The 288,358-nt window shown below is 38.7% G+C and overlaps 3 protein-coding genes across 3 annotated transcripts; 2 read left to right on the forward strand and 1 right to left on the reverse strand.

Moving 5' to 3' along the window:
• Positions 1–43,205: 43,205 nt before the first annotated feature.
• On the forward strand, positions 43,206–65,431 carry BFSP1 (beaded filament structural protein 1). The gene is made up of 8 exons (XM_007428285.2): positions 43,206–43,576; positions 46,617–46,677; positions 53,807–53,902; positions 55,257–55,349; positions 58,357–58,464; positions 60,839–61,059; positions 63,230–63,315; positions 64,476–65,431. Exons 1-8 carry the CDS (start codon positions 43,206–43,208, stop codon positions 65,429–65,431), a joined length of 1,992 nt encoding a protein of 663 aa, XP_007428347.2.
• A 4,200-nt stretch (positions 65,432–69,631) lies between these two features.
• On the reverse strand, positions 69,632–184,543 carry PCSK2 (proprotein convertase subtilisin/kexin type 2). The gene is made up of 12 exons (XM_007428284.4): positions 184,033–184,543; positions 164,670–164,774; positions 136,056–136,169; positions 133,284–133,392; positions 128,641–128,678; positions 114,078–114,154; positions 107,817–107,905; positions 106,045–106,220; positions 91,565–91,780; positions 89,699–89,799; positions 87,780–88,007; positions 69,632–80,057 (listed from the first exon to the last, which is right to left on the reverse strand). The coding sequence occupies exons 1-12, from the start codon at positions 184,213–184,215 to the stop codon at positions 79,571–79,573; spliced, it is 1,923 nt and encodes a 640-aa protein (XP_007428346.1). The 5' UTR covers positions 184,216–184,543; the 3' UTR covers positions 69,632–79,570.
• A 48,217-nt stretch (positions 184,544–232,760) lies between these two features.
• Positions 232,761–238,273, forward strand: LOC112540645 (uncharacterized). The gene is made up of 3 exons (XM_088149975.1): positions 232,761–232,851; positions 235,247–235,332; positions 237,803–238,273. Exons 1-3 carry the CDS (start codon positions 232,761–232,763, stop codon positions 238,271–238,273), a joined length of 648 nt encoding a protein of 215 aa, XP_088006101.1.
• Positions 238,274–288,358: the final 50,085 nt, after the last annotated feature.

The raw sequence follows: 288,358 nt of genomic DNA on the forward strand, positions 1-288,358 counted from the left end.
TATTTATAATGGCAGACATTCTTAAAATTAACTTCTGAGTCCGTTGTTTACAAATATCCTTCAATATGTCTAATGTTAAGGTATTTTGCTCCTTTCTGTGGTAGCAAGTCAAATTTACTTGTAATCTTTTAGTTCCTTCTGGTTCCCTCTAGTGTCCAACTTTCAAAGTCCCATCCTATCACATTTTTTTTTTCTTCTGAATTCAGAACAACAGCTGTTTCCCAAGAGAAGAATTTTTATAATTAATTTTAAAATCTTATTTCAAATCCATCTGGATCTTTAGTCCATTTTTAACTTTCCAAAAACAACACTCTAATCACCCTTTTGCTGTTTCTTCCCCCCAAAAAGAATTTTTCTAAGTCCTTAAACACATACTTAAAACTAAGGATTTTGCTAAGGATTGAAGGAAACTCACTCACTCAGTGAATGCCATAAAACTTGCTCATCTGAAGGTTCTTAATATTTGAAAAGCAGTAAAAAAGTAAATCCAAAAATGACAAAGAAAGGAGGCTCAGACAAACTTTATGTCCGCATAGGCTACATTATGACTGTGAGCTTAGTTGGAATCCCTTGATTCCCAGCTGCCCGGCTCACCAACTGACCACAAAAACCTCAGTTCCTAAAGTCTACTTATGAGGGACAGTTGTCTGGAGTACATGTGAGCAATCTCACAATCTCTGCTTTCTCTGGAGATATTTCACTAGCCAGGATCCACCCTCTGACCACCGATCTCCGCCATAATGTTGTCCCCACTCCTTCAGGGACATCTAGCTCACCATTTCCTCACCAGAAGTCCCAAGTCTACTGCTCTTTCAGAAGAGCACTAGGCCCATATTCAAAATAATATGACTGACACATCACAGGCACAAAGCACCTCCATGTCTGTGACCTGTTAAGGCAATTTGTCTAACTATGCTCACACTACTCTGCCCCACCCCACTCCACTTTAGGAAGAGGGATTGGTGTGTCTTTTCCACTGGCAACACATGCTTGATCAGAGAGGAAATAACAACAGCAGCAGCAACAACAACAACTTATTAAATTTATTTGCCGCTTGACTCCCAACAACCCTGGGTGGCTTGCAATTTTTAAAAATATTTAAAAACAAAGAACAATAGGAAACACAAACACAAAACAACATAAGACAGAAGAACAACAACAGCAAAGAAAACAAACTCAGAAGGGAACAGAAAGAAAGAAAGAAAGAAAGAAAGAAAGAAAGAAAGGGGTGTCAGTCATCCTTAAATAAAGTTAGGGGAATCCATGAATCATTTCCCTTAATTTGTCCCACATGACCAGTTCTGTCTGAGGTCTAGTAAACCACTGAAACATGGAGAGGACAAAGGCACTTGACAGGGTTGCTTCTTAATATCTCCCCCTGTCCACAAATCCCAAAGGTCTTCCCTGGTATACTAAGTAGCTCTAGGAGGTGAAGTGGCAGGAGCAATACCTAAAGCAATGCTGGTGAAAAAGAAAGAGTTATCACTGTAATAGGAGTTGCTTTGTGTACCAGTTTGTTTCAAAATGAGATCCAATTGGTGCAGTGGTTAAGGCACCAGACTAGAAACCAGGAGACCAGGAGTTCTAGTCCCGTCTTAGGCATGAAACCAGCTGGGTGACCTTGGCCCACTCACTCTCTCTAAGCTTGAGGAAGGAGACAATGGCAAATGACTTCCAAAATTTTGCTAAGAAAACTGCAGGGGCTTGTCCAGGACTGCCTGTGTATGAATGGGGTGTGCCTGAGGAAGGTGCCTACCTCCTGGAAAATGCACAGGAGCAAGCTTGGAGGTGGGCATTCTCTGTGGGAGCTTCCTTCCTTTGGAACAGTTTGAACCCAGAGGGAACAGAGGCCCCTTTCTTCATTACTTTCTGGAAGCTTGTGAAGGCTTAACTATTGTAGAAAGCCCTCAGGGACTAAGGATGCATTCAGATAGCCAGTCTAACCAAGTATGCCAGCTTAGATTCGTCTTGTCTTTGTAAGTGGTCTCCATTCTGCCTCAGAAAGGAGTCAGCAAGTGGCGCTGTCCTAAACATCTACTGTGAATAATTGGTAGAATTCTCAGCTGGCAGGAGAGAGATCCACTATTTGCTTCCCCTAGGGTGGGCTGTGGGTAAAGGCAAGTATTGACAGAAGCCTAGAGCAATGGGTCAAGCCATTTCTGAAAACGTTTACAATTCATTGTAGAGATGTTTCTGTAGTGGTATTGATTAAGAAAGTGGTAGACAAGGGTCACATTAAGCACTTAGGAGGTCCTGGTCTAGGTACCACTTTCTCTTATGATGTGGATGTTACTGCTCCTTTTCTGGAGTCATGTCATCCAGCAGCACGAACCAAAATGCGCACAGAACCAAGTCACTAGAGCAGTGTTTCTCACCCTTGGCAGCTTGAAGGTGTGCGGACTTCAGCTCCCAGAATTCCCCAGCCACCATGCTGCACTGGAGACTGGAGACAAGCAACTGCCCAACATAGTCAATTGTTGCTGAGCAGATCCTAGCCATGTTATCACAACAGCTGCCACTGAAGCACACATAGCAAGGCTTGTAGGGAAAAGATGGAAAATACTATTTTCATGTTGTATCCAAAACACCTGGATACAGACAGCTGGCCTCAAGTAAGGTCTGGGGTAGAGAGGAACCAGATATCCACAAGCTGAAGTTAGGCAGAGGCATAGATGTGCCTAGAGATGCTTAGTCTCAGTGCTCTGGGTGAGATATAGCTCTGAAAGTGTCGCATTGATAATAGAACGTTTTTGTATGTTGATATATTTATCTTGTGGTTTCATTGTACTGTTGATTGTCTTACTGACTCTGTAAGCTGCTTAAAGTCAAATGGATTGATGTAGCGTAACATTCTGGAAATAAACAAACAAAAACAAACAAGATAATATTACACAGGTATGTATTTGCCGTGGGAATTCTGGCTGGGAATCCACCTTGACAGCAGCTCATCTTTCATCCCTGCTTAAATAGTTCACTCATGCATGCCTGTGTGACCCTCATCTGTGAGAAGCCACCTTAAACAGATTTTTAATGTATCCTGTCCAGCGTAATGTTTCCCAATGCAATCCATTCACACATTCAGTTATGAACCACTGGAATACAGTACTGGGTGATGTGCATACATGTATAAATGAATATTCTTTTTTCTATGACTGCACTGGCAGATGTCCAGTAAAATTCCTGGGTTTACTTCAGCCACTGGCTGCAAAAGCAATATAGTTAGCATGCACTGAGCAAACCACAGTGCAAGACAGAAGACGCAACTATCAACATCCTCTTGGTACCACAGTGGGGCAGAGAGGATGGCACCCAGGATGGTATGAGTATGATATGGAGCAGTCCCAATGACTCCATCATCCATCACAGAGCCAAACAATATGGCTGCTAGCGAGAGGCACTGGAAGTAGTAATCCTGAGGCACACAATCCTGTGTGTGTGTGTGTGTGTGTGCATGCACACGCGTGCACGTGTGTGTATTGCCTTTGAGTCAGTGTTGACTTCTGGTGACTGCCTGGCAAGTCCCTGCAGTTTTCTTGGCAAGATTTCAGAAGTGACTTGCCCTTCCCTTCTGCTTTCAAGGGCTGAGGGAGAGAGACTGGTCCAAGGTCTTTGTGCCTAAGATGGGACTCGAACTCACAGTCTCCCAGTTTCTAGCCTGGTGCCTTAACCACTGCATCAGACTGGCTTTCCACTGTATATATTTGGTATTTATCTGGAAGTAAATACCATTTTACTCAGCAGGATTCTGTGTAGGTATTTATAGGATTGCACTATAGGATTACCAATCTATGGATCTGAAAATAAGTCTGTAGTACTTATTCGGAGTACAAATAGGTTTTCCTTTTGTAGTGTCTAAATATTTAGCAATGTATCAACTCCATGTCCTTCCCAATGATTACTTTGCACTTCAATTTTTCACACTGTTCATTCCATTAAAATCCTTAAATAACTTCATTATTTGAACCAATGTTATTATTTTCACAGAGAGTTTCTTTTGTGCATGTAATGTAACCAAGCAACATTATATGTTTAACGAAGGAACACTTTTTCTTGACTATGGCACAATTCGTTGCCTCAAGGAGAGTTTTTGGCCTTACTCCTGTACCTGTGCTTTATTAAAGAATATTATTTGCATTTATCTCTGTAAAATTTATGTTGGTTTCCTGATTCAGTTAAGGATGCAGCTACAGTAAGAATGACAACATTGCATTCTTAGAGTGAGCAGTGATGGTTTCCTGATTGAAAAGGAAACACATATGGTTGTGTTATGAGCATGACAGGTGCAAATAAAAGAAGACAAACCAATAAAGAGCTATGAAAGAGCAAATAAAAGAAAAGAAATAAATAAGGAGCTATGAAACTTTTCCCTCTCACAATGCTGGCTGAACTTTCCCATCAAAGCCTGAATTGCCTAACAATATGGTCTACCGCTAAATGTATCATTTGATTTTTCTCTTTTTCCTCCACTGCCAACCAAATGGACTTCTTGTGACGCTTCTTGTTCATTCGTTGATTGCTGCCATGAATACCGGGCTTGCTGCAATCTATCTAAACAGCCTAATTGATTGTAATTATGAGCCACGGAGAGAGAGGGGAAAAAAGTCAATGCTATTTAATTGAGGAGGCGAGGGGAAAAATACTCTGTTCTCCAATTTCATACTATGATAGATAAGCACTCAAGTACAAACTAACAGTCTCCTATTAGAAAATGAGATTGTGAGGCAGTGAAGAATTGCATTTAACAAATTACCCTGTGCTTTGTTGAAAATGTAATTTCATTCTTTCTTCATCTGTGGTAGCACAACACTGCTTCAGGTCACTTGTAGCAGAGAACTAACAGGATAGACTAATCCATAGAGCCCACAGTTCAGTTCTCACTTTATTCTAAAAGTCAATGAAGGAAAAGAAGGATTAAAAAAATGTTTTTCTAAGGCTTATTTTGACAGATTCTGCATTCCATCATGTCTCTCCTGTTTGATCTTCATTTCTCTCACATCCTTCTGAAATAGTCAATGTGTTTGGCATAAAGTATTGTTTTAATCTTATCCATGCCTTTGTCCTATGTCTGTATAATTGTTGGAGATTTCTTTTTTTTACCAATGTCCTATTCCAAGCAGCTTATGAACAAAATACACTTGTCTTTCTGGATCTTCACTGGGAAACTGTCCTGTGCAGCTATGCCTAAATTAGCACGTCTAGAATTGTCCTGTATCATGATCTAATCCTGAATAAAGAAGGAATCTGTAGGAGGGCCTGCTATTTTGGTCAAGGAATCCCCATTTCATTCAGAAACACTGCTTCCTTGTTAGTCTGACTAGCAATGAGAGTGTTGGTTACTTTCTTGGTATATCAACAAACTGCAAAGAGACTTTGATTTGTGAGTTCATCTGTCACCTATTCTTTCAGCCTGAGGAGATCAGAAGCAGCTACTGCATGATTAACTCATAACTTTTCTCCATGGCACTCTAATCTTGGAAAAGTGTGGATTGTTGAAATGATGATCCTGGCTTCATCTTGGCTTCATCTCACTTAAGCAGAATTTAAACTCACCATTTCTGAGTTTGGATTTCCCAAAACACCATGGATTATTTAGAAACAGAAGCAAATGTTGTGGTCTCTTTTTCTGACATGTGAAAGAGGAAGAGAAAGGAGTAAATGTGCAAATATAAGTCATGACTATTTCACACTGTAGGAAATGATTACTTCTCATTACATTTGAACCAGACCATATATTACATGGGGTAATATACTTGGGCTTCTCTCTAGTTTTCTACTTAACATGGAGTACAATCTGGCCAAAGCATTTGTCAAACAATGTGTAATAAATATCCAGAGCTCCAGTTGGACCTAGTCAGGACCCAAACTTTCTTGCTAGTGAATCCATCAGGCACTCTGCCTCCTCCGTGACTTAACTCACAAAACTGGAAATCCCTAAGCACAGAAGGACTTTTACCCTGGCATGATGTCATGCCCTATCTCACCATCTTTGAGGATTGATACAGGAATACTTCCTACTTCAAGCACATAGAAACAACAGAATATGTGCTTCTCCAGTGCTCGTACTACAAAGACTTTCATGAGTCTGACCTTATCACTGCTACATAAATATCCAGAGGAAAAGGGACAATTTTACACTTCTGTGTTGCTTTCAGAAACTAACCCTGCCACAACATTGCCAAGTTCTGTGCAGCAATGGGTGATGACTTTTGGTTTACACTTGGGATTAAACTTTATAAACTAGGTTCAGTGTGCACCTAATTTGCTGCATTAGGTTTTCTTTAACCTAATAAGCATAGTTTTTCCACTTACTAATGTTTTATGCTCCTCTACACCCTTCTAATGTTCCCATGCCTCCTTTTAGATCATGGATGGATGGATGGATGGATGGATGGATGGATGGATGGATGGATGGATAGATAGATTGATTTTTGGTTTATATACTTCCTTTTTGATACATATACGTATGCTTTTTTGTTTTTACAACTCCTTTTAGATTATCACTTTTTATATTATTTAGCTTTTTTACTTCATAAAACTTTTTATCTTTATAGTTTATGGTTTTTTCCCTTATGATTGTATCCTAAACTCTTATGCTGGTCTAGGATAGTAATAAAGATTGATTGGCTGGCTGGTAGGGAGTAATATAATGAATAGTGAGATTAGTGTGACTTATGTTCAGGAAAACCACCTCGTATAACTGCCTTTACCAAGGGAGCGTGTTAGTTGAACTATCCAGTAACATTTCTCAGTGGGAGCTCAGAAGAGTATGTGTTTACTCAAAAAAGATGGCTACAGCTCTTAAAATCTCTGACTATGAAGGCAAATATGCAGCAACAGGGAGAGACTAAGGATAATATTTAGTATTTTTGTGTATTCAAAGCACTTCACATCCACTATCTTAACAAGGTGGGACAATATTTTGATTCCTATATTAGTGAAAGGCTGAGTGCTTAAGACCTCATTAAGGTGGGAAATGAGAGATCTGAAGAGATTTATTACCTCACAGCCTTCCCATTACCTTAGAACAAGGGTGGAAAACCTGTACAGAAAACTAATGCCAAAAAGAAAAATGATTATTTGTTTAAGTGATTATTGCCATAGTGACTTTGCTTCTAGCAGCTGAAAATGTTTATTTGAATACATTCCGAACATCCCGTGCATCTTCAAAAAAGCAGACGATTCATCTCCACATAAAAGTTGCATATGCTAATTTATAATTATACGGCGAAAATTAGAAACAACAGCTTATAATTTAAATAAAAACTTGAGACTCATTGCCATACTAATGGGAAAGACTGACCTGGTCATCTTGCTGCAGCCCATTCAGTTTTCTGTCCAAGTGTTGGTGGACAGCTTCAAGACTATCATACTCTTCTGTCAAGTTTCTTTAAAAAATAAATAAATAAAAGACCATTTTCTGCAAAGTAGGCCACATGGCCATTAGTAAGGGCATCTGCCTCTTCCTCACATCTTCCAGAAGCTTTGGGGCTGCAGTTCCCAGTATCCCAAGCCTGCATGGTTTTCAGCAGGCTGGGAATTTTGGGTGCTCCCAGTTCAGGTTGGCTGGGCTAGGGCAACAAGGGAAGAGTGCATGTGGATATGGCTTCATATGTTTATATCAGGGAGGAAGCCATCTTAACCCTTTCAAGAAGGTCTGGGGTTTGGGCTCACTTTGTCACTTTGGCGGGTGATTAAGCATTCTCAACTGTTTAACAAAAATGGCACTGAATGGTAGCCAGTTTCTCAGCTTTTCGGCTGCCACAAAGGAAGTTGAGAGGCCATCACTCTCCCCCTTTTCTACTTGTATGACAGGGCACCCCAATTTCTTTGACTCTGTACCCATCACAGTCCTGTGCTTGCCAAAGGTTCTCCTGAAGGTGGAGAAACCTCTGACATGCAACCCAGGTATTCAAGAAATAGGTAGAATACAAATGCCCGCATACTCACATAGCCATACAATTTCCCTTTCTGGAAGTCTGTCTTTGAGTCAGAAGGTGAAAACTGATCTCACAGTCTCTGCAAATTTGTTCATGAATCACACAGCTAAACCTGAACAATGAACCCACTGAATTCTATCCTTGGATGCAAATCCTGGATAGGAATAATGAAGACTTATTTTATGTCCATCTTCCAATTTATTGCTAATAAAAAGAAGGTATATTTGACTAGGCCTCCTATTCATAGTTTGGGATCTTGCTGTGAAAGTACTGCAGGGGCAGGCAAGTATTTTTTCAGTATTGTACACTTTAGCCTTACAGATATCTACACCTCAGCGCATCACACTAAATTCAGTAGGGCTTATCTCTAGAAAACAGGGTATAGGATTGAAGCCTCAGTAAAGTTTTTCTTAAAGTAGAGTCTTCTTGTATTATATGTACTGTATGTTCCTTAAATGGCTTATCTTATAAATAAGCTTAACGTAATGTCTCATATGAACCGAAGATCTCTTATGTGGGAGACTCAAAACAAAGGAAGTCAAGATGTAAGGCATCATCTTCGGCGCCTCTAGCAGCCATAGGGAACTCTGTCCCTTTCTCCAAAGGTTAGCTGGAAGGTGAAGACAAATATCAGAAAGGTTGACCAAAGAGTGACAGGAAACCAGTGATCTCCACCAGAATGAAGTATGAGTTTCAGTAAAAGGAAGCACATAATTTGAATAGATACGTTTTCCTCTGCTATCCTGATTCCAAGCCCACCAATTTCTTCTCTACTTTGTGGGTGAAGACAAGTTATCAGGGTTAATGTACTACTGGAGAAGCACATTTAGGTCCACCACAAGCTGTTACCACACTTTAATCCATCTAGACTAAAAAGCAAATCTGGGATGATAGATCTGATTGTTTGGACTGGATTTCTAATTCTTAGTGAGATAAGCCCAGGGTCCTTCCAATAACGATGAATTAGATGCTTCTAAAAAGCTCCATAGTGGGTTACGAAGGCCCCCCTTCCCTCATGATGCTATCAGAAACTGGTGTTATAAGATACACTGCCTCTGAACATGCAAGGTCTTTTTTTTTTTTTTTATCATATTCAATATCCTTTTATAGACTTTTCCTCCATGAAGATGTTTACTCATTAAAAAAACAATGGCCATGATTATGTCTTGTAGTAATGATTATGTACTTGTGTGAAGAAGTACTTTGTTTTCTTCGCATTGCATTGATTGTCCAGATATTTCAATTTCTACTATTAATGGGGGGAGGGGGAATCTGTATGCTTACTATGCTTAATTTTGCAAGTTTCTGTCAGATACCCCCTGACACATCATTTTTGTTAAAAAAAAAAGATTAAAAAAAAGAAAAGAATCAAACTTAATTTATTAGAAGAAGCTATCTATCCAGGCCCTGTCTATTCTCTTATCCTTTTGTACTTTTTCTAGCACTACAGTTATTTTTTTTTTTTAGAACAAATGACCAAACCATAATTATTTTCATGAACATTTGTATCATATACTTATATCAGGACACTGTAATGCTGTCTATGTTATTATTTTATTATAGTAATGTTTGCAGCAGCCCAATTTCGGAATAGTTCAACTGATGTGCCTGCAAACACTACTTTTGCATATATTATCTTACCTAGAATATGTAAATGTCATTCATTGTTGATTGTGGTGTTTGGGGAGAGATAATTAACATTCTAAATTCTAGATGGATTGCTTTGCATTGTTTTGTTTTCTGACGTTGACTTTTAGCTCTCCTTAGAAGCATATTCTCTTGAAATGCATTGAGTCAGTGAAGGGAACCCAGGCAGCAGCTGCTTTATGGCTGTTGTTGTTTTCATCCCGTGCTGGGTGCCATTTCCCAGTGACAGCCAAGCAGTGGAGCAATGGGCCGGACACACACCAGGCACCTATCTATTCCATGTAGCCAGTAGCGGGTTAGATGCCTAATGGTCTGATTCAGTATAAGGCAGATTCCTATATTTTGGTCCTTCCCATCGTTCCAGAAGGAGAAACAGAATGATACGCTTAAGAATATTACAGATTGCTGCCTAACTGCATTTCAGTCAGTAGACTTCAATTGTATCATCCATTCTTAAACTGCATTTAAGTCTGCTATGCTGGAATAAATGTTCGGAAAGTCAAATGTAATTGCTTCCACCTTCATTTTTAAAAAAGGTTTCTTTCTTTTTTTTTTTTAAAGCCATCAGACTGAAGTGCAAACATTTGCAAATTATACCTGGTAATCAAATCTCTTCTTAGTTATGCAAAGCTGAGTTGGGGAAAACAAAAACATATATAATCAAGAAAAGCACACCTGAGTAAACTACCAAATTGTTAACTGGCCTACATTGGAAATGGAAGAACAACAATTCTGCATGATCGATACATATGAGATAAGTTTTTATTCCCTCCCAGTATCAATAAATGACACGGGTGGCTGATATAAAAAAGGAACTTGTTCCCTTCAAATGCCAAGTACTTGGTTATAACCACTGGAATGGGAACAACAGGAAACATGTCCTGTTTACTGAAGAAGGAAGAGAGAAAGGAGAATAGAAGAACAAAAATGAGGGAAGAGCAGATGGGGAAATAATGGTTGATGTCACAACGTTATTAGCACAGCTTAGGAAAGAACAGGCTGTAAAGTTCTATCCGCTTGAGAAACAGCAACCCTACCTAGAATGCTGATTGAAAGCACTGCTTTCCCTGAATGCCTCCTTGAAGTTTATGTCAGGTTACCTGTATGTAAAAACGTTTGACATGTAAAGGCAAAGTAAACGGCAAAGCAAGAATCCTGTGTCTGTAAGTTTATGCAACTCCCTCCACTACTATGAGAAGAGGTCTCACATTAAATTGGTAATTTTGCCTTAAGTTGGAAAGGTACGCAAATGAATCTTCGTGTTCATCTGGCAATTTTCCCCCATTCTGGAACTTAGCTGATACAGTAAAACCTTGGTTTGTGAGCATAATTCGTTCCGGAAGCATGCTTGTAATCCAAAGCACTTGTATATCAAAGCGATCACCCACAATCCTGCAGCGAGAGAGAGAAGAAACATTGGCTCAATTGTGATCATGTGACGTTCGGCGTCACGTACTACTCGTATTGCAAGACATCGCTCGTTTATCAAGTTAAAATTTATTAGAAATGTTTGCTCGTCTTGCGGAACACTCGCAGACATGTTACTTGCAATCCAAGGTTTTACTGTACTAGAATAATTAATAGTTTTTAAAAGAATACATGGTACATGATGGCAATGTCACTTTTTACGGGACTTCTAAAACGCTTCCCTGTATATTTGATTTCAAGCATCTGTACGTCATCACGGGTCATATTTTTTTAAAACCAGGAGCTGAAAAACTAATATTGCAACATACCTGTTTACTACAATTCCACATCCAGAGATCTTTGTATAAAGCATCATTTATCTAATATATGAATATCAGCATAAATTCAGTGCATAATCTCCAAATGCAGAGGTGCCTGAGTTCAAGTTCATCAGACAGGGGTGATTTTATGCTCTGTTAGTCCTTTCTAAATGCCTCTCCTAGGGCTGTGGTTGTTTGATGGGAGTGCAAAAGTGCATCCTCAGAAGAATTTTTCATAGGACCCATTGAACAGCCCTGAAACAGAGCAATTGTTAAGGTCTATCTCTGTTAGTTCAAAAGCATATTTCACTTCAGGCTTCCACCTCCATATTGTAGATACAGAGGTTATATGTTTATTAATATTTCAATGGAATACAAGAGATATGGTCCTAAACAGCACAGGTGAAACTAATAAGTGTCACTGAAGTTACAAATAAGCAATTACATCGGGGTAAGATTGTATGTTGCTAGTGAAAAGTCATCCCTTGGGGTATATTTTTATTGTATTTTATACTATTTTTATTGTTTTATTGTTTTATTTTATTGTATTTTAATTAATATTTATTTGTTGTTTTTATTGTAAACCGCCCAGAGTCACTTCCTCGTGAGATGGGCGGTGTCCAAATTTGAAATATAAATAATATAAATAAATAAATATTTATAGCACAGGTGCCTTCTTACACAATGAAAATGTTGGGTTGCTGCAGTTTAGTGCTTTATTTTGAAGTATGACTGAAATGAAAAAAAAAAAGGAAACAGAAGAAAAAGAACTAGGAAAACATTTACCCTCTAGTCTTGTTTGCAAGGTCATCATTGATCTTCATCATCAATGATTTTAACATCATTGCTTTCTGGTATTAAATACTATCACATCACATTACTGGTTGTCAAATATTACAAATTATCTGTCCAATTTACAGTTCAAACATCTCTGTGCAACATACACTTCTCCAGTATTCCTTGAATGCCAATGATATCTGTAGAATTCACAAAGTCAACATTTAGAAAGGACAATCTGAAAGATAAGGTCTGACCAACGTAACTGAAAACTTATGCCTAACTTAAATCCAGCATACAGCAGTGTGTCCTGTATGTTGTACACATATGGCTTTTGCTACCAAAATGATATGCCATTTTTTGAAAACCACTGTGTGGTATTAATAAAACATCATGCTTTGAATATCTGCATCAAAAGAGATAAAATACAAGAGGTCCTGCTTTTAGGATCCAAAGCATTCCCAGGCTAGCAGAACCATCTAATCATGTCATCACAGCAGGCGAATCCTTACTCAGCCTTGCATTTCTGTTTAACTCAGCTGAGAGGAAAAAATAAGGAAAATAATTTTCCTGCTTTAAGATAAATATTAATTTATCTTAAAGCTGGAAAATATGTAAGATTATATTGCTAGACAGTTTAAAAGTATATTTTGGATATTATCACCTGTAACAAGAAGCCTATTAAAATTGTCTTCTTGCAGTGGCCTTCCATGAAACTGAGGAGGTATGACATGTATTGGGGTCGTGGCATGAATCATTCTCAATCCTACCTCCACATCAGCTCTGGCCAATATATAGTATAAAGGTGATGAAACATTTAACAGCACAAAACATCATGGCCTGTCTTCCTTCATAGGGCTCTCTCAGTTGATAAAAAGCCAATTCAGAAGCTGAGAGCCAGCAAATTTTGTTGAGTCAGCTTTTTGAATCTGATACAAATTCGTTCTTCCAAGAATAAAGAATAGTCTTTCTTGCAACCATGCAGTCTCAATATATCTAAAGCTCTTTATAAATAGACAGATTCCAAAGTTGAAATATAGTACAACAATTCATGAACATCCTTAAACCTTAATTGCCTTGCAAGGACCTGGTTCACCACAGTAATAATTTCTAATCAACCAGGAATTATAGATATGATAATATTTAGCTTAAGGGAATAGAATTAAAATAACCACAACTAAACCAGAAACTTTGAGGGGAATCAGTTTAAAAAACTTGTGTTAAGCAGTCAGGAAATGTGACTATAGACAATTATCAAAAAAGTCAGATTGTATGATTAAATGGATGCAAAATACTGTATACAGAGATGCATCAGTGAGAATTTCAATGGAAGAAGAATATTATATGTACCATGAACATTATATTCAGGGAGAATTGGTATAAGATGTTTTTGGTACATCACTCTAGTTTTGATCACTAAAATGAATAATTCTTTTTCTAAAAATGTTGGAAATGTAATGAACAGATTGGATCCTTTTTTCATATGTGGTTGCAATGCTGCAAACCCCAACAATATTAGAAAATATTTCACTGTAGAATGGAACAAATTTTGAAAATTGCAACCCCATTGCAACCTGAGTTAATTTTACCAAACCATACATCTGTTCAAAATATACTGAATTGTCATTGTTTGTTGTCTGTTTGTTTATTCAGTTTGTGGTTGTAGACCAAATAAAACAAAGCCAAAAGGAAAAAAAGAAACTAATATTCTTATCCAGGAACAAAGCATATTGTTAGATTAGAATTTGACTTCTAATTTTGAATATAGCATAACAACATTTGTGGAGTCATAGCAACTGTTGAATATAAAAATGATCTGTGTATCCTGAGAAGTCCATTAAAAGAGGTGGAATATACCGATTTCTAATATCTCTCTAAAAGAGGCAATATAATAAAACATGACTAATGGATTCCACTGTGTTTGACCCGTAGGACATAACTGATCATTGTAAGGGACTCTTTTGAATTTTCCTTCCAGGACAAGAGTAGACAAGCTATCACAGGGAGCCAGAGTGAAGAATCTTCTAAATTTACATATTATTATAGGTCTTAAGTAGCTTGCTGATTTCTTCAGTAGAGCTGCTTAAAAAGAGATGTGATAGGGAGACAGAATTAGTTTGCTGTTCTATGTCCAGGATGTGGGAATGTATTGTTTTGGCTGCCTGATCCTAGGTTAGCATATAAAAGGCTTCCCAAGATAGTCCTACTGAATGATGTCCTTCAGTGTATGATGGAGTTATTGCCCAGTACAAGGGGAATCAGGTCAATTGGGTAGAATATCTTTTTAGACCATATAGAAGGAAGGCTCAGCTCATGGTCATTTTTATTTTTAGTAGCCCAACGTTGCTTCACAAAGTTGCATTTGCAACATTTTGGGGGACCTGGAATATTTTCCATGACAAAAATTGATTGAACTATCTCTAAAAAGGCACAGTGGTGATGCAATCCTAGTTGGTCTTCATGCAGTAAATGGAGAATTTCTCTAGCCAAGTAGAGTTTTATAGCTCCCGAAATGAAAAAAGTACCATTAGTTCAGTGGAAGGTAGCTATGGCGTCAGTGGACTTTGAAATGTTTTGTACAGTGACCTCCCTAGGGGCAATTCAGCTGTCAGATGTTGGAATAATGATTCCTGGGTATTTAAGCGTTTTTACTTGTTCAGCAGCCTGTCCATTTACTTACCATTTATGGATCTGCACCTGCTTGGAGAAAACTAAAACTTTAGGTTTAGAGTAATTTATCAATAGCTTTTCTTCCTTACAAAATTCTGCTATGGGTCGTAATGCTCACTTTAGCCCTAATGAGTTTTGCAACAATATAGCCACATCTTCAGCATATACTAATATTGATACATGTATGTTTGTAGGTCTTGGTGGAAGGAAAGAGGAGATTTGGCATTGTATATGTTAATTTTATACACCTTTTATTGTAAAAGACCTTTGACTCCCTCTTTGGAAGAATGGCTAATTAAATTGTGGCAGTATGCCTCGACATCTAAAATAACTTTGTATTAAAAGATAAATCCAATACAGACTTTAATTTTAACTGGAAACCATTACTGGGTTATAATTTATACATGGAATTGTAGCACACCCAAAATTTGGTTTTTAGAGCTCGTGTGTCATATAATTTATAGTATTGGGAAATGCATTATTTACCATTTATAATTTTCCTCTGATGATGTGAACAATGTTAATCAAGCATTTTTCGGCTTAAAGCTCAACAGAGGTATGTGGATTTTGACCAGAAAAATGGATATGAAATATCTCATAATACTATATGCTTCTAATGATGTACTGGAATATGTTACAGGTAGTCCTTGTTTAGTGACACACTCATTTAGCAGCCATTTGCAATTACAACAGTGATGAAAAAGTAATGGAAAGAATAATAAACAGCCAACCATGCCCTTTAACAAAGGGGTGGGTGTACCTATTCTTCGCTGTAGAGATAGTGCTGCCTGTAACCCTCTGAACATAATATAACATATTAGGTAATGACCAATAACTATCAATGGCTCTGACAGATTTATCACAATAAGTAATGCCTCCCCCTTTTGTAATGTTTGAAAATTGTCATCTTGTGGACCAGAGGTATTATATTGTGCCTTCTACTTGATCTCCTGTTCCTAAAGATTTACAAATGGACACTTTCTATTTTCCTTCCCTCCTAATATGGATGGCTGCAATCCAAGTGATAATACCTTCAAGTAGCAGCTCATTCATAAATTGCTTTAGCAATCTCCCCCAGGCAAAAGTAATATACCTGTGTCAAGTTCCAGATATCATGGCTATAGTAGTTCTTTGAAATGAAGACCATGTGTATTATGTATGGGTGACAGTGGGAGAGCTGAGGAATGTGATGAGCGGGAGAGGCAACTTCAACTTCATAAGTAGCCAAGTACGCTGAAGAAGGGGAGGGAAGGAGGCTCCCAAGACAGGGAGAGATCATGACTGAAAGCATGCAGATTAAGGTTGTTTTCTAGGATGGAAGAATAAGTGCTTTGTTTTTCAAGTGATGAGATGGAGCTCACAGAGATGGGGGTCAATTGCTTTCCTTGGTGGGGCTAACTCACATTGGACACGATACACCCTCCTCCTGACATGTGCTCAATACACCATTTTCTTTAGAAGCCTGCTATGATGGATTTGTGGATAAATTTCTTTTTCTATGCCCTATTCATTTATGTGTTAATTTGTTCGTAACCTTTTAACAAATGCTGTTTTGATTCATACCAGTGGGAGTATTTTAATTACTTTTGTAACAGTTTTCTCACCTTCCAAACTCCTGTTCCTTGGGGTCTTAAGCATTATGGGGTTTGATATGAATGATGAACCCAGCAGGCACTCTGTTGATTCTATATTCTCTTTTATAAGAGGGGCGAAGAGTGCATTCAGAGGATTTACAATGTTCCAGTCTGGACTCAGAAGAAGGTGTGCTAGATGGCAAGGGCAGAGGAGAAACTTGCTCCCAGCCACACAATTTAGTTTGTAAACTTCACACTCACCAACATGGGCAGAAAAACTTGGACAGATATACACCAGTGGTGCCAATGGGACCCTTTTCCTTTGTAAACCCTCACATCAGACTAATTCAGCACACCCTGAATACAGGGATATTAATCTGGAAGCCAGAGCATCGCCATCTTGGACACTAATTGCAATTTTATCTGCTTCCAATCTTCACATGGCTTGCAGCAGTCAACAGAAAGGCTGATTTTACATATTAGAGAAGCAAATGGAAGCTTGCCACCAGTTGTACATCAGTGGGAAGCTATAATTAGTCATGCATATGAAACATATCAAGCCCCTTTAAGGTGGCTTGGCTTCGTCTAGACGAGATGCTTCACTTTCTGGAGGGGATGCAGTTGTCCTCAATAGTTTGTGTCTCCTCAGAGCTCATTCATTGGTCCTAGAAACTGCCTGTTGGAAGAGAGGAGAGAGGTCTTGAAGTGGAGCCATGCAGCTTCTTTGCTTCTCTGTGGAAAGTGGGGAGACGGGGTCCTTTCCTTTGCAAAGCAGCTTCACATGAGCTTTCATCAAAGCAAATCAATCCCTTTGATGTTTTCCACTGCTGTAATGTTCTTGCTTGAGATTCATGCATCCCCTTGTCTTTGGAGAACCCTTTTGAGTTATACTCATAAAAATGAAATATTCCTAGTCGTTTTTAGATATTATTGTTGGTTGTGTAGTCAGCCAGATGTTTAGACTGGATTTGGCATTTTTATCCACCTACTGAGTCGTTCCCAAGGGACCTGGGATAGGCAGATGTTGTTGTCTGATGGTGTTAAAGGTATCATTGCAGGAAATAAGCTGTTCCAAGTAAAGCTGCCTTTTGCAATTGACTGGTGGTGATTTTGTCAGTGCTGATGGTGTTTAGGTGGTGCGCCAGATGTTTTGGGATTGCAGCCAAGGGGCCTATTACTATTGGTACTATCTTTGCTTTATTATTATTATTGTTGTTGTTGTTGTTGTTATTTTAAATTTGTTGGCTGCCCAACTCCAATGGATACAAGATCAACATGTTATATCACTGTGTTAAAGATATACAAATCAGTTTATATCCTCTCCCTATCAGTTGCACATTCCATATTGTGAAATTTCTCTCTTACTCTATTAATTTAAAATGCAGACACATAGAAATCCTTGTTTATTTTCATATCCATTTTCCTTTATCATGCAGATCCTGTATGAATCATGGGCCTTTTTACATGCATCTTTCCTTCACGTACCATTTTTATAAATAGGTTTTGAACTAAGAACTGTACCTTGAAAATTGGAAAAATGCCCAGGGTTGAAGGTGTGTTTTGATCTGCATTCTACCCAAGGAAGTATGACCTACCTTAAAAATGAGAGCCAGATTAAAATTTTCAGCATCCCTGTTATGGATCAGGTTTAAGAATAGATTAAGGAATAAAGATTAAAGTCTGTGTAGATTAACATTGATAGATATCACCTATAGTTCCATAGAACATATCTAAAATTCTGTTAGGAAAATACTTCTGGTATTATATAGCAGGGATCTCACTTAGTTACACAAGGCACCAACAACACAATGTGAGGCCTGTTTCAAGTGCAGTACAATAGTAGCACTATGTGAACCAATCACATAAAAAGCAGTTACCAGTCTCAAGCTGGCCAAAAGTGCATGTCTACCCTGGGTTCACTGCAATCTACTGCTATGCATAAAATTACAATGTTATTTAAAAGGCCCAGTAACATAAACTAATATGATGGAGATAAAAATTTCTCTTTAAGAGGGACAGTGAGACTCAAGTAGGTCATGGGAATTGGGCCAGGGGATACTGTTCTGCTTAATTGTTTTAACTTTCATTTTTCCGAGCAATTTTTCATTGCAATTTTCATAGATTTCTTGAATGACAGTGGATCTCTGCATCTCTGTCTCATAATCATGCAGACTTGCCTGTCTATAATTTCTGTAATGTGGACATGATCATTTCAATGTCATTAAAAGGAAACATCAGTATTTTTTTTTCTAGAGCCAAAACCCCAAACAATATGAAAATCCAAATTGGGCAAGGCAGTAGGGTTGAGGTGGGCATCCTTAATTAAAGGACAGACAAATTAATCCTGCTGATTATTTCCCTGGAAGCCCAGCCCTCTGCTCCTGTGCTAGCATCTCTGTATGGCTGTTCTCTAGATAACCACATTACCTCCTGTCCTTAGGGCTATCAATGATGCACCTTTCACAAGCAATACCATCACTTTGGAATGTTATGCAAAACCAAGAAAATTGGAGCAGTCCTGGACTGTGATATACACACAAAGCAATTATCTATTTTTCCATGACAGCATCTCCTGTGCATAGATCCTGAGATTTGATACATGAGGTTTTAATTAGGGTATATTACACTGTTCACATAAAATTCATTCCAAGAAAAGGTGGGAATTAAAACATGGGCCACTTTAGGGTTTGAGAAACAGAAAAATGAGGAAAGCACAAAAGAAAGGGAACTTTTGGCCCATCCAGGTTATTGCCACATCTCTCCGGTCATCAATTTAGAAAAGAAAAGGGGACAGGGAAGGAAGGTTTCCCCATTAGGCAGAATGCAACCTCTTCCATGAATAAGTGCATTGGGCAGTGCTGAAGAACAAAGCTAAGTTTGTCAGGAAGGCTGTTCTGTGCCTCCCAAACCAGCCTGTTGCCCTCAGTTATATTGGAGGGTACTATTAGTGTTCAAATGAAGTTCACTGACAGTCTGATTAGTTTCTGTACATGGAATTAGGAATAAGTGGATGAAAGTGAGTGTACTCTGTTACTCATCCATTTTGGGAGCAGCTTTCTGGTCCAGTATTTTTTAAATGGATTTTTAATTAAAACTCTATAGATGAATTTGCCAGCCTATTTAGGAGGCAAAGCAGGATTGGTCACTCCAAGAAGTATTAGACTCTCTCTGAAAAGCTCTGGTCACTATGAAAGCATGGAGCATCTATACAGTTAAGGGTCACTGGGAGTCAGGGAGCACATACATTTAATAAACTATTATTATGGTTGGTCGCACAGTAAGCCAGATGTTTAGACTGGATTTGTCATTTTTATCCACCTATCAAGTCCTTCCCAAGGACCTGGGATAGGCAGATGTTGTTTGATGGTGTTAGAGGTATTGTCGCAGGATATAAGCTGTTCCAATTATTATTACTATTATTATTACTGTTGTTATTGTTATTATTATTATTATATAAAAATCTTCAACCATGTTAAACATTTTAAGAAGACAGTCCTATCTGCCCATCACAGTGGGATGTTTTCAGGGAAAGCCACCTATCAGCTCATCTTCTTTACTGCTAATGCTCACTCTGCCATGGATGCAGTAACAATGAAACTCCTAGATTGCTCTTCTGCTCTTAAAAGAAGCAGCATGGAAACTGCCTGACTGGTATGGCTGCCGGCAGGGAAAAGCAGCCCTCTCCTGAAATCAGGTGGGAATAAACAATCAGCTCAATTTATTCTTCCCCAGCCCCAAAGGATGGGAGATGTATTACTGTCATGGCTCTGCCAGCAAACCCAGTCAAGAAGCTGCTCCATCCTCCCAGCTGCCTGAGAGATGCAGACTAACAAGCACTGATCCCTGCCACCTACATCCACACTGGCATTTCCAGTCAGCCAGATGGTCACACCCAGCTCCTTGACAGGTGCAACAGCACCCACATCTGCTTGGTTTAGGCACACCCTGGCCTTTTCAAGGATGTGCTGAAGTCTATAGCCTGCCAGGTTAACTTACCTTGCCCCACCCATGCCCTTAGCGTAGAAAAGGGAATGCTAACCAACGGGGGGAGGGGGTGATTGGAGGGACAAAAGAAGAAGGAAAGGCTGCTACTGAATGAGGAAGCAGAGAGTGACATCTAGGCACCTTCAGCAGTATCAGGCAATAAGCAAGACTCTGTATCCAGCTGACAAGACAACAAGCCCTGGTACGCAGCTGCAACTCTGCTTGATCCCTGCCTGGAGCTAGGCTTGGGTGTTCAGGCTGGTGCTCAGCAAAAACCCTGCTCAGAGCTCTACTTGGAGCTTGGCAGCTGCTTTGCCCTGCAGCTTGGTATAAAACAAGGAGCATCCCAGCTGAGGCTGCACAAATTCCCCAGTGTGGGCAAGCACTTCTGATGGGTGGCAAGGACTGCATGCCACTTTAACCTAGAAGAACTGAAAGAGACAGAAAGGGGATGAGTAACCCAAAGCCCAATGACCTGGTTATGTGGCTAGACCAGCTCACTAGAACTGGGAGGGTGAAGTTAACCCTGTCCAGCAAGGGCAAAAGTCAAGTATTGGGGAAGTGTGACATGTAAGAAAGTTTTGTATAAAGCTTTCATTCAATTGTTATGTGCCCAGTCTTAGACCAAAGAAGCTCCCACTTTGTTGGCAGAGGTGAGATGACTGGAACATGCAAAGAGCCTTCATACATTGATCAGAGATGCCAAACAGGAACCAATACTTTGCATGCAATTGCAGTATCCTGGCGCTGCAAGCACATTTTGAAAGAGGAGAAAGGCAATGCAGAGAGGCTGAAGGTAGGGATCAGCTAGAAAGGGAAGAGAGAGAAACCTAAAGGAAGGACTTTAAGGAGCTCCTCTCCCTTCTCAAGAAGACAGTAACCACTTCAGGAAAGTGTCCAACTCCATCTATTTTTAGTGTAGAAGGGGGTGGAGAACCCTATGATAGGGATATAAAAAAACATTAATTAAATGATGGTGAGGAGACAGACATTTTCTACTATGTTTGAATAGGTGGCCATGTCATACAGATGGCCAAGGGAAGATTGGGTGGCCAGCTGGCCCCATATTTGACAGGAAAGGCTTTGAAGTCTTTGTGCTCAAGAGGTAGTGGATTACAAGAAAGTAAAAGAGGTGATCCTCTAGTGATATGCAGTTACAAAATACACATGCAGGTAGAAATTTCAGGAGGAGGAGGAGGAGCAGGAGCAGGAAGGGGTTAGAGAACTTGGGGCAAGGCTGGCAGATCTGGCTGTAAAATGTTACAGCCAGGGCAGAGTGCAGAAGTGATTAAAGATGAGATTGTTTTGGAAGAACTCCTCCAGGTCTTGCCTAGTCCTGTTCAGTTCTGGGTTCACAAACATCACCCAGATGTAAGAATTAAGGCAGTCTCCCTATGTGAAGATTATTATTTTTCAGCCAGAAGAACTAGAAAGGGACACAGAGAGGCTGGGAAAGAGAAGACCAAGGAAGAGATTCAGAAAGGAGGTGCGCAGGGAAAGGCCACCCAATCTAGGGGAGACTGAACAAACTAAGGGGAACTTGAATCCTTATGCATGTGTCAAAGTATGTCAGACTGATGATCCTGAGCTGAGTGGGCTTTTATGGGATATTTAAATCCTCCCTTGTACATGGCAGGTTGCTAGAAGCAAATCTTCTGGTTGCTTTGCTGCTGGTTATCTTGTTCTTCTAGAACCATAGCCTGCTTTTTGACTACCCTTCTCTTCTGGTTTGATGCTTTGGCTCAGCTTTCTGTGACTACTCTTGCAACATATAATTGCCTAAGGTATCTGAAAACAAGCCCAACCAGTTTCCCTCTCATGTTTCTGTTGTGTACATGTGACTGAGGTGTTTTGTAGCCAGTATGGACTAAGGAATTTAAGCTGGGTAATTAGCTTTAACCACCAGACTACAGGAAACCCAGGGCCTTCCTTCAGAGCTTTAACAAATGTAAAAAGATCTAAAATTCTTAATGGGAATCAGTTTGTGTATATTGCTCTCAGAAATTACCTAGCAGGTAATCCCATGATTTCACAATGTAATATGCATATTTTTCTTAAACCCTCCATCTGGCATGCATACAGTTTGGCTTCTAGGTGTACGGGCAGATAGCAGAAGCTGTTTAGCTGAAGAAGAGAGTTGATCCAGGAAGCAAAACTAGACCACAGGGACAGGGCCCTCCCAAAATTGCTGAACCACAGCTCCCAACAGTCCCACTTAGCACGGCCAAAGGTGCAGGTTGCTGGGAGCGATGGTTTGCCAACATCTGGAAAGTCCCATTTCTTGATTTTGTTAGTCAATGTAGTGAGTAAATTTAGGAAATGCCTTCTTTGTCTGTCCTTATTTAAAGCCCTTTAAAACAAATTGCAGCTGTGAAAAACATGCATTGAAATCTCAGGAAACATTTCGGGGGCCTTTGGAAATCTGCCGTCAGCTTTTTCCAAGGAATGTACAGTCTGTACCATTTGGGTACTGCTGTGCATAATAACAAGTGGAGGATTATTTTGTTATAGGAAGAAAAAGGGAATGGCGCCTGCACCTGGCAAATTAATTTATCGTCTATTCAAATGCAGATTGGATGCAAAGATTCGTGTTTGTACGGGCTGTTTGTTTTGTGTTGGAGCAGGAGGCTTTCATCCATATACGTTTACGGACAGCTGTAGTTGAAAATGCAAAGCAGGCATCTTCTTTGGCGAAATACATTCCATTCCTGTTGCCTTCTTCCAATATATGATGGAATAGAAGTTCCATTTGAGCCAGGACTTGCCGCAGTTTTGTTCCTGAACTTATCCTGGACTTCAGTGCTCAGCTGCTATGGGAAACTGTAGTAACAAAGAACCCCTCTCTGCATTTTAACTGTGCCATTTTTCTCTGGAATGACTCCCTTGTAATGTACATAATGTAAATGAGGAAGGGGGAAAGAAGCCCATTTAAATTTTAAAAAGCTCAGCCTAAACCATGCAAAGTTTGCATTAGAATTATGGTGTAGGAAATTCAGAAGGGACGAGAATGTAAATAACAATGGAAGGAAGGAAGGAAGGAAGGAAGGAAGGAAGGAAGGAAGGAAGGAAGGAAGGAAGGAAGGAAGGAAGGAAGGAAGGAAGGAAGGAAGGAAGGAAATGAGGAGGAATTCAGTTGCAGGGCTGCTTGTAAAACTATGTGAGCAGATTTTTGAGGTCCCAAAGAGACCATGCCCTGCTGCGGCACAGATGGTGATACTGAAAATAATCCACTAGTGTTTATTTTTCTCTGATCAACAAGCTGCAGAAGAAATATATATCTGAAAAAGACCATATGTTTCAAAAAATGTACAAAGAGAGGTACTTGGGGGAAAAAAAGGAAAAGCCTTTGGGAAACTTTACACTTAAAAAAACCTGCACTGGAAAAACTATATATAAAAAGCATCAGGAAAATTTGGTTTAAAAAGTAGTATCTTGTTAGAAGCAACATATATTAAAAATAGTATATATTAGGGGATGTTGTATATAGTTTGTTAGGCAAATATGCAAATGAAAATGCATGTCGATTTTAAAAGTAAATCTTATTTGGGGGAAAAAGGATTAGACAAGGTAAATCTGGAACAATGCCTTGCTCAAGTGGGTGGTAAAAATGGACTGGTTTAATAATAATCCACACATCCCTTCTTATATTCCTGCCCCTGCTGTAAATTTATACAGGCAATCTCCCCACCTAGCAAATCATCAAGAGGGGGACTGCTGTGATGTGGTTGTTGACTGTCTCCCCTCTAACATATACCTTAATATGTTCTCTTTTCAGCTGTTGAAGAAGCCAGCCACTGCAGTGGAGCTTTCTCGTGAAAAATAGAACCTCAGATCAGCTTTCTAAATCATGCTCGGAACCAAGGGTAGAGGCTATTCAATGCCTGCACCCAGTTAATGGACATTGTCGTTGTTGTTATCGCTGTCCATCTTACTGAGCTGACCCTTGTTATTGCAGAGAATTAGAAAGATGACTTTGACAGAGATATGCAGGAGTTGTTGCTTAGGCAAAAGGGGGTGAAGCATTTTTAAAGTCTAGAATAGTCAGTTAATATTCAGAAGTGGCTCAGGCAGACACCTCCCTAATTCATTTTATAAGAAGGAGGAAGAGGTACAGCACAATCAGACGTGGAAGATTCTGTTATTGTAGCCAACCTCAATAAAAGTAGGTTTAGCCTTCCTGTGGAGTAGGCCTGGTCTACCAAGTGAAGCTGACAGTTATAGGTTTATTTCAATATTGACTTGTTAATTGTACAGGCCAGGTGTGTTAGTAATGAGTTTTAATAATAACACCACCACCACCAATAGGCAGCACAGGGTAAGAAAGAACAGGTGCTACATGACTATCCCTTTCTGCCTATGAAATCAATGTGACACACAGTCCTTGTAGTTGTCTTCCAAGCAAGGACAGAAACATATTTTTCCTCCAGAGGATTTAAGTGCTATTGCAAATTGTAACCCATGGGTCAAAGTCATAACTATTGCTAATCAGACAGAAGGTTCACCATGTTTACTAAGGAAGTGAATGAGATGTGCAGCCATGTCATAATCAAAAATGCTCCTTTCATGCCATTTTCAGTTTTTAGATATACAATCCCCATTATTTGCCTCTGGCTACAACTACCTCAATATTTATTATATCAATAATAATCCAAAACATTCAAGTATCCTCTGTCACACCTCTCTGTTTGTCTGTCTGTCTCTCTCTGCATGTCTGAACAATGGAGATGGGGCATACATTAAATATTGAGAGTGTTCTATTAAAAATGCATCCCAGCACAATCTAAAAAAGCAGTTATTGTTTTTCTTTTCCCTCCCAAGCTGAGTGAGATACATTTGCAATCATGGATTGTCCAGCTGTCAAGACACGGAATATTTCAAAAGAAATCTTAGGCACAAACATGCTGGAAATATAAAGTAGCAGCTGGCAATTCTTCCACCTGCACCAAGCTTTCTACAAAGGGATCTTTTATGTTAAGCAGATCTTTAAATGTATCCAATCTCTAAAAAAAAATAACTTTGCACAATGTTTAACTATGGTATATTTAGCATAGCTCTTTTTGGATCCTTAATTACTATGGGCATCGAGCTATGGGATCTTTGGTATCCCTTACTCATCAGGTGAGTTCATCTGGATGATACAGAGTTAAATTTTGCATTACTAATTGTATGCATTTTCTTTCAGAAGTCAGTGTGACTAGGAACTAGAAACAACGATTTTATTATGCAGTCACTTCACATATGTTAAAAGTTAGTCAGAATTTCATTACTAGATCCTAATCACCACACTGATTGCTCTTAGCTCCGAATGGAAACTGGTACACAAAGATTGTGAAGATACTTGTGCTAAACCCAAGAAGAACAATGGGCAACTACAGTCAGGTCCAGAAATATTGGGACATCGACACAATTCTAACATCTTTGGCTCTATACACCACCACAATGGATTTGGAATGAAACAAACACAATGTGCCTTAACTGCAGACTGTCAGCTTTAATTTGAGGGTATGTACATCCAACTCAGGTGAACGGTGTAGGAATTACAACAGTTTGCATATGTGCCTCCCACTTGGTAAGGGACCAAAAGTAATGGGACAATTGGCTTCTCAGCTGTTCCATGGCCAGGTGTGTGATATCCCCTCAGTACCCCAATTACAATGTGCAGATAAAAGGCCCAGAGTTCATTTCAAGTGTGCTATTTGCATGTGGAATCTGTTGCTGTCAACTCTCAAGATGAGATCCAAAGAGCTGTCACTATCAGTGAAGCAAGCCATCATTAGGCTGAAGAAACAAAACAAACCCATCAGAGAGATAGCAAGAACATTAGGCATGGCCAAAACAACTGTTTGGAACATTCTCAAAAGAAGGAACGCACCGGTGAGCTCAGCAACACCAAAAGACCCGGGAGACAACGGAAAACAACTGTGGTGGATGACCGAAGAATCCTTTCCCTGGTGAAGAAAACACCCTTCACAACAGTTGGCCAGATCAAGAACACTCTCCAGGAGGTAGGTGTATGTGTGTCAAAGTCAACAATCAAAAGAAGACTTCACCAGAGTGAATACAGAGGGTTCACCACAAGATGTAAACCATTGGTGAGCCTCAAAAACAGGAAGGCCAGATTAGAGTTTGCCAAACGACATCTAAAAAAGCCTTCACAGTTCTGGAACAACATCCTATGGACAGATGAGACCAAGATCAACTTGTACCAGAGTGATGGGAAGAGAAGAGTATGGAGAAGGAAAGGAACTGCTCATGATCCTAAGCATACCACCTCATCAGTGAAGCATGGTGGTGGTAGTGTCATGGCGTGGGCATGTATGGCTGCCAATGGAACTGGTTCTCTTGTATTTATTGATGATGTGACTGCTGACAAAAGCAGCAAGATGAATCCTGCAGTGTTTGGGGCAATATTATCTGCTCACATTCAGCCAAATGCTGCAGAACTCATTGGACGGCGCTTCACAGTACAGATGGACAATGACCCAAAGCATACTGCAAAAGCAACCAAAGAGTTTTTGAAGGGACAGAAGTGGAATGTTATGCAACGGCCAAGTCAATCACCTGACCTGAATCCCATTGAGCATGCATTTCACTTGCTGAAGACAAAACTGAAGGGAAAATGCCCCAAGAACAAGCAGGAACTGAAGACAGCTGCAGTAGAGGCCTGGCAGAGCATCACCAGGGATGAAACCCAGCGTCTGGTGATGTCTATGCGTTCCAGGCTTCAGGCTGTGATTGACTGCAACGGATTTGCAACCAAGTATTAAAAAGGGAAAGTTTGATTTATGATTATTATTCTGTCCCATTACTTTTGGTCCCTTAACAAGTGGGAGGCACATATGCAAACTGTTGTAATTCCTACACCGTTCACCTGAGTTGGATGTACATACCCTCAAATTAAAGCTGACAGTCTGCAGTTAAAGCACATTGTGTGTGTTTCATTCCAAATCCATTGTGGTGGTGTATAGAGCCAAAGATGTTAGAATTGTGTCAATGTCCCAATATTTCTGGACCTGACTGTATATAAATCATTTAATTGTTTTTACATGTATTAAACAATCATGCTGAGGGAGATCTGTTTTCCAAGTTACCCAGTCCTTTGAAAAGGGTGGGATTCTCTATCCCCACATTTTAATACATTGTGGGCCACAAGCTAAGACAGAGCTGATCACATAAAGGGCAATGTAGACAAGGCAAAAATATGTTTCTCTGAGGGGGGGAAATTTTCTCAGTATGTAGGGTGGGTATTCCTTAACTACCCTTGATAAGGAATCCTGACAAAGGTCTAGAGAAAGGAGGAGGAGGAGGAGGAGATGGAGATGATAGGAAGAAAGAAATGTATGCACATAGAACATAAGAAAAAGATAGGAAACAAAGAAACAAATGTAAAAAAAACAGATCCAAACAGAAGTGGGGCAGTGGCGGTGGTGGTGGAAGCCATGCCTGGACAATCATCAGGGGAGGGCAAGCAAATAATTAGAGATCCACATCATAAAAGAGGAGCTATTCTGTAATTATATAGTATTGCCTTAGTCCAGAATAAGGACATGGAACATGGACAGGCATAATGGAATGGCCTCTGAGAACATTATGAGGTAGGACAGCTGTGTGACACAGGAGAATATTATCATCAACAAGAACAAGATGGATGGGGAGATGGAAGAAAGGAGGCCTTCTCAGACTATTTATTTAATGGAGTTGTATTTGATTCTTCTTGTCTATCAACAGAATGTAAACCATTGGGAGATTAGGTTTTTCCGATTGGAGAGGTAATATAAAGGCAGTCACAGATAAGCATGTCTTTTGAGAGCAGAGAGTCAGGGAGTTACTAAATTCATACACATGGCATTCTTCTCCTAAGATTACATACTTTAGATGGAGGTGGGCAATGTGTGGCATTAAGAGATCATTACTCTTAATCAACCATCAAGTAATGATATTTCTAAAACCTCTGAAATTTTACAAAGTAATACAAATTACCTAGAAAAAATGAATGGCAATGTATATACTTAAGACACTTGTACTATACATTGTTTGGTCCTGATGGCTTCTAAAATTCCAGAGGCATTAAGTGTACTGGAGAAGACCTTTACTGAAGCTAAACTGACGAAGTTTTGTTAGCAAATACATTTAAAAAATTAAAATAAAATTGGATAATATACAAGAAATTTGGAATAAAGAACTGCGGTATCCTATATAGCTCAGTTTATGGCTTCAGGCCTTAAGGAATGTCCCTTATGATCTAAAAAGTCAGCAAAATAGTCTCTTTAGGATCTGTTGGACTCTTCAAAAAATGTTCTAAATAGATTGGATTTCATCCTTTCTGTGCTGGAGATGTAATACTTTTAATAGAACTTTGGTACATATGTTATGGCCATGTTCACTTGTAATTTCCTATTGGTTAGATATTATTCCTATGGTGAGCCAGGTTCTTGGAAAATAGTTAAGGGTTAAATATGTTGATGTTTTGTTAAACTAAATCCTAAAAATGGGATTCTTCAGTCTATGAAAAACTTGGGATATATCATGGTTGAACTACTGTGAAAAAGGTGATTATGTACTCATGGAAGACTGCTTGTGCTCCAAAAGTTGGCTTAATGACATTTGTCAATTCTCAGCCTTCAAATTTGCTTTGTACCAAAGGAGAGGCAAAACCAGACAATATGATTCTGTATGATCAAGGTGTAATTCTCTACAGCATTTAAAAGTTGCATCATGATATTGAAATCGAAATATCTATTTTAATAGTGATAGATGACAGACAGATATGCCTTAGAGCTAGTCCCTGCAGTTTTCATGGCAAGGTTTTTCCAGAAGTGGCTTGCCATTGCCTCCTTCATAGGGCTGAGACAGAGGGACTGGCCCAAGGCCACCCAGCTGGCTTTGTGCTTTAGGCAGGACTAGAACTCACAATCTCCCGGTTTCTAGCCTAGTGTCTTGGCTAGAAGTAATGGTGTAACCATTACACCAAGCTTGCTCTCTTTTCTTCTTTAATTAGATATAATTGAGGTATGTGGATTTTTTTTTTTTTACTTTTTAGTTTAGGGTTTTTTTTAAAGGTTTTTAAAATTTTATTGTCTAGGGCTTTTTTTCCTGGCCTCTCTAGGTAGTTTAATATTTTATTTATTTATTAGGCATTTACTTCTCTTACTTAGTGTATATATATTATGTATAATAGTTTTTACATAATAATAATAATACTGATATATTGCTATTTTGTTTATATATAATATTACAAACAAATAGCTAAAGGTTTTTAAAGAAAGGCTAATTGTAATATTTATCTAGTTTAATAAAATGATGTATTTTTAAAAAAATGTAAAGAGGTCCAGCACAGAAACCCCTTCTATGCTCATGAAAGGCAAAACATGGTATATCCCTGTATGCTTACTTTTGGCCAGAACATTTGATGAAAACTAACCTTGAGTACCAAAGGAGCCAACTGAGAGAGTTTTAGAACTAAATAGCTTTTATAATAGAAAAGAATAAGATTCCCTGAAAACTGGACATTGAAGAAAGAGAGGTAAGGAATGTGTCGCAAAGCTAAGCATTGCAATTTAACATCTGGAATTCCACAGGCTGCCCGCACAGTAAGAAAGTAAAAGGTGCTAGAGACTCACTAAAGAAGATGTAGTCCGCTGAAGGAGATGGAGTGTTTAATGAAAAGCCAAGTAGATTTGTTTCCCTCTGTTTTTCTAGAATTTACTTCTTAACTGAATGTGAGGATAGAGGACTGCATACAAAGTACAAGAGGCCTAAAGCAATCACCAACCATTAAATCACAGTCACAGATAAAGAATAATTAAGGTGAGAAATTTCCACAGAATCTGGGACTTTACTAAGAAAATGGTGAACAAAGTTTGGCTCATGGTTGAATGAAGCATATACTGGGAACAAAAAAAAAAAAAGTAAAATAATTACAGTTCCAAGAAAAACTGTAGCTGGGAAAGTATGTTGTTTGCTGAATGTTGGAAGCAGGATCTCTTAAACCTTTATATTTATCCAGTAGTGACATGGACTTTGGCTACTTTTTGTAAAATTATGTTCAGCTGATCAGAGTGCTTCCATCAAGAATGCCTTAGAGGAGAATAAGGACTTAATTCTTGAAAAGATATTAAAGGTAGAACATTTAATTTATTGCATTTGGAAAAAAACAGGCTTTGTCAGATAAAAACAGGGAATCCTATACTTTTTGAGCTTCTATGCCCGCGGGGGGGCGGGGGGAGTAATGCTTCCAGGGAATTCATTTTCACTTATTAATGTTTTGCTAATTGTATACGCCAGACTGAAAAATAATATTGCTCCACTTCTCCCTCCCCTTCCCTTCCAATAATTCCTTTTAGCTTTAATTACTTCTGATTGCCAGGAGCAGGAAAGGAATAAAAGATGGACTATTGATTCATTATGAAATTTTGGCCCTTTTAAAACATTCCCTGAAGATCTTTGAAGAGCACCCATGTGTTTCAAGAAGTTAATGTTGGAGATGAAGTTATCCAGGAATCAAAAATGTTGATATTTGTTGAGAAGTATTTGTTGCTGCATGAAAATGCAGTAAATGAGCCTGCTGTTTTCCTGCCCCAAGACTGTGATTAAAAATATTCTTTCTTCTGTAAAAACTCATTGCTGTCTTCTTTAAAAATGAACAAATATACATTGAAACTAAAGTTACTGACGTGGCATAAAAACTTGGCCGTGTGAACAGTGTCCAGTTTGTCACTGTAGCATTCAACTGCAGATGGAAGAACATTCATCACTAAGAACTCTGTAACACTGAGCTGGAAGCAGCAAATGACATTTTGGGACTTGCTGCAGTTTGTTATATGTTCTTAATCTTTCTCAACAAGAGCTGTGTTTATTTGCTCTGGTTTCTTTTTTGTGCTAAAATTCAGTGTAGACAATTTTATCACTACTTCCAAATATTAATATTTGAAGTCCATGGAAGGGCATTTTCCCCTCAAGCCTATTATGCCAAAAAGGAAGCGCAAGAGAGAACCTGGAATTCATCTCTCCAGACAAGGCTCTAACATCCACTTCCGGTCTCTTGCTACCACAACCTCCTTACAAACATCTCTGGACTACAGTAAGAAGGCACAAGATCTTCCCCATTAAATTTATTAGCTTGTTTGTTTCACAGAACTGGTAGATCACTCCCATCCAAGCAGCCTCTCTGTGGTGAAAAACAAGCACAGAGACAATGTAAGTACAATAATGATTAAAAACAAAACAAAACCTTACACATTGAAAAAATTAACAGTGAGAGGGCGGAGCTGGCGTCGCGGCGATACGGCGGGCGATCCTGGGCTTCCAGGATCGCAGCCGATATCTCCCCCCCCCGGATGGTCCCGATGAACCTAAGCCGTCCTGTAGAGACGGTGATTGCAAAGGGCGTGTCCTGCTGATCTCAGGGACACCGCAAGTCCCAGATTGATCCCAGGAGAAGCTCTTGAAGCCGGCAGAGGAGAGGCAGCCATTTAATGACTGCGAAAGCCGGGACAGCTCCAAAGGAAGAAGAAGGAGAGGGGTGTCAACCGGGTGAGATGGACCTTTACTATTCAACTATTCTTAGAGAACACCTTAAGTAACTTAAAGAGATTTTTAAAAGTGAAGAAAAGTGGATTAAGCGGCGAGATTGAGCCTTATAAAAAAAAAGGGGGGAAAAAATTTTTGTTTTTTAACTTTCCCTTTTTAGTGGAATTGGCAAGATGTTTTTCTTTTAAAAAATATATATTTTTAACTGGACTGGCTTTTTCTTTTCAATACTCAATAATCTTTTATCTCAAGCTTCTTTTTTGATTAAGATTTTTTTTATTGTTAGAAGAAACCTATATTTTTTGTTTTGGAAATGGGGAAAGTGGAGTTAAGAGAAAGTAAATGAAAGAAAGTTGCACTGCCATCTAGAGGCTTGATATAGTGTTTTTCTTTTCATTGTGACGTATACTCAAGGACTTTGGGCTTTCTAAAAAGATAGTGGGATGTGCATATTTGTACAGGTGCCATCCGAATAATTATAAATAAGAAAGCAGAGTTGAAAGCGATTTTGAAAATATTCAAGATGGAAAGTTTGAGTTAGTCACAAGAGCCTTGTTTAGTGGCAGTAGCTCTTCTTTCTGGTAGAAGCTTTGCTCTGCTCTCTATTCCACCCCCAGTTGGACTTTTAAAGAGACCTAGCCTTTCCCCTCCTCTTCTTTTTTCTTTTTTTCTCTTTTTTTTTCTTTCTCTTGGCAAGAACAAATCCTTTGACTTAATGAAGGTCTATACAAGGGGTTTGATAATAGACTATACGAGAAACACAATGCAGAAAAAGATTTTTAAACTATCGAGGATGACTATAAAAAACTGGAAGAAGAGCTGCAGAAATTCCCGCAAGAAAAAAAAAAGACATCAAAGCTAAAATGGACTTAATTAAACATAAAACGGGATCAATGGAAAAGGAAGAAATAGCACAAGAAATCAGAAACACTAAACAGAACTATTTTGAGGCTTATAAACTGAGAATCAAAAAGGGTTAATCAACTGATAAATGAAGAGGGACAGACTTGTTCTTGGTAATGAGGGTGAGAAAAAGATTATACAAGATTATAATGGGAAATTGTACTAAGAGAATACTTAAAAAGAAGAAGTAAAACAATATTGAAAGAAACTACTCCAGATGCCTAAAGAAAAAACGAGGGGAATACAACAATGATGGAACTGACAGAAGCTTTAAAAAGCAGAATGTTTGAAAGGACATTTATTATTGCTTTCTCTTATCCAATAATATAGAAAAAGGAATAAACAGTTAGATATTTTGGGATATTGAATGAAAAGGGTGAACTTAAAACTATGCAAGCATTTGAATAAGGTATAAAACTGAGATATATAGTAAAGAATTGTATTTGATTCTAAATGTTTTAAGATATTAGACTAAAATTCATATATGGTTGGACATAGTAACATATAGATTTTAAACTAGAGATATTTTTGTTGAAACATGTAGTGAAGAATGAAGTATGTTTTGATAGTGGTTAGAACTGTAACTTTTAAGAATTGGAAGAATGAAAAAGTATCTATGCAGGAGGAAGTTATTGAAAATTATGGAATGTGCAGAGATGAGTTAAATTGATATTTGAAATTAGAGTAAGAAGATAAGCAATTTTATATGACACGGGATTTGTTTTATTAATGGTTAGATGAGAAAATATAGTAATGTAATCGATTAGGAAATTTTATAATAGAAATTTGATATTAATTATTATATATATATACATATATAATCGATGGATAAAAATGTATTACTAATCCTATAATGAAAGCTAAAATTTCTTGTAATAAATGATTTTATAGACTAGCTACAAATTATTAATAATTGATAATTGATAAGTATACAAGTATATTTTGAATAGATGATATGAGAATTTATATAAATGAGTGAAGATTATGAAAGGGGCACCAACGATTTGGTAACTGGTTGACACACGGTATAAAATGGAAGATTTTTTTTTTTATGCCTTTGTATGTTCTTGTTTGTTTATGTATGTTTTGTGTTTGTTGTAAAGAATAAAAAAAATTATTAAAAAAAAAAAAAAGAAAAAATTAACAGTGATGGGACACCCACAATGAACTAGAGCCAAAAGTTGGAGTGAAATTCTTGCAAAATTCAAGAAGAAATGGGGCCCAACATACGTCCAGGGGAAGATTATTCCAAAGTGAGGGGTAACCATGGAAAGGGCCTAGTGTTTAGCTTACAGTCCATGCACCTCTCACTCTTCTCAACAGGCCCTCTCTAGATGTTTGGATTGGATGGGTAGCTTAAACTATGGCAAGGCACTGAATTGATATCCTAGTGCTGTGCCATATGGCTTTCAAGGTGATTACTAGCACTTTGCACTGGGCCCAGAAGCCTATTGGCAGACAACACAGCAGCCTTAGAATTGGTGTTATTCTGCCGGAAAGGGGGTTGTCCCACCAGGAGTCGGACTACTGCTATCTATATCAGCTGGACCTTCCAAGTCATCTCAGATTAAGCTGTGGAAAAGCAACAATCCACCCGATCAAATCCCACATTGTTAGGGCTGTGCAGTATTTTGGATCTGAAGGCAAAATGGTGCCTGGGAGCCTGCTGTGTGTGTGTAAATTTGTCACCTATTTGCAACTCTTTAAAGCACCTGCATCTTTCCCTGAGATCACAGGACTGCCCTCTGTGTCTGCAGTTCAGTCTTGGAAAAATATTCACTTGTTTTAAGGTGATGCAGAAAGGTGCAGGCCGCTGCAGACTCCCAAAGTCCTTTTCGCCTTCAAATCTGAAATGCTTCATGGCTGTAATATTTGTTTCATTTGAGACTTCAAGGATTTATCAGAAAATGGTCCATAAAAGCATAATAGAAGGGTACAAGCATCAACCCAAAGCAAATAAATCAGTTATCCAAATAGCCAGATCTAATTCCTGCTCTTTTCTCTATTAGTAGCAAAAGCCTAACTACACACACACTCACAAAAAGCCAATTATTTTTCAAAGGATAGAACCAGAGCCATAGGGAAGAAATAAAATACCTTTCCATGGAGGTTTCCCTCAGCAGTTATGAACTTGGAGATTTCATTCTTGACTCTTCTATTGTGGTAGCAATGAATATACCGTATTTTTCCGACTATAAGATGACACTTTTTTCTAAAATCCTTACGCTAAAAATTGAAGGGCATCTTATGCAAGGAAGTAAGCTGAGGAGAGAACCGTGCGGTTGCAAAACTGCCCATACTTTGTCTCTGCAAACAGGCTTCCTCCTATTGCTAGCCTCCAATCACGAGTGAAATAGCTTGTCTCTGCAAACAGGCTTCCTCCAATCACAAGCCTCCAATCACGAGCGAAACTGCCCATACTGTCTCTGCAAACAGAGTTCCTCCAATCACGAGCCTTATGTAACTGGCGTCAGCTGATGCTGAACAAACCAATTGGAGGAAGTCTGTTTGCAGAGACAAGCTATCAGCAGTTTCACTCCTGACTGAATGTAATCAGTTATGCAAAAGAGCATGGCAATAGAGCTGCAGAGAGACGGTTTGGACCTCCTTCCGAGTGTATCAGGTCAATGTTACCTAATTACTAAATAAAAATGTGTTCTGCACTATCTTTAAAATATTGATTTCTTAATTTTGGGTTGGAAAAGTGGGGGTTGTCTTGTATATGGGGGCGTCTTATTGGTGGAAAAATACGGGTATTTGCAAAGTCCTTCATAGTTACTGAGAGTTTGAATATATTGTTAACATTAAAGCCTAGCCTGTTTCACTCATGTATGTTCAGTGCTTGCTTTCTCTATTGGCAGCTAAATGTATGAACGGCAGCTGTGGTTTCCTGGCACCTTTTTGGGGGGTGCAGGGGAATTTTGGCAGCCCATACGTGCATTGCCTAAGACCTCATTATCCATGACAACCTTGGCCTTGGTTTGTAGACTGCATTCAGAAGTACTGGGTCTGAAATCATGAAGTGGGAGAGGAAAGATCTGTCTAAGACAGCTTTTCCTAACTTCTAGTGCAGTCCCATACATTATTGTTCCATCAGCCACAAGCTGTGTCCAACTCCTACTTTAAAATATTTTTTCTTCTATGTCTTCCCTGCCATCTTCCCTGTATTATCCCCATTTCAACTAAATGTGGACAGAGATTACTATGTAAGAGTAAGCAAATTGCAATGGCAACACAATATTAATGTGTTCTTAAAATGAGAAGTAACTATCTAAAAGCCACGTGTTATAGGGAAGTAGAATATTGTATCATTGCTGCTGGATACAGATTCTACAGTGGTACCAAAAAACAACAACAACAACCCCAGAGTTGAAATTTTCACTCCAATGGAAAAGCTCTGACAAAAGAAAGCTAGAGGATGCATTGGTAAACTCAAGGGGGTGAAATCATGACCATCAGCAAGTTACAGAAATTTCAGTTGAATGACCAATTAATTGATACATTTTTATATTTTTCCCACATAAAATGAAGCTGCACACAAAGGAGAAAAACTGTTAAAATAATACATTATATAAAAGATCTGGAGGAAGGAACAGGTGCTTGATGAGAGGTAAAAGATAGTAAATACCGTATCAGGGAAAAGCAATCTGTAGAGCAAAAGCAACTGCAGAGAGACCCAGCATATGAGTAACTGTAAGTTAACACCCTGGACAGCTTTTGATAATCTTGATTAACACCCAGATTTGTAACAGGGAAGTCAATCTATTGGCTCTTCTGGTCTAAAGTTTGTTCGTTTATTCACTCACTGTTTTTATCCCCTGCAATCAAGAGTTGTTTAAGGCCTTACCTTAGCGACCAAAAGCAATATCCTGAGTTACTTTGAGAGTAGTTGCGTGCACAGAATGAAAAATGCTCTTTTGCTTTGAACTCCAAGCAAAAGTGGGCTGCAGTTTGGCGGAACTGAAATCCAGAACTTTTTGGTTGTTTTCAGTTTGGGGCAAGAGAAAATCTGGAGGGGTGAATACAGCAAGGCTAGTGCGCCTCACACCTGTATCTCCTTAGCCTGCCTTCCAATCTCCCCTTCCTCTCCTGCATTTCTTTCCCTTCCTCTCCTTAGTTGCCACTGATGTCCTTGGCTTCATTCATGGAATATCTAATCAGACCATCCACCCGATCTTCCCAACTTGTTGCTTTTACTACTGCCCTGTAAGTGCCTCCAATATCCTCATCTTCAAGTGCACTGTGATAATCCTCTCAAGAACCTCACCTTCAGAAAGGGACATTGACAGTGGAAGGGTAGCTGATATAATCCACTTGTCAAGGAAGGGCTTTTAAAGGATTGAGCATCAGAAGCTTGCCCACACCACTCCATCATGCAGAGGTGTGTTTGACTTTCTTGAAATTCCTACTATTTCACCACAGAACAAAGGCAAGAATTAATGAATGAATAAACAAATAAAACTCTCAGCAATACAGGGTGAGGGGGCCACAGCTAAATTTACTTCTGAGTAAATATGTTAATTCATGATTAGGATTTGTGTTTTAAGTCACATCAATTTCACCTAATGTCTGTCTAGTGTAGTCAGTTTCACAATCAGGTTCTAAATTCGACAACCCAATCTCACCAATGTTACAATTTGGCTTAAAATCCTGCTGGCTAGTTTTCCCTTACTTGTTAATTGAACTAATCCTGATTAGAGATTGCATCTGCAAGGGAGTACATGAAATGACTTTAAACCTGGAAATGCAGACAGCATATTGAGAAAGGGCATCCCATGTCCTTCTGTGACAAGGACAATCACAGCCACTGTGCCTCAAATGTGCACATGCCTCTCTACAGGTAGGAAAGGGATTGTGCTGCTGTTTGCTCATTCCCTCAGTGGATTAAAAGACGGAAGAAGCCACATGGAAATACAGAATGGATGTAGGACGCTTCTGAAACTTCCCTAGACTTTCTATAAAATTGTATGAACGGCACAACAATGACCCATTGTTTAAAGAAGCTTTGCAGAACAAAATGTCAAAATAATTTGATAACTAGAGCCAGTCAGCTGCAACTCTAGGTGTTCATGGCAGAGAGTAGGCAGATTTTTTAAAAAAAATACTGTAGTATTAAACAAATTTAAAGGACACAGGTCTGCTGGGTTACTGGGGAAACAAATACCAGGTTATATGGACTTTTGGCCTGATTCAGCAAAGCAGTTGCCTACCTCTGATTTTGGAGCACTGAAGAACCAAGAAACAGAACCTAACTTTGCTCCTGTTGTGTTAAAATGCTGGTGAGTGTGCATCCCGAGAGATAGGTGATGTATTATATACAAGGCACGCTTGAAATTGAGAACATGTTGTAGGGACTCTCATGCAAAGGTTGCCATGGTGAATATGTCTAGTCACAGAACAAGGATATACCAGAATATAAATAGAGTACTGGGCTACACATCTCAGATGTCCACTCAGAAATAAGCCTGATATCCACTTGCCTTGAAGGAAGCCATCTTGATATCAATAGTTTAATCAATAATTTATACAATAAATACTCAAATAGTTCTGAGTATTTATATGAATAGCATCACACCATAGAAGTATATAGCCACTTGAATATTGTTCAGTAGGCCAGTTACGGCTTTGATTTGAACAGAACAGCATTGATAAGAAGCTTCTCCTCTCTGAAAGAAAATGGAACAGTATTGGTAAGAATACTTCTCCTCTCTGAAAGATTCTGGTACTTGGGGACATTAAACAAGTTCTTGTAAGCTGTGTTTATTTTGATTTTTTAAAGCAGCAGCCTGGGGAGAGTGCAGTCAAGCTCAGGACTTGGGGAGGAAGTTTGAATGAATTCTTCCCACACACAACAACAAGAACTCCCTTCAAAACCATTATTGTTGGACAGATTCCTCTACTGGTACCAAAAGCAACTCTTCTCCCTAGGTAAATAATGAGGAGTGGGAGTTGAGTAGTTTAGGGAGGGGGGAAAATTAAATCTCCACATTTTCTGTTGCTGTTCCAGTCCTGACTTTCTGCCTGGCACCCACTCGTTCACACACATACAATTGCTTACACATGCACAACAAGCTAGATATATTAAATACAATTAGACATTTAATATGATATGTAGGCTTTGCTCCAGGAAATTGTTCAACAGGGAACACCAGCAGGGACATTCAAACAGCACCACATTGTCAACAGAGAGACCAGCTGCATTCTTAGTGAGTCATGTGCTTTCATGACACTTTTCAGCTACTTTTTTTTTTATGGCTAGGTATTTTGTGGATTGGAGATGGAGTTTCCTGTCAGCTACTTATGTGTTCAGTTTTATCCCTTGTAACTTAACTCAGCTCTGGATTATTTCATGAATATATTAAGTTATGCGGGCAATAATAATAATAATTTATTAAATTTATATGCTGCCCAACTCCCAGTGACTCTGAGTGGTAATATGGAAGAGGCATATTTCCTTCTTCCTCCCTCCTCTTCCACCTCCTCCTCTTTCTTTTCCTAGTTTAGTCTATACCCTAATATTCCCTAGTAAGGTCCAAAGGGAGGCAGTTTGGTGTAGTGGTTAAAGCACCAGGCTAGAATTGGGGAGATCACACGTTCTATATATGGGCCTGTAAACAATTAACTAATAACAATACAGTTAACATCAAACCACTTGAAGGTATTCTAAAATAATAAAATAAACATAATAATTAAGGCATCCAGAGGATGAGGTAGGAAAACAGTGTGGGTGTGGGTGTGGGTGGGGGAGGGTATTGATTAGGGAAGACAATTGGAAAGTAAAGTTAATCACCTTGTTGCTAAAAGTATGCCAGGCAAGAATAGCCTGTCCCTCTGACGTGATCGCAGTGTGGAGTTGATTCTTCTTCCTAGGTCATGGGCATCTCTGATAGCTGGCCAATCTAAAGTTTAGGCAAAGGGACCACATCCTTTGATCCTAACTTCATCTAATTAGTTATGTATTGAGGTAGGGTGTAATGCTGTAGTGATACAGCCCTCTGGTGGTGTGTAGTTAGCAAGTTTTTTATAGTTTTATCTCAATTTTATCAGAACCAATCAAGTTTTTAGGAGTGCAATGAGTCTTTTTAATAGGGATGGGAGGGGCAGTTGCCTTTGGAGGATGACTTTAATTAAGTATCTGAAATCGATACTTTTCTTCCAGATATCAATATATTACTGACAGTTATTCAGTATTTCAGATTTCCCCAATTATTTGACTATCGGCTTCAATAGAAAATAAGGGAAAAATATTAAACTGACATAGGATATAACGGGAAGAAAATGCTCTCTCTCTTTCTCTTTCTCTCTGTATAGGTAGGGTATGTAACTATATATGTATGTGTGTGTTCCAACGAACATTTTGCCTCTGGGATTTCAGAGTAAAAGATATCCCAAATGCTTCCTAGTGAATGCAGAGGAGCTTTCTTTTCCATAACTGTTGTAGGATTACAGTCTGCTTTACCATCTAGAATGATACATCTGCACTGCACTGTACATGGGGCAAGTTGTCATGAGATGGGATGGGTGGATAGAAATGGCTTAGTGGATATTGTTCTGAGAATTAGCTTCTTTCTCTAGAGATCTGATCCGGGACCTATCAATTTTGACTCTGCTGGAGTGTTAGACTTGCTTGTGTTATCTATCAATGAATAAATGCAAACATAACCAGAAACCAGATTATCTCCAATGACCTTTTCTAAGGACTGTGCTCAGATAAGGATTGCGCTGCTGGATTTCCTCATCATCTGAGAAATTCTTGTTGGAGGGAGAGAGAGTGAGGGAGAGAGAGAATGAATCTGAATGGAAGACACTGAAAACTACTGGAAGCCTAAAGCAAAACATAACTCAGTGCACATTAAGAGCCCACATTTGGTTGATTGATTAATTGATTGATTGATTGATTGATTATGTGCCATCAAGTCAGTGTCAACTCTTAGTGACCACATAGATAGATTTTCTCCAGAACAATCTGGTCCTTGAGGTCTTCCAACAGTCCACCCATCACCACAGTAACTGAGTCCATTCACCTTGCTGCTGGCTGTCCTCTTTTTCCTCCTAGCTTTCCCAGCATTAGAGTCTTCTCCAGAAAACTAGGTCTTCACATAATGTGTCCAAAATAGGATAATTTGAGTCATTTGTGCCTCAACTGAGAACATATTCTATTATTTGGATACAGCCCAAGAGTATTCAAAATCTATTGACTTTGTGAAAGATTCTTGATTAACAAAATGGCTCTAGAGCTTGGGCTCTAGTTACCTCCAGGACCGCTTTTGCAAGTAGAACCTACCTGTCCTACATGCCCACCCCATGACAAATCAAGGGAACAGGAACCAATATTATGGCAATCTTGGTAGCAGTCCTTTCACATCAGAACAGTGTGTCCCCTGAGGTCAGGGTGGTCCCCACCCTTTTGCAGTTTAGGAAACTAGTGAAGATAGCTTTTTTCTGTTGAGCATTTGGGCAGGAAGATAAACAGCAATATGTTTTACCTTCATTTTGCGTTGTCTCTGTGGAGGTCTTTAGCTCTGAATATTGTAAGACACTTAGAATTGCATACAGATGTTGGTAATAAATGAGTAATAAATGAACCAAAGAGGTGGTTTGGAACAAATGCCAGTAAAAATTCAAGACATTTCTATAGAATTTGACCCTAAAAAAGAAAGCAAAAAGCAAATATTACTCTGTAGTAAATATCCAATGGCAGATATACAAATCTTACTATCATGCTTTAAAATTGTCAGTATCCAAACACTGTTTTCACACATTTGGAAATATAGTATCTCGGAGGATGAAGCATGAAGGGACGCGGTGGCGCAGGGCTTAATGACGCTGGAGTTTGCCAGTCAGAAATGGTCAGCACTCCAGCGGCTCCACGGGACGGGGCGAGCTCCTGTCATTCGTCCCAGCTTCTGCCCACACAGCAGTTCGAAAGCAATTCCATCTGCAGTAGATAAATGGGGACTCCCATCTCAGTGGGAGGAACCGGTGGTGCTGCGCAGGGAGCAAAATACTGGGGCTGGACCGGACTCTGAATGCAACCATCTTGAGCGATGGTTGGCGCAAGCGGCGAGGAAAGGTCTACGGAGGAGGAAAAAGCCCGGATGTGCTGTGACTCCCTAGCGACCACTGCTGGTTACATAGTGTAATATATCACTGTAGTTACTGTTAAGAATTGTTAGTCACTCGTAAGAATTGTATTAGAATTGTATACTTTGTGAGCTGCCCAGAGTTCCCCATTGGGGGAGATGGGCGGAGAATAAATCGAATAATAATAATAATAATAATAATAATAATAATAATAATAATAATAATAATAATATGGATGCTCCTTATTATTGAAGGGGACAAATTGTTGTTAGTTTGAGGTAGCCTTTAACTTGTGTGGAAGCGAATAGATTTTCCTTTTTTGTGGGGGGAGACTTGAGTTGGAGTTGGATTTTCTTAATGTTTTAAATAGAGTTAACCCTACTTCAAAATGTGCAGTACACTGTTCTTATATTACTTGCCTCAAAATTGTGGGATTCAATGTCTGCAGTTTCTATCAGTTGCACTACTGAATTTCAGTGATAGTGGCTGTGCTTAGCTTTAAAATGTATGTGTTGGCCGAGGGGGTCTCTTTTATTGGGGACCAGGGGGAATCCCGGTTGTCCCCCTCTCAGCCACAGAGCTCATTGGATGACTTTCAGCCAATCACTCTCAGCCCTACCTATGATGATAAAATGAGAGGAGACCATTTTATACATTACCCAGAGTTTATTGCAGTTCTGAGCTATTTGAAAAATAGAGGGTTCTTCCTCTGGCATAGCATGGGAACCTCTGACTCGTGAGGATATGAGAAGAAAAACAAAGGAACTATTATCATGATAATCTAGGTGCTAAAGGAGCTCTTAAGTAGAGGTGTGTTGTTAGATGTAGTTTTTTTTTTTTTTAAGTCTTAAATATCTTTCTGTCCCTAGAATACTGGGATTCAGTTTTTAAAGCCTAGCCAAGCCAAAATTGCTTGAGGCATCAGTTAAATGTGACACCCTCACTCAAAACACCCTGAGATAGACAAAACAGAACAAAACTGCAATGGAATGTTTGGGACCCATCCTGTAAAGCCACATGTCTTTTGTGTTCTGCCCCTCTCTTGCTTTCCAAACAATTCAGCAAAAACTATACAGCTCTCTCCCTTTGCTTCCCACAGGGTCACATGCAGTTGAAAAGTCTGGTGGGAAAGAAAGCAAAAAGTGCTGACAAAATTCAAAACCATCACCATCAAGAACCAGAAGGCAGGGCTGTCTAATTTTGTTTTGTTTCTCTTGCAAAGACTCTCCTGTTGTAGAGTCTTAGGTTGGGCAGTTATTTGGGGTTTGGCAGGAGAACTGAGTCTACTCTGATTTCAAACACATTTGGTGTTCAAACTGGAAAGACACAGACAAGAGAGATTTCTGGGCTCCCCCACAGCTCCCTACTCTGCTATGTATAGGAGCAGCTACTTGCATGAAGTCCACAAGGAGAAGTATGAAAAGTCTGATGCTTATGAAGAACTTCCAGAGTCACAGGAATTTGGTGGTCTTGCACAAGCCCAAGGCCTGGAAAACCTGCAGGAACTCAGTGAAAGGTTTGCCAACTACATCAACAGGGCTCGGGCCCTTGAGCAGCGTAACGCCATCTTCCGCAAGCAGCTTGAGACATTCCAGCGCATGGATGAGCTGGCTGGATTAGAAGAGGCTTTTGCTGCTCAGATTGATCTCAATCATCAGCGTGTCCGTGACTTGGCCATCAACAGATCTAAGCTGGAACGTGAGAAGAAAGATGCTCAGCGCATGCTGGATGAATACTGTAACAAGTAAGTTGGTTGGAGGTGAGGGAGATGTGTTTGTTATGGCAGATGTATGCATAGGGTTTCTTGGTTTTCCAAAACTGTGACATCTACCTTTTGCTTTTTCTAAAGAGAATCTGGATTCAGTGGTCCAAAACAATCATTTTTATGGCTTTGGGACAATCAATCTCACAAAAGCAAAGCAAAGTTCCTAGGAACCTGGCTTCCTTTCTTTCACTAGTATCATCTCAAAAGATGCTAATTCAAGAGCCTTCGTGCTGTTTTGTGGTGATGTCCAAAATTCTCCTCCAGTAGCAGATAGCCCTCATTAAGTTGTCTGCACCTATGTGCTCCAAGAGAACAATTCAAAGCAGTAAACAATCAAAAGTACAGGGCTCATCTATTCAAGTTTTTCCTTCATAATGGCACAGTGAGGGGTAAGTTAGAATAATTAAATATGAAATACAGTGTCATCTGGATGCTCCGTAAAATTCCATAAATAAATCATGACGACAGAAAGAAAAAAAAATATCTGGAAGAAACTTTAGATTCAATCTTATGTTTTCATTACCAAGAGCTAGACTTGTGAGTGTCTATCAGGAATGGAGTTCTAAAGTTGGTACTTTGAGAGTAAATCTCATATTCGCATAGAAAATACTTAATTGCCTTGGGAAAAAAAGGATGAAAGGAAACATGAAATACATTAAATTAACCAATCAATAGCTCCCACAGATTGTAGTGACTTCCAGAACACTTTTATGGAGTGCTTTGAATGTATGCAGTAACATTACCTTTATGTTCATGATTATTATTCTTTTACTATTTATGCAAATTATAAATCACTTTTCTACCCAGACTGCATTCAAAGTGTTCAGATCATTTCATTTCTTGCCATGTGAGTCATAAACATGTATGTGTCCTGTCCAATCTCTCATTTCTTTCTTTATTAGCATCTTTCATTTATTTTTCTTAATCTGTCTCCTTATATCCTTAAAAACAAAGACTTGGTTTTCTCTCTTACTGTTTTCTCTCTGTAATAACAAAAGCACAATGAAATTATTAGAAATACTTCTGCCTCAAAGTATGGACTACTTGTTTTACAATTGAAAATATTTATTCCACTTGCAGACATAACTCCTTTCTTTTATTTCTGTTTTAAAAAATGAAGGGAACACAATAAGTTGTTTGTTTCTTTGTTTGAACAATTTAGAGGCTACCTGACTTCCAATACCTCTGGGAGGCTTACAGTTAAAAAATAAGAACAATACAAAAATCAACAAAAAAGAAATCATGACTGGCCCCCAAACAAACCCATCTAGTGGGGGCTCAACCTTCACCCTGTCCCATAGCTTGGGAGAATAGCTAAGTTTTTAATAGCTTCTTGATTGCCATCAAGATGGGAGCCATCTGGATCTCTGGAGGCATATTATTCCAAAAGGCAGGCATTGCGACAGAAAGGCTGCTTCTCAGCCCTGGTAGATGATACTAATTGATGGGAACCAAAGTGTGCCCATTTAAATTCGTTTTGTACATATTGAATTGTTTTTTATATTATTTTTGCCATAGTTGATATGAGACATCATACATATATAAGTATAAATACAGAACACAACCCTAGCCCTTACCCTAAGCCAGCCTTTCTCAACCTTTTTATCCTGGAGGAATCCTTGAAATAATTATCACATCACAGGGAACCCCTGCAGAAAACACAAAAACTTCACAATACAATTTACTTCTAACCTGCACGATCCAAGTTTTGCAAGGTTTACTGCAACAGCAAAATGGCAGGCCAGCAGCTGAGTCGCAGTGCATAAGAATTCCCACCACTCAGGCACTAGCACTGTGCAACACATGAAGTTAATTTTTTTTTTCAGTCATGATCTCTCATGGATCCCCTCGAGACCTCTTACGGAATCCCAGTTGAGAAAGTCTGTCTTAAGCTTTTCTCCTTTCCTTTACAATGTGCAATCCAGAGAAGGAATTTGGAAAGATTTGTATCTGGCTTTCATTAACCACAATTTGTGGATTCAACTAAACTGGCAACTATACCTCCGGCTCATTTAAAGTAGCTAGCTTAATAAGCCATGGTTTAAAGTTGGCTTGCTTTAAAATAAAGAATAATTTGCCAGTTTGGACAAATCCCATAGTTGAGTAAAAGCAACAGCTTCTACATTCCTCCTCTCAGCAATGCAGGAGGAGGAGAGAGAATGGGTGAAAGGCCAAGGCTTTTACTTTTATCAGCCTCGAAGAGCCTCCACAAGCATGGCTGTGATGCTGACATCACCAAGGAAGGTGAACCTGAAACTTTTGTCTCTTTTTTTCAGGTTTTGAAGAATTGGGAGATACTTTTAATGCAGAAAAATCTTAAGTGTGAAAAACCTCAGGGGTAAACATTTGTGGTTCAGTCTTATGGGGGCAGGGGGCTTCTGGGAACTGCAAACATGGCATGGTGGGGACATATATTTCACTGGCAGTGAGTTGCCCATCCCTGGTTTAATATTATGTCCCAATGTGTCCATTAACTTCCACATGGAAATGGAAAGCAGATGTCTGAGGGACTTGGCTATTTTCTTTTCTTAACTTTTTTAAAATTTCTTTTTTCTTATTAGGCATTTTAAGGATGATCTATAAACAGACATAAACAAGAAACAAGATTAAGGAATAAAATACAAATGAATGAACAAGGAATTTAAAAAAACCATTAGAAATATTAAAAAATACCTCAGAGATTATACGTAGTTTTCTAGTCTATCATCAATTAATTATGAATAATTCACTCAAAGCTAAAAATGAATATCAAGAACAACTGTCAACACAGTTTCATTCACTGAGTAAGGTTATATACTACAGTAAACTCAGTCCATGTTATTAAATATCTGTTCTAATTTAGATATCCTATAAAATTGAAATATGGACTCTCTGCAGAGACAAACCCAAATTTTGGATGTGGTATGAAGCCATGTCTTAAGTTATAGTTGAGGAATGGTTTCCAGTTTGAATTGAATGAGATTTTTTTTTTTTAATTTATCAGTGGGGTTTATTTGCATTTTTGTTTCTCTTCTTTTAGATATAAGAATGAATGTGACTATCAGCAGAGGCAAAAAACTACCCTTGAACAGCTTAATAAGGTGAGTTTATTATATCAAATGCAATCTTCGTAACCCTTCCCCCATATTCTTTTCATTGGTGCTGCTTTTCAAGTAATGTCATGAGTACCGATAGCCAATAGCAACACACGGACAGACATGTTTAGTAGTGTCGCTCTTGCAAGAGAGCTGCTAGTTTTGTGGGAGAGGAATAAAAATAGTGTGTTTTAAAAACTATATGTACATGTTTGGAAGCTGAAAATGCTATTTTTCTAGAATCTCAAGGTATCAGAATAAATATGTGTGCCACTTTACTGATATGCACAGAAAAAGAGGATGGGAATAGAATTAGCCTATCCATCATGCTGTATCTGCACAGAGAATGCAGCTTTGAGGCCTGAGTGCACTCCATCACCCAGCAGTTGTCCTCTTGAACAAACCTGGTTTCCATGGCAAAGACATGATACGTTAAGGGTTTGTGTGGGCGGGTGTCCCTTCAAGTCGATCCTAACTCCTGGTGACAGCTTGGACAAGTCCACACAGTTTCTTTGGCAACATTTTTCAGACGTGGTTTGCCCTTGCCTCCTCCTTCCTAGGGTCAAGAGAGAGAGGGACCGGCCCAAGGTCACCCAGCTGGCTTTGTGTCTCAGGCAGACTAGAACTTACTGTCTCCCAGTTTCTAACTTTTAACCTTTAACCACCTATACCAAATTGGCTCTCACATTGAAACAATCACTATTTTAAAATTATTCTTTCCCCCCTCCCTTTGGGAAGAAGTCCTAGAATTAAAATTAGCTGTTTTATCTTTCTGGACTCTTAGGCTTTTCTTACATGCTGAGAAAAGTATTCGATTTATATCTTGCCTTTCCTCCAGGAGCTTAGGGCAATATACATAGCAACCCCCCTTGTCCATTTTTTTCCCATAACAACAACTCTATGGGCTGAGTGAGAGAGATTAGCCCGTCAATGTAAGATTTTATTTTATACTGCTGCTGCTTATATACAACTTTTGATGGTGTACTGTTGTATCAGATTTGGGGGGTTGTAGATTTTTAACTGGGGCAAGAACACTAGTCAAACTCTGATGCTATTATTTGCCACTATGAAGTCAGATGGAAGGAGAAATGTGTTGATTTTTACAGCTCTAAGAAAAGCAAAGATTTAAGTGACACTTCTAGTCACATTCTCGGGAATAAGCCCTATTGAACTCAGTGGGACTTATTTTACAGCAGAGCACTAAGTAAGTTAGTACTGTTAAACAGACAAGTCAACTGAAGAATCTACCATATTTTCAGTCTGTCTTTGTTTCCTTGGAATCACACAGATTCATATGACATTTCTCCATCTATTTCCTTTTTTACTATCCTTCTGAACTTCTTCCTCTTTCTTTCCACCACCTCAACAAGTTCAAATCAATTGCATCTTTTCTAGTAACATATTTTTCATTATGTAAAGAGAGAGAGAGAGAGAGAGAGAGAGAGAGAGAGAGAGAAGGAATTGGTAAGATTCAATATTAGAAAATAAAATAAAACTGTATCTGAATAATAACAGTAATAATATGTATGCCATCAAATCTCAAGGTTTATAACAACATAATTCAGTAAAATATCCATGGTAAGAAAAAAGAAAATTAATCTATAACTCCAGATAATATCATAAAACAACGCAATTTTAAACCAAAAACAGTGGTTACATTAAAAAGATGTTCAAATACTGATAGTGAATAATCATTCCCCAAAGGCTGTCTGGAAAAGTTTGGTTTTTACTAACTTCTAGAAGACTGACCCCAAGATGGCTAGTCTCACTTCTTGGAGGAGCCTGTTACAGAGTAAGAGAAAAATTGTGCTTTCTGGCCTCAGCCCTCCTCACCTAACAATGAGGGAGGACTCGTGTTTTGGTAGACAGTAAAGTGAGGGTACAAGCAACAAATGAGTCAGTCCTGGCTCAATCCAGTGCTTCTGCTGTAAACAAATGCTGTTTCCGGTATTTGTCATACTTTGGGCACATTATGTGAAGACTCAGCTCCCTTAAACCTCTGGGAAAGGTGGAAGGAAAGAGAAGCAGAGGACGACCAGAAGGAAGGTATATGGACTTAATTACACTGACAATGGGTAATAGAAGATAGAATGATAGAAGAATGATAGAATGATAGAAGATGTCAAGGATCAGGTTGGGGACAGATCATATATCTTTGTGGTCACTAAGAGTTGACATCGACTTCATAGTACCTAATAAATCAATTTCCAGGATTCCAGCAAGGTTTTGATTTCACAGTTATAAAACACTTCAGGAGGTCTCTTGGTCATACGAGGGTGTCCTGCGCATGTAGCAAATGGATGAAATAAGCACATTTGTATATTTCTAGTTCTGATTCTTTTTTTTCCCCCAGATTAAGGCTGCAGTTCTATACTTACCTGGGAGTAAGTCCCATTCTGTTCACTGTCTCTGCTTACTGAGTAAACATTTATGGGATTGTGGTATTAGTGCCTCAGAACACCTGCCCTCATTGTTTGGCAATCAATGTGAGGTATGACAGAATCTCCCTGTCTGATCATATTAAGCCCCTCTCCATTTCTTAATTCCATCTCACTCTTGTTCCTTAGAATCGTTTTCCACTAGATGGGGATAGTGAATCCCATTACTTCTCATTTTATTTGAGTTCTATATTATTTTTCTGCCTCTGCCTTGTTCTCATAATGTTGCTTCTTCACATCAACTGGCATTCTCAGTGTTTAGCTTTTACAACAAAAGTGACCTTTAAAAGTGTAAATCTGCAGCCAGGTTGGTCTTCCTCTGATCCAGGGAAGTATTCCAAACTGGGGACATACCCCAGGACATACATGAAGACATTAAGAGGGTTTGAGGATCTGAAAGTTTTTGAAAGTTTATTAGCATAAAAAAAATACCAAAAAAATTTCAAATTAAGATTGAACGAACTGGGAAGATCACTGGGGATGGGCTGACTGATGGAAGGAGCTAGGGAGGGAAGTGCTGCAAAGATTGATGGGTGTGCAGTGGGAAGATCAGGGTGGGTGGCCTGATCATAAGATTGGCAGCAGATTGCTGGGAAGATGGGGTGGAGGCCAGATGCATCCTTTTATGCATGCACAAATGGTGGGTGGATTTAATGGATATTTAGCTGGGAGGTATGAAGTTATCTCAAAAATCAAAAACTGGGTGTAAGTTTGGGAGTCTTGTTTCTGGTCATGATACTTTGCTAATTTGAAGGAAGCAGGCTACAGTGAATTGTAGAGCCCTAGTTCTGCTCTTTTGACATCTTTGCAGCAAACCCTTTCACCCCATTTCTCTCCACCTTCCCACTGTGCTTTCAGCATCCAGTCATTTAAATAGGAATCTCAGTGTTACAATTGGAACAGGGTTGTTGCAATGTGTAGATACCAACTGAGAATGAAAGAAGCATAATGAATTGTTCATTAGGCAAGAGGCCGGGGGACTTATGGCTCCTTTGGTTGCAGATGTAATCCAATCAAGGAAACAAACCCTTTCAGCTGACACAGGTTGACCTGTCACAGATTGTAAATATCAAATAGGTAATGCAATTTTCACAAATGGCAGCTTGCAAACAAGCTATTAGTTGAAATTGGTTGTTACAGAACATTCATAGTTCAGCCTGAATAAATAACAACATTGTCCAAATACTTTGGCTTCTAGACCATCTGAAAAAATGATCAGCCAAGATAAAAAATCAAGGGCAAAAGTTACCTCAGCTCCTAAAAATGTTGAAGCAATGAACATTGACAGTACAGAAACCATTCTGAATGCAGGATCAATTTACTTGGCATGTATATAGTCAAGACATGAAAAAAGTGGTTCATTGATGGGTCAACTGATTCATGAAACTTGCCAATTATCAAATGTAATCAGTCACACTAAGATCTGGAATCATTGTTCTACCATGGCATATCATATGCTCTCATAAGTTGTTTTACAGAAAGAAGGTTGGAGGCAAAGAGGAGTGTAACACTGATGCTGTTATGGGTCACCTGATCTTGAGAGTCTCTATGTATTTTGTTGGGAAAGCTTTTAGAAATGTTGCCTGACTTAATCAGATGTTCAGAGAGTACATAAGAGTGTACTGCTAGTGTTTTTCCTTCCTTCCCTTTAGACATGCATGTGTGCATGCACACACATAGGCATACATACATACATACATACATACATACATACATACATACATAGATTTCTGCTGGCTGAATTGGGCACAATCTCTGCATATAATTTCATATCTTGAAAGCCACAGTGTTTGCAGGGTGGGGTGGGGGGATGATATAGAAGGCACTGCAGAAAGAGCTCTGGAGAGCTCACTGCCAGTCTGTGTTGCCCAGAGTGGAACAGTGTTTTGATCACAGACGGCTGTTCTTAACATTTGGGATAGGGAGGGGAAAAGGATGACCACTACTCAGAGTGAAGGTGTGTCATTGTTATAGGTGGGGATGGAATTTTCAGATTTTGGGGGGATCTGAGCATGCTTTATTCTTTGCTTTAAAAAAAAAAAACTTGTGAAGCCCATTTGAATTTTTTCCCCCTCTTGTACATGTATGCTTACCTCAGAAAACCACTGCCATTCCTGGTAATGGAAAGGTACAACTAGCCTCCACAAATCTATGGGATGTTGATTAGTCATGACCAATTTCATTTCCATTGGTTTCAGTCTCTACATCTGAGTAAATCTGGATGAAATCCAATATGTGGTTTTGTTGTCCAGTTTTAAATGTCTATTATACCAGCCCCATGTGAATGAGATTTAATTTATCCTACCTGAGTATAAAAGGTCCTCTCCATTTTTATAAGGTAAAATGATTTGGCCAAGGAAGTCTCTATAGGAGCTTCATGGACGAATTAGGATTTGAATCTTATCCAGATCTCATGCACCACATGAGACTGCATGATCCCAGTCTTATTTATTACATTTTCAAATTCATTTTAAAGGCCAAACCAAACAGTTGACCTATGCATAATGTCTACTTTTGTAAATGTTAGATGAGTAGGCAACATGGCATCAAAGAGATTCTGAAGCAAATATACTATAAAGAGATTTAAACTGAAACAAGTATTAGTATTTTTATTATGTGTTGTTACTGATGCTGATCCATACTGATGGATATTTTATAATTCTTTCTTTTTTCAGTGTTTTGTGCTTGACAGTTTTCATGTAGCTAATGTTCAAAACTCTGATCTTCACCACAATTTAATTGATCATATCTTATGCACTGAGATGCAATATCCTCCTATCCATTACTTTTATGGGGGGGGAAGGGGAGGCAAGCAAAGAGTCAAGCTTATAACATATTGTTTACAGAGAGCTATAAATGTTGTTTTGGTGGCAATTTTCTTTCAGAGCATATTGATAAGCATCATATTAGCACAGAGGAGATACGTGAATAGGTTTAGAAATTGGGACCCAACCAAGGGAGGAAATATTAATCAGCAGATGCACAAATCTAGCAGATTCCTGATTTTTATAGCTTGGGGAAAGAATGCTGATAAATTATGTTAAAGCTACCATTAAGGAATACCTATACACGCATGCCTGCGTGCACACCAGACATACTATAAAAATCAATAATGAAAGAGTTCTTAATGACCCTGAGCCAATTGTAACCATGGTCAACTAATCACATATAACACTTTCAATGATTCTTCTCATCCATATGCCTAGGTCAATGGTCCACCAATTCAGCTGCTGTCTGAATTAGTTGTCACTGAATTATACCTCCAAATGTGGTACATCATCAATCCTGGTTTCCAGATGTATGATGAATACCAAAGAAATATATCTGAATTTATTTTTTAAGCCAAAGTTTAATTTTGTTCTATTTTCCAAATATGTACCCGTCAGCAGTATTTAGCTCGCTTTCTCAGCCTGTCACTGGATTCATGGTCTCATTGTAGTGCTTCCGATTCAGCTTTCCGTCGGAAAACAGAGAAACAGTGAGCAAATGGCTTAGAATATTCCTTTGGTCATTTGCATTCATAAATCTTATCTGCTCACAAAGCAGATAACTAGGCCTGTAGCAAAATTCTGTGCTTATTCTTATTATCATTATTACTGGCACATCAGCAGTGCTACTTCTGCAATCCATGATATAATGGAAACAGCAAGCATCTACACATTTTTGAATAGCACAACAGAGCTTGGAATTAGTTTGCTGGGCCTATCACAAAAGCAAAGCTCTTTGAATAACTCTCCATCGCATTGCCTAACCAGAAATGGGACTGTAGTACAGTTGATAGAGGTGATGTTACTGGAAACTGAACATTCAGGTCAGGTAGTGCATCTGGGACTAGTGCTTGCTGCATTTGATTAGCTGAATATAAGAAATGGACCTTAAGTATTTGTGTTGGTTGTCACTCTCATAGTCTACTATGCTCTGTCACAGGCGTGTTCGAAGTTGAGAAGGCCACTCTGGCTGTTGTTTTCAAAATAAATGTTTTTTGGGAATGCCCATTCGTCTTAATGCTACATAGCAAACCAGTATCTTAGTCCCTGACAATGAAGCATGGATAATAAATATTCTTTATATAGTGATTTCCTAAAAAACAAAAACAAAACTCCTTAAACTATATCCAACTGATCTAAATGGAAGCACAGTGAAATGGGTAGGGGGTATAAATGTATACATCGAAAAAGGTACCAGGATCAGACCTTGTTAGGATTTGGAGGGGAGAAACTACCATGAAATCCCAGCTTGGTTATTTAGACTGGGAAGTTGAAAAACAAAAACAAAGCATTGGTGAACCACTTCTGTATTGTTGCCAAGAAAACTACATAAATGTGACTTTGGAATCACCAAGAATCAAGTATGATTCAAGGAACTCTTTTCCTTGTTATATTTACTTGGTATGCAATTCTACCTAAGTGCAGTACAAGACTTATGTAATAAAGTTGCCTATCAATTATCAGTTGCCTATCAATTATTTAGATTTCAGTTTTTATATACACAGGATGCAAATAAATATTTGAAGATCATCCTTCCTAGCTTTATATTAATCTATTTCAGAACTGTTATATAGGTTACTGCAAGAGATGGCTTTTCTTTACAAAATTTAAAGTCCAATGTTTCCATGCAATACTAATGGCTCAAATATTTGTTTACTGTCAGAATAAAAAGCACAAAAGAAAATGATGTTTTAAATTGTTTTATTACAGGAAGCTGATGAAGCTTTGTTGTGCAATTTAGAACTCCAGATTGAATCACAGTTCTTGCAGGATGATGTAAATGCCACAAAAGATAGATATAAGAAGGTAACTCTTGACAGCTGTTTGCTTCTCACCTCTGTTTCCCAAGCAACTTTTAACAGATGAAGCTATTCCTTCCCTTTTGATACAAGTCTACTTCATATGTGTAGGTGAATCCATGCTGAGCAAAAAGAAGAGACATGGCTGGTAAAAGGGTTCTTCTAGCTTAGGGATGGACTTCAGAGATCTACTTTGATTTCCTTTGTTTCCCTTTCCATTTTTTATACTGACATTTATCATCTAGAGTTTGGTGGGAAAAGACAGTTACTTAGAGTTAAAGGATTCTGAATCCACAAATTTGCTTCAAGTATCAAAAATAAACCAAGCTCACAGACCTTCTGTATACAAACCATGTCCTTGCCATCTTAATACTTTTTTTTTTCTTTAGGCAGGAATTTAGGATTGGATAAGTTATTTTGTGGTGGCAATTGATAAATATTTCTGGATCTCTTTCAATACATTAGATATCTACAGTAGAAGGAGATCTACTTTGTAGCCAGCTCTGCTCCTGCTTCTGTTAACAATTCACTTTATACTTGGGATTCCTACCAACAATACCTCTATGGTGCCTCTTTTACAAAGGAGGTCAAGTAGCTGATCCAAGCTCTTCTGTATTTTAAGAAGGCCTAGGCTAAAATTAAGAGTGATAAGGGGTGACGTTCAAGCCCTGCTGGTGTTACTGGACCCAATTTCCAGCGAGGTATGGTTATTTCTGCTCATCTTCATGTTGTCCTGAAATAAAACATACTTGTTCAATCCTATCAAGTAGTTTAGCAGATTGTACAATCACTCCCCCTCCCTCCAAGTTTTTGGGTTGAGATCAAGATTCACAATGTGAGACTAAGTTTTCCTTGCTATTTAAACTTGGCAGTCCTTATCAGGATCTGTTACTCCTTTTTCTGTCTGGAAAAGACTGGTGTGCAATATATAGTACACTAACTTTTATTATGCATGCACCTGCATTCTTTGGAAATAATACAAGTTGCTGTAATGCTTACTTAGGAGGCTGAATGTTTTAAAATCCTCCAATAAAAAGATTAATTTATACCCAGTATAAATGCTGCAACACAAAGGATTACAGTGTAGTTAAAACCATTGTATGTGCTAATAATATAATCCAATAGCACACATATGCCAAATGACACCATCTATGAACAAAGGCTGGGAAAGGTAATTACAGTAGCCTGCTAGGGGATATAGCTAGTCCGTATCAGTGTCTAGCAATCCAGCCTTTCTCAACATCTCTGCTTCCTTCTCCCCCAGAAGAGGGGAGCTTCAGGTAGAAACTCAGCAATGCAGTTCCTTCCTTCCACAGCTTCTTGCTATAATAATTTTGAATAATTATTTTACCTGGCCACAGAACCTCATGGAAATACAGACCTATGTTGGAAATTTACAGCAGATCATGCAAGCAACACCTCAGGTGTCCACCAATGTGGCTGGGGCCAGTGAGGTAAGAATTTTCTTTTGCAAATAATTTTGCTATCAAAAGCCCTCTTCAGGCATACACCTGAACATCTGAGAGTTTCAAACCGAATAAAGGAAGGGGCATGCAAGCTGCCCCCCTGACCTGACCTCCACACATTCAGCCAGAAGGTCTGGAGGGGAGTATTGCAATGTTCACATACACATGAGTCCAGGCTGGAATCCTGCTTTATTATGATCTCAGGTTAGGAAGCAAACTCTACTTGTGTTCAAGCAAAAACTCCTCATCATTCCTTGGCTGAATGTATGGCATTCAGGAAGGGGAAGGGTCTCAGCTGCAAGCCCAGCCCTGCTCTCTACCTACTTTCAAGCCCTTCCCCATTCACACAATGCCTGAAGAAAAATTATGTTCATTGAAAGACCCCAGTTTTTAAATAAGATGGGAGGATAAGATCAGGCTTTAGCATAGCAGTGTTTGGAGGATTATACTGAAGGTCTATACAAAGCTTCAAAGGAGGGCTTCTTACTTGTCCTTTTTGCTTCAACTCCTTTGAAGCTGCTTCACAAAGGGATGTCCAGCCACCCCACTTCCAAAGAGTGAAGCAAAGCTGTCATGTTACTTGTCTTCACCTTGTTTCAGAATCCTTCTTGAAACTTCCAGTAACTGGAAGAGGCACGTGCACAGAAGCCTCTTCCAACATAGTGAGTTACTGAAAGATTTGGAGAAGACCACTGAAACAAGACCAGGTATCTAGAGAAGCTGGTTTTTGTAATTGCTGCATCTTGATGAGGCAAATATTGTTGCCTTCATAGCACAAACTACCTCACCAAGGCAAAGTGTCTCACATAGACCTATTAGAGTGATACAAGTCCTCTGAACCACCCGTGGGGGAGATGGGTGGCATACAAGCCGAATAAATAAATAAATAAAATAAATAAATTTGTTGTACCTAACACCAGTTGTCCTCTGGTCTTGATACTGACTGCTTAGGGCAGCATTCAGATAATGAGCAACTGCTATGCAGTGGAAGGAAATGGGAGGTGTCCTTTTTCCAGCTGCCCTTTGAGGCAAGTAAATTGACATTTTCTACTTGGTCAGCCCTCTGAAGAGATTCCTCAACTTTTTTCAGTTGTGACTAAACATGAGTAATTCATCTGGGGTTCTTTATTGACAGATATGGCATAAGACAAATGCAGTTGTTGCACATGCTAATGTTCCAATGCTGTGGTCTGCAAAAATATGTATGTGTTGGTCTAGACCAGTGTTTCTCAACCTGGACAACTTTAAGACATGTGGACTTCAACACCCAGAATTCCCCAGCTGTCACTGGCTGGGGAATTCTGGAAGTTTAAGTCCACATGTCTTAAAGTTGCCAAGGTTGAGAAACACTGGTTTTGAAGAACGTGTAGTTGCATATTAATGATAGGTCACAGAGGTGTATCCACAGGTGTGAGCATAAATGCAGACATTTGTCTAAACTGGGGAAGGAGGGGTGATTTGAATTAGTTTTGTTCTTCGTCCAAATAGCAATTGTAGGAACTGTATCTCCTGTTGATCCTCCTCTTTCAGAACGTGGGCGGAGGGAAGAGGGAAAATGCACCAATTTTTCCACACAAAAGTAAATATTGTTTGTGTGGACTTCTCTCATTTGTGCATTTGTGTGTGTGTGTGCATTTTCCTAGAATGGTTACTTTCTTGATTTTAGTAAAAATGAGAATATGTATGGTAACATTTTAGAAACTACTTTTTATTGTTTTTGCTATAAGAGACTAGGATGGTTACTCTTTTAAACTATTACATTCGCTTATAATTTTTGAGTTGCAAATCACATCTCAACATTCTGAAAAGCATCAATTTTGTATGGGTTCTCCTTTCTATTAAGGGTGTCCAAATCAGTTTATATAAAAATTATCACTCAACACACTGCTTACCCCTTGTAACTATATCTCAGCCTACAGCCCCCATTATCTCTGAAACCTAACAATGGTGGCTAAGAGAGATACCACCCAATCACTTCTGGAGACTCCAAGTTGTTGTTGTTTTAAAATCTAATAAAGTTATTTGGAGACTCCAAGTTGTAAAAGGTTCATTTAGTGATTCTTTTGCACTTAGATGGTTTAAACACAGCACTTAGGGCTTTGACTGAATTTGAGGATCTCTGAAAAGTGGACCGTAACTATGCAGCTGTTTCCAGGAGTGGTTAAAAATAATTATCTGAAGCAGGGATGTTGACTATTTGAGGAACCTGATTCAAATGAGGGAGCCTAGTATCAGTCATTGTTGGTGGCCTGTCCTGTTTTGAAGAAGTCTAATTCTAAATGATACTCTTTCTCCTTTCCATAAAGGAATGGAACTTATCACAAAAGTAACTGTACCAAGTGCATATTACTGATTGCTTATCCCTCTCACCCCCACACACCCTGCAGTCAATCTCAAATTATCGAGACAATCATTAAAAAATGACACTTTGTTTCCAGACTGAGCACAGTGCTTAATCCATAATTCTGATAGCTCATGCTACTTTAGAATGCTTGCTTGGAATCCCCCATATTCCCCAACAATGAGAGTTAAAGATCTCAGGTGTCAAGGGCTGGGAAAGACTTCTGAAGAAACTCTGGAAGAGTTGCTGCCAGCCAAATGAAGTAGATCTGGGCCACTCCAAATGATGGCTTAGCTCTAGGAACTTTCACGGGTCCTACTTTGAAAGGGTGGTCCTTTGGAATTTGATCATACAGTTTGTTGGGGATGATGGATGCTCAACACATCTGGAGGCCATTCGATTGGGCAGGGGGTTATAAATATTTCTTGTTTATACATAAGCTTCCCTCAATAGGCTTTTACTACTGAACACTTCACCATAATATCCAATTGTGTGGAATGCCTGAAAAGTTAGGATCTATATCACATTTCCACTGGAAACGTGATGTAGATAAAGAGGAAAATTGGATTTTTAAAAATCATTTTCATTCCAACCTACAGTCAAATCTTTGTTATCAATTCAATTTCACTTACATTTCCTCCTTCTGCTTTGCAGGAAAAGCTGATAACTGAGAGAAGGATACCAATACTTCAGAGTCAGATAGAAGAATACAAGGGCATTCTTTGCCAGCTTCAAGCCCAGAAAGTTAAGCTTCAGACAGAGGTATTGTTTCGAGAAAAGTTATTTTTTACTAGAATAAACGTTTTACTCTGGAAACTAACAGCTTGGGTACTCTATATTTTGAGCACAAGGGTTTTACAAGCATTATGGTTTAAGTTAAGATTAAAGTTCATAAACTATTAGATTAATTTAGATTATTAAATTGGATTATGATTGTTTCACAAGCAAGAGGTTATCCGGGAAATAGTTTAGGTCTCAACCATTCTCTGTACTTGCCACATCCACAGATTCCCACTAATGGTCCTGTTCAGAGTAATCTGGGTTCTTTTAACAAGAAACAAGACAGGACAAAGCTCCTGCAGTCATGTTAGATGGATTTGTCAGTTTCTTAGAGAATAAAGTTGATAGGATCCACCCTGGTTGGACGCTGTGTGAGCAAGGTGGCATATTCTGGGGTAACCTGGGATTCTTTTGACCTTGAGCAACTGAGGAAGTGAATAGAGTTCTCTGAAGTCTGAGTTCTGACCCCTGTGAGCTTGACACATGCCTCTTCTGGACAGCCATGAGCAATTGGATCTAGAGATAAGCAGTGCTTCTCCAAGGGAGGGTGTAAGGCCACCTGCCATGAAGAAGGTGGTAGTACATCATCCCTTGAGGAACCCCCTTCTTTTGTCCCATTTCCAACCTCCCCTTTTAGGGAAGTGGGTAATATCACTGTTCACTCTTTCATGCTCATATACCTCCATATACAATCAAATCTATTATCTATCTATCATCATCTATCTATCCAATAGTTTATGAAAGCTTTATGCAAAAAAAAGGTGCCCTAATTTTTTGCATTAGTGCCACCTTGACCCTGTTGCTCACTGGGAAGACTCACATTTTATAAGAAAATCAGTGTCCTTCTCTGATGTTACATGCTTTCATTTTCATGCATGCATGTTTCATTTTTAGCACTCTGTGGGTATTTTAGAACTGTTGCTTGCTCTTCTCTTTTATAAGCTAAAAGCATCAGAGAGATCATAAACTGTGAAGGTTCATTGTAGCAGGGTACCTAACCTGAGCAATTCTTCAGTCCTAGAAATGGAAATAATTGATCCCAAAGATCTGTGAAGGTACATTTTGAAGTAAGATTCATTATGATTTTACAGAATATACTCTTGAGGTTTTCAAAATTATCTGAATAATAAAACTTTTCAAAATTTATATTCCAGGAGTAATGATGAAGTGATAAAAATTTTTCTATCAGTTTTTCAGGTGACTGAGCACCATCTGGTGGTCAATATATATTCCACTGGAACCCTTTCTGGGAAAACATTTTCAGCCGCCTACAATAGAATGTAAAAACATGACTTTTTGTCCCACAAACAATACTTGCAAAAAAATAAAGAATATTCGGGGAGGGGAGAGGAGAGGAGGGGAGGGGAGGGGAGGGAGAAGGAGGAAGCATTGTTGTATTCCAATTCATTGTTTTGGTTCTTCAGGAAAGCTTCTCTTGGAGGATCTTGGAATTCAAGCCATTGTCCTGTCTTAAGAAGCTATAAAATTTAAGGGGAGACACATTAAGGAATGGGCTTGAGTTTTTCTTGGGAATATATTGTAGAAGGGCACTGTTTGCCTTGGCACTTCAGGGTTCTTGTAATGCCTGTGTAAATTTCCAGGTCCATGCTACTTCATATCTATAGAACTCCAGTGGTTTGCAACATTTCTTTTCCTGCAAGGATATGGCATTCATTTGGGTCAGTGGAGTGGGAGGAGGTAACATTTATAATATTATAAACAATTCAGTGGGGCTTGAGGGAGGGGAGTAGAGTAAAATAGGTACACTAAGTCTCCAAAAGTTTAGTATGCTTATCTTACTAGTCCTTTGACTGAAAAATGGGGGGAAAAAATCAAGCTACCATTTTGGGTGGCTTACTGCTAAATTGTCTGATAAAAACTTTGGTTGTTTTTGTGGTCGCAGAAACAGATTCAGGATTATATTGAACCCATAAGGCACCGAGCTCACTTCTCTCCATGCTAGAAACACTAGTACTACACTAATCCTATGTACGGTGTATGGACCTAAAACTTTAACTGAGGCACATGCGCAGGTTTCTGTTAACATTATTTATATTAGGACAGATGAACTCTTTTAAGAAATGGCATCTTTTGTGCCACTCGGGCGCTGTGCTATCTAAATACCTTTTCTCATCCTGCCTGCTCCTCACTGTTATGTTGTGCTAATGTGGGTCCTCCTTTCTATTTCTTAATGCCAAGTGATGCTTGAAACAAATGAGTATCAATTATTTGTTTCAAGTCATTGAAACATCATTGAAATAGAATAGCATTCTGCATCTTCGCTGCTACTGAACTGTGCTGTTCCCCATAGCAGAGCTGCCTTAGGCGATCTCTCACATCTTCCTTTTTTTAACAGACAGCAGTGCTGGAGCAGGTGATTAAGAACACCCAGCAGAGCTACAGTGATGAGATTCAGCTGTATAAGGAGCAGATTGACACTCTGAGAAAGGGCATAGAAGAAGCTGAAAGGACCTTGGAAAAATATACCAGCCGCTGCTGCCAGCTGTCCATTTATAAACAGTCCCTGGAGAGTGAATTGGAGCGCTACAAACGTATTATTGAAAATGAAGATAGCAGGTATGGAAGTTCTTGAAACACAAAGCAACAGTGGCACTTAGAGATTCATCAAACTGGGTCCAAGAGATAATTTCAATACCAAACAATCAAGTCTTGGCCATATTGTTCAATGTTTTAAATCATAGGACTATTCATAATAGCTTTCTAGGTTTTTCTACTTTGGATGGCAGGGCAGGGTGTTCAAGCTTCTCAGATTAAAACATCATTTTCCAGTAATGAGCACCAATCTAAATGAAATATTAATTGGTATGAAATATGTTACTCACTTTAGAAGCACATGACACATTCCATAAGCCACCCATTGATAGCATTTCTACATCAATGTGCCAGGTGTTTTTTCCAGGCTTCTACGTGACTTTCTGTTGTTGCTGAGATACTACAAACTACAGTAGCTGATTTTCAACTCTTACTTGTAAGAGCATAAAATCAATTTTTTCTCAATCTTCGTTTTTAATTGGGGTAAGGAGACTGGGATATGAAGGCAACACATTTATGGTTGCTTTCTGTTTCAACTCTTTTGATGGTAAGGGGTGTTGATAAGCACTTTGTGCAACTGTAAATAACCATGTATTTTTTTTTTAAGGGTTAGGGTTAGGGTTAAATCTGCAGTAGTTGCAGAGATGTGCACACATAGAGCAAGTCTTTCACATAATTTTAAAAGGATCTAGAAAAGATCTGCATGAACTGCACTTCTCTTGCAGTTGCCCCGCCATAGTTGTGGCTTACAGAACTTTCTCCTCTTTTAAATCAAAGAGATGAAGCAGACAGAACCCCTCCTATTTCCACTGCAATGATAATATTATGCCCATGTATCATACCTGCCTGCATTGCAAACACATTGCCCTATATTCATTCATCTGTGACCACAGAACAACAACTGCACGGGGAAAAGACTACTGGCAAAGTGATGCATCAGAAATAGAAGGTCCCCTAGTGTATATTCCTCTGAGAATGTTTAAGTACATATATGTGGATCCAAATGACTGAAATAATATTGTTTTAAAAATAGATTGCACCCACGTTGTACTCCTATTAAGGCATTAAGCTGATCAGCAAGTGTTCAAAACAGGCAAGAAGGGTACTCCGATTAGACTCATTCCCTTTCATCTTAGTAGCATGATCTGAATGTTCAGGTAGATGTGCTTAGAAGCCTCCACATGGATGGCTGCCAGTCCTTCCAGGCAGGCCAGGTCAGGAAATGGATTCCACAAGAAATACTGGAATAACATAATCTTGAAAGCCTACTTGTGTTCTTATTTCCCTCTCTCTTATACCAAAGAGAGTAACCACTTAAGTCAGAACCACTTTAAGTTGCTTTTTAATGTTCTCTACCTTTCCTAGATTTAAATCATGTTTTGCTTCTCCAAGGTCTTCTCTGTGGTTCTCTACAATGGGTGCCTTGTTCAATGGATCCCTTGTTCAATGAAGATTTTCAAACCTATGGAGTTCTGTTGAGCATGTTCACCTCTGTATATGTAGAAGACTGTTGTAGATTTTTATAGTGGAGTAGACATGGAAAGTGCCTGCAGGGGAATTGAGATGTATATCCATGCCCTCCACCCTTTTAACCCCCAGGTCTTTAAGCTGGAAGAGGTGCAACCATATGGTTCAATTATATGCTTAAAAAGAAGAGAGAGGAAGAGCAGGTTTCAGGAGTGGTGAACTAGGAGCAGCTCTGGCTTTTCTCTTAGAAAACTGAAAGTTTCAGGGACTAAGCAGGCTTTGGATATATCATATCTGGAGCACTTCATTTTTTTCCCTACCACTGGCAGTTCTCCGCTCACAGAGGTTTCTTGGGGTATCTCAGCTACTCTATCAGTGTTCTTTTCTGGGTAGATTCTTGCTCCTCAGTCATTTTTCAGTGAGATTCATATGTGTTTTGTTAACCTGCCAGAGTATGACATTCTGTTCTAGAATGTTTTATGACAATGGGCTTAGTGAAGTGGATATGGAGAGGTGGGAAATGATAGCATTCCATGTAGCTCAACTTAAGGTAACAAGTTTCGAATGGAATAAAAGTAACTTATTTGGAAAATACTGTAAATAGGTATAATTACATAGATGTAACCCACATGGTTTGACTTGACATTATTTTAAATGTTTGTTTGTTTAGGTTTTATTTTGGTGGAATGTATTGATCATGACTTATAACTTTTCCCCACTGTGATAGATTGAATTCTGCCATTGTTGGAACTCCAGTAACCCTATTTACACAGACCTACAGACCCTCAGAGACACCAACCTTGAAAGGGACAGGTAATCAAGTATCTACAGAAATTATTTTAGTCCATGAGAGTAGCATGCATGTGTGATGTATTTCTGTGAGTATGCTGATCTCATTGTTCCCATTGTCTGAGTACAGGTGACGTAAGTTAACCCTTTTATTATGGATTACTGCTAACGAAATCTCAGTATCTATTGAAGAAAGATGGACAATAACTGAATCATCTACTGATTTCTTAGGAAGGAGAGAGGTCTCCTACCTCAAGTTCCTGAAGCATATCCCCAATAGTTTTAAAATGAGCTAACATTTCTATTCATTGGGGTCATAACCCTTGAACATTTGTGACGAATTAAAGTTTTGTACATATATGGCTAAGGAATAAACTCTGCATCTTGCCAAATCCATAAAGCATTTAAGCCTGCATTTTGGTTGTATTAAAATGAACTTTTTCTTTTACATATAATAGTAAAACTTTCTTCAGAACTAGCCTGACTTCTAGTAGCTCCAGAAATATCCCTGCATTGGTTTCTTGTCAACAATGAGGAAGTGGTTTGCTCTTGCCTTTCTCCGGGTTTTTTTTTTTTTTTTAATTTCTGGACTAGTCTACAGCCCTGGGATTTCCTGGGGATCTCCAATTCCAGTACTGACTAGATCTGATCCTATTTAGCTTTTTGAGATCATCTGTTGGCTGGGTGCTGTCACCAGTTGAGTCTCCCTTGCTTAATTTCTTGCTAATTGCATGAATTGCAGTAATGCAATTATGGTCCAACTGGAGCCTGGTAGATACCAGTGTTTCCTTATACAATCATGCTTAGACTATGTGTGTGAGTGTATGGTATTAGTAATAATTATGTAAGTATTAATATATAAGTAGTAATCATATTAATTGCATTAAACTAAAATTATACTAAACTAAAATCAAATCAACTTAAATTTGAGATTAAAACTCAATCACATTTAAGTTTTGTCTTTGCCTAATCGACATGTTGGAGTGTATCACTCAAAGGGCAAGAGTAGACCTTGCCTAAAGAAGTGGTGCACCCTGATCTAATATTTTCTTCAGCAAATATTCATGCCATTAAAGTCACTCTCATCAACCATGTTTGAGAGGATGTCTGCACATTATGCATTTCCTCTTCAGTAGGCTGCATCTCATACAATATTTGTTATTTTCTTATTTCCATTAATGTAGACATTACATTGGTCATACAAGACATTGCTAGTGCCAAGTTACGACAAAGAACTCTACCGAAGAAAATGTTAAGGAGGAAAGAGATTACACCAAAAGATCTTACCAATGGGTCTTCCGTGGAAAAAGTGTCTGACCAGCCACAAGAAAGATTTGACCAAGTTCCAATGGATTTCAAGCATGAAGGATTATTTATGGGAAGTGTACATGGGTGCAATGATACAAAGGAAGAAACTGAGCCCAACAAAGCTGAAGAGGATGTGCCTGATGGAGCACAAATAAGCAAAGCTTTTGACAAATTGTGCAATATAGTGAAAGAGAAAATCAGATGCTACCAAAGGCATGAACCCAAAACTGGGTTCCATGCTAGAGGATATGTAGTTGTTACAGAAAAAGGCAGCTATGATGACACCTGCTTCCATACTTTACCAATTCCTTCTAAGGGTAGGGTCATTGTTTCAGATGCCGAAGAAAATATATCAAGTGGAAGTGACATGAAACCAATCCCAGAATTACCCAGGTCTCCTGAACATTACAAAAGCAAACTTGAAGCCCATGAAATACAAGAGCAATCAAGGATGCAGAAAGACATTAAATATGGGTACAAGCTGAAAGGCAAAGAGAAGGAAGATGATGTATCCAAGTTGTGGAAACAACTTGGAAAAAAAGACGAGTTCCCTAAACAGCCATTTAGTGAGACATCTGAACCATATTCCACACCAAGTCCAAATGAGCGAAATGAAGAAGGAATTTATGTAAAGAAACAATGCAATAAGCAGGATGGCTTGCACAAGGAACTTACTTCACCAAGTGCTATGAGTTATGAGAAGGTAGAAGTGGTAGAATCCATTGAAAAATTCTCTGATGACAAAATTCAAAGCTATGAAGAAAGTGCTATGATTATGGAGACCATGACTGAGAAAACCGGCAAAAAGAAATTGGAAGACAAAAATCGTTAGTATGCATCTTTAAACAGCCAATTAATTCAGTTTACAGTTATTGCAGAGATGATCCTCCAAGTCTTTTATTTAACAGCAATGCTAAAAAAGGTTAATGGAACTATACCGATGTGAATGGTTTGATGGTGGTAGCCTAAATAATGTATTTTGCTTGATTCCTCACCACTCTCCCCTTATATTGCCTGATGGAGTGATAAAAATAGTGGATATGGAGTTGGATTTCTCTGCCAATAGCAAAATTGTAGTTGTTTCACCCTGGAGATCTTAAATTGGATTCAAATGTCACTCCCTCACCCTCAGTTTCTGTCACCTCTAGGGATTGTTGTTGAACAGAAGCTCCCATTTTTCAAGGTTATTCCTATGTCGGCTTCAGTTACAAGAATGGATGTGGGGAAGAATAGCCACACCATCAAAGGAAGACAGACTTGAACATATAACAACTGGTTTTATTTATCCCCAGCTCTAACCTTAATTCAGGCCTAATTTGTGTACAAGAACTTGTTTGGAATTAAACTGTCCCAATCCGCCGGGGAGAACCAACGTATCTTCTACTTCCCATCTGTGATCAAAGGAAAATAATAGGGGACAAGTACATCTTCTTTGAAGATCACTAGTTTTACTAAACAAATAATCTTACAAGGGATTGGGGCCATTGTGCTTGGTGCCATAGCATATACAGAAGTGTATCAAATATAATGCCAATGGATTTAATTTCTTTATTGAAGTGATTATTGGACAGTACTAACACCAGGGTTTCTGACGATCCAAAGATCTGAATGTTAGCTGGTACCATCTGGTTGATTTTTGCCTAATAAACATTTGGTCTTCCATAGATGTATTTGCACAGTGGATGTGTGGTGACATTTAACCACAAAAGGCAGAATATTAGGGAGTCACTGGGAACTGTTATGCACAATACAGTGGAATGCTTGACTTTAATTAAACTGCGTTTATGAATAGGACTGAGAAACATAGATACAGAATTATGTATGTTAGTATTTACCCAGGGCCTCTTTTTCTGAGCATTTGCATAGAAATTAAAATATTGGTGGCTTTAGTTTCACAACAGAAGCCCAACCGAGTTAGCCGCTGACTTAATATCAATATGTGCATATCCTGGTCCAGAGATATCTTCTCTGCAACTTTTACCCTTTTCTAAACAGATAATTAGCTTTGTCAGCCATTGTGAGAATTAAACAGCAAGCCTGCTTTCAATTCCTCCTACCAGCCGTAAATGTTAAAAACAAATCTAAATGAAAAATAAGGAATTAGCAGGTACAGGTACCACCAATTGCCTCTTCAATAGTGATGACACACAGTAAAGGAGCATCTCTCTCAAGCTGGTGGGTGCAAAACCTGCATCAGTAGATGGCACTATTGGGTAACCTTTGAAGTGATAGAGTGGCTGAAGGACCCGTCCCTGGACTTCAGTAGCATCCGTGCATCATATTTTCTCCAAGCAGTGGTGAAAAGATCGAGTCTTTCTGGATCCCTTGTAGGTTTACCAAGCCTTTATGTTCTGTTGCCACCAGCAGCAGCAGCATAAACATTTGAGTGTAAGTTTAATGATAGGTTGTGCTTTGTTTGTTGGGTGATATAAAGACTGAGCAATCCTATACTGTGAGGTAACTATAGAGGAACTTAAGTTGTGGGTTCACCATTTTGGAACACACAGAGCAAAACGAGCAATGTCTTAACAGGATGATCTGCATGCGATGGCTCAAATTTCACCAGAAAACAGATCTCCAGGCTTCCAGTAATGGGCAGCACAGGCTGTTGTCAGTGAGTTTGATTTCTGAACAGATCTGTTTTGTTGAGAATTCTTAGCAAAGGTTAAAGAACTACTACAATAGTCAAGCTGCAGACCACAGTGCTGAACTATATCTAAAGATGCATAGCAGAGAATGTAAGGATTAAATTGCTGTAAAAAAAATCCACTTTAACCCAATGTTGCTTTAATCCAATCCTTGAGATACAGATCTGGTGCTCTGAGTGGTATTTCCTGTCCACATAACCTTCTTAATAATTTTCAAAGACATTAATTTGTCTCGGTTTATGGAGCTGGTGCTTCCGTGTAATTAAAAAGGGCATTGTATACATGAAAGAAACAATAGGTGTGCATCTGGTCACATACAACATCTGAAAGATGAGTGGATGGAACCCAAAACTTACAGTAGACTCCAAGGCAAAATTCTCTGAGCAGTGGGTTTCACCCATGGCAAGTTTTTATGTTCCTCGGTTGCTAATGAATTACCCGAATGAGAAATTCTTCAAAGAAAATTGCTTTTAGAAGATGAGTTGAGTGCATCAAATACTTAAGAATTTTAGAAAATCAAGCCATTATAGGGTCAACTATTTTTAGTGGGTGTATTTGCATATCTCAGCAAGGACTCTCTTGTCTATTTAAGGATAATTCCTTGATGCTTTCCAGATATATTGAATTTCAGCTCCCAGCCAGCATGCCAAAAGGAATGGGATGGAGGAGGGGGGATCAACACCTCTAGAGGATATCAGGTTGGGGAAAAGCTATTCCTAAGCAGGAATTGGTTCCCAGTAAGTGAAACTGGCCAGTTGTTAACCTCAGTGAAGCCATCATAGGCCCTATTCCCACAATATGCTTAAAACCATCAGCCACTAACCCAATTCAGTCTCCTTGGTAGTATTTCTAGTAGCATGCCATCACAGTAACAGGGTCAAGTATCACCATTTTGGGAAGACAGACCCACCCATTTTCTCCAGGAACTGTCTGGTTTTCCCAAAGGCCTTGCATCAGAAAAATAATAGTAAGGCTTTGCAACACTACCAGCCCCTTCCCCACTGGCCAGGCCAGCAGCAGTAGGTTGCAGCCAATATTTGGGAAACATGCTGTGTGCTGCCTAGTATTGGCAGTGAGTTCTATAAGGGAGGGCATTACTTTTTAATCTGGTCCTTCGGCCCAGCTCTTTTTCCAGGAGGACATCATAGGCAAAATGAGTCAGTAGATAATTAAATGCTCTCGCTCCATCTGACTGGATGGAGTTAGTTTAATCTTCTGTATGATGGGCTTTGCTTTGAGATAAATTTAATTCTATGGGTGTCCTTGAAAGGCTCAATTGATTCCTTTTTTATTATTCCACCAAACATGAGCATTAAACCAGTTAAATGTGTTATGGCAGCATGGGCGTTATTGCTCCCCACTGCTTGGCCAGTTTTGCCCTTCAAAATATATCTGAATATGTCTTCAATGGAAATAAAACCTTCTGCATAAAGCACATTGTGTCTCACATTTCTGTTTCAATGTTATGATTTAAAGGCCTCACATTTCCAAAATGCCCTCAGGGTTGTTTCCCAAATGCCCGTAATCTTTGGTCCAAAGTCAGCCCGCTTCAGGCAAGACTTTTTTACCCCATGCAAAGCAAAAAACATTTGAAAACATAGCCAGTCATTAAAAAAAGAAAGTATAACACCCCGCTGGATAAGAACAAAGGCCATCTCAAGAGTGATGAATTAAGCTTGATCATTGGTTATACCATCTGTGATGGAAGAGAGTGGAAATCACAGAACAGCTTGAAAGAAACAGAGTCTGCACTCCTAGACTATGTAGTCCAGCTACATGTTTTCCACAGTGTTCAAGTAGATGCCAGTGGAAAGCCCATCTTGGTGTATGTGGGCAATAGGACCTTCCTGTTGGTCATAGATAACTTTGCTGTTATTAGTCATGCTCATACAGACTCCAGGTTAGATTGTTACAATGTATTGCATTATGTGCTGCTCTGGAAGAACAGAAGTGTGTTTGCCAGAGCTTCTAAAAAAGTCCAGTGATTCCTGATTTGTTTAATGGCACACTTCAAAATACTGATCCAGGTGGCCTGGGACTTGAATACGTGAAACAAGGTGACTCATTATCCGTCTTCCCTTACCTTAAGATCTGACAGCTGTGGTCAAGCAAATGAGGGGTGGGCTTTTCCCACAATTCTATCCAATTTGTGGAATGCTCTTCCTGAAGAAGTTTTCCCGATGTCCAGCTTGCTAAGTTTTAGTGCAAAGCAATCCAACCCTTTCACATAATTAGTTTTATAGGTTTTATGCAGTTCTAAAATTTTGTAGACATTTCACTGTACAGTTTTGATATTGACCTGAAAAACATTTTGTAAAGGACCATGTATAAACTTAGTAATTAATAAATCAAACAGCCTATTACTATAGCAAAATCAGTTTCAGATCTCAGTTTCAGCAGATGGTTTGGTGAAGCTCTGGAACGTCAGCTTCTCATTTCATTTGTTCTTCGATTATATTTAGTCTGTATAAAAAAGACAGATGGAGAACAGACTGCCTTTCTGAGAATGTGAAAGTTTTCTTTACCTAACTTCTCAACCAACCATACCAGCATCCGTGCCTCTAGATTTTTACTTTCTCATCCTCATGTTCTGCCAATATTTTTATCTAACGGTAAAGTCTACACTGTCATACAGCTACTGATAAGCAATTGTGCTGGGATCTGCTGCTTTACAATATCTCTTTATTTTTGCTCATATTATAAAACATTAGCACAGGGCTTCATAATTCATTGCCTGTAAACAATTTACCCCATGACTCCCACTTTTTAAAAAACAAATTATGATAAATAAACATTATTTTGCATCAGCAGTATCACAAAAAGGACTCATAACTCTACTCTGATGCATACAATAAAATAAAATCCTACAAATTAAATCTTCTATCTACAGTAATAATTCTATTAATATCAAAATGTGCCATTGCTCCTTAGAATTGCTTTTCCATTAGGAATATGAAAATATATACACCCATTTAGTTATTTTGCTACTATATAAGACATTTAATGTTCAAATGGAAAACTTACATCACAGCAATGGCATCTCTACATATAATTAAACGATCCCCTCCATTTAGCATTTTGAAGGCTTTCTGAGACATTGTGATTTTTGCTTTCATAATAAATAAATTTTTATGGGTTATGCATGTCTATTAGAAATGCATATGTACATACGTGTGTATGCATATATGCAATAAATTCTTACTCTTATTTACAATAGGATGTGTGTATATAAATATATATGATATGCCAGTATGCTACTACTACACATTCCATATAGTATAGCAAATGTTAAATGTTTAAATTTAAAAGGTTTAAATGATTACATAAGTAAATATATAAGGTCTGAACCAGCAAGGAAGGATAGCTGCAAGGTTTAGTTCCCTGCTCCTGCTGAATTTGATGAAAGTGCATTATGCCAACAGAGATATTCATCTCCAGTGGAGCAATTATTTCATGCAGGACTAGAATCTAGTGGATGGTCATCACATTAGAAGCAAATTCTGCTCTCAGATATGCATGTTCATACTGTATGCTCATTAAGTTTTAAGGAATCATGGCTTCCAAAAATTAAAAAAAAAATGGGATTCAAAGGAAGTCTCTCTACCTCTTAATTAGCTTTAGGGACAGTCTATGGCCATGCAACTCAGTTATTTTGTATATACAAAGGCTTCCTCTAGTTTTCCATTGTAAAAGTGTTTCATGCAAAATACCCCACAAATGCTGATGCATATGGTGAATGTGCTTCTCTCATCAAAGGGAATGGGAGCCTCTGAATTTAAGGTGTGCTCAGTTGTGGCTAAAAGTTTTTCTGCTGTCCTCAGAAGGATCTGGTCAGTAGTTATTAAAGCTCTCATGTTCATGCAAAAATCTGAGATTAGAATTAGCCCCAATGTATTCTTTTACTCTATTTTACATTCATAGGTTTAAACAATGTAACAATGTCCATTCATAATAGTGAACAAAAAAAAATAAATCCAGAAGCAATGTAATAATACAAAATGTTTGCACATCAGTACACAGTTTGAGAATATACAGTGGCTTCCTGCAAGTCTCACCACTGACAGGATCCCCATGGGCCCAGGGCCCACACATTTTTACTTTTATTTCTCATTTCTGCACATTATGGACATTGCCTATCACAAAAGAAAGAAAGAAAGAAAGAAAGAAAGAAAGAAAGAAAGAAAGAAAGAAAGAAAGAAAGAAAGAAAGAAAGAAAGAAAGAAAGAAAGAAAGAAAGAAAGAAAGAAAGAAAGAAAGAAAGAAAGAAAGAAAGAAAGAAAGAAAGAAAGAAAGAAAGAAAAGAAAAGAATAAGGAGCTACTATGCATGTACAATTTTTGGCAGCATTATTAATTCATATGATTCCCATATTGTCAGAATACAAATTTAAACTTGGGTAAATTCAGATTTGGTGCACATCTTAATGTTTATATGTTGTTATGAATCTTTACCTGGAATGTGCAACCTCCCTATTTATTCAAGCATATAATTAGCCATGCCTTTTTTATGTCCAGCATTGGAGTTTCGTAAATTAAACCGTACTGGGGGATTTGAAAGATACAATATAGCGACTGTAAAGGTTATAATCAAATAATTAGTTTGTTCATTGCAAATTAACAAATACATGTAGATGTTCACACTGATTTGGTGAAAAATGCACACAATTAGTTTTCACTTTGAAAGGGAAATATATCTTTGCATTGTGCCCAGTACAGCAAGTCACATGTGCAAATAAATCATGAAATAATTGATTTGATTCTCATTTTATTACCATCACAAGACCAGCACTATTAAGAGTAAACACAATCAGTTCTTTAAAAAAGAAAAAGAAAATAGAAAGAACAAAAATAAAAATTGAATTAAAAGTAAAGAGATAAGAACCATGGTGACCCGGTGCCTACATTCAGCACCAGGCAATCATTAACCTTTGAGGAATGCCAACCATAGCACAAAACCTAGCAACCCTATATGGGTGATTAACAGTCCTATCTGTTAACAGATAAACAACATAAAAGGCGCCAGGGTACCCTGGGAGCTGAGATAGTAAGGGGACAATCAGAATAAACCCACTGCCATTGTAATAAGAGCGGTATGGAAAGGAGTAGGTAAACTTGGTCCAATCCATAAAGGCAGATGTGGTCTTTCTCATTGGTATTCTCTGCAAACTTGCCCATAAGAATGTTCTTAATTTCTGGGGCTCTGGAGAGTAATGTTTAGAAGCTGGAGCCCAACGGGAACCCACATTTTTCAAATGCTTCAACTGACTGGTTAGCCCAAGTCCTGTATTATTCACCTGGTCTACATCCACAATCCATCGTTTTAATGTCTCCTTGATTTGCTAAATCCCAGAGATGCCAAACAGTAAAGAGAGAGGGCACAGCTCACCATCTTACCCATAACAAGAACTGACCAGGCGGAGCAGAAAGAATCGAGCCAAGGAAGTATGGCTGAATATTCTGGCAAAAAGAGTAAGGTAGAACCCCATCATCATCTAGGCCTTATATAGCTTTCAGAAATGTCTGTTCTGCTTGCAAGCAAAGTGTCACATTTTGGAGCAGCAGAGTACTAAATATTTTGGATAGGGAAAGTAGGGATACTCGTGAGTCTGTACCCCATACATCAAGATACATAAAACTTTGGCATTAGAAACTTTTAACACTGAAGGGATATAGAGCCCACTGGCTCTGCAATAAACTCTCAAGATGCCAAAGGAAGCATTTTGAGCATTATTCCCTGCATATGACAGCTGGACGCTCCATGATCTTGAGGCATGAAAAAATCACTTCCAGATATTGATAACAATCCACTTGCTTTATCACCTGTCCATTAATTTGTCATCTGTGTTTAATCAGCCATTTGGCAAGCACTTTAACCTTAGTTCATCTTCTGTTTAGCAGGAAACTAATAATGTCTTACTGAGAAGGCTCCTGTGATGAACTCTATTACGATCATGCTTATGTAAAGGGTTGAGTGTTTGTGCTATAACTGCTGTATATGCAACATAATTCCTCTCTGCTCTGGACTACCTTGCTGAAATTTAGCAGATTTTCTAGGTCTGATTAGAGAGACGGTTTGGGAACCTCACTTGTACCACTTTGGGTTAGATCAACATTTTCTACTTCAGAGGAAACCTGGTGCCTGTATGAATCAGCCTGTTTGTTCCACATGAATCAGCAATAACTCCACAAGCCAAGGGGGAGGAGGCAAATAAAGGACGATGCTGCCCTGGATCAACACATGGAAGAGCTCATCCAAAGTATGATTTGGCATTGGAAATAATCGGGTAGTTCATTCATTCAAAGGCAGCAAATATAATCAGTTGAAATACCAACAATTATCTATCTATCATCTGTCTGTCTATCATCTGTCTATCTCTTCCTCATCTCTGGGCAGAAGAGGTATAGTGAATTAGTTGCTGTAAACCAGATTTATTCTGATTTGTTTGTCTTACTACTTTTTACCTTTTTTTCAGAGCTTTACATAACATTGCTTTCCTCAAAGAGACAATAACTCTTCCTCCAGAAGGATCCTATAGGCCCTCTGGGCCTAACTGCAGAAATAGCTGGTCTGTGTCCTTCAGGGAAAGAATGTAGAGATGAAATGACTGCAGAGATGTGGACTTTTCTGTAGTAGCAGATAAGAGAATTGGGTGTCATTTCTGGTTCACTTTCACCCTGCTTTCACCACACTTTCCCTTTCACCCTGCTTATTCCACTACACTCAGTGCTTCAAAATGTGGTGAGTGTACGTGAGAGGCAGTTGCACTGCAGTTTAGAATGTATATGTGTTCTCAAACCAAACTTCATGAAATGGGTCTTCTCTATGTTTGTGTCTCTCTCTGTATGTGTGTGTGAGCGTGTGTGACAGACACAGAGATTAAGAGAGATACTGAGTGTGGGTCTATGTAAGAACAAGGTCGGAGGAATTTTTCATGTGTTCTCTGCTGTTTGTGGCAGAGATTAGCAAGCACATGCACACCTGAGTTGTGTCAAATAAAATTTGGAAATAAAATAAAATAAATTTAACAAAATGAATTGATAATTTTACCATCGATCATTTAAAAAATAAAATAGCATCTTCTCTCACAGATGCATAGCAAAGAGACAGCAATATATGGCACAGATCAACATGGTTTTATACCCTGAGATCCTATTCAGTGGCTTACTAACATTCTTTTTCTCATTCCTCATACAGCTGTAGGACAAACGACACACACAAGCAAAGCTCCATGGTCAGTCTGCAAAAAGTAGTTGAACAGCTATACCTGTTGCCACATACCAAGCAAAGAGGCTGCCTTCCATCACACACTAAGTCATGATTTGTTTCAACCAATGTTTCTTGAACAAGCCACAGTGGCTGGATCAACATATTGCATTCATTCAACCATAAAATAGGAGGGCAAACTTTTTAGGGGAGAAGAGCCGCACGTGGCTTTTTAAGTGGCATTCTAGGTTATCACACTCTAAAAAGGAAACAGAACCAGGACAAAGAAATGAGTGCAGTCAAGACATAAAATTACATTACAAAAATTATTTTGGTGTAATTAAAACTATGGCTTAACAACCATAACACGCTAAGCCAAATCTGAACAAGCAACAAGTGGGCTTAGGGCAAAGGATCAAGCAGCCAGCAAAGTAAGTCTTAACATCAACCCCACTGAAGCTTCTCCTGTCAAGAACAGTACTGTCAGATGTCCAAAGAATGCAGCAAGGACCCCTAATGTCAGAGATGTCTGGCAAGCCTTGTTCTCCATTTTTCGACTTGCTAGCCTATTTTCTATAATGGTATATATTGATCATATATTAATTATAACAATCCTTTTATTGGATTGTTTCGGGGTGAACTGTTAATTGGAGTAGAGCCACTTCTACCATTCTATCCCAGGAAATAGATTTTAATGGACCACTGAAGAGAAACAAAGGATCAGGCTTTTAAAAAGTTCTCCCCCTCCCCCAGGATGCAATCTGGATTTTCTGCCTCCTGCTCAGAATGATTTAGGTGGCTTCTTATGCAGAAGAATTCACTGAACGTAATAGACACAATTTCATATCAACCATCCCACATATACCAGGTGAGGGTCACAAGCAAATGTGACATTCAAATTTCTGTTCCATAACTCAGTGCAAAAAGCTTCCTTTTTAGGACTTCACATATATTATTACTTTGGCTCTTCTGGTTATTATTAAACTGGCTCAGCTAGGGAGAAATGTCACAATTTTTCCGAGTTCAGCTATCAGAATAGCAATGTCCTTATTGACCTGTGGTGGAGATAGTGGTAGCCCTAACTCCAAAAAGTAATTTACTATTTGGTGAGCAGCAAATCTGAATTCTCAGGTGTCTGAGATCATCTTAAGGGTTGCTTTTGGGAGGTCCTATCCACAGTTGTCATTAGAAATGTGTATATATGCAGCTCCCTTCAAAAGCCAGAGATTTCAGAACTGCATTAAGCTTAACCTTTAACGTATTTTTCCCTATATTTTCTTTATTTATTACTTTAATTTTAAGGCTGCCCAACTCCACAGTGACTCTGGGCAGCATACAATTAAAAAATTAAAAATAAAACTACATATATCCATTACAAACAAATGAAATAATGGTGCAATGTGATCTTGCCCCTGCCAAAATTACACACTTCCAAGTTGTATCCAGTTGTTGAGAAAGATTTAAGCATGCATTTCCTTAAGAGGGAAAATGAGTTACTAAGAGCTCAACTTTGTCTAGCCAATGCCCTCAGTTATCAAATTAAATTTCAAGTAATGTTCCTCATAATTATCCTAATTAAAAACAACATTGGAATTGTACCAGAACCATGTAATAAGAAATAGCTAAACTCTCTTTAGAATTCTGTGAAAGTCCTAAACTGTTGCTGGAAGGTGGCAAGTCAGTGCTACTCTTGATCAATCAATAAACTAGTCTAGAATTGAGAATACATTGTTTTATGGAGTAAGTAGCATTACTTCAGAAATATAAGGTATTTAACCTGGGGATCATGAGTTGCTCTCGCAAAATCAAGAGATAGATGGGCCAGGACAATCTTTGTTCAATTTTATCAGATAAACCAGCTATACTCTTCTTTGAGGAATGAAAATCTGGCCACTTACGCTTCATGCTTTATTCACCTTATTTAGATTATTATTACATACTCAATGGAAAATTGCCAATGAATTATGTTTTGGAACTTGAACTAGTGAAAAACATGGCTCCTAGACTTTTATATGGAGTGCCTTTGTAGGACTTGTTATATCAAGGTGCTGGCTTTGGCCTACAAACCTACACAGTTTGAAGGTTGGTCTTCTTTGTATGAAACTGCCCATAGTTTATGACAAGCAGGGGCTGAGTTCTTCCATGCCACCTGAGAAGCTAAATCAATGGGCACAAAAGGCAAGGTCTTTTAGTTGCAAAATTCTAGTTGCTGAACTCATTCTCAAGAGAAATGAGATTGGTTCACGGCTTGCTTTATTTTTGTACCACTGACCATCTTACTTCTGTATTATTACTTGTTGTTTTCCACTTTTAAATTGTATGGCTTTTGTTCCCTGTTTTATTTTTAGAATGACTGGCTTTATGATGGTTTTTAATCTGAAGGGTTGATGTTCTTATTGTTCACTGACTCATGTACCTGGTGGATCAAGGGATAGAGCTATATGTATTCATTCAGACTTTACGTTTTGGATCTGAGCCTTCATTAACCAGGTCTTTGATTTATGCATTTCCAAAACATGCTTCAGAATATACAGGTTTATAACAGAAAAGTTTGTGGTTTTATCTTTGCAAATACTACCCATTATAAAGACAGAATGGGAAACACAGAGGAGTGTGAGAGACAATTCAAACATTATTGCAGCCCATAAATTTGTATGAAACACTGCACAAATTATATGTACCCTGATGCATTTTGCATTGAGAATTAGACAACACTAATTATTCCACATTTCATGAGAATCATTATTTGCATGCAGAGTGCCAGCAGCAGCAAGGAACTGGGATGCTGTTAAGAATCCAGAGCTCAGTATGAAAGCAGCAAGAAAAGGGTAATGCAACATTACTTGCTGGGTTTTGAAGCCATTAATGTGAGCAGAGAAGGTGATGGAGCACCAGATTGTGCTAGCTCCTGCTCTCATTTCACACAGTCCACGTTCTCACAATAAGAAATCTTTCCCCACCCATGCTCTTGCAGCATCTGTATTGACTACAGATCCTCAGAAATGTCCAGGGACTTTGTGGTGCATTAGAACCCAATATAAATGCAAACCAGGAACAGCTAACACTGCATCAAAATATATTTACACTGAATTGCAGACACCGTTCTGATTTCTGCACTCTACTCTGAAATTTCTATGGAGCAGAACAACTTCAGTGAACTCCACCCCCCACCTCCCAAATTTTGCAGAGAAGAATTAAACAGTTCCACCCATCACTTCTTCTCACTGTCAGAATATTAATTCATTTGTGAGTATTTTCTCCTAAAGACTTTAGGGCAATAATTTTGCCAGGCAGATTATGTGTTTTTTTTTCATATGCTTGGTGTAAAACGGATCTCGTTCCTGTGGAATCCATCAGGGCAACTTTCATGATCATAAGCAGAGAAGGTTGGTATGTATGCTTAAAACTCTTTTAGGTGGGAGGACAGATGAGAAGACACAAGTGAGCATGAGGCATTGGTAAAGACTGCAGATGCTTATTCTTCTCTCCAATCAAGATAACCATTCCTTGTCTTTGGAAAGACAAAGGAAGGAGCCTCAAAGAGACTTGGAGCATCTTTTGGTGTTATTCAACTATTGTTGTGCTGAAATAACAGTAATGAGGACAGGGTATATTTTGCTTCATCGATAGCAATGGGTCACTAGAAGATGCTTTAAATCACTAGGGGGGATCCCACCAGAATCACTACCACTATCACTATACTGTTTCCCCACTCCATGACACTTGCAAACAGGGTTCACCTTAGCTTGCAGGACACCAGAAAAATAATCTAAGCAGGACCATGAGCTAGCTGCCACTGGCCAAATTATCACTTCTAGCTTAGATCTCAAGATTTCAGAAGAACAGCCACACTGTAGCCCATGTGGGGATTGTGAATATAGCAGAAACTCCACTATGTTTCATTTTGATGTATCTCCCTAAGAGTATATGTCTCCCTGCTCTTTAGGAAACCATTTAACAAGCAACAAATAAAAGTCTTGAAGTGTGCTACACAAATTGGCAATTATTTGTACAGACTGGTCTGCCAAAGGAGCTATGATAAGTGCAAAGGGAGGCACTTATTACTGATGTCAGTACTTCCACTTCTGATACAGATTGGTGATTTTTTTTCCAGCCTAGGGTTACCTTGAAGGCATGAGTGAGAACCTGGGTGGACATTATAGCCTGGAAAACTAGCTTGCCCATAGGCTTCATGTCATTTGTTTCATTTTTACATAGTCAAAAGTAAGTCCCACTGAATTCAGTGGGGTTAGTTCTAGGAAACTATAAGCCTGCAGTTTATGTGATAATGCATAATAGAGTCAGTATTCTATAACTTTTGACAAGCTAAGATTCTTGTTTTATTGGTTTTCCATGTGCTTGAAATAATCTTAGGACCAAACTGTATTTTATACTTTTTAAAAACTGTGCTTAAAGTTTTGTGTTTTGGGGGGGGAGGGGTTGTCTTTTTGGGGAAGGGGCAGAACAGACTGCTATAAACAGTTGCACTGGTTTCCTGCTGAAAACCTCTCTCTTACTGCTATGCGCTGGTGAAGATATTGGTTACTGAAAACAGACTTTTCAAAGGCAAATAGCAGCCAGGGATGAGGAAGATTTTCAGCAGGAAAGTGATGCAAGATTTTGCAGCTGTTCTTGTTTAATTTCATTCATGAAAACATAAATAAAATATAATTTGGAGCTCCAACATTTGATATTCATTTCCCTCGTTGATAACTGACAGAATTTCAGCAAGTCTATTTGCCCTCTTCAGAAATATAAAATAAAATTGTAAGTTAGGTGTCAGCCATGACAATATAAAAAGAAATGTGGCCACAATTTTGCTAGTTGGTTGTTCCATATTGCAGGAGGACAAATAAAAACATGTAAAATACCCCTCCCCAAAATATCCTGTCTTCAAATGAAAATAGTTACAGCCATACACTCTTACAAAGTAGTTGGTACGTAATCATATATTTGTGGCTCAGAATTCAGAAATTTCCACTGTAATTAAATTAGACAGTGCACCATTGTAGAATGAAAAGGCTGGAATAGTAATTGAGAGACAATGAATGGTATGTGCCTAATGGGAATGTATGGGAAAGGACAAGGGGGAAATGTAGCCATTTGGCATGCAAAGCAGTGCTAATTCTTGTTTAATATACTTTTGAGACTTCTCTCTACTGCTTCGTCTAATTCTTCTTCCAACTCCTCCTTTTTGGACATGGCCAGTTTAGACTGGTAATCTTTCACTATTTGGTCTATGTAGGGAGCACTTTGAGTCCCATGTAGCATTAATGTCCATTCTTTGAGGACTCCCTTTTGGGGCAAGATCCCAACAAACCCAACTTCCAGAACCCAAGTACCTCTGGGGTCTTCTCCCCAAGAATGTGTAGTCATGAAAGGCCACTTGTCAAAGCCCACCTTGGAATCATCATCCCTTGGCCGTCGACTCAGCAAGATGGATTTTGTCCCCATTGGTGATGTCATGTTGATATTCAAATCCCCTCTTCTTGTAGAGTTCACTGTGATAACTGCTTGAACGTGTTCAAGATAACGGACAAAGTTTTCTTTCCCCTCACAAGCATCTGTTGTAAGTGTCAGAACCAGCTTGCCACCAGACGGTATTTTCCTAGGATTTGCAAATGAAAAAGCAATGCTGAATACCACATTTTTCATAGCACCCATCAGTCAGAAAACACAGGTTAAGACTTGGAATGCAAATACAAAAGGACTGAATCAAGATAATTAATAAGTGATTTATTTTCACATAATGGTTTAATGTTAATTTTGAATCTTACAAAATAGACGAGTTATATAACAAAGGGGAAAAATAGAAGATATTTTCTTCTCCCAAGCCAGTCAGAAGGCCCCTGCTTCTACTGATTCTGAATTTCACCCATGATCCTTACCTTGTATGAGAATTCAACTTCAATGAAAGAAAAATATGTTTATTGGAACAAGTGAGAATCCCACAGCTCAGAAGGAGTTGTCAGTGGTCTTACTGATGGTAAGAATGCCCTGTGGGGCTTTATGGGATCATGAAATTCTGCACTTGCCTTTTCAGGCCTTAATCTGTTTATTTTATTTTATTGTTATTTCAGTTTGTAACCAGCATTTCTACATAGAGCATCTGGGGCAGATCCACACTTTCTGCTTGGCCCATCACCAGTACAGCCACATTACTGAGTGCAAGAATGGATGTCGTCATCCTATTCCTACTTCCAGCCCATTACAAATGCATCCTGTCCCTGTGTTTTCCAGCTTTGATTCAAATCTGATGTTTTCTGACCTGAACCATCTTAAACCCTTCAGAGAGGGTGATCTTTAATGCTTTGTTCTGTTCTATATCAGCCCTATAGCACATCCCCTCTTCTCCAGTGGCTGGTCTCTTCCCAGGGCATCCAATTTGGGCTGCCAGGCTGCTATGTTCTCTGCAGATTGGCAGTCAGTATCATTTACAAACCATTGGTTGATTCAATGATGGCCATTAAGTAAATGAACTGTCCTCAATCATAGAAACGCATACTCCATTCATCGCTCAGTCGGCACCCTTTTGGTTTTTGCCCAAGCTGGGTGAAGCATGCTCCCCTTGCTTTCCCACCCCTGCCTACAATAATGTAAAGCTTCCCTTCCCAATAATGTAAAGCTTCCCTTCCCTTCCCTTCCCTTCCCTTCCCTTCCCTTCCCTTCCCTTCCCTTCCCTTCCCTTCCCTTCCCTTCCCCTCCCCTCCCCTCCCCTCCCCTCATCTTTAAGTTGCAATGTAGCATCATAGCAACATGGAACCATAAAGGAAAAAAATAAAAAAGAAAGGGTCTTCATTCGTGTAAAAGGACAGAAGGGGAGAGATGAAGGCTTCCATGTGTGCAAACATCTGGGAAAGATATGGGGACTAATGAGAAGGGAGCAATCTCTAAAAGAAGATAGACACTGGTAGACTAGTCCACCCAGAAGCCAGTCCATGAGGCTTGCCTTCCTTGCATGGATGGGAAGGGCAAGAAGCAGGGGAACCACCAATCAGGTCTTGTGATGGCCATAGTCCACACTGAGCACCAGACTGGCCCTGTTGTGAACCTACTGCAATCTGGCCTGGAATTTCTGAAGTTGGTTAAAAAACTGTCAAGAGTAGCATGGGAGAGAACCAGCTTAGGCTGCAGAGTGGAATTGCCCCATGATTACTAACAACAAGTATATTAAGCATTTACAGAAACTAATTTTAAAGCAAAACTCAAAGAAAAGCAATTAAGCTAATCAGCACATTTACATCCTGTCCATTTTAGGCTAGATGTATATTTCTTATACAACCACACCAACACTCACCAAGAGGGTTGACAGATCAAGAGTCTGTCTAAATAAAGTAATAGCCCCCTCCCTCTGCCTCATGCTGCAAGTTAATCCAAAAGGAGACCAGACAGGCTGCTGGGAAGGCTCTTTGATTCTTGCCAGAGATGTTAGGAAACATAGGGAAGAGTCTCTCTGGAAAATGTCAAGCCCAGACAGGATCATACTCATTCATTATAAAACAGATGTGGGGTGTATCCCTTGGTTCAGTTGGATTTCTGGGAGATATACAGAGATAGATAGATAGAGAGAGAGAGAGATAGAGAGATAGAGAGATAGAAACAGTGTGAAAAGTATCCTGAGAATAGGCAAAGAAGGGCAATGAATATCTACAACTATAGTGTGTGCTTAACAGGAAACCACTAACATTTTTCATTCATCCTAATCAATCAGCAGCTAAATGTAATTGCATTGCCTATTCACACAGAGAAAAGGTTGACACCGTCTAAATTAGAGACAAGTAATTTGACAGGTCCTCCATATATAGCTGAACTACAACTTTCATCATCCCTTATCATTGGCTGAGGCTCCAGAGACTATAGAATAGCAACATTTATGGGTCTAAAAGAAGGGAAGATATCTCAAGGGAAGGGTGTAGAATACCTCCTCTGGGTATTTGAAAGATAGAACCTATTGCAGGAAACCATGAAATTTCAAAGTCCATCTAAGCCATTGCCTCTTAGTCCTTATGAGTCCTTGGCCCCAAGATGACAGCAGGCAAGTGTCACTCTGACTTTAAAGAGTTTACAGTGGACTGGGGGATGTCTCATTTCTCTGGTAAATCCTCTTTTGCATGTGATTGAATAAAAGCTCTCATCCCCTTCCCGAGCCTTGCCTTAGAAACTATCCAAACTTTAGGAATAAATATAGCTTCCAATCTTAATGACTATTGTACTTCTTTAAATATTGATGTCAGATAGGAAAATGACAGTGGATCCATTGGAAGAGACTGTATCTGCTAATCTCATTTAGTTTAGTTATTATCCTGTTCCAATCTGTTAACGATGGTACACTGCCACTACTCTTTTTGTGAGAGTTATATAGGTTTTACACTCCTTCCTGTCCTCAACCTATTAATCATCAGTGTTCTACAGTAAAAATAAAGTATCATCCCAAGCATATTGTACATCTGCAAGCATATCATAGAGAAAGCTCCAGCAGCAGTCTCTGGTTGCTTATAAAATTACTATACCATTATTTTTTTTATATACCAGAAACAATATGCAGAAAACATAAAGATGTTGTGCACGAGGAGCATAATATGTCTGAAAGAGATGTTCTTGGTAGTCCTGAACCACAGTGGGATAGAAGACGTATTTTTATAAATACTTCAGTTTGTGGCAGCTTGTTTTGGCCTGCCAATGATAGCATGATTCTTAGTTGTTAATATGCAGTGAAGGAATCCTTTCCTCTGTGTGTGTGTGGGTATGTATATTGATGCTTTTGAGTCAATCTTGACTCCTGGTGACTGCCTGGACAAGTTTTCAGAAGTGGTTTGCCATTGCCTTCTTTTTCCTAGGGCTGAGAGAGAGTGACTGGCCCAAGGTCACCCAGGCGGGACTAGAACTCACAGTCTCCCAGTTTCTAGCCTGGTGCCTTCACCACTACACCAAACTGGCTCTCATTTCAGTGTCAGATAAAAAAAAAAAAAGCTTTGAATAATGCCTGAAATAATATTGCTTCTGTTTTTGTCTTTGTATGGGTGTGTTTGTTCCCTGCAACTTCATATCAAAATTGAGTTTCATGAAAAATGATCAGAACTTTAATTCTTAATATTGTATATTTTTATATTCATTTGTTCATTGTACACAATTGCTATACAGCATTCAGCTAGTTCAGTAGCTATGTGGTACCTAAACTATTAAATTTAAATTTGTCCAGATAAAACCTAATCAGTAGGTTGTATAATTCCTATAAAACTTTTATATCAGTAATGTGTAAGTTCCTATAAATTATAAGAAAAGGTAAATTGCAGTTATCAGAGGCATAAATTGCTCCAGTCAATTAATTGATTTCTTCACTGACTTCATTTCAAATTAGATAATCAGAAAATAATTGGACTGCCTAGCATACAGTTGGAGACTTGAGAACACAAAGCAAACAAGATATTTAATGCTGCAATGAAACAGCATTCAGATTACTCATGCAGAGTTCCAGAAGTATCCCAGAGTCATCAACATATGGTGGAATAAATCAGATACAAATTTAATGAATGACTTAATTTAATTGGCTTCAAACTCAAATGTTGTGGACCATGCTCACTCATTGGTTTCATTTGAACACTAGCCATAGGCAACTTGTTGCTTATAACAACTAAGACTGTCATTAGAGTTCCTGTTTATTGGACAAAGAACTTCAGATCCTGATGTTGGCTGTATTATGGCTTGCATATCACCTTTCTCATCCAGTTCAGAAAGTATAGTAAATGCTTGAGTATGTGCTATTTAGAAAGAAACCTTTGAGATGTACAATCTTCAGATCATGCAGGAGTGTAAAGGAATGTGCAAATACCTTGATGAAAGAATGGATGAGCTGTTAATTAACAGAGGAAATTAACAAATCAGTCCTGGGAAAGTGGAAGGCATGAGAAAGAAACTCAAAATAATTTGCCCTGATTTTATTTGGTATAAGAAAGAAATTCTGGCAGGCTTTTAAAGGTTCTGTAGATACCACAATAAAGTAGAATTCCTGTAACCTTTGGGGTGTCTTGTCTGTTTCTTGAGCTGGCCTACCTTGAAGGACTGACAAGGAGTAGTCTCACAAGCATAATTAGCTCTGGATATGTTGCCTCCAGAAGATATTTGACTATGAAGACATCCTGAAAATCTTAATTTCAGACATGACTGTAGTATTGTGCTTTCAATGTCCTAGTTACCATAAAAGAATAGATATCTTCATAGAGATGGTGCTCAGTTATTGCTGTTTCTGCTCTTGCCAACACCAGGAAAAAAGCTGGGCAAAGCATCATAGATCATGGTCCAATGTGGAAGAAGATCCATTGGAGAGGACAAAGTAAGACACCCAAGTCCTGCTGCATTCCAACTGATACAATATGAGCACTACAGCTTTCCTAATTTCAAACATGAATTTGGGGTGAGGAGGAAGAACTATTTTCTGATTTTTTTAAAGGTTGGCCCATTTACTATTTATAAACTAAGACAAGGAAAGTAATAATTGGGGTTCCTTGATGGAGTTAAGCATTCCCTTTTTATTACCTATTGGTCTTGGATGCTGAACTACACATAGAAAAGTGCATAATATATTGCTGAGATTTCCTATCTGGTAACTTCCCATGAAATCTATCTTCTGCTGTTACAGGTAGTCCTTGACTTATAATCATTTAACGACCATTTGAAGTTACGATGGTGCTGAAAAAAGTGGCTTACATCTGGTCCTTGCACTTACAACCTTCAAAGCATCTCCACAATCACATGATCAAAATTTGGGCGCTTGACAACCAGCATGTCATGGGGTCACATGATCACCATTTGTGATCTTCCCAGGGGGCTTCTGACAAGCAAAGTCAAAGGGGAAGCTGCATTTTCTTAATGACTGTGTGATTCACTTAACAACCACAGCAAAAAAGGTTGTAAAATCTGGCATGACTCAGTTAATGACTGCACTGCTTAGTGATGGAAGTTCTGGTCCCAACTGTGGTCATAAATTGAGGACTACCTGTACAAGTGAAGAATATAGCACCAAACTTTTTGAGCAGGCATTTCTTGGAAATATTGATGCATCCGATCACCTTGGTTTTGTGCCTGAAGAACAATACCATGTAATTTGCAAGCTGACTTTACTACTCCAACTTCCTTCCTCTAAATAAGAGTGGATAATCTGAATCACATTGAATAACCCTGTCCTTATTCCTTCATTTGGAAATTTAGTGAAGGATGACTAATCCTTTGAAGTAAGACAGCAGTTTTGTAACTTTAAATTGGATTAAGGACTCATCAACACAGACTGTTTACTGTGACCCAAAGATGTCCCACTTACTGATGGCTGAGGACATGATCAAGTCACAGAACCTCTGCCTCAGACAGCCCACAGCTAAGGCATATTGAAGCTGGGCCAAGGTGTTTTGTCATGAAACTAATGTTTTCCCTGGGAAACTGAAAGAACTCTCATCTGGACAATCCATGGCACACGGAGGAGGAGGCTTAAGTGACCCAATTGAGGGCAGTGATCTGCTTGGCTATAATTAGCTTGGCATGTCCGCTGTGGGACTGCCCCTTTCTGTTCAGTGTGTGTGCTTGGCATCAATTCTGCAATGCTGTTTTGGCTGCAAGTCAAACAGGAAACTACGTACTGCAGACACTTCCTTTTTTATTTCTTCTTCTTTTTTTTAAGAGGTCAGCTGACTGGTTGACCTAGAGAATGGAAGCCCTAAAATTGACTAGCCCTTCCTCGGCCTAACACATGTGAAACGACTTGGCTGTTGTGCTTCTGTAGCCTGGTATCTAATGTTCTTGGGGAAGTCCTGGCTTCTCCCTTCCTCTCTTTATGGAATGCTGTTTTAAAAGGTTAAATCCATCATAAAATGTAACTTGGCACAGACATAGCTTCAACATATAGGCATATATTTTCCCTCTCCTACCTTTTGAAGAGCCAGTTTGGTCTAGTGGTTAATGCACCAGGCTAGAAACCAGGAGACAGTGAGTTCTAGTCCCACCTTAGACATGAAGCCAGCTGGGTGACTTTGGGCCAGTTACTCTCTCTCAGCCCTAGGAAGAAGGCCATGGCAAACCACTTCTGAAAATCTTGCCAAGAAAACTGCAGGGACTAGGTCAGGCAGCTGTCAGGAGTCAAAACTGACTTGAAGGGACCCCCTCCCCCCCACTTCTGAAGAACATAGCTGTATGTATGCTGTGATTTGAAACAAACATCTATAAAGTGATGTCTCAGACTGCATCTTGTCAACCACGTCCATCTCAACTGCACACATCTAGACAACCACTAAGGGGCAGCCAGGAGAGACAAAAATTCTAACTCATTGCTGTCCCCTAATGGTCAATGGGGGACACGGTGGCGCAGTGGTTTAATGACGCTGAAAGTTGCCGGCCAGAAATGGTCGACGCTTCAGCGGTTCAAGTCCAGCCTTCGCGTTAAACAGGGTGAGCTCCTGTTTCCTCCCCAGTTCCTGTCAACCCAACAGGCCGAAAACTCACGTGAGTAGATAAATGGGTACTCTCACTCCGGTGGGAGGAAAAATGCTGGCGGCGCCTTGCAAAAAGGAGTTGGGAGCAGTTGCCAGTAAGCGCGAAAAACCGCGTGCGCCCGAAAAGGGCACGAAGCAATGGAAACCCCACCTCCTGCGCTCGCCAGCTGGGCTCTGCTCTGAGGCTCTGGCAAACCACTTCCGAAAAACAATTGCCTTGAAAACTGCAAGGACTCGTCCAAGCAGTCACTGCAGGGTCAGCAATGACTGAGCGCAGACAAAAAAAAAAAAAAAAAAAGGTCAATAGGTTGATAGGTTGACAGTCTCTCAGGTCAATAATTGTTTTGGAAGAACTATGTCAATGTATCTGAGATTATTTCATAGTTGATCATCTCTCTTACACCAGGACCCCTTTCTTGAACTCTGGCTGCAAGAATTTATGCAGCAGCTGCATCTGGACTATACAAATCCAGGCAACCACTTCACTGCAGCAAAGAAAGCTGAACCCTTTACTGCTAATGGGCTGATAGATAGATGGTCCTTTGGGGGAAAAAAGAAAGAAAGAAATTTATTGGATGGAGCACCACTCCAGGACACATTCTGTAATGCAGTTGGCTTCAGCTTTTCCAGCAGTTGAAAATGTTTAAATTTCAGCCAGGGAAAACCACCAATCACTGCCCTTAAAGTATGTGGATAGCAGCATAGCATAGTCCCATTCCAGATGTGTCTGAAAGGCATGCTGTGGGGCAATGCAATTTATGCCGATGTGATTTCTTCCCAGCTACAGGATGGAAGGAAAGCACAGCAAAGGAGCTGTGCAAAGCCCTGAAACACTTATATTTATTGTTACTTACTGAGGTTCTTGGACTGATCCACCTACACAGTGAAACCTCTCTGGAACAGTCTTCCAGTCTTTAGCCATCGTAACCATTGCCCCAGCATCTAGGACCCCATAGCCAAACAAGTGGTTGAATTCAAGGCCAACTCCATTTCTTCTCCACTTGTGAACTTCATCATGAAGCTGGTTCCTTTTGGAAGTGAGGACGGTCAAATGTTGCAAGTCCCTCCACGTCAGATCCGCACTGCCAGAGAACAAGATAGTGAGAGCTGGCATCTTTAGAAAAACTACTTTGGCAAAGACTATTATATATTGCAGACAGTTGTCATGTGCATATAAGCAAAACTGTTAAAGATAGCAGGGATGCATATTTTTAGGGCTCAAAGGATCATCACAAGGGGAGGGTAAACTCTTCCATTCATGAGATTTCCCTTCTCTCATTTTAAGATCCACAGAATGTGCAAGCTAGATTTTAAAAATGTTGTCTGCAACATCTCTCTTCCACCACTATTACCACCACCATCCACATCCCCCCCCCCTTTGATTTGCTTTTTGCTTAATACTTTAGCCTGGTGAACAGTCACCTTTCTAGCTGGCCCTAACAAAGATTCATTTTGGACTTTCTCAGAGCTGTGTTTTTCAAAGAAAGATCAGTAATATGACTAGTCCTATTTTGGCAAAATGAAATGATTAAAAAAAATTGCATTCAAATATATTTCCACAAGATTTCTAGATGGGTCCTTTCATCTACTTATCTTCCCCCACTGTCTTGAAAACCTTAAAGATCTCTTGTGGAGAACACATTCTGATTAAACAATCAAGAATAAAGTGCTGTGTGATAAAACAATACACTTTTTAAGTACATGGATCTGTGGATAAATAGTAGCGGTACTGTATAAGCAGGGGTTTCTGCAAGGGAGGAGGGGATAAAATCCACAAAATGGGCATGGTGTCATAATTCAAGCCCTGCCCCTTTTGTACATGCATGCTATATCAATGCATGTACAATGGGGCAAAGCTTGGATTGTGACATAATCTTGCAGATTTTGCCCCCCACCCCCGCAGATACCAATAACGAGGAGGTGGGATGGACAGTTTAACATAGAGATAGATACAGATATTCTGTAGAGGCATAGGAATGATAGATAATGATTGATAGATAGATAGATAGATAGATAGATAGATAGATAGATAGATAGATAGATAGACAGACAGACAGACAGACAGACAGACAGACAGACAGACAGACAGACAGACAGACGATTCTGCTTGAATTAGGCTATCTGAAAAATGTTCTGCCCCAGGAAATTTCTATTTTTAGAAAAATTTGGCAACTGGTCTTCAGACCTCATTTGAGACACATTTCTCTACATACTGAATAAGTGTGCTGAAAAAGAAAGACTACAGAAAGCAGTCTTTAATACAGTGTGTTAAAAACTTGCACAACTAAAAGCAGTCAGGATGGAAATAACTAAGCCATGGCAGGATTGAACTGAGAGAGAAATATCTTTAAGAGACCATGGATGAAAAACACATGAGAGAAATCAATGCCTCTTCTAGAATAAGTGCAATCTTCAATGCGCCTTCTCTAAGTTAGCCTAACTGCATTCCAAGGAATTAAGCCCTCTTGATGAATTTTGAGAATGCATGCAGGAGAAAAAGAGGCCATAAGTGATGGAGCCGGTGGCACCAAAAGCAGATTCAGACTTCTCCGTCAGTGCAGGAGGACACCAAGAGAGACAGAAGCATCCTGTATGGCTTTAAACCCTTTTCCTCCCTGCACATTTTCTGAAAAACATAAAATGGGCTTCCAGGTGCAGCCTGCTTTAACAAGCAATTGATGTTCAGCTCATGGAGGCTTAAGACCAGGTTCCAAGCCATAAAGCTGAGTTATTTTCACTCATCACAAGATAACTGATGGCTGCTTTCACCCACTTTGCTTCCAGGGCCAGAGCAAACACTCCTGCAGCCTCTGGGGCAGCTGCAGATGTTCCTGAGTGGCGCAACGTGCAGTTGCCGTATAGATCTGTGGTAGCCTGCAACAGAGTACAACAAACTTAATTAGATAAATAATACTTGAGCCTTCAAGGTATATACGGAGATAAACAAGGATATTAAATAGAATAATTGCTTCCTCCCAAAGAGGTTTCATTTGAAAGTGCTTGATTTCCTTTTGTTTGCTTCTTTTCTTGCTTGAGGAAAGTAAGCAACAATGTCTCCTTTCCTTCTGCAACTTCTTGTCTTCATGCCATCCTCCAAGACTGTCATGGGCACTGTCAGTTCATGCTCCAGGGTTTCTCAACCTTAGCAACTTTAAAATGTGTGGACTTCAACTCCCAAAATTCCCCAGCCAGCATGCTGGCTGGGGAATTCTGTGAGTTGAAGTCCACACATCTTAAAGTTGCTAAGGTTGAGAAACATTGCTCTAGGGCATATTTTGAAGAGGCAGAGTAAAGGAGGGTAAAGGAGAATTGGCCATATATCAAGTCTCCCAACCTACTCTTAATGGTAATTTCCTGTGAATGAGTTCCATTCATGGGAATTAGGGATAAAACTCACCACACTGTAACATCAAAAACTTGTGAATATGGATTAGAGCTGGATATTTTTCTTAGGGTTGGGGGCCACAACTCGCTCCCCATCAGCTGAAGGGCTGCAGGTGATGTTACTCAAAGGGTGATGCCACCAGAATGGAGCAGGGATGAATTTTGTGGTGGGGACACAACTAGAATACTCGGGGATATAGGTGATCCTCATGTTGGTCATCATGTGGTATATTTATTTGTTTTTATTATGCAGTCACTACAGGGAGATATATTATGTACCTTCTTGAATCAGTTTTCTAGGATGAACCAACCTTGTGATAATCATGAAATCAGCAGTATAGTTTCTGTCTCCTTATTAGCCAACCCAGCCTAGACATTGTCTGTCACAGATAGAATTGAAGACTGGCTTCTTTGAAAACTGTTTCTTCCATAGCTTTTTTCAACATATGACTATTAGGGCTGTGCAGCACTTTTGATAGCAAGAAGTTGGAGCGTGGAAAAGTAGGACCTGTGTGCAGCTCCTTAAACCAAATGTGAAACTGGAGAATTCATGGAGGAGAGCACTTGTCTGCAGCTCCTTAAAGGGCCTTTCCTGGGATAGTGGGGCAACAATTCATATACATCCCATATCATTGGCCAAATGGTTTCCGAGTTTACACTTAAATACTTTTTAATGCTATAACAGCTGTATAACTTATTTAACACTTAACATTTTAGTAAGTACATGTTTAATTTCCACATATAGTTTTGCTTAATTATAAAATTGAAATGCCCTATTAAATACACTTGCATATAGACTGACATTAATTTCTGATACCAACTTCCTGCATTTTCTCGAGCAACATAAAGTACAAAAAACATATATTCTTGAAAACCTTTATTCAAAACAGTATTAAAGTTATAATTCCTCAGATTATAACCAGAATGTCATCAAGCATCTGTTGACTAGAGAAATGAACATTTGCTTGATGGTTTTTCATAAAGAATTCATGACCTTTCTATGTTTGTCTGTTCACTAAATAATGAGAATCTCCAAAAGTAAATCCCCTTTCAGCCAAGCTTCTCAGTTTTTTCATCAAAAAGCAATAAAATAGTATTTTTCTCATTCATGGTTGTATACTGTTTCCTAAACTTACCAAACATTATTGGGTGGCCATTAGGGAAGCCCTTATTCAGAGGATCAGCTGAATAAAGAAAGAAAGTCTAATAAAGTTAACAAAAGGACAAAAAGAATAAATAGAATTGTTTGACCTACCACACCAGCTTCTGGATTTCTCTTTCTCCCATTACTAAAAGTAGAAGCCAAAGTTGAAGAACAACTTTCATCATATAAAGCTGTTCGGCCATCATTGATAGCTGAGTTGATGGAGATAGTCCACATGCTTGATGCATAGCCATCACAGTTACAGTCGTCATAACTTCCTCCATCTCCAGAGGCCCAGACATAGATACTTCCCTTGCCACCACGGCCCTGCAGAACAGGTAAATCCAGCAATCAGAGCCAGTCACTCTTTCTCAGCCCAACCCACCTCACTAGGTTTTTGTGGTGGGGAAAATAGGAGGAGGAAGGAGCACTAGGTATGTTCTCCACCTTGAGTTATTTATAAAGTAATAAAGACGGGATAAAAAAAAAGTCAAATAAATAAATAAAATATTCCAAATAATTTTTTTTAATGATGAGATATTAATGTGGGAAGTAGTAGTATAGGGTAGAATCCTCTGGTCTCTGAGATAGCATTGCAGAGGCCACAGGAATGTTCTCTACCCCCCCCCCCGCCCCCAGTGTTATGGGCATCAGATCTGAGCTTTTGTGGCTCTTGATTATCAAGACTAAGAAATTGTGTCTGTGGAATGTCCCCCAGAAGAATTATTGGTGGAGGGTGTGAAGGATCCTTAATGCCACCCCGGCTGTCCATCATACCTCCCAGTCCAGGGTGAGGTGGGGGGGGGGGAGAATAATTTAGATAATAAATGTCTTCCTTCCACCTTCAGCCCTGGAGTAGATCTGTATGGGTAGAGCACATTAACAAATGGATAGAACTGCTCTGCTCATACAGATAAAACATACAACTACCCAAAGTGATAAATTACCGAATTTTTTACATTTCTGTTTTAAAGGTTTTCTCAGCCACATTCACAATCTGCTATGCTCCCATTTATGAATCTATTTACTTAGCACCTGGAAGATTTTTCCAGCAGTCAGCTAAGGCACACTAGAGAGATCAATCCAGGGAATAATAGGAACAGGCTTTGCCCTTTATAACAATGAATAGAAGTCCACTTAACTTCCCAGGTCACTTGATTATCTAACAGTTGAGGACAATTAAAATCTTAAGTTCTGACACATACTTGATGCAAGTGGGGGCTTTCCTCCCAGTTCAGGTAGCAGATCTGAGACATCCAATTTAGATCAGGACCACAGAAAGAAGGGCAAATAATTTAACTCTCTAAAGCTACTGAGATTCAAATCTACTTCTTAGACAGACAGACAGAATGTACTTTTCTATCTGAGCTATCAGATAAATTTAAGCATCATTCTCCTTCTCCTGAGGAACCCAATTTGTGAGTGTGTGAGAGAGTGTAGGGGACAATTGGACCTCTAATAATTCAATCACAGAAGCTAGTCTAAAACTTACACAGGTTTGTGGTACAGCTACACCTCTATGCTTTCAATGAATAAAAAAAGGACTGTGGTCTTTTACAGTAAGCCTCACTGAACACAAAGATTTAGTGCTATTTAAAGATTCATAGGGTTACGCTGTTATTGTTCAACCATTCAACAATTTGAGAATGAACACTTCTTGAAATAGTGTATCTCATTCTAATTCTGCTTCCTTTGGGTTCTTCTAAGGTTAAAAAGTGGGACTGGTGGAGTACATTATTTAGTTTTCAAAGATGAAAATCAAACAGTGGAACACATAAGTAGTAGTCAGTGGGTGTTATTTTTTCAGTGTTTTGCTTCATTTCAGAATCTTTAGGGTGAAACCACGAATGATGGGGAAGTCGTATTTTCCTTATTGATATATAAAACTGAGATGGGAGAGCAGAATTGATTTTTAAAATATTAGAACAGAGGAGGAGGAGGAGGGTCACCCAATCCTTCTTCCATTCACCTCCACCTTCCTGTCACCTTTATTAGTAGAACAGGCTTTGCAATACAGAAGAATGAAGCAGCCATGGGGTCTTGTATATATTTGCCACTGTTACCTGATTTGTTCCCTCTACCCCTCCCTCTGCCAAACTGTATTGCCAATTTGGTTCAGTTTTTGCACCATCTTAATACAGTGGTACCTCGGGATACGAACGCCTCTACTAACGAACTTTTCGGGTTATGACCAGCTCCGGCCGCAAAAATTTACCTCGATGTGCGAACTCCACCTCAGGGTACGGTCATTTTTCCACCCTGACACGTGGTCTGTGGCCATTTTTCCACCCCTGACATGTGGTCCACAGCCGTTCTCCCGCCGCGCCGTGCCCGGCCATTCTCCCGCGGCGCCTGGCTGTTCTCCTGCCACGCCCGGCCATTCTCCCACTGTGCCGCGCCGTGCCCGGCCGTTCTCCCGCCATGCCATGCCACGCCGCGCCACACCCGGCCGTTCTCCCGCCGTGCCGTGCCCGGCTGTTCTCCCACCGTGCCCGGCCGTTCTCCTGCCGTGCCATGCCCGGCCATTCTCCCGCCGCGCCGCGCCGCGCCACACCTGGCCGTTCTCCCGCCCCTGACGCGTGGTCCGCGGACGCCAGAACGGATTAACGGTAATTACATTGAACCTTATGGGAAAATTTGCTTCGGGGTGCGACCAAATTTGGAGGGCGGAACGGATTAACCAGATTTACATTGAACCCTATGGGGAAATTTGTGTCAGGTTACGACCAACCCGGGATACGCCCAGAGTCATGGAACGCATTAAGTTCGTATCCCGAGATACCACTGTATTATGGTCAAGCCAACAGGTCAAAAAACATTAATTGCAGGAAATAGTTCTGATCTCCTTATGTGTTAAAAGGAATCTGATGGGCATATCTGGTTGGGAAAAGAATCCCAGTGTGAAGAAAAGTAGGGTGTCTTCAATAGCTAGTTCTGTGATCTTCTGTGTACATCAATTTTAGTAGCCACAGGGAACATAAGCAATATTAAGAGGAGAAAGGGATGACTTTTCCAAACTAAGACTGGGCAAACATGTTCCTTAACTCTTCCCTTTTGCATTGCTAATTTCTGGGTCTTGGTAAAACAATGCTAGATTCAACAAAAAGTAATGCCAGAATTATTAACTGTTTCCAAGCCATTCTTTTTGTTAGTCAAAGCAACAAGAGTATGTTTTCAGTGATTCGTTATTTCTTCTTTGAAACCTCTTTTGTTAATCAAAAGGAGTCAGGAAAAGCTTTTAGGACCATCAACTTTTTGGCTATGCCAAATGTTCAGGCCAAATGTTCAGGCCAGGAGGAAAATCATTACTTTCCTCATGTTTAAATCTCTGACTCCTTTTTCATCTCTTTAGCATTGATCACCACTTTTGTCCCCATTTTTTCAGGCGGCATTATTTGGATTAGCAATACCTTTGCCTCAGGCTGGAAATTGCTATAAGAGGAGAAAGAAAACCTTCCTGAGGTGTCCCGCCCCCCCCCCCCATCAGTAGTTGAAGTCACTGAGGCAACTTCAGAGACATCCAGCACTGATATCTCCACTCTCAAACACCCCTTTTTTTCTTATCCCAAAGAGAAAAGCTCTTTGAGCTATCGGAGACCAGATGCCCCAGATTACCTGAGCCTAGCCAGGGTGACTGTCAAGCAGACAGAGACATGTCAGGATCATTTATTGAGCTGGCTACACAAATGACCAGGCTCAGATTATCATACTTAGGACACATTATGCGAAGACTTATCTCTCTGGAGAAGGCTATAATGGTGGAAAATGTGGAAGGGAAGAGAACAAGATTAGCGACCACATAGACAGAATTTCTCCATAACAATTTGCCCCTAACTGTGTATTTCAGGTCTTCCAATGGCACACTCATCACCACTGTAACTGAGTCCATCCACCTCTTTCCTTTCACCTTTCCCAGTATCAAAGCCTTCTCCAGAGAGATGGATCTTCACATAATGTACCCAGAGTAGGATAGCTTGACCCTGGTCATTTGTGTCTCGAGTGAGAACTCTGGGTTGATTTGTTTGATGATCCATTTCTTTGTTTTCTTTGCAGTCATGGTATTCTCAGGAGTCTTCTCCAACACCAAAATTCAAAGATGTCAATACTTTGCCTATCCTGCTTCTTTAAAGTCCAACTTTTGCTTCCATAGAGTATCACAGGGAATACCATGGCTTCCACAATTCTGATCTTTGTAGATATAGACACGTCCTGGCATTTGAATATTTTTTCCAAGACCTTCATGGTTGCTCTACCAAGTGCTAGCTTGTTGTCAGTATTTGATCAATATAATTATTAGCCAGAAAACACATGAAGGTGAAAGCTGAAGGGAAGACTGCACTGTACTTAGTTTAATTCATCAGCTTGGACTGAATCTAAGAGGATATTATAGGATGAATACCTCTGGATCAAGAAATATATTCTATAAAGGCATAATCCTGTCAAACAGAACCATTTTACCCCTACTTGATATTTGCTGAATATGTAATTACAACAAAGGCAGCATTCCCCCCAATGAAGTTAAGTACCTTTACATTTCAGCCAATACAATTTGAGTTACATTTTATAAACAACACAGTACAGAGTTAAATAGTAAAACAATCGCAAATCCTAATAAACAGGACATCTGAGATTTTAAGAAATTATTATTAAGTAAATGAAGAAAGAAGCACTTTAGATGGCCTCCTGATACAGAAAATAAATTACAGCTATTACATGTAAACATCTGGATGGTCACCAGATGACAGCAAAGAAGTACAGAAAAATAACTCTGATTGTTCTAACATAAACAACAAAGAGCACAGCCCCATAATGTTTTCTTAAAAATAAGTCCTACTGACATCATGTGTCTTAACCATAATATCCCCTGCCTCCACCTTCCAGTAATTTTTACAGCAAGAGTTAGAAGTAAAAATCCAGTTATTTCTAACTCTTACAAGAACAAAAAAAAAAGAGAAAAAAGAAAAGAATGATTCTTCATTTTAAAAATGTCCATGCTTTTCCTTTCACCAGAGAACCCAATTACAGTGCCGTGATTAAATTATAAATTCTTAATGCTTCTCTTTAGGTAATCATTTCTACCTTTGCAGAACCTGTGTCCCTTAGGCACAGCCAAGTTATTGAAGCAATATAATGTTCCCCCAGCACTGTCCCCGTATGAATGGAGAAGGAGCAGATCACAACTAAAATAAATGAGCTGGGTCTCCAAAGAGCTTCCTTTAAAATGAACTGGCCGAGGGCAGGGGGCAGTTAGCTAACAGCTTGGTTAACTGTTTTCAGCAAGGACAAATAGAAACTGGAAGCAAGCAATAATGCAGCCAAGCATATAAATGAAGACACAAGAGAAGCAAATGTACCAACCTTTGGTGCCTTGTTAGACTGCCCATACATACCAAGACTTTTAAAGGAGGATTGCCAGTGCACAAGGGAAATCTTCATTATTTCTTCCCCAAAGCCCACTGCATGTTCTCTTCCCCATGGACCTTAACCTCACTATACAAACTTTTCTTAACTTGGTGCCTTCTAGGTGTGTTGGATTACAACTCCTAGAATTTTTTGCCAACATGACAATTGGATTACATGATGAAGATTCTAACTGCTGCATGAAGATGCTCCTCTGACTGTTCTTAAAGGGCATGTTTTCATGATGCTGCCTTCGTTTATCTCAACCCACTGCAAATGCAACTTACCCTCATCTTTAGCTGTTCCAGTTTAATAGTGTTTCTCCTCTTTTCCTGATGCAAGTCTTGCCCTGGACATGATCTAGCATGCTCCACTGATGACGAAGGTGCTGATAAAGGCAAGGGTTGGGATCTGCACAACTCACATTAACCCCTTTAGGCTGGTGCAAGCATGCTCCCTTATTTCTGGTCTCTTCAATTCACCTCCACAGCCATTTTGGCTTCAGCCATGGGACAGATTGGACACCTGGCTTCCACAGAGACAAATGCCCATGAAATACCTAACCTGCACTTTTGGAAAGACTTCTTGGGTGTTATGTGGGTTTCTCAGATTTGCTGCTTTTTTTAAACAGCAGTAGACCTGTCTTTAAAAAATAAGACAAGTCCTCTCTTGGATGAATACAATCAAGTGTGTGTGAGATGGATTCCCCTGCCCCCCCCGCCCCCCCCTCTAGATGCTAACTAGAGAAATTTGACAAGCAGCTTTTAGGCTGATGGACAAGAAAATTGTGTTTCTAAACAAACTTGCTCACTTGAATAAATTAAACAAGGAAGACTCTCAAGTTCTTTCCCTTACCATGTAAATCCATTAGTGAACTCCCCCCACCTTACCTTTGGTTCCAGAAAGAAAAGGAAGAACCAGCTTGAATGTACATGCAGAGCAAGAATGCAAGCACAGACACCATGTCTCTTTATGAGATCTGCGGATCTCTTTCTCTTGCATCCTTCCTCTTTTTTCAAAAGCAGTTCACAGCTTTTGCTACCAAAAGTTCTCAGGCAGCTTTTTCTTGCCCAGCCTAATGATCCTTCCCACTTCACAGTTATTGCCATCCTGCCTGCCATCTAGTTTGGGGGTTACTTTTAAATATAGGTTTCCATTGTTCCAGAATAATGCTAAACCCATGCCTTTTGAACCCTCTTAAAACACACACACGCACACACACACAAAACCAGAGCAAGGTTTTACTGATGGGGAAACCTGCTGCTCTAGTCATCTGTCAAAAGTTGCCTCCTTCCCAACCCCATCTCCATGTTAAGGAGAGCAATAGATGGATTCCCCTGCCCCCCCGCACATTGGTTGGTAGTCTAGTGGGAGGCAACCAAAGTCAGGGGAATCCACCAATCCCTTTCCTTAACTGGTCCTGCATTAAAAATGTAAGGATCTACTGCTCCCTGGCAAGGTAGGACTCAGCAATAAGGGCAGTGCCAAATACACCATCTTTTCTGATACCTCAAGGACTGAAAAAAGCACCTTTAACAGGATCACGAGGAACAGCCTGTGGTATCCCCAATAGGGTAACTGGGCTGCAAAATTACGGGTGACCACTAAATGGCAGCAAAGGATTAGAATGTTCTTTTGGTAGCAGCCCAAGATAAGGTGGCTCTAGGAATTGCAAAAGCATGACCTGGGTGATACCCCAGTATGGCTGCCAGGGGCCATTCACAAGACAAAGTCAGTTCAGCATGCATTCTCCCTTGTACCTCCTCCAGCTTCTTAAATATTATTTATTACCCCAAATTGTCTTTGTTTTGTTGTTTTGTTTTCTGAGCAGGAGGATGAAGAAGATATGTTTCCCACCAATGCAATAGCCTTTTGTATTGGCTAAGACGTCCTATGAGGCTAATTTGGGGCTCAGGCAGATTCTTGGAAATAGAGATAATGCTGGAAGATGGCACTTTGCTTGCCATTTTATTATTTTTAATGAAAAGAACATGGAAATAAAGTAATAAAGTGAGGGCAGTGCCTGTCGGCAAATTGATGCACCCCACTATAAAATGGGCTAGACTGAAAACAGAATTTTCCTCCTGATATCTATGGGCCTCACCTCAAAAAGAACTTAAAACTTGATGTGTTTTTCAGTTGTTATGCCTTCCTTGCCCCTTCTTTCTTTCAAACGCCAGAAAACTATTCCACTGATTTTCAGCAACTTGTTGCCAAGAGGCAGCAACATCTTGTGGGCCACAAAATCAAATAGGGAGAGCCGGGGCTGGGGGCTGGGGGCCAGGGATTGCCCACCCTTGTTTTACAGCAAAACAATTCTTTCACATCTGGGTTGTTATACATTCTTGAAAACTCTGAACAAGACAGCTGCGACTCTGAGAACATCTATTTGCAATTGCATAAAACTCATGAAAAATGTTCCGTATGGGAACTGTGCTACCAAGCTGCTCACCCAAATTAATGTGTGGAGTTGAGTTTCGCGTGAGCAGCTGCTTTATGAATCACCTTAGCTGAATATGATGGAAAACACTATGCTTCACATCATTCCCAATTACGTACATTCCACTTTAATTGCAATTAAAATGAGGATATCAGGCTGGAGCAAGAGAATTTTATTATGTCCCTTCCGAGGCACTGAAAAGAATCACTTTCTGGTTGGCAGCACATTAAAATTCTTGACATGTCTTTTGTGCTTGGCTAATATTTCAGTTTTCCTCATTTATTCATGTGTAATCTCCTTGGAATAGGAAAATCAAGCTGGCAAAACGAGAGTTTCCATGTTTATTCATGTCAGAGATTTATTAAAGATCCATGACATGGCTGTTGAATAAGTACTTTCTATTCTGAAAGCATTATTGGAGCTCCATCATGACTAGCTTTCAAATAAGGACCATTATTCTTATATCAGACATACAGATGCAGATATTTTCAATGACTGTTTAATATTATTCCAAGATCACATGTAGAAAGATTTTTGAGGGACCAGATCAAAAGTCCATCTGTTCTGTCATTGATCATGGAAGATTACTGCATGTCCTGCCCTCCAGTCTGTACTACCTCTACAAATAAGAGTTTTGCTGCTGCCAGTTGCTAAAGAGCAACTTAGCATGCTGTACTTCTAATTCTAACTTAAAATCAAGGTATTGATAGGTATTATGGAGACTATCTATCTAAACCCCATAGCTCAGTACAAGATCTATAATGCAGAATAAACCTTCAGCATACTACAGTATATCTGACTGAAAATCAGCTAAGGAACCCATTATTGATCCATTTTACCTGGTATGGATGGTCTAGTGTACAGTTCAAAATAGACCTGCAATAGCTACACTCTTTTCAATTATTATCTGATCATCCACCTTTCTCCATCTTCATTTCTCCAGTAGTTCCAAATATGATTGAGTTGTAATTAACAGAGTTATTAGCTCTTCAGATAAAGGATTATTTTCAAATAAAGATAATCCATGTGGCGATATATTGGAAGCTGGATTGACTGACCTACAGGATACCTGCAAAGGCAGAGAATATCTCAAGAAATAGAAAACACTGTTTCCTAGTGGATGATGGAAGGTGCATGTTGTGTCTACATATTTGATTTTACTTTTGTTGTTATGGACATTTTCATAGATCTCAATTCTTCTTGGTTATCTGCAGCCCAAATAACTGTATGTAGGGTGGTAATTCTATAGTACATATTATGAAGGTGTATGCAAAGGTAAATCAAGTTGAATTTCATAGGACTTTGGGGGCTAAAGATGTAGATGACTGGGCTTTAATCACTTGATGGCAATCCCCATCTAGAGAACCCCAATTATTGGCTGTGATTATTTGATGCAAACTGTTTCCAAACCAGTCTGAAACTTGGGTTGTTAAAAGGCAACGGCTTGCAATGGAGATTCACTGTATAATTGCCATAAGATACGAAAAGGAACCTGGAAGACATGGCATCATGGCAATTCTTTATATAATTTGAGTTGTCCCTTGTCTGTGGAAGATCTATATGGATATTAAAAGGTATTAAAGACAATAAAAGAGGGCAATATTCAACACATTAAGAGGGCAATGTACAAAGAAAGAAGCAATACATGACTGAATCTTGATTTCTATGCACAATTTCTATTACTTGATATGAAACCCTGCGGGGTTAGGGCAATTCAAGATACATTGAATTGCACATCCAACTAGACTGCCTAAAATGATTCAAATTGTCATTATTCCAGATCTCCAGTAACCATTTTTATTTTCTTTTAAACCATGCTAAAGCAAACCAGATGAAGGGGGTCTGATAATAATGAACATGAAATTGCATTGCTGCAAGACAGAGTACATTTTGAAGGTCATGTTTCCAATCTATAATATTTTCCTTTCTTGCCATTTTCATACTGCTGAAGCCTTCAACTGGAACATCTTAGCAGGGGGTGCTAATTATCTGTTTTTTTTGGCAGCAACCATTGAGTGTTTTCCAAAGAAAAGAAAAACCTTGGATGCTTCCCTGCATAATTCAAGGTCTGAAAATAGAATGAAGCAAGAGGAAGAGAAACCAAAGAAAGTATATAGTTGTCTTGCTTCTGGTGCTGCATAAATATAGGCAACGTTTTGTCTTCTGCTCTTTTAGAGCAAGTTCCCAAAAGTCCCAGTCCAAAAGAACCTTGCCATGGGCATTTGGGGAGAGGGCAATGACAATGCATAATTATGTCAACATGCACATGTTGTCATCATCATGAGTTGTTATGGAGGCCACTGGGTCAGAAACAATTAAGAATGCTAGCCATGCATCCTTGCCCTGCTCCATGTATGGAGAAATCCAGAGGACTCATATATTTCAACTCAAGGCAAAGGGTAAGGGTTTGTGATGGAGAGGCATACAATTCCTTTGCTCTTGAATCGGGATCATATACAGTAACTACTAAAAGCACTGCTAGATTTTTTGCTATTACATTAACCCTTCTCCAGCATATGTATGAGTTGCCTCCAGGAAATAACCTCTCTTACACTATTAAGATACTTTTATTGTGATGTTGGATCTACCTGTATCTTAACAAAGAAAGAAAAAGAAGAAACTGTCTGTAGTTCCCATAATCAGAGATGACATGCACCCCTGGTCTAAAGTATTGGTGAGCTGGAGATGGCAAGACAGTACTGATTGTTAACAGCCCCATCTCTCTGGCTGGCCTCATCTTGCAGTATTAATAGCTTTAGAACTGAGCTTAACCTGATGGATATGGGGTGATCCCTCCTCCTCCAACACATACATATAATTCAATACATACTTAGACTATCTGCTTAGGCATTCTGTTTCAGCTAGATATACTAACTCAGGACATTGCTATTTTAAAACATATCTAGTCCCAGATATAAGCTCGGAATGCATCACACCAAACCATTGTTAGCTTTTACCATAGTTTGTTAAACAAGCCAAACTTGATTGGGTTTACACATCACACCAAGCCAAAGCCAAAGTAACTATCAACCCAGTCACTGTATCCATATCAGTGGTGGGAAATGGGAAGGGCCCAAAAACTGGATCTTTCCCCCTACTCTCCTTGTGTTTCCCATGTCATCATCCAGCTACACTACAATGAGGTGGCTTTTGCCTAGCAAAGTTCTCCTTGCAAGCACTCCAACTGGAGCAACTATAGAGCCTGGATTGTGTTGAACTGGGCCATTTGTCTCTTCCAGATCCAGAGGAGTTGGGGGGCAGAGTCAGAGCTCTATTGGCAGGGAATGTCCTCACACATCCAGTGGCAGGAGAAGCAACCACTTCTGGAGAGGGCCTGGAGAAAGAGAAGGACTTCATGGATTGGAGGAAGCAGCCTAGAATGGATGGGCTACTTTAGACCTGGGAAGAGAGCAGATTTAGGAAAGGTTCTTAATGAGGAAGGGGTTCCTCCTCTGAAGAAAAACTACTGTGGAGGATTGACGTGTGATGGCTTGTAATTTGGTGTACAGAGAAGTTTTCAGACCATGGCTAATAAAAATAAGACTATTTCAGAAACAGCAATACATTCTTTGTGCATTTCCATTTTACTACATTCTTAGCCATATACAATTTTAGAGCTCTCAGATTGTTCTGCATTTTTAAAACAAGAGTTAGGTGGGAGAAGGCCATTTGAAAGCAAGTGTTTCTGATTTAGCCTGCTTCTCTCCCTGATTAGCCTCTCCCTGGAAACTCATTTAAAAAGCAAGTTGTGCTGTATTTCAGAAGAAAATAAGTATCTTTTCTGTGCAGTGCATGAAACAGCAAACAAGACAAGGAAAAGCATTCTCCCAGATGCTGTATAGTCCATATGTACCTTTGTGACAAGCAGAGGAACCTTTAGGCAGTGTTGTCCAAACTTGGCCACTTTAAGATGAGTGGACTTCAACTCCCAGAACTCCCCAGCCAGCATCTTAAAGTGGCCAAGTTTGGACAACACTGCTCTAGACTATTCTGGTGGAGAATTCTGACAGGAGAGCTAGTTAATTAAAAGCACTTGATGCTAATTTAGAAAACACAATCAGGAAAGAATATCTAGAATTAATATCAGATGAGTTGCAGTGGCAAACACATGCTTGGACATTCACTGGAAGAAATCCTTAGAGCCCTAATTTTTCAGAACTTTGGCTAAAATTTGGTCAATTTCTCTGGTAACTGAATTCCATATGGTATTAGAGCTTGGGATGGTAACAATTGCAAGGTTTTTGCTGAGAAATAGATTAGGTTTGCACCCTATTAGAATGAGATCCAGATTATGTACAGACTTATGCTAATTTGCTCTTAAGGAAGATAGTCACTTTTTATTATGAATTAAACAAAATACTAAATGAGATGCCATAGGGTTGCCAGCATTTAAACTACAAATTAGCATTGATTTCCTTTCAATTGAATACATTATGCTAAGTGCAGCACATTTTCTTGTACCAGTTTGAGTTGTTCTCTTCAATTACTACTCCTATGCTAATTTTCTGTTCATTAATGCAATAATTAACATTACGTGGCTATCAGAGTAGTCAAACTATAGCGTTCCCTTTCCTTTCCAATCTTTTATAACCTAAATAAAAATTAATATAAAAATTCTGGTCATTTAAGAAAAATTGCAGGTCTGTCTGATAAATGGTAAATGCCATGATAATCTGCTAACCTGAGATGCAAGTTCCTTTCATTCTACTAAAAATAAAATGCTGTATATTAAATGTTGTACTGATTCATCTCAGCTTGATCATTTTTAGCCAAGTTTGGTCAGAAATCTCCTAGCAGCTACCATAAAACAAGGGCATAAAAAGAGTCCTGTTAGAGTAGGCCATGTTCTTATCCCATCCAATCTTCTGTATGACAGAGTAGACAAACAGTTTCAAGAAGCTCTCAGTCTTGGACCAAACAGCAATAACCTCTTCTACAGTGCCTTCTCAGCAGCTGCTCTTTAAAGTAAAAGATTAAAGAGGCAGGATTGTAGCTACTTGATAGTCTAGTCGGGGCTGGTTTAATGGGACTGTAGTATATACAGCTGCGTAGACAGCATGGCAGGCTGAAACAGGCTATGGGCACTTGAGGACATAAAAGCAAAGAGGCTGTGACTATCTCCCTTCATAAGTCTTCCCTTAAGAGAGAGCCTTGTGTTTCCCTCAGGTTGCTTGGAGTAGCAGGACCACTCAGAAGCTGACCCTGCTCTGTATTAATCAATAGATCCATTGAGCCAACAAGGGTTTTGAATGGACAGGTCCACCTAGCAGCCAAGACAGCTCTATGTTAGCCAGTGGGTAGATGGGGTTAATGGGGTTTCAGGTGTTCTGGTCTACTCATGAGGAAATGCAGCTTCATCCATCCATCCATCTATCATATTTATATAGCCACCCATCTCACACAAGGGGACTCTGGGCAGCGAACGACAATTAAAAAGAATAAATACATAAAAACAATTACACATAAAAAACTGTAAAAGCACACAAAATAGGAGGGGATAAAATTAATAAGGGAGCCATCGTAAAACCTCCCCAGTCCCCTGAGAGCCCCAGGCCTGATCACATAGCCAGGTCTTGAGGGACTTGTGGAATGTTAAGAGGGATGGAGCTAAGGGGTAGCCACTGGGTAAATTGGGTTGATGGGATTTGGGGGTAGGCAGATCCACCCAGAAGGTAACACTGTGTTGGTTAACAGGTATATCAGGCCAATGGACTCATTTATTGAAGCACAGTTTTAGAATGTGATGCCATTTGTATCTAAAACATTTTTTCTAGATATATCATTAATGTTCAATTCAGTTTCTATAAGTATTTTATTCTGAATATATAGGAATCCATCTACAAAGTTAACTAGGGTGGGTGGGGGCACCAAAACTGGAGTTACATGGGGCTTCCAAATTCCTTAAACCAGCCCTGAGCCTGATCCTTCCTGAAGTTCTCATGAACATCTTCACCATATATTTAAGACTGTTTTTCAAGAGGAAAAAGCTAGGTTCAAATGTTTGAAAATAAATAAGATGGGAAGAAATTGCCTAGCTTAACCATGTGTTATATAATGAAGTGTTTTCCTTTTTCACACAGTGCATCTGTAGAACTACACTAATATCAAAGGTCCACTTATGTAAAAGCTTCTCTCATGTAATTGGAAAACCTGGGCCAACAACCTTGTGTTTTTCCCTTCAATTAAATATTTGGCCAAGAATCTTGGCCAGTGAATATAGTCTTCCTTTCTTCCTCATGCATTATATATATGGATGCCCACAGGAAGGGAAGGAGCAGGTGATGAAATGTACACTGCAAAGTTGTGACATAAACTTTGCCACTTTTGTGATTGCATTGTGATATTGGAGCTAGCATCATGATGTGACAGTGAGGCATGTTTCATCATTTTGATGAAATCTCAGCTTGCTGCAGACCCCCTCAATTAAAGATATACCTGGGGAAACAAACTCTCTAGCCTTTTAAGGACTTCCTGGTTCCTGGTACTTAAAGTATCCAGATAGCAAAATCTCTAGCCTATTCTCATTGTATCAGTCACCATTTAACTCTTGTGTGTCCTATTATCATTGGGCTGAAAGAACAGTCTTTCCTATTAATAATTAATTATACTTGCATCTATACCTCAAAAGTGAGGTCTTCTGATATGGAAATGTTTACAGGCAGTTTGTTATCTTCTACAGCAAAAGTAACGTTCATGAGAGTCTGATATTACAGCAACATAATGGATGGAAAACATAAAACCAAAGCACTACCTTATTCACTCCATCTGCCATGGCTTGTAAGGTCAGTTCTCTTGGCCCATCCACAGTTTTGCCATTATCAGTGGGACCCCAACTAGCACTGTAAATATCAATTACTTGAGGCATATGGCTGATAGAAGAAGCCTCTATAATGTCAGTCATAAATGGCTGGTCCAACATTCGGATACCTGCAGATTTCATCAATATATATTGATGAAGTGGGGGCGGGGGGGGGAAGAGAGAGAAATGTTTTTTTTTTTTTTAATCTGAAATCAAAATAAGAAATTTATAATAGTATTCCCCAACTGGGGATTTCCACACCCAGAATTTGAAGCCCAGCATATCTTGCTGGTATCTATTTGAGAAAATCTGGTTTAAAAGTTCAAACCATGATCTGATTTTTTTTCTGCCACAAAACATAATTAACATCCAGGATCACACAAATGCAAAAGTAGTGATTCATCCATGAAATGTGTGAACTGTTTTTGAATGCAAGACTAATTTTTGCAAGTTCAATGTTTTAGACTATTTAATTCACCCAATCAGGTTTTGATTTCATGTATCTAAATTCAAAATGTATATGGCAGTAGATAGAAAGGTGAAAAGTTGGAAGGAAAGGCTTTTATTTAAATTGCTAGATCACATATATTACATGAAATACAGGTCAACTCTTTCATCTCAATATCCGTTTGAACAATAGCCAAGGTTACTGTTCTGATTCTTGTCTCTTCAGACTGATCTCTGTAGGAAATAATAGGCTACAGTGAGAAAATTCTAGACAGTAAAACTATAATCTGGGATAAACTATAATATTACAATTCCTCAGCTACAGTTTTTAAAATATTCCTGAATGTAGTGAACAAACTCATCATAGAGAAGAATTTCTTGAATTCCTCTCTTTAATCTGCTTGTTTTCTGAAATTGCTTGTTCACTGTAAAAAAAAAAAAAAAATCTGAAATGACCCATTCCGTTTTTCTCCAAGACATTACTGACACCATTTCCACTGCACCTCAATTCAGACTTGAAAGGTGGAGAATAATTTGCAACCTTCCTGGATCAGAGTTACTGACTTTTTCCCCAATATCTCAGTGACCACTTGATGGTGCTAGACCTCAGCTATAATCTACTGCATTACATAGTGGGTATCTTTACCAAAAATTAATTCCCTAAAAGACACTAACAAATCTAATAATGCTCATTCTACCACTCTGAGGGAGCAAGCATAACTGTTCCTTCCTTCCTTTCTTCTCTGGCTTACATGCTGTTCCGGCTGAGTATAAACTCTGAAGAGTTTACAGTTCTTGTATACATCAATAATAGGCTTATGAAAGTAGAAATACCAACACAATTATAAAATGATAAAACATTAACAAAAAATAATAGCTAAGGATCAATGCTGGCAACAGTAATCAATAACAGTCCTGCAACAGGAGGAGTCTAAATCAATTTGTCTCCATCTTGGAGGCCTGTAGTCAGACCCTTTATCAGATGAGCTTCCTGCCAAGAACTATATGTTAAGAGTATTTTATGGTTTCAAATATATAGTTCAGCAGTGTTCATCAACAAGGTATCAAAGAAATCTCAAAAAGGAAGGGAGAAGAAAGAGGGAGAACTATATACACCAAAACACAAATGTAGGTACATTCATTTTTTTAAAATATAGCATGTTGGAAAATTCATACTGCAAATAATCTGCCTCTCACACACCCTTCTTTCCTTTTTAAGAAAATAGCAATATTGCCAGGGAAGGAAATCTAGATTGGTTCTCTGGTTTAAGCCTTACCTGCCACTTTTGAGTTATAGGCCACTCCAACTCCACAGATATTGTTGTTTGCTGCAGCAGACACTTCTCCAGCACATCTGGTTCCATGACTGTGGAGAAAGACAGAGATTCCAACCAAAGCTCATGGAAGCATCATGAAGCATGATCCTTAGTGCATGGCAACAGACCATTTTAAACATTAAAGTTTAAAGCATTATCACTTTAACCATTCCCTTTACGCATTTCCTCAGACAAAACAAAAAAGTCCAGACTTCTGACAGACAGGAAATGGGGCAGGTGCTCTAAAGGATTACGAGTTCAATCTCTGAACAGAACTCTTTCTTCTTCCATCCAAACCATCAAGTATGGCTTAAGGTAATTTGGAAAGCTCCTTGCTGAGCTCTAACCAGAGGCCAGGGCAGAAGAAAACTCACTCAATGAATCAAGAAAACAGTGTGAGAAAGCAATAATGACTGACACAGAAACTCAGGTAGAGGACATAATGGAGAATTGTAGAGTAATAACCACTTTGTATAATAGAAACAATAGCTACAATTTGGACAACCCAATTATTCTCTGGAAGTTAAACTGAAGTCATAGTCTACAAAACCGTGCTTGAATGATATTGTTTGTAGTTATGTGTGCATGTGTCACAGTTTAGCATCAAATGGGCGTTCATCAAGGGCCTGCCCATTCTCCCATTGTATTTCCTTTCAGGCAGAAGGAAAAAAAGCCGATCTATAAACTGGGACATCCTGACAGACATATTGCTAAGTTAGATGCAAGTCCAGGGCCCAGTGACACCTCCCTCCCAAAAAGTACAGTATTCTCTCTCTCTCCCCCCCCTCTCTACACACACACACACACACACACACACACACACACATATGAAAGATAACTTCTGTCTCTCATCATCCTTCTTCCTGGATTGTTTTTGTTTTCTCCCCAACACTTACAATTTACTGGCCCCAATATTTTTAAATTCTTTCCTTTTAGGATGTGGAGATGCCTAGATGCTTCCTAGATAAATAAGGAGAAAGAAAAGAGAAAGAAACCAGTTTTTGCTATCCAATAAGGGAGTGATGGTGGAAGAGAGAAAGTCCATGAAGAAGACAAGAGATCAGGCAAAGGGACAGAAAGAAATGAGGGATGTATCTTGCTCAGACCTGGCGTGTCCTTGGGTCTCAGGACTTAACAGAGAATTGTCCCATACTTCCTGGTGCCAATATTTTGATCATAGGTATCAGCTGAATGGTGGCATTCACAGCTAGCTTTTGTCACCAGGCTGTACATTTATTCTGTGATTGCAAATTGATGTGTCCTGTTGTCATCGCTGAAGGGCAACCTAATAATCCTTCAAGGAAAAACACAGGCACATTTCTGGCTTTGCAGTCTTTGTTTTTATAGGTTTTTTTCCATTGGGCTTGGCCCAGGAAAGGCAAATGTTTATTTTCACTGAGCACAGTCAGAGCACTCTTAAAAAGTGATCCTGCTGATTTACAAATGTGGCATCGGTATTCAACCTTTTCATGAAAGCTGTGCTGTTCTGATAGGAGGTGTGCATTTTCTCTGGTACCGTCTGTTCATTTTGATTTCCATTAGATCTATTTTCTTTTCCAACACTCGAAGTTTGCTTTGGGAGAGAAATTTCCCTCAGTAACAGGGGATTTGTTGAAAACAGCATTAAAGGAATGGCCAGAGATCTTGTGTTGCTAGGCATCTGCTGTTCAGCATCTGTGGCCTGTGTACAAGGTGTGAGGTAGTTTCTAGTGTTATATATTGTCTTACATAAGAACTAGTTTGGTATAGTAGATAAGAGAGTCAGTTTGGTGAAGTGGTTAAGACGTCAGGCTAGAAATGGTGAGACCGTGAGTTCTAGTTCTGCCTGAGGCACAAAGCCAGCTGGGTGACCTTGGGCCAGTCGCTCTCTCTGAGACCTAGGACGAAGCAGGCAAGGGCAAACCACTTCTGAAAAACCTTGCCAAGAAAAATGCAGGGACTTGTCCAGGCCAGGAGTCAACACTGACTCAAAGTCACCAAGCAACACATAGTGGATAAAGGCACATACAGGAGACCATGAACTCTAGTCCTGCCTTAGGTACAAAGCCAGCTGAATATCTTTGGGCCAGTCATTGTCTCTCAGCTTGAGGAAGAAGAAAGCAAGGCCAAAACACTTCTGAAAAATATTGCTAAGAAATCTGCAAAAACTTGTTAGTATAGTCCCCAGATGTCAAGACTAACTTGAGGGCATAAAAAATTAAAAGTACTCTTACATATTGTTTTAAATTGAGACCACAGATCTGTTTTCCACATTCATACATTAGAAAGAGCACATGGTATTGAAAAGTTTTATTCTCCCTGTAGTTCAATACTGCCTCATATTTAATATTAAGAGGTGTCCAGTTAACACTAGTCTTCGGTTTCATTAATGCCAGTTGCAAATAATTAAGTGGAAAAAAAGTGGTGCATGTAGCCTTCAAAGTTGGCTTAGGTGAGATGGTTTGTCTTATATGACCACAAGGGCATCTGCAGGGTGGGCCAAAAGTCAAGGAGCTGTTTGCTACTGCACCATCAAAGCCCCCCCCCCTTTTTTTAGCAAATATCACTTGCATGTTAAAGTGAGGGGAGGGAGCTTCAATAGCACAGTGATGACCTCCATCTTGACTTTTTCCCCCATGGATGTCCTAGGAACATTTGGAATGGCCACACCAATTAGCTTTCAGTATATGACAAATTGGGTATGAAAATGGTCTTAGGGAAACCTCAGTTCTGTTCAAGGAATAAGGAGCAGGGCAATCTGAAAAAAGAGGGAAAATACCACAGGAAAAAGACAAATACATTGGGGACATCAGGTGGATAGCCTGATTTTACCCATGGAATTCCCAGAGAAAAGATGAAGACAAGCAAGGAAGCAGCCTAGCTTGCTAAGACATGTATCTCCATTTCCCTGTCTTCTGGGTGCTGTCAGTAGGAGTGAACCTGTCTTAGTGTTTGAACAGAAGATAACTGGAGCCCCATGGAAGAAGCTAGGCTTTGTACAGAAAAAAAATGGCCAGGAAGGAGTGCCTAGCTGTTTTTATACAAGGGTTGCAATGACTATTAATGCTGCATTTATACATTAGCAGATCCAGGGCAAAGAAATAACATGCAGTTAACTGACACTGAATTAAAATGACTTAATTAAATACAGTTAAAATGGTTATAGCTTGTGTCATGTATTTCTCCGATAGAGGATTGCATTCTCCCTTGCTAAATGCCCAGTGAATTTTGAAACCTAGGAAACTTCCAAGAGCAGATTGTCTCATCCTACAAGGAACTCTCTGGATCTCAGCCAAACCCACCAAAAATGAAAACACTGGTATTCCGTGCAGGATCACTTTCAGTGACCAAATCAACAGAGCTTGCAATACCATGGAAAAACCTGAGGCAGGAAGATTTGCCTAATATGTAGCTGATTTCTCTGAGAAATCCAGAAAGGTGAGCTGCTTGGATGGAAATGCAAAACATAAAGCCAATTGTTCTTTACTAAACCTAAGCTTTTTGCTCATAGAAATTTCACATAGTGAACTGAGACTTTTCATCAGAATGCAGAAACCTGAAAACTTTTGAAAACTTGCAGCTTTTCCTGTTCTTAATTAATTGACATCTATTAGTTACATGTCAACTGTCGTCTCATTTCCAGACAGACATGAAAACATTTGTGATATCGTACAATGGGGAAAGCTACAAATGAGAGAACTCCTTGACCATTCTTCAAAGCAACGGTCTGTAGGCATGAGTCTATGGTAGTATGTATAGTTATAGGGGGGTTTTTTTAATAGTTTTTTTTTTCCTTCCAAAAGCCACTTAAATGGAACCCTTTGCTGGGAAATCAATCATAAATGTTTATATAAGAGCCAAAATAAGCAAGACTTTCCAGACCAATAAGCCAATTTCCCATTCCATTTATATTTCTGACTTCCCCCTATAATGGAATGGATTATGGTGTTGGAGAAGTATTACTCTTTTCTCATACTTTTTTTTTCCTAATTAACAATGCAATATTAAGCATTCTACTCAAAAAGAAGCCCACTGACTTCAACAGGGTTTATTTTAAAGTAAATGTGTGTAAGTTTACAGCCTAATTCTCTCTCTCTGAGGCAGAATTTATCTCTCCATATTTTCCAGTGCACCAAAATGTCTGCTGTCCCACGCTTATGAATCCTCAGGAGATGCTCTTGAACTTTTGCAAGCCAGTTATCAGAAAACAAATGTTCTTCCACTGTAACCAAAAAAGTTGCATGGATCCTTTCTATTCTCAGCATTAGTCATTTCTGGACTGCAGACATTTAGATGACCATAGGATGGCAGTAAAGAGTTAGGGTTGTCTGTATCTCTCTTCTACCATCTAGTGGTCATGAAGTCCAGTAGCCCTATCCAATATCTAAAATCTTGCAGCCCAGTAGCCCTACCTAATACCTAAAATTATTGGGCTCTATTTGTCTTAGGACAAAAGTTAATGGCCTCAAGGAATCATTGTCTTTTTTAAACTAAGTTATATCCTAACTTAAACAACAAGAAGACACACACACGCTGACTGACCAAGAAACATCTTCTATTAAGACTGCCAGATCTGAACTGCAAAATCCAGACATGCACTAAGTGACAGCAAAAAAGATACAGAAAATTCAAGCTGCCATCCATTGCAGGCCAGATTTGGTGGCCTTAGCTTGTACGTCAGGCCTAGGCAACCTGGTGCCCTCCAGATATTCTGGACTTTAATTTCAGCATGTCCAATGGTATGAGATTTCTGGAAATCAGATGGAGGACCTCAGGATGTCCATATCTGCTTTATGTTTTCATTACTATACAGTCTCTCCACTCCCTCCACTCCCAACTCTTACTGCTTTCATGGAAAAGAAAGCATACATTCATGTAAATATTATCTTTACTTCCATAAAGATAACAAGATCAGAATTGCAGCAGATAACAAATGATTGACTCCCTCTTTTCTCCTTAGGGGATTGATTAAAAACATCTATGCAATTGCTAACTAATTTGGCCTTTAGCCACTACTTCCCAGTAGGTCTCCACTAAGTGCTGCATGAAAATCTAAGAAAGATCTTTCCAGTCTTTGCTGCAATATGTGACAAGAGAAGGCAGACAAACAGAAGAGGTTCCTGCCATGCTCCTCTTCAAGGCAAAGGGCACCTTTAGGTCATGAGCTTCTGATTTACCCAAGGGAAAATACTCATAGGAGAAGATGATGTTCCTAAGTGCTTGTTTTTATTTCTTTGAAATAAGCTTTTTTAAAAAAAGGAAGGAAGGAAGGAAGGAAGGAAGGAAGGAAGGAAGGAAGGAAGGAAGGAAGGAAGGAAGGAAGGAAGGAAGGAAAATATAAGCCTGACCCAATTAAGTCTGAGTGGATTTTGTGAAAAAAGTGCTGCATGAAATTAATGTGTCTTCCCAGAGTGCTCAGAGACCTAGGATTCTTCAAAGGACTGAGATTCCAATGAAGGTCAGAATCCATAGACTCCCTTTTAGTGTTCTTACTTTGTAAGGAATTATAGACCAAGTGCTCCTTACCTTGGCAACCTGGTAAAATTCAAGAGTAAACAGTCTGTGCTTAATACAGAAATTAAAACTGATTGCAGGCATGGATCTGGCCCAGGTATTCCATGTCAGAATTTGGGCTGGTTTGTGCCTTTTCTTTTTCACAAAGAGGGAGAACCTTGGCCAACAACTTTACTAGGTGAGCCCAAAGCTTTACAAGGTGGAGGCACGAATGCCCTTTTTCTTCTCATCATAGCAATAGTGCAATATCTGATCTCAGTTCTTACCATGGATATCAAATCACTTGAACATCGACTTTTTCTAATCCCCCACTCTTTTTTCCTTTTTTTTTAAAGGGGGAAAGAATCATGTGAACTGAGTGCTAGTCTCCAGCACCTGGATGAATTGTGAAATTTTGACTGGATTTACCCATAGCATTAAACCATGGGTTGCTGATTAAGCCATAGCTGGGTTCACCCCATACATTAAGCCATAATGTGCAGATCACAATGGCTGAGTTCAGACCACATGCTAAGCTAAAAGTATGCAAGCCACATGATAACCTAATGGGTCTATGAATCTACTGTATAATCAGTCTGTCTTCACTTGAACATTGACTTCATACAGTATGTAGCCTGTTTGTAGTACTGGTGGAACAGTGGCCTTTAGCCTCTCCTCCAGGTCAATAAAAGTCTGAATGGGGTGAGTAATAAATTCATGACAAGCAAGGGATTTGAATCCATGTCTTACCTGTTAAACCAATCATCTGTATAGCGGGGATATGGGTATGGATCATTACTGCTAAAATCATAGCTGGCTTGAGCATTCTAGGAAACACAAATAATAGTAAAAATGGTTAATATCACATAGACTGACTGCAGGAAATCAAGAAAAGTATGAATAGTTAAGAAATTTTTATTTTCAGTCTCAGTGTAATTAGTATTTTGTAAGGCTGAATGTATGCACCTGACAGGTTGTTTTATTTCCTCACCTGATTCATTTAGAGATGATTTTAAAATTATTATTAAACAGAGAGAGAGAAGAAGAAGATGGTATACTGGAACATAAAGTGTCAGCTGCTTCCATAACTTTTATTCAGAATCATTCCTTTGGGCCCTGCATTAAATCCTATAGGCATTCTTAGACAAGGAAAATGGCTGAAACCAATAGTCACACACACACACACACACACACACACACACTTGTGCTACATGCTCAGTTGCCTAGAAAGAAAAACAAAGGTAAGCTATGTGGTTGATAGTGAGCCTTCTGGATACCAGAAGTCTAGCTGAGAACAAGCTCCCCAACTGAACTCAGGGAAAAGAAGGTTTTAGACTGCTTTCTAATATCTGAATATGTTGTTCTCCAAAATGTTGCCTTCCTTGGTATAACCATTATAAAATCTACTCCTAAGAATATATCTCCATAGCTGCAATAGAAACCAATTTTAGTTGATGCCCCTAGGCATCATATGGTAAGAGGCAAGGAGAAGAGAAGTCAGTCTGGATTAGATTTCTTGTGTTTCTAGTTTGCCTGACCTGACGACCCTGAATTTGCATTTTGAAAGAAGAAGGCCATGTTTATTTTAATGGGATTTTTTAAAAATTGGGTCTAGATTACCTCAGGGAAAGGGGTCTCAATTTGTCTCTCTCTCTGTCTCTCTGTGTCTCTGTCTCTCTCTTTCTCTCTCACACACACACATAATTTGCAGATGAAGTGAACCCTATATTCATGGCGAGAGCTGTATAGTTTGGCTTCAAGATGAAAGAAGGCAATTCCATCTCCAGAAGTAACCATAAGATGTACAAAAAAACAGAGTTTCAGGGCAAAACCTGGATTCATGCATCATGCTAAGGCACAACTTGTCTTGTTTTTAACCCTAATTTATTATATAAGCCACAATAGCTGGGTTTACACATAGTTTACATACCACAACAGCTGGTTTTATGGAAGGTACTCAGTCCAAAGCCAACAAACTGTATTATGGCTTAGCTCAATGTGATGCTCCTCAGTTTGTGTTGTATGACAAGAGGAAATTCTGGGAGAAACCAAATCTCAGTGAGACCATTCATATTTTGCATACAGATGTTCTGTTGTTCCATTTGTTTCCCCAAGCCAACAGGATCAGAGAAAGAAGTATTTAAAAGCCTGCTACCTGAAGCCCTAGATTTCATGACAGATTATGTTGGTTTAGGCTGGCAAAGGAGCCTGGTACAAAGAGGTTTCCTCTCTTTGAAACTAATCCATATTGAATCCATCTGGATCAGGGTACTAGTGAGGTCTGCATTTTCTTTCCTGGTGCTCCTAGCCCAAGAAGGTCAAATCTTTCCCATCTATTCTGCACACTCTCCGTTACAGAGCCTACAAAGAATGAGCCCAGCTGCTTTTCCACTTTGGTTGTAGTGACATAAACAATGGAGAAAACAAATGACCAAATATGTATAATTAAATTTATACATTTGATTTCACTAGAGGGAGAAGTGTTTCTGAATAAGGAATTAAAAAGAAACCCATGTATTATTCATAGAAAGGATTTTAGCAGACTAGAGGAAATTAAATCCATCTCTAATTTGCTGAAATCTCCTCTTAACAAATGACAGATTTGTGCCAAATGCAAGCTCTCACCTCGTAAATAACTTTCAAGCGTTCCTGTTCTAACCTAAGATGTGTGATGCCATGCATTTCTGCCCATTGGGCAGACCTTTTGGGATTCTCCCTTTCTAGGCAGGGATGTCTGTCTTGTTTCTTGTGAGCTTTTGAAAGCTGGTTAAACCTTCTTTACTAAGATACTTGAAGGATTGTAGTACAGAGATTGACAATGCGGTACATGTGGACATTTCCCTTTGTTCATAGCAGGCTCCTTGCTTCATCTCGGTCCATGTCAGTCTGGTTTCACACCTGGATATTGTACAAAAGTAGCCTTGGTTGTCCTGATCAATGATTGGGACCCTGCTATGCTACCATGTTGATTCTTTGGAAACCACTGACCAGGGATACTGCTGGTATGACTAAATGGGTTGGAAGATGGAAACACAAGTGTTAAGATGATTCCAATTTTATGAGCAGGATAGCAACCAGAAAGTGATAGTGGAAGTTTTTTGTCTGATATCATGGTACTTGAGTGGGGGAGAGAAATTCCACAGGGAATTATTCTTTTTATTTATTCAAATAAATATATATGCTGCCTGACCCTCTATGAGTCTGGGTGGTTTACAAATAAAAATACTAAAAACAAGAAAAAATACAACAATAAGCAAAAATGAAAAATAAAAGTTGGCGAGAATGACAAAAAACCCGGACGGGAATTAAAAAATGAACCTACACCATCCAGTCACAACCTTTCTCCCCTGCTGTTCAATAGCTACTTGAAATCATTGGGGATGGTCACCCAGAGATCTGGAGTGTGGTGTAGTCCATATGAACATGATCCCTAACTTCTGGAGAAGCTACCGTTATGCTTGACAACTGTATGGAAGCCATGATGAACTGGATGAGGGCCAAGAAATGGAAGTTGAGCCCACATCTGGCAGGTTTTGTAGCTGAGTGATTCTTAAACAGATTGAACTGGATGAAGTAGCTTTCCCTTCAAAGAAATAGATACGTATCTTGGGGTTTTCCTTGATTCCAATCTGTCACTGTAGGCAGAGGCGGCCTGCATGTCAAGGTGGATCTATGTCCAGTTTCAGTTACAATCCTAATGACTTCACAGTTGAATTTTTAAAAATTATATATCACATTTATATAGCCACCCATCTCACACAAATGTGCAAATTTTTAAATATCCAAAGTTAAAATCATATATTAAGATTAATACTAAATTTGATAGCAAAATCATTTCACAATCAAAAGCCTGGTGAAAAATGATGCCTATACTGTATTCAGTAGAGCTTTACATAGATCATAAGAATACTATATACATTTGTGTCTTGACTCCTGGCTACTGCCTAGACAAATCCATGCAGTTTTCTTGGCAACATTTCAGAAGTGATTTGCCATTGTCTTCTTCCTACAACTGAGAGAGAGGAAGTAATGTGTGCATTCCTGGGAAAACTATGACCTGAAAACATCTATATTAAGCACCCAAGCCTCCATTCTGAATGTCTGTAGCCCAAGATCACAATATATGAATAGGAATGACTGCATACAAATCTTCTGCACTGGACACATGTCCATTCATTCTACTTCCATTTCCCCAGGGTGTAGTCTTTCTAAAGGAACACTTCGGACATCTTTGCAAGGTCTCACCTTCGTTTTCCAGCTACCTGGATTTAATTTCCATTTTCAGCCAAGTGGACAAGAATTCTCCTTTCACCGATACTCTGACACAGCAAGGAACAATCAAGTTCTTTTGGTATGATTCCAAAAAGGTGCTTCAGAGTGCTTGGAGGCAGGAACGTAGTACCTACCTGCAACTTTTCAAAACAGCCACACACAATCCCAGGAAAAGTAGCAGCCAACTGTTGCATTTGGGATCCTGCGTGTCCTGCAATTCTTTTGGGAACTGAATCTGAAGCACTTCACAGACCCTCCTTTTTTGTCCTATTTCTTCTTCCTCCTCCTAAGCCAAGTTGCTGCACACCCAGCAGACAAAAAAGGTGGGTAATAAGGATGTATGGGGAGTCACTTTTATATTTTAGTTGCTTTCTCTGAGTAGTGAGGTGGATCCCTGAGCAGGTACATAATAGTTCCTCATTCAAGGAGCAAATTATGTAGGAAAGCAGTGAATTTTGCTGCATCCCACCCCACCCCACCATCACCATCCATTGATGCATGGAAGATGTTTGATTGACACACAGGTTTGTAAGCAGGGTTTTGCTTGAATTCAGTGACACTTCTGAGTTGACATGCATACAGTTCTGCAGCTAGCAGCCTTCTCCACCAAAGTCTGCCTTCATTCAATGTTTCCCCCCAACACTTGATAAGCACAAAATCCACAGCTGTTCTCCTCATGTTCATTTTTTTTAAAAAATAAATGTTTCTCTTTCATTGTAGAACAGCTTTATTATTCCCTTCAGAATGTCTTTTATCTTGGAGAGGTTTTGCCTGACAAAATTAGTGGCTTTGTGTGAGTACTATGAACTAAAAAGTGAACCATGGAATACATTATGCCTGATATTTTAATGATCAGTTCAGAAGAAAATCTCCTCTTAGAAAAGAGAGATTATAATTCATGGAGTTTAAAGCATGGAGGAGAAAGAATGTCTTTCTTAAATATGCACCACTGTCCCTGGATAGATATGGGTGAATATGAAGGTATGCAAATGGACCTACTCAAGTCAGTGAATATTTGCTTATTTTAAAGAGGTGGTAATCCAAAACTGGATAATCGTAAGAAGACACAACCAAATACAGGAATACCAATGTGCTGGGGAAATATACAGAGAAGACAATTCCAACTATCCATCCTCAGTCATGTGAGATCACAAATCACCCTGGCTGGTGACCTGTTTGCCAAGCCAAGGTTTTAAAGCTTTTCTAAAGGAGAACAGAGTCAAGGTCAAATGGACCCCAGAGGAAATGGTATTCCAGAGGGCAGGAGGGGTGGTGAGGCATCCCGAGAAGAAGACCAAACAGATATTTCAAACAAGTGAATCAAGACAGAAATCATGTATTTTTTCAAGGGAGTAATCCTCTAGCAGATATTTATTAGTTTTATAATCCTTCTATTGCACTAATTCATATTCTCATCCCCTCTTTCCTCATCTCTTCTTTCATTCTCTCTCACACACTTCTATTCTGATTCAGCTTGGAGAACTGCATTTTACTGGGGGGGGAAATCTATTTACCTAGCCTCCTCCTGAATGCTGGTTTTACAGATGCTGTTTAGGAAAAAAAAAAAAAAAAGAATTCAAATATATAGAACTCCCACCTGCAGAAAGAAGCTAGCAATAAAGAGGCAGATTTACTAGCTCAATCCCTCATCTTTTTTTGGCATGCATTCCCTGTCTTTGGCTTGCTTCTCTTTCTTCTTCTGAAGTTACTCAGCCTTGCTGCCATAAGGACTTTGGTAAAAATTCAAGAAATCTCCAATTTAGAAAGTCTAGGTAAGTCATATCAATTTAAAGCTTTTTCAGTAGACATGCAGTTTTCAGAATATGCACCGTTTTTCCCTGCCTAACCTCCAATCAACATCTTGAGCCCTACAGAAGGAAAGGTCTAAGCAAAGACATCTATCACACATGGTCAACTCTGATTCTGTGAACTACATAACATAGAACAGCTCATCTGAGAAAGCTGCTGAATTTTTTCTTATTCTGAAGGAGAAGACATTTAAAAGAAGCACTATCAATAATTCAGGTCACTGTCTTCACCTGTTGACATCAGTGTCATTAATGCATTCTTAGAGAAGTTTGCTAATTCCCATTCCTTTGGTTTGGATAAAATATATACTTGGTGTTGTTGTTAGTTGTTATCAAGACAATATTGACTTGTAGTGATTCTTGGGATAGTTGTCTTGAATAGTGTCTGGTCTTCAGTCTGGTGGCTAATCATTGCTAGAGGGGCATCCATGATTGTTGTTATTATATCAGTCTATCACACTGCCAGTCTTCCTCTTTTGCATTTTCCTTCAACCTTGTCAAGAATGATAACTTTATCTAACAGTTTTTCTCTTCACATGATATATCCAAAATATGAAGCTTGTAGACTGGTTATTTGAGCTTCTAAGGAAAGTTTATGCTTAGATTCATCTAAGATCAATTGATTTGTTTGTTGGGCAGCCCACAGTCCCCACAGTATCCTTTACCAGCACCATAATTCAGAAGTATCTTCTTTCTTCCTATCTTGTTTCTTCACTGTCCAACTTTTACTTCCATATGATATTATCGAAAATACCATGATCTGAATAAGTTGGATTCATGGGCACAAAGAAATATCTGTGTGCTTAAAAATCTTGTTTAGATTCTTTATAGCCATTTTTCCTATTTTTATTGGCTGCTTCTTGTTTCAGCAAGCAAGTTGAAGTTGTCAGCTATTTCTATTTTGTCTCCATCAAGGATAGAATTATTGATGTTTGTTCTCTTCAGATTAAGGTGCAGACCCATTTTGAGCCTATGTTCCTTGACCTTGATCTTGATAAGCAGATGCTCTGGATCATCTTCACTTTCAGCTGATAATGTGATCATCAGCATTGCAAAAATTGTTGACAACTTTTCTACCAATTTTCCCACCTCAGTTTTCTTCATACAATCCTGCTTCTCTGATAATTTGTTCTGTATTTTTTCAATAGGTATGGGGAAAGTATGCAGTCTTGTTGTATATTTTGTCCTGTTTGGACTATTGCTTCTTTATCAAGTTAAAGATTTGTGCATGATAATTATCAGGTGTTCTGGTATATCTATACTTATGTGGCCCAAAGTTCTTCATGATTTATACAATCAAAGGCCTTGCATGTAAATATCCTTTTGGTATTCTTTGGTCTTTTTAAGAATGCTTCTCACTTCTGCAATGATGCTTCATGTTCCTCACCCTTTCCTGAACCCTGCTTGCACTTCAGGCAGCTCTTGCTCCAGGTATTGTTTTAATTTCCACTGGATCTTGAGAATGATGTTGCTTATGTGATCAGGGCAACTGTGTGATGGTTTCCACAATCAGTTGTATCACCTTTCTTCAGTATTGATATGAACACTGATCTTCTCCAGTCAGCCATGATGTTGTCTTCCAAATCTCCTTGTAAAGCCTTGTAAGTATTGTAACAGCTGCTTTTTTTTTTTTTTTTTTTGCTGTAGTATTTCAATGGGAATGCCACCAATGTCCAATGCTTTGTTCTTTGACAAAGCTTTCAGTGCTGCTTCAACCTCTTCTTTCATCACTAGGGGTTTCTGAATGTAAGCTACACACTGAAATGGCTGTTGGTCCACTCAATCTTTATAGTGCAATGGCTTGATACATTCTTTCCATGTATATTTATTATAGCACTAAAAGCAGTTGAGGCCAAAGATAAATTGATAAATTGAAATCACCCACACAGGGCATAACCTTCATTTGAAGAGGCAGCAAAGACAGCAAAGGCTTCTTTGTAAGATTTACATTCCACCTTTTCCCAGGAAGCTCAAGGCAGCACACAGTCCTGAGGGGTGGGTTGAGCTGAAAGAGACTGATGAGCCCAAAGTCACCCAAGCCCCTTCTGTGGCATTTGCAAATGATCCAGGTAGAATGTGAGCAAGTGGGTCTCTTCCTTGAGTAAGATGACATCTTTGGGTGGGGTTTTAGTTTACCCCATCTTCAGAGACATAATCTGTCCCATGGTGCAAAATCTGGGACCAGATGGTGTCTTTTCTAGCTTACAGTCGTATGAAGTGAATTAAAGCTAACACCACCACACCATGTGCAATGGTGGGGTGGGAGAAATGTCAAGGTGACCCTTTCAAGCTTCTTCTGTTCTAAAGCAAGTTCTAGAAATACAAAAGAGACAAGCATTTTTCTAGTCTCTGAGTGCTGAGTTTTGCACCAGATGCCCCATTATGGGTCCTTAAACAATACAGAATAGCAACAGCTGAATGTGTGCTTAGTGCTTTTAGGCTTCAAAAGGTATATAAAAAGTTCTTACACTGAGAGGCTTTTTAAAAGTATTTTCCTTATGAAAGTGACCAAGGAAGGTAAGTCATATGCCATCACTTGAAATATATTAATTACGCCCAGCAGGAACATCCTCTCATTTCCAGTACAAAATGGATTCACTACAACGAAATAACAAATAAATGGGCTGATTTAAATATTAATAAGCCAGATGCCACTGCAAGTATCGGTTCTTTACAACCTTCAAGCCTTTGTGTCAGCCATGTTGTTGTACTTCTCCAAAACAGCCTTCCCCACCCCCCCAAAAAAAACAGAAGCTATAAAAAGAACCAGACTGGGATATTAATTCCTTGTGCCAAAGACAACTCAGATATAACTGTAAATCATTGTGCAATTTCAATGAAACAAACGCATAGGATCACATTCCTGCTTCAGAGATTTTTTTTTTTCTCCCATCTGAAGGAAAGTAAATTGGATGGAACAGACTAGTCTTGGGATAATTGTACCAGTGGGAGTATCCTATCAGCTGCAGATATCAATTGTGCTAGTTTATCTCAGCATCCTTAGCCTGTAGTTATCAGGAGATACTCCCAATAAATGAGCAAATGCAACTGAGAGACAATTAACTGAAAGCCAATTTTATGACGTGAATACAACGGCACTCATATCGTGTACTATAGCAGGGAAGCTTTTTCTGATTGTTCCTCCAGCTGTTACTTTAGATAACACTTTAATTTCAAGCTGTCAGCTGGATGATTTTCCTGACTTGAACTTCTTCAGGATTGACTCTCAGGCATTGGCAACTTGTCCTAGTGAAAGTTGGAGATTTTAGTATATTAGTTTTCTAATAGAGAGGTGCCTAGTTGGATTAGAAATCTTGTCCCTTAAATCTCCCATCCTGCTGGACAACTTGAATGTATTTAGGTTTGAATCCTAACTCAGGTTCAGCCTGATGTTGATTCAAGAAAAACTGATAGATCAGACTCTTTCTTTGTAGGGAAGAAGGAAGAGATTCTGAGAATACTCTTGTTGAAGTGTTTAGACATTGAAATGGTTTCATATCATTTTAGATGATGGGGTGTATGTGAGATTCATGTCTCCTTAACTAGAGCTGATTCCAGGTTTGAAAAGGCCATGCACGAAATGCTCAATGGGGCACCTGTTCCTTTTTCCTCTTCGTGGGCAGTAGCACATTTTCCAGGCAGAGGCTGCAGAAAAAAATATACCCCAAGGGTCAACTGGTTGATGAACTGCAGCTTTTCACAGTGCTACAGAGTTAGGACATAGTGAGAAATGTAAATGGCTATTGCAATCAACAACAACTGGGTCAGTTTTTAAAAAAGATGGCTTGGCTGTGCATCTTTTCCATGTAAAGAGGCTTTGGTAGCTATACCAAAGTATTGACATCCATCTTGTATTCAGGATTCTGGTTTTTTCCCTCCACTTAAATCTTTGGATGTTCTCCAAATCACTTGTCTCTTACTTATATCCAGCCCTTTCTCATGGAACTTTCTGCACTTTCATCAAGTAATAGTCATAAGCTGCTTCTTAACTGGACTTGGACAGTTGCTCTTTCAGCCTACATTGTGACCCAATGGTTGAAGGAGTATCTTGCATATCATCTTCCCAACAGTCTGAAGTCTGTTTTTGCTGGGCAGAAAATGTCAAAGAGATGGAACAGAAAGGTATCATGCTTCATCTCTCCAGAATGATTGTTGTGACAGAAGCAGTTTCACTTAGGAAAAAGAGATGGAAGACACCATTTGGATTCTCACATTACATGAACTCATCATGATGGATTGGGTTGTGGCTTAGTGTGATACCATTTGGAACCATGGCTTAGGGCAGTGATTCTTAAACTGATCCAATTATCCCTTTTCCCAGTCTCAAATAATGTTATTACCCTCACAAAACAAGAAAGCAAGCAAACCAACAAACAAACAAAGTCAGACTCTGTTGTTTTACCAAGTGTCTCAGCAGTGGCAGTCCCAAACTGGATTCTTGACTCCCAAGGAATTACAAATTGCTCCCTTACTCCCAGGATATGCCCAAATTACCTCATTGTTCAGTCCTTTCTCCTATCCTGTTCAAAAGCTACATGAAAACACTGGGAGAGGTCATCCACCAGTTCAGGGTGATACGCAGATGATACCTAGCTATATACCTTGGTCCAATTAGGAAGTACAGTAGCTGTCATGACCAGATGTCTGGAAGCTATTAGGATCTGGATGGAGAAAAACAGGTTCAGACTCAACCCTAACAATATAGAGTATTGTTGATTCAGAGGCTGATTGAGTCAAGGACTGGCTTTTGATGAGATTGTGCTCCCCCAGAAATAGCAGATTTGCAGGGATCTTCCTGGACACATGGTTCCTGCTCAAAGAGCAGGTGGACACTATGGTGAGGAGGGTTTTTGCACAGTCTTGGCTGGTGCACCAGCTGCAACCTTACCTGGAACAGAATGCACTGAAGACAATAGCTCATGACCCTATCATTTTTTGATTAGATTACATGGGGCTGTCCTTGAAGACCACCTGGAAAGAGTTTGGAAACCTCACCTGGTCCATGAATGCTTAGTAGTCAATTATGCTACTGACACATTACACTTCTGCTGTGGATGCTGCACTGTTGGCTAGTAGGTTTCTGAGTGCCATTTGAGGTCACTACCTATAAAGCTTCATATGGCTTGCAGCCTGGGTATCTTATGGACCATCTTTCCCCAATAGTTTCTGTTCATCCTACCTGGACAACTATGAAGAACCTGCTAAGACTCCTCACCTACTAGAAGATATGGCATAAGGGAGCCTGACAACAAATGTTCTCTGTAGCAGCTTCTGGTATAGGTTGCTGTAGGGGAGTATAGAGCTAACTTTGAAGAAGGAATGCAAGAAGAGTTGCATAAAGAACAGCTTAGCCCTGGGAAGGAAGAAGGAGAAAGAAATTCAAGAAAACCTTGCCTTGATTCTCTTTAGTATAAGAGGGGGCAGAGGGAAACTCTGATCAGTTTTCAGAATTCTGTTAATTTACCCTACAACAATCAAGTAGAGTTTCACTAATTCTTTTAGTGTCTGTTTCCTGACCTGGTCTACCTTAGGACTCACAGTTGCCTCCTGGAGCACAGATGGACCCCACCTTCATGACCTTCTAGAAGCAGGTGAAAACATGGCCCTTCTGGAATGCCTTTGGGAATCAACAGTACCCAGCTGAACTATTTTCCATAATTCTATAATTTTAATCTTTTATCTCTACTTGCTATTTTAATAAATTTTATTTTGAACCGTTTTTACTGGGTACATTCTGTAAGCTGGCTAGAGTCCACTTGGTTTCAGGTGCTCAGCTCAATTTTGTAAATAAACATCATAAATGTATGAAACTCCCTAATTGTGGCTTATTCAATAAATGATTTTGGCTTAATTAAACGAGAGAATGCAATCACCTTCTTTCAAAGCCATGCCATCGGTCCATCTAGCTCACCTCATAGTCCATCTCAGTCATACTAGATATTTTGACAATAACCTAGACCTTCTACATTCAGCCCGTGTATTCTTCCACTATTTTATATTTCTTACTTCTTACAGTGATCTCTCTACTGAATCCCTTTAGCTGGAACCAAACATTTCCAGCCAATGGTAGCCAAAGTAGAAACTCCATTCTCCTCATCCAAAGAGTGTAACTAAAAGTCATCTTAATTGTGCTGTGCTGTCCGGTCACCTCTGTTTAAAATAGCCCATTATGTATTCTGTCACATTGTGTTGTATACATTGTGCTGCCAGAGGAAATTCAAAAGGGCAGTTGTAAATGTCACCTACCCTGTACAATATTTCATCAGCTCTGTTTCTAATTTTCTTCTTTTGGCAGCATGTGCCTTTTCTTCCCACTCAACAGAAGGTTTCTTGTGGGGAGATTTCAAAGATGTGTTAAATCATGACGTGCATGACTCCATCTATCGTCAGCGTGAGTCACTATAGCAGCGAGCTACCCCACTGTGTAAATGCCATCAAAATCTAAAGGTGAATCTGCCATATACTTGACAGAGAGTTGGATCAATTCTTTTGGGTAGTGACAATGAATTTGTACATGGGAGGATTAAAAAGATAATGAAGGCAAGGATGCGTATGCAAGCCTTGCACTGTCCCTGGCCGCCTTCCCATCGTTCCCACTGAGCAGAAAGGAAAGATGAGTAGACGTCTTCGCATGATCGGAAATTCTGATAAAACAGTAAAATAAGGTTCCTTATTAAACAGAGTATTACCCTCACATGTGACTGAATCTGAATGCCTCAGTCACCATTGCTCAATAAAGAATAGAGAGAGCAGGTATGAGTTGACTACATTTGTGTCCTCAACCCAACCTGCCCAGCTACTAAAAGCGTAGGCTCAATGTTTATATGAATCTTGAATCATAACAACTCTTTTTTTAGGAAAGTTTCTTTGTTCTGTTGAAGCAGCATTATTTGTTTTGGCTTTTTTTTTAATTAAGGGATTTAAAGTTGTAAATTGCCTCCTAGATCTACTGCCCTGAGCCTGCTGCATAATATTCTGTAACCTCTAAAGCGAAAGGTTGCTCCAGTAGATCAGGCAATTACATTGTAAGTTATGTACGTAATGATAAAGCAGCACAAGGACCAGCATTGTCCTTTCCTTATATCCACAAGCTGCATTAAAGTCTATCCCTAAATCAGAGCATTTGCCATTTTCAAGGAAAGATATCAATCTAAAGCAATTATACGTCATTCCATAAAGCTCTGCTGTTTCTCAGACTTGAACTCATCTTGAAAGGCTCCTTCATGGTGCCTGCATGCCTATATTCACCACAGTAAACAAAAATTCAGCCTAACCCTAGGATGATTCCCTCTCTAGACGTTCTGATTATTGTATGATTGGCTTGAAGCCTACCAGTGCAAGAAGAATGACCTAAAATTAGTCGCTTTTTTTAAAAAAGCTCAGCTGGGTTTGGAGCATGTGGCGGTGTACATCACATGCATATAAATGTATTCGCACTGGAGCTCTGATCCTTGCATTTTCTGGCAGAAAAAAATGGCATCGTTGCTACTCTGCAAACTGTTTAAGGATAATAAAAATAACTGTGCCTCTTCCGTATAGTACACACCACATCTATCCAATTTTCTGCCTTTTCCATCCATCCATCCATCCATCCATCCATCCATCCATCCATCCATCCGTCCGTCTTGCTATTTCTCCCTCATTCTCTCTACTTGCTTTATTTTATGCTTCAGAATCATTAAAAAAAGCCTGCTTAAAAAAACTGAAGAATAGAATAGCAAGCTGACAAAGAGTTGTCTGGCCTGCTCTTGTTTCTTTAACAGAAGTTTGATCCACATCAACTGATGAATCTAATGTCTAGCCCTAACCTTCTGTTTTATTTTTGATAAAGACTTACAGTGGTACCTCGGGTCACGAAAGTAATTCGTTCCGCGACTCTGGTTGCGACCCGAATTGGTCGCGACCCAAATCAAATTTTCCCATAAGGTTCAATGTAAATACAATTAATCCATTCTGAACCATATGTATTTTTTTTAAAACCACAAAAATATGAAACAAAGTACAGTACGAAGAGAGAGAACACTAACCTTGCTCGAGGCGACTTCTGGCGTGGAGGACAGGAAGGCGGGTGGGGAGGTGGTTATTGTTTGGAGGGAGAGTCCCCCTCCCTACAGGAAGCCATGACCACGTGTCACAGCAGGGAAAATGGCCGTGGATCCTGTTCGTCACCTGATGCGGAGTTCGCGAATGGAAGCAAAATTTTGCGAACAGTGTTGTTCGTGACCCGAATTGTTCGTGAATAGAAGTGTTCGTGACCCGAGGTACCACTGTATTTTCATCTTCTGAGTTTAGCCACAGAGCTGTTTTCTGCTGACCTCTTAGTGCACCTAACTCAGATTTCTTTGCTATGATTGATAGCAATTCGCCAAGCTATCAGATATGATTTGTCCCAACCTTGCCACTTGAGATCTTTTAAATGGAAACAGTGAAGGCTGAACCTGCTGTTTTATATACTCAAAGAATGGGACCTACGTTAATGTTGGGATCTACCTTATCTGGAAAGTAAACATCCCTTCCAGGATCAATTACTTCTCTCAGGTAGTACATGGTGCTACATTTACAAACATTTGTGCAACATGAATATATGAATTCTCTGACATAAGTATGTGCTGGATTTGGAAAATTTGGTCTTGCATCCAAATATTTTTATGAAGAGCTTTGCATAGTCCATATTTCTTCCATCAGATGCACTTTAATAATGCATTTCTTTATTCTCATCACATTCTAGAGTCCTGCAGATATGAAAGAATTTATTTTTGCCTTTGTATTTTGCTACATTCTAATGCTATAAATTAAAAGAAGGTGGTTTTATAAGATTGAAAAAGTCCTGTGTATTTAATATTTTTAATCATCAGATCCATATGTTATTTCTTTCAGTTCATGTAATAACTTTTTGGAGATTATCTTGGCTGCTATCACTATGTGATAGCTACGTTAAAGGAAGATTTTGAAATTATGCATATTTGAATATTAGTAATAAAATGTATTTCGAGTATGAAAGCCATGTAATTTCCTATAAAGAATATATATCTGCTATGATTCACAAATTGGCAGATTAAACAGGAACTGCCTTCCTATGTTCATTATGGAGATTACAAATTGTATGTACCCATTTTATCCACCCAAATCAACAATAGTTATGGTATTAATATTCTCAAGTAGCTAAATATTTCATATAAAAAAATTACCCAGAAAAATGTAGAACTGTAACCTGAAGGAAGTTGTGTACTTACATAATTGGCAGCCAAATCTGGATGAAGATAATCAATTCCTGAAAAATCAATGGCAGCAATCAGTCATAAACATATTGAAGAAAAAATAGTAGAACACATGATGTTTTGATTAGCTGTGAAATCCATTTTCTTTGTTAATAAGTGTATCCCAAGGTAAAACATGGGCCTTAAGACTTCTTATGTAGGCTGGTAGGTTTTACAGGCCAGAAATGGGTGAGAATCTGAGATATAGACATTAGGCTGACAGATTTACTGATCAGATAGTTTAGGCTTACAACTGACCCTAATTTGTCAAATTAGATTCTTACAAAGCCAACAACTTCAACAGAATTAAGGACATCGGTGATCTTAAACTGGAAATTGTCATTCAGCAAAATTCATAACAAGCCACAAGGATGTCAAAATGGTAACCCATGTGCCATGACATTATCACACAAATGGTATATTATGCAATGCAGTCATGACTTCTAACTAAAGTACTTGAGTCATTTTTATTTGCATGCTTACCTCATGATGATGTTTGCCCCCTTCCCCTCCCTGGATGCCCATGATAGATGACAGCTATAAGATTCTTATAGTACCCTTCTTGCCATTTTTCATTGCAACAGTTCTATATAAAACCAATCATTGTTTCTTCTTTTCCCTTAGGAGCTTCTTTTCTATATATCTTGATTTGGCCTACAGTCATGAAGGCATTAGCCTTCTGTTTCTGAAATGGATACTATACTTGCCACAAATTTTTCCACTTCTTAAATCACTGTGAAGGGGACTGAGGAGAAGAACTGCTACCTTTTGCCATCATGGACAGTACATTAATGCTTCTTTTATTATTCAAATTGCTTCAAACTAGAGAGCATCCAGACTGATTGGAACTTCATCTCAGATTGTCAGATATTCCTAATGCCAATCCAAATATATGTGGTCAGTATGATCTTTCAGAAAATTTTGTAGTAAGGGAAAGGAAAACTGCATTACAGCCATTTTCAAATAAAGTTGCATTTCCTAGCTTTTTTTGGAAATCTGGTGCCCACTACAGTAGATGTTTTAGATTGCCATTCCCATAAATTTCCTTGACATTGGTTATAGTGCCTGGGGTTTATGAGAGTTGTAAACCAAAGTATCTGGTGTACATGAATTGTCTGTTCCTTCTGGAGGAATGATCATGAATGATCATTCCCACGTTCCCACATTAAAGAAAAAAACATTACCCTTTTTTGTTTGCTGTTTGGATGAAGAACTTAACATTTAGATGTATCAACTTTCAGCCGTAAAATATAAACTACCTTCCATTAAAAACAAATATATTCCACTAAATGCATTTTCCTTGTGTGATTAGCAAACTAAACGTGCAGTCAATTTCAAGTCACCAATGGGTAAGAGCAAACATGCAGTGGCCATAAACGTCAAATGACATTGTTATTGTTATTATTTCCTCCTCCTCCTCCTCCTTCTCCTTTTCCTTTCTCTTCCTCCTCCTCCTCTTATTCTTTTTAAGTGAACTCCCTGCTCTACTCACTAGAAAAAAAAAAACCCTGAATTTTCCATTATAATATACATCTTATAAAAAAAAAAAGAAGTAAAAGTTTTACTGTTCATGTAGATGCATTGGGAGGACCTGATTGGCTAAATTTGCAAATCCATTTAGATCTTGACCATCATAAGTTGCCAGCCATCTAGGCTTATGAGTACATAGAATGATTTCCATGTATTCAGAACATGGGGCACTACTGTCTGTGCAGTTTCAGCTCCCTGTCTCTCCTCCAGCCCCAATCTAATACAATACACTTGCCAGGTATGTATGAAGTACAGGTAAGGGAAATGGAAACTGTGATGAGGGAAAGAACCAAGGAAAGGTAGTGGATCTGTTCAAAGCAATCTTTGGTCTGAATTCACCAAAGGATGCTTATAAATCAGGAAAGAATCTACTATAAAGGGACATCAAAAAAGTCGAGATGGCAGCTGCAACAAGGTAATGGAAGTTTCATCCACTTTTAGGCACATAAAAAATGGAAGGAGCTTTGATTGTGCTGTTGCTCTCTGCAGACTGTCTGTACCCTGCTAGTCCCTGTAGGAATCAATCACATTATTTTGGTATCTGAGGTAGGAAATCCCACAAGACACCCATCTTGGGATTATTATAGAACTGTGCAAAGCATTCTGGATTTGAAATTCTCTATTTTGAGTTTGAAATTCTCCATGTTTAGTACAGCGTGGTTGTTTTGAGGATGAAAAGAGCTGTTTTGATCACTGGAAGTGTCCAAGTTCAAAAGAGGAAGGTTTGAGCTTGAAAGAGAGGTGTTTTGACCTTAAACCACTTCCAGATTGAAGAAAATTCGTAATAGAGTGCTTTGGACTAAAAAAAAAAGTGTTTTGAATTCACTTCCATTTCAAAATGGTCCGCGCACCTCTAGATTATTATTATACAACATTATTAGTGTTGCCTAATAATGCAGTGGTAACGATCAATTATGTGTTGCCCTTTCCTTGGATCCCAAATCATCTGCAGACTGAAGCATCTTATTCATTAAGCCATCCCTGGAAATAGGTATGTGCTCATTTGCACATTGTATCCCAGCTGAGAACCAGAATTTTGAAAGCCTAGAATTCTAGCACGATGAGTACAGCATGCATACAAAACCCTCTGTCAATTTATTATTTGTAACAACTATGCCAATTAATACATTATTCCAGAACCTTTATTCTTTCGGAACAGTTAGGCAGAGTGGCATATTTTCCAGCTGTAACCACATTAGCTACAGCTGCAGTATGGAAAACCGTAATCATACATTAATATGGTCTTCTGTAGCAGGCTAGAAATGGGAAAGGACATAAAAGAAATGTTTCTGAATGACAGTGATGGCTGGAATAAAAAGTCAATTCCACCTCCATGCACAAATATAATACATGTTCCCTGTAGCTAGCACAGCAACATTCTGCAGACTCCCATTTCAAACAGCAATTTCATTTCTCTATTTACGAATCTTCCAACCTGCACTGCTTTTCATCATAGCTGTTCTTTATAAAACTTTGCAAAAAAAAAAAATCAATAATCACAATTGCAAGGTGTGCAGGGGCTGTACTTCACTTGTCATCAAAGTTATCTTAGAAATTGCCTATTCTTTTTAGAAGATCGGTTACTTTCATCTGATATTTGGGTACTTCTCTTTATTCAGTGAGAGGCAGGGAAAAAGACCATATGGAGGCAGGAGTTAGGAACTTGGGCTGTTGATCTTGCACCTTATGGCAGACCATGTTGTGTTTTCATAATATTAAGGGGTTCTAGTAGGCAGCCAAAGGTCAGATGATGATCATGATTTAGCTCATTACTCCTCTTTGGCTGCAGGCACTCACAATGGGTTGAGGCTAGATATTCTGGATTGACACATAGTCAGGAGGCTGATTAGATGTAACTAAGCCATTTCCTCCCCTCTGTCTTTCCTCTTTGATGAAGCTCTAAACCACCATAATGTGTTGGCACCCTTGCTTAGCTCTGCTGAGTTTCCAACTGCTTTTGGGGTAGCGTCATTCTAATGTCACCCTTGTCCATTCCATTCTACTTCTATGGCAATAGGTATTTTTTTAACTGTCTCAAAATATATATTTTAATCCATACTTTTTCTCAGATCTGTGCTTTGGTACATGTCAGTAATGAGAAATTGTGACATAACACTAAAGTGCAAAATCAGTTAGATCTAATCCAGTAGGTGTGGGTCTGGATATTTTGGACCAGGACTCATGATGGTCTAATTCCTCAAGTACCTCCACCTTGTGTAGGTAAAAATCATGGGAACATCCAAAATAGATGGAATTGAGACATCACAGAAAAGCTGTTCCTACGTTTTTCAATGGTGGTAGTGCAAATCAGTAACAATCTATTGTTCATTGATCAGATGGCAAGTTGCAGTGTTTCCATTCTTTGCTCTTCTTATCCCCCCTCCCCCCTCCAAAAACATTAATAGTGAGATCTTGGGCTCAGAAATTCTCAGTTGTGTTCAGTCACTGCAAAATGTAACAAGTTGCTCTGTGGACCCAAATAAAGGAGCCAGGGAACTGTGAGTCATGTGCAAATGGATAGTGCTATCGGTAGACAAGCAGCCTCATTTATCCAGTGGAGCATCAGTATTAGCAAGAATAGGACTCTGTGGATCTGTTCAAGCATAGCAACTTTTCTGATTATTTTTAGCATTGTGAGGGAAAGCTTACAATGCAGTTTAAAATCCAGCTCATGTAAATGGAGGAAGGCATTGAAATCTCTTTTCTTTCTTTTCTTTTTTCTTTTTAGAAATACAACAGGGAAACACACAAACACACACACATAGAGTCACATGGAAATTAATTCAATGTTTACTTCTGCTAGCCCTTTTCTAAATTAGTAAACTAACACGCTTCAACTAAATGCTTTGCCCTAGGCTAAATTTAAGAAATGATCATTATTCACAGACTGTATCCAAAGGGAACTTTCTCTGGATGATGATTTGTTATTAAAAATTATGTCTGAATATCTTATAATGTTCTCATTAACATTTCAGTATTTTGAAGTAGGTGAATCATGGATTTCAATTTTAATGTTAAATTGCATTCCTTATGTGCTACAATCAAGGGTGAAATTTACAGAGAGTCATGATATTTTAGTTTTCACTTACCATCATCCATAATTCCTATAGTTACTCCTTTTCCTGTATAGCCCAGCTCCCAGGCTTCAGCCACATTTAAATCAAGTCCAGGAGTCCCATCTGCTTGCCCAGTGTTGATCTAATGCATCACATTTCAAACAAAAAGCATAAGAGACTAATTTGCTTGGCACAAAGCAGAATGTTTACATCCACTGAGATTCCATCTGATTCATCTGCTACCAAATGGCCTTCATTTCCTTGGAAATGCAACCCAAAAGGAGGCACAATGTCCTTAAATACTGGCATAAAATGTGGATGTCATTTAAGTCTCAACGCAACAGGCTTGATAGATTTCATTGTTTGATTGGATGCCACAGCTGTGGTGGGGGGCTATTGGAAATACAGTTTGAATGCCACAACCCAGCAATTGGTCATATGAAGCACTGAAAAAATGGCAGGGTCTCAGTTCTGACCATGTGGAGTGCTTCCTGCTACAGAACATCTGTGGATGAGGAGAATGAGACTACAACAGAGGACACAGTTTAAAGATAGTTTGGAGCCCAGACAGTTTTCTTATTGAGAAGGTAAACAGAGTAAGCATTCTTGTTTTGTCGTAAGATAGGATTATGCCTCTGAGAAATTTAAGTCTCAACCAACAAATAAACTCATTTGCTATCCAGATAGCCATGTCTTAAAATGTGGCAAGTCAGTTCATCTCTCAGTCAAAACAAATTAAATTTCAAATTAAATATGTATTTGTTATAACTCCACAGGAGACTTTGCAACCAACTTATTCATTAAATATCAAATTAATACAGAAAAAGAAACAGCATAGCAGTCTGTGTTAAAACAATCAAAAAAGCCAGATCTAATATGCAAGAATCTAAAGAGCAATAAAATCAAAGGCAAGACAGAGAGAGGAACAGTTTTAGATGCCTCTGTGTCATGACCCAGGACCAAAAGCCCACCAGCCACAGCAGCTCTAAGGATGCATTAAGACCTGATCCTGCTCTCCCTGGACTGGGCTTTCTCTCTCAGATCCCATTTGACACACAGGAACGGTTGCTGCTGCCTCATGACTTGGAAGGCTACTATTTAGCCTCTTCCAGTTAGCAGGAGACTTTGAGGAACATCCCTGAATATTTTCCTCACTACTATTGTTGTTTTTCTCCCCATACATCTACTAAGAAGAAGTTGTTGTAAAAGCCAGACTCCAGATGAGCACTTAAAAAAGAAAAAAACCTATCTATAGCCTTTGAAAGAGCAGAGCTTTCAAAAGACTTTTCTGGGCTAGATATAAAATCCTCTCTTTATTCTTGCTCACACCCAGAGTTCCTTCTGGTAGATGGGCAGTCATATGGATTTGATATATAAACACAAACTAATGGAATCAATTCGATCTATAGTTATAGAGTTGCTAACTTCTAGCTGATATATGTAGAACTGGCCATGGTCCTGAACCGCTATATCCAGCTTTGTCCAATCACTGCTATGTGTCCTGCTTCATTGCCTGAGCCTTATTTACAGTGGTCATCAAAACTCTCCATGGAACAGGACACACTGATTTATGTATAAGGACAAAAACTTTAAGGAAATTTATGATTTAGGGCTAATCTGGATATGATCCCAGCAATGTAGCCCTTGTTTCCATATGGACATCCAGTGATATCTAGAAGCAGAAATCATTTATGTGCCAGTGAGAAACTTAATCCTCATGAACAGCTACCAAAAAAGTGGAACTGCTGCTCCACCAGGAAGTGGTATATCCACTCAGTGAAGTCTGTTATCATCAGGACTGGTTTAAGGGAGTTACAGTTAATGTAGCTGCAATTGGCTCCAGAAAAAATGTGGGCACAGAAGAGAGCTATGGGGAAGTGATCTGAGTCTGCAAAACAAAGAGCTACCTGCCTCTTTCATCTGTCCCCAAAGAGTGCCTTTGTTTGTCCCTGACCAATAGGGCTTTGGGGCAGGGAAGTCTACTTATAGGCTAGCACACACACTCTCCCCCATGTTAGCCAGTATTTTGACTGAACTGACAAGATTTTCAGGTAGATCAGTCTACTTTTTAGCCAGTGCAGTCCACGTTAGCTAACAAATAGGCCTGGCTGGCAAGGTTTTCAAGTGGCCAGGTTTACCTGCAATTTTACATTGCTCTGTGTTAGCCAAAGGATGGATTGGACCAGTGAGATAATTGGCCCAATCTATCCTTGGTAATTCTTCTAAGCAGGATATCACTGCATTATGAGTGGTGTTCATCCTGCCAGTTCAAAGGGATATTTACTATAATGCATACAGTTTTTTCATCCTGCTCCTCCCCCTCCATCTCTTTTTTCAGGAACCATCCACAGTATTATTCTAATAGCCACATTTTGTTAAGGAGGGGAGGGGAGGGGAGGGGAGGGGAGGGGAGGGGAGGGAAGGGAAGGGAAGGGAAGGGAAGGGAAGGGAAGGGAAGGGAAGGGAAGGGAAGGGAAGGGAAGGGAAGGGAAGGGAAGGGCACTCTCTATCCCATCTGCAATATGCCAACTGAAACCTAGTGAAGAAGGCTACCTAGCATATCCACACAGAGCTTTCTTAACTTAAAATTTTCCAAGGCAGTACAGGAAAAACCTCCAAAAAAGCTGCTCCACACCTTAATGGTAAATTTGATTTGTCCCTTTAAAAGAGCTTACAATTTGCCAAAAGTAACTAAATTATATTTCTGAATCATTCCATTGTTTTATTCCAAGTTCTACCTGAGGGCCTCCTATCAGGCAAATACATTCTCCTGCTGTGAGAAAGGAAAGGGTTAGGTCTGCTTACCAAGTACCACTGCTTTGTAAATAAAGGATCGTCCATGTTGATGTCAATTTCATTGATGTCTCTGTATCCTCTCTTCTTCCTCCCAAAACCTTCCTGCTGCACAGCTTTCTTTACCTGTAAAGGTCAATTACACACTCCATTGGGGCTTGTAAAAGAACACAAGCACTTTTGTTTCACTTACCTTATTTTACAATTAGAAGTGCAGGGGCAAAGATCCTAAAGAAGATGTTAATTTTATTTTTGGTTACATAGCATGGTCCTATGCAAGCACTCCATCTGAACTCAGGAGGGCACAAAGAGAAGGCCAAAATCTGGGTGCTGAGACAACCTTTGCTAGCTGCTCCCCTCCACACTCCCTGCATTATTTTACTAAAGTTCAGCAGCAGAACTTATGGTGGTTTATGGCTTCTTTCTGCTGTACTCATTAAATGTAATAACCTTTCAGGGTGGGGGATGGATTATTTGGAATTTAAGTATTTCTATTGGCCCCACCAACTTTTGCATCTTTTTCCTACTCAGCTTTATGTCATGGACAGCCTGATTTTATATCACAAGCAAGCCTAGTGTTACAACATGACCCTCGGCCAAAATAGTTTATGCAGCCCAGAAAAAGAACATCAAGTTCTTTTGTACCACATGCATATATTCTCATGGTTGCCTTTGAAGATGACTGAAAGAAATAATAATCAGATATGATTTGCAGTTTTTCCTTACCAATTATACCTATTTTCCCTTTATAGCCATCTATTTTTCTTTAAGTAGCTGAATACACTAAATTGAAAAATGCCACTCAGTTCTGAATGTAATCTGTAATTTAAAAAAAAAAATACTAGAATCCTCAGTCTAGTTCTTTCTCTGTTCATCTTTGCCTGACAAAAAATGCCTGATGAATGAACTTTTAATATAGGATTCTATTAAAATAAAGGATTCATATTGGGATACAAAATATATTAATATTATAGCATTTATTCTGTCCAAAATGAGACAATTTTATCAACCAATGAATGGGGCATAGCTTCGCTGTTGATTTGTGTTATTTGTTAGACCAGTTTAACTACCTCACACATAAATCCACACATCCAAGAATTCTGAAAACTGTAGTACTGTATGTTGATAGTAGGTCCCACTCAAAACTATGGGATGATATCTAATGGGCTTAGGATCAGTAAATTGCTTATACCTAGTAGGACTGCTGGCTCCTTCCAATAAACTGAGTTGGAAAGTCTTCTTCGCTTTTAAAAAAGCTTGCTATATAATAGGGAAAATTGCGGTGGGTGGGTGGAGGAGTCAAGGAGCTATGGCTGTATGTCTGTGTAACTAGTGTTTGGGGTTTGTTTGGATTCTAACTATAGTACTTAGGATCTCATTCTGAGCAATTATGAAAATTATGAAGATAAGTTCAGAGGATCTTATCATATCTCCTGCTAGATCATGTGTAATGTTTCCTCAAAAAAAATCTTGAAGAGATATAGTTTGTTATTAAAATAACTCTGAGAGAGAAGATGAGCTGAAATCTATTGATTAATGCAAAATCAAGGAAATACATTTCACTGCTAAGTAGGTATTTTAAGCTCGTTCTCCTCAGTCTTGACTAATGCTCTACCCAGCATAGCATGCTTTCACAGTCACCCAAATGTTGTAAAAAAGGGTGGTTAAGAAGTCTTTGGGGGGGGGGGACAGCACAACGATGAATAGCATAATTCTAGCACCAAAATACACTAGAAGTATTTATCCACACTTGCTTACACAGGTACTTGTGTCCCATCTTTCCACTTGCTGTTTCTAGGCTCAAGCTAGAGGTGCTACTCGCAGTTCACCCCTGTTCAAATACAATCAGGGAGTGGGAAAAATTTGGAGCAGTAAGAAAATAGTTCTGTAGAACAGTAGCCCTGGCTGAAATGTTCAAGTACAAACAGGAACAATTCAGCTGTTTGAACTTACTTGGTCAGGAGCCAAATTCAGCGACACAGATAATGCAAGCGTGGAATGTTCAGAGAAAGTTAACCACAAGCCTTTGTTTGTGTTCTCATATATTGGGCTATCTAATTATGAAATCTGCAGAGCTATAGCCAGTGAGAGCAAATAGCATAGATAAATACTTTTTAAAGCTTATAACTGAACAATGAGATACTATCATGCCACAAAGCATTACTGAGATAGACGGATTCAGAAAAGGATTAAAGAGTTACCACTGAAAATTTCATGATACGGATGAGCAAGATAGAGAGGAAATGAAAATGCAACTGCTGGCAACGAGCCAATTGTGAATGGTTTTAAAACCAAGCTGTAGCATCTTACAAAGGGTGAGCAATATGTGATGAGGCTAACATTCATGTCTTGGTCTCCCGCAGTATGAATTGAAATCCTTGGCTAGCCAATCCTGAAATGTAACACTATAGGTATTGAGACAGATGAAGAGGCAGCATTTTACAGGGCATAGCACAATTCAGTTAGGAAAGCTTGGGCTGATTTGAGCTAGAGCAGATTTTTTCCAGTGTGGGGACCTCCAAAATATAGGATGGGCAAATCTATCTCATATGATTTCTGAGAGACAGTTTGGTATAACGGTTAAAGCCCAGGGGTCATTGGTTGCCCTCTCCCCTCTTTGGAAGAATTTTATAGTTCCCGCTGCCTTAAGAAGGCTCAAAACATTCTTAAGGATCCATCCCACCCGGGATATTCTTTTTTTGAACTATTACCATCTGGCAGATGGTACAGGATAATGAAAACAAGGACAAATAGGCTGAAGAATAGCTTCTATCTTAGAGCTGTAACTATACTGAATTCTATCGTATAGGGCAGTATTAATGCAGCATCAGGGGTTGTGCAATGATGAATGGAATGTGAAGGTTGTGTTTTATGTGTTTTATGTGTTTTATGTGTTTTATGTGTTTTATGTGTTTTATGTGTTCTATGGTTTTTATATTTTTAAAGCTGCACTGGGGTGGCATTTAATTTTGTTGTACGAGAAGTACAATGACAATAAAGATTACTTTGACTACTTTGACTTTGACTTTAAAGACACTGGGCTAGAAACTAGGATATTTTGAGTTTTAGTCTTGCCTTAGGCATAAAACCAGCTGGGTGACTCTGGGTCAGTCATTCTCTCTCAGCCCTAGGAAGGGAATGGCAAACTACTTTCAAAAATATTGCCAAGGACTTTGTGTTGCTAAGTATTGCTAAGTACATGGAGTTTTTCAGGTAGTCACCAGGAGTCAAGACTGACTTGAAGGCACCAAAAACCAAACCAAACCTCTATCTAGTATAATTTCACTCACTTTCTCATTTTTCCTATTTTTTAAAAATGTTCTGTCCCATCTCCCTCATTCATTTGATAATATTTTCAATATCCAGAGGAAAACTGGCATACAGTTTTTGGCATGCTTCTCCAAATACACACGTTATTTATGTATGTATGTATGTATGTATGTATGTATGTATGTATGTATGTATGTATTGTGCATGCTTTCTCTAATTTATACATTTTTGCAAATGATTTCCCACCATCTCCAATGTAACAGGTTTTCTGCATGCTTTCTCAAATGTATTTCTCCTAATTTATGTATTTTCCTCTTGTCAAATGAACCGCAACATTTGAAGAAGTGCAAATATCAGCAAGTAATTGGTATGCCAGTTCATCCTTTATAGTCTTTATTAACATGTGAACTGAATGAATCTCCCCCCTCCATCACTACCCCAGATATGTTAAATGTAACTTCCCATGATGCCTGCAGCCTGACAAATGGAAACAGTACTTGAACCAATCTTCAGGCATGAAGTTGAACTAAGCTTATACTGTTAACGTGGGAGTGTGCTTTCTCACACACAAACATATACACATACTATGGAAAGTTCTAGGGGACACCTATTCAGATGAGAGTTGTTAGCAGTCTGAATTAGTCTGTATTCAAAACATCCTCATCATGGAAAAGTCTTTTAAGACTTTCCTACTGTGGCAAGCTTTCAAGGATAGCAACTGATCAGTTTTAATTGCCTTGCTGTTTTCAGCTGATCATTAGATTTCAAGTTGTTCTTCCATTCCACATTTTCAATTCTGACTGCAGCTGTTCATTCAAATATAAGCCAGAAGGAAAGATACAATTGTAAATAAATGTTGAAAAGATACAATTGTTCATAAATTAAAACAAAACAAACAATACTCCATGATCCTTTCCAACTAGGGCTATATTCTTAGAAACATCTCATGGTGTGCGTTTGAGCATATCAGATTACAGAGATATGTCAGAAAATATAGAAAAACATGTCTTAAAATATGAAGACACCGAAAGGTTCTCATCACTTATTGCTTTGTTTTTTGAGATCTCTTGTTTCTTTCCTGCAATGTATGAATTATTGTGAAAAGTCATCTAGGGATATAACAGTCAAAAGTATCCCTCACAGGAACTCTGTGTCAGAGCGAGACCTACAGAGGGCTCTACACCTCTACAATCTAACACAGAACTTAAGATATCAAAATGGCAAATCAACAGCTAAACATGTAACATGTGACACATTAAACAACCATGGTTTGGTTCTATTTTTTCAAAAATGTAAGTGTGAACAAAGTGAACATTTTTTTCCCAAGTGAAAAGAGATAATTCCACTGAAAATATTTATAGGATTGTTTTTGTAGTTGCTTATTTGGTTTGAAATGCAGTAATCAATATCTGCATTCTACCAGCAATGGCAGTTTCTGGAACAATTAAACATGTTGCCCAGGAGTTAATATTCCAGTGACAGTGCCTTGCTATCAGTTTCCCTTAGTAGCCCTCATACTAAACACCTGAATCATTTTTCCAACTGCACAGATGGATCCCTGATCATTTTCACTTCGGTCCATTTAATAAGTGATGGGGATATAGCCACTATGTAAGTGAGAAGGTCTGGCCACCCATTGTATATGCCTCCAGCCTTGGGAAATTCACCTTACATTTGGCTTTAAAATAAATATCGTCATAATGCTGAAAGAAGATCTTTTGTTAGGCTGAGAGCTTTTTTAATAGCCGAAAACAAGTTGATTGATTGATTGATTGATTGATTGATTGATTGATCGTATTTGTATAGCCACCCATCTCATAAGAGAGTGACTGGGTGGCATATAACACTCAATTAAAAAGAACCAGTAAGTACATATAAAGCAATAATTAAAACTATAAAAACTATTAAAAACACACAAAACAGGAGAGGATGATGTTAATCACAGTAAGGAAGCCATCACAAAATCTCCTGGGTCTCCTGGGACCCCCAGGCCTGATCACACAGCCAGGTCTTGAGGGACTTGCGGAATGTTAAGAAGGATGGAGCTAACCTCCCTTCTGGGGGTAAAAGATTCCACAGGGCAGGCACCACAGCAGAGAAGGCCAACCTCCTGGGACCCACCCAATGTAATTCCCTGACAGGTGGGACCCGCAGCATGCTTTCTCTGCCAGACCTGATGGGACGAGCAGATGTAGTCAGGGAGAGGCATCCCACAGATAACCCAGCCTCATGCCATGAAGGACTTTAAAAGTCAAAACCAGCACCTTGAATTGGATCCAGAAGCAAATTGTCAACCAATGCAGCTCTCAGAACAGAGTTATACTCTTCAAGGGCAGTCCTATGTAGAGCGTATTACTGAAGTCCAAACAGGACGTGAATAGGTCATGAGTGAGCAGAACCCCCCGATCCAGGAATGGATGCAAGCTGTGCAAAGGCCCTCCTACCCATGACTGCCACCTGCTCTTTGAGCAAGAGGACCCCCATATTGCACACTGGGTCTGTTTGGGGCAGTGCCACCCCAACTAACACCAAAGACAGCATAGTCCTAGAACTGGAAGGCCCCAAAATGCAAAGCCACTCAGTCTTGTCAGGGCTTAGCTGAAGCCTGTTGTTCCCCATCCAGACCCTCACAGCCTCCAGACACCGGGATAAGACGTTTGCAGCATCGCTTAATTCACCAGGGGCAGAGATGTATAATTGGGTATTATCAGCGTACTGATGATATCTCACCCCATGGCGATGGATGAGCTCACCCAGTGATCTCATGCAGATATTGAATAGGAGAGGAGAGAGTACCAAACCCTGTGGCATCCCACATAGTAGGGGCTGAGGGTGGGATCGCTCTTCCCCAACTACCACCAACTGGCCCTGGAGAAAGGAGGTGAACCAGCAAAACACTATGCCACCCACCCCAATCCTCTGAGCCAAACCAGAAGGATACCATGGTTGATGGTTATTGAAACCCACCAAGAGGTCAAGTAGGGCAAGGCTGAATGCACAGCCTCCATTCCACCCTCACCAAAGATCATCCAAAAGCACAACCAATGCTGTTTCAGTCCCATACCCAGTCCTGAATCCCGACTGAAAGGGATCCAGATAATCCGCTTCATCCAAGCTCCTCTGAAGCTGCTGCACAACCACCTTCTCAATCACCTTTCCCAAAAAGGGGAGGTTAGATACTGGATGAAAATTATCTAGTATAATGGGATCCAGCAATGGCTTCTTGAGGAGGGGTGAATCAAAGGCTTCTTAAGAGGTGAAGGAACACCCTGGTCACTCAAGGAAGCATTAACCATCACTAAAACCCACTCCCACGACACCCCCTGGGATGCTTTAACCATGCCAGGAGGGGCATGGATCTAAAGAGCTGATGGATGAGCCCTAAGGATCCTGTCCACTTCCTCAGGTCCAACAGGTTCAAACCACTCCCAGATAACAGGGCAAGACTCCTCCCCAGGCATCGCTTCCAGACCTTCCGCGAAGCCAGCGTCTAACAAATCTGAGTGATTTTGCCCAACAGATGCTGAACAAATTCCTCCACATGCTCCTGCAAGAGGTTCTCTGAGCCCCCCTTACCCCGGAGGGCTTGTGTCACTCAAAACGGTTGAAGTTATTAATGTTTTTATCAGGGAGAACTAATGACAGGAGAATGTTCCCTTATATCCACAAATCTTTTCTCCCCATTCTTTTCAGACTGTGATATCCATTAAAAGGTGAAAACATTAATAGCTAGGGGAACACAGAGAAAATCAGAAGGAAGCAAGAAAGGTGGATTTGCTGAAACATCCTGGGCTTCATGGACTTTCTTTGGGGATATTAGCAGTGGGGATATGAGCTGATTGGAATCTGTTTTGGTGCTTCACTGGGTCCTGTAGGGAACTCTGTCCAACGAAGTTTCTTAACAAGCCACAATGATGTCAAAACATGTGCACCATAATATCATTGGACAAATGACACCATTTTGCAATAATGTCATGGTGTCTTATGCAAGCACATAAGATGCGATATTTGCATGATGATGTCATGACACGTGGGTGGTCATTGCCACACCCAGCAGACACCCAAGGCACTGAGGCCAATGTTTTCTCATCTGAAAGAAGCTAAGCTATGTAACACTATTCCAAGGATATCAAACCAGTGATGGCAATAAAGTAGACATCCTGAAAGCATAATGGAATTTAGCAGGATGATCAGATCTGCAAAGAAAAGATATGAGTTTACCCAATCCACAATGTTTAACTCAGCTTCTGCTATTAAACAACTGAAGCAAAATATTCCAGATGATGAAGAATCCTCCTTAAACAGTCTTTTGCAAGAGGGCTAGATATACACAGGTACAAAATATATGCATGCGTGTTTTGTTCTTACACATTTTCCTTACCTGCATCCTGTATTCACTGCATGTCTCTTCAGAATTGATAGATCTTGTTAGCAGACTCAGACTGAGACTTCACGCATGGGAGGAATGAATGGAATTATGTGACAAGAGCCTGCCTTAAGACGATGTAACCATGTGAACGCAGTTTGGAATATTTATAGATAAATTAATAGTCAACTCAAGGAAAATGTGTATCAATTTTTACAGTCTTAAGCATAACATCATGTAAATGGGGGGGAGGGGGAAGCAATATTTTTTATAAACAGAAGGAACTACAATATAATAACTACTACTATCAAAGATCATTGTTTACTTAGTCACAGTAGAAACCTTCCTTGTCACATCATTTTTGAATATTATTTTTCAGTGTTGTTTCCCTTTTCTTCTTTGAATAAAATGAGGGTGTCTGCTTATCATCTTACAAGCACTGGGTGAGAATTGTACCAGATTAAACCAATGGTGCTGAAGGAGGGAGGTTTAATCCTTTGGCCTGAATTTTCCCCTGGATGAACATCTTCCCCATGTTTGTATAAAACTGTTATTTACCCTCATCCAAAACTGTATTTCTAATTAGATCCAATGGCAAAGAAATGTATTATAGTATTTTCTACAAAATAATGTAGAAATTTAATGCTTTAACACACAGACAGACACGCTAAGGCTTCTGTCTTATATCCACTAACCTGGATGATGAACCTACTGTATAAGGCAGCAGAAAAAGTAATCATTTGAATAATTCTGTAAAGAATCAAAAATAATTTTGTAATAAGTCATCATAAGTGCTTCACCAAATGAATCCATTCCAATGTACTACTTTTACTCTGATAGTGGGGAAGCGTAATACCTTTTGTCCTACTTTGTAGTGAAAAAGATATATCAATTTCAAGCAATTTGATAAAAATGCTAATAACTGTTGTCATCAATGATCCATCTTCGTTTTTATTTTGTGTTGTTGTTTTGCTGCTGATTTCAGCACATGAAATTCTAGTTTGATGTCTTGCTTTGTGCCAATTTATTTTATATTACAACATTATTTAGTGAAGATCTAGTGGGATTGTTAACTCCATTTATTTCCTCAATTATAACAGTATTTTTTTCAAAAAGAAAAGAAAAAAGAAAAATACCCTATTACAATGATTATTCGAAAGAATTTTATAATCCTTTATCCTCACAATGATATGATATATTTAGCTCAATACAGATTTGAGGAACCTATGATTCTCCAGGTATTGAAAACAACAGCCACCAATATTCTTGGGAAAGTTTCAGAATATACAGAATATGCTTTCCAGATCCATCCTTTATATATTTAGAGTCGTACCTGAAACATAATAAAACGAAAACTCCTTTCTCTTATATAAGTAATGAAATTCTGTGTTTATATTCCTGTAATCTAGTCCATTAACAATGCCATCACCCCACCCATATTTAGAACTTCTATCTTTGCATGACTAAATTACTGGCAAGTTTCTTATTGGTTCTTCATTAGAGAAAAAAGTCCACATATTTCCAAAGATGGCCTTGTGATTGGAAAACATCATCAAGAAAAATGACCCTTGGGTATTGAGTTTTAATATACTTCCACTTAAGCATAGTGCATAAAATAACAGGATGCTAATAAACCAGCAAGACAGCTGGGCAGAACAAATTAACAAATTCATCAATTGAGTACATGACTATTCCCAAAGGACTAAAGGCAAAGGGTCGTAATATTGTAAACTGAAACCATGCTGTGCATTCCAATGGAAAGCTAAGGAAGTCATTTTTGCATTTTAATAGAACCCAGTTAACAGAATTCATGAGCTGTTATGGTAAACAGAATTTTCAATGTACTGCATCAGCGTGAGGCTGACTACATTCACTTAACCAAGGATGAAGTTTTCAAGGATTATAAAAATGGTCTTCTTTACCTAGATACCTCATTCAAAATTCAGATTTATATCACAAGTTGTCTATCTGAATGGAATATACCGCCCATCTTCCCTTAAGCTCTCAGAGCAGAGAGATAAGGGGGTAAGATTATGTCATGCCCCTTTGTACAGGGTTTTACATGACTTCCACCCAACCCTTGAAATACCGAGGACCCAGTAAGCTGATTAGTGCTCCCTCTGACCAACCAGGGCCCAAAATATGGCATTCAAACACTGTCCTTCTTCCACATTCATGTATTTATTTCATGCTGGGTGTATTTGTCCAGTGATTTCTCAAAATAAAATAAAATAATAAAACCAGAACTTTAACATAGCAAACAGAAAACTGCTTTAGTTGCAATTCAGATCAGATCAGCTCTTGGACACTGCCAATATCATGGGACCACAAAAGTCTGAAGCTGGCTTTGAATGGACCCAGAATTCTCATGTGGAGATATGGCAATGTCTGTGAGGTACTAAATAACAATTATGCACTTTTTAAAAAGCATATTTGCCCCTCCAAACAAGAAGGTTCCTACCTAGAACTTTACATTTTGAAAGATCCAAACAAGAAGAAAGAGAGATGAAGAGGAAAATAAATTCAAGACAGCTATAAAACTTAAAATGGCCAGCTGGAATGGAAAAAGTAATGAAGTGATTTCTGTGATTTCCAAATTAAAACAAATCAAAACTCCCTTGGAAAAAGAAAAGTAATATATAAGCAAGAAAGATGTGCTTTTATTGTTGTTTTTAATGTGTGCACTGTTTTAACCATAAGATTAAAATTGTAAAATGTACTCCCCCATATGACGAATACATTCATTTCCTGATCTCTTTCAATGCATCTCTGGCATCTTTTCTGAAATACACAAAAATTTAATTGGATCTGACCTGGCATGTATAGTTACTAATATATATTTAATTAAAGATTTAATCTAAGTCTTCCATTTCATCCTCTCTCTCCACCTCCTTTAACTCATCCCTTTATAAAGCATCTGTTTATAAAGCATTATTTGTCTAATTATCCAACCCAATCTTCAAACTGAGATTTCTTCCCCCACACCTGAAACACAGAGTGCCAGGAAAGGTTGAAATTTCACAACTGGACATGGACCTTAGTCTTTTTTTTTTTTTCCTTATATACATATACTATAGCATGAGTTTTCAAAATGAGCAGCAGTCAGGTGACTGTACTTTACAAAGAAATGCATTTTCCCTGCTCTCAAATGATTTTTTAGCCTGCCTCTATCAGCCATGTTAATTAGATAGATTTAGAGAGCTGAAAATATTACCAGTTCATGCATAAACAAAGTGTCACACATTGACTCAGCTACAATTCCCTTTGTGACTTCTATAAATATTTATAGTCACTTGGTAAATTAAAGAAACCTTTTCAAAAAGAAAGAAAACAAAACTCTGGGAAATAATCGATATTTCCACAAGCCTCTCACTGGGTTGAGTACAGATATATGGAGTCAATACGAGCAAAGATTTTGAGAGGAGTTTTCACCCCATTCAACTAAAGTGATTGATAGTGCGCACTTACTCAATCTTTTAAAATTCAGAAGAAGTGGTTATGCTGGAGACTTCTGGATGACTGAAAAGACTAAGGATTTTTTATTTTTTATTTTTTTTTGGCACTGCAGCCTTCAGCTGCTTGCTTCTTATGTACAAACCAATTGGAAATGAAGCCAGTGTAAGAAATGCCTTTCTGAATTTCAACCCCTGTCTCTCCTTGACCAAAGTGATGGCCAGTCTTCTGTCTTAGATGGCATTTAATGTGGCCCTCAATGGGTGGATTGTCCTGTTTCTTTTCCCCTCCTATCAATACTGGAAGAGCTTCAAGAATCTGTTATTATAACCTATATTAGAGGTCTAGTACTTTTTGTGGTTTTCTGTTTCCTGATCTGGCCTGTCTTGAAAAGCAGACACACGGCAGGCAGCCTAGCAGCCTCCAGACTGAAACAGCCATTGAACACAAAGAGCAGAGCCTGGTGGGATGGGGTGGGGTGGGGGCTGCCACTTGTTCCAAATGAAAAACAAATGAAGTGCACCACATGATCCTCCTTGTGTTGTGTCTGCAAAGGGGCGGGGGGGGGGGAATGCTACTTTTGATGTGGAGCCACAAAATCTGGGTGGAGGTCACCTTCCTGGCAGGCTAACCACAATGTTATCTATTCCTATCCTCCTGAAACAGTAAGTGGCCCTTCCCCTTAGATGGGGCAAATGAGAAGTGGGGCTCAGCCCTATGTCTTCCTAATGCACTCTCAGAGATCCCCCTTTGATATTATTAAGAAATTAGAAATTTCAGGTTCTGGGTGAGGATCTATGGCATACTAGATGTCTCCAAAGTAGCGGAGATGGCACAGTGGAGTGAACACCAACCAGTGGTGATTTCTGACTGTCAAAAGTCTTTCCGGATAAAAGAGAGAATGAGAGATCACCCACCTGTGCCCCAGACAGCTGCTCCTTGGGAGGAGACTGAGGGATGGAAGTCTTGCAGTCTTCTTGGGTTGGGGTCACAGAAGAAACAGCTCGCTAGCACTAGCCACGCAGCCTTTTAAAGGACATTAAGCATGACCAATCCTCACTTTCTTAATCACTTTGGGATATAATCAATTTACAGTTGAAAAGAGGTCTTTGAAAACAGCGGGACAAAGAAAACTTCTCAGTGAGTCAGCCTTCCTTCCAAATTACAGAAAGTAAAATAAAGAGGAAAATAATACTTTTAAAAACTTCAGAACAGCAGCAAAGAACTTAATCAAGATTTTGTCTAAGAAAGTTATAAATAGACAAAGAGGATGGCATTAATTTGAAAGAAAGATTTTGGCACACTTTACATACTTTGATTTTTATAAAATGATGTACCGTTGGTATATGACTTCAGAAAAATTGTCTAGAATGTATAAAGGCACTTCAAATTTATGTTGGAAATATGGACAATATGAAGGGTCACTTTATCATGCCTGGTGGACTTGTAAAGCCAGACATTTTTGGGTTCAAATACATATAATGATACAAAGAATTTTAAGCATCAACATTCAACCGAAACCAGAACTTTTCTTGCTGGGATTAATGGACAGTCAGTTAGAAAAGAGCCATGGAAGATTATTTTTATATATGATTACTGCTGTGAGACTATTATATGCACAAAAATGGAAGGACTCTGAAATACCCACAATGGAGGAATGGTTGGTGAAGATGACAGAACTAGCAGAGATGGCAAAATTAATTTGTTTGATTAGAGAAAGATCAGTAACTACATCTATTAGTGACTGGAAAACTCTTATGGACTTTTTGCTGAAAAAAGAGAAAATGAATTTGGGATTTATGGGTTTGAAGATTAGAAAGGGTAGCTTATGGAAAGAAGGAAATTATGATGTAACCTTAGAGAAAGAGGATAAAATATAAATGTATCTTTAACTACTGTCAAGAAAATTGGAAGCTACTTTTTTATAAACTTCCTTTCCTTTCCTTTCCTTTCCTTTCCTTTCCTTTCCTTTCCTTTCCTTTCCTTTCCTTTCCTTTCCTTTCCTTTCCTTTCCTTTCCTTTCCTTTCCTTTCCTTTCCTTTCCTCTTTTGCCTTTTCTATTTCTTTTTCTATATTTCTTTTTCCCTTTTTTTATTACTTTATTTTTCTTTAATTCAGGATTTGTACTTGCTTGAAGTGTGTGTGTGCGAACACACATACACACACACACTCACTACTGTGCTGAAATTTATACTAATCTGAATGTAAAGAAATTTTGCATATGACCTAATGTAAATAAAAAATATGTAAGCATAGTCTTTATCTCCTTACCCCCTTTTTCTTACCTTCTCTCTCCCCCCACCCCTCAAACATTTGTGTTCATTAGTTCTTCCATTTTTTTATGTTATACGTGCAGATCTTTATTCATACAACCAACTGGCCTTTGTTCTACCCAAGGCTGCACTCCTCATACATCTCCCAAAACTGCTCCAGAGCAGAATTTTTGGGGAGGTTATTGGGAATTAGAGTAGAACAAGCTCAATACAACAGTGATATTGTCAAGTTTCATGACTATTTTATGTATTTTGCCCTATTAAATTTTCACTATTATTTTCTGAAATTCAATTTCAAATTAATATTTGATAATGATGATGATGATATGCTCTTCCTCTCATAATAAAATATAATCATGAAAGGCCAACATAACTTTTTGCCCACTGACTATTCAATGAAAACAGGCTAGTTCTGAGCACTCCCCCCCCCCATATGTATCTGATTACTTGTGGTTGTGCATTTTTACTAAATTTGAAAATTGATGCGGAAATGGTCTGAAATGAAACATAGTCCAGAAAATGAGCAAAACTGAAATAGACATCATCGCCAGTCTCTAGGGCTGGTGATGCGGTCTACTTCGCAAAATGACCATTTTCCTTGTGATGGGCTGACAGTGCAGCAGTAAAGATAATGCTTGATAAGATGCATTTTATCTGAACTGAAATTATACTCATTATTTTAAACTTGCTCTTATAGAGAGGTAAATTAGCATTCCCAAGTTCACTGCCATTTGGTATTCTGTTTTTGAGGGATGTATTTCCTCTTTCTTAGTCATGCTAAGGGGAACTGAGGCACATCAATCTTAAAATGGAGAATGCAGCAATGCTTTTTTTAAAAAATCCTGAATGTATCCCTTTTACCATAGCCATGATTTCCAATTTCTCATGCTACTTTCATCCCTTCCTATTTCATCTGTACATAATTCCTTCCACTTCACTGTCTTCTAATAGCCCATATTTCCTCTTGAAATATACTCTGAATAATAACATGTTGTCCTCTAAGCATCAGTCTGAAATATCTATAGATGTTGCAGTATTACATCCCTCATCGAAAATCAACCGAAACCTTTTCTGAGATTTTCCTGGGTCTGCTATAATTAACTCCCACACAATGGGTGTGTTTCAATATGCATACCTTTCTGAAATGTTTCTTATCAAAGCCAACAATTACTTATATGTAGCAAGCAGAAAACATGGGAAACCCATTGCTACAGTGAAATGCATTTCCAATTCACCCAGGCTAGCTTAAAAGGCCTGTTCTTATTGCCTAGCGGAAAGTATCTACTATGTGATGGTGGCTATGCTACTGCAAGGGATCCACTCATTCTATGCATGAAAAGGTGTAAGAAATTGTAAGGCAAAGAAATTTAAGGCATGAGATAAGAGAAGGAATAGGTAACATAACTAAAATTAGTTTGCATCAACACCATTCAGTATAACTCTCCATACCTTTCTGTCCTTGCAAACATTGTTACCTATCTTTCACATTTATATAAAAAGTCATCCACTTTTTTCTGTTCTTTAAACTTATCACCTCTTTCTTCTTGAGGACCTTCTCAGCTCTATCCAGCCACTGCCTTCTTGGTCGCTCCCTGAATTCCAACCCATTCATTCTTTATCTATTTATTTTGCAATTCAATCCCTGTTCCTTCTCTTTATAGGACCAAACCACCAAACATACTTCTTTCTTGCTGGTCACTCATTTCAGTTCCCATTCATTCAGCAACCATTCATGCGTAAGCCATCTCTTCTTGTTTTTCCCATTCCCACTGCATTCAGCTTACCTATTCTCCTGGTACACAAAGCTCTTACTTCCATATAACAATGTGGGCAGAAACATGCTCTCATACACACCCATCTCCACATCTTTCAGCACACATTCATTTCTCAGAACAGACCACATACTGCCCGCTATTTTTTACCAGTGATTACATGTCTTAAAAATTCTCAATTCATTTTCCCATCTTTAGTCAACACTCTACCAAAAGTACAGTGATTCAGCTACTTACTTTTTTCATTTATGTTTGTCAATTGTACCTGTCAAACACAAGTATCTTGGCTTCAGAGGTCTCCTCTTTATTTCATTATACAAGCTATCCAACATTTGCTGAAAATCATGCAGGTTTTCAACCAATAGCATGGTGCCACCATACAAGTCTCTAAAATACTCCTTTCAGTGTTTCCTAATGTCAGTTTCATCCCGCATCATTGCATCAGTGCTAGAGGCTGTAAAACAATATTTTAACTCCATCAGAATCACTCCTCATTTTATATGCTTCTTTTAATCTTAATACGTAGTTCTTTGCTTTCTTTGACTACATTCTGTGAATATTACCTATCTTCCTCCAATCCTCATGTTTTGAGGCAATCCTTTTCTTATATGCATTTTCCCCATCCACGGCTCCTTCCAGTTCATCATTCCACCAAGCATATTTTTTCATACTTCCTATTAGCATACTTCCCCATACAACTATGGCATTCTGTATTGTGATTCTTTTCAATCGGTTCCAAGCAGTGTCCACATTGTGTTTCTCTATGCCCATTTTCCATTCATTCTGTTGGGAGATAAAACTAATTTTAAGGACTCTGCCTTCTCCTCCTCCAATAATTTTACTTTCATTCGAGTTTCTTTCACATTTTTCCTTTTCTTCTATGACAACTTTCCATTTTTGGGATTACCAAAAAATTATATGTCCTAAATTCAGAGCCTCTCATCATCCTTGCATCCTTCCTTTATTCTCTCAATTTTTCATTACAAACAATCAACACAATAATACATTTGAATTTGCCATGTGTACATATGAATGGATTTATGCTTAAATTACATATTCCAAACAAACAAGCAGATTCTTTCTAAGCAGTCACCAATCACCATTCTGATTCATTCTTTGATCTCTGAATGACCTAATCACTTTTTTGTATCCTCTTATATCTTTCCACCCTTCATATCACCTCACAGAATGCATCTTTCCCTGGATCAACTTCATTCAGACTATTGCACAGTTTTCCCCCAACTCATCCAGTTTTCCAAAAATTTCCATTATCACCATTCATTGGAATGTGACATACAGTATCATGAACCTATTCATCTCTACTTTCATATGTACTCACAACAACTTAAATTGATACTTTCCAACATGCACTGTATCTCTTTCATTTGTAGTTAATCTTACATTTTCACTTCCCTGTATGTATTCATCACTCCGCTCCACAAGATCAGATGATCCTTATTCAGATCTATTATATCCTACCTTTTTCTCTTAATTCCACAGATGCACAACCTATCGTTCTTTCATTTATTTGATTCATAAATGGAAGTACTTTACCATTTTCTTCTCTTACATTCCAAGTTGCAATATTCCATATGCCATTGTCATCACAAGATGGGTCTGATTCTATTGATCTCTGCTACTGAAGTCAAGGGAGGCTTCCACATAATTCTTTTTAATAAAATTGAGAAAGTATTGAGTAGACTACTAACATGCAGTAACATGCAGTATTTCTTGTTAACAATAAGGACAGTACCAGTCTGTTTTGGTACATTTTGGCCAGTATGTCATATGCCATGAGCACAATCCAAGCCCAGTTGTACCCCAAATCTGATTATCCTATTCTGTACAAACTAGGATGTTGAATATAGAAACTACCTGGTAAACCATGTTGTCCACATGCCTCCAACTCAGGTACATGCTGGGTTGTGGCACATCTTTTTTTTTTCTAATAACTTTATTAAACTTTTAAACCAGAAAGATAAAAACTAACAAGAACTAATATTTAAGATAAAAGAAAGAAGATAGAAAATGAAAGAGAGAATAAATCCAAAAGTGCAGAAAGAAGAGAAAGAAAATACAGTATAAAGAAATGACGTTCAATTTTCTTTTACAACAATTATAGGTATAAATTTAAATTGAACTCTTGCTCTAGGGTTACAACATAACTTTCATGTTTTCTGTCAACTAATATTTTTTCTAATCATCAAACTCATATATCATAATTTCATTTTTTTTTCCTGTTTCATGCAAAAAGTCCAAAAGGGCTTTCCAGTTGGCACTGCAATTTATCTACAGGCTTTTCAGTGTTGATCCTATTTCATTTTCCCATCTGGCTTTTGGATTTCTATACATCCTGTCATTTCCTAACAAAACCTGGGAATAAACTTGGAGGCTATTTGTTTTTCCAATTTTTTCCAGAATCAGACGTTGATTTTGGTATGGTACTTAACCTGCTAATTAATATTCAAATAATAGTATTTGAGGAAAGATAGCTTGTGATAATAGATTCTTGAAATTCACCAGTTCTGTTTTTTTTTAATGTATTCTTTTGCACTAGTTTTCAATTGATCCTCCTCAGATTTCTTTATTGTTTACAGCCAAATACCCTGATTGTGCACACAGAAAATATGAAGAATGTTCTTAGAATGCAGAGAAATGTTTCCTCTCTTTCTTTTTGTTTCAGTTCAGTGCTTTCATGTCACAGAGACAATAGAGAATTCATATGATAAAAAAAAAAAAATCAAGTTCAACTAGATGAGAAAGAGTGACCCCAGAAGGTATATTCCTAGCAGTAAATTCCTGGCCTGAGATTAAAAAGATTTGTTCAATAATGTCGTTGCTTACAGATTCAGCACTGGATCAATTTCCTCAAACCTGGGGAAAAAGCAATTGTTTGTTGCCTGCAGTGTTAGGTTCAATACATTTTTTTAAAAAGGTAACTGAGGGGAGACAACAATATGGGTTTGGGCAAAATTAGTGGGTTTTCCTTTACCTCTTCAAAGATCCTCAGTTTTAAATGGACAAGATATTTACATTTCCCATTGTGCAATATAAATGCAAATGAAAAACAAGAAGCTTTTTTACACAGCTTAGCTCTGGAAGGTGAGATGTGGAATAAAGTACTAAAGAAATACTAGCTTAGATGTAACAATCTCTCTCCTCATTCACTGCTTTTAGTCCTCAGATTACTTTCCCCTCAGCTAGTCTGAGTAACAGCCTAGCTAAAGTAGCGTCTACTTCTGTAGAGAAAAAACAACAGCAGATTCATCCCTCATTCATGTTTTAAGTGGTAACCCTCAGTATCCATTTTCAGGTGGACCGAAAAGCTCTGCGTCCTTACCAAGTTTCATTGGTGACAAAGGAAGCCCCGCATGAAAGGGATCCAAGATAATTACATTGCTCTAAAGTTGTTTTCAGATACTTACTGTCGCCAAGTATTGAGTATGGTGGCTGCTTCCTTAGCCTGTTTCAGCACTTTGAGGGTAAGTTACCTAACCAGATGCCCAAACAGGGATTGCTCTGTACCTGGAATAAATGTCTTCATTGACCGAGTGCCATCACTGGGAAATAGATTGTGCCCTACCAATAAATAAGATAGACCTCCAAAATTTTATCTGGTCTAAATGTGCTAATTGTGATTATGGAAGTTGTCCAATAGATTTGGATAGCCACCTCAGCTATTTATTTGTTTTTGTTTGTTTATCAGATTTATATATTGCCTTTCCTCCAGATGTTCAGCAAGACTTACATGGAGATCTCTCTTCGTTTTATTCCTACAGCAACAACCTTGTGAGATGGATTGGGCTGAGAGAGATTGACCCAAAGCCACACAGTAAGTTTTGGTCACTAATGGTGGAGCTGAACCCAAATCCCCCCTAGTCCCAGCAAACACTTTAACCACTACATCACACCAGAGAGTTTGGTGTAAGCAAACCTGAATACAAAATTGAATTGTTGCAGCAGAAATAGTGTGCAGAAGATGATTGTGAGTATGGATAGGATGATATTTTAAATATTGGGAATATTGGAGAGGTTCATCTGTAACGAAACCTTAATTTCAGGTACAGTGAAATTGACCAGAGCATTAATACTGACTATAGTAGGAGGGAAAAAATACATTCTAACCCTTTCGCAGAGGAGGGAGAAATCCAGTTGTTCTTCCATATGTTACTTGACCCACCCACAAACTACTTATCAGTTATTTAGACTGCTTTGAGACTGAAACCATCCAATGGCCACAATCATCTTGGGCAATACTTCACTCGGTAAAGATTTCAGGTTTAAATTGCTTATAAATACAACATGCTGGGTTTAACTTCATGAAGAAGAGAAAGAACTGGGAATCAAATAGATTGGGCCAATACATTTAGGTCAGGACTACAAAATGGTAAATTCAGCTTAGGTACACATCTCTTGTGGTTCATTTCTCTCTTGCTTCATTCATCAGCTTAATGGCAGTGCTAAACAGAAAGCCAGTCTCTCACTGCATCCAATGCTAAAAGAAAGATTACAGTCAATATTGAGCTTCATATTAGTGCAAGCAAAGACAATTTTGAAAGTATTGTGAGGAGTTAAGATCATACCATTGTCCTCTTCTTATAATTATAACAATTATTTATCTTAGGGCAAGTTAGTCTGAATTTTTGACTATTTTAGGATTTGAGCTAAAAAACTATTATAGAGTAATTGTAAAATGCATATTGAATATACATACCTCTTTAAAAATATTTTTCCCCCCATCCTTGGGGAGCTATTTTAGGATATTTATTTATTTATTGTATTTATGTAGCCGCCCATCTTACACAAAGTGTCTCAAAGGATATAAACAGTTGGAAAAAATAAGTAAACAAGAGCAGTCTTTGCCATCCAGAAAATGTATTGTGCTCTGGGAGAACAGCAGCAGTCCCTCTCCACTGGCTGCAGAAATACAAGGGGTCCTAGTTTTTATTCTTTACATGGGGACTTTGCCCACTGGCCTACTAAGCTAGCAATCTCTGATGACAACATTTTCTATATTTGGCAGGTGCTCAGCTTCTTTTTTTGAAACCAAGGGAGGACTCTGTACATCCAAAAGAGGTGAGCCAAATATAACTCTCAGTGTTCCTGGGAGCAAATTGCTCCTCAAGGAGTGACTGAAGAGGTGTCCACCAGAAGGAGATCTTTAACCGTTGCATCAAAACCACAGAAGAGACCTTCCTATCAACTGACTAGGAGTGATATCTGAGCTCTCATAAAATTAGGGGGGCTATGAAGAAAGATTGAAGGAACTGGGTATGTTTAGCTTTAAGAGAGGCTTAAGGAGATTTAACAGCACTCTTCAAATACCTGAAAAGATGTTACACAGAAGAAGGTCAAGACTTGTCACCTCTCATTCCAGAATGCAAGAAATGAAATTATGTTCTATCAATGAGATAGAATGAGAGCAGTTTGACAGTGGAATTAATTACCCAGGGATGTGATGGGCTCCACTTCACTGGATATGTTCAAGAGAAGGCTAGACAACCTTCTATCAGGGATGCTTTAATCTGGAACCTTCACTAAACTGGAGATTGAACTCTGTGGTTTTATGACACCTTCCAAGTCTACTTTCCCCAATCTCTCCCAATGCATTATCAGAAAAATTAGACCAGCCTTTCCGAAGGGATATTTTAGATGTGGTAGCCCACAATTTTCAGAATTCCTGCCTAGCATGACGATAGACTGGGAATTTGGAGAATTAGAATCCCAAGTTTTGAATATTTTTCTAGAAAACAACAAAGATTTCCTTCAACTTTCTGGAAGAAACTCCTCTGAACCTCACCAAGCTTAACCTATAAATATGTCATAAACCATGATTTCCAAAACACAATGTCTGGGTTCACACAGTGCTCAAAGGCAAAAACTAAAGCAAGAGGACTAGGCTTCAACAGGATTTATGAATCCAGTTGCTGCATTGCAAGGATGGAGGATCTAGCATAATTCCTTCAGCTGATGAATTTTCTGAGCATCCCTGAACCTCCTATCAGGATCTGTGGAACAATAAATGGCATTTTAGGAAGAAATTTGCCCCACAAAGCTTGAATCCATTTTAAAGACTACAGATAGAATATGTCACTAAGAGCCATTAGAATTAACTTAAGAGAATCTACCATGTGAGTGTTGGGGATGGATGGGGGAAGAGTGACACTGAATCAGCAGCACTCTACGAGTAACAAAATTCTCTTAATTTCCTTATGAAAGCATTGTGCTATCTCAACATAATTAATGAGACAATGTAACACATTTTAATTTGATAAGAATGCTAACTGTAAACGTTATTCCATGGTGTTAAGCAAGAGTTTTTGCTATACAGGCCAATTAGGCTGTTCTGCTTCTAAATTTGCTTCCCTCTTTCTTATTTATTATTCATTTCAATTACTTTGCTGTTTAATTCTCTTTTTATGTGACTGCCCCAGTGCACAATTTGAATACTATGCAGTGCTGGGTAAGTATAAGATTTCCAACTCATCAGTGTGAATTGGCTACCCTTGTTGGATCTGTCACTTTACTAGCATTTAAAACTAAAATTGCAAGCCCGCTGGTCTAGAGGGTCCTGGGTGTCTGCCCAATGTTCCAACTCTGGTAGCAGCACTGAACGCATTAGGAACTAAACTAAATCATTGTTCAGCATTCTGAGACTGAGTTCAGTTTCCTCATTGACAATTGTTCACTCACAGTTCCTTTTTGAGACTGCCCACAGGCTGGAGGCTTTCACTGCTGTTTAAATTAATTGCAGTTTAGAGAGTCAGCTGAAGCCAAAACTATGATCTATCATATATGGCTAATGAAAACTAGTCTTGCTCATAAATTGTGGTTTGAAGGTGGGTTGTTTCCATTATTTACAGCTAAGATTAATCATAGTCAATTTACAGGATAGCACTAGACTGCATAATTACTACTATCTGGCTTCTCTACATTTGACCTTGTTATATTAACTGAACCAAATTCAGGATTGGTTCATTTAGAAGTTTTAATTTCAATTCACATTTCATTTTATTTTAATAGATAGAGACAGATCTATCTCTACATGGAAATAAAATAGGCTGCCCTTAGCTCAACAGGGCCCCAGATCAGTGTCATATGTTTGCTTAGTGTACTTCTTGGCCTGGTTCTTCCAGCTGAATGATGGCCTTTGTCAAGTTAAATTTCTGAATTAGAAGTCTTTTCTGTTTAATGGCAAGTATGCCAGCCAATCATTTAATGGCAAGGAAGGTATATTGTATTGAAGCGGGGTTGGGGGGGGGCATATTTTCTTATTTGAAATACAATTCCGTTCTTGGCTGAATCTAACTTATGATTTTCAGGCACAATTATGCTCATAGATCAATACATGGAAGAGGAAATCTGAACTGGAATTGCACCTCACAGTCCCATCAGATTTGTATCTACTTGAGATCCTGCCTGTGCAGGTGCCTGGATGTACATGGAGGGTGATCACGTCAAGTATGCCTGAAAAGGCAAATGATACAGATCACATAAAATATTTAGTCTGTCATGAATACGTTGAGCCCCTGAGCCTTAATATGTAAAGATTGAGCAGGAATAACAGGCACAGTCCCAACACATTTATCTGTACTTGCTTTGCCCATCTGCATAAGACGCATACCTCTGCCTGTGGGATTTTTTTTTTTTTTTAGTACATGGGTTTCTTCCAGATAATCTGGATCATGAATAATCTTTGACTTTCAAAAATATTTCTTATTGTGTCTTATTCCTTGGTGATTGCCTGACAGATTTTGTTTTCCATGACAACATCATAAATATCCTTTAAACGTATTTACTATAGTTAACACCTGTGGGCTTGCAGTTATTTAACAATGCAGAACAGAAGACTTCTCCATGGGACTCTATATTGGAGCCATCTTAACTTGAAAAGTGTGTGATGAAACCATGCCTCTATGTGTTTTCTATTTGCTAAGAAGGTGAGGGCTGTTTTGAGGAAAAATATTGCCTTTCTTTCCTGAAATCAGTTTCCAACGTTGGTGTTGATTGACGAAATGTACATGCTATCACTTAAATTAGAACCACCAATCCAGGCTGTAGAAATCCAGATGGCCATCCGATGGCAGAAACAGGATGCAGAGAAGTTGCTCTATACACTTATCTAGTGGATCACCTGCAGTTTTGCAACCCAGATCTGATAGCCCCGAACTTCAATATTTCAGAACACTGACAAAATGAAAAGAAAGGCAAGAAGAACTGGGTTATGGGAGTTATTTACACAATACCTTAATATTCATAGATTGCTTAGCATTTTGTTTATTCTAATTATTCTCTTATGGATAGTTCCATCTCTCCATCTTATTTTAGTCTCATTCAATCCATGCATATAGATTCAGAGCACCTACCTGTTATGTTATCATTTTTACTATTATATGAACTTCCAGTTCTTTCAGGAGGAGAGGGATGGTAATTTGTGGGAAATCAAGACTTCAATTTGATTTTACTAAACTACCCGGAGGAAAAATCCTTTACTTCTTTACTATAGATCTTCTTCTTCAAACAACCTCTGGGGAGCTCATTGTTACTAACATAATGAGCTCCCTAGCGGTTGTTTGAAGGAGAGGACCAAACTGTGAAACCATATGTAAGTGATGCCATAAACAACTGCATTTGGGCAATGAATATTTATATTTGGTCAAAATCTGGAATGGTGCAAAATGAGTGCCTTCATAACATGACGTCATTCTTGGAAAGTTTTGCATGAGAACAATATTTATCTAAACATAATTTCATTTCAGTCATAATTTCATTCATTTCATTTCATTTCATTCAAGCATCTGCCTCAACAGAAGTGCTTTACAAACCTTTCTCCAACCTGGTCCCTTCTAAAAAGATGTTAGGATTACAATTAATACTCAGAATTCTCAGTCAGCCATTCCAGCAACCACACTGGCAGGGAATGTGGGGGGTTTCAGCCTAACACAACTGGAAGGCACGCATTTCAAGGTGGCTGACTTACAGAACATTTCTGGCCCAAATAGGTAGAATCCAATGAAATGTACTGTGTAGTTAGCACTTAACCTATAATTCAGTATATTATAATCTGCTGGCTTCTAGCTGTGACTAATTTTGGAACACAGAGAGATTTAAAGACCCAGCCTGCTCTGAAATGCTGCTTAAAAGGCAGATTTAGAGCTTTGTGAGAGAAGCTAATGAAAAATCAGAGGAAATGTGTGGCCACAGGGGATCTCTGGTCAACAAGAGATCGAGAGAAGAAACTACATCAGACAAATGATCATTAAAACTTTCATTGCACTATTGCAAGGCAAAAGAGATGTGGCATTCCCATTCCTCTCCCCTTCTCTTTTCTCTTTTTGATGTTTGGTTTTTGTTTGTGTTTTTAAAAAAATTAAATTGTGGCAGGGAAATTAATGCACAAGCTCTAAGGCTGATATATCCCTTTCCTTCATTTCAGGGGTATTTTAGGGAAATTGTTGGGCTTTAGGTCTAGAGAACTTACAGCAGCTATGTATGCCATAGGCATACAGTAGAAGTTACGATGATGTTCCATGTTTCATGAGTTCATTCTGTAAATGACACAAATTATGTCATTTATCTCAGTTACAACTGATGCAGATTACAATGTTTGATGATTTGTACAACAGTCTCATGATGCTAGCAAGGTCACTTGCCCCCCTTGTCCCCTGCAGATGCTCATGCCTGATACATCCTTCAGATGCTCTTGTTTTGCTTTCTCTGACACTGGCAGGCCTTTCCGCTATCATTGTGAAGAGACTTTCAGGAACAGAACTCCCACTCCATTCATGGTGAGAGGGAACTCCAAGATCCTATGGCCCCTGATATCGGTTCCTCATGGCCCTTCAATGTTATATTTCAGTGTTTAGAAATGTTCTAATCTGATTCTGTGGCTTTCCTGGAAAAGAAGAGGAAGAGATGAATATGGAAAACCAAGGCATCACAAAACACAATTGTTCTGGAAGGGCATGGCAGCACATGGCTTGGAGGAACATAAAACTGCATTCTTGTTAAGAAACCTCTTTGGCCACCTGTGATCCTCAGGGTATTTTGTTTTGATTTCTTGTGGGACAGAAACACAAGCTGATATTTAGCTCTTTACTTTCAATAATGGTTTTCATTTACAATAAAAGGGTTAGAATAATCTCCTCCTGTCTCTTCCAATATAAAAGTTGTATTGCTCAATATTACACAGGCTGTAGTCCCATTGTGTCTCACTCACTACAAAAGTGTGAAAGTATGCATTTTCCACTCTCATTGATTTTCCATCTCAGCTTCAGCTTTGTTTTCTGCTTTTTGTTTTCCTTTAAGAACATATTGTATGCAGGTTAGGAATAGAATAGTCCTATGACCCTTTTGTATGCATGTATATATTTATGAGATTTATCCACCCCTCAATTTAAATGGACTCTAGGCAGCTACTTATTATTTATTTTATGCTTTTGTATTCCTCAACTATATGTAATAGAAACAAAAAGACAAAAAAGTCCACCTCTCAGTGCCCGTTGATCCAGTATAGATATGGCCACATTTTCTCAGCCTCAGTCTGATTTCAGTCTGCCTTTGAAAATCCATTACAAAAAGTAAAGTGGAATCATCTGAAGTTGATTTTAAAGGTCACTAAAGCATCTCCATCTGGGTTGAAACTCTACATTCTCATTAGGGATGAAGACAAAAAAAAGTGAATTCAAACTAGAGCTGTGCTAAAAGTCAGCTTAACATTTTCAGTACACTGAATTTTAGATGATTTTTCAGTGTTTCCAGTCGCAGGGAGATCTATCTATCATCTATCATCTATCTATCTGTCTGTCTGTCTGTCATCTCTCTCTCTCTCTCTCTCTCTCATCTTTTAATCAGTCATACACAGTGAGATTATAACCCCCATCCTGGATTTTGTAAGGCCAGGTTGTATTTCTGATTTTTTTTTTTTTCCAGTGAGTTCTGCATTGGGCCTACAACACTGCTTATGGCTGGGGTATATTTCACATCTTTGTCTAGTCCTTGCCTGGTCCTGGAGTGTGACATTGACTGATTAAGATGGTCTTGTTTCTACTGAATACAGGAACATAACTCTACATGGCAGATAGAAGCAAGATATAGGGCTTTGTTGTGCTTAGGACTGACTCCTTATTATATGGCTGTTTAGTGAAAAAGAAGCATGCATTGTTAGATTTTTTAAATATAATTTTTATTAAAGAGGTTTTTTACAAAGTTAAAAGGTAAACATGAACAAAATAGAAAAAAGTAAGTAAGAAAGTTAAAGAAAAAAGTAAAAACAATGGAAAGTGAAGAGAAAGAAAAAGAAAACAAAAAAATTCTTAAAGAAGCAATTTCTGATCTTCTTTATAGCAGTTATAGACTTACTTGAAACTGTTTCCCACCTTCTAAATTACAAAACATGATTCTCTTTTCCCCATATTCAACCCTTATTAATTGATAAATCCAGAAATCACCAGTTCATTTTTATCCATTTTCAGCAAAAAGTCCATAAAGGGTTTCCAGTCTTTTATAAAAGTAGTTGGAGTTCCTTTCCTAATCAAACAAGTCAATGCATTGTTAGAAATTGTTGATGTTATTCTGTGTTCCTACAACTTTTTTATGCTGTCAGTATCATAAAATATTTGTAACGTTTTATTTAAGAAATAAGGAATAAAGAGAGATGAAATGCTTAGCTGATATCAACAGGGAAATAACAAGCTAAGATTGAGAGGGCACTGTAGGAAGTACAGTGAAAAGCTTTGAAGGACAGGGGGAAGATCCACTGCCAAGGCAACAATCAAATAAACGAGGCTTGAGCACAGACTAAGAAAGTGGCTTATGAAAACAGCAGCCCCCCCCCCCCAATTCACATGAAGATAAAAAAAGGAGGAAGTGAAGCACATTCAGACTTGCAAGATTCTATTATTCTAGCTGTTCTAATAAAAGTAGCTTTAGGTCTACACAGTGTCGGTTTCTTAGTGTGGTTGACCTTATAGGGCTGACATAAATCTTGCAAGTCTAGTTGACTATTAGAAACTGCTTTGGACAGATGATTGTAGCTGGGGTGGGGGGATGTCACAAGACAGGGAATGATTAATAATCACTATCACTGTTGCATTTTTACTCTGATGGAAGGTCCTCATGGGATTTTCTATCTCAAGTGTAAACATGTTATCATCGTTGGTTATTGTGTAATTGGAAGAGGAGATAGTAGTGCCATTCACTGTTCTGTCTTATGCAGCAAACTTTTTTTAGACAAACATGGATGTGATATTTCAGGATAGAGGAAGATAGGTTTCACTACGGGAGTTCAGTAACCAAAACAGTTCAGGGAGAAGTGAAAACAAACCATATTTTCTCTGTGTGAAATCATCTCTTATAGCTAAAAAAGTATGTCCCTTGATCATGAGTTGTACAAAATGGAGATGGATTACTACCATTAGAGGAAAATGGCACCAAAGCTATTTCAGCAAAGATGACCAGGGAGGGAGGGTGTTAAAAGAAGAAAAACTTTCTGTTCCTGTCTGGAAGTGCAACTCCCCTCCCCTTCAAAAGGAGAACATCTGAATGTCTGCAACCCACTATAAACAGGCAAAACCATAACCCAGAGGGAGAATGGAACTGCAATGTTAGAGATGCACTTTCTGGCTACCATAATTTAATAATATCCAGCATCTTCTACTATTGCTTGCTTAATATAATAGAATGCCTCAATCAAGTCTTCAGGTCAAATCACAATGAAAGATTCGTTTTTAAGGCTGTGCAGTGTTTTGGATTCAGTTCCCAAAAGTCACTTTAGAGCACACAGGGACACAATGGCAGCACCTGTCCGCAACCCCTTAAAGCAGCCATGCCTTCTTGCAATCCTGATGAAAGAAGAGGCTGCTTTAAAGAATTGCAGACAAGTGCTATGCTTGTAGTCACTGAAACAACTTTTTGGAACTGAGTTTGAACCTTTGCATAGCTGTATTATGGGGAAATCAAAAGAAAAAAACAGAAAGGAATAAGAAATTGCAGGCATAAAGGGATGTTTCCTACTTCTGATGTTGTATGTAACATGTAAGAACACAGGGGCATCCTCAGCAATGTTTACTGGGTTCAAAATGCCCTGCCCCTTTTATGTGCATGCAATGTGTGCAATTGGCATTAAAAAGGGCCAGGGCTTTGATTGCTCAGTTGCACTCACCATTTGGAAACCAAGTGGGAGGAACCATCACGGTGGAGGACAACATAAGCTCTGGATTTGATCAAAGACCTCTTTAGTCCAGCATCCTATTTCCACAGCATTCAATCAAATGCTCTTTTTGAACCTCAAAGTAGGCCACGAGGGCAACACGCTTTTCAGTTTTGTCTCCCAGCAATTAAAATTGAATGGTTTCCTACTCCAATCTTGGAGGCAATATGTAGACATCATGATTAGTCATCACTTACTTTTCTCCTTTTAAAGTTATTCAGGTTAGTAGCATAACTTTTACAAGATGATAGTAAGAATGGATTACATTGAAGGGTCACTTACCCTGGGATCTTTCTGTAAGTGAAGTTGGTGCAGAAGACTTCTCCGCCTTCGACTTTTGGCCAAACCATTATGGAAAAAGTGGTACCCATCCTCTATAAAGGGAAGCTGAATAAAAAAAAAAAAATGACATTGGAATCTTTAGACTTACTGTTTGGGCTAGCCACATTGGCATAAATTACATTATATTTTCTGTTCATGGTAGTTAAACTTGCAGTTGTTAGAAGTATCTCAAATTACCTAATATATAAGGACAGAAGAAAGAAAACAAATGTTGGTAAGCTTACACTTACAAAAAATGAAAATTTATGGGAAAAAGTGAATTTTGTACATTTACAAAAATGTACAGTTTACAACAAAACATCTATACCTCTATAGATATACATAGCTAGGGCAACAAAGTAGTTTGCACCTACATAAAAGAGATAATCACTTGCTCAAGCTGAGCTAATTTCCTGGTAACTTCATGGAGACGTCCATATAATTTCTCAGCAATGATAGAGAACTAGTTTGTCATTGCCTTTGTTCCAGGTTATCTTATAGCCTTGGAATTTCTGGCATTTTTCTATCCAATTCCTAACCAGGTCCAATCCTATTTAGTTCTTTCAGGGACCACCTAAGGTTGGCTTGGTATTGTCATCTCCATCTCCATAATAAATCATTTTTGCTTTCATAATTGTGTATATTTGCTTATGATCTAAAAGTTGAAGGGGAAAATAAGAGTAAGCAAGGGACAATACACGATCAATAAAATTGCGCATACTTCAGAGTCATAGTAAAGGCTAGTCAGATAACAATTGTAATTACAAAGCTATAGGAGGGCTTTATATGGCAACACTCTTCAGCAAATCTAGAGGGCACTAGTTTGGGGAAAGCTTCTATACAGTTATGCTGGTATAAGTGACACTCTGGTGACCAAAAAAACCTCAGTCAACAGCTTAGGTGTCTGTGCAAGCCACAATGAGGTCCCATCTACCATGTCATCATGCCATCATTAATTATCCCCCAGATGGCATCATTTGTATCTTCTCCATGCCATGATGCATGTGGTGCCACTTGGCTTCCTTCATCCACTGTGAGGATACCCATGATAGACAGGTGACTCTTTTCTAGCCCTGCCCTTTTCTATCCATCTCTGTGCACCTAGTAGCTCTGCTTCCAGAATGTCACATTGGAGGGCTGGTGTGCATTCCTGCCATGCAAACATTACCAAGAACCACTTTACCAGTTGAACATCTGGGCTGATTCAGGAATGCCACATGTTAAGTCATTATCCATGGATAGCAAGGCTTCTCCTTATTGTATTACTGATGCTTGTAAGATCAGCCCATTAGTTAGCAACTGCTGCTTCTTTCTATAATTGAACTTGAAACTGCTGCTACTAAGTGGAATCCTTAGACTATCATTTCAGCAATCAGCTGCCAATGTAGATGGATGGTTCCTTACTGGTTGCCCTGGAAGAGGCCATCAGGGAGGGATGAAGTAAATCTGTATCACTTCTATTTCTCCCACCCGGTGACTTCTTAAAAAGTAATTGTGTACAGGGAGGCAGAGAGGAGAGAAGTCCTAGGCTGCCAAACTTGGGAAGTCACTACGTTAGAAAAATAAATCTGTGAATTTGCCTTGAGAAACTGCAGCAGAGAAAATCAGCACAAATTAATGGAATAAGAATGGGGGAGGGTAGATTGCATAAGGATGTGGGAATAGAGAATAGATAGATTATATATTTTTATTGCTAAACAATAGAATACCTGTATTAAAAAGTACTGGCTTCTTAAAAGAAAAGAACACTTAAGACAACTGCAACAGGCACCCATGGTTTAAATGGAAGGGGATGACATGAGGCATGAGAAACTGAACAAAAAGGAGAAATCCATGGGGCAGGGAGCAGCCCTCAGTCTAAGCTGCTCCAAGTTTCCTAGCTCAGCGAGACTCAGTCCCACTGAAGGGTATCCATGTTCCCACTTTTATTTCAACAACCAGTTTAGGTTTCCTCTCTTAAAGATCTAAATCATTCTGAAGGCCAGGTTTGAATGAACCCCATTTTATCAATCCCACAGTCCCTATATAGGCTATAAATGTGTTGCATATAAATCTTCCTATGCTATTGGTGGTTTATATATTCCTCCGTAGTATTTGTTAGATAGGATTAATATGCGGGTCCTGGGAGGTATCTCATGTTTTACAGCTCCAGTAGAGCAAGGTCTGCTTGGCATGCATCTGAAATTTTGTTTTTTCATTCTACTTATCACACCCAGCAAGATGCCTTTGAAAACTGGACCCTCAAATTATTCCTTACAGTTCCTTCCTGGCTGATAAGCATAAGCAGGGACATTACATAATAAGAGGCTAGAAGAATAACCCATCACATTCTCTGCATTGCTGGTACCCTGAAGAAACCTCCTGATATCTAACTGGGAGGCATAAGATACGTATATTCTCTCTCAGGATGGATTCCATGCATCTAATCTAGGGGGTTTTAGTCCATACCATTTTCTACCAGCTACCTCCTCTTGCCACCGCCCCCCCCCCCCCGCCCTCTCCAAACTCTGACTCCCAGAATGCCAAGCTTGACTTTTGAACAAGCAAGTAAGACTTTATGGACTAACTTCATCATAGTGGGTTGGCCACAAGTTAGAGAAAGCAGATTAATGCCTCAAAGGAAAAAAAAAATGGGGGGGGAGCAGTTTTTAGGCTGCAGAAAGCTCTCACATGTTTTTGTTTGGTTCTACTTTTAGTGTTTTTTGTTCCTCAGTTTTGCTTACAGAGCTATCTCTCCAGAGATTGGGATGCAACCTTCAGTAATGAAATGGCCCATATCACTCAAATATTTACAGAATTGCTGGGCAGGTCTGCATACTGTAACATTCATGTTTGTGGAGCACAACCCAGCATGAACGGTAGCTATCCTTGCTTCTCAAAAAGATGACATTGAGTGTTTACAGACATGCCTCACGTCAGAAATTATGAGATCAATTGCCAGTGAGACAATTCTGCTTCAAGCTAGATTTCTGAGATTCTTTGCTTCCTGACTTGATAGGGGTAAGTACTGGATCAAGAAAGAAAGCTTTAAACTCCTTAATAGTCAAAAATTACCTCATGGCAACTACATTGATTGAGAACTTACAAATAAATGTTGAGGAAATGCTCAGGTAAGTAGCTGGTATACTTTTCTTTCCCCACCAAACTAGAGATGATGTAATCTAAGTCATGTTTTTAGAAAGTAGGGGAGGGAAGCACTTTGAGATGAGAAGGGTCAAAAGGAAAGAGGGTGAGGTTGGAGTTTTTTTATTTCTGTTTTCCAGAAACATCTGGGAATAACGGACTCTCTCCGTAGAATTGCTTCTATTCAGACACCCGTATTTGGGTGTAAATATATATATAATAGTAGCATCACAAGCCCCAAATTATCTCCTTCTAAAAGCACCAAACCCAGGTAGTGCATCCCTGGAATTTCTACACTTTGGGGGGAAGTAAAGTGTTCTTCTTGATACTTCTCGTAACCATGAGAGTATTCATCATTTATTCTGTGTATGCTAACTGGAAATTTGTATTGCTTTTGGATCTGATCAGATTTTTTTACTTGGCTCTTGTTCAGATCAAAGTCAAGGAACTGTGGTCCTAGAAGATTTTCCCCTTGAAAAACTGTCTACAGGCAGAGAGGTTACCCTGGATCCACCCTATATTTATTATATATTTATTTATTAAATTTTATGGATGCTCTTCTCAGTGTCATGACTCTGGGCAGCTAACAATTAAAAACAGAATAAAACTTAATTATGTCAGGCGTTGCCTTTCTTGTGCTAGGAAAAAATGGGTGGGTACAGAAATCTTTTCTAAGGCTAGTCTCTCTTCAAGCTTGAAAGAGTGAAAAGTTGGGTTGCTGGAACCTCACTGCTGACACACGTCTTTTAGACAGGCTGCTAAGATTGAGGTAGAAAGCATGTGCATTCTTCCATCAGGCTGCTCTGACAGAACAGTTTCATCTGTGCTGAACATCTCTATGCACTTTCTTACTCGGTATAATTCACATCTGCCTGCTTAGCTGCTCCTCTCCATTTTTATCAGTGTTATTCTGCAATCTTCTTTCAAATTATGACAATAAAAAGGAGAGTGACCTACCTGACTATCTCCTAATGAAACACTCCTGATCTATTTTGCACAATGAGAAATGTGGGAGGCAGGGATTAATGTGGTTGTACAGTATTGTACGAAATGATTACCTTGAAAAAATGCATCGGCATATCTTTTTTGGTACCTCTGAAAAGCCACAGCAGTCTTTCTAATTTTTCCATTCCCTAGTCTTTGAACGAGACCCTCCAGTTATCACATCACTAATGCAAGACTGCCTTTGACATCCTCAGACACTGTTTTGTAAGTGGTTGCTTTCTTTATATAATTATCGCTGTCTATACCTTATTTCATGTGATGCGTGCTTCTATACCATACATCAGGAGTGTATCTATATGCCTTGGACAGGATAATACTTCATGCCTCGGTTGTAGTGACTCTGATCCAGGAAAGCTTTTGCAGCACCTGCAATGCAACTGGTGCCCTTTAAGATGCCAGAAGACTCTGTTATTTCCTTCCACAAACTAATAGGATGCTACCCCTCTGAAAACTGTTAAATATCTTGTGATTTAAATTAAAAGTACTTCAAAAAAAAGTAGATGTTTGTAATTGTCTTTAGCAACATGTATTAAATCCAGACATCAGGCTTAATTTAATAATTTGAATAGGCACATTTAAAAAAAACCCAAACAGAACTAGGGCCAGTCAACATGCTGCACTGCTTATCAGCCAGTTAACTCTTAATACTGATTTCTGTCTAGCTGGTTAAAATCTGGTGTGTGTGTGCATGTGTGTTTGGTATTTTATTTTAATTCAGTTTTATTGTCTTGTAAGTGTTATTACATTGCAACATTCTACCGTTATGAATACAAAGCCTAGGGAATAAAAAAAGGGGGGCACTTAATGTATAGCTTAATGTCTTTATTGTAATTGTTTCATTGTTATTTTTTCTGTGTTTGTATGTTGTGAAATCCACCCTGATTGCTCATTGGAAGGACTGATAATGAAGCTCAAGCTCAGATACTTTGACCACCTAATGCGAAGAGAGGACTATTTGGAAAAGACCCTGATGCTGGGAAAGATTGAAGGCAAAAGGAAAAGGGGACGGCAGAGGATGAGATGGTTAGATAGCATCACTGAAGCAATGAGCATGAAACTGAGCAAACTCAGGGAGGCAGTGAAGGACAGGAAGGCCTGGCGCAATATGGTTCATGGGGTCACGAAGAGTCGGACACGACTTAACGACTGAACAACAACAACAATGTTGTGAGTTGTCCAGAGTCTCTGGTAGTTGGGCAGTGTACAAATTTAAAAATAAATAAATAAATAGTTCACAAATATATAGGACAAATGAATACATGGATAAATATCACAGAGTCATATTTAAATCTATCTATCTATCTATCTATCTATCTATCTATCTATCTATCTATCTATCTATCTATCCCTGGCAATAGCATAACATCCCAACTTTTTAATTATATAAACTGAAACCTCCACCCAGTTAGAGTGTAGCTGCTAGGAAATAGTCCATGTTAGATGATCAGTGATGATCACACCAATCAACTAATAAAGAGGAAAGAAAAATAGAATGAAATCCAATCAGAAGCATTCATGAGGGAGGATCAAAAAATTCAAAGTGCTGGTCAGAAAAGTGCAATTGAAGCCCCCACCCCTTTTTTACACAAGTCAAGCGTGTGCCACACATAAAAATGAGCAGGGCTTCAATCACACAGTTGCAGCCACTATCTTGATTTTTTGACCCCTCATTGCAGGTGGACACTCCTGAATCCAATATCCTTCCTCCATTCCAAAATAGCTAAGCTGATCATATTTTCAAGCAGTTAAACCAGGACCAAAGTCAGGATCAGTGGTATGGGCAAAGAAAGCTAGGAAGCATAGGCTTTGCCATTCTTTCAAAACAGGTTTACTCTTTGTCTGCAGATTTTTCACAGGCAAAGGGAGGGCCCAGGTTTAGCTATCTGACCAACCTTCCTCCCACTGGGTCTGTGAATGATCTAGCAGCGTCCTTCTTGGCAAGCAAATTATTGAATTGTCTAATCCTGTTTACCGCTTGAGAAATGTTCTTGAACATCAACCTAAAGATTCATGAAGAATGATCTGAAAGCCTAAATTGTTCCAGTTTCAGTGGCATTGATTACTCTTTCTTAAGGAAAGCAGCCATTAAAATCTAATTAAAATGTGCACTTTAGAAATTGGTGGTTAATGGCTCAATTAGTTATGTCAATCAAATAGGAACTGTTTATTTCAAGTTTTAGATTTTCAGGGCTGATAGCCCTATGATTTACACCAAAATACTGAAAGACAACTTGAAGTGAATGAAGCTTTATGATACATTTTAATTACCCATAAAAAAACCACTGGGATCCAAAACACATGGAGGTTTATTTAGAAGTGAAGACACTTAGACTTTATCTATATCACCATCTTTTTTATATCACTGATGGTTTTCATAAGCAAGTTGCTGAGCAGTAGTAAAAGCTTTGGCACTTCTGAAAGATGAGACATCTGTGACAGTAGAAGCAAACTCCTTGTTTTGGGGCCTGGCAAACATCATGTATTACAGTATTTTCACCATCATACCTTACTAACCAGCCAGAAAAAAATCAGAAATGGTGGATCAATAATAATTTATTTAGAAGCATTTAGGTATGTCGCATTTTGCAATATTATTAAGGCCAATTGTTCTTTAGGAGATTGTTCAACAAGTACTGTAAACCCCAGGTTTTTTTTAAATCCTTCTTGGCCATGAAGCTCATAGGATGAACTTAGATTAATCATATCTTTTGGCCTAATCCACCTCACAAGGTTGTTATAAGGTAAAGGAAAAGGAGAGTGGAACCTTGTATATCATCCTGTGATCTTTGGATAAAAATGTTGATGAACATGTAATAAACCAACAAATAAGGGCATAACAACCACCAACTGATGTATTATTGGATAAACTAGCAGCAGCTATCCCATGATAATTGAGAAGAAAGGGAATTTCATCCATAGCTTTTGAAGAAGTATAGAAAAGGGAGAAGGCAAAAGAGAAGTGTGACAGCCAGATTGATATGAAATCTATTGAAGACTAATATGAAATATTTAGAATGAAGTACATAAATAACTAATCAAAGTGGGCAATTCTCCTCCTCCTCCTCTTCCTTCCTCTTTCTCCTTCTCACAGTGAGAAAGAAAACGACAGTAGTGTTGCTGGTATAGTCCCAAACCAGAATGCAATCTAATTGAAAGGGAGTCCAAAGTGTTGATTAAACTACTAGCTAGTGCCAATTATTGCTTTTCATTCGATGCTACAAGTAACATTCAAGAGAGGGAGCAACATAAGATGAGATTAACACCATCTCTGCATGTACCTCTGTGGTTATCATTTTGGAATGGTCAAAGGGCCACCTACACAATACCAAAACCAGAGGAAATCTATTCCCCAGAGCAGGACAAAAGGGGACATAGACACACATCAGATCTGCATATTCACTTGTATGTACAGCTGCTTATTTAGAAATGATGAGCGTATTCTGCATTTCAATGCAAGACATTTTGCCAGGATAAGGAATACTACGACTTGTGTCCTTGCTCAGGCTGTTGTCAGATACTAAGTGTTGATGGGCAACTTGCAGGTCCCTGATCCTGCTCAAATGGCTTTGTCTTTAATCTAAGACTGGGTAGACTGCCCTTCAAACAGAGAACATCTTCAAGCATAGGATCATCCTCTGTAAAATAGGACATCTTACATTCCGTAGCACTACCATTGAAAATGGGAAGCTACAGTACATGAACCAATCCATGTTCCCTCTTCTTAGGGTCACCGACATCCTACTTCCTACTTCCACAGCAGAAGAGGATAATCTGTGGCCCATGAGGCATACACGGCTCTCCAGCAATGTTTTTGCCTGCTCTCCAGAACCCAGCTGAATCATAACACCAGAATTCAGCAGCAAACATTGATTACCAATCGTAGTTTTCCACACTTTTTTCTCTTTCTTCCCCTATTTCTGAGGTGTAAAATAGATGAATTAACTTTCTGAGAGGGCTACAATTTGCAATTTCCATGCCCTCTGACCCCTAAACCTATTTTGAAGAGCCAAAGATTTTAATTCTGCTTGAAAGCCAAAAATAATGGGGGGGGGGCACATGGATGAAAAGTTATTTACTCCATTCTAGGAGAATGAGCAAACTCTGCCTGAGAGAGAGAAGAAAACCACAAACACACTCATACTGGTACAAAAAAGGATTCTAACGAAGAAGGCATTTTTAGCGAGAGCAGCATATGGTTCCCGAGAACAAAAAAAAACACCACCCATGATATTCTCCCACCACATGGCTCAACAGCAGCTGTGCTGTACACAGAACATGGTTAATTATTTAGCTAACTAAAGTAAATATAATTCCAGAAATAGGTGTTGTGCTCACCCTTTTCACAAAAATGGATAGTGGGTTTTTGTTTGTTTGTTTGTTTGTTTGTTTGTTTTTGCTCGATGCATTTTTCCAGTAAGCTTCAAAGACACCCAGCATTGAGACAGGATGTCTTTGGATGGGTTCATCTGAGATATTTATCACTCAGTTACAAACTGCTGGCTTTCATACGTTCATGGAAAAATACGGCCTTGGTGATCTGAAAAGAACCAAAGTTTTGTCATACTTAGAATGTGACAAGGACTAGATGCCTGTTCAAGGGATGAGTCCTTCATGATCAGACTGCTATTCTGGTGGCCTCCTAACCATTCAGGACCAGAAAAATAAACTCACGTTCTAGGGGAACACTGACAGTTTTATTTGATTTATTTCTCTTTCGGATTGTTAATCTTCAGGCCCTTCAACAGGGCAGGAAAAAGGATCCGATCTCTATCTGGATTTTCTTTCTAGGGATCAAAATCTATCTGAAAGGAGAACAAGCAAAATTGAGGCATGCCATTTCCTACTGGTCACATTACATAAATCACGGAAGAGATGTCAAGAGGAACCTTTTCCCATGGACCTCTTTCAGATTGATAAATGTGGGCAGCCAGGGATGCTGCAGAGCAATGGAAAGATGTGGAATAAAATAAAATAAACCTCCGGCACCCACATCTTCCAGCACCTTTAACAATGCAATGCATTGTTAAACACCACCAAGAAAAAAATCGAAACAAATTCTCAGACACTGAGCACGAAAAAACCAAAAGCTTCAGGATAGCATTAAACTAAACCATAAAGGTAGATGAATCGGAGCTTTCAAATCTAAGCGAGGAATTTGAATGGAGAAAGTGCAATAAATATCCCTATTTCCTACTGACATATGTGCACTAAGCCACTACTATATATTCTTCACTAAAAACATACATCCTGAAATTAGAGAAAAGTGCTTAGCACAAATCACTAATCATTGGTACAGGGTCTTTACAATATCACTCAGGCAGCCTTCCTGCCAGTAAGCATCCAGTAAATAATTCAAAGCTTATTGAATAATACACAACCAGTTTCCCTTCCCCTTTGTTTCAGTTTGATAAATCTCAGTGAAAATAACCACAAGTCTTCTTGCACTTCAGACAACTAAAAATAGTTATGATAGAAGCTGTGGTGGATCAGTCCTCTTCTGAAGAAGAAGTTAGGTTGGTCTACAATCACTTGTGCCATTATCAACCCATTAGTGTCTAAGATGCTGCCAAGCCCTTTGTCAGTGATGCAATAATTGGATATGTTTCAATTACAATTCTAAAACATTTAGAATTCCTTAGGATTTTGGACTGCCTATACCCTTGAGGATATGATGGTGGTACCAAGGCTGGTACAGAAAGTGCTGTGGTACTGAGAAATCAATTCTCTTTACTGGATGAATCAGATGTAAAGCATGGATCAGAATCAGGCAAACAGAAGGATATTTCATGGAACTGTGCTTGACTTGAGAACATGAGGAAGTAGATTCCCTAAGTCACCTCTTTGGAAGCTAAGTCTTCTTGGGTTGAATGGATTTCAGTGAATAAGATTAACTGGAAAATCTCAGGCTAATATCAACAATTCTGATGTCTGTAATTCTACTTCAGGGCAGTTGTTAAACAGTCACTTATCCAGTATAGCTTTTAAAACATATCTCTTGATAAGCACATTATCTACTTTAATCACTAGCTAAAGGTTCTATCAGAACGCCATCTCTTCTTTTCTGTTTTTATTAGAAAGAGATTGTTAAGTTCTCCTCTGGCTTCCTATGTGTCTCTGTGCCTTTTGTGACATGCATTGTATAGTGAGATATTGGTGGTTTTACAACATCCAGTACTCAGTAGGGTTCCTTCTGGCAGGAAAAGAGCATTCCTGTTTCATATACCCTATTCATTTCTGAACCAAATTCCCTTTTAATAGGCCAGGGAGTTTCAGTGGGAAAGGAAAATAAATCTAGATCAGTTCCAAGGCTGGTGTAGATAATGTCTGATTAGGAAGCACACTGAAAGGCTAGGGAGGAACAGATCTTGGAATCCTGGTTGCAATCCTACAGTTCCTTCCCCTTTGGGCAGTGTTAGAAAGAACTGGCTTTAGAGGCTGGCAAGGGGAAAGGAGAGAGTTTCTGGCACCAGATTTCCCTTGTGATTTTGGAGCCCTCTTTCCAGTCTTGGAGGGGGACAAGATAGACAGCTATAGCTAGTTCCTCTTGCTTTAATTCTCAAAGACACGATAAGCATTATTTATACATGTACCCCTTTTTCATTCTGGGATGAATAAAACTTTTACATAAATATTCATGGCAATTCTTTTAACCCACCAAGGCCTATATTCATCACAACACTTGAGCTGGAAAACAGCACCTCTTTTTCTTCCTAGACTTTCTGGAACTGTGGAAGTGGACGTAGTTGGCTTACAGTTGATTCTGAGTGTACAAACTCCATTTTCACAATTCACTAAAAATCCATTTGCAGTGATGGTTCTGTGGTATGTGAACATTCCTTACTTACATTAATGTAAGAGAATAATTCCAACAGCACTGTTAAGGTATGGAAAGATGGCATAGGCTAGCATTGTTAGTTACCAATTGTTGCCAATTGCTTTTTTTGTTTTTTGTTGCTTTTTGTGGAAACTACATTTATGAAGGATTTTTGTTGGAATTTTAAAACGGCAAGGTTGGTGCTAGTGTTGGGTCTTTATTATCTCCACCCCCCACCCAATTTGTCCTTCCAGTAATGGGCATATAAGAGTAAGGAGCCAATTTTCATTCAATGTTGATATTTAACTAACATAAAATAACAACAGTAAAGCAATGGAATTAACATCTATAACATAAAACAAGGTACGTCTAAAGTTGTAATTTATAGTTGTTCTTAATTTACAGAGATATAGTAGAAGTCATGGGTAAAAAGAAGAAAGACCAAGGGTGCCCTCCACCTGACATAAATATCTAAGGCCTCCCAGTTCAGAGTAAGGGCAAAGTTTAGTGGCAAAGCATTGTCCACCCATGCCTCTATTAAACAAAGGCACTGAGTGGTAGTTAATACCAATTAATAAATGACAGCTATTTATTGCTCATGTAAATTGAGGTTAATCTTGTGCTTGCTGATAAAGTACCACTCCTTTATTACATCAATTGAATAAAATAAACAGATCCTTTTAATTAATTTTCCTACAGGAACCATTGACCTTTGAATAGTGCTTTGTCTGTATATATCCATCCATCCATCCATCCATCCATCCATCCATCCATCCATCCAATTAAATTGTTATTATTACTTTTATTTTTATTTTAGAGTGACAACACTAAAGAAGGAAGCAGGAGGAGGAAAGTGAGAAAAAAGATCCTTGACTCATTTCTTAAGGGCAAAGCCCCAGGTATTTCATCTGCCAAGCATCATAAATATTTAAATAACTGAATTACTTACATGTGAATGTAATCCATAAAAATGGAATACATGCTAAATATTTCTGCATTTCCTTCTGCATTGCTATTCTGTGAAGAAATGTCCAAAATGAAGTAGAAGCATCCCAGTGGGCAGGATTTCTACAGACTTGCAGTCCTACATCTTAGATGTGCCCATAAGAAGACTGTTAGCCAGGTGTTCCAAAAGCTCATCTCTTTGAGCATTTGGTTCCAACAATGGCTAACCAGATACCTATGGGAAACTTGCAAGCAGGACAGATGGACAATAGCTGCCTCCTGCTTATGAACTAGGGGGCACCAGGCTGAGGCAAGCAGTGCCAAGTCATAATTCATAATTCCATCCAAGCATAGTTTGGAACGTTCCAAGGACTGTTTATCAAGCATTGTTCCTAAAATGAGAAGAGTTTCAGGATGGACAAAAAGGAAGCTCTTCTCCATGCAATTTACATTGATTTGTGGAATTCTCTGCCACAAGATGCCGTGAGGATCATTGGCTTATATGACTTTAAAATGCAGGAGGAGAGGAGATCAAACCAGAGAAGAGACTGAGCTATCAGTGGTTATTAGCCATGATGACTAAATGGATCCTCTATGTTCTAGGACAAGGTACATCTGACTCTCAGTTGCTGAGGAGCAAACAATGGATGTGTGGGAATATATGTAAAAGGAAGACGATCACTTTCCTACCTTGTTTGTAAGTTCTCAAAAGCATCTGACTGGCATGTAGTAGGAAAGGAAGCCCAGACAAGATGTACCTTGTTTTTCAAGTATTCTCATTTTCATTCCAGGGAGTGCAGCCTGAAAGCTTGATGCCAAATAAGCAGAGTCCTAAATCTTTCCAGCCTCAGGCTATATTACCTATCCCCAAAGATGCTTGATTCATGTTCAAAAAGCAGCACACCAAATGATAATGCAATTAAGCAGTGAGGGGAGGGGACTAGTGTTAGCATGAATGTGCAGTGTGCTGTTTTACCAGCCTGAAAATGAGGTAAGGTTTATGTTTGGGGACCTTCCTGCTCATTTTTCAGAGGGCTCTGAACCTCTGCCTTGGTCCTACCCTGATGGCATTCCTGATACTAAAAAGCCTTTTATGTGATTTAACCTGGCTAAAAATACATATCCAAACATGCAACGTTGGCAGCTATATGTTGGAAGAAGGCAAGCATAAGCATATTAACACATAGCAATCTGTTTTAACAACTGAGATTCTTTTAGCAATTAGCAAAAAATTATTTTGCAGCTAAAATGTTCACAAGTGTTCCCTCTCTACTTTTTTTTAATTAGAACAGAGTGAATCATGCTAAATAATTACTTCTTATTATATTGCCTTTGTGTTTTTTTGTGAATAAGATTCATTTCTCTCAGATGTGTTATAATTCATCCTTTTTGACATTAAGGAGCCAAAACATTTTCCCAGAATCAGACATACCTGCAAGAGTACAAAAATAAGAAGGAAGGAAGGAAGGAAGGAAGGAAGGAAGGAAGGAAGGAAGGAAGGAAGGAAGGAAGGAAGGAAGGGAGGGAGGGAGGGAGGGAGGGAGGGAGGGAGGGAGGAAGGGGGGGAGGGGAGGGGAGGGGAGGGGAGGGGAGGGGAGGGAGGGAATAATGAGTCTTAGCTACAATGAGATGAATTCTCAGGTGCACAAAAGAAAATTTAGTAGAATGGCTTCCCAACTTTTGGCAGTTGGTAGGCCCATTTGGAATATTTTAAGTATTCTCCATACCTGCTCAGGGTTTTGATTCTCATTACACCTGCACAAGCTTGCAGGGGACAGTGGCTGTATCACAAAGACTGAGAACATCTGTGTTGTATAGGTTAAAATGTAATTATGAAATGTGGTATATTTAGTTATTGCCCAACCCTAACATCAGTGATATCCTTAGTTTTATTCATCGAAAGTGTGTGTGTGTGTGTGTGTGTGTGTGTGTGTCACATATTCATTTATCATTCTCAAATTCTTGCCATATTGAAGAATTTGAGAATCGCTGGGATATCCTGTCTTGAATTGATGTTCATAAACTGTAAAATTAGGGCTACAAAAATCCACATGATCACTAAATGGTAGCAAAATGATACAGAAAACATAGATTCTTTGCTGCCTTCTAGTAGTCATCTCATTTTTTTATCCCAGTAAAAGTGGACAGTTTCACAAATGCTTTGATTTGCAGTGGATTAACCCCCTGGCAACAACAGTACATTTACACTAGCCATTTGATGGGCTCTGGGTTGACCTGGGATCCCCAGGCCCACTGGCAAAACCATGTCTTCAGGATCTTGCAGAAGAGCATCAAGGTGGCGGCCAGTCTTATCTCTGTGGGGATGACATTCCACAGGAAGGGAGCCTTCTTCTCGGTCCCAGTAGATAGACTTCCTTAATAGAGGGGACCCCTAACATACCCTGCCTCCCTGATCTGGTGGGTCGGGCAGATGAAACTGGGAAAAGGCAGTCCTTCAAATAATCTGGCCCCAAGCCATGAAGGGCTTTAAAGGTGACAACCAACACTATTTGTGATTGGCTCTGTGTCAGTATGATTGCATGTGGCATCACTATTGAAGAATGGGGTCTATTAATTTTCAACACAGCATGGTTCAGGAGGAATCATTGTGAATGCCCTCTGTTGCTAAAGATCTGGATCTTGGAGGCAGATGGTTTCCCACTGATGAGAACTCTTGCCTCATCCTGTCTCTTAGGTCCTTAGCAATTCCTCCTCCTCACTGAGATTAAGGAACCACCACATCTTTTCACCAGTTTTTTTAAAGTGAGTAAACCCCTCAAGTGGGTCTGGCTATTTAAAGAGATAAATGCTGTGCAAAATTAGCATGGAGGGGCAGGGGGGTGGCTGGCTGCTGATTTTTGCCCTTCCATACTGATCAACAAGAAAGCATGCTGGTCAACACATGAGAAGTTCTCACGTTGTAAGGATAGTTTCCATGAGAATAACTATAGAACCTTGCAAATTGCTTTAGGAAAGTTTGGGGCGTGAAAAGAGTGGCTGTGTGAAAGCACAGTAATTCATCCAGGAATAGACCATTATCAACGTAGTAGCATTTACTCACACCAATATATTCCAGGAACCACAGTTTGGGGGTTTTACTATGGAAAAAAGCAGCATTATTTTTCTGTACACTAATAGGAAAAATGTCCAAAGGAGCAATGTGTTTATTCTGATGCTTGCAAGCTGAATATATTGGCTCCTGTAGCAATTTCAAAGCCTGTTTTTCTAGAATCCAACTGCACCGTGGCAAGAATTGGAAGAGAAGCTGGGTGAAGCCTCACTAATGTGCTCCAGATGAAGAAGTCAGGGAAATGTACTGGATGACATATGGCTGTCTGCTTTTCCTTTGTGGTTTCCACATATTCCAGCAAGCACTGGATTCATGCTGTAGAAACTGTTATTCATGTACTATTTGGGGGAGTGTACAATATTGTTTTTTTAGGGCACAAATGTCCTGGGGATATGTTTGAGGGCATCTTGTGCTCATTCATACACATGTATTTAAGGAGAGGGGTTGTACAACTAGTGGCCCCAGGTCTATGGTAGGCTCCTCACGCCTTCCTCAGATTCCTATCAAAAGTTGCCTGAAGATTGTCATTTTGAATGTGACAGATGGGGGAAATGATTACATATATGGGAAGTCATTGTATTAATTCCAGTTACTTAACTGTTTTTTGTTTGTATTACAGTTAATTAATCAATTGAATTCAAGCAAATGTGATTTTTATCGTGGCCCAGCCCACCTCCTCCCAGGTTTTCAAGAGCAGACTTACTGTAGTTCAGGTCTCGACTCTCTGTAAACTACTATCGCATTTGCCTTCCTGAGAACTGGTTAATGCCCTGGATATTTATTCCAACAGGGAGCTACAGAAACAGCTCCCTATAAGAAAGAGGCATCTCTTTGGAGATGAAAAGGCATATTGACTTGGTGATAGACTAAAGGAGTTGAATAGGTTTGTGGTACAACTATTTCATGTTTTGCCCAAGTCCTGGCTGTTGGTTTGTATTGTGTGTTCTTCATTTTCTCCTTGCACTTTATAGTTCCCCAATTTCATCACATGATCATGGTTTGTTAGTGTTGTTTTAATGGTGATGATTCCATCCCCTTTATAATAAACAGTATCTATCATCCACCTTCAGTCCTTCAGATGAGCTCAAATCCCAACAGATAACGCATACACGAAAAAAGCATCATTAATTATGTAACTGTTTTCCTGTGGGTCTACAGATTCTGAGATGTAAAGTCTGCACATATGTTTACATGGGGGGGGGGAAGTATTCTGAGATAATGAGAAATCCCCCAAATAACCATGTGGGAGTAAATACTAGTGTAAACAATTTCTCTCCCAGGTTAACTATGGATCATTCCATGGCTGGGGGATGGGAGAGGATGTGCAGTTTCAGGGGAAAAAAAATTAAACTAGCTGGCTGTAGTGTGCCAGAAAGAAAAGTAGGCACACATTATCCTTTCACTGACAGAAAACACTGTGCTAGAAGCAACCCAATACCACTCCTATATGAGGCCATTTTAAAAATTCCAAACAAACATGAATTTGAAAAAAATGAGATCAAAGTTGCAAATTATTGAGTTAGCACAACTTTTTCTGGGAAGAATTATTAACTGAAATTTAACCCATATCCTCCTTTTTCCTAGGAAGTTATTGTTTTTATTTTTGAAGTATCTCTTACATCTCTATTCTTTACTCATTCCCATTAAAATCTATATCATGTACAATGAGAAACAGAATCAGTCAATTACAGGCAATTTTGGAAATTGTCTGGATTCTTCCCCCTGCTTCTCCACCATGAGCTCCCCATCATGATGATGGATATGGAGAAAGCAAAATAATTCAGTTAAATTCATACTGGTGGGGAAAATCATCCTGCCAGGGGAGTTTTCCCTAACAATGATCCTAGTAACATTGACTGCTGGAAGCCCTTTCTATAAGAACTTAATAAAAATGTTTACTGTGAGCAAAGCAGCTCAGGGAAAGCATCGGAGTTGCTGCTTATGGAAAGGAGAAACCAAGGACTTGCTGCTGAATTTTGTCTTGCGCAGAGCTGGAGCCAATGGAAAATGAAGGATATGTCTTATAAATAATGGAGAGGTTGTTTTCTTCTTCCCTGAAATATGATATGCAAGGAAAGGAAGGAAGGCAAAAACCCCTCCCCTATTGATTTAGTTTCCATAGGATTGCTTTAAATTCCCTGTTGCTCATGTGGGAACAGTAGGAAAGTAGGCCTGTGATTCTGTACTCATCAGCTAAGAGTAAGAGTCACTGAACTCAGTAAGACTTATGCAATTATAAAAGGTTGTTATTGCATGCCAATAGTTATAACAATAGTATTGCTAAGAATAGTCATATAGTACATCATGATGGATTTGCTAGCCACCTCTGGTGGTGGTGGTTAGTTTGTTTTTAACCTTGCTGATTAATATACAACTTGCATATCTCTACTCAGAAGTAATTTTCCTTAAGTTTAGCAGAGCTTATTCTACATGGAATTTGGAGCCTAAGTTGTGTATAAAAATAAACCATCTTGTTTCATTCCCTCTACAAAGAGGAAATGATGCTCAGATAAGCTCCTGCTAGTAACAATAGAAGGAAATGAACTCACACCCAGATCCTTCTAGTAAGGCATATAGGGGGGAAAAATAGAATTCTTTTGGGGTTACACCCTTTTAATATGTGTGCAGGCATAATCTGGATCTCATTCAACACCCAAGTGTTCATTGGTCCCTACGTATTCTTGTCATGAACATTTCTGCCCTGCTCCTACTTCTGTCCATTTGATGGGCAGAAAAGAAGTGATCACATGAAGGGAGAAAACAATTGAAGAAAAGTAGGCCTAGCAAAAAGCCATCCCTCAAAATCAAGAAGGGAAAAAAGAGTGGAAGAGAGGGAATCTGGGAAGAAATTAGAAGATACATTAAGAACTAAACTTCTTTACCAAAGAAGTTTGGGTTTTACAAATAGATACTTGCCTGTAAATTCCCTTCCCCAGATTTCTAGCAATGCCTCAATGGCACTGCCTCATCAAACAGGAAATTTCAGAAATATCAAATCTATCGGACAGCTGTGGAATTAAACCAGAGGTCACTGGTTTTTCCTCCATTTTTTAATGTCTCCTCTGTCCTAGTGAGGCCACACTGGCTAAAATACTCCTAGGTTAAATAGGCATTATGGATGCTCTTTACTTTTTAACAACCTCCCACTCTCCAGACATGTTTTTGGGACCTAATTCCCATTGAAATGAATAGGGAGAAACTCATTGCCTGCAGTGGAAATCAGGTCCTTCTTGCATAATTGCTGGGGGAGGGGGGGGCATTGAGAGGGTATGATGAGGTTGGTTCATACTAGGTACATCTTTGGTGGGTGCTTGTATTATATTTATAAGGACTTCACCAATCCTGTAGAAGCATTACATAAGACCAAGCATTCCATTATTCTTGTTTAACTAAATGGAATACATTTGTTTCTTGACATGGAGACAGTGCTTGTTTTCATTCTGAGATACAGAAAGGAAATCTTTTAAAGGCATGTTGGAGTCATTTGTGACTAATGTGCAATGATACCATAAGCAGCTTATCTTGTCTTCCGATCCCTCACTGCTCTTCGACATCATAGTTTAATTTCAACTCTGTGTATAAAGTTGGTACAATATATTACCTGCACTATATTTTAGTGTGCATGGATACTTGGTTACAATTAAAGAACATTAATTAGTTGTTGCAGACACATGTTTTCTGTTTCCACGAGAGTACAGAACAGAAATTGTTTGAAACAACAAGGAAAGCTAAAGGCAGACTCAGCCTCAGGTTCCCAAGTGCAAGCTCGAAGAGGTTCTTGAACAAAGAGAGAGTTCTGGCCATCAACATTGACTATTGCAATTGACCCTTTCTTGCTGCAAATATACCAGCTGGAGAGGAAGACTGGTGAATACAGATGTGTGGGTCCACTGGCACCAAACTAATCAGTAGAGGAAAAATCTAATTATAGTGTGATTAAAAAAAACCCAAAACAACTGATTAAAACATTGTGCCATTTTTCCAATGAGGTCTTTGCACATTGACTTTCCAAACCTTAAAAGTCAAAGAAGCAAAAGAATCATCTGTGAGGATCTCTTTATTGCTTCTAACTTAGTGAACATGATAAAGTGTGAGCTTCAAGGAATGAATCATGTAAACTGTTGTAGCTACAAGCATAGCGAACTCTCCTCCCAAAAAACGGTGCTAAAAATATATAGGAAGAGCCATTTAGATTAGGAACAATCAATCTCTAACAAGAGTTTCAAAGAACTCTTTTTCTCTAATCCCCCTTCCTGAGCAGTAAAATGCAGACACAGATCATGCCAACTTTGCAGAACAAATTCATAAACATCATGCACAACTAAATGGTCTGGGGAGAGAGAAAGAGAGGAGAAAGGGCAACTTACCTTCCTGACCCCATTAAAGCCGTATTCTGCAGCAAGTTGCTTGGCTTCTGCTTCTCCCCCCTTGTGAAACTCAACGAAAAAATGATTGGTGTAGGTGGTCCTTTGAGATGCAGAGGCAAAACGAAGGAACCCCAGTAAAAAGAGGCCAGCTATCTTGCAGCATGGAACAGTGCCTGTCTTCATGGCTTTTTTCGGACAGGGAGTGCAAGGCAATGTTCGTGGGCTCGATAACGGGAATAAAGATGAGCAAAGGAGAACACGGATACTGTAGGCTGAGGTGGACGGGGGACCGGTGAGCCGGCAAGCTGCAGACAACCAGTTAAGCGGTGCTCCGCTTTAGTGTCTCTCAGCCGCGAGAAGAGGGGAATCCGATGGGCTGGCAGCTCGCGGAATTATTCCGATGGGTGCGTGTGCGTGTGATGCCAGATCTGCATTTTTCAGCTCCTCCTCATCTATAATACAGCGCGACGGCGAAAAGAAAGCGAAGTGAGGCCGCAGGGCTGCCAATCACTTGGAGGCAAGAGAGAGGGCGATCCTCCTTCTGCCTCGTAGCAGGACGCCCTCTTCAGCTGGCTGGGGCGGGGGGGCGGGGAGGGAGAATGGCTTGCGCGGAGCAGAGGCAAGCCTGGCCGCGCTTAACTGATTCAGCACCCTGGAGAATTCCTCCATTTCTCAAAGCGGGAGCGAAGCAGAGGAAAAGTCCGGGAGGGAGGAGAAGAGGGAGCTCCTCCAATCCGCGGCCGACTTCTCTGGATTTTGTGGAACTAGAGGCAAGGCTGAAAGGCGAGACGCCCGGTCCGTCCACATCCCCCGGAGGGCTGCCGGCCCCATGATCAGGAACACATTCCTCCAGGATTCCTACTACCTCCTGAAATCACATGCTCGTTTGGCTCCCCGCTTAGATGTATCTGAAATTCGGCTCTGTTAGCAGCTTTCTTACCTTTAGAAGTGTAGGTTGCTTTCGCAGTTCATCAGCTGCAGGATTACAGATAAAAATAATGCATAACTGATTCATCGTTATCATCATTTGAAATTCCCCTTAGCTGCCTTGAGGGAAACGCATTTGTAAATCAAAACAGGGAAACAATTATTCATTGGTCTGTTAAGCCTAGATTTTAAAAGGAGTCAACGCATTTCACTTTTTGCTCATCTCAGCGGTTCTCTGAACGTATAAAGCATCTGATGCTTTGATTCTCCCTCTAACTCACTAGAATTTAAGAATTTAGAAAAAGAATTTAAGGAGGTATCTGACGTGAGACTAGTGAGTGGGAGAGAGAATTGGCTAACTTTTTTATTCTTCTGGATTTTTTTCTTTTTCTTTCTTTTTTCTTTTTTCTTTTTTTGTAGGAACTTAGTCTGGGCTTTCCACAGATCCACTATTTAATCTAAGGCTTTCTTTCTCTTTCTCTCTCTCTGTCTATCATCTGGAGCCATTGGGTTAGTGAATTGGAAGCTGGAGAATTGACCAGATTCCTCCTCCTCCTCCTCCTCCTCCTCCTCCTCCTCCTCCTCCTTTCAGATGACTTGCAGAGAATCAGACAATATTGGTCTCTATCAAGTGCTTCAGATGTGAAATTGAGACCAAGAGATGGTTCAGCAGCCATTGGATCAGTCCTATCAGTAGGCAGACCTCAGAGATTGATGGAGATTGCTGTGGGAAACAATGAGTGATCTCTAAGCCCTCTGGCTATTCTTTCCTGTTGGAGGACAAGGCTGTGTATGCTTCACAACATTATAGAAACTCCTTAAACTACTCTGCTGTGGCAACTATTGTCCCATTGCTAGTGTCTCAGAAACATTCAACTCCCATGTTCTCATTATGTTCTGTATGCACAATTGGAGGGGTGGAGCACGTGGCTAGAGCTTTTCCAAACAGCTTATCATAGACATTGAAAGAGCTATTTTACAAAAGCTTATTCCTCAGCAAGCATTTCAGTAGATTATTTCCTGAGATCATTGAATTATTTTAATATGTCACCCAAGTGGGGAAATGAGTCCAGGTCCAATTTATTTTCACTGTTGTGAACATATTTAGAATTCAAATATATCCAAAGGATTTATTGTTTCCCCTACTGTTTAGCCAAAATGATCCCCATGGCAGTTTAAAATGATCAGGATCGGTAGAAAGATAGTCCTGTCCTCAGGTTTATAAAATAAAAGACATGATCAGCTCAGCTAAGATGTAAACAGTTCAGCTAGCTTGAGGAAATGGCTGCAAATAGATGATGGTGGAGGGACAGGCAGGAGCATATCCTTCCTCTCTCGGGTTTCCTAGCTAGCCAGCAATTTGCAACTGAGTAGTATAAAAATCAGGCTTAAGGTTCATGGATGCAAGCATGTGACTGTCAGAAAAAGCTCAGCCTAAAAATATTTAAAAGCCCAAATGCAAGTATCCATAACACATGCTGATCCTTTCCAAATATGGAGGACAAGAGAGAAAAAAATGAGACCAGGAATTTCTAGCTTAGTTTATTAACAAATCCTTGAATGATTAGTCCTCAGTTAAATGTAAAAGGCACATATTTCTACAGTTTCTTCAATATGATTTAACTGTAATGCATTGCCATTAAGATACTTGCACCCAGCTCTGCATCAGCATCATAGATGGGGGAATGTAAAGAGTTACAGACCCAACACTGAATACAAAACCAAAAGTGGCAAGTTAGGGCTGGTTAGTTTGATTTTACCCCTGGACACTTAATTCCTGTTCATTCAGTGGGAAATAATCACGGCTACATCTAGGACTGCATCCAGAACCAATTCAAAGTGGGGACATTTCTGAAGGAAACAAGCCCAGTGTTCAAGCCACTCATTTTTATCTTTTCTCAAGTATATGCAGATATTGAAAAATAGGGAAGTATTATTTCAAGTTACAGCCTTGGCTTTTTAATAAACTGTAACCCTCAAGGGAATTTAGAAAGATAATTTGAATCTGGGGTCAGAATCTTGAGCATATCAAGACAGGACAATCTCAATCTCTCTCTCTGTCTCTTTCTCTGTATGTGTGTGTGTCTGTGTATGTGTGGGAGAGAGAGAGAGAATTGCATGTGCCAGTCACACTCTCTCACCTTAACCTACTTCACAGGGATGGGGTGGGGAAAAGTTGGAAGAGGGAGTTCCATGTACATTGTTTTTTTGCTCCTGGGGGAAAGGTGTAAATAAATAAATAAATACATACATACATACATACATACATACATACATACACACACACAATGGCCAAATATGCAGGTGGCAAGAGAATGTTTTAGTGATATTGCTAAATGCAGTTAAAGCTTTGTTATCTTGGACAAGAAGATACTGGAGAAAAGAAAAGCAAAACAGGAAAGCTAGCATTCAGTCCCTTATACAACTCATCAGGCCTGAAAATATTATACGCCTCCAACTAGACTCAATGGAATGTGTGAAACAGATTTCACTAGGCAATCTCTTTCAGTATGAATTCAGCTGCAAAGAGACATAAACTCCACTGAAAAGAAGTGTTGTTAATTGTTTGGGCCTCCTTACTGATGTTTCACTTGGGCAGAAAGACTATTTCAAGTCAGCTGAGCTCAAGATCCATTCTAAACCACCAATATCACACTATCACTGGTTCTCCAAAGCAAAAACAAAAAACAAAACAAAACCAAAAAAAACCATAAGTGTGTACTTGACATTTTCCCCACGTGCAGATCTCCAGTCTTGCAAATATAATACTATTTTTGGCTCCAAAATGTCTGTCAGTTCAACCTTCCTTTTGCTTCTTTCCTCTGGTCAGATGAAAGGACTTTGAAAAAATGAAGAAGGAAGATAAAAATACTCCAGCAGTCACAACTAGCAGGGAGAGATTGGGGTTGGCTTGAGACAATCCATGGATGTTTGGAGTCAGTGCTGCTATCAGAATTTCAAGGAAGGAAAGGCATGGGCACAATCCAGGTTTTTATGGGGATTGGGTCAACAAGGAAAAAGAGCCACCCTTAACCAGTTGTAAAAATACAAATGAATAGAAATGGAAAACGTAGTTTAAGATTGAAATTAGATGTTTAAAATTAAATTTTGATAAAATAGCCCTATTTTTGAGTCATTTTTAAAATTTTCTTTGAAAATTCTTGACCCAGTTAATTGACAAGTCATTCATATGTAGTTCCAATTTTATTTTTAACCCCCCCCCCCAAAAAAAAACCCCACATCATTTTGTAAGTATTGGCTTCTTTTCCATCACTTGACTGGTAGTTTTATTTTTGATGTCTCTAATTATAATTTTTGTTTGGAGGTCAACAGTCCTTCATCCTCATTTTGCTTAGGAATTCTTCATTTGTAGGGTGGATGTCATCTTTCTCTCTTTGAATTAAAAACATGCATTCCTGTGAAATAACTTTTTTAATAGATCCTAGAACTTATAAAAAGCATGTCATCAAAAGAAGGCACAAATTACTCTCAAGGTTTGGCAGGAACAAAGCAAAAGTAGATAGACTTAATATACTTTTCAAAAAATCATGTTTGTGTGTGTGTGTGTGTGTGTGTGTGTGAAACAGTACATTGGACAACTTCATAATCTGCAACCTAGTGAAAAAAGGGGAATGGGTGGGCCAAGGAATCATGGGCTACACTATGTTCCATAAATGCATGGAAATAACTAGTTTTTCTCTCCCATTCTAGCATTTTCTGTAGGGGATGCTGGAGTAGTGAATTCCTGCACTGAGCAGAGGGTTGATCATGTGATCTGCAAGATCACTTCCAACCTTGCATTCTATGATTTTATTAAATAATCTCTACTAATGAAGCAGAGACTTTCTTGTGATTCTAGCATGCTTTTGATGGAAATCCAGATCTTTGGAAAAAGAACAAAAGATAGAACAAACATTCAAACCATGTTTGACACCAACAAATCTAGCTGTTAAGTACAAAACCAGAATCAACCCAGTAGGTTTTCCATAATCCAGTTACATGAGGCGCACACACTTTAATCCATCTTGCAGAAAACCAAGTGGAAATAACACGTGTTAAAGATAGATTGAGCTACTCAATTTTCCCTGAAATGCTTGTTTTTAAAACAAATAACAGCATAGAGGTTACCAAAGCTGTGGAATGAAGCTGGGGCTGATTTCTTCTAATAATTCAGGGTCTTTTCTATTGCATCAATTTTCTCCAGGTCGACAACCTTTAGAAGGTTGGGAGATTTCAGCCACATGGCTACAGGCTCAGAGATCCAGAGCTGAAGTCCAACTTATGTTGGATTAAAATTATTTAAAGTAACACATGCTTGTTCCAGAAGCAAAGGGCTAATGACCCTCAGATGCCCTATGTAAATGAACATGAAGGCATAAGCAAGCAAAAACAACACTACACCCTCAATGAGCTGCAATGGCTTCTGTCACACATGCTGTACTTTGATTTTTTTCCCCCACTTATTTTGTTGAGTTCAGTGTTTTAAAATTGTGATACTCAATCTCTACCCTCCTTCTGCTCTCTCTAGTACAGGGTTGTGGTTTGTTTTATATTTCCATTTATAACTGTAATATTTTGGCCAGCATTTGTAGTTTGTATGGTGAGCTATTTGAGGGGCCTTCAGTTAAAAGGCCCCTCAGATAGCTCACCGCACCCGGTGCAGTGCAGAAACTGGAAACAAGAAAAGTAAATTCAACAAATTGCAGCCACCTAAGTCATTAGAAAATTGATGCATGATGGGCAAAGTGATCGTTGGGTTCCATGTTACAGTTTATTTTAAAAATGATTGCAGAGAAACATCTCACTTCTAATGAATCCATTCTCCTGTTTTTACCTACTTGTGCAAAAAGCCGTGTTCAGTAAACAATTGGTTTCTCACATTTGGTGAATTTGGTTAACTCTCTAGAACTACCATGGCAGGTCACCAAAATCTAGGCCAAAAAATATAGAAAATACAGTATTTCAGTCCAATTAATATACTAGTGAAGATAAATATGCAACATTTTGCTTCCCCTTGTATTGTGACACTGGGAAAGAGACAAGTGGGCTTCATAAGGTGTTTGTTTGTTTGTTTGTTTACAAATTAGGAATGTCCACATCAATAGTCACATACTAGGAAGAAGAAGGCAGGAATGGCAAACCACTTCCGAAATCTTGCCAAGAAAACTGCAGGGGATGCCTTGAATGACATTCAGAAGAACTTGACCAACCTTGGTTATTAAGGGGAAGCGAGTGTAGTGTACGGATTAAGAAGATGGACATGAATCCAGGTTGAAGTCTGCACTGGAACCATATAGCACTTTTTGAGTGACTTTGTGTCAGTCACCCCCTTTCAGCCTAATCGACTTCACAAGTTTGCAGAGGCAGGAATACAGCTAGCTGAGCTAATTAAAAACAAAAAGCCATATGCCTCTTGACTTGAAGGGAGGAGACAGCTTTCATTACTGTACTTTAGGCATCCAAGTATCTTGGGCCAGCCCTGACATTTCAGATTCAGAGTGAAAATCAAATACTTGGAGAGCAACAGGATCCTCTTATTGCCAATTTGCTTTTGACTTCTCAGAAGGCAGGCCTTGTGCAGCTCTGTTTCTGACTAGTACTAACATGGCACTGTTCAGTTCAAGGCTGAAACTGAAATCAATTTTGCATGGCTTACCTCAGAGTAAAGCTGGATGGGCACTATTGCAATGAAAACCCAAAGTGTCCTCACGAGCACTTGAGGTCGCTTTCCCCTCACGCTCCCCAGGGTGGAAACTTAAATTGCTTAAGCACTTCATAGCACTGATGAGCAAGGGAAAGTGCTTTTTAAAACGCTGGAAGTGGGAACATTCAAATGATCCAGCTTTCACTTATGAAAAATGAATCCCACAATGTTTTTAAATAAGGCTGGATTTTTTCCTCCGAGACATGTTTTTTCCTGAAGTACCTGCTGAGATAACTCAGTGGCTCAGTTGTCAAGTGGGTACAGCAAAGTTTCAGGTTGAATCCTTGCCAACACCAGATAGGCCACATCAGGCAGTAGCTGGGTTCATTGTGGCATGTCCAGCTATAATGCTGTTTGGGGCTTAGCATGAAGCAAGCCACTGTGTGTTGTAAACCATTGTTTATGGTTTAGTGTCATATGAGAACTCAGCCAGTTGTGGTAAATTATTATTGGTGGTTGCCAGTCAGATGTTGAGACTGGATTTGGCATTTTTATCCACCTATCGGGTCCTTCCCAAGGATCTGGGATAGGCAGATGTTGTTTGGTGGTGTTAAAGGTGTCGTCGCAGGATGTAAGCTGTTCCAAGTAAAGCGGCCTTTTGCAATTGACTGGTCGCGATTTTGTCACTGCTGATGGTCTTCAAGTGGTGCTCCAGAAGTTTTGGGATTGCACCCAAGAGGCCTATTACTATTGGTACTATCTTTGCTTTCTTTTGCCATAGTTGTTCTACTTCTATTTGCAGGTCTTTATATTTTGGGATTTTCTCCAGTTCTTTCTCTTCTGTTCTGCTGTCTCCAGGTATTGCAATGTCCACTATCCAGACTTTCTGTCTTTCTTATCAGCAATTGTTAAGTCTGGGGTATTATTATTATTATTATTATTATTATTATTATTATTATTATTTTCCTGTCTTTTTAAATATTTGGTCGACTCAAAATGGCAAACATACTTCTGGCTCCTATTTTCCCCACAACAACAATCCTGTGAGATGGGTTGGGCTGAGAAAGAATGACTGGTCCAAAGTCACTCAGCTGGCTTTCATGCCTAAGGGAGGTCTAGAACTCCCATTCTCCTGGTTTCTAGGCCAGCACCTGTACTATTACATCAGGCTGGCTCTTTTTAAATTAAACAAACTATGGCTTAGCACTGATAAACCCAGTTGGTGGAAATAGTAAAATAGTAGATGAACTAATGATATAAGAAAGTTTCCATCTGGTCCTTGAGAGGGCCAGATCTTCATGAGCTTTTATTTCCTTTCATAGTGATTGATTATGGGAGTATACAATTGCCTTTCTCCAGCATGTCTTGAAAATAAGGTAGCTTGTGACCTGAAAAGCTTTGAAAAAACGACTGGACAGCACATACTTTCTTGCTTTCATCTTCATGCATCAAACTGTGTATGACGTATCACATCCACTCAGCGGCAGGCACAAGCCCTTATTCATATCTTCCTACAAAAGTGTCCATGGCTTACTGATGAGATAGCCTTTTTCATTAAAGGGAGTTCTTTTGCCTCATTAAAAACTTTAATAGCTCAGTAGGTCAAATAGCTCCATTTCCCCACCCATCCCTGCCCCCATATATGTCTGGGACAGGGAAAAAAAATCATTTCCCTTTCAAAATTTCAGTGTGTCAGGCTATCATTAGAGCGGAACCAATGATAAATAAATGGCAATCCCATTTGCATTGGACAGGGGTACATAACAGCTAAGAATAACCATGCTCTTGAACCAAGAATTGTCAGCAGGAGGTCCAAACTCCTGGAGGGATGCTAAAGAAGACAATATTGGGTTAGAGGGACAAGAAGCCTGAACCATATGAGACAGTTTCCAGAATCCCTTATTAAGATTCAGGCATTGGGGGTGGGAATTCAGCACATATTTGTAAGATCACTTTGATCAAGGAATGCTCCTCTCCTCTCCTCTCCTCTCCTCTCCTCTCCTCTCCTCTCCTCTCCTCTCCTCTCCTCTCCTCTCCTCTCCTCTCCTCTCCTCTCCTCTCCTCACATTAGGGGTGAACAGAGGAGGGAACAGATTTCTCTGTACATTCTTAGAGGAACCTGGAACAAAATTAACCTTCATTTTGTGAGCAGAAAAAGCAGCTATATTTCTGGAAAGGAAAATAGTATTCACAGCAACCTGACTGTAAAACAGATTCCTGGATTTTAATTAGCCTCCTCTTTTGCTTTTAACTACCTGGCATCAAAAATACAAGCACTTTTTTACTACTATGCAGGCAATGTAGGAAAAGCTTCACTAGCTCTCCCCCACCCCCACCCCCACCCCCACCCCCAATTTCATAAGGCATCAACATCTTCAAGTTCTATGATTAAATATGGCTGATATTTTTACTGGGCAGGGCAATGGATTGGATGACTTTCAAGGTTCCTTTCATCATTGTAATTCCTATGTCTACCAATGACCTACATTTCCTGTTCTTTCAGATAATCTGGCCCATCTTTCATGGTTCTGTTTGTTTGCAGAGTTTCCTCCCAGATCACTTATTTCAAGGACAAGCAATTTTTCAGCCTCTGGGGAGGGCACTTGTTTACAATTTTATTTTGACAGTCAAAGGATGCAGTAGGTGGAGCAGTTGATGCCACAGGGTTAAACAAAATTGGTGGTAGTAGTTTCTTTCTTCACAAAAAACAAAATTTAAGGGCATGTTATGCCTCTTCCAGAGGTTCAGCAACGTTTTCTGGCCTTGGTTGCTGTTAACCTTTCCCAGTTGCTTCAAAGCCAAAATCTTCTCAAGTTACACTTAAGATCAGCAAATCTGATCTCTGCAGTGAGATGGATGGTGACAAATTTGAAATATCAATCAGTCAATCATATATGAGATCTTGTAGAAAGTTATCACAGTTTCATTTTCATTATAAGGACAGAGACTACACTTAAGCAAAATCTGTTTTTGCTTTTGCTTTTTGTTTTTTGTTTTGCATAAAAAAGGTAATTTTTGTGGAATTCAGAGGAAATTCTACTTTTTCAAGAGCATTGAATTTCAGGGGAATTACTTCTAGGAGCTGAAGTTGAGTGATGCATACAGTTTGCGCCCACAGATTATAGAACATCACATCTCTTTACTTCTTCAAATCTCTGGTCCAAATCCAAGGGTTTTTTTTCCCAACCCTCAACCCTGCACCCCACACAAACTGGCAGGTTGGAAAGAGAAACTGTAGCGTACTTTCCTTTGGAATTTCCAGACTTTGGAAGTTTGGAACTTCCTTTGGAAGTTTCCAGAGCAGCTCCCAACTGGGAAGGATCAAGCTTCCATTTGTGGAGAATTTGGGAGTGGTGAAGGGGCATTCATTTTCCCCTTACACCCTCTCCACAGTCCCAGGCTCTCCCCCAGTTGCAGGACATTTTAGCCCACTTTAGTGCATTCGCAAAATTCTGCCTTTAAAAAAATGTTCTTACGATCTTTAAAACACCATGTATTTTGGTTATGTTACAGAATAATGATAATTGTATTTTCCAGACTTATATATTTGGTCTGCAAATGATCTGCTGCTCCTCAAACTGTAGTAGTACTAGACACACTTGCAAATTCATGTTACAAACTCATGCTGCAAATTCTCTACGCAAAGCATCAGTTTTGGTGTATGCTAAAATAATGTGTATGGCATTTGCTGAGTCAGAGGCTGTCTGGGCTTTTTATTTTCTTATTTGCATAGTGACTAATTATCAAATTATCATGCAACCTCTCTAAAAAGGATTGCAATTATGCAATCAATATTAATAATAATGTTAATATTTATCCATCCTGCACAGGAAAACAAGACATGGATTTTCTAAAGCAGAAAATACATTCTATACTCAGCAACTTAATCCTTTTTTAATTTAATTGGTGTGAGCATGTAATAAAACCATGTAAGTCGGCAAAAAACTCTTACAATAAGCAAAGCCACCAACCTTTACAGCAAGCTATATCATTATTTGCTTGAAAAATCAGCACCCTTGGACCTTCAGAAGACAGATGCCATCTTTCTGGACAAAGTGCCACATGGCTTTGCCATAATTTGTCAGCACTATGTCATTAGAAGACTCATTATCAGAATTGGTTATATTTCCTTTAAGGTTAAATGAGATAGTGGCAATTCAGCTTGTACAAGGGCAATAAAACAAACAAGCAAAATGTACAAAAGAGCTGCCTGTTTTTCGAGAATCTGGAAAGATCCTGAACTGTGAAACGAAAGGAAAGAAAATCCTTCTGTCCATGTACTGTATTAAACACTCACAGCTGTACCGTAACTTTTTATTTGCTTGTTGTTTAAAGCTACGCCGTATTATGGACACACCGCATTAGAAGCTGTACTACTGGTATGTTTGTTTATTTATAACTACCCAGAGTTACTTGTTGGGATGGGTGGCGATAGAAATCAAACGAATAAATCAATATCTCATTCCTTCCCAAAGAACTCGAAGTTATATTTATTTAATCTCCCAAAAGTCCTATGAAGCTCAGACAAGGAAAGAGGGCGTGCTCAAGGTTACCGTGGTTCTAAGGGGTGAGTCCTATCAACCTAAGAGTTAGGAGCCTACCTCGAGATGAAGCTTAACTCCAGGCAAGAGTTCCAATAAGTGGGCTTTGACTAACTGGTAAACTGACTACAAACAATATGTTTCTCAAATGCTTAAATATTCCCCCCCCCCTTTTTTTTTAATGCACAATATAGAAAAAGAACAATTCATGGAAACCTTCTCCATGATGTGCTAATGTTCTCTGCAGAGGAAATCCCTTTATATGGAGCCCTGAACATGTATCTATTCAGGTATAGATTTCAAACTTCTATGTCATCTATAACTGAGTGATAGATACAGCCTATCTACTGAAATGTGTGGAGGGCCCAAAAATGTATGTGTTTTAGGATACTTCCGCCCTGACAGGCTTTTTCTGAAATAAAATAGAATGAAAACTCTAATAAGTCTCCCAGCTAGCAAATGCTATTTCTTAGATTGTTTGTATTTATATAATATGATGTGGGCCAAGAACATTCTGAATGGCATTAAACCTAAGTCAATGGGCAAATAAGTGACACATTTGGGTGACAGACATGAACGTCTGACTTCTTGAGATTATTCCTGACCCCTTCCCCAAACACAAAGCAATGGTCCCTCCCCCACTCCAACGTCCCACACTTTCTTGGGCAGTCATGTATATCATCCCATCTACCCCTCTTTTCACATGGTAAGATCTCTTACTAAACTGTAGCATAAGATTCTGGCCTACTAATTTTATTGGCCAGCAGAACATTATGAAAGAAATAAAAGATGCCTTCATATAAGGGAAGCCTAGTTATCATCTTTCAGAAGATCTGCTGTCCATCTCCAGCATTCTAAAGCAGTCATTCAGATATGAATTCCCTGATACTATCAAGCAAGGGTGATGGTGCTTTCCCAGATAGCATTGCTTGTTCTATTCTTGAGTCTACCCACTGCTATAATTTGACTGTGAGCACATTTTCCCTGTCACTCTTACCTACCTCTAGTCATCGGGGAGTAGATAACATTTTCATAAGGATGCAGCTGAGAAGCACAGAAAGGAGAGATTTCAGCTCTCAATCCTACTCATTATCAAATGTGTGTATATAATATACTGTACTGTACTGTACTGTACTGTACTATACTATACTATACTTCTATATTGTGATCTGGATAGATACACCAATAAAACACTCTCAAAAGTATTGTGCTTTTTCCAACCCATAGTATTTTAGATTTCACTGAATCTGGATGCAGTTATTAATTGCTGTTATTTTAACTGAACCAAACCATTAGCTGACCATGTCCCCAACCCAGTTCATCCTCTGTAGCCATCAAAGGCATCAGTGATATAATCAGTGGGCATTCTGCAGAAGGAAACTGCATAATCATAATGTGCATGGCCAGTATCAGTGATAGCAAGAGGGCAGATCCTGAGGCCCTATAGAAGCTGAGTCAACTGCACTTTGTTTTCAGTTTACCCAGCATATCTAAGCAGGTTGAAGCTATTTCAAGCTTCCACCCTGCTTCTCCAACCTTCCCAAATGCATGATCTGAACTACTCAGATATGGATCATGGAGATTTATGGTCTCATGGAGACTCTCAGACAGGCTGAGAAAAATTTGTGCTGGTTTAGAACTTTCTACAAGGTCCACACAAAGATTTAACCTGAATAATTATTATGAAGAAAAAAAAACTGAGTAAACACAGTGGCAGAAGGAGAAAAGGAAAATTAAAGTGTGTATGCATGTGTTTGTGTGTGATGTAAGCATGCATGTGACTTGTTAATGAACGAGAAACAAAAAATCCATTTGTCAATGTGTCTCAATTTTCCTGCTACTCAAAGAAATGTGCATGATGGATGTCTGATGGATCTTCCTGAAGTCCCCTGAAATCCCAAAGCCAGTCCCAAAAACAAGGGGGAGGGGGAATCAGTCCCAATAACCTGAGGCACATACTCATGAAGGATTGATTTTCACTCACTTGATCATGCTGTTTATACTGCTTCACATTCAAGGTGTAGAACTCATATGACTGAATTCTTTTGCATATAAAACATAAAGTAATCCTGCACAGAAAACTAGTATTAAAAAAAAAAAGTTTCAACTAGCTTTCTTTCTTACATGTCAGTTTCTATGTGCAGAAATATTTATTTGTTAGGATAAAAGGTCATTCTATCATCCAAGATCCTCCCCAGGGGCTCAGTGTTATCCTATATGCACAACCAAGAGCTAATACTATGAATGATGGGGATACTTTGAAATACACTAGAACTTTAAAAAAGACTAGTAGATTTGGTAGCCCTCTTTTTGTTGAGATTGCAAGTTTGTAAGTAGGGGACCAGGGTGTCCAGGGGGGCAGGGAGACAAAAAAGGCAAGATGGTGGCCCCACCCAATGTTTGTTTGTTTGTTTGTTTGTGTATATATATATATATATATATATATATATATATACACACACACACATACATACATACATACATACATACATATACACACACACATACATACAGGGGACATTTAACTCTTCCTTCTTTAGCTGTGATCTTGATGAACATTTCATCCTTCAGTGCAATGTTGTAATAGACAATGGAAGAGAACTTTATTTGCTATTGGTACAATTAAGTTCAGTGCTATCTAGTGATGAAATTGTATTAAAAAAATCTATCCACCAAGTTTCTTTCTTTTTTTTTTTCATGAGCCAGGTAATGTTAATAAAAACAAAGGATGTGGCTATGCAAATGCTAAGAGGCATTATCTTTGTCCATGTCTCTTTAACTGTTTTCAATCATAACTATACCCATGTAGCACATCAAAGCAATTTTTTCCTCCAATTTGCTTTCTTTCCCTCTCTTCTTTCTCTCTGCAAATGGCTGTCAATGTTGACTAAAGAGTACTGTTTAGAACTTAGTGCTGCCTTAAATATATTATGTAACTGCTAGATACGTCAAGCCTCAGAGTTCTGGTAATAGCCAAGCCATTTGCAGAAGAAATATATAGAAATGGCAAACAAAATGGAAGGCTCAGTAATGTAACGATGAAAGTGCTATATTTATTTTCCTACATCAGTGTTCTGATCACCACCAACAAAAGGGAGCAGCATTCCATTATCTGAAGCTTGACATTTAATTTCTGATACACAAGCAGGGTCATGGAAATGACAAGGCAGATTATCTTGGCAGCTAAAAATGTTATAAAAGGTTGGCTGTTCTTCCCAGAGCTCCTCTCTGCCCCAACAGCTTCCTATCATATTGCTATCCCTTTTCAATGCTTATACATTAGTGAGAAAGCTGTATTGTATCTGTTTTCCACAGATTGTAACTGAATCTCCATGTGCTTGGTTTACTCATGCTATCTTTAGCACCAACTGAAATCTTTAAGAGCAGGGAATGGTATTATCAATATCAGACAACTTAGATGCGCAGCCTCAGTGACAGAAGACTCGTTATCCACCAAGGCTTCCATATCAAGAGAAGGGCCCTAGCTGTTCCCATTTCTAAGAGCATGGGGTCTCTTTTCTTTTCCCTCTATGAGGCACATCACAGCTAGGTATTCAGTGAACATTAGCAACAGCTGCCAAGACAAGGAAATGTCATTTCATGCCATAGGTAGGGCCATGAATCTGAACTGATTGATTTGATTGATTGATTTTGATTGAACTGAGCCTTTCTCAGTTTTTTGAAAGTGCATTCCAATTTGCATTATCCTGAACTGATCTCAGAACTAGTAAACATCCTCTCCTATCACATGGAATACACCCTATAGGAGACTCAAATGGAAGTAAGAATCATTTCCCCAGCATATGTTACTCCACTTTTCAGGACAGTTGCCAGATCTTATGGTTGAAAATTAGGATGGTGCTCAGTGCAGCCTCAGCAGCATTGAAACCTACTGTTATTGGTTTTTACACTTTAAGAATTAAAACAGATTTTTTATATTCTCAAGCATAGCTGGCTTCTCTGCACAGCAGTCCTGTAGGATGAGTCACTAAACTGCAAGTTCCACCTCCCCCAGATGTATTTGGTGAGTTCCAAGACTAAGTCTACCCATTGGAGTCTCTTAAAGTGGAAGGCATTGAAGAGAACAGCCTTTTCCTGCTGGGTTTGGCTGTAGGTCCTCCTGGGCACTCAGGTATTCCTATGGCTCTGCTTCTTCTTTGATTCTGATTTTGGATTTGCTCTTCCATCCAAGTCCAGCTTTGTCTTTTTGGTCCTGAACTTTTACCATCATCCTACCCTTGGTTCACTCTATGGCTGCTTGTACCCAGCTCTATCCTGGCTCACTACAGATTACTGTCCATTCAATAAATTAAGTTCATGAACCCATTTCATGTTTGCTGAGGGTAGGCCTCCTTGGGCAGATAAAGGCTACAGTGTTCCCTTACACCAACTGAGATCTAGACATAGTAATTTTCTCACCAAATCATGAACATTTTCATGCATTCTAATTCTGCCTCATAAATCTTTTAACTGTTTGTTTAACTTTTTTGTGCTGTTTTACTGCTGTTAAAATTTTATGCTGCAATTGAGTAGTAGATAAAAGTATGGCTTTTCTTAACAGGAAGAATACAAAGTGGTGGAAGCATAAATTACAGAGGCTCGGTTTTGTTGGAAATAAATAAGTTATCTGGGCTGAGTAAACCCCAGCTTGGCAGCTAATTTTTGAAAAGGAGCAATCCCTTGAACTGGACAATTTTGTACAGTGATCTCATCCATGAACCTTCCCTCTACTGTCTGTTTTCGATAGCATGTGGCTGCCTAGAAGCAGATCACCAGCAATTATGGGTGCATTGTGATAAAATTAAGGTGAAGGAGAACTGGAGAATAAACAGCTGAGTATTTTAAACACTCAAATAAGCCAACAAACCAAACAGGATGGTTCTTCAGGGCTATAAATCAGGCATATTCATGTATTGCTATTGTACGTACAAAAATACATTCATACCCATCACACTACTCCCTTTCACGGAAAGCAACATTATGAAAAGTGCACATCAGGAATAAGAAGCAGTAAACCAAAATAATTAAAGGCATGCAATAAGAAAAGGAAAGAAAATAGACCTAAAGTCTATTTTACACCAACACCCATTTACCTCTCCATCTCTTTCTATTCTTGAAAGCCATCCTTGCTCCTACTATGTCCATATACCTTCATACACTGTTTCTGTTCTGTTGCTAAGGATCTTATCAACTCCTTTCAGCCACAACTTTCTCTGTTTCCCCCTTCTTCTTGACACTTCCACTCTTCTTTTATCTATTTATTTTGATATTTGATCCTCATTTATTCTTTCTTTATGACCAAACCACCTCAAAGTACTTCTTTCCTACTGCTCAGTCACCTTTGTATTCAATCCACATTCATTCAGCACCCATTCATTCTTGAACCTATCTTACCCACCCTGCTGTGAGAGAGGAATCTCACGCTGTCAGTGACAAACAGCATGATATCAAATCTGACCATAGCATAAACAATGAGCAGGTGAAAACAAACTGTCCTGCACACCAAAAGGGCAACAAAGCATCATGTATACATTTATCCATAAAATAATCAAAGGTTTTATTTATTTATTTATTTATTTATTCATTCATTCATTCATTCATTCATTCATTCATTCATTCATTCATTTATTCACACATCTTTGCCTTATTCCTTCTTGAATAATTCACTATATATTCTTGTATACTCTTTACTTCCATCATATACTGCTGATATTACATTGGGCAACTAACCTTCAACTCCACTCCTGTAAAACATTGCATAATTTAAGCCCATTCACTTTATCATACACTAGCTCTAAAGCCAGAAATATACAATAAACTTAATTTCTCACATTCATATATTTCTCAATGGCCTGTAAAGTAGTAAAAATCTGGTCTCTACACATCCTACCCTGCATAAAACTGCAGTGTACTTCCCCATTTTTCCTCCTTCTTGCTGCTTGTACCCTTTCAGTCAGACTCCTGCCAAACACCTTCCCAGGCACATGTAACATATTAACTCCTCTGTAGTTTTTGCCTTTATCCTTGCTACCTTTCCCTTTGTACAGAGAACAATAAAAACATTGTTAGAAACAAACAAATGCCTTTCACACATTTATGAAGCAAGTCACAGTCCATAAGCCAATCACATCCATTTTTTTTCATTTCTCTACTTTCTCATCACTCTTGTATCTTCATAATTCTCTCAAACTTTCATTATAAATAATCAAATCAATCATGATTTTAGATGCATATTCATTCCTTTGCTATTTGTTCATATGAATAGACATACTTAAGCCATTTTTTTCAAGGCAAACAGACCTTTTTTTAAGCATTTACTCACTAAACAATTACTGGTCTCCTTTATTTCTAGGTCCTGTAGCTTTTTCTGCATTATCTCATCATATCCTACTGATACATTCTCATTACTTAGCAAAATAATATTTTTTCTTGGATCATATTGATTCAGAATATTATATAGTTTTCTCCAAAACTCTATCTGGTTCTTCCATTATCACCATTCACTTGGAGTATTCTATTTAAACAAATCAGTAGTCTTGTGTTTTTAATTAAATATATTTCTTACGACCTAAAATGAGACTGAGCCAGTGTGGTGTAGGGGTTAAGGCACCAGGGTAGAAGCTGGGAGATCAGGAGTTCTAGTCCCATCTTAGGCACAAAGCCAGCTGGGTGACCATAGGCCAGTCCCTCTCTCTCAGCCGAGGCAAGGACAAACCACTTCACTGACTCAAAGGCACACCACACACACACACACACACACACACACACAAATTAGACTAATCAGTAACATGTATTTTGTGTTTATTGGGATACTTCAGTGGTTATTTAAGAAAGAATGAGTGTCAGCTTTTTTATTCTGGAGATCTGATGTATTTGAGGGGGCTCTAACAGAAATGAATCTGATGTCTCTTATGACCATCCCAATCTGGCTGAATATTCACCTTATGGGGGTGAATTTTAGGAAAAGAAATAAGCTGTAAAGGTGTTCATTTCATACTGAATTATATATTGAAACCTGGGAATTTATCAACTCATGAAGAACTTTGGACTTACCAAATTCAGAGTATAATTAAAAAGATAATTTTACCTTGCTGGGAAAAAAACCACCACCACCACCACTCTGGACCTAAAATCCTAAAACACATAAAGAAATGTGCTCACTTTCTAAAAAAAAAATCAATAGAAGAGAAAGACTGATTAATATCATTCCTTGTGGATAACATTTACCTAATTGTTTAAAAATGGAATAGCTTTTTATAATATATTGATGTGGCTTGTTGTTGTTTTTTCCCCAATTTTTCTTTATTTTCCTTGTATGATGTGTATGTATGGATATACAGTTTTTTATCCATTTTAGTGTATTTTAACAATATATATATATTTTAAATTAAATCATTCATAGGAGCATAACATACAACTGTCTTCAGCTTATTGATTCCTACTTTCAAACTCATACACAACTTTCTAGAGCACAGTTTGGCCCCACACACACTCACACTTGCAAGACAGTTTCTAGGTTAGAGAACCCACCTTCTAGGCAAGTCAGAATCTCTAATCTACAAACTACCTTGCAAGCAACCTACTTTTGCCCACATCCCACCAACTCAGAGATACAGGCAGTGAACCAACATATATTCAAGATTATTCTCACAATAGCTATTGTAGTAAGAAAAAACACAACAGCCTCTACAACAGGCTAGTAGAAAAGTGGACATTATTAGTACAATCCAATATATCCATCTTCCCCAAAATAGACATGGAAGGATTTCAGAATTTGTCAGAAATGTTAGAGAATCTGGGGACCACATTCAAAAGTTTTGGCAGGAAACACATGCAATTCTGCGGTCTCAGGTTATGCACCTTAGCAACAGTGGCTTTGCATAAAATGAAAACAGCAGCTCCAGATAGGGGGTGCTTGTTCCAATTGTGGCAGTGAGTTAAAGAATTAAACTTCACCTCTCTATATACCTTATTGTTCCGGAGCTGCACCAACAGGCATTCATCTCTTTCACATAACAGAAATTCACACAGTTATTGTCACATCTATGTTAGCTCTTCAGACTTGTGGCATAAAACACCAAGAAGCAAGACATTTCCATCTGTGCCTGCAAAGTGCTGTGGGAGAACAAAGATGATAGCTGTGATTGGAGTATTTAGAAGTGCAGTGGGAGGATGAGATGAAGAAAAGATGGTAAGTGAAGCGTGGTACTTTCCTTTGACTGGAAAAAAATGAATTAGATAAGACAGTGAAATCCCATCTTACCAAGATGTCAAAGTCACACTTTTCACTATTCAAACATCTCTTTATTTTGGATCATGCTACCAATGCATACTAATGCATTTTGGCTTCAGCGCAACCCAAACAAGGCCAAGTGGCTCTGGGTTTTTGGACCTCCTGGTTCTGGGGACCTTCCATCCTTGGTTTTGCATGGGGTGGCACCACCCCAGACAGACCCAGTTATGAAGTCCATTTCTATTTTTATTTTATTAAATCCATTTATATTTTTATTTTACTGATTGGGATCAGATTCAATTTGTTGAAAAATTATAAATAATAATGAATTTCTGGTTCAGCTGGGATCTAAATTCACCTTCCAAGATCCAAAGTCAAAGGACTAGTATTAAAAATGAAGAAAGCAGACAAGACAAAGAAATCACAAGAGCTTCTTTTTACAGTTGTTGCCTATGGCAGAAGGTGTCTGACATTTTCATTTCTAGGGATCAGCACCGGCAGGCATTGAGTTTAAACAGGACTTAAACTGTGACTGACACTTTTATGAGAAAGTATAATAGAAGAGATTATCACCATGTATTTAATCCGTGGTAATCTACATGCTTTTTGAATGTGAAGCTTGGCATCAGAAGTAATTAAAATCATGTTGTGGTCAGGTAACAGGAACTGTATTTTTCAAGGATTACTGTAAAAAGGAGTCATGGAAAAAAGCTAAGGAGGTGTTGATTGTGGTTATTTCAGAATGCAGAATGAACCCTGGGTGATCTTGATTTGAAAATTTGCCTGAAATTTATAAAGAATTATACTATTTATAGCTGATTCTTCAACATATAAAACTGCTTTATACCAAATCAGATCCATCCTCTATGTATCTCAGAGTTCCTGACCTCCCTGTCAAAAACCAAGAAAATGACAAAAAAGAGGGGCCAAATTTGCAGTCTCTCTCCCCCTCTCTTTCTCACACACCCATATACACACACACCGTTAACACATACACACATACTGTAAATGTAAACTAAAAAATGAAGACTATAATTTAAGTAATTGAAATAGAAAGTCAATGCATCTCTTTATATTGATGCTGTCCAATGGATATACCTTCTTTCTTCATCTAGCAATTCATTTCTAATTAGGGTTTGGAATAGGAAGCCCTTCATTTCAGGCCCCTAAAGTGTCCCTAGAGAAGGCAATAGGGGCACCCCACACACATATAGTTTTTCCCTTCTTCTTCCCTGCTGTCTAAATAACTCTTCCTAGGATGTGGAGGAGGAGAACAAGAGAAAGCTTTAGAGGTGCATTTATTGCTTTGCAGAGCTTTACGGCTCTGTCTGAAAGCTGTAAAACAAAACTGAAAGACTGCTGCAAAGTAAGGGGCCCATTTGTCCACAGTCCCACTTAGCAAAAGTTGGACGAAATGTATAAATCTAGGTAGGAGCAAATGAAATACAGAACATTGAACATGGTCAGTCGGAAGAAGGGCATGACTAGCAGGCCACTTAAGAAGGTTAGTTTGGCAATTATCCCAAGTTTTCCAAAGTGGTTTACCAACAAAAAAGCTTTTGTCACTCAATGCATTAGATACAGCACTGTTTCTGAAGAAGGCCATTGCTTTTGAAACTCTGGCACCAAAATATAATTTTACTTACATCCCCAGCTTCCTAAAGTCTTAATGCCCGTAGAGCTGACAATCCCCAAATGCTAAAAATGTACAGCATCGGTTCTCTAAGATGTATCTCTAACATAGAGCATAACAGCAGTTGCAACCCAATCTGATGTTACAGTGGGACTGAGCTATTGTAACTCATACCCTTATCATCACTTGCTAGATTACTGTAATGTGCTCTACTTGGAGCTGCCCTTAAAAAAGGAATTTTGACTAGTGGGATCTAAGGAGAGGGCCTTTTCTGCTGTGGCCCCTGCTCTGTGGAACATTCTACCTCCTGAGGTGCAGTATGCCCCCACTCTCATGGCCTTCAGGAACAGTGTGAAATTCTGGCTGTGCCAGAAGGCCTGGGGGCCAGATGGGGGCTCACATCAGTGGAAGTGGCTTGTGGGGTAATTGATTTTATGAGCCCCCCACCCACCATCATCTTGAATGTCTTTAGTGTTTATGTATAGGGTTTGTTTTATAGTGGATTTTAATGGATTGAGTAATTATTTATGGGGTATTTTAATTGTTCATAGGCTTTTGATTTTTAATTGTGAGCCATCCAGAGTCACCCATTGGGGGAGATGGGTGGCATACAAATTTTATAATAAAATAAAATAAAAACTACTTGGAAACTACAGTTGGTCTAAAATATAGCAGTTCACCCACTTTCTGGCTCCTGTTGTTAGGGGCAATAACACCAGTTTTGTGGTTTGCCAATTAATTTCCAGGTACAATGTAAGGTGCTGGTTTTAACCTATAAGCTCTTCATGGCTTAGCACCTAGTTATGTGCAGGACTGCCTACCAATACCAGCCTGACCAATTAGATCAAACAGAGAAACACTGTTCCTGTTCCCACATCTTTGGGAGGTCCCAGGTGCTGAAGCAAGGAAGCACCTCTTTCCCATAGAGCATCAATGCTGTGGAACAGCCTTTCATTTGAGATCAAGCTAGTCCCTTCCTTGTTGACATTTTGGAAACTTCTAAAGATGGAGTTGTTCTGGAAAGCCTTTGCCTGATTTTATTATGCCATCTTCATTTTCTATTTTGACTGCTTGTAGGTTTCTGTTTGGGTGGTGTTGCTTCACCCCTTGTTTTTATAGCTGTTATAGGGTGGATATTTACAATCCAAGAGTCTCTGGATTATGGCAGTGTAGAAATGTGGAAAGCAAAGAAATAAATAAACTTTCCACGCAGATTTTACTTAATCTATAAAAATTCAATGATACTTGAGTAAGCAATTTACAGTGGATGAGGAAATGAGCCGTGGGGAAGTTTAACTTTATCTGTAGCCCAGTACCTATTCAGCTAAGCAATGTGGGGGGAACATTACATCCTCCTTACCCCAGAATCTCAGTGTCAGTCTATTTCATGTTCCGTTGTTAAGATTCAGCCTGAGTATGTGTGAGGGAATAAACCTTTCCTTCAGCAAGGAAAGGCTTATTCCCTCTTTAATCCAGGTCATTCTCCTCAGCCAATCAGTACAAAGTATATCTCAGTAAGGCAGCTGTGAGTATCTCCTGAGGAGGCTCATATTTGGATGGAGCTTCTCAGAAGCTCTATGCTAGGCTTCCTACAGCAGCTCACAGTCAAGGAAGCAAGTTTCCCACACAAATTCTGAATAGGCAGATTTATAGAATCTTGGAAACTGGATATGTACACGGTACCTTGGTCCTCATTTATCAATGAGCAAATTAAGGCAGGCCCTCCTTGTTGCCTTTGATCCTCTTTCCAACTGAGTCTTGGCTTAATGGGGAGGAAGCTACTGGCTTATTGAAGACCAGAAAAAAGCATGTCTGTTCCTAATCTCTAGCCTTGTCTACAGCGATCACCTCCCTTTTGGAGAGGAGTCAGCATGGTATAGAAAGTTACAGAGATGACCTTGGAGAGGTTAGATAGAGAGAACAGTTGGAAAAACAGGTATTAAGCTTGGGAAATGGAGAAAGCCTCAGTAAGAGACTAGCTCCTCCGTAATTCACTGGAGTATAAGAGGGAGGGAGGCAGGCAGACTTTCAAAATTCTACACTGTAGCTTTTGATACCATCAATCATGGTATCATACTGAGCTACAGAGATTGGAAATCTGAGGCACTGTTTTGCAGTAGTTCCACTCCTTCCTTGGTGGATAGGTTAAGTCAGTTGTGCGGGGGGGGGGTTAGAAGTTGATCCAATGGCCTCTGATATGTGGAGTACTGCAGGGGTTGGTCTTCTCTCCCTTGCTCTTTAACATCTATAATTAGCTACTGGGTAAGGCATCCAATGGTCTATGGTGCAATACCATCAGTAAGCTGATAATCTCCAACTTTACATTGCTACCTCCAGCTATAAAGGAGATGCTGTTCACATCCTGCCTAGTGACTAGAAGCTATAAGGGTCCAGATGAGAGAGAGCACGCTGAAGCTAAACCCAAGTAAAATAGAATTACTGTTTGTACTGCAGGGTTCTCTGGATAGATAGGCACTACCCACGAAGGAGCTGGTTTGTGATCTGAGAGTTCTTCTGGACTCACCGCTCCTTCTGGAACAACAAGGGAAAGCCATGGCTAGAGGAGCCTTTGCCCAGCTCTGGTTGGTGCACCAATTGCAAACTCACATAGCACGGAAATATCTAGCTACATAACTCTCACCCTTATTACCTCTGGTTGGATTACAGCAATGCATTTTATATGGGGCTGCCCATAAAAGATACTCAGAAACTGCAACTGGTCCCAAAGGTAGCAGCCTGTGTATTTACTGGCTCCTGGCATTGGGAGCACATAAACAGAATTTTTGCATTCCTTGCGCTGGTTGCCAGTTGGTTTCTGAGTACAATTTAAGGTGCTGGTGTTCATCTATAGAGCTTTTCATGGTTGGGCAGCTGGGTACTTCCAGGATTGCCTGCTCCAGTGAGAAGTGGGTCAACCTAATAGATATTGTAGGGAGGAGCTGCTTGTAGTCCCATGAGAGCAGCCAAGGCTAGAAGACATTGCTTTTCTGTGATGGGGCCAAAGCTCTGGAATGATCTCTCTTTGGAGATCAGACTCACCCTGTCTCTGCTGGCTTTTAAGAGATGACTGAAAATGGAATGATACCAGAGGGCTTTCTTTTAACTTAAGCATTGCCCCACCTTTTACTTTATTTTATGTATCTATTTTTGTTCTTGTTGGTGGTTTTTCTGTCTTTGTTGCGGGTTTTATGATGACACATTTGTTTTAATTGCAACATGGATGTTTTAACTGTTGTTATATTTTATACTCTGTAGGCCACTGAGAGTTGTTAGCTTAGAGAAGTTTAATAGTAAATAAAATCAATATATTTTGAATCAGTGGGATGCAAATAAAACCTGGGGAAAAATTTAAGTTGAGAGAAGAACATCAATTTTTCTCTGTGCTGTGCTTGCAATAACTTATTATATATCAGCTTTATTTTTCTTTCAAGATGGTAAAAAAAAAAAAGTCCCTGCCTTTTGTGCATGCAGAAAAAAAAATCAATTCATCTCAAGACAGGCGTATGTATGTATGTATGTATGTATGTATGTATGTATGTATGTATGTATTACAGTACAGCAGATCTTACTTTTTACTTTTCAAAAATAGAACTTGGTTTAAATGAAGACGGTATATTAAAAGTGACTTCTGAGTTTAAAAATACAAAATCACCATCATTAAAATCATGATACCCTTTGTTTTTTACATTGACTGTCATCTGTGTTTGGAGTCCACAGGAACATTTTCAAAAATGGGGACAAATGCAGAAAACACACCACAAAAAGTTCAAGGCACTGGTACTCTGCAGTTTCCATACACATTCCTTTCTCAGCATCAGAAGCTCTCCTGGAAGTGCCCCTTGGTTTCCATTCTCAGGTTATGACATTATACTTGTTTCACTCTCTGTTCTTTCTACTGATGTTCATTTTTTTAATGCCAGGCATGCTGATTAAATGCTGGAGTTGTGTCTTCTTTCTTTATAGCTAAGAGTCTTTTTTGTCTCTTGAACCCTTTTTCGTTTTAGAAGATGTAGATTCTGCAGTTCTGTATAGACTAAGCAAGCCTCAGGTGAACACAACAGGACTTACTTCTAAATATACTAGTACAGAATTCAAATTCTATCTGATCTTGTTGTTTGGCTCCCTCCAGACTGACTCCTAGTTTGTTTGTTTTTTCTCAGCTTTGACCTTGAATATTTAGCTCAACTCCTGGCTCACCTTGGGTAGTTATCTATGTTCCTAAGTTTGCCTAATAGATAAGATCGGTTATAACCATCCTGTGTGCCACAATCTGTCTATCTATTAATTTCTTATATGTATTTGGGTTAATATAGATATTAACATACTTACTAAAATGTAAATGGTATGAGTGCATTAGTAAACCCATCTATTTTGAGAATAGAGGGACCATAGTGCCTTAGGTCTCCTAGGTTATTCAAGTTTAAAATGATGCCTTTAATTTCAGTGAATCAACAAAACTGGAATCCAACTTACTGTTTCTGCCTCACTGCACTTTCTCAAAACCCCACCAATGTCACACAATTGAGATTTTATACTGCTGCTAATCTCTACATTTGCCCACAAGGAATAATTTGAAAGATCATGAAAAAGCATTTAAATCAGGGCCATGGAACATGTGGTCCTCCAGATGTTGCTAACACAACTTTGAGCATTTCTTTTATTGATTGCACTGGTGGGGGTGATGGGAACTGCAGTTTAGCAATATCTGAAAGGCCACAAGTTCCCTGTCTTTGATCTGAATTATAGTAAATTAATCCCAAAACCTTTTGAATGGAGTGGAATAGTTTTCTTCAATTTTGAAATAAACCTCTACAAGATTACAAATTTTAATGCACAGCCCAAATGAGTTTGTACACTATACTCCATCCCAGGCACAAAGCATCTCCAATCTGTTTTATTGCCCCTGAATCTTTGCCCCTATTTCTTTTAATGCTAATAGCCCACATGACCCCCAAACATGTGTAGCATCATTTAGTCAAAACTGAGGCTCACTTTGAGTTACTTCAGCCAATCACTATCAGCCTAAACCGCCTAGCCATGGTCAACCAAGTAATGCTGTCAAGATCTTGTTCCCTTGCCTGGAGACTGTAGGGAACTGGAATGGGAGGAATAGGCTTAAAATCAACCCTGACAAAAGTGAGTGGCTGGAGGTGCAGGGTTCTTCAAGTGTGGGGGATTTTCTATCTGTACTTCTAACAGGATGGCACTTCCCCAGAGAGTACTGGTGCACAGTTTGGGGATATTGAAAAGCAGGTGACAGCTATGGCCAGGAAAGCCTTCTCAAGACCCATCTGCTCTGGTAATTGCATCTTTTCATGGACCATTGCATCTCTTTCCATGGTCACTCACCTTAGTCACCTTGCAAATGGACTATTACAATGCACTTTACATGGGCTGCCCTTGAAGATCACTTGGAAGCTACAGAGCACAGCAGCATGATCAGAACACAGCAGCGTGAGCAGTTATGGGCATAACTTGATACACCCATGTAGCAATTCTGCTACATAAGCTGCACTGCCTAGAAATGCAGGTGCAAATCAGAATGCTGGTTACCACCTATAAAACCCTTCACGGCAATGGGGCCTGGTTATCTGAGGGACCACCTTTCTTCCATTGTATCTGTCTGTCCCATAAGACTTGACAGAGTGGTCTTGCTCTGCATCCCATCTCTCAAATAATGACATCTAATGGGGCCTAGGAAGTGGTCTTCTCTGTTGCAGCATCTGGCCTCTGGAATAGAATCCCCCTGAGGTTCAAACAGCTCCAACCCTCCTATTGTTTAAATGGGCCTTGAAAACCTGGGATGAACTGGGATGTGTATCCATCTGGACTGAATTAGTGGATTAGTTATCATAATCTGTAATTAAAAAAAAAATTTTTTTTCTGATTTAATGTACTCTGAGTCTCTCAGAGTCGCTGTTGAGTTGGGCAGCCTTGGAACTCTAAATAACAAATAAATAGACATTTTACTGCACTGTTTACATTTTCAGGAGAGACCAAGCATTATTATTGTTATTTGCTCTATCTCCTCTTCGGGATTATATGTATTTGACAATCTAGAAAGAGAAGGGGTTATTTCAAACACTACACACAATAACTCGTTTATTGTTTTGGAATACATTCTGTTCTTGAGCCCTCAGAAGACTTTAAGAGCTGGCACAGAAATAGCATTTGCTACTTGTGGGGGCAGCCTTCTAAGCCCAAACCAAAATTGCATCCAACTATTGAGTGAGAGCTAACTGAGGCTGAAGCAGAAAACGGCACTGTGGGAGCAGCATATATATGGTTCATGGCCTTCCAAAAGACCTCCTTAGGAACTCAATGTAAACATTTGGGGCATTAGTTAATGACCCAGATGGTGAACAACATCAACATATCTAATCAATGTGAAAGGAAACAGCAAAGAAAAAGAAAAACCCAACAGAATGTCTGTTAAACGTCTGAATATAATTTTCCAGCATTGCTAGGGAAAAAATGAGAACATACACAGGTGATCTTGATCTCTGATGGCCAGTTGATATATTAAGTTCATAAAACCATTATTTTCAAGTGCTCTCTACTGCATCTGTTGGTTCCTTAAAATCTCTAACCTTACTCTAGTGTGTAATATCAGACGTGACCTCCTTCCCTACGTTTATCCCATAGACAGAATTAGCCTGAGGAATTGTACTTTGGCATTGCTGATGGAAAACCATCCTCCCTTGCACGAGGCTCATTTATGGGTAAAGACCAATCTGCATACACAACACAATTCTGTCCTCCAACAGCAGAGAAAGCTCAGGGGTTTAGGAGCTATGATGATCCCCCTGCAATGCCCAGCATTTGTCACCTGAAGCCACCATCTCATGCTGTGTCTCTTCTAACTTTATTCATATATTTAAAATATGTATAGCCCTCTCAATAGTGAGGTGCCTATACAGCCAAATGACATAAAAATATCAAGTTAAATATACAATAAAAATCAAATAACCAAAAACAATCTAATTAAAAAAAAAAGGCTAGTCCTGGCATCTTGTTTTCCTGGGCATGTAAAACGGGTTTCATTTCATTTCATTGAATATGCAGTGGAGATACCCATATTACACTGGGTTTTACAACATTCTTGGCCTCCTGAATAAGTGAGCCAGAGATCATGCTGGAAATATAATAATGTTCCTCATATCTGTATCAGTGGTGCTTTGGACTAGGGGGACTGTCCCAAAATGTAACAGTATGGAGTTCTTATCAGTTGTTTTCTCAGGACTGTGAGTTCACCATCTTTTAAGTTCATTTGCACTTATGTGCATTTATTTCTCAGATGTACAATAAATATAACTCAGGCTTTACATCGCTGGTTTAGGGATGACAAAAATGGCTGTTAAGCTTCATCTGTTCATTCAAAACACAGCTGTTCCCCTTGAAGTGCACATAACAGCATTTAGTCATAAGTCACCATGACAGAAGAGCTACAAATAAAATATTAATTTGCCACACCACCTGATGTACATTTTTGCCTGGGAGATTTTCAAAAGATCACCTACAGGCAAAGCAGTATGGTTTTATGGTAGATTGTAATGGCCAATCTGATTTTCTTTCAAATACATACAGATATGTACCATTTCAGTGAGACATCAGGTACACAATGTCATTCAAAGGTTTTAAAAAGAAAAGCATAAAAGAGAGATAGTTATGTCCCACCAACTAAATTTTCTCAAGAAAGTCTCAGTAAAGAACTGATGCAAAATCCCATGTAGTATAATGGCTAGAGGATGTAAGAAAGATTGGGGGATCCAAGTTCAAATTCCCACTCACACTCAGCCATGAAACTCATCAGATGATTTAGGCAAGTCACAATTTCTTAGACATGTCCTTCTCAGTAAGGTTTTTATTTTCCATACACTGAAAGAAAGAATCCTGTGAGCTCCTGGGGAAATAGTAAGATATAAATCCAATAAATAAATAAAATAATCAGAGCCCTTGAAATATATGCATCAATTTTTGTCAATTTCCTATGCAATTTCATATGTCTCCTCCTACAGTACATTGTAGTAGAGAGCCAAACCATCTAAAGATACTTTTCTATGTTATAGACTGTGGGAAGGATATTTTCACAAAAATCTTATTTTTCCCCTTTGGTCCAGCAAAAGTATCCCATCTGTAAACTTCAATTCATTGGAATTCTGTACCCATCTGGAGGTGGAAGAAAGCTTTCTCCTTTTTTAGCATAATGTCAAATTGTTCAGTGAGAGTTGTTTTCATGATGTAGAATGAGTCTGATACTTTCATAACATTCTCCTCACAATGAACATAACATAAAACATTCTTTAGCTGCTCATATTTTCAGTGACTACAAATCAGATTAATCTGGTATCTAACCCATTCATTAAATTTTCACAGAAATCAAGCATTTGAGAACAGTGAGTTTGGCCCACTGATATTCTTTTGACTTCTCTGGAATAGATGTTCAGAAATTCACTTATCTAATACTGAAGGTCCTACATACTGAAGAAGCTACTACAGAGATGTGAAAATCAAATAGCATTTCCAAAGTATTAAAGTAAAATGCTATTGGTTTTATCTTTCCTAGGAATAGGGAAAATGCAAAATTCATGACTATCACACACCAGGCTTAAATCTCCATAAACTGAGAATGACAGCAGAGAGAAAACTACAAATGTACAAAATTGCTTCTGGGCTAAAATTTGATTTTACAATACAAATGATTTACCAGATGGTAAATCAGCCTTTGCTTAGAAATTCTGAACAAATATAACATTGTTGTTTGCAAGAATAGCCTCTTTTCATATTAGCTAATTCATCATTCATCTGGTTATTTGTGTTACTGACCTATTGACCCCAAAAAACAAATGAGAAGAACACCAACCCAAAGCTATCCTGGTCCAGTAGATTTGCATGATCTTGAAAAAGAATTTAGGATAATCCATAGAGTTAGCAGAGTACCCTGCAGTGCTGAACATCACAGGAGGGTACACCTGATAGTTTGTAAACTACTGCTGTTTATTCAAGTGCCAATCTTTTATAGGAAGAATTGAGATGAACAAGAAAGTTGGTGAGAAAGTTCACGAGGTGGAAGTGGTAGCCACCATAATGCAGTCACAAAGCAGTCTTAGAACTTTTTCTTTTCAACGACAAGAAGAATTGGTGGATTTCTGGGGCCAGAGTAAACAAGTTATTCTGTGCAGATGCACACATTGTCAAAGTAATAAACAACTCAGCAACCATGTCTTTCCAATACTGAGTTTCTCCCAGCAACTAAAAGCAGTACGATGTAGAGCCAGCATGGTGCAGTGATTAAGATTTTCAACTAGAAATGGAATGACACATGTTCAAGTCCATTCTCAACCATTCTCCACTGTGAGATTTTGAGCAAATTACCATATCTCAGACCCGCCCATTTCATAGTGTTTAAGAAAAAATAGGAAAAAGTGCTGTATATGGTACTGTACCTTGAACTAGAACTGGCAAGTTTAGCTTGACAAGTGGGGAAAGCTGGACATTGCACAGGAATTTTATCTATCTTTATTTTCTGTAATGTTCCTTTTTTCCTAAGCTTAGAATAGTTTCCTTTTCAGATAAATATGGTGTAAACTTTTCTATAACTTCAAATAAAAATGGTGTTTCTTGTATAACAAATCTTTCACTGATGGATATACACAGTAAACTTCTTTCATGTGATTAGGCAAGTGGGGGAAGATTGTTTAATGAATATTATCTCTATTGATGGAATAATGAATTTCAATCATATCTTAACAAAGGCTTCCCCATATGTTCCCTAATGAATGCACTTACATAAAATGATATCCTTCTGAATAGAATTAAAATGCAGCCAGCATGACAAAAACATTTTTTTAAAAAAATCTAGAAAAATAGACAAAGGGAACTTGATTAAAAGGCATCAGGATTAAAAGTCAAGTCAGTCCCCAAGGTAGAAATGTTGATGCCATTCCCTTTCATTTAGAATAGTGCTTTGTACTATTTTTCAACTTATTTCAGTATACTGTGATGAATTTTATATTTTCTACAAAATGTTTCTACAGATACATGAAAACAGAGGCAGTATTCCTTTACTGAATGTGACTTTCTTGGTCTTATAATATGAAACTGATCTCTTCCATCACTATTCACTCACTTGACAGAGGACTTACTTAATGTGATCTTTTAATCATATATTGCCTTTGCATTGGGCAGTTGTGTTACTTAAGAGATTTTCCTTATTTAGTTAACTGAAACCATTGCCTTAAAAGATTGGATTTAATCATTCTTCAATCATACTTTGGTATAAAAGCTTTTTAGGGAGTTGCTAGATGATTATAATACAGCATTTCTTTCTTAAGCTTGGATGCAGACTAGTACATTCTGGTGATAGCTCAGATAATTCATTTTATACTTTTTTACTAGAATACTTGCTTACATAAGACAAATTCACTGAAGCATTCATGCGGTGTAGAATCACTCTGTACAGGTATTTATACACATAAGTACTGTTGAAAGATTATTTAACATACTCCCTTTAGGACTTAAATTAGGCAAGAAAACAAACAAATGGATAATCAAACAAATCAACCAAGAATTCTCACTCATGGCACAAATTATCCCACTTTGGATACATTATGTGAAGACCTAGCTCTCTTGAGAAGTCTGTAGTGCTAGGAAAGGTGGAAGGGAAGAAAGGAAGAGAATGACCAGAGGTAAGGTGGATGGACTCAATTACAGTGTTGATGGGTGCACCGTTCGAGGACCTGAAGTAGCAGCTGGGATCTTACTGGAAAAATCTACTTATGTTCTCATTAAGAGTCAACACCGACTTAATGACATATAAATCAATCAATTATGTGCTACTACAGCTAAACTGAGAATGAAACTAGCTTTGCCTTTGCAGTGTAGCAAGGTAAGAATCTTCTTTCTGATAGTCAGCTCTGATTGGTGCTATGGTATTTTAATGTTTGCTGTGTGATCTTTGTTAAGAATCATACAGCATAGTAGTCACTTGCAGTAAAATCATCATCATCATCACCATCATTATCATTCACGCAGTAGGATATTAGCAATGTCTACCAATCATGGAAAATATACATCTTGGGGGAACATTTCTGTTTCCCCCAAATAATAGCAACATACACAGCCAAACCTTGCAGAAGTGTAAGATTCTATGAATTTTAGAAACAGGACTTCAGTCTCCTTCTTAGTCTTATTTAGTTCAAGTATACAGCCTAGCAGCCAAGAATCCAGCATGGATAGACCTGATTTCTCATTCTTAGCCCAACTAAGATACCTAAGTGGTTTTGGGACCCAATTTTCAACAAAATTGCTACCTGACAATATCACCTGGTTAAGATAATCAACGCCTTGTGACTTAGAGCCAGGCACAGTATTTTTCCTCAGAGCCACATTGGCACCATGTAAAATGTTTATTTTCTTCCTACTGGAGAAATTAAAAGAACAGTTAATTGCACAGATCTTTGGTTCCACAAAAGGCTCGTTACTTCCCCAGGAAATAGTAAATTAAGTTTGACCAAAGATTATTGGGCAAAACACTGACAGATCTTTTCTTCTTCGCTGAAATACGTAGCATAAAATAAAAGAGCATAGAATAAAATAAAAGAACCTATTAAAAGCAGCACCAGTGTAATTTTTATCACAAAAGTTCATCGAGTGTGGAATAAAAGTAGTTAACAATTGCCGTTCTATAAAAGTACCTCATTAAAAAGAATGACCAATGTTCAAGGAAAATAGATACATCTCCAGGAAACATTTCATTCCTGGCCGATTTTTTAAAATAAGCTAATTAGAAGTCATTTCAGTCAGAAGGAAAATTGCATGAAATAAACCACAATATAAGCAATGCAATTGCCATCTGCTATGAATAGCATCAGTATTCTATACTGGAAGTAGATTTCTGACACCAGCACGGCCACTATTCTCTTTTTTTCCCCCCCCCTAAATGACAACTTTTCATCATAGGTGTTCAGACAATATATCCTAAAAGTCTAGTTCGCCATCTACAGAAACTGATTTATTGTGTGCTTTTTTTTCTTCTCAGAGCCCAGCCTAATACTTGTATTACTTTAAGGTCTGTGCAGCTATTCACCCTGTGTATGGAAGACAAAGACAAGTAGTTGAAATCTCACACCTTGATCCAAGCCCCAGTCTTCAGGCATGTGAGTGACTGATCTGCACAGAAAGGCCCATTATTGGGCACATTAAAAAAAATAATTAACTAATGGCTTGTACCTAATCGCTGTTCTGTTGAAATCTTACAATCAGTTATACAGAGAATCTATAGATACTTGAGAAACTACTTTAGTTAGCAAACAAGATTTAAGAGCCTGCCTCTATTACAATTCCTGAATCTGACTCATACTCTCCAGGGTTAAGACAACCTGACCTAAGATTCTCCATACCACTGCTGATAAAACTGGCACGTCCAGCTATGGCAGACTGTGGGCTTGGTTCTCTTCATCAGCCCATATCACAGCTCAAACTTGTAAAATTCAGTTAAAGGTATTTGTTCTTTGCACTCCTTCACTGAAAAGGAGTCAAAGTTTCCATGGCAGCCTTAGTTTGCTCTATTATCAGTGGTCATTTAAAACAGCCTATATATGTGTTATGCCTTCTGCAATTAGCAGATACGTTCATATTAAGCAACCCCCACACCCATGTAACAATGTCCCTACACTGAATAATCAAACACCCCAAACTGGTTCATTCCCCCATCCCCGTTCTTTAAGCACAGGGAAGGAGAGAATGTATTTATTGGTGAGTATAACAACAAGAAGATATAATAAAGTACAACCAAAAATGTAGCAGTGCTAATAAAATCAGAAAAAATATAGAATAATGAATAAATGAGTGTTATTTGTAGAAGCTAAAAGTATATCCTTAAAATGTTAATATAAAACTAGCTTAATCCTTTAACATATGATTAAATCTAGTCATATAGACCTGCAATTGCTCCATTTTCTCAGTTTTAGTACAGTATGTTATTTTGATACAATGATGTTTATATAATATACTTAGATTCTTAATGGGACCCAGTCTGGTGTAGGCTAGAAAATGGGAGGCCATGAGTTCTAGTCCTGCCTGAGGCACAAAGTCAGCTGGGTGACCTTGAGCCAGCCACTCCCTCTCAGCCCTAGGAAGGAGGCAATGGCAAACCCCTTCTGAAATCTTGCCAAGAAAACTGCAGGGACTACTCCAGGTGGTTGCCAGGAATCAACAGTGACTTGAAGGGACCAAAAAAAGATTCTTAATATTCTATTATTTAGGTGCCTTGGAGTATTAAATGTGGATAAGAGAGAAGGAAAACAAAGTGGATATTCTATCAGTATTAATTACAGTTCTGGATGTTAGTGTTACAAGCATTATAATTATTTGACTTTTCTTCAAAATTAAATATAATGAATCTATAATGAAGTGAAAAAATGAAGGAAGAGCATATATCAAACTATTTGTTTTATTAAAATGGAAGTCTTAGAAAACCATAATTAAGCCTCATATTGTGGTAGTGTAAAACTCTTGTATCCTTTGGGGAAGGGTGGCAGATAGAATTACTAGAGTTACAGTATACATTTAGATAATTATTTTGCTGAATCAATGAAATACTTTTATTCCCAATTCTAGGAGTTTATGGCCCACTCTGGAATTCTTCCTGCAAGAAAATATTTAGAATTCTCCCTGTACTGAATTTTAGAGGAACCACAAAGATTTTTTTGTGCCTAAATGAGTAGGAGTTCAGGATATAACAGTCCTATGGCACAGTCTTGTAGAGGTCTATTCAAGTTCTAATGTTTTGTTGTTGTTGTTGTACAGTAGAGGAGGAAATTATGGAGCGGAGCTAAATCTGCTCCTATTACATCCTCTTTTCTGGCTCACATTATTCCGGCAAATATATAAATAGGATTTTTGGGTAAAATCCCACTGATAAAGTAAAACAATATATATTGCTGTGTTAGTCTCTTGTACTGTTGCTTTACAGGGATAGGCCTGTGACATTTTGAGTACCTCTGAACAGTTTACTCATTATGCTACTTCTAAATTGTGGCACACCATTCAGTATCCTAAGCATCATGCCCTAAGTAGTGCATAGAGATTCTTCATGAAGAAGGGTTTGCATTTATGGGGAAATGCGGTTGGATCCAAGTTTTTATTTTGTTTGATCCCCATGGGGCATTTGAAAATAATATTATTCATTTATTAAATTCCTAGCCCATTTTTCCTTCCGGACTAGGAGTTTCTCAACACAGCTTTAAAAAAAGGTAGAAACATTTAAAAAAAAAATAATAACCTGCTAAAAACAGCAGCAAGGCAACAGAGGGATTCTCACGTACCCACAAATAAAGTGAAAAAGTGGAGCCCAATGTCATTCCTTGCCAATGGGATACCGAAAGAGAGCAATAGAATGACCAGCAACTTAGGGCAGGCAGTTCCATATAGGAGAGCCTCTCCTGAGAAAACTCTGGCATTTTGTAATTAACCAGGCACAGAAGGTAACAAGGTTCAGGAAGCTCACATAGAAACCAGTTATAATCCTTTGATACTTAGGCTGTTTCTTTTGACTGCATCCTTGAATTTACTCCTCACAGAATACTAATACATGGATTATTTGATGTAGTTTCTTTAACAGCTATTACCTTCTATAGCTTCTGCTACATTTGTATGTATGGTGCAGTGTCATTCTTGTAGCCCATGACTATCTTCTACCTCTGGAAATTAAGTAGATGTTTTTGGGTCCCATCACCAAGGCAACAGTCCAATGTATTATATGGCTGAAAAGCCTTTATAAACACAGGTACATCATAATAATGAAATAATGGTTTGTACTGATCATTCTTTTACGGAAGATTTATAGAATCATCACACACATTTGTTCAGAATACCCCAATGTAAGGTGCTCTCGCCTTTTGGGGCCAATCATCCACTTTGGAATTTTTAGAGCATTTGATGGGCTTTCTGAGAAAAAAAGTTGCTGGCAGGGGGGAGCAACCAGTCGCAAGACACCCTTATATCAGAAGGCAAACAAAGCCTTGGGCTGCAGACTTCCACTCTTTTACTTTTAACAATGCTTCTGGGATTTATATCAGGAGCCCACTAACATTTCCGGAAATATAAGTTATACTTGAGGCTGATGTATTGCTTTGCAGCATTTCCCATTCATTCATTCATTCATTCATTCATTCATTCATTCATTCATTCATTCATTCATTCATTCATATTGAAATGGAAAGAAACTAAAAAATAAAAATAGGAAAATAAAAGTAGGACACAAAATTGAGTGAGTGCCAGGGTAGTCACACGTGTTGATAGCCTCAATGTGCACCTATCATGGCTGCTATACCAGCTTTCTTTTGGCTCAGAGAACTTTCCAAAGAGATTGTATATTATTTTCACTACGCAGAGCATGGGTACAGTATGCTGTGGAAATCTTGAACCACTGTCTGGAGGTTGTCAAGAACTGGATGGCGAAAAACAAAAATCCTACCAAATGGAGCTGCATAAATATTTGGGTCATCTAGGAACATTAGCCCTGCTAGTTGCTCCAGATGGGATTGTACTCCCTTTGAAGCAACTGGTCTTTGATGTGAGGATCCTCCTGGACTCACAGCTCCTACTGGAATAGCAGGTGGAATATGTGGCCAGTTAGACCTTTGCACAGTTACTGCTGAAGCAGCATTTACAGTGTTACCTGGACCAGGAAGCTTTCACAATAGTCCACCTGTCCAAACATTTAGATTCTGCCTGTCCGGTCTGAATATCTGGAGGAGGCTTCTTGAAAGTCTCCTCTCCATCTGAAGTGCAGAGAGACTAGGCATCAGGCTTTCTCATTAATTGCCCTGCCCTTCTGGAATCTCCTGGCCTTGATGCCACTCTTCCGGAATATCCTGAAGATGATTTTCTTCTAATGGGCTTTCAGCCCTTAGTATTATTGTGGCTAGCTATTGCTCCATGTTGCTTGGAGTAGTAGACAAAAAGGTAAATAAATAAAACAAAAATGGCAAATAAAACCTTGGCTTTCTTTTAACAAAACTCATCCAATCTTGCGGAGATATCTGTAGAAAGAAACATGTTGAGAGTGATAGAAGCAAAAATTGATGGTCCCATCTCAAAACTTCATCTGCATGGGAGTCTGTTTGTGCACACTGTAATGCACACAGCTGCTTATTTGTGAGTTGTTCCCTTTGTTTTTTTCAATGTTGGGCTCCTGCACCACAACCCTGGATGCATTCAGGGGATGTACATAAGGAATATGTAAGTCAAAAGCAAGGATGGTGATACTTTAGTCTCTCCCCCTTTTATTTACAGTATGTATTTTTTAGATTTATTATCTCCATGCAGTCATTTACACCCCTAATGAACTAAGGAACATTCCATTCCAGTCCAGGTGGCAGAAACATGTTCCCCAAATCCTAGCTTCTTTCAGATATTAACATCCAAGGGTTAGATTTGTTCCAAAAACTACCTAACTGAGCTGCTTAAAGCATTTTGCTTTAAAGAATATTGCTATAAAAATGCATCATTTCACAGTGAAAGAGATTTTTCTTCTTTTTCTTCAGGAGAGATCCTACAGATATATTGCCTTGAAAATAGTTCACACTGTGGTAAATGGGGCTTACTCCCAAGTTAAAAGTGCATCAGATTGTGTCTAAGGCTATAATAATCCTACGCCTACTTATCTAACATGAGTCCAACAGATCTTAAAGATACTTATTCTGAATGTTGTATTTATCCAAAGGGGAGAAATCAATCGCAATGTTTAGATGACCACTGGGGGAAAAAAAAGAATAGAATTTTTAAAATTGATAGAGAAAATCCTGTGCAATGCTCAGCTTCCCCACTTTGTCAGCCTAGGACTGCCAGTTCCAACTGAAAGTAGTCTTGGAGTTCCCCGCATAAATGCTGAATGTGGCATGCTTGTATATGTGTGTACATAAAGATGTGTGTGAGAGTGTGTGCATATCTACCTGCCAAAAGTAATACTGTGCTCCCCAAAGAATTAACTGAATTAATAAGTATCAATAAAAATTAATTGCCTGTAAAATAAGGTTCACAAATTTGACTTTCTACCTGCATACCAATCATTCTTTCACACACCAAGAAAACACACCACATGCACACCTTCATAAGCTTTTGCAGAAAATACCCAAAAGAACAGGTAACAAACTGAATGCAGATGACATAACAGAAAAGAATATTTGCACCAGCAAGACAAACCAAGGCAAGGCAATACAAAATTGAATGATAATGTGAAGAAGGGGGAACAGTAACTAAACAGGGAAGAAAAGAAAAAGAGACAGAAGTTCTGTTTAGACATTACAGAAAGGGTTAAATTGACCAGGCACGCTCCTGAATACCAGCTAACCTCCAAGTTCAAAGAGATCCATGTGATATCAGCCCTCATTTGCACCTTCTGCTCCTTCCTTTGTTTTCAGCATCTTCTTCTATTTTTATCAGAGAATATAAAGTAACCCTATCCCCCTTCCTATTTCTCTGGCAACCTGGAAGAAATATCTTGACTTTCTGTCAGGTAACTATATTATGTATTTTTATCTATATCACATTTCATTGTTTTGAATCGTTCAATTAAGATTAAAAATATTGAATTAAAAACCACTACCTTAAAAAGATGAAGAATTCCAGTGGAAAGTAGACTGAATAGCATGTATTGCATTGTTTCAGCTGAAGAAGAAGGTATCTAACCTTGTTATTAGTAACTGAAGAAGTTCCTAATAACAAGGTTACATACGTTTTTCTTCAAGCTCCCTGCGTTTGCAGTTTATGTTTGTGTGTGCGCCTACACATTCAATTTCAACATAGTTATGTTTTTGTTTTACTTATGACCAAAAGTTATGCTTTACCACCATACCACAGGACTCAGTTCTCTTAAGGATCAACCTGCCTGGACAGCTAGGTTGGCTTTTCATGCCTGTTCATGAACCTTGTCATGGAGGAAGCTGAACTATAGAGATCTTGCTCCTGTTCCTAAACAACTTGAAGATGATGATTTTATATTTTTCTATCTGCCCTTTTTCAAGTGAGTTTGGCTGGGGGCAGAGCTTGTAAAAGGACTTGATGCCTTGAGTTTGTGAGGATGCTGCTGGAGGTGATATGCTGTGGGTTTTGTGGCACTTTTGCATGTAAGGTGACTCTAGAATGAGATAGTCTCCATTCCTGACTTCATGATAGATGAAAGGGACAACGTGGCATATATTACCTAGACTTAGTGAGCAGGTTTTGTAGAATACTAGTTCTGAGGGCATGTACCACATGTTAGACCGGAGAAATAGGACAATAGCTGATGCAGTGTTCATCAAGTTCCCTGCAACCTTCCTAACCAAGCTAGATGAGATTTGTCAAAGAGGCAAAGACATCAGTGTCCATGCCAAGCAAACACATACACACCACCCAAGACCAGTGTGAGATTTCATGGTCACCATGAGAACCATAGGAAACTTCATTGTTGGCTGAACATGTGTGGCAGGTCATATCTTAGACTTGGACCTGGTTTTTTGGTATGGGGCCTACAGAAGGGAAGCTTGGGGGGTGGCTCTGTGACTTCTTCATTATGGGCAAGTGAAGTAATTTACAGAGAAAGCACTGTCTCGAGTGTTGAACAATATTCTGATGGCCAAGACATAGCCTCTGTCGTCTCTGCTAGTGGTCTTAGATTTATTGGCTTTATTTGTCACTTTCAACCATGCTGGTTGTCATTTCTGGTTGTCGCTGGTACAGCTCTGTCCTAATTTTCATCCTTCCTTCCCCAAAGTTCAGTCCTGAGTGCTGTTCTTGGGTGACTTGATCAGCAGCCTGGGTTTGCAATATCACATCTCTGCCAGTCTCACCCAAGTGCATCAATCTTTTCCTACATTTGATTAGTGACATGGGAATCCACAGCGGGCTATTTATAACAAATTGTGCCATGGATGACTGCCCACTGTCTGAAACTCAACTTGGACAAAACAGAGGTTTTACTGTTTTGCCCTGATTCCCCACTTTCTCTGATTTTTCTATCTGTCTCCACAGCCATGAGATTGCTCCTGTGTTGATGGCCAGGAATTTGGGCATGCAGGTCAATAATGCATTGTCTCTATAGTCACTCAGTGCAGGCAGGGACCTGCCATTTTCATCTGTGTAACATTTGACCTATTTGCCAGTACACCTGATGTAGCAAGCTTCTTATTCTGGTTGTTTCACATCTAGATCACTGCGTCAGCTGTCCTACTGCAGGGCTCTTCTACTCTTCCCCATTTGGTTCAAAAAACTGCAGTCTGAGTTGTTTTGAAACTTTTCTTTCTCTGTCATGATTCTAAATACTGCAGAGCCATGCACTGACTCCCCATTAGGGCCAAGTGCCAGTATAAAATCTTAACTTTGGCTTTTCAGGCAGCTGAGTACTCCTCCCTATCTTCATTGTTGAGTAGGTATATCCCCACAAAATCTACTGGCTTATCCTCCATGGCATTTTTGGCTGTTCCCTCTATTCTGACAGCAAATTCTAGGTTGAGGGCCTTTCAGGACCTCGTCCCAGTTTTGGAATCCACTCCCCATATTCTTTGGATGACAGAAGGCTTTTAGCCTTCCATGCAAACTGTTTGTCATGGATAATTGAATGCATAAAACCCCCAAATAGCAGAATGTCAATGTTGGAAGGTGTTGGCTGAGCTAATGGACTTCACAGGTATTTATGATAGAAGAAGGCAAAAGAAATAAAAACTTAAAAGGACAGATTATAAGACACAGCTTGAAAGCATGGAATTCTCCCAGGGCTCTGTTGCTTCCCAAGGACTATGGCAATGACTTGAACCATTCTGCAGATTGCCTCTGGGTAATCCCATTGTAGAAATTATTTAGACCATGCAACTCAGGTCAAAACCCAAGTTTCTCCCAGGTTACATTGATCATATTGGTGACCACTAGTGACTGCCGGGGTGAACTGGCCAGCTGAAATGAATGGTACATAGAATTCAGTTCTGAAAACAGCACTGCTAAACTACACAGCTAACACTGCATTGCATTAATGTTTCTTTTTTAAAAAAATATGTATGAGAAACAGTGTGGGTATTGCAATTAAGATTCACGTATACAAATTGATCATCTTCTCTGAAAGGATAAATCACGTATGCAAATTATGCATCCAGGTTGTAAAACAGACTAGACAAGAAATGCAGTAATGAAGTATTCAAAAAATGAACAAAAATGAAGGAGGTTGTCAAACCTGTTTCTCTAGGGTAGTTATTTTCTGTAGAATGGCTCTCCTCTTTGATGCTCACAAAATGACTTGCCATGTCATCTTCAGCTACTTCGTAAGCAATGTTGTGTCTATGGGTGCACTGTCCTGGCACAACAGACTGAGAATGAGCTGCAAGACATCTTGATTTATAAGGTGTGAACAGGTAAAAAAGCATTTGATCAATACAAGAAGGGCACTCTGCATATGCCCTGGAGCAATTTATTGTTAGGCTTAAAAGGCTTTATTCCTCTCAATATTCAGTTCTAAGCACCAGAATTGTTCTAAACAAAGCATGGAGACCCTACATGAATTGGAAGTGCCAAAAGGCACAAATGGATTCCTGCTAGGTCCATTTGCTCTACAAAGAAAGCATCACAATGTAATTCAAAATGATGCTGAAAATGCCAGTCCTAATTATTGTATGCTGCTAGGGCTACAGGTTATACAGCAGCATCTCATTTCTGCCACGATGCCTATTATAGCTTAGAGACTCTCTGACAGGCAATCGGGTTGGGAGAAAAGCAACTGGAATCCTTACAGAAACATGCTACTTCAGATTACATGGCATATTAAATTTGGTCTTGTGGCAAAATCTATTATGGACAGTTTGGTACTATTTGCTTCATCTTTAATAATTAAACTATATGAGGAACTGTTGTTCATATTAGTGATCCTTAAACACCAGCTACCTTTAAAGGTTTGTTGGCTTTTTTTCTTTTTATGGGGCTTTCTGACATTTATTCTAAAGAGAAATGATATATCTATTCAAACAATAGATAACCTGTAGGTAGAATAAGACTTGCCTCTCATGGAGGACCAACTCAATGGCTGACAATCCCCATTGTGACATCACAGAGCATCCCCACATCAGAAAAGCCTGGTTGGTTAAATGCCAACTGATATACAACAAAAGATCCTAACATCCTCCAGGAACTGATTGAATGGATTGCTTTTAAGATTATTTCTGCCCATGGTGCAGAGGTATGAATGGTAATCTGAAGACCCAGTATATAGGCAGTGTTGAATTTGAGCATTATTAATCTCTAGGTTCAACTCCCAGTTAGGCAGACTGGTAATGTAAAAGCTAAATTCCTCTAGAAAGTATGCTATACTTCCCTTTTTTATTCTAATAACACTACTCCCCCCCCTTTTTTTTATTACACTCCTTATTGTAACCATTTTCAAATGAACATTTATTTCTCTGCCTTGGCTATACTGCTATGTATGACAATTAAATAATGGACTTTCATAAAGTTACCTTCAAAAATTGGGAAACATCAACGCTGATTTCACAACCCAGTATTTATAAACTAAAATGGTGGGTGACAATTTCTATATTATTAAGATTTGATAGCAGTATTTCACTTCTAATTCTACTAGGAAAAATGCTTAGTCTTATTTTAGAAGTATGGTTACTGTCTCAACCTGTTATCTCTCTCAGATACTTACAGCAAATTAATTTCCTCTAAGAGATGCATGAGTGCTCAATAAATATTGTTTCTCTCCCAAGAATCAACATACAAAGTGTAATTCTTTATTGAAAAAGGCCTCTTTTTTTTCTTTCCATTACTAAATCTTGGGAAGAGACACAGCCCTATGGTAATCATAAGTCCATTGGCATCCTTATTTTTTATAGAATACATAGGCTGCACGCTCCCTTAATTATTTTGCTTGAAGATTTCTTATAAAAATATAGTCAAAAGTATCATAAAGTCATTATGGACTTTTTGCTGAAAATGGATAAAAATGAACTGATGATAAGGGCAGAATATGGGGAGAAGGGAACCATATTATATAATTTTGAAAGAGACAAATGGTTTTAAATATGTTTATACCTGCTGTGAAGAAGATTGGAAGCAGCTTCCTTAACTACCTTTCTATTTTCTTTTTCTATTTTTTCTCTCTTTATTGCTTTAACACTGTTTTCTTTATCTTTTCTAACCCTTTCTGCATATTGTTTTGTGTTTACCTTTTTAACTTTGTAAGAAATTCTTCAATGAAACTTATAAAAGAAGGATCATAAAGTCATCATGAACAAAAAAAAAAAAAATCTCAAAAGATTAAAAGAGTAAGCAAATAACAAAACACTAACATTTTCAAAGTCCTGAGTGAACAAATATGATTTTAATCCCCTTCTTAGTTGTCATAAGGAGGCAACATACTTCAACTCAGCATCGTTCTATTACATGATCTCCACTACAGAGGAAGTTAAATACACCTGCAGTGGGACCTGAAAAAAGTATCCTATGGATCATTTACAGAACAGTTGGATTATAAATTAGTACATGGTCCTGTAAGTAGGTTGGGCCTAAACTGTGTGAACCTTATATAACTTTGTGAGGGTATTGAACTAGGCTTGGAAGGCAATCAAAAGGCTCTGCTATAGCCCCCGCCCTTTGGAATATCTTGGCCCTGGAGGTGAGATTGGCCCCCTCACTCCTGGCCTTTCAGAGGGATCTGAAGACCTGGCTCTGCCATTGGGCCTGGGGTGAGGAGGGGCATCATCAACTGTGGGGTTGGCTAGTCCCTTAGTGGCCTGACGTTGCTGCCTTGAACCATTGGCCTTCTTGATTTTTTCCCTTCTATTTTTGTGAATGTGTATTGTCTTAGGTTTTAATTGTATAGGTTTTAATTGTATATTTATTTATTGTTTTAACATGTTGTAAGCTGCCCAGAGTCCCCCATTGAGGGGAGATGGGCAGGGGACTAAATAAATAAATAAATAAGCAAACAAACAAACAAACCAGTGAAATTGTTTCAACACAGGTATTATGTGGGACCATTTATAGGCACTACCTGCCATTTGGACTGCTGCATCCAGGACCTCTTGCAATTTCCAGACCATCTTTAAAGGTAGCTCTATGAAGATAACATTTCAAAAATCCCAGGACTCTTTTCTCCAGGATTCATGTTGTTTATGAGTCCAGTATCAAGAACAACTCCATCCTGTCCACATGTACTTTCAGTTTGTTCTCCTACATCCTGCCCTTTCTAAAATCACATTGATAGTTGAACTAACCATTGCTGTCCTTTCCAGATTGACAAAATTAGGTAGGAAAGATCTTATGACTTGCTAGCATTTCGCTCCTTCATTCCTGATTTGCTGTTTACTATAGCTTCAGCTTACTGCAATGCCAGCTTCCTCATTACATCCCAAACCCTAAGTCCTTTACATTCAATATTTTCCAATACTTATAATATTCAAGGATTATGCTCCTACAAAACAAAAGGCCTCACATTCAATTAGAGCGTGCTGAAATAAGCAATGAGTGAGGGCAGAGATAAATAAGAACATATATTACCTCTCTGACAAGCCTTTTTCTCTTAAACCTCCCTATCCTTCAAGGGTATTTGAAGGATAACAGCTCATACCAAAGTTCCAAATTTCTTGGAAAAGACTTAAAATAAGGCTACAGGTTGCCCACCCTGAATTAATTTTTTTTCATTCAATTTTATTAACATTTTTTAAAAGGAGTATAAAAACTAACAGAAACTAATACAGAATAAAGAAAAGTCAAAAAGAAGGAAAGAAAATACTAAGCCAAAAGTGCAGAAAAAAGAAAAGAAAACAAAGAAAATATAAAGAAGTAGCTTCCAATTTTCTTTACAGCAGTTGTAAGTGTAAATTTAGTTCTTACTCTATGGTTTCAATATGACTCTCATTTTTTCTAAAAAACTATTTTTTTCTAATCATCAAAACCATAAATCATAAATTCATTTTTTCTGTTTTGTGCAAAAAGTCCATAAGGGGTTTCCAGTCAACAATAACATACTTTTCTCTGTTCAAAGAAGTCAATTTGGCCATCTCCACAATTTCCATCATCTTCACCATCCAGTCCTCCATTGTGGGTAGCATCAAGTCTTTCCACCTTTGTGCATACTCCCTACTGCAGTTATCATGTATAAAAACAAAGTTCCATGACTTTTTTCCAACTGTTCATCCATCAGTCTCAAAAGAAAAACCTTTGGTTTCAATTTCAACTGCATATTAAAAATCTTAGAAACCTTCTAAATTAGTGTTATGTATTTGAATCCAAAACTTTTTGCCATTTTCACACATCCACCATGCATGATAAAATGTCCCTTTTTGTTGTTCACATTTCCAACATAAATTTGAAGTACCTTTATACATTCTAGACAATTTCTCCAGTGATATATACCAATGACACACCATTTTATTAAAATCCTCTTTAAGATTATAACATAATGTAAATTTAAGTCCTTTCAACCACAAATTCTCCCACTGTTCCATTTGTATATTGTAACCCACTTTATCATAATTCTTTCACTTGTTCTTTTGTTTCAAAGTTTATACATTTTATCAATAACATGTTCATCATTTATACACAATTCTATTTCAAACTCGGTCTTACATTGTTCAAAACCAAAAATTCTTTTGTCTACCTTAAATCTTTCTATTAATTGTACATAAGGGAGCCATTGACAAGTATATCCTTCTGCCACCAGATCGTCTCTTAATTCTATTTTATATTCCCCTTGACAAAATTCTTATATCTCATGATAAATTGACCATTTGTATTTACTTATCATTTCTTATCTATAGAATGCTTCTTGCACTGAGAGCCACGAAGGAGTTTTCAGGCATAACCTGGGTTTATATCTATTCCATATTCACAATATGGCACATCTGACAAAATGGTTTTTAAAATCTACATTAACTGTGCCATAAATATTCATGCCACCCAAATCTTAAGTCATGTCCTTCTAACTCCAAAAGGCTTCCATTTCTCAGCAACATCCACTCTTTCATCCAAACTAAACAACAAGCTGCAAAATATAATTTCAATCCCGGTAAACCCAATCCTCCTCTTTCCTTTGCATCTTGTAACAGTTTATATTTAACTTGTGGTTTTTTCCGCTACCACACAAATTTAGATATATCCTTCTGCCAATTTTTAAATGGTGCATCAGTTGTCGAAATAGGTATTGTCTGAAACAAAAATAACATTCTAGGTAAAATATTCATCTTAATCACAGAAATTCTCCCTAATAATGACAATGGTATTTTCTTCCATCTTAACACACCTTTTTAAACTTCATCCCTTATGAATGAAGTTCATTCTTATTATATCTTAATATAATTATTTTTAAATAACATACAATTCATATTTCTCATAGTGATACCCAAGAATGTTATCTACTTCTCAATCTTAAAACCTGTTTTATTCATCAATTCTGTTTGATCTTGCATTTTCATATTTTTTGTTAACATCTTTGTCTTCTGTTTATTAATCTTAAAACCTGCTAATGCATCAAATTCCCTTAATTTACCCATTAATGTTTCAATTCCCTTTAAAGGAATTTCCAGAACCAGCACCAAATCATCTGCAAAAACTCTTAACTGATGTCTCTTTTTTAATCTTTACTCCCACAATCCTCTCAGCCTGTTTTATGCCGCTATTCAGTTTTTCAAGAACCAAAATAAACAGGAGAGGGGACAATCTTGTCCCTTTTTGTATCTCACATGGTTTTGTTAGATCTCCATTAACAATAATTTGTGTTCTCTGTGAAGTATAAATTGATTTTACCCATTTTATAAAAGTCTCTCCAAAGTTCATATCTCCCAAAACTTTAAATAGAAAAGTCCAGTTCAAATGGTAAAAGGCCTTCTCTGCATCTGAGAAAATCAATGCAGCTTGTTTTACATTATGTTGTTCCAAATATTCTAAAATGTCCAACACAGGTCTAACATTGTCCTTTAACTGTCTTTTAGATAGGAACCCACTTTGGTCCTCATGATTAAATTCTTGCAAAATTATTTTCACTCTATCAGTTAGAATCATTGTGAACAACTTATAGTCATTATTCAACAGTGTTATTGGCTTAGGTTGATTATTGTACGCCACCCAGAGCCACTTTGTGTGAGATGGGCAGCTATATAAATGTGACAAATAAATAAATATATAAATAAGTAATATATAATTTACTATCAATTTCCAGAACTGCATGTTGTACTTAACTAAAATATATCAAGGTTTTCAGATTTTTTTTTTAAACTAATTTCCATTTATGAACTTCTCATTGAAGTTACACTCATGCACACTGAATTTCTTCTTGTACCAGCTATGTGCTAGATGTATTTTGAAACAATTGATGGATTGGATCTAGGCATACCATCTGCAAAAAGAAGAGGTTCCATTTGCAGAAGAGACTCCAAATAGTGGTCCTTCACCAATTCTCCCTTCAGTCTAAAATCCCACATACCCTTCAAAAAGCTTCTCTAGAGGACCAAAAAGACACCTCTGTCAGATAGCATGGGAACAGTAGAGCATGCCAACAGCAGAACCACATTCATTTGAAGTCTGGATCATAGTCCATGTTCTTGGTAAAGCTAACAAAAGTGCCATTTCATTGAGATTCCATTTAGTCCTTTTTTTCAGTTATAGTTTTTGTTCCTTGGAACATTTGGGGGGGGGGGGGATATTATTTATTCATTTATTTACCTGCCCACGCCAAAAAAGACCTCTTTCAGAACAGTTCACAAAAGGGACAGCCCTTCTCTTGAGTTTATATTCTAACAGAAATGAGAAACAAAGAAATGGAGTGTGGGAGAAGAAGAAAACAGTACTGGTTATCTTAGTTGCCCAGATGAATTTAAAAGCCTACCATTCCAGCTCAGATTGCTTGCATTATTTCTGTCTGTCTGTCTGTCTGTCTGTCTGTCTGTCTGTCTATCTATCTATCTATCTATCTATCTATCTATCTATCTATCTATCTATCTATCTATCTATCTATCTATCTATCATCTATCAATCAATCAATCAATCTATCTATCATCTATCTATTTATCTCCATTTGGATTTTTTTTTTTTCCTGGCATGTTCTTTTTCTTGACTTCTACTGTTTTTTTCTTCTGTTACTTTATGTTCTTTATCTCAAAGTTTCATCTGCTTCTTCTCACCTCCCCTCACAGCAAAATGATCCCTCAAAACTGCTTCTGATTTAAGCTGGAGAGGAAAAGGCTGGTATTGCATTAGGATGACAGCAGCTGTTGAGTTTCTTCTCCTCTTTCCCCTCAGAGCAAGGTGGGCTTCCATTCATTTTTTATATTATTGTTAATGGAAAGGCTCCTGAATGTCAACCCTAATTTGTAACATATGCACTGCTTTTATCCAACGTCTAAAAAGACTTGGAACTATATATTTCAAGAGGCATAGCCTTGTAAGCCTGCTGCAAACAATGAATCTGTTAACAAGGGTTGTAGTCCGTGAAAGCTTTTGCTGAAATAAATGTGTTAGTCTTTAAAATGCCACAAGATTCTTTATTGCCTAGGGAAATGGAAACGAGGGTGAAGTAAAATTATCATGCATCCTGGTCCTTAAAATCAGAACTGGAAATATGCTCTTCTAGTTGATTATGAATTTGCAGTGTAATAATTGTTGAAAATAGCAATATAAATACTGTAATAAATGACATAGCTTGTATATTTTTAAATATGCATTTCTGGATCAACGTCCTTGAAGGAAACTAAAACTCCATTCTTGAAGTGACAGAGGTATAGATCAATGCAGAGCTGGATGCCAATGATAATGAGGGAGAGAAAGAAAAAGGATCCCAGACAAATTCCTTGGACTTGGAAGCAACCTTTGCCATTAGGTAGGTATCAGTGATTTTAGATGAATAGCTGTACAGATGGATTCATTTCTGCAGATGACTCTTTCCTTTCCATAGACAGAAGAGCCATTTCAATCTGATCTTTAACATTGTGACACATGTAGGGTGGAATTAAATAGTATTTCAGCAGAAGGAATTCTGGCAGCGCTCCTAATATGCAATGGAAAAGAGTTGTGGAAGAGCTTGTGCCATTCACAAGTGCAAACATACCTCTTGATATGCAAGATAACAAAGCTTGGGCAAGAGTTTGCTTACAATCTTTACCTGCATGTATCTTAATAGCGTAGAAATCTCTATGCTAATGCAAATTTGCCTTTGGATTTCAGAGAAGGCCTGAAGCCAAGGGATAAAATCAGTTTTCTCAATTGGTTTTCAGAGCTAAACTACAATCCATTGTTGCTGGTTGAAAAGCTCTCTGCTATAATCAGTCAATGCATATGGAATCTTCTCCTATACACTTTGTTATGCCTGTTGGATAGTGTCCTCAGTCCACCTATTAGCAAAAAGATGAATTGCTTTGCTCTCCTCTGTAGGTACAGGGAGACAGAAGAAAAAGTGGAGAAGCAGAAGGGGAAGCAAAGATCAGCTCCCTTGGAACCAACTCCTTCCGTTGCTGGTAGGAAGAACCGTATGCTGATAGACTGCTATGTGTCATCGCAGCTGGACACAACTTGAAAATCAGATGTTTAACAAATTTAGTATAAAACGTTAGCCAAGACATTCTGGCAGGTCCATAAACAATTTTCAGTTGAAAACCTAACTGACTCAGAGTGTTAGAACCCCTATTGTGCCCATGGTCTGACTTGTAAAAAAATCTGGGCTGTCACCATGTAAACTGTTTGTGGGTTAGAGGCATGAGTCATTTATGTGAAAAGAGCACAGAAGGGGACCACTGAATGATTTGTTGCCAGATGCTGGTTTGTTATGGCCTGTGGCATAAGAATATAGCTTGTATTGCCAGGGCATTGTGCCAACACCCTCATAGAAGCTGCTTATTGAGATTACCTTGGAGGTATGGGCACTTTTACTTCATCAGTGAGAATTTCCCTAGTTTTCCTCCTTTCGCAGCCCTAACTCTCTAAATCTGCCTAGGAGGATCCCTCAGGCATCCAGAGTAGATTTGAGGAGCATCAGGGAGGTGTAAATAGGGAAAGAACGTCTGATTCATCAGGATCTCTGTCTGCTGGCAGGTAGATACATCTAGATGCCATTATGAAAGATGAGGGTCACCATAATGGAGTGATCTTTGATCCTGTGTTGCCTTAAGACTCCCATGTAGTAGCAGTGGTAAGGAGACTGATAAGGACTCCAGCACCAGCTGAGGACATGAATTTTTATTTCAGGCCAAACACTACACTTTGCCTTTGGATGGCATACCAGGGCTGCATCCTAACAAGCAGTGGGTTGGAAGATGACAACATTTAATTTGATTTTATTTGATTTATATGTACATTTGATTAAATAATAGGGCCCTGCAAAGCATTGAAAAAAATGCTATGTGAAGCATTCTTCTCTGAATCATTAAAGCAGCTGCTTCAAAGCCAGACTCTGGCTATGTATGTATATATATTCATACCGAGTTTCTTTTCTAGCAGCTGCAACAAAAGCATTGTTTGTACAAAAACAGACAGGTGGGGACAGCCTTTGAAGCATGCACTCAGCTTTCTGGAAGATGCAGTTGCTTTAACACTACAAGAAAGACTGCTTCACTTGGGCCATAATGATCCATATAAAGGCTTTGCAAAGTACTATTAAATAATCAATCGATATTTTATTATGGTCACAGACCAGAATTACAAATAAAATGCATTAAAATGAAATAAAACAAAACATAATCATATATTACAGTTAATGGTGGGATCATCAGTTGGCCTAATTTTACAAGTCTACCTAATTTTACAGACAATGTAACAAAATTTAGCTACATTCAAAGAAACTGAATCATACTGATCAGATAGCAACAACTGTACGTTAAAAAGATCAGAATTCCCTGAGTATTTTACCAAATAGGGAGTTATAAAATGGGTCCATGAGTCCATACAGAAGGTACAGTATAACAGGACATGAGCTGTAGTTTCAATAGCCCCTTGTCCACAGGGGCACAATCTCAGTTCATACGGAACATTTTTGTATCAGCCCTCCAAAACTGCTCTGGGCTATTAAATAATGATTCTTCTCTGGTCATATTTTTTATACATTTTATTTTGGGTCACATTAAAAAATATAGTAACAACTTTTGGAAGCCACATGTGGCCGTGAGGCATATCTAAACTTTACATGCTGTTTTGCATTTTATAATCCATTGTATAATCATTTGCAAATATGCATTCAATTAATCAAGTGACCATTTCTTAATTCTACACACTTCCTTTCACAGATTTGTTTCAAGAATCTCAGTCAGCTGTGGAGCTCAGGAATGCCCAAACAGAAAAACTAGTGCAAAGAGTTGTAATTCCTGTAATGGTGAGGCTAACAATTTTATTAGAGATATCCTTTTAGGCTATTTTAAAAGTAAGGCAGTCCTCCAGATTACTTTCTAGAAGCCATTATAGTGATAAGTCATTTTCCATGTTTCATTACAGTGCTGAAAGCCAGCAAAGCTTAGAAGTCTATAGAGGAAAGGGGATCATTTGAACTCTTAAGCTCCCAATGCTGGAACATTTTCATTCAGATGGACAAATCAATGATAAATTAACATGATTTTGGAAAGATCATAGTACAGTTTCTTGGCTAAAAAGAGAACATTCATGGTAAACAGGAAAAAAAAAAATTCAAGATAAGCAATGTCAAATTTCAAAGCCAAGGAGTAAATAAAGGGCATACCCATTTCTTACAAGATGACTTTACCTATGAAGCCCCACACTCAATGTAATCCCCAATCCCCAATATCAGCCACAGGTCACTAATTCAAACAACAGTCTGATTATATGGGAAATATGGAGAAAACATTCAAGATTAGTTAACCTTTGCCACACATTAAAATTGCAGAATTAAAAACAGGATTCATATTTGTATTAATAAAGACATTAATTTAATTAAAAAGGACTTTAAGAAACATAGTGTTTACTAGTGACATTCAAAGTTTTCAGATTAGCTTTTTTTATACAGGTAGTCCTTGCCTAACAACCACAACTGGGACCAGAAACTCAGTTGTTGAGCAAAGCAGTCATTAAGCGAGATGCCCACATAACTGCTTCGCTCAACAACTGCAGTCCAGGCACTTCGAGTTACAGTTGTTAAACAATCTCCCAGGATGTTAAGTGGACAAAGCAGAAGAGCTGTCTGCTGAAAGATTTCAGCTCTGCACAGAGCTGAAATCCTTCATCAGGCAGCTGTTTTGCTCTGTCCTCTTTCCTCTCCCCTGTCTCAGTAGTGAACAGAGCACCTGAAGATTTGAGGTGCCTTTGCACCACTGAAAGGGGAGGGGAAGCTGGCAGAGAAGATTGCAAGTGGTGATCTCAAGATCACGGGGCATTTGACAACTGGTTGTAAATGTGAGCCGGTTGCCAAGTGCCCAAAAAGAGGCCACATGACCATGGGGGTGGGGTGGCACCATGTTTTACAACAGCTGGAAGTGCTTTACAGGCCTTAAAGCACCCTTTCCGAGGCTGTCATAATTTCAAACTGTCGTTAAATGAACGGTTGTTAAGCAAGGACTACCTGTATATAACCAATCCAAAATCATAAAAATGCCAGGCAACAGAGCATTAAAAAAAAAAAAAATCAACCAATTCAACTCTCACAAACACCAAACGACAATATAGCAAAAAAGGTTACCATATTCCATGCTGCTGTTATATATTTAAAGATTAAATTGAGAATATTTCAACACTTTCAAGCAATAGTATATAAATTGAGTAGGTACAATATATTATATATTTTATTCCATTTGCTTATTATCTCAGAGTGAAAGTGGATGAGTGGAGGTCATATACTTTCAGCAATCACTACCCAATCATTGCACTCTCCAGTAGTCCTAGAGAAACCAGGGAGAATGGAACCTGGGTTGGGTTAATACTGAAGATAAGGAAGGCAGTTTAAGATTATAGAGATATTCTCCAGCTCCTTTCTTTCCCTGAGCCTTTGATTAACATAAAAACATAAGAATAATCTTGATTCATTGGGCTCAATATCCATTTTTTCCATCAATCCTTTGCCATACTGTAGTCATGGCAACTGGACTTCTCTTCTTTTTGGTTAGAGATGTTTCGCTACTTGTCCAAGCAGCTTCTTCAGTCTAAAAAGTTGGTTAGGGCGGACCCCATTAAAAGTCTTTCAGGGGGGCTGTGTTTCTTACTTCTTCTTCATGGGGTCCCCCCTAGCCAACTTTTTAGACTGAAGAAGCTGCTTGGACAAGTAGCGAAACATCTCTAACCAAAAAGAAAAGAAGTCCAGTTGCCATGACTCAACCTCCAGACAATTAATTCGACCTGGATGACTGAGAATCTTCATAAACATTTTGCCACACTGTACTGTAGCCAACCAGATGTTATGGGAAGCTCACAAGCAAAATGTAATATGCAGAAATTTATTTCAATCATTTTTGCTGATGAACAACATTTGTGCTTGAAAAGCTATATAGTAATATGTGTCCTCCGTCATGGTGCTTGCCCTCTGGAAGAGCATCCCTCCCATATTGCTCCCACCCATATTGCTCCCACCCTGATGACATTCAGAAAGTCACTGAAAACCTGGCTATTCTCCCAGGACTTGGGGTAGGTTGGGTGTCAAGTCCCTGTAGAATTTGTTCTTCCAGACATGAATTGTTAATGTTCTTATAATTAGTGTTTTCTTATTTTTAAAGTTATGACCCACCCAGAGTCTTTTGGAGTTTGGTGACCTCTAAATTGTATGTATGTATGAATGTATGCATGTATAAATTTTAACAAAAGTTGCAAATACTTCCAGCCAACTCTGCATATTTGATTTTTAGGAGCCTTCAAAGAAATGGAGAAAGTTTCCTTACTCTCCCCAGTGGGTTAGTATATTAGATGTGGCTCAAAAAATCTTGGACGAAGAAGACAAAATGAAAAAGAAACATAAGGAGAATAAGGCAAAAGAAAAACGATCCCAACCAGATAAGAATTTCAGAAAGGAAGAAATAGAAACTGAAGAAGAACAGATGCCTCAATTTTGCGATCTGCACAGTATAAAACTAACAGCTATGCAACCTTTGTTAGAACAGTTACCATCTCCAAAGATCTCATATTTACGGGCTGAGAAAGAGATCTTAACAGCTAAAGAAATAGAGGATATTATTCAGGAAATTGTGGCCCTCAGGGCCAAAGAGAGACTCTCTGAAGAAGCTACATCTGCAGAAAGAGAGAAGTTCTTTTCCCGAGACATCCCTCCCATAAATGCCCCAAAGCCATGCTATCACTGGGACTGGAGATTGTCACTTTAAGATGAGTGCTCAGGGATGAATGCCCAGAAACCAAAATCCAGATCACTGCTTTCGGAGCACCATTCAATAACCTATCCCTGTGCTGAAATGTTTTTGCTCTTGTTGTTGTTGCTATTGCTGCTCCTGCTGCTTTCCAGTCAAAGCCTCTGTGGGCAAGTTCCTTAATGTGTACTAAATTTGCAGAAAGATGCAGAAATAAATGCTTCTTCAAATGCCTGTCCTGTCATGTAAACTGCAAGTTGACTGGACTGTGTTTAAGCAACTTTTGGATCTGTTCTAATTGAGTAGGGCTGGGTGTTCAAATAACATTCTCAGATGAGGCTGGTAAACAATTTTTATAGCAAGCAAACTATTTATTAGTTATGTATTGTTTTTATATCATGCATTTAGTCCAAAAGCTCAAGGCAGAATACATAGTTATTTCCTTTCCACCCACCATGGGATTTATTGGAAATAGAATTTATGTGTGATGAAACTATAAATCCCCTAAAACTTTTTAAATTCCTACAAAACTGCATGCTTAAGGTTTGCTTTACAAATTGGGTAATTTTAATCCTGTAGCTAGGAAGTGTGAAACAGTTTTAATTCTTGTCCAAAACATTTTGCTGACTAATTACTGGATAACCAGAAGAGATCTGTGAAGGTTTTAAGGAGAGAAAAGGAATGGTAGAAAGAAAAGGAAGATTGTCTCCCATCCCCTATTTTCTATATTTCCCCCCTCTCATTAGGCCCTGGGGAATTCAAAGGATATTGAGACTCAATAAAGAGCTTGCACCATGAGATGTAACAAGAACTTGGCTCCTGATGATTTGCTGGGAAGCAAATCCTTAACTGAGGAAATTCCCCAATGGCAAAAATGAGGAAGGAGTTGATGAGTTGAAGGACATTAAATAACTTCTATTTAATCCCTGCCCCTTCTCTCTCTCTCTCTCTCTCTCTCTCTCAATTTTGCCATCAGTAACATATCTCTGTTTCCTATCAAGCCATGAATTGTTAAATGGATAGATTATTAAGAAAAATAATAATGTCAGTGTGAATGTTTATTCCACAGAAATAAGATCCCTGTCTCTATTCTAATCCCAGTGCTACATACTCAACCTCGAGAAGTTGGGTTACTACACATGAATATCTAGCTGTTATTGTAGAAGACGGATATCACTTTAAAAGAGATACATTTTCAGATGAATAGTTTTCTGCAAAAACCTGAAATGACCTACCAGCTTATTTCATGCTGTTTCATTTTTCAAAGCAAGACACAGTATACCAACAGTTTCAAAAACCACAGGTGAGATGTTTGAAACAAGTGTCTTACACAAAGAAAGAAAGATTATGAAAATGAACATGAGCAAGAGCCAGAAAGTAAGAACAAAGGGGTGAGCAACTAGGAGTTGTAATAACACAGGAAGCAAATATTTGTCCTAGCTTCAGTCTTTACAGGAAAAGGTATATAAATATTGGGAACTGCACATAGCAATACAACTGGAAGTGTGAATACTTCTAATGTACTTGACTATACAGAAAGTTTTGTCTAGGGATTATTAAAGCCCTTCATGACATGGGGCCAGGTTATTTGAAGGACCACCTCTCCCCAATTACATCTGCCCATCCCGTCAGGTCCAGCAGAAGAGGTATGCTGCAGGTTCTGTCTGCCAAAGAGTTACAACTGGTGGGACCCAGGAGACAGGCCTTTTCTGCCATGTCACCCATCCTGTGAACATCATCTCCCCTAAGAAGAGATTGGCTCCATCTCTTTCAACCTTCTGGAAGTCCTTCAAAACCTGGCTGTGTTGGGTCACAAGAGAATGGTGGCCCAATGAAGTGGTTCCATTGTTGATAATATCTGATGCTCTCTCCTGGCCTTTTAATAATAACTAGACAACCCATGACCTGTTGGGTCATTGTTTCAGAGATATTTCCTTACCTAAACAGAGAAACAAACCAAGGGCAAAAAACCAGTTGGAGTGGGAGCAACGTGCAATTTGCTGCTGGCTTCCCCATTGACTTTGCTTGTGGGAAGCTGGCAGGGAGCATCAGAAACCAACCTTCCTTCCTCCCTCCCTCCCTTCCTTCCTTCCTCCCTTCCTCCCTTCCTCCCTCCCTCCCTCCCTTTTTGTACTTCTAACCCCAAATCAAGATATTGCAACACTCCATCTCCTAGACTTTTGTCTCCACTGAGAGATAAATGCTGCTATCTATTTTCTGAAAAGTTGAAGATGTTATTTGTCCAAATATATTTCATCTAGTCTCCTGTTTTGGTATTCTTTTGTTTTCTATGTTTATGTTAGCTCTCTTCTTCTCAATTTTGTTTTAATTTGTTCTAAATTTGTTACCTTGTGCCCTGACCTAAAATGATACCACCAATAATCTAGTTCTTAGGTCAACTGATTGGAGCAGTGATGCAGTGATACATAACTGTTCCCTTCCAATTTGGATTACGAACATCCTCTGCCAAAGGGAGTCAAAGTAGTGAATATTCGGTGCTCTTCAAGGAAATGTCCCACAGTCTGAGAACTATTAGTACATTAGTTTGAAATACTGTCTAACATATGCCACTATATGATTCCTGTATTGCAAATCGTGAAAACAGCAATACTTCCCAAAGGCTATACCTGAAAATTAATCAAACATTTCAGCAGGTTCAGCACACACCACCAGAGTAAACACAAGCAGTTCAAAAGAATGAGATGCAAAGCCAATTTGGAGTTTTTTGTTATCCAATAAAGGTGAGAAATATGACACATTCCACCTGTTGGAGGGAAACTGCTGCTTTCTGTCATGACTCAGAACAAATTAATAACATATAATTGTGGTGCCACCAGCCTGGCACATACTTTCTGACACAGGTATTTACTCCTAAAAGGTGTCAGCCAGGAAAAAAAAGTGCAAAGGCATGTTAAGTCAAATAAGAGATGGGGAAAATCAAACTGGCTTTCATAACCTCAATAATTTTTATACATACCTTTTCCTCCTCTTTCTGTTCTTAAGTGCACAAAGTCCCTTAAAGGCCACTGTTTTCTTATAAAACATCCAAATAAATAACCATTAAAAATGTTGAAAATGTTCCCCTGCATGAATGAATAACACACCGCTAACACTAAGCACATGAATTAATAACACAACTTAAAAAAAAAAACACACTTTCCATAGTCTGTAATTTCAACCTTACTGCAATATTAACTAAAGCATGTTAACATACCACTACCACTAAAAAAATCACTACATTTTTCAAAGAAAAAACCCTTACATTTCCAATTTTTTTCTTTTTCTTTTTGGTATGGGAATAACAAATAGCTCACATAGGAGAGAGGAGTTTAATAGATGTATTCTTCAAAATGTTTTTTAAAGATGGTCTAGCTCTTTCTGTAGTTCCTCACCATTAATACCATTATCACTCAGATCTTCCCACAAGAGGTCCTTCTCATCATCTCCTCCAATCATACTTCTCAAAAATCTTCCAAACCTGTTTTACAAGAGGGTCTCACAAGATTACAATACGTTTGGAGGACACAAGGAAGAATGGCTGTAGTAGACGGAAACATCCCCATTATTCATTTTGCTGATATACTGTTAAACTGGATTGCCTTCAGAGTAAGCCTGCTTTGGTCATTAGAAAACCCTAAGAAGTGCTCTTGGGGCAAAATCAATATCAGCTCCATTCACTTATCCTTCAATTGTGTTGTCTCACAAGCATCGTTAATATGAAAACACCAATACTATAGGTAATACTTCAAACACTTTTCTAAGGTTCAGCTCCAGTGTTTAAAATCCTCTACTAAAAACAAGCCTATAATCCTACTCAGATTAGAATTATACAGCAGCATGATCCTAAGATACATGCCCAAAGGCCATTTGTGTAATGTAATTGGAGAGCAAACACTGGCAACTGAAGAACTTCAGACTGGGTGGCAAAAATCCAGATGGTCACCAGGGTTAGGGCATTTCTTTGCTGTCACCTTACGGTTGTGCAGATCTTTGCAGCCCAGTTCTGCTAAAGTTATGATAAATTTAAAAAATAAAATAGCATCCATCAAGGATTTACATGCTGCTAGCATTATAGCACATTTAATTGATGTATCCAATGGACAGTGTAAAAATAGCAGAAGAAATCAAGTGTCACCCATGTTTGTAATATCTGCCAAGACGCCTTGGGGATTATTTTTGAAACCATCAAGTGGAGACAAAGCACATTAGAATGTGCTATTTCAGTGAACTGAGAAGCTTGTTATAGCCTCTAATTAAAAAGAAATAAGACACTTTTATTTATGAAATGTAAGATTAATTCATAAAAAAATGAAACAGGCTTCTCTAAAACATCAGGATGATGTCAATATATTTAATAGGAGGAGATCATATACTTCTGGAAGATAAACAACTAAATACTTGGACTTTTTTCTGAAAGGAGCAAAAGCAGGGATTGCGTCATCATCATCCGCCTCCAGCTTGAATTCCACTCAGAATGAGCTGCCTCTCCGGTAGTATTATGGTAAAGGAAATTGCTCATTACTTGCCCTCAGTGGCTTGATGCTAAAAGGAAATGTTGATGATGCTAAAAGAGCCAGTCTGGTGTAGTGGTTAAGGCTCCAGGCTAGAAAGCAGGAGACAGTGAATTCTGGTCCCGTCTTAAGCATGAAAGCCGGCTGGGTGACTTTGGGCCAGTCCCTCTCTCTCAGTCCAACCCACCACACAGGGCTGTGACTGTGGGGAAAATAGGAGGAAGAAGGAGTATTAGGTACGTTTGCCGCCTTGAGTCATTTATAAAAATAAAGGCGAGATTTTAAAAAATCTAAAAAAAAATCTTCCTATTCTGCTTGACTAATATGAAGCATTGGGGAGGCGGGGGGGGGGGGGTTGTAGTCTGACCTTCAACTGACAGACCAGGGGCTTTTAGATTAAGAGAAAGACAGATAACAAAGCAGGCTGCTGTAATCAAAAGCACAGAACATGGTCACATAGAGACTCTGAAGCGCAGATGCCAAATTTTAGTTTTCTCTCATTTTGGAAATGCAATAAGCCAGCTCTGGTATATTTAGGAGCCCTAAGCTGGAGTCTCAACACTGACATCTGGACCACTATCAATAATTGCCTTAGGGGAAGGATCATAGATGTTCTGTTTTTTTTAAAAAAAAAAATTCTGTTGTTTATTCCTTTGTTTGTCAGAGTAGCTGGAAAGCTGATTTGGGAGAATTGTTATCCTGACATACAGTATAGATTTGTAATAAATGAAATAAGTATCATAATAATAAAAGCTGTTTTATCTGCTGAGTAGAATCCTAAATGTTTGCCTCATCGTCCTGCTGTGATGGTTCACTGCATGGAAAATAGGAGGTCATCAAACAAAAATATTAGGGTTCTAGTGCACCTTTAGCCACCGAACCTTGATGGGCGATAGTCATTCCCTCACAGCCCAACCTACCTTATAAGGTTGTGGTGGTTAAAAAGAGGAATAGGGAACATTCTGTATGTTGCCTTGAGCTCCTAAATGAAAATATGGGTTATAAAAGTAATAAAAAAAAAATCTGGGTTTATTTTACACAGTGCATAGCCCCAGTGTAGCATAATTGCCAATGGCTTTAGAAGGCTGTTAAAGAGAAAGAGAAATTGAAAAGAAGAGTTGTCTATTAGATGTTACCATTCAAGATGTACGATCCAAGTAGAACCTTCAGGGTTAGAGTAATACATATCTCCGTACCCAGCTAAATATTCCATATAATGCTTCAGTGATCCAGAATAACCTCCACTTCCCAGATGGGACTTCTATGGGAGTGTCTTATGATACAAATAAAAGTAATCCCCTTATATGACTTTACACAGTTTGTCAAATGTAATCCAGTATTATTTACTGACTGGCAGTACCTCTCCAGGTAGATGTCCAACATCATCTGAAGGACACCCAGGATAGGAAAAGCAGTACAAAATATGGTGACTTACACTACTCCTGGAGGTTATCAGAATGGTAGATAGAGTCCACCTTCTCTTAAGCTCTCAGAGCAGAGAGATACAGAGGTTACATTATGTCCTGCCTCCATGTATGGGATTTTACATGACTTCTGCCATTATCTCCTTGGCAGGGAGGGCAACTTTCTCTGTTTTCACATAATGTATATCTTGTGTGGTATTTGCAGGTACATTGAGCTTCAGGAGGCACCACTTTACCTATTTCATCCTTACTGGGAATCTCAGATGTGGGTGGTCAAATGTTATTCTCTGAGATTGAAACTCTCTATTGGGAATTGAACTCATAGATCTTTGGACTTGGATGTGCATAAGCTTTAGGAGCTATCCAGGTACTGGTGCTTAGCAGTTTACAGGAAGGGATCTATAGAGGCTATCAGAAGGTCATTTTATGATAAAAAGCCATCAAAGTGATCTGAACTGCAGGAAATTTTAAAGAACTCCAGTGCAAATTTGAGAAGACATAACATGCCTCTATTGAAATTTGCTAATCTTTGTTATGGTAATTGTCCCAGATTTACTTGTGTTATCTGCTCTGTACCTTATTTAGTATAATGATTAATACAGTTCTAGACCAAACAATTTATTCTAATTCATAGGTGAAATTTGGCTGTGTTACTGGGAAGTATGCAATAGTATAACATTTACTGATTTAAGAAGCATTGCAAGTCTACTTTGCATTTTTATAATCTTCAGTTTAAATACTTCACTGTAAAAAATACTTTCATTTAAATATTCTTAATTTTTCAAATCATAATCACCCAAGATTACCCAATGACCCAAGAATTTATTTTAAAATGAAATCCATTATAACACCCATTGAATTGATTTTTCAGGTCCTACCTTTTCCAAGAATATTAATATCAGCTGATTTTGTTGTTATTATTCATTTCAGGCTAAATGGTGACAGGCAAGATTTTGCCTGAATGTGAACACAATATGGAACTAATATCCATTAATTGAAATAGGCACCTACTTGGCATCATATGGACTTGACCGCTATATTTTAGCAAATGGATTTTGCCAACTAGACTTGCTTTGTGGAAATATGTAGGACAAAGTGATATGCAATGTAATGATTGAAGTGTGGAAATGGAGCTCCAGTTCTTCAAAGCAATATGTTGAGAGAGCAAAAGCTAACTAGACTTATTAATGAAGGACAGATACAGTCAGTGGGCTATTCCATTGACATTTGGCAACTGTTTGTAATGTGCCAATTAACCAAAGGTTAGAGGTAATGCCTCTCAAAATCCAAGCCCTAAAAGAAGGGATGTGTTTTAGAAAATCCTATATACGTACATGCCAAAAATAGCTTGCAAGCTGGTTGCTAGGTACCTTGCTCCTTGACATTTGTATGGTAAATAATATTTTGCCAGTTAGTAAAGAATCCTATTAAATGCCATTTTCAAAATTCCAGTTTAGAATAGTATCTATCTGAACCCTATGCTTTTATTTCTTAAGGAAAACTCTCATAGATAAGAATACAAACAGTTGCTTCAAGCATTCTACCTACTGTAGCTCTAACTTGCAAGCTTCAGCTTCATATCACTGCTTGTCAATTGAAGCCTCTTCTTTTAGTATCCACCTGTATTCTGTTTTCATAAAAATGTCAAGTCACACATGCTCTCTTTGGTGGGAATGTCTAGAAAAAGACTTATGAAGTTTTGGATTTACTGATGACAGGCTAGAGCAGATGTTGGACAAATTGTATTTATTCTTCAAGTATACACAATAGACTCTGCAGCTACTGTATAATACAGAGGTGATAGTTTAAGTTGAACAGTTTCTAAAAAAGAAAATACACAATAACCTCTATGAACATAGAAGTCCAGCAAGGGAGGAGATTCTTTCCAATTTACTGCACAGAATGTCACACATATGGCTATTTGCCCTTTGGGCATAAGTCATAGATAGTTTTTTGCACATGAAGCTCCAATTCTTAGGAAATCCATTCCCCTAAAACCAAGATGAATGAACTTGGTTCTGAGACAGCTGGATGAGATACACAGATGAGATCTTCCAGGATGTGATTGCTTTGCCCTGTGTTCCAGGTTGACCATTCATTTAGGGTCTTGGAGAAGGAGGACTTCAATCTGAGGATCAGAGATGTTCCCATAGGAGAGATCAAATCATCGACTTAGGATACTACTCTGTGGGATGGAGGGCATATGGTTATGGATGATTTGATCATTAAAAAAAAAGGCAGATGGGTCTGTGGCAGACATGTAGATCACATGGTGACTTGTCCAACCCCCTCATATGGAGAATGTGGACATCCCATGTCATCTAGATAAACTACTAGGTTGTAGAGAATGCAGATTGGGGAGAATGCAGTCGCTGTGATCTACTTTGGAGGTGGAGGGTCTTAGATATTTTAGACACTGGGGAATGTTTTGAGATAAACTCAAAACTTGAATTGGGCTCCACTTGAAATGAAAACAGGCTGCCATATAATTTGCACAAAGTGGCAGACAGCTTTTAAACTGACACCTGGAAGGCACCTAATAGATCCAGGGCAGCAATCAGTTAAAAAGATTGCAAGATATTTCAGGAAATGCTACAGTAAAAAGGATAGGATCAATGCTGAATATGTATTACAGTTAGTCCTCACTTATTGACCACAATAGGGACCATAACATTTGTTGTTAAGTGGTGTAGTTGTTAAACGAGGCAACATGTGACCACACCTGATTTTACGACATTTTTTGCAGTGGTCATTAAGCAAATCACATGGTCATTAAACAAATCACGCAGTTGTTAAGTGAATTATGCAGTTCCCCATTGATTTTGCTTGCCAAAAGCTGGCTGGAAAAATCAGAAATGGCAATCATGTGACCCATCGTAAATGTGAGCTGGTTGCCAAGTGCCTGAATCGTGATCATATGATTGCAGGAGTGTCAGGTTCAGCCCAAAGAACTCCACGAGACAGTACAGGTCTAGTTCAATAGCTTTTATTAGCTTCCAACCACAGAAAGAATCCTGCCAGACTGAATCTAAACTCCTCAAGCCAGCAAGCAAAACTCCATGAATTCCTTAGGGTGGTGCCAGTCTCATCTTCTTAACCTTCCCACACTCCTGCTGGGGGCTAAGGCAATGCTTATCTCCCCGAGCGTGGCCTTCATTGAAGCATTCTATCACAAGGAGTGCTGCAACGGTTATAAATGCAAGGTCCAGTCGTAAGTAGTTTTTTTGAGCACTGTCATAATTTCAAACAGTTGCTCAATGAATGGTCATTAAGTGAGGACTACCTGTAATAGTAGACATGTCAATCATGAGATGAAAGGCAGACCAAAAGGTTGGGGAAGAGGCTTGTGGCAACAACATTTGCAAATGAAAATGGTAAATAGGTGTTTCTATGACAATGCTAGAAGTCTCTGAGCCAGGATGGGGAAATTGGTTATAAAGAAGAACATAGATATAGTGGGTATAATAGAAATTTGGTGACATGGAAAGAACCAGTGGGGATACAGTCATTCATGAAGACAGACTTTATAGAAAGGACAGGGAAAGGGCACAGTAGAAGTTGTTGCTTTTTAAATTAAGGAAGGTATAAATTATAACAGACTAGAAAATATTGGAAGACCAGATTCCTCCACATAATCTCTATAGTTGGTAATATCTAGCCATACATGTAAATTAGATTGAAGGGTATGCTTTTGTCCACTGGACTAAACTATTGAGGCATGCAATGGAGAAGTTATTGTAGTAATGGGGGAGTTCGATTAATTTCACATAGACTGGGTTAATTTTTACAAAGAAATCCAATTTCTAAAAATCAAAAATTATTGGTCTTGGAACCAACAAAGGCAAGGAAAACCTTAAACTTAATCTTAAATGGTGACTATGATATGGTACAAGATGTAACTCTGGTGGAGCTAATAGGACACAGTCAGCATAATGATATTATAATTAGCATACATGCAAATGGAAAACTATTGGCAAGATCCAACACAATCACATTTTACAACAAAAGGGGAAATTTCTCAAAATGAAGGGACTAGGACATATTCCATAATGTAAGAAAGAGTTAAATCAAATCCAGAAACAAGCCAGCATGGCTTTCTAATCATGTCCAAGAAGCTGTAAAAGTTCAGAAAGTATTTGAGGAACTCTTGGGGAAAAAAGGTTGGAGGACAATAAATGATTTTAAAATACATCTGAAGCAAAGAAACAGCCAAGGAAGCAGTTCAGCCATTAGATGACAAAGTGGGGAAGGGAATCTTCATGGAGGATATAGCAGATAATTGATTGAATTCTCTGCATTTGTCTTTACTGTCAAAGATAGAAGACAAATGACTAGTTCTGTACCGATTTTCTCAGGGAGGAAATCAGAACAATTAAAACAATTTGAGGTAACAAGAGAAGACGTTGTAGAACATCTTGAGATATTATACTATAACAAATCACCACATACTGTGATATCTGTCTGAGTGTTCCTGAAGAATTCAAGTGTGAAATGCTGAACTTCCAGCAAAAATATGTACCTGGAAGGTAGCAAATATGACACCAATATCTAAAATGGGACCCAGTGGAGATACATGAAATTACAGGTAATCCTTGCTTAATGATGGTTATTGGGACTGACTACTCCATCACTAAGCAACACAGTTATAAAGTGTGACATCATGTGACTGTGCCAACTTACAATGGCAGTTGTAGCAATCCCAGCTGCCATTGTTAGGCAAATCCTGCATGGTTGCAGCATCCCACGGTCACGTGATCACCATTTGTAACCTCCTGCTGGCTTCCCCACTGACTTTGCTTGTCAGTCACAAGTGGCAATCACATGACTGTAGGATCTTGAGACATCATAATTGTGAGTTGGTTACCAGGTACCCAAATCACAATCATGTGACCACAGAGATGCTGCAACAGCCACAACTACAAGGACCTGTCAGAAGTCCTTCTCATTCAGTGCCGTTGTAACCTTGAATGGTTGCTGAATGAGTGGTCGTTCAATGAGGACTATCTGTATAGGCAAATTGGTAGAAATGATAATCCAAGATAGAGTAACTGTGCACTGTTGAAGAAAGATCAAAGCTAAATCCTGTCTGAACAACTTTTTGCGAGGGTCAATAGGTGTGCAAATAGGGATAGAAATGCCCTTGTTAAAACAGTATAAGATTTTCAAAAGGCTTTAGACAAAACTCTTAATCAAAGGCTCTTAAGTAAACTTAGTGGTCATAGAATAAGAGGACATGCCCATTAATGCATTGGTAATTGGTTACAAAGTGAAGCATAGGAATAAATGGGCAATTTTCCCAATGGAGGGGGTAAGAAGTGAATTCCCTCAAGGATCTATGCTAGGGCCAGTGCTTTTGAACTTGTTTCTAAATGGTCTTGATTTAGAACCAAGCAGTAAACTGGCCAAGTTTGCAGAATACTATACTATTCAGGGTGGCAAAACCCAAAAGTGATTGTGAAGAACTCCAGAAGGATCTCTTTAAACTGGATGAACGGTCAGCCAAATGGAATGGTAAATGTAATTTTATTTAAGAGTAAAGTAATGTATATTGACAAAAAAAAACCCCTGAGTGTCACATAGGGATGGGATCTGAATTGTCTCTAACTAGCCAGGAAAACGTTATTTGGATCAAAGTATATAGCTCAATGAAGATGTCAGCTCAGTCTGTAGCAGTAATGAAAAAGACAAATTCTTTTTAGGACTGAGAATAAAAATGCTAACACTGAAATGCCCTTATACAATATGATGGTGTGTTCTCTTCCAAAGTACTATATATAGTTTGGGTTGCCATGCCTGAAAAAAGAATTTAGTAGAACTGGAAAAAATATAGAAGAGGGCAATTAAAATGATTACATTTTGGTTGCCCTCTACCACAAACAGCTAGTACAAAAGGCTAGAATTGGAAAGAACAGGTGTTAAGGAAAACATGAGTAAAGTGTATAAAATCATGCATGGATTGAAGAAAGTGGACAGAGATAATGCTTTCTGTCAATCAAAATACCAGGATCAGGGTGATCCAGTGAAGCTGATTGGCAGGCAATCTAAAACATATTTAAAAAACCACTACTTCATAGAGGACAAAATTAAACTGTGGGATTGCCACATGACATGATGATGGCTGCTAACTTGGATGGCTTTAAAAGCAGGCTGGATCAATTCATGGAGGTGTTTTGATGTTACCTCTGAGTTGGAAGCAGCTTGCCTCCCAATCCCAGTCTCAGGAGAACAATGATGAGAGAATGGTACACCACCTCAGAAGCTTCCAGTTGGCCACTGTGAGAAACAAAATGCTTGACTAGGATGGGCCTTGGCCTGATCTAGCAGAGGTATACCTATGGCCTTGCATTCTTCTTACTTTGTAAATGATTCACTACAAAATGCACTTACTATGTCTCCTTAATTTGAGGGTAAGCCTCTTCAAATAAACAAAATTATAGCTGGCAAGGAGAGAGGGTTATGGAATTCTTGTTTTAGGAAGAGTTGATTCTATGATATGAATGATTACTTAAAATATTTAAGTATTTGTATTCCTCTTCAGTGAATCACAATACATTTGGGAAACCAAAACAGCTACCTAGAACGTGTGAAATTGTCAGTGCCAAACATGGGGGGAGGGAGTTTATAGTGTCTTACTTGCACAGAAAGTTAATTTCATTTCACTTACTACAGGTGTTACATGAGGCCATCTTAAAGCTGAAAGACAGACGAAGGTTACTGATGTCACATTAACAAGTGAAATTCACACTATAAATAAGTGTCTGACTCTGAGTTTAATTCAGGTAGAAGTGGAAAGAAACATTTTTTTTCCACTGTTGTGTAATTCCCTTATCAAACCCAGTGCAATAGAATGTATTAATAAAATTGTCAGATTTCATGGTAACAGGAGGCAGTTGAGAGGGACAGGATCAGATACAAGAGAGCTGAAAATAAAGAGTGTTTCATATAGATCATTATGGTGATAGAAAAAACTCATATAGATGTAGATGTACACCTTAACCATGTGACCACATTTCTGTTCATTTTTCTTAAGAAATTCTTGGGGAACATGTTTACTAAATTTTGTTATGAAGATAATGACCAGTAAAATGAGAGCCACTGCAGGCAGCATTAACAAGATTTGGTGTTCAAAAACACCAGTGCCTATTTAACTTCACTTGCTAAGGGCATTTTTGAGTCCTCAAAGGCCACAGAATAAGCAGTCCAGAAAAACAAATCCATTCTGGTCTCTCACAATCTGTTATTGTGAATTAAACATTAAACTGGATTCTTTAATTTTCATCATTCCATTTATTTATTCAGTAAATATCACTGGCAGCATCTGTAATGATATGTGGGAAAGACCTTGAGGGATGAGGGCAAGAGATGCTGCCTAGGGAACAATCAGATAAAAGGGGGAGGATCCCACAGGTGAATGATAGGCAAAGAAAGAAACTTAAAAAGGATCTGGCCTAACATATCAGGCTGTAAAAAGTGACGGTGGGAGATTTGCATTTCAGATTTGCAAGACTCTGTTAATGTAGCCTTACAATAAAGTAGAATTAGCTTATCTAGTTGTGTTTCCTGTCTGGTTTACCTGGGAGGGCTGACACCATATGATTTCCTGGTAGCCACCATATCCAGACATTCTGGGAAAATGTAGCCACCAATGGGAGCAGCTTGTTAAACCAGAAACCAGAATATCCATAGAACGCATCAGTTTGTGAAATAATTTCTATTGTCACAATAAAAGAGCATCAGATACCCAGATCACACACTCACAGGGGAATGAGAAAAAGCCAGTGGAAATGAATGTCAGGAAAGGTGATATACTTGTTACAAATGGAATAACTACAGCAATTTATATGAACAAGTATCAAAATGACTGAAGTTTTTCATGATGAAAAATCATGGAATTAGGGGAGACAAATCTTGTATTTAACTATTGAAGAGAGAACTTGAGGCCAGAGCAGATTCCTCGCCCATCTCAGCCAACATGAACACCAAGGCTTTTGAATCGCACCAAATCTTAACCCCACTGCTAGGAGGCTCTGTAAGCCACCTTAAGCAATTGGCGGGGGTGGGGGGCGGTTCTCGGTAAACATGCAGAAGCTTCAGCTGTAGAATTAGATTTCTGCTGAAACCTCTATATTTAAAAGCTGCTGAGAGATTTCTGCTTGGAAATAAAGCAGGAAATTAATTGAATTGTACATTGTACTACTGTAGACAGTGAACTTGTGCTGTGACCTATTTTGGAACATTACTAAGATAGCTCAATTACCAGATTATTTAAATCAGTATCTGAATTAAAACCTATAATAAATTATGCAAACAGAAATGGAAGAATTATCCAAACTTCCCACCTACCATCTCAAGCAATATTTCCCTGTTGCGGTTACATTTTTTGATTTACAGATTTATGGCAAGCTCTTCAATATAGTGTCCTCCAGATGTGTAGCATTACTATTCCCATCCAGGATGGCAATTGTCACGGCAACAGAATGAAAATAAATCTTATTCAGAGAGAAGACAAACTTTGGACAGAAGTTAACTCCTGTAACACACCAGAGGATGCCAATAATAAACGTTTATGATTCACTCAATATTTGATACCCACACCCCAACATTTCCAAAGTTATATGATCTGTTATAACTTCTCTATAAAACCATGAACACACTTTAATTTTTGAATGCATTCAAGTAGCACATTAAACTCATCAAATAGTTTTATCATAGTGAAAAGATAATTACAACAAACCACCTAGATCCATGTAGTTCAAAAGAAGCCAGATAAAAATAACTCATCTTACATAATAAGAGTGAAGAAGGAACTTTACATCTTAGCAAGTGATACAAGTTAAAGATATGTTTTCATCCTAACTATATTAGATTCAACAGGACTCTCTTCTAAGGAAATATTTATTTATATATTTGATGTTCTTTTATCCTAAGCTTGCGGATCAGCTTCCATATAGCTACTGAAACAAACCCTATACCTGCAGCCTTACCTTTTAAAATATTTAATTCACAAAGAAAAGGATGGGCAGTTGAAAAATGTAATTTATTCTCACTGATAACATAATGTAGCCAATTCTGAATGGTTACAAAATATTATGGTAATATCATAGTCCCTATATGCCTTGGTCATCATGCTATAATGAAGCTTTTCCAAGTTTGTTTCTTTTCCTTTCTTTCTTTCTTTTTTCCTAAAAAAAGGTGCTAAAGCAGTAACAACAGACCAAGTGAAAGAAAAGGGAGAAGATAGTTTGTCTAAAGGGTTTCAGACTCAGAAAGATTTGAGCAACCGTTACACTAACGATCTGCTACAAATCTCCCCACTCTCGATGAAGAGAGCTGCCTTCTCTTAGTACATCATAAGGCTGTGAGAAAAAAACTCAGAAATGCACATTAGGTATAATGGATCTAAAGTGAATGTAGTTGACTTGCTGGTATTCTTGTATCAATGTTTCTTCTGTTAAAGAGGACACGATGGGATTCTTGATCGGGGAATAAATCACTTTTGGTTCAGACAGCTATCCTAAGGTCCTGTAGTTTGGGATGGAGGACACAAATCTCAGCCATGCTTCTCACGGAATGTATGATTTGGGCATGACACACGATTTCTCAATCTAATTTACATCACAAGATGGTTGCAAGGATAGAATTGGAGGAAAAATAGTTTCTTAACCTATCTTGAACTTTTCAAAAAAAGGCAAGCTGTGGATATACTAAATAGAGAAATAAACAGGAACGCATAATACGTCACTGCAGAATGTCAGAGCATCATAGAGATTTCATGCATAGAGATTTCATGCAAATGCTGTTGCCCATCTCCCATCCTTGCAGGATATCAAGTTTTCACACACAGCTCTTTCATCACTATAGAATGCAAGATTTTAAAAATAAATTTATTTTAAATAGACCTTTGTTTGGAATATCTATTTTAGATGCTTTTCCTTTAAATGTTCCTTGCATTATTATATTTGCTAGCTTTCTAAACCAGTAAGTACTGAGAAGGAATTGCCTTTAAGCTACCACTTTCCAAAACATCAGAATGTGATGTTTAAACAAATGTTTGTGCTAGCAATGGATAGTATTTATTATCCTGTTACTGTTTTCATGTACTTTGAAATAAGAGTACAATCTCAACTCTGATAAAATCATACTTAGTAACTTTATTATCAACACATTGTGGTTTTATTTATAATTGCCATAGTAACTATAATAAAAAAATACAACTTATTTTCTATAAACTACACTGAGATCCTGATCCTAATGGGTGTAATAGGGCATGCTTGCACACACAAACACAGACGCATGTGATAAATTGGACCCCATGCCTTTAGAACAGGGTTTCTCAACCTTGGCAACTTTAAGATGTGTGGACTTCAACTCCCAGAATTCCCCATATAAAAATATGTCTGATTTTATCAAAAATAAGGTTTCCACCTGACTCATATATCCAGCTTTCAAGTGTAAACACTGGTTATACAAAAATTAATTACATAGGCCACAATTCCATACACAATTAGACTGCTCAATTCCGATTGCCACATTGCACAATTTTTCCATAAATAATCCATAGAGTAACTACATTTCAATTCCATTGATTAATCTCCCTCACTCTTTTCCTCCTAATCTTCCCTGAGACAGGGAAGGTGTAAAAGTGGCTTTATTAGCATTAAACATGGGGGGGGGGGGGAGTTGCACATATTTTGTATGCAGAAATCACAGGTTCAGTCCTCAACCTCTTCTAAGATGGGTTGGAGGAACAGCTCTTTGTCACTATCAACCATATGGATGGATGATCTGAGTCAACATAAGGCAAATTCCTATGGATAAAGTGCAGAATCAGAGAACCAATTGGCTTTGGCCATCTCTGTATCCAGGATCAGATTAAGGCCAACTGATGCCCTAAGCATAGCCCAGAGATGGTGCCTCTTGATGGAAGCGAAACTCTCATGCCATGAGATGGACATAAATGTATCTGACACCTTCAAAGCAAACTTTTAATCTTTTGTCACTCACCATGCCAGACAAAACATTTTCTTAGCAATACAGATTTAAGTTGAACATGGGAGATAAGGACAAGGATAAAATTTGACTAAAGTCAAGTGTGGCAGTGAAAGAGTTAAGTATGTGATACCTAGGGGAAAAAACTCTGTGGGGCCCCCCTTCCCTTGGTGCCATAAGCCATGTGGTTATTTTGCTTAATGGTTAATCCAGAACTGTCTGTACCTCCCTCCTGCCCACAAACGTGGCTTGTTATTAGAAAATTTGTTATATAATGACATCTGCAGAACTGATTGCAGGAAGCATTATCCTTCATTCTGCATGCTGCTGGGAGTCAAAGTGCCACATATTTCTATGCATGTTAATTGCACCCAGGAGAACAGAAATGAATAGGAAAAAAATAGTTAGAAACTCATGCTAGAGATAGGTTTGGAGTGAAAATAAGTATGAAGTAGTCAATCAATTAAAAAACATGCATCATACTGCTTCAAATGGCTCGGATAATGAATGATTAATTATTGGCCTGCACTACAGCAATAGGAAAAATAATAATAAGGAAATTCTGAAGACATAATCTACAAATCCAAAAGCATGCTATGGAATAGTTTTTCTAGAATGCAATTTATAGCAAGTTCTGAATTCTTCCAGCTTATAGTTTGTTATACCAGGTTAAACTCAACTGTTTGACTCAAGCTGTACTACAGAATATGAACTCTAATATTCTGAATTCACAAGGAACAGGAGTGGTTACCATGACAACAATCTTCATGAAGATGTTCAAATTATGAAATGATTCTACATATATATTTCAATGTTCCCATTACCTGCAAGGAGAGAGGAGGGGGACTAACTAACTAAATAAAGGATGCACAGAAGAGTAATATTTGGAATCAGCAACTTGCTGTGCTAAGAAAAGGTAGTCCCTTGAATTCCCTCCTCTGTGTGTGATGGATGAAGAAGAAATAAAATAAAATGTGACACATAAGAATACCTCTCACATATTGTATATTATTAATTTCAATGATTTCTTTCACAGGATTGTGTTGTGTTTAGCTCAATGTTATCTATGTTGATTGGCAAGTCTTTAAGATATGCAGGACATTGGCCTCATGGATAGACATCACAGTCTATCCATGCAGGAATTATCCACCATCACTATCCATATTATGCAGAAGACATCTGGTAATTCTTTACAGGACAATTAATTTTCAGAAAAGGTCATAAAGGTGATCAAAACTGACAACTCTCTGATAATCACAATATTTGTATTTAAAACCCCACATATAATTTAACCATGATGCTTAATATAACTCCTCCTCCACCTACCTATCAAAAGGCATGTTGTTCCCTTACTTCTGTGAACAATGGCTGGGAAAAATTAAAGAAAAACAGCAAGAAAATATATATTGTAGTTATCAGCTAGAAATAACAAGACGCAATGCAAGGTATGTTACAATAACTTGTCAGTTACACATGTAAGGACAGAGACTAACGAGAAAGAAAGCCTTTGAAACAAAACAGAACAAAACAGGCAATTGCCAATATTTTTAAAATCGGATTGGGTCTTTTTTTAAGTTTGTATAAATGAGGAGCCATTAGAAAAGCTGTGGGAGATGGCAGAATATTAAATATGATAAGAGGTCTGGATTACTTTTACTAGTTGAGAAGTAAATAATAACATACCATAGTTGATAACAAGAGAAGAATTTCATAGGAATCTTTTTGAGCCCTGTTGTTTATATAATGTGGAATCTATTACTACAGAATCAGAAGCTTCAGTCTACTTATATTAGCTAAGAAATAAGGTGTTATCTTTTGCGATGAGAAAATGGAGGCTTTGTCTTGACCTCAGAAGCTCTATTGGAAAGTGTTCAGGGCATACCCTTTCCTCTTTCAGGCCTGTCATGCGAACAGCATAGTTCAATGTTATATTTGAAATTGTCCTGGAAACAATTTTCAGTGACACTGACTGGATTCATACATCACACTAAACCAAAAGCAATCAAACCACATTATGGTTTAGCATACCATATGAACCTAGGGCACGGACTCCATTTTTATGGCGCAAAAGAGTCTGAATTAAGCTGTACTGTTGCTGATGATATCTTACCCTTTCTTGCCTTCTGAGCTTTTGTTTCATGAGTGAATTTCAAGTTATTTTCAGAAATGGTTCCATTTATTCAGTTTTAAAATGGCTTCCTGTTTCAGGATCAGAACCCCACAAGAGTGACAGGTATTTTGTTTTATCTTTTAATAGAATCTACATTTTGGAGAATGTGGTTTTTACTGGTATTTTCCAAAGAATAAAGGGACATCATGGTCTTCCATATGCTGCTTGTGACTGATGGACACTGCTTGAATTAAGAGCTGACCATAACTGGATTCTCCCTTAGTCTTTGATGAATCTAGCTCAAATCCTGACTGAGCCTGGTACTTTCCCAGGGGCCTTTAGGCCATGGCGTAAGGCTGATCCCTCTGCAGCCTTCATTTTGAGAAAGATTCTCACCAGTGTCCTTTTTGTCCTTCCTGGGCATGACAAAAGGGCTCTCTTAGGGATATGACATTTACAACAAAGCTTGATGACACATGCAGCTATCATCAGTGATTCGTGTGTAGTTGAATGAACTAGGGAAGCAGGAACCAAGGGAACTTGGACCAAGCTATTTGGATTTAAAAAAAAATTTTTTAAAGAAACTTCTATAGAAATTAACAGTTATATCACAGCCACTGAATTAGATTGTGGAATAAGTTGGCAGTGTGTGTCTTCAGCCTTCAGTACTAAAGTGAAAACTGTTTGTATTTAAAAGACCAATTAGGGCATTGGTAGTTGTTATGACACTCTGCTACAATAATGGTAACTGACAAAAGAATTACTGTATTCCAAATAATCTTTAAAGCACAGTCTTTGTTGGAATGTGCTTAATAGATATAAATGGACATATTTTAGGTACATTTCAATTACAACAGTTGTTTATATATAAAGATTTTTTAAAAGGAAGATAAAAACTAATGCAAATTAATATAAAGTAAGAAAAAGAAAAGAAAAAGAAAAAAGAAAGGAATCAAAGAGAAAGCTAAAAGTGCAAGAAAGGAAAAAAAGATAAAAGAAAAAAAAAGATGCAAAGAAGTAGCTTCTGATCTTCTTTACAGCAGTTATAAGTACAATTAGAAATTTACCTCTTGTGGTCCCGATGCAGCATCCATACCAGGATAAAAGAACACGAAAGACACTGCAGACTACAGCAACCAGAAAAATCTGCAGTAGCTGAACATGCTCTCAAGCACACTGGACACAAAATCCTATTTGAAAACACAGACATACTGGACAACACCAACAGCCACTATACCAGGTTATACTGGGAAGCCATTGAGATTCACAAACACCAGCACAGTTTCAATAAAAAAGCGGAGAGTCTAAAAATCAACAAAACCTGGCTACCAATCCTGAAAAATACAGCCTGCAAAAGGTCAACAAACTCAGTTCAACCACCAGGACGTGTGAACAGTTCACACAATGAACTTGCTAATCACCCCCAGCAGCCCCTCGTTAACAACTCAATAGAAGAAAAAACCCTGCCTAATCCCCAGGAAGATACACACAGATTCTGACACCAAAACAAGCAGCCACTCAGTAACCCAACCCCCCCCAATCCCCCCCTTCCCCCCCCCTCAGATCTCTATAAATACCCACAAAAGGGTCACATCACCCTGGGCACAGAGAGAACTGCTCCTGTCTGTGCTCCTGCACTCTGAAGATGCCGGTCACAGATGCTGGCGAAACGTTAGGAAACAAAACTTCCAGAACACGGCCACACAGCCTGGAACACCCACACCAGCCATCGTATGCCGGCCGTGAAAGCCTTCGACAATACAATGATAAAATATCCCTTCTTGTTGTTGACATTTCCAACATAAATTTGAAGTGCCTTTATACATTCTAGACGATTTCTCTGGTGACATATACCAATGGTACATCATTTTATAAAAATTCTCTTTATGACTGTAACATAACATTTCCCTTGACAAAATTCTAGTATCTCATGATAAATTAGCCGTTTGTGTTTGCCTATTATTTCTTGTCTATAAAACACATCTTGTGCTGAAAGTCACAAAGGTGCTTTTGGGCACAACCTGGGTTTATATCTATTCCATATTCTCAATATGGCACATGTAACATAGTAAGTTTAAAAATCCACATTAACCTTGACTTTATCGTACCACAAATGTCTATACACCCAAATCTCAAGTCATGTCCTTCTAACTCCAAAAGCCTTCTATTTCTCAGCAACACCCACTCTTTCATCCAAACCAAACAGCAAGCTGCAAAATACAATTTCAAATCAGGTGAATCCAATACTCCTCTTTCCTTTGCATCTTGTAATACCTTATATTTAATTTGTGTTTTTTTCCCATTGCCACACAAATTTAGATATATCCTTCTGCCACTGTTTAAATAGTGCAGCAGTTGTCAAAACAGGTATTGTCTGAAACCAAAACATAATTCTAGGCAAGATATTCATTTTTATCATGGGAATTCTCCCCAGCAATGACAGTTGTAGTTTCTCCCATCTTAATGTATCTTTTTAAACTTCATTCCATGTCTTAACATAGTCATTTTGAAATAACATACAATTCATATTTGTCATAGTGATACCCAGATATTTTATCTTCTTCTCAGTCTTAAAACCCGTTTTATTCATCAATTCTGTTTGATTTTCTATTTTCATATTTTTGGTTAATATCTTCTGTTTATTAATCTTGAAACTTGCTAATGCACCAAATTCTTTCAGTTTATCCATTAATGTTTCAATTCCCTTTAAAGGATCTTCCAAAATCAACACCAAAGCACCTGCAAAAGCCCTTAATTTATAAGTTTCTTTTTAAATCTTTACTCCCACAATCTTCTCAACTTGTCTTATATCTCTATTCAGTATTTCAAGAACCAAAGTAAAACAAGAGAGGAGACAGTGGGCATCCCTGTCTTCTTCCTTTCCTCACAGGGTTTTGTTAGATCTCCATTAACAATTATTTATGCTTTCTGTGAAGTGGAAATTGATCTTACCCATTTTATAAAGTTCTCTCCAAAATTCATATCTTCCAAAAATTTGAACAAGAAAGCCCGGTGTCAAAGGCCTTCTCCACATCTAAGAAAATCAATGTTGCTTCTTTTTCATTATGTTGCTCCAAATATTCCAAAATATCCAACACATATCTAACATTGTCCTTTAACTGTCTTTTAGGTTAAAAACCCACACTGATCCTCATGAATAAAGTCTTGCAAAATTATTTTCAGTTTATCAGCTAGAATTGTTGTTCACTTGTACTTATTATTCAATAATGACATTGGCCTATAGTTTCTTGTTAAAGTCAAATCTTGTCCCTCTTTAGGTAGTAATGCTATATTGACCTCTTTGGCAACTCTCTGGCATCTTTCCTTCCTGTAGGATAGAGTTCATCGTATTTTGTAAAGCTTGTAACAGTTCATCCACAAAATATTTATAATAAGAACCTGATAATCTATCTGGTCCAAGCACCTTTCCTAGTTTATCTTTTTGATAGCTTCAGAAAGTTCCCTTATTGTTATAGGTCCATTCATAACCTGTCTCTGTTCCTCTGTAATCCTTGGTAAATTTTGTTTCTTTAGATATTCATCTATTTTCTCTAGAGGGATGTCACTTCCTTTATAGAAATTGGAATAATATTGATGAAATGCTTTTTGTATGGCTGCATTATCCATTAATATAGTATCTCCCTCTTGTAATTTCAATATTATTTTCTTTTTCTTTTCTTAATTTATACGCTAGCCACTTCCATGGTTTATTTGCAAGCTCTATTTTTTTTTTTTTTGCTTTACAAAATTCATTTTTATTTCCATTTCACTTACTGGTAACATAGATAATTATCATTGTAAAAGCTTAAGTTGTTGAGAGATATTTGTCTTCTCTGAATTTTTTTTTAAATTCTTCTTTTCTCTTTATTTCATCCAAAATAGCTTGTGTTTTCTCCTGACTGTTCTTTTTAAGTTCACTATTATGCTGTATAAAATAACCTCTAATAAAAGAACATTCCAAACCATTCTTAAATCAGTACCTTTATCTAAATTATTTTCAAAAAAAATATTTTAATTTCTTTTTACAACCCTCCACTATTGCTTCCTTCTGTAGCAAATTTCATTTAGTCTCCATCTAGAAGAATTAGATTTTCTTTTATAAACCAAACTCACAGAATTATGATCTGAAAAAGTTTTTGGTAATATCTTTACTTTAGAAACCTTAGTAGCCAAGTTCTTTGAAATCCAAATCATGTCTATTCTTGGAAAGAAACTATGTGTTTCAGAAAAGTAGGTATACTCTCTTGAATTGCCATTTTTCTATCTCCATTATATCAACTGGCCCTAAATTGTTCATCAAGCCAAATAAAACTTTTGGTAATTTGCCTTGAGTGATTTTAATATTTTCTCAGACGTTCTGTCCAGTTGTGGGGAGATCACTCCATTCCAATCCCCCATCAAACACCAATTTTCATAAGAGAAACCTATTAATCTCTCCATAAGTCATTTATAAAGCAATACTTTGTCCTCATTTGGGCCATAAATTCCCAGTATCAAAGTCTTAGTCCCATGCAAATTAACTTCCACCCCAACAAATCTACCATCAGTCAATGCAAGTTCTGATTTTAGTTGTAAAGAAATTAAAATTCTACGTAGGTTAATTTTGGATACCAAAATAAGTAGTCGCCTGAGAATTTTGTATTACATTTCCATGAAGATTTTTGTTCACAGTAAATAATAGAAGGCAGAAAGTATTATGGACCAACCTAGTCTATTAAGTAAATATGGCTATTTTCACTTCTGCTTACTGTTACTATTTATAATTATAGTTAAACACACATTATATCAGCACTTTTCTTAAAAGCATTTTTACTAGGTTCAGAAAACACTGGATCCAACACCCGGCTACTTATCCTTGACATTTTTTCCATCACAAAAGCAAGCAGATACAACTTAATCATTGCTGATGAACGTCATGAGTTCCATTGCTTAGCAGCCAAACATGATCAGTTACCAAATTAAACATATTTCACCATTTGTTTTAGCAAGATAATGCATTTTTTAATACAAAATGGAATCCTTGATATCTCACCACTGGCCAAAATCTACCCCTGCCCCGCCCTTCCCCCAGCGATATCCCCATGCACAATCCACTGTGTTGTTTCTTGTTTGGAATGCAAATGGATCACATGGTGAACTAAGAGCTTATCCATGCACCGTGCCAAAGAAAACATGTTTTTTAATAATGCAGATTAAAGCTGAACATGGCAGAGGAGGACAATGACAAAAAAAAAAAAAAAAAATTGACTAAAGTTGAGTGTGACAGTGAAAGAGTTAAAGGCATGATTGCAAGGGGAAGAAACTCTGTGGTGCCCTCTTTCCCTTAGTGCCCTAAGCCACATGCATATTTTGCTTAATGGTTAATCCAGGGCTGGGTCTGACTTGTTCTGCAGCCAGAGAATGCTTCCTGGCAATTTGGGAACATATTATTAGAACCAGGACATCATCAGGAAGGAGGAAATGAAATGAGCATACTGGAAGAAGAACGGATAGGAGCGCATTCCATTTGTTATAAGTTGCACCAGTGGAATATTAATTCAGGCCTTGTCATTGGACTTCAGCAAACAGCCATCGTTAAGTAAGGACAAACACAAAGAGATGCCCATTTGTAATTCCTTACCATGCTTTTTTAAGGTACCTGGAATAAAAAGAAACCACATTTGATTGCAGAGCAGCTGCATGGCACTTTGCTTCACTTGTTTGATACACCTGTGTTTATCCCTCATTATCATCCAAGGATATTCCAATGAGACCGGTGCGAGGATTTTTCAGTGCCACTCAAAGATGCAGTGGGGAGAGAAAAAGATTATTTCAAATGGAAAGATTTTTTAAATCCTAAAAAGAAATGCATGAGAGTTTCAGCTTCTGGGACAGTAATAATGTAAAATCCCTCAATTTTTCCTTATTCATACATCTTCTACTTAATCTATTGCCTTGGCTTTACAGCCATGGTTTTTTCATCTCACAACATGAGAGGGATGGAATATTTGGGCACACACATGTCCAGACACACTTCTCTTTTTCAAGGGCTTTGTTTTCTCAGCACTTCAAGATTTTGCTTTTTCAGGGGACTTCAGCAGGCTAACATTGTATCAATTGGCTGTTTGTATTGGGTTATTACTTAGCCCGATCCTGATAAAAGAGAAGAACTGAGGCCCAACCACTTTTCTTCATCCCTTTATCTTGCTGATAGGTGCCTTGTTGTCTATGACATATTTTATTCCTTTGCCAGTTGCTCAAGCCTGAGCTCTACTCTGACAATTACCTCAGCTAGTGTAGCACCTGTCTCCTCTGTGGTTTCCCAGAGTCACCCAAGCAATGATCACACACCATCTACAAATACAACTGCCATATTAGTATGTTGCATTATTCTTCAGCCTCACTCCCCTTCCTTTTATTTCTTCTGCCTTGCCAGGTGAACCTGGCATTATAACTAACATACCTCCCTATGTCCAGGCAATGAACATGGCAGGCAGTTCTGTTGACTGCCTAGTCCACCTCTGGAATAAGAGGTCAACCATAGTACTTGATAGGATTCCTTCTTAATGGCCTTTTTCTAGTCACTGATCTATGGGGCCTCTTTGGTTTACTGGGGAGCTCTGGGAGATGAAGCAACAGAAGAAACATCTAGAAAGACACTGATGAAAGATGAAGAACAAATGTAGATATAATGGGAAGAAGGAATAAACTTGAGGAATAGGAGGAACAGCCACAACCAAGTCAATGGACAGATACAAGAAATCTGAGCCCGAGGCAGAAATGTAGTTTAAGAAAGCGCCTCAGACATAACCTACTCAGGTTCTTATGAAGAAAAAGGGAGGGAGGAGGAAAGCACATTCAGACTTGCAAGATTCTTTTAATATAATCTTATAATAAAAGTAGTATTTGTTTGTGTGTCTGGCTTCCAAGCTTGGTCTACCTTGGAGGGCTGGAATAGCTGAACTCAAGTTCAAGCCTACACCAGAGTGATAAGAGCAGCAGAGAAAGCTTATTTCTCTGCTTTAATTACATCCATGTAACCCAGTCCTGTTGTTTAAAGTAACTCCATCACTATTAGGAAAAATGGAGTCAAAAAATTATCTCTGGGCCATTGTAAGGAATTTGATAAGCATCTGAAGTATAAAATCACTCATGTTCATTCAGAATTGAGGGCAGGCTGGACAAATCCAGCTAGATTACAGAGACTTCATCTTGTGGATATATCTGGGATTAGTTGGAGTCTGTGAATCCTGAGGAAGGTGACAGGGTCCTCTGTAGTATTAGCCCTTCCATCTGTGGATTAGATCCCCATCCTGCCTGGTTGGTAAAAGCAGTCAGGACGTGACAGGAGGAAATGCAACTTTGAGTGAGGGGGTTGTACTTAAGAAGGGATGGTGCAAGAAATTCTACAGTTCTAATTTTTCATAAACAGATCAGATAGTTTCTTTTGTGAGATTATCTAAAGTATCAGAGGACAAGGTAACGAACTATTTTTTGTCTTCAAGAAATTGCGACTAGAATTAGATTTTAAAAGGTCAGGAAGGCTCCTGGGTCTGATGGTTTTACAGGTGACTGCTACAAGAAGAATATTGGATTTTTATCTCCTATTTTATTGAAGGCATATTCTGAAGTCTTTGCAAATAGACTTCTGACCCCCAGTCTGACTGAGGCTAAGATCCTTAGAAAGACAAGTCCTTTCTAAACTTGGCAGGGATCCTTCCATGTGTCCAATTGTAGACTTATTTCCAAATAGATTTATGATGTATTTTCTCGTTTATGTCACGAAACACAGCAAGGATGCCTTCTTCCTCCATTTCTTTTTAACTTGGCTCTAGAACTTCTTGCTTGTGCCACTAGAAATTTTGAAAATATAAAGGGATTTTGGAATATAAACCTATTCTGTATATGAATAATATGTTCCAAGCTGTTCTCCCCAACCCCCAGCTAGGGAGGTTGTTGGTTATGTTTGCATGTATTTTGGGGTTGTTGGCAGGATTCACCATCATGTTCTCTCTTTTTTCCCTCAATTTTATATTGTATTTTTATTCTATCTAGTTTACATTGTGAGCCAGCCAGAGTTGATCTCAAGCTGGGCATTTAAATAAATAAATGTTATGCTTTCAGAGATAAGCCAGAAATTCCCATTCTTAATATCATTCCACTAATACAGTATATGACATTGGTCCTTCAAGTCATGGTTGACTCCTGACAACTGCCTGGAGAGAGGAGTGATTGGCTCTGTGCCTAAGGCAGGACTAGAACTCACAGTCTCCCAGTTTCTAGCTTGATGCCTTAACCACTGCACCACAATGGCTCTCTCTGTTTAATCTATAACTGAAGTTAGTCAAACTAGGTTCACTAGATTTCAGTAATAATTTTGACACATCTAGGGATTTGACTTTTAAGTTGTGTCCTGATTATTTTATCTTGATACAATGATTCCTAGGAAACATTTTTAACTACCAAATCTGAATATATGCAGTATTTAACACAAATGAAAGGAGTTATGGGGAGACTATTTTTCATTTGAGTATATGAGATTAAATAGTTATTAAATACACTTCATTCCAGGACTGATTTGTATTTTAAGAGAGCTTTCTATTCACATTCCTTCCCACTATTTCAAATTAATTTATACACTATTAAATACTTTCTCTCATCCTTTGAGATTTTTATTGCATAAATTACAATTCTCTGTTGGGAAACATTTATTTATTTATTTATTTATTTATTTATTCATTCATTCATTCATTCATTCATTCATTCATTCATTCATTTTATTGGTCACTTTTATATAGCCACCCATCTCACACAAAGCAATTCTGGGCTGTGTACAACAATAAAATAAAACAGCAAATAGATTTTAAAAAATCATAAAAGATAAAAAATAATAAAATAAAAATATTATCAAAAAATTTAAATTAGAAAGTGAGGCTTGCGAACTTAGTGTCCTTTAAAAGGCTCCACCATGGTTGCAAAAGAGATGGCTGATCCCATTGTCTCCTAGCACTCAAACCCATGGAAAACTGCTGTTCTGCAGGAGCAGAGCAGATGGGGCAATCTCCTGTCCTCTCCTTATTCAGAGAGGTTCCAAGGAACTGGTCTACTCATCGGTTCCTTGGTCTTTGCTGCGGTCCTTGGCTCCCCTTTTGCGGGGATGTCTTCAGTTCACCATACTTTCCCCGGAAGTCAAGCTCATCGTAATTTGAAACCCCATTATCTCAAGGACTGTCTGCTTCCATATCAACCAGCCCACTTTTAAGATTTCCTAGGGACTCAACTTTCTGTACCATGGTTAGAAATGATGTAGCAATAGACCCAAGACATGAGCCTTTTCACAGTGCTTTTTTAAAATATTTTTATTAGAATTTTTCAATACAATAAAAGTGTAAAAAAATTAAAAGAAAAAATAGATAGAAAAAAAGAAAAGAAAAAAAGAAGTGAAAAAAGAAAGAAAACATAGAATTATGACTTCCACCCTTCTTTTTATTGAGTAATTGCCATCTTAGTCTTTCCCCTCCCTCTTTAACCCTTTTTAATCCTCAAATCCATCAATCATCAGTTCAGTTTTTTCTTGTTTCAACAAAAACTCCATATAAGTCTTCCAGTCTTTTTAAAAAAAAGTCTTTATCTTTTTTTCCTGACCAAACTGATCAGCCTTGCCATTTCCACAAGCTCTGTCAATTTTATAATCCAATCTTCTACTGGGGGTATTTCATTATTCTTCCAGCCTTTTCACAGTGATGTCACAATGCCCTTCCTATTGAAAACTAGCTTTCTGTCTTTTTCACTCTCTCTCCCTGACAACCATTATATTCAATCAAGCTTTTAATATCTAGCTGCTCTGATATTTTAATTAAATATTATTATATTTATAATATCCTGTTTAATCTACCTACCCATGCAAGGCAAGACTCATTCAATGTTCATACTCCTCACATTCTTTAGTTTATGCCAAAGTCCTAAATAAAAGGCATATCATCACAATCAGGACAGTAGTTGCACAATCTTTAGTTGTAACTACATAATTTGGATTTTCCAGCCTGCTACTTTGCTTTTAAAAAATTATCAGTGCAAAGATACTGTGCAATTATAAAATTAAGTCATTTTATAATCTCCAAAGGAATCAGACTTGCTGTAATGATTTTGTGTTCTTCTGCAGCAGTCACATAGGAAAACTATATCTGTACTCAATACTGTAAGCAATTTTGGTGACATGATCCTTGGCTTTGCAGTCTATATGAGGACTTTCTCATCTTAAGGTAAAATTATATCACAGTTTGACCACTCATAGGGATGATCCCATCAGACATCTAGAACCAAACATAATATGCATGAAATACTATCCAGGGCTCTTACTTTATGTTTGTTTAGGATGACAAATGCTTTGTACTGGTGAGCCTAATTAATGTCCTATGTCTATCTCATATTACAATTAAGGATGCCCAATGTATTCATTAGCCTGCATTTCAAAGCAAACTGACCTGATCCTTACTTTCTGTAGCATGGATAGGGAACCAAATATTTTGAACTATATTTCCTATAATGTCTGATCATTGAGCATACTGACTGGAACTTAAGGGCGTTCTGGCCCCAAATAACTGGAAGGCACCAGGTTTCCTGTTTGTATCCCATACTAGTGTATGAATTGTGATTAAATTTCACATTTTACACTTCTATGAATGTTATGAATAGAAGTAGGAACAGTTTCCACTGCCCTGACAATGCCAGAAGATATAGAACAGGTAAAAATGGCACATGGCACCTCTCTTAATCCCAGATTAACAAGAACTGAGCTGGGTTATAAATGAAAATGGATATGAACAGGAAATCAGACTGATTCCATCCCTATTTTCCACGAAGCCTAAGCAATCTGTTACAGTCTCTATTTATAACCAAGCGTCATCACTAGAATACAATCCATTCACTTTAGGCTTAACGCTTAATTTATTAACATCACACATTATTTCGCAGGTTTGTTGAATGTGTATTTGCTTCAGGTAATACATTAGTAGGCTAAAGAAGGTCTTAGAAAGAATCCCAAACTGTAGAATGAGAGGGAAGGGAAAAACAGGTGCCCCTGGGCATTACATTGAACTACTTGTTGAGCTAAGAAGGATCTTTAACCCTTCTTTCAGAGTTCTGCTTGTTATAAGGTACTCATTAATATGAATGCTCATACATTTCAAGTGTGTTTCTTTTTCCATTTCCAGTCTGATGCCATTTTCTCTCAATAATAACCAGCAGCATACTGCTTTACTTCACTGAGGAGGCTCTTCTTCTCACCCAGTCTGCTCTCTATCTGAGGAAAGGCTAAGGATAGAAAGATAGTTATGTAATTCCCATCCTTGCCCTGAAAGCATAATGCATCTTACTTCATTTTCTGGTGCCGCACAGTTGGTGAGGGCAACTGGCTATTTTTACATCTGAACATTATCTGAGCAAAGCAAGCCACTGTTCTCTAATCCAGGGATCAGATGTAGTGAAGAATATAATCTTAATTCTTAAAATGAGATGTTTCTTAAATGTATAATCCAGCTTCCACTAGAAGCTCAAGATGGTGTACAAAGTAGTTCCTCCTCCAATTTTTTTCTTATAACAACCAGGCTGTGTGGGTTACATTGGCTGAGAGAGAATGATTGCTCAAGTTGCTAGTGAATTTTCATCATTAAGGGTCCCAGTAGCTGAACCACTATACAGCAATATTATATTGGCTGTCATGTACAGCCAGAATTTAATTATCATCATGCTATGCCTGTAACATTGCAAAGTCTCTGCATTATATTAACTCAACATACTGATACAGAGTCTTGTAAAAGAGGAGTTCATGATCAAAATCACAGCCCAAGAACCCTGCATGATTTTTGAGCATGCACCCATGTGTATGAGAGTCATGTTTCCATTTAAAGTATTTAAAATGAAACCACACAGGTCTCACAAGAAGGTACCCTTAAGTTAAGTCATTAAAAGCTGTTACCAAGAGGCCAAAAATGACAAGGAAGACAAACAGTTTAATCTGTGCTTTGCTTCACCTAGACTTAATGCAGGAATCTATCTTCAGTGTCAGAGATGAGTGCACAGAATAAAAGAAGAGCAAATTTGTCCCTAAGCAGATCTTCAAGGATAAGTTCTGGTGAACATTAAGATCACACCAGACTAAATGCAAGATATGCCAGATTTTATTATCCTATTAAGGGTCATTTCTCTAACAGGAAGGAACGTAACTTTAAGATCCCACCTTTTCTTCTTCTTCCTCAGTTTCTGTGCCATTTATGCTTAACAGTATGTGTTATAGTAACTGCTGAAATAGTAAAAAGAGAGAGAGAAGTATCCATATTATTCTGATCTTTTATTCAAGTGCATTTCCTTTGTAATAAGAAGTCCCATGAAGGAATGCTGATGCCAGGCTTGTGCACTTTACACCTCCTATTCCTTTCCCTCACTTGGTACAATCTCTTTGGGCACCAAAATTACTTCAATAGAAAATCATGAAGACTACACATCCTTGGATGTTGACAAATTTGAAGGAATTGCAAGGAAGGGAGGCACCAAACCAACAGTTGAGAGTGAAGGAAGAGGATTATTAGATAACAGCTGTTCAGCTCAACTTAGCCATAAGAGAAGAGCCCGGGTAAGGAGAAAGCAAAATTTTAAGCTTTACATGTTCTAGTAAGATTTCCTGTTATTTCAGGTGCAACAGCAGGATGGATGGATGGAAAACAGAAAAGCCATCTTTTTTCTAACACTAGTATTAATACAGAAAGGCACACTCTAGCAGCCTATGTGTCTTCTTCCTTACAGATTGGTATTTTCTTACTTCTTGCCTCCTCTTTTCTCTAACTGGTTAGTATCTTAGCTATTTTGGTTTTGCTTAGCTTCTTAAATTCTGATTGAGGCACAAGGCCATAAGGCTGAAATTAGCAATATCAAAATGTGTAGCAAAGGTCAGTTAAAGCATCCCGTTGACCAGGGTCATTTCATTCATCCCCTTTGCCCTTCAACTGTTTCAAACCCATCAGAGGTCTGAAGTGCCACCTACATTTAGAAGTGCCACCTTTAAAAGTGCCACCTACATTTTGCCTAACAATTTTCCTTGATGAAATGAGACCTGAAGGATGGGGCTGCAACAACAATCTTGACATCTTGGGATTCCTAAAAACGTATGCCATTTGAGCCAAATTTACATAAGCACAAATGAGCCAATCTACCTGTATCCAGACAGACAAGCAGTATAGTCCTATCAATGTTCTCAGAAGTAAGTTTCAGCTGAGTTAAATGGGGCTTGCACCAAATAATTGCAGCAATTGCTATAAACCTATTGGTTTTTATTTGGGAATAAGCTACTGAGCTTTATATCTGAGTGAATTTGCACAGAATTACTAATTGTTTCCTCCAGGAGCGGTGAGATTTATGTCAGTCTTTGTAATAAAACAGACTGTAACAGAGCATGTTTACCTCCTCTCCCCCCCCCCATCTAATATAATGTTAATTTCTTAATATTATATTCCATGCTACTTCAATATTTCTTTCAATCTAGGTAAGTCCTCAGATGCCACGATAGATGGATCTTGGCACATACTCACCAACAGGAGGGACATATAAGTGTATCTTTAAATAGAAATGATTGGTTGCTGGCATAGCTGAAAACTCAGAATGCCTGGGGGCAGTTTTATTCATCTTGGTTCAACTATACAGTATAATGAGTGGTCATGAAAAAAATCACTACCCAAAAAAGGTTCATGACGTCAAGCTAATTCGGTGAAATATTCATTTCAGTTGGAAGGAAATACATCTGAACAAACGACCAGATTCAAAGTATGCATGAATGCTGCTAGATTTAATGAATTAAAAATTCCACTAACATGACCTCTGCTTGGTTATAGATGGGATTATTCTAAGTCTCTACATATTTATTCCAACCTTTAGACTTAGAACAACCATGAAAGGGGCCTGAGGTTTAAAGAGCAGCTCTGTACAAGTTTGCCAAGAAGGGTCCTTCCAAACTTAGTACAATCTAAGATACAGGCTTGTAATATTTAAGGGAATGGCCGGTATATTTCCTGCATACTTGCAACATTTTTCTAGTCAAGCTATTAAATTAATAGATTTATACGTTTGCTATGAATTTAATTTTTCCATGATGCTGGTTAAAAACTATGAAATAACTCATCCTGCTCTCATCATTCTTTACTTCAATTTGGGGGGCTACAGTTCCAAATAAATGTTTATCTCCACATCTAAGGAAAGTCAAAGCATGTTAAAAGTTTTCAGCATCTTTGAAGAGGCATCGGGTTTTACAGGTATATTATTGAAATTAATAATTATAGGCACAGAATCAGAAGGATTCTGGTAACACCTTTTCAAACTAATAAATGCTTTTAAAAGACTCATGAATGCTTATGCATGGAAGCTACCAGACTCCTTCTGATTTTTAGTTATCATATATTAACAAGGCTCTACTCCTACCATGCTTATAGGCACAGATGGTCTGCAGTGTCCTGGTTTAGTAGTAGAAATGTGTGTGACCTATGTAATTTTTCAGGATGGAGCAACATGATCTGGCCATCCCCAGTCATTTTGGGTAATGGTATGTGGGAATGACCTTGGGAAACAGGAGGAAGAGCTGCAGACTAGACAATGGTCAGATAAGAGGCAGCTGAATCCATAGAAGGAATGGGGCTGTGGCAAACATCTCAGAAGGGACCCTCCCTAGTTTCTTGGACTATAAAGGTGAAGGGGAGAGATGTATTTTAAGATTTAAAAGATTGTTGTCAGCCTTGTGAGATAGTCCAGACAAGAAGCACAACCAGAAGGACTAGCTCTAACTTTATTGTAAGGTTACATTAACAGAATCTTGCAAGCCTGAAAGTACATCTCTCCCCTGTTGCCTTTACAACCCAAGAAATTAGGGAGGGTCCTTTCTGAGATGCTTGCCATGACCCCATTCCTTCTGCAGACTCAGCTGCCTCTTATCTGACCATTGTCTAGTCTATGGCTCTTCCTCCTGTCTCCCAAGGTGTCAGCCCTCCCAGGTAAACCAGACAGGAAACAGGACCACATGAACTAATTCTACTTTATTGTTAGGCTACATTAACAGAATCTTACAAGTCTGAAAGTACAGATCTCCCACCCTCTCTATTTACCACCTGAGTAGTTAGGGCGGGTCCTTCCTAAGTTTCTTTCTCTGCCTGTTATTCAGTTGCGAATTCTTCCCCCTTTTATCTGATCATTCCCTAGGCAGCATCTCTTTCCCCCATCTTACAAAGTCATTCCCACATTTCATGACACAAGGTCATTCCCACACCATTACATTTTCTTATCTCAGTCAAAATGAGGCATCCTGCATTCCACAGACAGGTTGGATCAGTAATTAAATTTCACCCCCATATTAGCACATGGATAGAGTCCTTTATGCAAGTTAAAGAAGCAAATTAGTTTGGCTGGGGTGGGCCTACCCACACTCATATCCTGTGTGCATTGTACACAACACATGTGTTCTATATAAGCACCCTTTCTATGCCACAAACAATTGTATTAAGTAAAAGTCTTTAACTTCTTCCCCCAATCAGAACTGTGGCTGGCAGAAAAAACAGCCATCTTCCCTTCCTGCCTTTTCTCCCTCACCCCAGTTACCCCCTTTGTTGCTGTGGATCAGGTATAGCTAGCGAAGCCAACTGATATAACTTGATTCCCAGAAAAAAAAAAATTAAAAATCCAAGCAGAGGCCAGCAAAATCAAATATGGTGCTTTTACTCCTTGCTGAAAAAAACAGTCCAGCAGCAGGATGCGATTGGTCTGTTCTTGACCAGTAATTGGCAGTTACCAGCAGAAAACAGGCTGAATTGGCTGCCTGGCTTGTTTTTTGCCAGCAAGCAAGGTACAAGATATCCTTTCACAGCAACTGAGCATGAGCAATGCCATCCCCTCATAAGTCCTGTTCTGCAGTGGGTTCACAACACAGAAGTGCAAAGGAGGGGCTTGTACAGTAACATCACTGAGAGGTGGGGCTTGAAACACCTTGTCCTGCTTTGCTGCAGACATCCATGCTGCTGATGTTGTGGGTAAATGTGGATGCTAGCAGCTGTTTAGGCTTAAGATGTGATTGCAGCTGCTTTGCAAGTCACCCTGAGAAGACACTATCACTCAAAATAAGTGATAGAGATAGCTAATGTTCACAAGATTAAGGTGGCTTTTTTTTAGCAATTACTCTGGAAACTGCCTTGACAGAGTTTAATGTGCTCCCATAGACACCTGGTATAGGAGCAGCCAGAGTAGTTATATCATCCTCAAGGCCTGCGAGGGACTGGAAGAATAGAAGTGAGAAACCTTCTGGTGGCTGAGGCTTGTGCAATGTTCTGACAAAGCCTGAGGGCCACAGTGGGTGGAAAAATAATGCAAATGGCAGGGGCAGGATTTATTTTTCCTGGGTTTAAGGGAGGAGTGTTAAAAAGAAAAGAAAAGAAAGACTTAAACTACAGTGTTTCCTGCCTGCTATTTTTCAGCAGTCATGTTTAGAGGGAGCTATGGGGGTACCAAAAAGAGACTTAGGGCATCACGTGGCCCTGGGGTCAGAATTTAGTTGCCTCTTTGGTCAGGAGTGAGAGAATTATGGCAACTGTGGAGAACCACAAAACAGGCCTTTGAAAGACACAGATAATCTACAGGTTTTGTGCTCAGGACTAGCTACAAGACATACAGTACATGTTCAATGCCTTCCTTTCACAATTAGGCGGTGCCTAATTCTGTGTGATAATTGGACTGAATGCAATTATGCTTAGATGGAAGAAGAAAAAAAAGATGGTGGGTTTTTTTTTTTAATGTACAAAGATATACTTTGAGGAAGTTTCTGGACTTTCCTGAGATAGACAGTAATAGCTGAAATGAATCAAGGGGGGGCATAATGACGAATTAAGTCATTTTTATATGAAAATCTGGTCATACATAGCATGGAGCTTATGAAACTTCTCAACAAGTTTCAACAGACAAATCCTGCCCACTTCCATCTTATTTAGCTTCAGGTGTACGACATTAAATAAGTAGAATCTGTTTCCAGGAATGGCAAGGGTTTACCAAATTCACTAGTCCTTTGCAGCAGGCAATCAAATGGCCCAAAATTTCTTTTCCAAGCTGATTTTAGGATTTTGTCAATGTCAACTTACATATTAATGTCTTATTTTACATTTAATGACTCTTGTTTTACAATTTGATGTCTTATTTTACAATTTGTTGACTCTTCATCCCTATTTTATGTTTTAATGAAAACTTTAATTCACATAAGTACAAGGTTTTCATTCTCTGAATTAATCATACGCAAATTACTTCCTATTCATTAATCAAGAATACAGTATTAATCAGACTTTATTCCTTGAGAAAATACATTAATTTCATTTGGTTGAAGTCGTATACTTGCTGCCCTTTTGAAGAGCTGGCAAGTTCTTTAGAAAATTATTTTATTCTCTAAAAATTGTGAAATGTATTTAAAAGGCAGACTGCTCTTTTGACTAATGTGATATCACTGTCTAGAACAAGCTCAGTCTGACCGCTTAGTTTTTTTTAATGTATCACACATTGCTGGGAGTTTTAATAAGATGCAAGTTGGATCAAAGTGCCCTTAGTAAGGCTTTACATTTTCACATAACAGAGAAATCTAATATGGTTATCAGGAAACATTTATTTTAAATTGCATATTGTGAAATGTATGACACTTATCTAGAAGTTCAACATGTTAAATTAATTAAATGATCACAAGTATGTTGTATTGTATCAATTTGCCATCATTTACAAATGGAAAAACACTGTCACTAAATAGCACCTTGTTAAGAGCTCACAGAGAATTAAGCAACCAAGCTGGATAAAGGGTTTTGAGGTACATTTATGCAAAATTAAAAAGCTCAGGAAACCTGAAGGCATATAAGTCAGAGGCAAGTCAAAGAAGATCAGGAGAATACTGGATGCTTTGTCAACTTTGCCATGTGATTCTCATTCCCAATGGATATATAAAAGTGACAACAAACAATTATTTTCCTTGCATTTTCCTTGCCCTAAACTACGGCGTTGAAATCAAGTCAGGGAATAGATTTTAGCAGGAAAAAAATGGGCTGAACAAGTGGTCAGATGCTCCTTGGTCCTCAGTTCTGGGGTTGCCTTCCTGAGTCACGATTTTGCCTTGGGCTTAATTGTGTGGACTTGGAATTTTACCAAATACATCTTCTGTAAGTGTAAAGTCAACCCTTCCCAGCATAAACAGTGAGAAGGCAATCAAGGCCTTGATCAAGTAAATCAAGCAAAGAATGGAAGCCAACAAGAGATCCAGAGAAAATAAGCTACAAAAAATTCCAGCAAAACCAAAATGAAGAAGCAAAAAGATAAATAAAATCACAGGCTCATGGTTGGAGAAAGGCATAATGCTTTCTCAAAGTTAAAGCCTTCAATTCATTCTATTTAGTTTGTTCACCCTACTTGGGCTATGCTGTATCAAAATTCTGTTAAATCTGTTTGACCAGAAACAATAGCAGTGCATGGATACTTCGAGAAGGAATACCACTTTTACAATAATTTCAGCTTTCATCAAAACTTTGGTTTGGCTTGTTTTGAGCCCTAGTCACAAATCACTCCAAACAAAACTCTCTACAAGCCTATCTCCTTCCTCGTCTTGCCTCTGGTTTCCTGTTTCAAAGGTTGGTGGGAGGTTAGACAAAAGAACAGGAAATCTCAACTATTTCATGCCATCGGGGCAGGATGGAGAAAATGACTGGCATAACTAGTTTCAGGGACTTCTGAACAGGAATCAAACATTTAATAGTCAGCAAGCCATTACCAGTAAATGACAAATAATAGTGCCAGGTTAGAACAACACTTATCCAATGCATTCTTTGGCTCTTTTTTGCCTGTATTCAGATTATCTTAAAAGGAGGAAATCTGAACATAAACTAACTCTGTTTTGAACAACGTATCACTGGATTAATAAGCATTGCTTAGTAACTCATTGTTGCAAAGTAAGAGGTGTAAGATTTACCCTGTTCAGCTCCAAAGAAACTCTCGTGACACGTGGGTTCAACAAAGAAGTTTACTAGAGTGTAACGTAGGTAGGTACAGACAAAGCCAGGGTTGGCTTGGCACAATTTACATGATGTTTTATAGTTTCCCCGTTCCCACGTTTTACCCCGTTGCTTAGTTACCGATTACCCACAGTAATCCCCCCTCACCCAAATGGCAGATTCAGTCCGGTTCTTTTGTCTTCTTGATTGTCGTCTATTGGTTGTGCGGTTGTTGCCTTTGTTGGGCTTCCTGTAGCGCATAAAGCCGGGAGTTCTCAATTGCGCGCTGATTGCTGCGCTTCCGAGCCACTGCGCTTCCCTTTGTTGGCAGCGCTCGTGGGAAGCCGGCGATGATACAATGTATCCGCTCTCTGCCGGAGTTAACCACCGCCACCTGTCATCAATCAGTTCGCAGTTTATCCAACTTCCCCTTTTTCACTGCTAGCGCCTGGGGCAGTGAAATTGACTAGGCGAAGCTGAGCAATGGCGTTCGCCTTGCCGTGCCATGCTGGCTGAATCTGACAAGAGGGAGATAATTTAAAGCTGGATGGCAAATCTCTATTCCCAAAGATTTCCTGCTAAAGGATAATTGATAGGCCGTCGATAGTCAAGCTGCACCTCTTGATACTATCCAGGTAGGGAGTTCTTAACCTTTCTCCTGAGGACTTCTGCATTCATCCCAGCCCTAGGAAAAAAGAGAATGGAAAGTGTTTAGATCTATCAGCCAGAAGCCATATTTCAACAAAATTAATCCCAATTCTGAAATCAAGGTGTAGTCAAATAACAGCAGTCTTGCATGCAGGAAAAGATTTCATCAGACTTTCATGATTCAACCGATGAAGCCAAATTTGTAGATGGGGAAAGGGGAGATACTCTGAAAAGGAGGGAAGGCAATATATCATAACCCAGAATTCCAAATGAAATCAAGACAGTCAGCCTGGGTAAAATTTAAGGTTGAAGAATGGGTAGGGTGGCAAGTGGTAATAGGCTGAGGGTCACATGTTATCTATTTCTGTCTTTATTTCTACCCACATGAAATGTTTATATTGCTGCAAATGTCAGGATTCCCTCTGGCGTTCTAATACTCATCCTTCTGGTGTGTGTGGATAATACCATTTGAGCTAATGAAGGATTGACACTTAGAGAATGAGTATGATCCTAATATTCAGAGAGCAATTGAAAGGGTTGCACTCAGTGTGAGAGTGGAGTTGATGATTTGCTTAAAAAAAAAAAAATGCACATTTCGTTTGATTTCAGTAGTAACCCTTGTCTATGATTTGAGTGCACATTCATAGCGCAGATAAGATCTGTATAATGTGCCTGCCTGCTGATATTCTGTCTCAGAATGGGTTAAAAAATGAATTCATACCAAAGGCTTTAATATTTTAAAAAGATTATTAGAAGTCCAGTCACATCGTCATGAACTGCACCGCAACATGGAGAACTACTGAATTATTTATACTGCAAACTATCTCTATCAACAGATTAAATCAAGATTTGGGTTGTCATGTCTTTCTATAGACAGGCTTGTGGAGTTGCACTTTCAGAATTTTTATCTTAAATACTGTAATTATTGATACTATACTATAATTAAATAGTACAAATAGCCATGCTACTCCTCTATATTGATGAGTACACCTGTTACAAGGCATTCAGCCCACTGCCCTTGTGGGAAATCACTTTTCGTTTCTTCAGAGAATAATATCTCTACAGCAAGAATACATTAAAAAAGGTCTGAAATTTATAACTAGGTAAAACAGAGCCCTGGATTGTCTCATTAGATCATATAGTGCACTCTGTGATTTAATACTGAAGTTGTGAACAGGGTTTCTTTGGGGGGGTGGGGAGGAGAATTGCCTGGCATAGTGTCAAAGGCTGATGACTATGAATATCAGCTGTATAACAGGTCATAATAGAATCTGGCTGATGGGCCAGGTTCAGCTCAGAGGTCCACAAGAACTGAGGTTTAGATTAAGCAAAGTAAACTACAATCTCAAATCAGAAATTACATTAGCCTTTACCAGGTAGTCCTTTTTTAACAACCTCTCGTTCAGTGACTGTTCAAAGTTACAATGGTGCTGAATGAGAGGGACTTATGATGGGTCCTCGTAGTTGTGGTGGTCACAGCATCCCTGCAGTCATGTGATCATGATTCAGGGGCTTGGCAAGTGGCTCGCAATTACGATGTCACAGCATCCTGCAGTCACGTGATCGCCATTTGCGACCTTCACTGCCAGCTTCTGACAAGCAAAGTCAATGGGGAAGCTGGCAGGAGGTCGCAAATGGCAACACGTGACTACAGGATCCTGCGATTGTGCAGGATTCACCTAACAACAGCAACTGGGACTGTTGGAGCTACCATCATAAGTTGGCGCAGCCACATGACATTGTGCTTTATGACAGCATCATTTAGCAATGGAGTTCCCAGTCCCAATTGCCATCGGTAAGCAAGGACTACCTTTATTGTTGTTAGGTCGCTGCCTAAGAACACATCACCTGGCAGGCCACAGGCTGATCCCATTCCCTATCTGAAGTTTATCTTCACAAGAATATTGCTGAGACATTTAAATTTCCCACAGCCCTCTCATAACTCCACTTCAGGGCATTTTGAGAAATTAAAATGGTGTCTGAGGCTAAGTGCTCTGGTTTTTGGAAGCACAAGTATAGCCAGCTGAACCGTTGATGGAGAAAATGGCTCCCAGCTGCCACTTTCTCCAGGGAAGCCTGGAGCTGGTCTCTTCTCAGATTAAACATTTCTGAAAATAAAAAGAATTTCCCTATGACGCTTAATACACTTTGACACACACTCGGCACATTTAGATTGCACTGATAAACAAAGAAGCCTGAAGAGAAACTGGCTTCTCTTCAGATAGCTATCTCAGATAAAAACATGGATTCCATCAGAGACGCTCTTAACCACTTAATCCAGGCAACTATTCAGATAGATAGTTTGTAGAGAAAAATAGTGGTAATTCAACTGAAGGCTGTACAAGATGTTGTGTAACATCTTTCATTTTGCACAAATGAAACTGCCAGTTTTGATTAGAGCATGCTTTTCTCACACACCTCTCTTTTGGCAAGGTGTGGACAGCTCCAAGTAGAGCAGAGGCACACTGCCTTTTTGCATTGAGGTGCAGGCTGCATTTGGACTTAAACTTAAACTTAAATTAAATAATGTTATCACTCTCTGTGTATTTTATAATCTCCCCCTTCTGTCACATTGAAAAAATATTTCTCTTTTTAAAAAAAAATTGCAGTTCTTTGGCAACTTGTGGAAGGCTTCTGGAACCCCATGTGGCCCTGTCAGTTAGAGGAAGAAACCTTCTGCAAATGGAAGGACAACGTGGGGTGTAACCCTTCCTTAAAACCAAGCAGTATTCTGAGTTCTCAGTAAACAAGTTATCCAACAGATCAGCTCCAACAGAGATTCTGTGGAAAAACTGCTAACCCCCATAGATTCCATGAAATATAACCCTTTAATTTAGCTATTATTTGAAGGTATTTTGCCATTTCTAAATATATCCTTAGAACAGCTTTCCAGTCTCCCACATAGTACAACCCTAGGAAATTGCTGTTATTTAGAAGGATTGGGAAGGTGCTGTAATTCTCAATGCCTCCAAATTGCTGCTCTTATCTTCAGTCTAGAACTAAGTAACAGAACGGGAGGTAGAAAGTTGGAAGATATGATAAATTGCTTCATTGGTGTAAGTGGGCACTGTGATTTCAGAGAAATCTGATAGAAGGAATAGATTCTCAGGTGCTAGGATAGCATTCCAGGGTATAAATGTGATCTGCAGAATTATTTGGCTATGATAAGCTTGACACTCTGGGCCCCTTTAAAGACATATTTGCACATCAGGTAGAGCCTGTCCCAAACTATCTATATTCATAAGTACATCCCACAGAACTGAAGCAGACTTACTCCTTAGCAGTTTTGTTTAGTATTGATCGATTTATGTGCCATTAAGTCAGTGCTGACTCTTAGTGACCACAGAAATAATTTTTATCCTTGACAATCTGTCCCTAACCTGGTCCTTCAAGTCTTCCAATGGTTCATCCATCACCACTGTAACAATCTATCTTTCTTGCTGCTGGTAACCTCTTCTTCTCTTTCCTTCCACCTTTCCCAGCATTAGAGCCTTCTCCAGAGAGCTGGGTCTTTGCATAATGTATCTGAAGTAGGATAATTTGGGCCTGGTCATTTGTGTCACTAGTAGGAACTCTGGGTTGATTTGTTTGATGATCCATTTGTTTGTTTTCTTGGCTGTCCATAGTATTTTCAGGAGTCTTCTCCAATGCCAAAGTTCAAAAGCACCAATACTCTTTCTATCCTGCTTCTACAAAATCCAACTTTTGCTTCCATCGGGTGTCACAGGAAATCCCATGGCTTGCACTATTTTGATCTTTGTAGGTATAGAGATATCACAGCATTTGAATATCTTTTCCAAGGCTTTCATGGATGCCCTACCAAATGCTAGTCTGTGGTGTATTTCTTGGCTACTGTTGATGGTTGAGCCTAAAAGGCAGAAGCTTTCTACCACTTTAATATCTTCATTGTAAATTCTAAGGCTGGTTGTTTTACCTGTTCGGTCTTCTTTATATTTAATTTTAGTGCCATTTTTTTCACTTTGCTCCTTAACTTTTATTACTAGAGCTTTCAGATCCTTTGCATTTTCAGCTACCAGGGTAGTGTCATCAGCATAGTGCAGGTTATTGATATTTCTTCGTCCAATTTTAAAACCATGCTAATGTTCTTCCAATCCAGTTACTCTTAATATATATTTAACATAAAAATTGAATGACTAACAAGAGAATATGCAGCCTTGTCTCACTCATTGGCCAACGTGGAGTCAATCTGTTTTGCCATATTCTGTCTCTACTGTGGCTTCCTGACCTGCATATAGGTTTCACATCAGGACAATGAAATGTCATGGCATTCCCATTTTTTTAAGCACATTCCACAGCTTGACTTGGTCAACACAATCAAAAGCCTTTCTACCATCAGTGAACCACACACTGACTTATTTTTGGTATTCTTTGACTTTCTCAATTATTCAGCATCTATCAGCTATAATGTCTCATGTTCCTCAGCTTTTTCTAAAGCCAGCTTGAACATTTGGCATCTCCTTATTATAAGCATTCTCCTCCACACACACACACCCCGCCAGCTCAATTCTTTTGCAGTTTTGATTCCAAAAAAGGTTCCCCACCACATCTCCACTTTTCAGATTTTTCCACCAGTGGAAGCAAGCATGGAAAGAAAGTTAGTGCTCAAAGTATAGTCAAGATTTGAAAGAATGGTGAATGAGGCAACAAAATATCAACTTGCAAAACATGTTTAGAGTATGACTACCTCAGGAACACACTGAAGTGGTCATCTACCTCACTGAGATTGCAAAGAATGACTGAATCGTTGTGCTTAAATCTCAAGTCATTGGGAGAGGTAGACCCTCCAACATCTCAGTGACACCAAATATTTTGGAACTGAGACACAACTTTTCAGTCTATGTAGAATATGGAAGGAAAAATGTTGCTAACTTACTCTTGTGCATAAAGGCTGTAAGACCAAGTGGGCCACTAAGGTTCATAAGCAATTAGTTATATTGAGAAAAAGGTGGCCTGGAGCTAGTAGTAAAATTCCAGCTACAACAAAGTTCTGAACAAAGAAAATCACCAGTAATTTCTTGCTAAAAAAAAAAAAAACCTGAGTAAGCAACTATTGCTCAGTTAATTCTTGTGTGAAAGCTTTCAGTAGGCAAAGGCCAACTCAGATTCATTAATTGTTAAGCAGACTGTTGTTTCAGCAAACATTATGACCACTGTTGCCATTGGAGACAGTGCAGATCTTCTGGTTCTTACATTAGTAAAAATTCATTTGATGTACACCTCTGCCCAGAGCACAAAAAAAATATCAACAATGTAGTCACCTATGATACCAGAACTGCCAGAAAACAAATTAGTGAAGAAGTATCCTAAAACATTATTTTTGCTCTTGTATTGCTTGGTTACAACATCATAGCAGGACTGGTTTTCGTTCGGAAAGGTATGGTATTGAAAATTCTAATAGCAATGAAAATAGTGAAAATATCGTTATTCAAGACATCAAATATTGCAAGTGATATTGCTGTGGAGAAAAGGCCATGCTATAAGGTGGAGAATCACAACATAATTCATCCTCACGTGTTCACAAAAAAGTATCAACACCTGCAGTGCATCTCAAGCCAGAGATGTTGACACTAACATTAGATGCATGTGTATTTCATGGATTCAGAATATGTTGTCAGGCTCAACATGGATGGATTATAAACTAGAATTCATTACACTGTGGCTGGGGAAGATGGTATGGACAAAAATGGTTGCCTACCAAATTATATCAGTGGCTAGCTCCAGCGCATTTACTGAAAGTTATCTAGTGCACCTATGGCAAGAATCGGTGTGCAATGAAGCAGTGTACCTGTAAGAAAAAGGGGTGATCATGATTGGTGAACTGCCAGTGTTTTCAGTGCTAGCACTCTATCAGGGGAGGATAATGATATTGATCAGTAGTATCAAGATTTAATAATAAAAAGGAAACAGTAATTAAGAAAATTATTACCAATGTACTTGCTAGTAGACAGGCTTCAATGCTCAGTGTACATAGAATTCACATTTTCACAAAAGAGAGATGCTTTTTCTGCTACATTCATAGAGAGTTACCTCAGCCCTCCTTCTTTGCTGGAGAGAAGAAAATTGAGTCCCGTCAAAGCAAAGGGGCAGAAGCTGCTGGACCAAGGCTGGAAATGTTACATACCAAGTTGTATATAACATTCCTGATAGCCTCAGTTTTAATCATGGCATTTCTAGAGAAAAGAGAAATTCAGGATGGAAAGCAAAGGATCATTTTGCTTCAGATCGCTTTCAAAAGTTGCATTAAGTTTTCATTTCTGCTTTCTGTGTGGTCTTTTATTTCTCTGTATTTTTTTAGAAAACTGGGTTTCATCTTAGCCTTTTCTTCATTCTTCAGGCTGTGCATAAAGATCTAAAATGTTCTTTTGGATCTTCTTGGAATGTGAATTAATTTAGAATCTTTTTTTCTGCAAAATATCCTCTATTTATAGCAGACCCATTCCATCTTGTAATATGCACACAGCCTTATATTTTCTTTTATATTTTTCAGTTGGAGTTTATTTTCAGTCAACTAGGCAATTTTTATAACAGCTCTGTATTTTATCTCCTTTGTCACTAAAGATTTTGTGTTTTAATATTTAAAATTAAAAACAGAATTTTATATCTTCTCTTTTTTTCTTTTCTTTTTAAATAAAGTTTGATTTTATATATCTCTTCTGTGATGGCTCTATCTCCCAAAAGAGGAGAGACGATGAAGGGCTGATTCCTCTAGTCATATGCCTCAATACTATATGGCCAGGAGATGGCTATAGAAATTATCTACCATTGACCATTTTTATCACCAGAAATGCAGCACAGCTTATGAGAGCTGTGAGATTTTAGGGAGAAGACATCAAGTGAAATACCCCCTGGAAGATAGGTGATGGCAAGTAGAAACTACCGAGACACTACACCAAAGCAGGAGATGGGACAACAGAGTAAAAAGAACTGAGAGAGGAAATTTGAAGTCTCCAGCTTTCCACCCATGGGTTCAGCTGGATTCTATTATATATATTAATTAATAGAGTCAGTGAATAATTATGGAACTGAATACTTTGACAGTTCTATAACCTATTTTAATGTGTGATATAGATATATTTTATTAAAGATATACAGTCTATATACAGTCATTTCGGGGACGCGGTGGTGCAGCGGCTTAATGACGCTGAAAGTTGCTGGCCAGAAATGGTCGACGCTTCAGCGGTTCGAGTCCAGCCTTCGCGTTAGCACAGTGAGCTCCTGTTTCCTCCCCAGTTCCTGTAAACCCAACAGTTCGAAAACTCATGTGAGTAGATAAATGGGTACTCTCACTCTGGTGGGAGGAAAAATGCTGGCGGCGCCTTGCAAAAAGGAGTCGGGAGCAGTTGCCGGTAAGCGCAAAAAAAAAAAAACTGTGCGCGCCCAAAAAGGGCGCAAAGCAACGGAAACCCCGCCTCCTGCGCTCGCCAGCTGGGCTCTGCTCTAGGAAGGAGGCCCTGGCAAAGCACTTCCAAAACACCTTGCCTTGAAAACTGCAAAAGGACTCGTCCAAGCAGTCACTGCAGAGTTGGTAACGACTGAGCGCAGATTAAAAAAAAAAAAATACAGTCATTTTAACCTCAGTTCTATTGCATATATTGCTCTGGTTCTGTAATGGTATGTAGGAATGACCTTGGGAGACAGGAGGAAGAGCCGTAGAGTAGGTCATATAAGAAGCAGCTGAGCCTGCAGAAGGAATGAGAGCATGGCAAACATCTCAGAAGAGACCCTCCCTAGTTTCTTGGACTGTAAAGGTGAGGGGGGAGAGATGAACTTTCAGACTTGCAAGATTCTGTTAATGTAACCTTACAATAAAGATAGAGCTAGTCCTTCTGAGTGTGCTTCTTGTCTCGACTACCTCACAAGGCTGACAGGTTCTCACCAAGTTTATGTTTCAGAACAAAGAAATTCTATAACACAAATGATTACTGTTTTAATGTTTTATCTCTTTACAACGTGTTTGATCCATAAATTGACTGATTCCAAGAAGACAGGAGAAGACATAGATGATATTCATGGTAAGGCTGAAGGTTTAATCATTTACAGAAATAATCTGGTATCAAATATAGTAAATTATTTTTGGTCAATCAAATTATACAAAAGATTAGAGGTTATTTGAAAGGTACACGTTTGGTTGTTTAAACCATATTCTCTTCCACATTGCATCTAACATTAAGACGACACACCTGGGGATGCAGCTTTACAACCAGACAAAGAGCAGCATGAAGATGATCTCTGTGACCTAAAGGGACTTACCGTATTTTTCCGACAATAAGACGCCCCCATGTACAAGACGACCCCCACTTTTCCAGCCCAAAATTAAAAAATCAATAGTTTAAAGATAGTGCAGAACACATTTTTATTTAGTAATTAGTTAACATTGACCTGATACACTCGGTGGGAGGAGGTCCAAGCCATCTCTCTGCAGCTCTATTTCCAAGCTCTTTTGCTTAACTGATTACATTCAAGCACGAGTGAAACTGCATACAGCTTGTCTCTGCAAACAGACTTCCTCTAATTGGTTTGTTCAGCATCAGCTGATGTCAGTTACATCAGGCTCATGATTGGAGGAAGTCTGTTTGGGAGACAAGCTATTTCACTCGTGATTGGAGGCTAGCAATAGGAAGAAGTCTCTCTGCAGAAACAAAGTATGGGCAGTTTGGAACTGTGATTCTTGGCTGACTTCCTTGAATAAGACGCCCTTCAGTTTTTAGGGTAAGGATTTTAGAAAAAAGTATCGTCTTATAGTCGGAAAAATACGGTAACTGAAGGAGGCTCCTAAACAAAACAAAACAGAACAGAACAAAACAAACAAGATGGTATGTGTGTACATACACCTCTTTTAAGGAATGTCCTCCAGTGTGAAGACAACCTCTTCAGTTTGCTTCACCCACTAAGAATGCCTTTTGCACAGGCACAGAATATCCTCTTATTAAACTAAAGCGATTGACTGTGGCACATTGGCTGTTCCTCCATGCTTCCCAGAAGCAAATCAGATGGGATTGTACAGCGCTAACTTTTAAACAGTTTATAGATTTCCTCTATAGATTTCCAGCTCAGTAACATACATTGTTCATTCCCCAAATTACATAGATACGTTGGCAAGCAAGTTTGATTAGACATTAGCAGGGTTCACACAGTCCATTAAGCCAGGGTTTGTTTAATGGTGGTTTATGGAATAGACCACAACTGGCTGATCTGCATAGCCTCCTAAGCCATAAACCAAAGGGTTTCAAACTACAATGGCTGGGTTAAGCCATAAAGCAATGAACCCCATGTGATTTAGTGTGTTGGGTGAACCAGCCTGGTGTGAACATCAGCCAAGTAATTATGAAATTTTAGAAAAAAGCAATGGTGCCCTCATTCAAGTTCCCCAGCAACTATTATCTAGATACATCCTAATAACATAGACATGTTAACTAGGATCCACTGATAATCTGATCCTCCTAAAATATATGAGTCTTGGGACTTATTCTGCCTGCTTCTGCAATGACTTGCCTTAATGTTCTCAACCACAGCATAAAAATACCCAAGGATAATTTGACCCCGAGTGTGAATTACGGCCTTTTCAGTCTGTTTGTAGTACACTGCTCTTTGCTGGACGCATATTTCTCATTTTTGGGTGAATCAACATTTCCTTGCTGGAGTGTTTAAGAACAAGAGGAACAAACTTTCTCCTTAATGGTTTTTCGTCCATAACCTGGCAAGTGAGCTGTTATTGGATTCCTTTTTCCCTTCCAGGTTTTATTCATCAGTGCCTTTTTGTAAGAGAAAAACACCCTCACCTTTGCCCCTGTCTGTTTGTACTGTAAAAGCTTAAGCAGAAATTCTCCCAGCTTTTGTTTGCTAATTGTTTTAATTTGCTGCATGGCCAGAAGAGTTAGCAAACTGCTGATAAGCTTTCCTCTGCCTGGAGAGGTGCTCAGCCTCCAATGAATGAATAGCCTCTGTCCAATGGCTTTGTGAAAGGCAGAATAACTCTCCCCATAAATCATGGGTTCACCAGAACAGAAGGTTACATGTGACCCTCTTGTCTGTGAAGTACCACGCGGAAAGAAAAGTCAGTTTCCTTCCCCAGAAACATGATCTGCTCTGCAAATAGCACACAGCCAGGAGCATTTGGTATTTTACAGAAATCAAATAATGTTATGTCCAAAATGTCTTACTGGGCCACTATTGGGGTAGTTTGTAGAAAGTTATGAGGCTTCTTTGAACACACCCATCATAATAGAAGCAGAGAAAATCTTGCCATAAGCCAGATAATTCTATGAGATCCCAAGGAAAGCAGAAATTAACACATCAGTTGCCCAAGTGATCACCTATCCTTTTTCACACTGCCATTTGATCTGTCTATGGGTGTGTGCCATATTTGCCCACGTGGTCTCTTTTCTTAATTGGGATTTTCAATTCCAGTGAATGCACTCAGGGTGTGTGCCCAGACCCGAGCACATAGGATTGCATTTTAAATACTGTCTGCTTGCTACTTTGATTTGTGCCACATAGAAAAATTCTGCATCCTGGCCCAGTTCTCATTCAATTTTCATGAAAGAAAAAAATTATCTCTCCTTTTGTTTTCAAAGAGAAGAGAATGGTGGAGAAATTATCAGGGTTGTGCTTGCATGTATTTAGTTATGGGGGGGAGGGTGCATGAATGTCCTATCTTTCATTGTCCAATCCTTTTTCCAACAGTCTGCAAGTTCCATGGTTTCTGCGTTTCCATTTGGGTTTTTCATGATTGAGAGATGTGGGCATACAGGGTGGTGATAGAAAGATGCATAACAGAAAAAACAGCATCAGTAGTCAGCCCTTTCCCTGCCACCTCTAACAATAAGGTATGCTCAAACAAATCACAAAGAGGAAACTGACAGAAATTATCAAGCACCCTGAGAATAAAGTACAAAAACAGAAGCCTCTTTTGCAGAGGAAGAAAAGGTTGGAACTTTGGGGAAAAAATTGTAAAGCAGAGTTTTGCAGAGCATTAACTTTGAGAGTGATATGAAAAGCCTGAAGGACAATGGTAACACATTCTAAGATCACTGCTAATTTTTCAAATATTATTATAGTTTTTCCAAAGATTTTACATGATCAAACTGTTTATCTAACTGCATTTTTAAGTGTTCAAGAAATAATAGACACCGTTACATTATGGAAACAGAAAAAGCTCCTGTTCTCTCTCTCAGTCACTTGCTTTTATATTATTGGAAATTTATAAAAATCTGTTTCTGAATAAAGTTGTTCTTGTTTCCTTTAATGAAGTTTATATAAATATGATTTGAAGGCTGGTAAAATTATGATTTTGCACCTATTGCCAATTTCCTTATTAAACATTGATGCCAAAATGTTACAGTGATCCTGGCATGTAGATTATAGACTATATTAGATATACATTC

This window comes from Python bivittatus, unplaced genomic scaffold (assembly GCF_059951505.1).
Source record: "Python bivittatus isolate LINGU-HERP-01145 unplaced genomic scaffold, Pbiv_v1 ctg000020_np1212, whole genome shotgun sequence".
NCBI classification, from domain to species: Eukaryota; Metazoa; Chordata; class Lepidosauria; order Squamata; family Pythonidae; genus Python; species Python bivittatus.

What these genes read in the sequence shown, in the direction of transcription:
- BFSP1 (XM_007428285.2), top strand. Translation starts at nt 43,206, where the DNA reads ATGTATAGGAGCAGCTACTTGCATGAAGTCCACAAGGAGAAGTATGAA. An exon ending in CTGGATGAATACTGTAACAA is followed by an intron (nt 43,577 to 46,616) that starts GTAAGTTGGTTG and finishes CTCTTCTTTTAG; the next exon opens with ATATAAGAATGAATGTGACT. An exon ending in ATGTGGCTGGGGCCAGTGAG is followed by an intron (nt 55,350 to 58,356) that starts GTAAGAATTTTC and finishes TCTGCTTTGCAG; the next exon opens with GAAAAGCTGATAACTGAGAG.
- PCSK2 (XM_007428284.4), bottom strand. Translation starts at nt 184,215, where the DNA reads ATGAAGACAGGCACTGTTCCATGCTGCAAGATAGCTGGCCTCTTTTTA. An exon ending in CAGATTTGGCTGCCAATTAT is followed by an intron (nt 114,155 to 128,640) that starts GTAAGTACACAA and finishes TGTGTTTCCTAG; the next exon opens with AATGCTCAAGCCAGCTATGA. An exon ending in TGGCAGATGGAGTGAATAAG is followed by an intron (nt 91,781 to 106,044) that starts GTAGTGCTTTGG and finishes CCTGTTCTGCAG; the next exon opens with GGCCGTGGTGGCAAGGGAAG.
- LOC112540645 (XM_088149975.1), top strand. Translation starts at nt 232,761, where the DNA reads ATGCAGAGCTGGATGCCAATGATAATGAGGGAGAGAAAGAAAAAGGAT. An exon ending in GAAGCAACCTTTGCCATTAG is followed by an intron (nt 232,852 to 235,246) that starts GTAGGTATCAGT and finishes TTCCTTTCACAG; the next exon opens with ATTTGTTTCAAGAATCTCAG. An exon ending in GAGTTGTAATTCCTGTAATG is followed by an intron (nt 235,333 to 237,802) that starts GTGAGGCTAACA and finishes TTTGATTTTTAG; the next exon opens with GAGCCTTCAAAGAAATGGAG.